Source organism: Colius striatus, chromosome 1, assembly GCF_028858725.1.
Source record: "Colius striatus isolate bColStr4 chromosome 1, bColStr4.1.hap1, whole genome shotgun sequence".
Classification (NCBI taxonomy): Eukaryota; Metazoa; Chordata; class Aves; order Coliiformes; family Coliidae; genus Colius; species Colius striatus.
In genome coordinates this window covers 19,030,320-19,274,112 of record NC_084759.1, presented here as the reverse complement: position 1 = coordinate 19,274,112, position 243,793 = coordinate 19,030,320, and the positions used below count along the sequence as shown (strand labels likewise).

At 37.1% G+C, this 243,793-nt stretch overlaps 2 protein-coding genes across 7 annotated transcripts; one reads left to right on the top strand and one right to left on the bottom strand.

Annotated features, from left to right (window-relative positions):
• Positions 1–14,187: 14,187 nt before the first annotated feature.
• On the top strand, positions 14,188–47,973 carry SACS (sacsin molecular chaperone). Its single transcript, XM_061992734.1, has 9 exons — positions 14,188–14,231; positions 14,474–14,624; positions 17,605–17,692; positions 20,283–20,368; positions 23,184–23,295; positions 25,817–25,963; positions 27,172–28,654; positions 31,267–31,358; positions 35,733–47,973. Coding segments are annotated over exons 1-9 (13,722 nt in total). The 5' UTR covers positions 14,188–14,229; the 3' UTR covers positions 47,294–47,973.
• A 3,262-nt stretch (positions 47,974–51,235) lies between these two features.
• SGCG (sarcoglycan gamma) lies at positions 51,236–178,154 on the bottom strand. Of its 6 annotated transcripts, none has more exons than XM_061992699.1 (9): positions 178,080–178,154; positions 141,762–141,849; positions 115,876–116,073; positions 103,263–103,364; positions 99,182–99,269; positions 85,266–85,385; positions 81,383–81,455; positions 56,526–56,649; positions 51,236–54,893 (listed from the first exon to the last, which is right to left on the bottom strand). In XM_061992699.1, exons 2-9 carry the CDS (start codon positions 141,783–141,785, stop codon positions 54,720–54,722), a joined length of 903 nt encoding a protein of 300 aa, XP_061848683.1. In that variant the 5' UTR covers positions 141,786–141,849; positions 178,080–178,154; the 3' UTR covers positions 51,236–54,719. The 6 variants fall into 6 exon arrangements, with proteins under 6 accessions (XP_061848683.1, XP_061848667.1, XP_061848691.1 ...); XM_061992683.1 differs by having other exon boundaries at positions 178,003–178,132; XM_061992707.1 differs by having other exon boundaries at positions 115,876–116,070; positions 178,003–178,132.
• Between the last annotated feature and the right edge of the window lie 65,639 nt (positions 178,155–243,793).

Sequence of the window (243,793 nt, the reverse complement as noted above, 5' to 3'; positions counted from 1 at the left end):
CAATGGGTCTGTCCTCTCACACATGCTCTTGCTTGTACAGTTTTTTTCTCTTCTGAGTTTTGTGATTTGAGTAAGTGTTAAAACTGCTTAAATGTAAAGTAATTACAATTAATGCCTAGAACATCTTCATAAATCCGACTTTTCTCAAATTCCTGGTTGGGGACCTGGGTAATGCAGTCTATGTGTGATAAGCTTGGCAGAGTTTTCTGTGGTTTTTTGCTCCCCATAACACCAGCTCAAGGAATTATCATCAGAGAATTGTCTTTGTTTATCAAACTACCTGCTACTCTAGGAACCTATGGCAATTACAGAGTTGCTGGTCAGTGATTCTCCTACTCTGTGGGATGTAAGTGGGGTAACTGCTGCTCTTTCTATTGCTAGTGTGGAAGGTGTGGGCATAAACAATATTTGTGCCCACAAACAAACAAACCAATCAGACAAAAAACTCCATGTCTACAAAATTTGCCCTGTTTTTTTATCTGTTAATCATTTTTGTCCTTCTACATATATTTGTCATGTTTCATCAAAAAGGAACAATCCCTACTGTGCCAAAAGCATCAAAATCATCAGGCTCTAGGAGAACTTTTGTACAGCTAATCTGTATTAAAAAAAACAGGATTATAACATTTTTAATAATTATACTATTAATAGTATTAATAATACAGTGTTCATAACATTAATACTATCAACAGTGTAATCCTGTTAAAGTGTTGGCATTTTTGAAAGTTTTTAGTTAACTTTTAACCTTAAAGTTGCATGTACATGAAAGCTGATGTAAATCATAAGAGTATCAATGCAGAGCCATAAACTTCACCAATAAGACTCATTTATACCTGCTGATGGCCTGCACTACTCATTTCACTCATTTCATTCATTTTACTCATATGCTACACCAAAACTGTTTAGACAACAAGCATACTAAGGACTTATCTTTACTTACAGCATTTCTAGCTTGCTGGCATGTTATTATATTACACTGTATCAGGTCCATCTCAAATTTCTGCACAGCAGCTGCTCTCTGAGAAGCAACTCTGTACATCTGTGTGATACCTGCAGTTGTATGATAGCCTTGAATCTAATTTAACCTTTGATGGAAATGCATTTTGAACCTAGTTAGTACACTTGTTCATTGACAGGAACAATTTGCAATTGAGAAGTGTCTGTCTTCTCAAAATTTTGATACATGGATGAACTTTTTTACAAAGTTTAGCTGCTTCCTCTGGTCTGTGCACCAAATCCTTGTTACATTCGTAGTGTAATCTGAGCTCATTCAGACCTGCTGCTGCTATTGCATGGTGTCCTAGCTTTGGCTGAGAGAGACAGAGTAGCTAGTACACGACTGTGTTTTGGATTCAGTGTGAGAATAATGATGATAACACACTGGTGTTTTAGTGGTTTCTAAGACATGCTTATCCTACGTGAAGGGCTTCTCAGTTTCCCATGCTCTGCCAGTGAGGAGGTGCACAAGAAGCTAGGAGGAAGCATGGCCAGAACAGCTGACCTCAACTAGCCAAAGAGCTACTCTGTACCATAGGTTGTCATGCCCAGTATATAAAGTGGAGGGAGCTGGCTGAGGAAAAGTGTGTTATCAGTGCTCTGAGACTGGCTGAGAGAGTCACTGGGTGGTGAGCAATTGCACTGTGCATCAATTGTCTTTACTGGGTTTTATTTCTCTCTTTTTTATTGTATTTCTTTTCATTACAGTTACTATTTTATTTCGAGTATTAAACTGTTCAACTGTTTCAACCCCTAAGTTTCACTTTTCTTTCTCCAAATCTCCTCCCCATCCCACTGGGGTGGGGGGAGGAGCCAGCGAGCAGCAGCATAGTGCTTAGTTTCTGTCTAGGGCTAAACAACAACATATAGAGCGGGATTTTAATTCTAGGAAGTAAACCTGTCATAGGCTCCTACCTAATTAATCCAGCAGAAAGCAGAATTTAGGGAGATAGTGGAGCTGTTTTACATTTATAATGGTATACAGGATATTGCAAATTAGCCCTGATAGCTCTGATGGCCCCATACTACTTGACATCAGACATTAGAACTTGGTCATATTTGGTTTCTAGCTTGTTTTGTCTCTCTTGGCAATAATTTGCCAGACTTCCGTTTTGCCAAGTATCCTTGCTTTTTCCATTTTAAAGGGATGTTTCTCTGACACAGGTTTAGAAGAATGGAAATTTTTAGTTTGTGTCACAAGGTATATCTCCCTGTATTTGCTGTAAAACTATGATTGGTAAAACCAAAATTATGTCAATATGCATGAAATATGAATGGTAAGTTTTCATTCAATTTACAGTTTACTAAGAAAGCATTTTCAGGGAGAGTGAAATGTCCTAAACCAAAAAAAACCCAAACTTTTCCTCTATTCTGTTTACACGTGGACTGTTTGTATCTGTGATATTGAAAGGAGCCATGACTAGCCTGAGGTGACTATGCCATGGTGTATTCTTGAATCTTGAAGACAGATGCTAGGTACAGCCAAAGCTACCCATGAATGCAGCAGATGGACTGGGTACCTTTAGCTGTGCACATCCTACTGGTGATCCAGCCACGATGCAGCTCTGGTCAGCTCAGCTTGCTTTCATGTTACGCTACTCTCCTGCTTGAGGATTCATACCTCTTTTTGTTGTGGTTTTGTTCATTCCAACAAAAGTCAATATAAAAAATAATGTTTTTTTGATCAAATTCTGCTTTTAAATTGTATAAAACATAATTTGAGGATTAGCTGCTGCTGTGCTTTGTTCACAATTTTTCCTCTCTAAACTTTGGATTGTGTTCAGTAATTCTGATGCTTCTTGCGTGCTTCCCATGCTGCTGGATGGAAATTTACAGTCCTGATTTAGGTGTTCCTGTTAAGGAAATAAACTTGGTATATGTGTAGTTTAGACTGTATAGAGTAGAATGTTAAATTTAGGCTGAATGTTTAAAGGATTCTTGAGAAGCAAACACATAGATAGTCAGATAACCATTAATGGTTTTCATGCCAGAAATTTCTGGAACTGTATTAATATAGATGTATCTGCCTGATTTACAAGCAAAATCACATATTTGCATAGCTATGCCCATAGCTTCATACAACAACTAATCACAGGCATACACAAACTGAGGATTGTTTTTACAGATTGACTACTAAACATCCTCCACCAAAATTCCATTAAAGGCAGATGTAAAATCCTCAAGCAAAAGTGCTTCTCTTTAAAAACTAATAAATCCCACAGTAGAAAATTGGTATAGGCAACGGTTGCAACAACTTTTTTTTCCCAGGAGAGATTTATGGTTATATCTATAGCAATAAATTCAGTGACAGAATGTTCTCAGATGCTGCAGCTGAATTTCATATACAGCTATAAGTTTGTCTGTATGGCCACCTCAGGCATTGAAGAAGTGTAAGGTCAAGAAGTTAGTGTGCCAGTGTCAGTCTGTATCTGGTATCTGACAGCCAACTTGGCTTTCTTTCATACCATGGTAGAAAACGTTGAGATGTCTGTGTCAAAATCTTTCTAGGATTGTAATGTGACCTGCTAGCAAACTGACACCACCATTTGCTCACATCCATGCTGGCAAGACCAAGCTCCTTCGAGGACTATTTGAATGTTTTGCCTGTGTAGAGGTGTCACTTCATGCTATGATAAAACTTGCTCTTCTTGCAAGCAAATTACTTATTGAATTAACAATTTTTAGGCTGCTTTCAGGTATTTTGGACCCATCCATTTTCTGGAAAAGGTGTCACTGTCAGAAATCCTTGAAGAAAATTTTCCCTGGGTGTGTCAATACTAAGAGCAAGTAATATATTCACTCTTTTGAAACAAGAAGCTTTTCAATGTCCTGAGAGAAATACAATTACTGACTTACTGAGATAACAGATTTAGTTAGAGTCTTGTCAGCATGCAAGTCATGCACAGTCCTATGTGTAAAATTATGCAGAAAATTGCCATGAGCCAGAAAGCTTCCCCACAGCAACATAATAAAGGACAATCTTTGAAAGACCAAACCTAGAAATAGAATGCAGTCTGAGAAAATGTGTCACTCACTAATTATGGAGAGGCTGCCCCTTAAAGTCATAATTAGCCTTCTATTATAAACCTGTTTTTTTCTCTTTCCCCAAGACAATTGAAGCTGCTCAGATAACTTTACATTTTTTCACATGTATTCTTACTATTCATGTTTAGGGGAAACAGTATAAGCTAGCCTGATCTTCCAACTATGTCTGCACTACAGGCTGCTCCTTGAGCCTGGCTTTCCACTGCAGCCAAAATGCCTTTTCTTGATGCTTCTACCCCAGCTGCAACTCAGTATGCAACATACCATGAAGTCTATCCTCTTTCCTTTTGAATTTGAATTTCAGTGTTATACTTGCACAGTAAACTAGTTCACCTTTTGTAAATCGGCCACAGTTGTTTTCCTTTCTGGGTCACGAAGGAATATCTGTGCATTGCTGTTTGAAGAGGGACATACACAACTTCACATGATAAAAAGACTTGCCAACACTGTCAGAGGCTCAGAGAAGGATTTACATTTGTACAGATGCAGAACAACAGTGGAACACCACTGTTGGCCACCCAGCTTTCTCAAACACATATTTCTTGAGTAATAATGTATGTACTAAATGAAATGTTTTCTGCTGCTTGATAGCACGTGCCTTGCTTCACTTACACACTTTTTGGTGCTACAGAAATTCTTGAAGGATTTTTTGAAGACAGTTTGAAGGAAATAGTTCCTAAAGGTAGGTCTTGACTTATATAGCTTGGAGAGGGGATTACATGGGAAAACTTTGAATCTTCCCTATGGAAAGTCATTGCAAGTTAGCTACTCTCTTTCTCCATAAATGTGCATAGTCTGTTGTTTTCCTTGATGGTGTAATTCAATGTCAAGGCTGTAATTTATATCTTACAGCCTTTTTTAAAAGGCAAAGTAAGAAATTGAAAACTTGACCATTTATTTAGCATACTTACAGCTATATTTGTTTAGTTGTGTACTCATTATATGGTATTGTACTGGAGGAGAAGCAGGAAAGCTCGCTGGCTTTTTGTCACTTCTCCATGTGCTTTCAAGTACTGTAACACACAAGTCAGTTTATAATTAGTATCATGACTCACTCAATACTAGTAGGTGCAACTATGCCCTCACAGGAAATGACTTTTACATACCCTTCAGTTCCATTCTGTTTTATATTAACGGCCCACTCCTTTTCTCTTATGTCTCTTGTTCCAGAAGTCCTGAGCTGATGTTAGGAACTATCTTAAGCAGATGTGAGGGAGAAGACAACTCAGACTTTGGCCTTCACGAGTACTCTTCCAATTGTGCCTGTTTCTGGAAAAAAAAAAGGAAGACAAAGCAGAAATACCAGCTTTGAGAATTTTACTCCTCTAGAAGACAAATATAAATCAATTGCACAAGAACATAGCCTGAATCCAGTTGAAGAAATTAAACAAGACCTCTTTGCTTTTTGAGACCTGATTTGTTCCTGATTATAAGAGAATGAACTTCTGTGAACAATTAAGCAAGTGGCTTTAAAAGAAAATTGGAGAAGTAACAGATGGTGAGGCACATAGACATCTTTGGTAGTTCAAGGGTAGAGTGAACACTGAAGTGAGTCTCACATGCTTGGGCTTTCTAGTGTCTACTGAAGAGATGACAAACCACCAAGCAAAGAAGATTAAAAGATAATTTTCTAATTCATAAATCCAATATCTGCTTCATGTTCCTCTTGGGAAGATATCAAAGAAAAAGAGACAATGGAGATCGAGGATAAGAACAGGTAAAAAACCCCAAACTACTCAAAGAATTTTATGTTAGGCTGAAATGCTCTTGCTCAAACTCCCATGGTCGATAGGTTACAGTCTGAGTTTGAAATTTGTCAAGTGCTTGTGCAAAATTGCTACTTTTAAAGGTGAAATTAATTTATTAATTTAAAAAATAATACGTAGATGCCAAGTTCTGCTGAATGAAAGCAATTATAATGGCTTGAAAAAAATTAATCACTCCTGTGAATGATTCCTAGTCTAACTTTCAATTTACATGCAGAGTCTACATTCACTATAGCATTTTTTGAAAAGAAGTGAAGGAGAAGGTTTTCTTCCTGCACTTGCCCAGCTTTGAATTCAACATATTGTTTTACTGGGAAGAATGTATAATTTTGCTAACAGCTAAAAAACAAGGCAATTTCCTTATGTGAACAATGTCTAAACAAATCGTATGAGATAAATGCTTATTTGGGTAAGTGTTCTTACTTGATATCAATGGGTCTTCAGGAAGAGAGCCTCCACCCTCACTCAGGCTTGCAACCTGGAAAATCCCCTGTGGTGTGCAACTGTAACAATCAGCTTCTGCTTTTTCCTGTGTGTTAAGAAGGTGAGATTTACGTTGTGTTACAAAGTTTTGTTAGCAACAGCTGACTAGTTTTTCAAGGTCTGTTCACTGACTTCCTGGGTAATTTAGTGAAAATTCATGAAAGTTATGTATTTCTATTGCATTTCTATTCCAAGGTGACCGAGGGAAGGAAAATTTTGGGATTTGAATATTTTTTTCTTTTTTCCTAGATTAGTTAACTAGGCTTTTCTGATGCAAATTTTGTAGATCAAGAAATCTCTGAGGTTTAGACATTGCACAAATTATCCGCGCAGCACGCTCTTCTATATCCCAGTAAGACTTGAATGTATCTTGTAAAGACCTAATCTGATGGTTAACTTGGTTGACACTGGAATGAGACTAGAAATGAAACTACAGAAGTGCCAGGGACAAGAGCTGGAAAGTATGGATTGTCCTAGATTGAGCTGCAGGCCCAATATTCAAGCTGGAGACACTGCATTGGACAGAGGTGGGACTGTATAAATCAGGCTTCAGAGTTGTAGCTGGGGAAAGGCAAGCAGACTTGACACGTACTTGACTTTTATATGTGAATGGCTCTATCTGTTCTGCTAAAACCAGATTTTTTTTTTCTCAGAGGGCATTATTCATACTGCCAACAATCTAAAATTCTGTATTTCAATATTGACATTCTTGGATGCTATTAAATGATGGGCTTTGTTCCATCAAGATCACAAATGACAAACATCCTATCATGTCAGTTATGTAGTGAGTTTTGCTCATTTGTTTCTATGCACTTTATGGGTTTTTTTATGCAAGTATCAGTTAAATTTGAGTTTACATTAAGCTGTGTAGTAATATTTCAGAATCCCTGCTGTTGTTTTTCTTTATTTTAATATCAATCGGTTGTAAAAAGTTACACATCTCAAAGATTTTGGTACAGTATTTTATATGAGCTTCATATTTATATGATATTGATATCATATAATATTGATATAATACCTACCTTTAGAAAAAACATAATCAATAATTAATTTCAAACTAATATGCAAACCACACTCTCCTTGATGCATTCCAGGATGCCATTGGCCTTCTTGGCCACGAGGGCACATTGCTGACTCATATTTAGCTTATTATCAACCAGGACTCCCAGGTCTCTCTCTGCAGAGATGCTCTTCAGCAGGTCAGTCCCCAGCCTGTACTGGTGCATGGGGTTGTTCCTTCCCAGATGCAGGACTCTGCTCTGGTCCTTGTTGAACCTCATGAGGTTCCTCTCTGCCCAACTCTCAAGCCGGTCGAGATCCCGCTGAATGGCAGCACAGCCTTCTGGGGAATCAGCCAGCCCTCCCAGTTTGGTCTCATCAGCCAACTTGCTGAGGGTACACTCTGTCCCCTCATCCATGCTGCCATTAATCTGGTTACTATGCATCCACAAAAATCTTCGTGTATTCAAGTGTTTTCAACTGGTCCATGACAAAGGAGGGGAGGAAGTGCACTGCAGCACTTGCAGTGCAGATGCTCAGTTGGAATACAGTCGCTACAGGTTCAGTTACCACAACCCATCAGTTGCTAATCCAGTCTTCACTGACTGTGAAAGCCTCTACTGCCACAATTTCTTTCTTTTTTTTTTTTTTTTCAGTGTGACTGCTTCTGTTCAGTTTTGTGACTGGACTTGTGATATAACCCAGGAATTGCTTTCACTTCTTCTCTGTGTTTTCCCAGAAAAGAATGCCCTGTATCGTTTCTTCCCCTTTCCCTCTCTTCCTCTCACTAGGCCTTAAGATATGGCTCACCCTTCTTTCTCTGTGCCGCTCATCCTTCTGCTGTCTGAAGGACAAATTTTTGCTTGTACTTCTGTATGAAAATATGTTATAAAGGAGATGAATTGACACAGAAGTGGTAAAGAGCTAGCATTATCTGAAAAATTACTGGGTATCATACATTATCTGATATACAGATACTTGCAGATGTGCTTGAAGTCATGGCTTTTCATAATTTAAGAAAAAATACATGTCTTGTATTTCCTACTGATTGATAATTTAATTTGCTCCATATTCAAAGGACTCTGTTCAATGATGCCTAGAAAATATTAAGAAACTTTGGGCATATAGTTTTATGAAACTTTGAAGGTGCAGAATTCAGGAACAACAAAGATGGAGAAATAATTCTTAAAATGTTTAATGTATGTGTAATCTGGGGCCACTGATTTCTGTTTAGGTATTGAGTGGATTTTCTTCACTTTGGTAGAAAGATAAAAGGTTCATTAAGCACACAAGAATGAAAATAAGGAAAATGCCTTAAAGTAATATAGAAAAAAACCTCTTTGATAAGCTGATTACTATGTGTCCTAAATGGAGACAAAAATCCTAGGCCTGGATTCATTATGGTATTTAGGAACCTACATTAGGTACTGAAATCAGTTTGCAAATTAGGATCTGATTTTTTGACATTTCAAGGTTAAAGTGGGTGTTCTAAATCTGGCCCTTTTATTGGCACCAAAAGCCATAAGAAAACACCACCAGAAATTTAACATATTGCTTATTAAAAAATGTCTGCCAACAGCAGTTCTTGCAACACTATAAGCCCTCCTAATGGAATTCTCTGAAGTGCAATTGAGGAGTGTATTTTTGTCACTATTTTGTTTTAATCTTTTGCTAAATTTAAAATGCCAAGCATTTTGTACTGGTATTTTGTTATTTGTACCATCTGGAGTAGAAAACTCTGTGACTCTCAGCAATTCAGGTTTGTGGAGTAATGATTAAGAGTAAGGTTAAGTCCTGTCTTTGAGGACCTAATTTAATCTTTTCCTTGAGTTAGATCTAAGAGGAAATTTTACTTTGGCATTTGAAAAGATTTTGAAATGTTATCATTAATTTGTGCCTTCTTGCTCTGCTCTTCATTTGTAAAGAATAAACTGAAGTAAGTTTTAGAGCTCTTTTAAGTACTTTCATTAGCATTTGCTTAGTGCCATCAAGGAACTGGCTCGAACAGTAAAGCAAATAACAGAGATGAAAATCATTAGGTGGAAATTAATGGCTATTCCTGGCCTCTGTGCCCTTAAAACTTTTGTTTGCTTTTAGTAGTATTTCAAAAGTTTCCTGTTCTTCTGATATTTGACATTTAGAAACACATCATCTTGCAAAAGGAGTAAGATACTTTCCTCCAGTCCTTTAATGTTAGACTAAGCTGTGATCATACAGATATTTTGTCTAGAAGCTGCCTATAGTGGTCTTATGAGGAGTGTAGAGTAGAAGCATTGACTTCAACTCACTGCATCAATCTATAATAAAATACTTTCAGCAAAAGTACTATAATAGATTTTAGCGTAAAATTAGATATTTTATTTGAATCGAATGCTTCAAAGGCCAGAGGGGTTTTTGGTCATCTGTACTAGATATAGAACTGTAGCTATTTAAGTGTTTTCTTTTAAGTTGTTTTCTGTTAATAGAGTTGTTCAAATAAAATAGAAACTTTCCAGTAGGAGTGGCTTTCCAATGACTAGCACATGTGTCATCAGCAAGTGGTAGGTTTATTCTGAAGCTTCTTGAAAAGTCATTAGTAAGCAAGGATAAAGCAAGCTCCTGGCAGTGACCACAGACCAGTCTCTGGCTAATGTGAAATATAGTCAACATAATGTTGAAAATGTGTTAGAAACACTTAAGGAATTGATTTAGGAATGAAGGTAAGTGCTTACTGTGTCATAGAAAGTTTTGATTTTATGGTTGGTGTGCAGTGTCTCAAATCTACATGTGGTTGTTGAGTCACTGCTGCTTGCCTGCCAGCACTGCAGAATGTTATTTGCTGCACTGGAAGCTGCTGTACTGCAGAAGGTTTCCTCTTGCATTAGTGACCTAAATATTTATTTCTTATCACACCACACACTCCTTTTGCAGTCTCCATTCCATTTTTACAAGTACACTGATAAGAAAGGAAAGGGCTTGCATATTTCTCCTTCTGCTGCTACACACTTATTTTGAATTATTGGAAACATCAGGTGATTCCACAACATGAGTTTTCAGTTTTCAAGGAAATGTCACTATGAAAATGGCTTTCATTTCATTTTATAAAAATACTTAAATGTTGCAAAGACTCTTTCATTATTTTTTTTATGTCCCTTCGTGTAAAGGTTATATGACCTCATTCTGAACCAAAGAGAACTCTTTGTTTATAGTCACAGGAGAATTTTCCATTTTACAATCTGAATGCTGTTCTGCTTGGAAAAGTGGCTATAAAAATATCATCATACGAATTTCTATATGTAGGATTTAATAACTCTCAAATCAGTTTCAATCATTTTAAATTTAAAATATTTTTTTCTAAGTGTCATGGCTACAAAATTCCCACCTAGCCAGGTCAAAAGTATTTTTATTTTACATTGCCAAGTACAATCATTAGTAGTAGTTCTGTGTAACAAAAATAGATGTCAAACCTTTAACTTCACAAGGATTGCACAGCTTCCATATTTCTGTTTTCCAAGGAGACACGCCACATAAAAAAATTTAGTTAGTTTAGGTTAGTTTACTTTAGGTTAGTTTTTTTTTTTGTTGGAAAAATTTGCAAACTGGAACATGTACTCCTTTTTGGTCAGACACTGTAATTTCTGTATAGTCACTCTTCTAGGATTTTTCTTAGATATCAGCAAAAAAAAAAAAAAGATTCACAAAGGTTACCATCATAAGCTGTAAAAAAGAATTTGATAATGGATGACAGAATATGTACAAATCATTTTGTAATAAAACAGAGATTTATATTCTGTTCCTTGACAGGTGAATGGCCAGGATGTTGTTGACAGAAATCAGCATCATAATTAGTGCTGTAGGAATGGGATTGAATTCCAATTATATGTCAGAAAATAGATTTCTACTGAAACTGCACTTGGAATACTTCCTTTTTTCTCTTTTATTTTTAAGAGTTTGAGAAAAGCTCATTTTCCCCCTTTCTTTTGATATGGCATGAGTATTGGTGTTAACTTTCCTTATCTTTGTTACTGAAATTGATGCTTTCTCCTGTTAAGAGGCTGTGCCATGAAATGAGTAATTTGAATATTTGGCATCACTGAAAACAGTGGGAGTCTTGCTTATTATCATCAATGGCAACATTTAGGCAGTAATAAAATGAGATGGAGCCTCAGGGAAGTGGCCAGACTCTAAGGGTAAGTGGCCTACCACAGCTCATGTCTAAAAAGCTTAAAAGTCTTTGGCCCAAAACCAAAATGTCCTTGCCTGCGCTGCCTGTGGAGAGTTGTCCCTGGTTTATGAACCATGCCTGATCATTGTCCTGGATAGACAGGACCACTGGTGGTGGTTTCAGGTCATAACTGTGCCAAGAATCATGACAACAATTATACAGTGTGGATGATCAAAGGGCTGCTTTGGAACACATGCCCTAGTTATGCTTACTTTTTTACTACAGCTATACTTGAGAATATCAACATCCTGGTTTTATTTGGCTGGACAGAAAAAAACCCCAACTCAAAGGCAGAAATTATCAAAGGGGGAAATTGTTGTAGAAAACACATGATAAAGGAGAGGCAAATTAAAGTAAATAGAAATGGGACATTCATTCCTCACTATGAAAAACAGTCTCTCTTGTGACAAGAAGATCAGTCTAACAAGGCAAACAATTATGACATGGGTTGAGGAACTTTAGCCAATCACTGACAGCAGGATTGTCTGTGATCTGAACGTGTCCCACCACTTGACATGTCAGACATAAAGAGGTGGCTGTTTGTGGAGATAGGTCTGTTTCACTCCAGGGTCCCACTCAAACAATTGTCCATGCTTCATAACATGTTAAATCACTCCCATGATGCCAGTTGTAGAATTAGGCTTTGCCAGCGTGACTCAGTCATTCAACTGGTCTGGAGACTATTTTAGTAGCTGATACTGCTTCAACTCCTTCCATCTTACCAAGTCATCCATGTTTGTGCCCCTCCTGCCACACCTTTCAGTAGGTTTCAAGATATATAAATGAAAGAGATTGGAAGGCTTTATCATTCCTTTGGACATAGTATGAAAAATTCTGTGATGACGGGCTGTGAAGGGGATGTAACAGAATAGGAAGTTAAGAAGGTGAAAGGATAGGAAAATGATCAGTCCTAAAGTAAAGCAGAGTTAGATCCATCTTGTTCAAGTTAGGATAGGTGGTTTTTTTAATTATTTCTGGTGCAAGCAGGATCAGACACACAAAATTTCTAACACATTCTTATAATCTTGTAGTACTCAATACACAAATGTTGGTGAAGACTGAAATAAGATGTTGCAGCACTGCCACTCTGTCTACCTAGATACTGTGTTGGATGCCGATACACCTGACCTTGGCAATTTTTAAGTTTCCTTCTCTTTATAGTGTGCTCATCTTTTCTTAGCTTAGTTCCTTTTCTGTAAACAGGTTCACTGCTTCTTTCCCCCCATCCACAGAAACTCTGATATCTGTTGCTGTCAAGCAGCAGGTTTAACTTCCTGTCACTGCGTAAAGCCCTAAATGTTTTAGTTTACTCAGGGACTATAACTGAGGACCTGTTGGAATGAAATGGAGTTGTTGGCTGGAGGTATGTAGTCCATCTTTCTGCTCAAAGCAGGAAGATCACCAATATTGGATCAGGTCAATCATGGCAAAGCCTTGAAAATATCCCACTATGAATAATGTCTCTAGGCAACCCATGACAGTACTGCACTGTTCTCCAGGAGACAAGTTTTTACCTACTGTCCAGTGTGAACCTCCCAGTCTACAGGTTGTTGCTATTGTCCCTTGTTAGTCTTGCATTACTAACAAATGTTCAGTTTCATTGCCGTTGTAACTGCCCTTCAGGTAGCTGTGGTACATTACTGTGTTTCACCTCAGTCTCCTCCTCATCAGACTAAACCAGCCCAACTCCACCATCTTCTCCTTGTAGGTTTGAGCCCCTGACCATATTAGTACTGTTTTGCTGGAATCTGGAACTGAGGAAACTCTAAAGGTCTCATTCTGGTCACAATATCCTAGATCCTGCCTCATCAGCACTGAACAGGGACTCACTTTCCTAGATCTACTGGTCATCCTTCTAGAGAGAGTACACTGTTGCCTCATATTCAGCTGATATCTCCCAGCTCCATTGAAGCAGGGCAGCTATTCAGCCCATGGTCCCAGCTGCAGAACTTTTCACACAATGAACCTTGGGATTTTCTATTGGCCTCCTCCACAAAATTTCTCAAAGTTCCCTTAGCTCATTGGTATCCCAGACAGGACTAAAGCTGTTTTGAGGAGTCTTGAAGGGCTTACCATACGCCCTATGGGATAAAGTAGAACATCAATACCAACAAATATTCATCATCAATCAAGTGACTGAGAGAAAAGCAGTGCTCTGCGTAGGTGAGAAAGATGAGGCTGATGCGTGCTCTCCGTGGCGGTGCCTGAATGCTGGGAATTAACGGGACAGGACGCCCCTGTGCGTCCCGCCAGCCTGCCCCGCGGCAGGAGGAATTTGCGTGCGGTAACGTCTCTGGATCTCGGCGTTAGTCACGGCTCTGGCAGCCGCATGCCACACATGCACCGCCGGCAGAGCGAAACTGCGTCCTTCCCCTCGCCTTGAGCGATCGGGCTCGCCCGCCCGAGGGCAATGGCAATCAGCGGGTGCGACAAGTGCCGCGGAGGGCCGCGGGAAGCCTCCCCCAGCTCCGCGGAGACAGCAAACTCCGTCTGCGGACCCTCCCTGCGCGGAGACAGAGACGGAGGCAGCGGCCGGGCCGGGAGGGGCGCGCCACCGCTCCCGCGCTTGGGGCAGCTTCTCGGGCAGCTTCTCCTGCCGCTCCCCCTCCCGCTTCCTCCCCGGCGCGGAGCTCAGGCCGAGCCCCTCCCTTTCGCAGCCGTGCGCAGCTCCACCCCTTCCCGGTGTGGGGAGCGGCGGCAGCAGCTAACGGTCCTTTGTGTGCGGCTGCGGCGGGCATGTGAGTGGCGGCGCGGCGCGGTGCGGTGCGGGGCGGTGCGGTGCGGTGCGGTGCGATGCGCCGCGATGCGCCGCGCCGGATGGGCCGGGGCCGCGGGAGTGCGGCGCTGTGGGCGCGGCTCCGCTCCCGGGTTCTGCGGCCCCTTTCCCCGGAGAGGGGCACAGAGCAGGCGGCGGGGGGAGTGGCGCCAGGGCAAGGAGCTTCGTGTCGCTGCCCAGCTGATGTCCGTCTTCTTGTCGCAGGCTGGCCCGGGTGACCGTCCTCCATGAGTGTCTGGGCTGCAGGACCTTCGCGCTGCCGCCTTCCGTGGCAGTGGGGGAGCTGAAGGCGCGGATCGAGGCGGAAGCGGGCTTCCCCCGCGCCGAGCAGCGGCTGTGGCACCGCGGCAGAGAGGTGAGGGGGCGCGGCGGGGCGGGGGGCGCGGGCGCCTCGCTAGCTCCGGCGGCCTCCTACGCGGCCGTGAAGCTGGAAGTCCCCACCTGGCAGCGTTTTGGGGCTTGCCTGGGCTTCTGGTGCGTGGACAGCACAGTATGTGTGTGTCCTTAGGGACGAGTCTGAAGGGAAGCGAAGAGATCATCGAAACAAGCAGCTAACCCTGGTGCCGGCTTTTATTTTTTTTTTGTGTCTTTTTCTGGCATAATCTGTGTCCATCCATATTTCTTTGTGGGGGAGCAGAAGATTCCCCTGAGAGTGCGTGTCACTGTGAGATGAGATGTGCATGTCCTGGCTTCCTTTAGATCTTTGATTTTCTACCTTCTGGCCAGCTTCAACAGCAAGGTTGACATCACTATGACAGAAAGCTCCTGTGGGTTAAAAATTGAAGGTACAGGAGAGAGAGTCCAATGAATGATCTTATTCTGTTGAAGGTGTCAGCCAGGGGTCACTGTTTCAGTTGTGCTTGGCGTGCATCTAGCCACGCTCTTGTGAAATGTAAAGCTGGAGGTACTGGTGTGATGGAATGAGTAGAGCCAAGGAGAGAGAGGATGTTGGAATGCTTACACAAACGCATAAAGGCGGCTCGGAGATCTTGTTATGGCTTTTTAATATATAAAGAGGACTTATAAGAAAGATGGAGAGAGACCTTATACCAAGGCCTGTAGTGACAGGACAAGGGACAATGGTTTTAAAGTAAACAAGAGTAAGTGTAGATTGCACATAAGGAAGAAATGTTTTGGGAAGGGAGTGTTTCGGAACTTCAGCAGTTTGCCTGGTGAGGTTGTGAATGTCCCATTGTTGGAAACATTCGAGGTCAGATTGAATGGAGCTTTGAGTGACCTGGTCTAGTAGAAAATGTTCCCTCCCATGGCAGAGGGGTTGGACTGCTGGACTAGGTGATCTCTAAAGTTTCCTTCCAACCCAAACCATTCTGTGATGCTAGGAAAGAACTAGACGTTAGTAGTTGTATTGCTCAAGAAGCTTTTAAGAACATACATATGGAACACAAGTCATTTTTGAGGGCTCAGATTTGAAACAAACTATCCATGTAGTTTATCTATTATTTTCTTGCCTGGTTTTGTGTGTCCTTGATTTTGTCTTCTCCAGGCCTTACTGTTTTGAGAGGAAGGAGATCAGTACTTCACTTTCTAAAATATATCTGGAAGCAGAGGTCGGAGCAATGCTCTTGTCTGGCACAGAAAACTATCCTTTGACAGGGAAGAGTTAATAAGCAAACTAATATCTATTGTGTTGATTTTTGGTGTTTTTATTTGATTTTTTTAATAGTAAACTAGAATACGGGAATCTTTATTTTGTACTGTAGCAATTCTGAAGACATTTTATAAACTTTTGAACCCCTCTTTATTGGAATCAAATTGTTTTTTAATTTACTCAGGTGGTAGAATTTTCATCAGTAAATCTTTTTTCCATTAAAGTTGCTATGTGCAATTTACAGATGCTGAGTAAAATCAAATATAACTTTCTCTCATAGTCCTTACAGCCTTAAACTATTAATTTGAATCTATCCAACCTCCTATTGTTTGCTGGTGCTTTGGTACAAAAATCCTACCTGAGAAAATCTGATTATTCTGTCCCTTTCATACCTGGTGATAGGTTGCAGCATTTTGTGAGTTCATTTTATTTTATTGAGTCCTGACTAGCTGGTATACCTGGTGTAAGCTATTTCATATATTGAGACAAGTTGAGCTCAAGTATGAGATTTTTGTAGGAACTTGCAATATACACGTTGTTGCTGTAAGTACCATTTGAAACTAATGAAAGTAAACAGGAGTATGTTTGTTTTCTTATTAATGTTTTAAAGTTATGGCTACATACTGTGGCTTATTAAATGTAGTTACATTGTAACCATCTAAATCTGTGGCTTATGACTATTTGTTTGTTAAATATAGTTACATTGTAACTATCGACATCTGTGTAAGCACCAACTTCTTTCTAGTGCTTTGTTTTGCTCCATCAAAGTGAGGAAGTACTTCTCAACTTTACTGTAAACTGAGACTAATATAATAATATACTTTCACCTAATAAATGTTTAGTATAATTTACTACAAACAGAATCTAGTTTGAATTGGTTAGCACAACACAGCTTCTAATTCTACATTTGTTATTGTGGTATGCAGGATAACATCATGTCATTTAAGAGTATTTTAGTATCACACCATATAGGACTGGGGGACACATAGAGTGTGAAACTAGAATTGCAACAAACCCAGTATGTTCTATGATCACTAAATAGTTTTCCCAATGGTTACTAGGGAATTTGTTGCTTATTTTTCCTCATTTTCTCTGTGATGTTCCTGATGAGTCCATAGGACTGCACATAGAGGTAATGGGGAGGTGAAATTGTCAAATTATTCAGGGGCATTTCTATGTCATACTTTTGTCTCTACACACCCTGTATCACTGGCTGCTTTGCACTGAGACTGCTCAGTTTAAAACTCCTTTGAACATGCATGCCCATGTGTGCATTTTGGAGTGCATAATCCATGTATTTCCTCTGTGTGTTTATTTTCTTTATGATCATGCACTTTGGAACAGTAACTGCTTTAGTTGTGGGATTTCAGAAGTTCCCAGAACATGGACTTTTACAAATGTAAAAGCAGGAGGCTGTGTCTTGCTCTTAGTTTGCTTCTATAGGCATTTTTTCCACCTGATTTGTTTGTGGCCCTTTTTTTGTTATTGTTATCCTGTTACTGACAAACTGATACTTCATCTGAGGGCTATCATAAGGCAAAGGAGTCCATCCTAGATGTCAGGAACTGAAAGTGCTTCTCAAACTGAATGCTGGATGTTTCAGAGTATGAGTATACTTCTAGGTAAAAACAGACTTCATAGAATAAATACATAGGAATTGAAGCTACAGTAAATTATTTATACTGCAGAATGTTCTGATCAAGACCTGTCTTATTTTTTATTTCAGTTATCTGATGGTATTAAGATTGTGGATCTTCAGAAGTCTCAAAATCAAGTTTTTGTGGAGCTTCAATCAAAAGGGTTAAAGGGAGGAGGTATGAAAAATACTTGTCTCTGTTTATAAACTGGAAGGTCAAAGCATTTTCTCATGTAATCTGAAGTTAATTGAAATGATTCTGTAAATGGGAAGCAATTATTTTTCCTGTAAGTCTTATATAGCCCTTCACTTTTTTGTTTTTGTTCTGCATCAGGAAAATTAAGGTTCTGGTTTTATGTGCCTTGGTGTTTATTTTTTTTTCTTTGTAATTTCATGTGTAGAAATTAGACTATTGCTGTCCTTAAGAATCAATAAAGCTTTCCTTGCAGTAGCAGTTACAGTTGCCTTGTCTTGTGTAAGATAAGCTGAATACTCATTACAATGAGCTGAATCTGTAAGCAATCCAGATACTGAAAGGATATCTTTTCTGTAATTGCTGTGTATAAACCTATAACTCTGGTAAAAAGCTTTTGTTTTCTTCTGATTATTTTTTGTTTTCTTACCTTCAGAAGTGCTCTCATTAAAATCTGATATGATTATAATTCTTGGCTACTAGTATAAATATTCTTCTAGTTGTAACTTTATTATAAGGGAATTAAAGAAATGCTAATGACATGGTAGCATGATGAAAGAAACTTCTCTTTCCATGCATGTATTTTACTTGGTGTCACAAAATGTTATGTTTCTTAGCCTGTCTAAGCCTTCAGTGTACTGGGTTAATGTTTCCTAGTGACAGAGGGAAGCAAAGCATTTGTATGATAGTCAGAGTTGATGTTCACATTCTGTAGAACCTGCAATGGTTAGAAGACACCTAAGAGAATTGACCCCATGGTTCTATAACAGTAAATGTGTTTTTCTCCCATTCTGAACTGTTCCTCTGATAATTTTTTGTGCATGATCAGTACCTGAATATCACCCATGTCACCTTTGTGTTCATTCATCACTGGTGTCTATTAAATAATGCATAAACTTTTCATGTGATCACAGAATAATTCATGTTGGAAAGGACATCTGGAGGTCTCAACTTTGCTAGCAGGTAGAGAGGAGGTCAGCTCTGATGTCAGGGCAGGTTGCTTAAGGGTTGATTTGGTTGAGTTTGGGAGGCCTCCAAGGATGGAGACTGCACAGACTCTCTAGGCTCCTATTGCAGTGCTTGACTGCCCTGGAAAAAGTTTCTCTTTCTGATTTGAGGAATCACTTTTAAAAATAGGACCAGCTCTTATACTCCAGAAAAATCATTTTGACCTTTGATAGAATGCAGTAAGTCATAATCTCTCATAGAACAGCTCTGCTCTCAGATGTGAAGAGTTATAGTAACGTTTTATCTTCAGTCCAATCACTTAAAAGTTACTTGTCTGTTTTCTTGGTTCCCATAGTGAAATGTGGTGTTTAAACACTTCCGCCTGCCTGTCAAAGTTAGACTTTGAGAAAACCAGTTTCTTGATTTTAGAGAATTTCTCTTAAGAAAAGTAACACCTAAACTTGCCTACTGTTAATCAGTTTACCTTATTTTTGAAGTTTGCATATTATGTGTTGACTTTCATAGACTTCTGTATACTGTAAAAAGAATAACAAAAGTTATAAAATAACTTTCCACACTTTCAGCTGTGAGTTGCAGTTTCTTAGGGTTTTTTCATTAGTACTATTAAGTTATCTTAAAGAATGATACAAAAATTTTGTAAGGGCAAGAAGATATTTCATGTTTTTAACTTGATATTTTTTTCAGCAAATTTTTCATGTTGCTGAGGATTCTATGACTTGGTTTGGGTTTTTTTTGGTGTATAATGTTTTGTTCTGATATATATCTGTATTTATAATGTGTGTGCATACGAATTTGTGTACTTCATAAACAAATATATGTAGAAGTGATGGGTGAGAGAATAATTATTAATAAACTTTAAAAGGAAATGACAGATGAGGCATCAGTAGAGTCTGTTTTCCTTGTGAGGATTGCATCATTAATGTTTGTTTGAAGGACACATTTTAGAGGTTTGGAATTAGGAAGCTGTTCTTTAGTCTCAGACTGGAGTTCGAATTGAAGAGTATTGAATCTGTCATTCTGTGATGGTCTCTTTCTCTTAGAGCAGGACTTTGTAACACTTGGTACTATCTTTCTGAGACTCTTTTCCCTCCAGTGCTAAGCCCAGGTAACACCAGGGCTTGCACCAGGTCCAGCACCATGATATAGAATCATAGAAGCCAGAACAGGACATTTACACTAAAGCCAAAGTGCACTCTGCCTGTGTGTAGCAGTCAGTAGGGTTTATCACTGGCTATAAAAAAGTTAGAGCCTCTACTGCCGTAGAATACTGTCCTGCTACTTAAAAAGTAGTAGTCCTTTAGAAGTTGCTACATTTGAACATCCAGTAATTGTAGTTTGGGTGTAACTGATGGAAAGACTTAGCACAAAAATTTATTTCATCTAGATAGATACAGCATGTTGATCTTAACATCAAGACTGCTATTTTATTTTTTTTTTAAAAAAACCCTTTCTAATGCACTGTTTTTTACAGTTGATTTTGGAAATATGAGATTTTACAATATCAGGATTTAATTTTTTTTCTAAATTCCCAGTCATTGTGAAGTATTTTTTAAATCTGAAATTAGATGCATAGTAGCATAATACACGTATTTTTGTTTGTTTTCAGGTCGTTTTGGGCAAACAACTCCACCACTTGTTGATTTTCTCAAGGATATTTTAAGAAGATACCCAGAAGGAGGACAGATTCTTAAGGTATATAACAAATGTTATTTTTAACATGCATGATGTAATAAAATTAGTTTAATACTTTCCAGCAAATCTTGTAATTGCACTTCATCAGGTACTCCCTTCTAGTACTGGCAATCCATGTTTCCACTTCTATGGATAAGGCAGAGTGAGCTGTGGGTTTGGGGTTTTTTTGGTATTCTATGTGTCTGAGTTTGTCACAGATGCCATTGTAACTAATGAACAAAAAAGAGATAAAATGCAGATGTTATATTTAAACCAAAGACTTCATGACATACTTTATGTGAGTGAGATATCAAAAATGTTTATTTTGCTTGTTACTTTATTGTTCATCTCTTCTATAAGCTACGATAAAACCATGTAATAGTATAGAAAGGTCTTGGAAGGTATTATCTTTGCATAAGATTGAGATTTCAGTTTTAAACTGAAAGAAGTTAGACTTAGATTGAACAGAAGGAAGAATTTTTTAGGATGAATGTGGTGAGACACCAGAACACATTGACTTGGAGAAATTGTGGATGCCCCATTCCTGGAAGTGTTCAAGGCCAGGTTGGATGGGTCTTTGAGCAGTGCGGTCTAGTGGAAGATGTCTCTGCCCATGGCAGAAACAGTTGGACTAGATTATCTCTAAAGGTCCCTTCCAATGCAAAACCATTCTATGATCTGAAAAGAACAGAGGGAAGAGAATCATAGAATCGTTTCAGCTGGAAGGTCATTGAGTCCAGCCTTTGTCCTAGCCCTATCAACCACTAGATCATTTCCCTAAGTACAAAGACCATTTCCCAAAGTACAAATGTTTCATCATATGGATGTTGGGAGATTCATTTCCTTAACATATGGAAATACCAGGTTCTAACTAATGGGATTTGTTACAGATACATGTATATGTCTATCTATATATAAGACACACAAATACAAATGGTGACAGATGATGACAGCTCCTGCTGTTTCTTGGACGGTTTTCTTTGCATCTGTGGAACTAGAAGTTGCTTATGTTTAGTGCAAATGCTTAAGATAAGCATACCTACAATTGTTTTGGCAAACTGCATCCTGGCTATGTTCCTAGCAGTGTCTGTTCATAGGATAGGTGCTTGCATTTTTGCGATTTCCCCGTATTAGTTGAATCTGTAAGAAGATGCATTTGAATCATGAAGGATTCAGACCTTCTTAACAATTCGAACTCAAATTTTCATGCTAACTTGAAGAGATAAGATAGTGTTCTTAGAAATCAGATATGTAAATCTAAAAATACAAAGTGTTCCCCTTTTCATGGTTTACAATTTAGACTTAGCAGACTGTTAAGAAGGGATTACTACCAGGAATTTTGCTATTACATTAAAATCAATGTCACCGTTTGGATTCTTCAAATATAGTGCTATTACAGCTGAATGTAGGAGATGCTCCATGTGCTACAGCATGAATGCAAACTCTGATTACATGGAGGTTTCCATACTTATTATTTAATATTTCTAGAGGCTTTAGCTATTTTTATGTGTCTTCTTGAATGATTACCATGATTATTCTTTCAGAAGAAAAATTGCTTTTTTTAGGTAATGAGATAGGTTGTGGAGATTCTTTACAAGTTTTTTGTTTATGCTGAACAGTGGGTATATTTCTTGCTATCTCATTGTGCTTTAAAATTATGTAAAGTAATAATATACACAATATATTTTGGTTTCTTGTGGGATATAGCTTAGACTGAACATATTGTCACAAAGTGAAAATCGAGGAGTTGTAGTTTTGAAACCAGGTGTTTGGTAACAATCTTGTTTTTCTGTCAACAGTATGTTAGAATGCAATCTAATCTGAAATATCTGCTGCATATTTTTATGCATAATTGAATGAAATTTATATTGTGTGGATGTATTGGATGTGTTGTGATGCACCTACATAGTTTTTCAATTCAGTGGAGATATGACAAACTTACATACCTCCACACAAATATACACAAACTTGTGTATATACATCTGTGTATGCGTGCATAGCTTTGGAGCTCTGAACACTTCTGAGCAGAGCATTGTGTGAAGCTCTAATCCACTAGGTATTTGTAATCATGCTACATGTCTGCATTGTATAACGCTATTGATGTAAATGGGTCTGGATAGGCCTATTTTTTTAATGGTAGTGTTTATAGAAGTAGTTTATTGGCATGTTTGTTTTCAGAGTTCTCCATAGCTCTCAGCAGAGAGCTTTCAATAACTCTGATAATACTATTTAACAATTACCCAATCCAACATGAACCTCCTTCTAGTCTATGGGCTTCAACACGTGAACTCTGTTGGTTCACAATTTACCAAGTTGCTGGTTAGAACTGTTTTGCATCCTGTTGCTGAAGGAGTGTTAAAAGTGAGCATTGTGTCTCTTGAACAGTTGATTCATACTGTGAAATGTTAAAATGAAATTCAGTTGATGTGAAGAGTGCTGTGTGCTGCCCCTTTATGACTTGTCTTACCGCTGCCTTACAGATGGTGTCTGGGATCAACAGTGAACTTTAATTTATTTTTTTTTCCTGCCCTCTTGCATTGTTTTGATACTTGTACAGCTCTGATTTGGGATAACATAGTAGTAACCATTTAACAATTAATTTCTGAACTTTCTAACTGCTTATTTATATCATTTTTCTGAATATTCTTTTTGAAATAACATCTATTTTCATTCATGTAAAATGGTTAAAATAATTTTGGTTGAAAAATGTGAAAACAATAATACTTGAGACGATTGTTTGTTATTTTCTACTATTTAAGTTAGAAAGTCATTGCTAGAATACATACAACATTACTGCATTATACTTTGGGTTTGGGTTTTTTTTTTTCTGTCTCAGGAGCTGATACAGAATGCAGAAGATGCTGGTGCCACAGAGGTTAGGTTTTTATATGATGAAACTCAGTATGGAACAGAGACCCTGCTGTCAAAGGATATGGCACAGTATCAGGGTAAATATGATTTGTATTAATTTTGGCCATTATTCTTCAATATGCATGTGGTTGTCTGTGCTTCTCCTTGCTGTATGGAGATGACTGCTTTACCAGGTGCAGATATTGTCTATGTTCTAATGTTGATAATTCTTTTCCAAAGCTAAAATTTGCTGTTGAAGGCCTTGCAGTGTCTTGTCACAGGTTGTCAGTAGCAGCTTTCCACCTGCTTCCATTTAATACTGTTTGAGAGAGCCTTCATATTTTGCTTTATTCTAAGTCCCTTCTCCCAGGTGACTCTGTATCCTGTGGCTTATTTCCATGGGTTCACTTAGTATCCCAAAATACAGGAAAGGTGTTTAGTAGAGCAAGTTTAAAAGTAAGTTTAAAAGTTTAAATTTAAAAGTAAGTCCTAGGATAAAAGAATTCTTGGGGTATTATCATAGAATGGTAGGAGTTGGAAGGGACCTTTAGAGATCATCTAGTCCAACCCCCTTGCAGAAGCAAGTCCACCTAGATCAGGTCACATAGGAACATGACCAGACGAGTCTTGAAGACCTCCAAGGAAGGAGACTCCACAGCCCCTCTGGGCAGCCTGTTCCAGTGCTCCATCAAATAGTGAAATAGTGCTCACGGTGAAACAGTTTTTTCTTATATTTAAATGGAGCATTTTGTGTTCCAGCTTTATCCCATTACCCCTTGTCCTGTTGCTAGATACTATAGAAAAAAGGACAGTACTTTTCAGATTTTTATACATATTAACCTCTACTTTTTGAGACCTATCTGCATTTCTTAATGTAAAGATGACATTTTGGCATTCTGGTGCACTCAATCACACTGTCCATGTGACCGACAAAGATATTGAATGATGGTGATCCCAATACTAACTGCCAAGGAATGCCACTTACCACTACTTTCCACTTGGACATTGAGCCATTGACTGCAGCTCTCTGGGCATGAACATCCAGCCCTTATCCACTGAGCAATCTGTCTGTCAAATCCATGTCTATCTAATTTAGAGAGAGGGATGTTGTTTGGGATAGTGTCAGATGCTTTGCTCAAGTCCAAGTAGGTGAGATCAGTTGCTCTCCCCTTATCCACTAGTGCTGTAACCCCCTTGAAGGCCACTAGATTTATCAGGCAGCATTTGACCTTAGTGAAGCCATGTTGTCTGTCACCAGTCATCTCTTTATTTTCCATGAGCTTTAGCATGGTTTCCAGGAAGATCTGCTCCATGATCTTGCTGGGCACAAGGGTGAGACTGACTGACCTGTACTTCCTTAAGTCTTCCTTTTTCACTTTTTAAAAGTGGGGGTTATGTTTCCCCTTCTTCAGTCTGTGAGAACTTCACTGGACTGCCATGACTTCTCAGATATGATGAATGGTGGCTTAGCTGCTTCATCTGCCAGTTCCTTCAGGACCTACGGATGCATCTCACCAATTCCCATGGACTTGTGTACCTTCAGGTTCCTTAGATGAGTTCTCTCAAACCTGTACTTTTCCCACAACAGGTGTCTCTTCATCCCCCCAGTGCCTCTGCCTTCTAGGACTTGGGTGGTCTGACTGGAGCATTTGCTGGTGACGACTGAGACAAAAAAGACATTGAGTACCTCAGCCTTCTTCATGTCCTGGTCTCCTGTTGCTTCTGGAGAGGGCTCACATTTTCTTTGGTCTTCCTTTTATCACCAATATACCTATAGAAGCTTTTCTTGATACTCCTAACCAGATTTAATTCTATCAGGGCTTTAGCTTTCCTAACCTGACACTGGCAGCTCAAACAATTTCTCTGTATTCCTCCCAGGCTACCTGTCTGTGCTTCCACTCTCTGTAGGCTTCTTTTTTTTGTGCTTGAGATTGTCCAGGGGCTCCGTTTTCATCCATGCAGGCTTCCTAGCATTTTTGCCTCACTTCTTCTTTGTTTATCAAACAAATCAGTTTGCATAATCATCCCAAAAGGCTTTCAGTTGTGATTTGATGGATGATCCACTAATTCTTGTTTCTATCTTTTTTTTTCTTTTTTTTTTTTTGAGTTGTTAATCAGCCTCGTTATGTCTTCCAATTGGAATTTGCCTGTCTTACTTTCTAGGTTTGTTGTTATAGCTTGCAATGTATTGTCTTCTAATGGAGGCATTAATAGACTATGATTGGTACATCTTTCAAAAAACTGTTTTTGATAGGCTGAAGAGATTGAGTTTAAACCTTGTCCCACAGGAAATGTGTTTCAGAAGTTTGTTGGTTTCTGCTTTGTGTTCTGTTTTGCAGAATTACTATTTAAAATGTGGACCGGAACCAGATACCACATCAGAAAATAAATCTTTTACGTATCACATACAAGGGTGAATCCGTCCCCTTGCCTCTGCTTTGGCTGCTGTTCTATACCTTCCCTTTCACCACCAAGCATAATTTTATGTCAGCTTGAGTTGAATTTACACACACACACATATCTTTAAAAAAAGTCTTCCTCAGTTCTCTAAGTTAATTTCCTAGAAACTTTTAACAGTAAACTTCTGTCATCTTTTTAACACTTGCCTCGTTATTATAGGGCCAGCATTTTATGCGTACAATGATGCAATTTTCACCCCTGAGGACTGGCATGGTATACAGGAAATAGCAAGAAGCAGGAAGAAAGATGATCCTCTGAAAGTTGGAAGATTTGGAATTGGCTTTAATTCAGTTTATCATATAACAGGTACTCTCAGTAGATATTTTTAAATGAAAATGTTGAAGTTTTACATTGGTTTAATTGTTTTAGGTATTTAGGAAATATTTAATATTTTATTTCTAGTAAATTTTCAAATTAGATCCTTGGAGAAGTTTCTTTCAGAAAAATTAAATGCTTCTTAAACTCTGTTCTTTGGATATTTTAAGTTTTTGGAGGAGATTTGTTTTTTGTAGTAACATCATTTTGTACTGAGTCCTTCATATTGAAATGAACAATGTTTTACACTGCTATTTCAGTTACGCACTACTGTTCGTATTATAGAGGCCCATAATACAGACAAGGTATGTAAGAAGATATATGTGAAAGTTGAGACTAGATGAAACTTTTTTGCAGGTTCTTTGCATAATAAGCAGTGATTTATTTTATGCTAGAAAGGATAGTCCATGATAGAGATATATACACATTTACTTTTGAGACCGATAGTACATAATCTTTGAAAAGCTTGCTATATACAGTCTTGAAACCTCTTATTATGACAAAATGTTTTACTGCTGTACAGAACAACTGTATAGTGTAAGTAGTACTTACAGGCTACATAATAGTACAGGATAAGAAGCTTTTTTTCCAAAATAATGTTTTTAACTTGTAAAGTGCGTTTGTAAGACACAGAATGTTGTTTCACAACTATTTAGTAGTGCATGAATAAAAGCTTGGATAATACCATCAATGTTTTAATTCTGGGAATTTTATGCATTTAAGTTAGCAAGCTTTCAAGATCTGCAAAGTATAAATGTAATAGAATATATCTTTAGTAATTTTTTTTTCTGAAAATATTGGAAAGATGAATGTATGTAGTTGAAAGAATTTCTGCATTCTGTTGCGTCCTGTTTGCTAGATAGTTGAATGACTATTTCTGTACTTAATTGCAGAATGGTGGTGTACTTGTTTCTTCCTGTCAATAAGCACTGAATTATATGTTATCAGAATCATGTAGGCTGGATCATGGAGTCCCACTGTAAACTCAACACTAAACCATGCTCCTACATGCCACAGCTACTTGTCTTTTAAATACCTCCAGGAATGAGGACTCAGCCATTTCCATGGGCATTATACTCGGCTCATCGCAGCTTTGTAACATCTGTTTTTCTTGCCCTTTTAATTTCTTCTTTCAGACTATATTTGATAACTGTGTTGCTTTAAGATTATTAATAGGGTGGTTTTTTTTGTGTATACAGATGTCCCTAGTATTTTCAGTGGTGACCAGATTGGAATGCTTGATCCTCATCAAACCCTTTTTGGACCTCATGAATCAGGCCAGTGTTGGAATCTCAAAGAAGATAATAAGGAAATCAATGAACTTACAGATCAGTTTGCACCATTCATTGGTGTATTTGGCAGCACTAAGGAAACTTTTAAGAATGGAAACTTTCCTGGTACCTTTTTTCGTTTCCCGCTTCGTCTGCAGCCTTCCCAGCTGAGCAGCAATGTTTATGACAAGCAGAAGGTTTTGGAGCTCTTTGAATCCTTCAGAGCAGATGCAGACACAGTATTGCTCTTCTTGAAGAGTGTTCAGGATGTTTCATTGCATGTTAGGGATGCTGATGGAACTGAGAGGCTGATTTTTAGAGTAACTGCTAGTGAGAACAAGGCCTTGAAACACGAAAGACCCAATTCCATCAAAATCTTAGGAACTGCAATAAATCAATATTGTAAGGGAGTTCCAAGCAATAGTATAACATGTGTGACATACCATGTAAATATAGTTGTAGAAGATGAGAGTGTTAAGGATGCACAGAAAACATCTTGGTTAGTGTGTAACTGTGTAGGTGGTCGAGGAATGTGTACTGAACTGGATAGTTTAGCTGATGACTTGAAATTTGTTCCTACTATTGGAATAGCCATGTCTTTATCAACTAACGGGGAGGAAAAAGGAGCTGTGGCAGACTTTTCAGGAAGAGCGTTTTGTTTTCTACCTTTGCCTCCAGGTGAAGAAAGCAAAACTGGACTTCCAGTTCATGTTAGTGGTTTCTTTGGTCTCACAGACAATAGGAGGAGTATCAAATGGCGAGAGCTGGATCAATGGAGAGATCCATCAGCTTTGTGGAATGATCTTCTCGTGGTAAATATAGTGCCAAAGGCATACACAACCCTTATTTTGGAAGCTATCAAACGAATGGAGACTGAGAAGAATTCAGATTTTCCATTGTCAACTGAAAGAATTTATAGGTTATGGCCTGATGAGAACAAAATCAGGGTACCCTGGAAACCAATTGTAGTACCTCTCTTTAAAGAGCTGCTCCAGCATACAGTTATTTACTCAATGAGTAATCAGTGGATAAAAGTGGAACATGTGCACTTTTCTGAAATGGATGAGAGTTTGGAGTACACGCAGTCAGTTCTCAACTACCTCCAGAATTCAGGGAAGCAGGTCGCCAAGGTACCAGCAAATATTGCTAGTGCAGTGCATCTTACTGCTTCTACTGCTAAAGCTGTGAAAAAAGTGACTCCTGCTGTAGTTCGGCAAGTACTAAGGAAATCAGGACACAGTGGACCTGCTGAAGAAAAGCTTCATCTTTTAGAATTTGTACTTTCTGATGGAGTCTACAGTGAACTGATTGGATTGGAGCTTTTGCCTTTACAGAATGGAAATTTTATTCCTTTTTCCTCCTCTGTGTCAGAACAAGATGTAGTTTACATAACCTCAGAAGAATATCCCAGGTATCTTTTAAATACTGATTTAAATGTTGAAACAGCTTCAGAATGTTATTTGCTTATCTGTGAGTAAGATGATGCATAGCAGCCTGTAATGTAGTGAAATAATGCACAGGTATAACTCAGTTTTCTCTCTGTGTGTGTATATATATATGTACACACATTTGTGTGCATATGTCTCAGCTGAAAAGTTTGACAGTCACTTGCCACTATAACTTTATAAAGAATCATGTGATCCAGACTTTAAGAGAATACCTCAGGATATATTTCAAATTACCTTTTTTTTGAGAATTATAAATGGGAGGAGGTTAGAAACATGCATACTGGAATCCCAGAACATCCTTCTGGAGAAACTGGCTGCATGTGGGTTGTCTGGACCTACTCTGCATTGAGTGCAAAACTGTCTGGATGGTTGGGCCCAGAGAGTGGTGGGGAATGGAGTTAAATCCAGTTGGCAGCCGGTCACCAGTGCTACACATTGGGGTCTGTTTTGTTTAACGTCTTTATCAGTGATCTGGATGAGGGGATCGAGTGCACTCTCAGTAAATTTGCTGATGACACCAAACTGGGTGGGTGTGTGGATCTGCTTGCGGACAGGAAGGCTCTTCAGAAGGACCTGGACAGGCTGGATTGATGGGATGAGACCAATGGGATGAGATTTAACAAAGCCAAGTGCCAGGTCCTGCACTTGGGCTACAACAACCCCAGGCAATGCTATAGGCTTGGGCTAAGGGTCTAGAAAGCCCTGGGAGGACCTGGGGATCTTAAGCAACAGCTGTCTGAACATGAGCCAGCACTGTGCCCAGGTGGCCCAGATAGCCAGCAGCATCCTGGCTTGTAACAGCAACAGTGTTTGCCAGCAGGACCAGGGAAGTGTTTGTCCTCCTGTACTCAGTACTGGTGAGGCTGCATCTTAAGTACTGTGTTCAGTGTTTGGCCCCTCACTAGAAGAAAGAACACTGAGGTGCTGGAGCATATCTAGAGATGGGCATCAAAGTTGGTCAAGGATCTGGAGAACAAGTCTGATGAGGAGTAGCTGAGAGAACTGGGCTTGTTTAGCCTGGAAAAGAGGAGGCTGAGGCGAGATGTGGTCACTCTCTACAACTATCTGAAAGGAGGTTTTAGTGAGGTGAGAGTCACTGATGACAAAACATGGCTACTGCTCTTTATCTCTGTGGATTATGCATTTCTAAAAGATTTGTTTAATCTGGACCCTTCTCCAAGTAATTTCTTAAGAGATAGTACTTGAAGTCAGTCAGGCATATCAGTTGTCTTACCTGTAGCTGTTCCTCCTTATGAAATGAAGTGTTACCAGTACATATGTTCACAGCCACCCCTCCTTCTCCTTTCCCTCAGAGTGTCACTGATTTTCAGATCCTCAGACTGAGAGAATGTGAGACTTGGCCATGTGCTTTACTGCTCTTACTGCCTTATGGGCTGTTTATACAGGCAGTAGAGGTGGGTTGTACCCTGCCAATATAGATGGTATTAAGATAAAAAGTGCTTCAAGTAAGGTCTTTTAAGTAAACAGTGATTTGAATACACATATAGACAGCACATCTTCAAGAAAAGTAGTTGGATGCAGATAACTGGTCTCTCCATGGTGGTTGAGAGGAGTATGCTTTTTTCAAGTTGGCTGCTGTTCTTTTTCTGTTCTAAACCCATAATCTTTGTTGTTCTAGACAGTTCAAGTTATTGAGGGGATTAATGCTCCTCAGAGCCTGTGATTCTAGTACTTTCTTTAAAAAATAATTAAAAAAAATTCTAGCATGTTTTATTGAGATGATCTTTTGCTGATGTTTCACTTAGTTTCCCCTTCCAGGAGTTAAACCTACTATATTAATGCAGAAAACATTCCCATGACGACACTAACAAATTACGGTCCTGCTTCGGACTATTCATAAGGCAATTCTTTTGAAACTTAATGACACCACTATGTTTTACTCAGTTCATGTTCTATTGGTAATGGACTTAGTTTGGTTAGTCTTGTAAAACTGATACAGAAGCATGTTAAACCAGGCACAAATCTACTTGCTACCTATGATAATACAGAAATTTTAAATACTAATGTTTTATTTGCCTCTTTTCTTGCCTACAGTATTTTTTTATTCTAATTTTATGATAAATTACTTAGATGTTTTAAAACACTTGCAACTTAAGAGTTTGACTCTTTGCATATTCAAATTTGGAGCCTGCTTAAAAGCCGAAATAAGCTCTTATGAATTTCTTTCTGAAATTTCTTCTTTAGGAAACACAGAGTAATAGGTGCTATTTTACCTTTTTGTTTTTAGAATACAAATAAATGAAAATAATCTTCTAATCCCAATTTTTCTATCAAAAGAAAACTTGCCTAGACCTGCTTTGAAAAGAAGAGTAGTTTGAAAAATTAGTTTCTTACTACTCTCTGCTTGTAAATGTGTGATTTTCTCATTTCTAATAAAATGTCCACTGAAAGCCTCATTCTGCATATGTAAGCGATTGCTTTGCATGTGACTGTTTTACCATGATGATTAGCATTGATTACTGTGCTGGTAATGCTTGTGCAGCAATGTAAAGAAATGATGCTTTACTAAAAGTTTTTTGTTGGATTTTTTGTTGTTTTTTTAATGGTGTGATAGATCACTCTTTCCTGGTCTGGAAGCAAGGTTGCTTTCTGATGACCTGAAGCCTGAGATTCTAGTTGCTTTGAAAGAAGCTGCCAAAAGCCGAGGTAATATGTCTTTTGTATTCTCATGTAGTGAAACAGATTTATAATGGTTGAACAGAGTAATTCTAAACCCATGTTTAACGTAAGATCTTTTTTTAAATTGAGTTCACACAAGTGGATTGGTAATCCAAAAAAAAATTAAAGAAATTATAGGCTATATTGTTTGAATTGGAAATGACACGAATGAAAATGTCAAATTACCAAAAAGGCAAAGACAAGGGAAAATATGAAAATTTACAATTCAAGGTTCAATAAATTTGTTCATATAATATTCCTCCAATTAAGACAATTTGAATTTTATTTGCATTTGTAGTATTTGCTTAGGCAATAACTATATAATGGCTTTGATATTTTCGATCATCTCTTGTCTCACAATCAAAAGTGATCACATCAGTGCGTTTTTTAAAAACCAGATGAAACCAGCTTAAGCATCTAGCCTTAAGCATACTGTAGATCATAGAATTTCATCAGATGTTTTCTGGATCTTACTCATAGCTTATGGTTGTGTCAATGTGGACCTACTAAAATACTTCCAGTCTTGGTCAGAAGACTTGATGGAGAAGTTTGCTGTATGTGTAGATAAATGTGTCTACATTTAACTGCCTTTATGATTAATTTTTTTTTTGGCACTTTTCTGTTGGAGAGTTTGTGTTTATGCTTATCCCCTTGTGTCTCAGTATGCATTTCATTGATAAGTTTGAAATCTGAGTCTCAGAAGTCTTTTTATGTAAACAAAGTCTGCAAACATGTCACTTTTTAGCTTATTTTTAAATAGTATGAGTATGTGGTGAGTTTCTCTTCAAGAACAGAAAATGTACTTCTCAGAAAAATCATACAATCATAGAATGGTAGGGGTTGGAAGGGACCTTTAGAGATCATCTTGTCCAACCTCCCCTGCAGAAGCAGGGTCACCTAGATCAGGTCACACAGGAACATGTCCAGGCGGGTCCTGAAGACCTCCAAGGAGGAGCCTCCTCACCCTCCCTGGGCAGCCTGTTCCACTGCTCTGTCATCCTCACAGTGAAATAGATTTTTCTTATGTTTAAATGGAACTTTTTGTGTTCCAGCTTCATCTTGTGTTTTTAAAAAAATCGATGTTTATCAGAAGTCTTTGTTAGACTGAAGATATTAGAACCAGACATAGAATAGTATAAATCATTGTCTAAAAACTTCTTCACGATGTGGATGAGGGAGCCCTGGCACAGACTGCCCAGGGAGGGTATGTAGTCTACTTCTCTGGAGGCTCTCAAAACTAGCCTGGACGTGTTCATGTGTGAGCTGATCAAGGTGGACTTCCTTTAGCAGGAGGGTTAGTCTACATGATCTCTAGAGGTCCTTTCCAGCCCCTACCATTCTATGATTCTATGATACCCTTTATCATGGTCTGTAGTTCTTCAGTCATGGTCTATTTCTTCAGTCTGTGTTCTGACCTTTTTCCCCCTTCACTCCTTTATATATTCTGTTTATTATCCTTCCTTTTCAACTGGAAACCTCCTCCTTTCTGCAAGATTTGATCATTGCTTCATTATAAAAAGTAATAGAAAGAAAAAATTCTGAGACAAGATGAGAAATCTTTAAAGTATGGTGAAGCATCTGTGAAAAGATGGAAAGAATTAGGGGTGACTTATTGCACAGAGTAAACAGTGTAAACATTTAAAATAATATAAATTGTATAGAAGATATGAAGTCAGTACTGGGTCTTTCATTGAATGTGAAGAACAACAGGTCTGTGACTCCTGTAAAGAAAAAATTGATCTAAAAAGCAGAACTGTCAAACCTTTATAGACATGTTATATAATGGTGGTTGTATCTGTTGCAGTAGAATATAGTGGGTTTGGGGGTTTTCTTTGGTGTTAATTTCCCCCAGTACTGTTTTCAATTTATTTGAATACAAACTATGAGCAGTTGAAAGTATTGACTACTTCAAATTGTGTGTCTAAATAGCTATTATTTTTAATCTGGGATAGAAGCAGATAGAACTACTATTTTGTCTAGTAGTACTTACTGGGGCTTTAAAAGAACAGCAATATGTAAGGATCAAGACTGCCACAGTGAAATTAGATGGGTGGAAAACTGTATGGAAGACAGGAATGTTAGCTTTGAAAACTGGTTCTTCATGATGATACCTTCCTCCAAGTGAATGTCACAAAGCAGTCCAAAATCATGCTTAAATTAAAAAACAGAGCAAAACAACCAAAATGAAATGCAGATTTGACAGACCATGTACTTGATTACACATTAAACAGGAAAAACAGGTGATGAAAATTGAAAAAAAACCCCTATGTATTCATAAAGCAATCCCTTGCTGAGTGGTTCTAAGCCATTCCTTCATTTACAGGCTTTGTCTCTGAGTTGTGGCAATGTCTAGTCTTTTTATTTCTCAGGAAGATATTTGGTCACATTTAAGGTCATACTTGTGTCTCTTCTTCCTGTGGAAGTTTCTTCAAAAGACATTTTTCCAGGGACTTGTTCTTGCTTGGTAGGATGCCTCTCATTGATTAGAAGAAAATACTTTTGTAAATGAGTATGACAAGTATAATTCTAAATCTTCTAGAAATGCTGAAGGACTTCAGATACTCCTTCACAGGTTTGTAATGGCCTACATTTTCCCCCATTCTACCTTCTCCTAAATTATTCTTAATTCTAAGACTTTGCATAATTATAAAGTACAACTGCAGTACCATAAAAGCTGTGACTTATCATAAATAATTGTTAGAGGTCTTTTTGACAGGTTTTGAAACTGTACCTGTCAAGAATTTTACTTATGTAAATTATATCAGAGAGACTCCTGGTACAGTTGCAGATACAGAAACTATATAAGAAAAGATATAGAAAATATCTTGTATTTTTCCTTTGAGAAGATGGGATACAATTTTTTATTGTGCTAGCCACATCTAATTTTTTGCCTCCTAAAATGTATATTGTGTTTTTCTAGTCAATAACTGTTTCTATATATAGTGGGTTAATGTGTAACTCATGGGATGTTTTCTAAAAATGGATTTGATTATATTCTAGCCCAACAACTTCTCTGGGGATTTTCAGGTATGATTATTAACTGAAGATGTACTGGTTTGGATTGAAGCTTGATATTTGTGTGAATTTGGTGATTAGCTTTTCTCATTACCCCAGATTTCTTGTTAACAAAACTTGCCAATGGCTACCAAAGATAATTATGAAAAGAGTTCTAAATACAGTTAAGGGGAAGATGCATATTGATGAAGAAAGCCTTGTAGGTCAGTAGTTTCCAGTATTTTAATCACATGTATAGGTTTTAAAACAGTATTTCTAAAGTTCTGTTCTCAAATAGTGGTATTTAAGCTTAGCTTTTAAGTAGATTCTTATCTTGACTGGTGCACCGCTGCAAGTATTTTTCACATTCACAAGGCTGCAGTGTTTACCTGCGTTTTCTGTTGAGTAGAACTAACAGAATGTTTAGCTTGGGAGGCATGAAATGATGGGATTTTTTTTTTCCTGAAGAATGTTTTACTACTGTTTTCCAGCGGAGCAGGAACAGTACATTGTATCTTTAATTGGACACTTTTAAGGAGATGGCAGTGCTAGCTAGATGGCAGAAAGATCTGAAATTCAAATAGAATCACAGAATCTACGATTGGAAATGACCTTTAAGATATTCAAGTCCAACCACTAGAATAGATGCCTTCCTTCCAACATCAAAAATAATGACAGAAATGAAAGCTAGCAGTAATTTTATATTCGGTACTATTTTCTTAACCCCAGACATTCTGTAATTTTAAAGTATAAGCTTTTAATGATAATTAAGACATTAGTGTTAACATACATTTCTTCTAGTGAAAGCTTTGATAATAATAAAAGCATATACATCTAAACTTAGTTTCAGCACTCCTTGCACAACAGAGTTTTGTGTCTTGTCAGTTTTAGTGTAAAATCATTTACTCTTTGCTATATCTAATACATATTTCAAATCTATTTTAATATTTACAATCATAGACAAATAATAGATTAGATTCCTATTTCCTGTTAGGCAAATAAGTAGTGTATAGAATCAACCAAACAAAAAAAATATTTGAAGCTTCTGCTTTGATTGTAAATCTATTGTTGCAATATATGCCCGAGAACTCATGTCAAACTAACAAATGCATTAACATATTGATAATTTTCAAGTTGTTTTTATTTTTATACTAATATGGAATGCATTTGCTTTTAATTAACTCCTTAAAGCAAGGAGAGCTGGTATCTGCAGTTCTATTTAACAAATCTTTTTTTTCCACAAAAACAAAAGGCAGGGCACAACTTGGTTTCCCACTGCCTTCTCCCCAGCCCAAAACAACTAAAAGCATGTTGTTATGTAACTCTGCTTTGTGATTTTCATGGCTTTACCCTTTTGCTGTATTTCAGGAAGACCGTGCACTCAGCTGCAGCTTCTGAACCCAGAAAGATTTGCCCGGCTTGTAAAAGAGGTTATGAATAGCGTGTGGCCTGGCAGAGACATGGTGGTACAGTGGTATCCAGGTTTGGAAGACAAAAATCACCCATCAGTTTCCTGGCTTAAGATGGTCTGGAAGAACCTGTATATACATTTTTCTGATGACTTGAGTGTGTTTGATGACATGCCACTTATCCCCAATACACTGCTGGAGGAAAACCAAACATCAGTGGAACTGGTTAGATTTAGGAATCCATCACCTATCATTCTGGAAGATGAATCTGAGACTCAGCTCCCCGAATATGTAGCTGATATTATTCAGAAAGTTGGTGGAGTGGTACTTAAGAAACTGGATATTTCTATCCAACATCCACTCATAAAAAAATATGTGCATCCACCATTACCAAGTGCTGTTTTACAAATAATGGAAAAAATGTCCTTACAGAAACTATGCAATCAGATTGCATCATTCCCGTCAACACATAAAGATGCTCTTAGGGAATTCTTAGCTAGTTTAACTGATGCAAGTGAAAAAGAGCGAAGAATTATTCAGGAATTGCTAATATTTAAAAAAATTGAAAAATCGTCAAGTGAAGGTGGCCCTATTTTTATTGGGCTAAAAGGTAGTAAGGTATTACACCACACTGCCAAAATTCCACCTGATCTAAGATTTTCTGTTGCAGTAATTGATGGCAGTGATGAAGCTACTATTCGCTTAGCTAATCTGCTGAAAATAGAACAGTTGAAAAGCACAGATTGCTTGAAGTTTGTTATACAAGACATAAAAAATGGTTTTTATTCATATGATGAAACAACACGGATAATGCAATGGGTTCTTGAAAATCTGACTTTTCTGAAAAATGAGAATACAGATGTGATAGATTGGCTGACATCACTAAAGTTTATTAAGATTCCACAGGAGAAGGTAATGTCAGCAAATGAACTCTTTGATCCCGAGGTAGAACTTCTGCAAGATTTGTTTTATGATGAGGAGGAAATTTGCTTCCCTCCTGTTATTTTTAGATCTTCAGATATTCTTCATTCTCTGAGACACATAGGCTTAAAAAATGAAGCCAATCTCGAGGAAAGTGATATTGTGAGAGTGGCAAATAAAATTGAAAGTTTGCATGCGAACTCTAACACCAATCACGATTTACTCTTAAGAAAAGCAAGAACTCTCTTGATGATTTTGAACAAAAACCATGCACTACTTCACTCATCTGAATCAAAAACAGCATTGAAAAAAATAAAATGGATTCCTGCGTGTAAAGAAAGACCTCCAAATTATCCAGGATCCTTAGTTTGGAAAGGAGATCATTGTGATCTGTGTTCTCCACCAGAAATGTGTGATATATCTTACGCAATTTTAGTTGGTTCCTCAGTTCCTCTTGTGGAAAATGTGCTGTTGGATATTGAAAAAGCACTTGGCATCCCCACCAAGCCCAGCATAAAAGCAGTCTTAAAACACTTCAAGGTGGTGGTCGATTGGCACAGTTCTAAAACCTTCAGTGATGAGGACTATTATCAATTTCAGCATATCTTGCTTGAGATTTATGGATTTATGCATGACCATCTGGAAGAAGGCAAAGAAGCATTTAAAGCCCTGAAATTTCCCTGGGTTTGGACAGGTAAAACATTTTGTTCCCTAACACAAGCAGTAATAAAGTCAGTACCTGATCTTGATCTCCAGCCTTACCTACACTATGTGCCCAAAACTATGGCGAAGTTTCACCAGTTGTTTAAATGTTGTGGTTCAATTGAGCAGTTAACACCAGACCATGTTTCTATGGTCATTCAGAAAATATATCTCAAAAGTGAGCAGTCTCTCTCGGAACAGGAGAGTAAACAAAATCTTCACATTATGTTGAGCATTGTGAGATGGCTGTACAGCAATCAGATTCCTGCGAGCCTGCACACACCCATGCCACTCTACAGTGGCAAACTTCCTTATAAACTTGCTATGAGGCCGATTCATGAGTGCTGTTACTGTGACATCAAAGTTGATGACTTAAATGATTTGATTGAAGATTCTGTTGAACCAATAATTTTGGTGCATGAAGACATACCAATGAAGACCGCTGAGTGGTTGAATGTCCCATGCCTTAGCACAAGATTAATTAATCCAGAAAATATGGGATTTGAGCAGTCTGGGCAAAGAGAGCCTCTGACTGTAAGAATTAAAAACATTTTGGAAGAATACCCATCCATTTCAGATATCTTTAAAGAGCTTCTTCAAAATGCTGATGATGCTAATGCAACAGAATGCAATTTCCTGATTGACATGAGAAGAAATATGGATATAAGAGAGAATCTTCTGGATCCAGGAATGGCAGCGTGTCATGGTCCAGCTTTGTGGTCATTCAACAACTCTGAGTTTTCCGACTCTGATTTCCTAAATATAACTCGATTAGGAGAGTCTTTAAAAAGGAGCGAAGTTGACAAAGTAGGAAAATTTGGCCTGGGATTCAATTCTGTTTATCATATCACTGATGTTCCTATTATTTTGAGCCGAGAGTTCATGATTATGTTTGATCCGAATGTTAACCATATCAGTAAGCATATTAGAGACAAATCTAACCCTGGGATCAAAATCAACTGGAGTAAACAACAGAAAAGGCTGCGAAAATTCCCCAATCAGTTTAAGCCATTTATAGGAGTTTTTGGTTGCCAGCTGCCACTGACTGTGGAATCTCCTTACAGCTACAAAGGAACACTCTTCAGGCTGTCCTTCAGAACTCAGCAGGAAGCTAAAGTGAGTGAAGTCAGCAGCACGTGTTACAATACGGCAGACATTTACTCTCTTGTGGATGAATTTAGCATTTGTGGTCATAGACTGATAATATTTGCTCAGAGTGTAAATTCAATGGTTTTGAAATACCTGAAAATTGAGGCAGATGATCCTGGGATGGCACAAGATGTTGTCACTATAAAAAAAAATGTGTGTTCTTCTAAAGCCTTGAGTGCACCAAATGTCAGTGTTTTAAAGGAAGCAGCTAAACTCATGAAGATCTGCAGCAGCAGTAATAAAAAACTTCCCACTGAAACACCAAAGTCCTCATGTGTCTTGCAGATAGTAGTAGAAGAATTTCACCATGTATTTAGGCGGATAGCTGATTTACAGTCTCCGCTTTTCAGAGGTGCAGAAGATGATCCAGCTGCTTTCTTTGAAATGGCTAAATCAGGACAGACAAAAAGATCGGCTGATGAGTTGCCACAGAAGACAGTAGATTCAACAACATGGCTTATATGTTCTTGCATGGACACTGGAGACGCTTTAAAATTTTCCTTACATGAAAGTGGCCGAAGACTAGGTCTGGTTCCCTGTGGTGGAGTAGGAGTGTTGCTGTCTGAAACCCAGGATCAAAAGTGGATTGTGAAACCTAATTGCAACAGCATAGGTGAAATATTCTGCTATTTACCATTGCGAATAAAAACGGGCTTGCCTCTTCATATAAATGGTTGCTTTGCAGTTACTTCAAATCGGAAAGAGATCTGGAAAACAGACACAAAAGGAAGATGGAATACAGTATTCATGAGGCACGTCATTGTAAAAGCCTACATAGAAGCACTTTGTGTTCTACGTGACATGGCAATCAACGGTGAGCTGGTTGACTACAGTTACTGTGCAGTGTGGCCAGATCCTGATTCAGTTCATGATGATTTTTCTGTTATTTGTCAAGGGTTTTATGAAGACATAGCTCACATGAAAAGCAAAGAAGGGATCAAAGTGTTTTCTGATGGTTCCTCTTGGGTTTCCATGAAGAATGTAAGGTTTTTAGATGACTCTATACTGAAACGACCAGATGTTGGACCATCGGCCTTTAAGATCTTTCTGAAGTACCTTAAAAAAACTGGTTCCAAAAATCTGTGTGCTGTAGATCTCCCATCCTGGGTAAAGACAGGATTTGAAGAAGCAGGATGCAAATACATATTGCTGGAGAACACTTTCTCTGAGAAACAGTTCTTTTCTGAGGTATTTTTCCCTAATATTCAGGAAATTGATGCAGAGCTGCGTGATCCTTTGATGCGTTATGTTCTCAATGAAAAAATTGAGGAGTTCTCAGGAATTCTTCGTGTTACTCCATGTATTCCCTGTTCATTGGATGGACATCCATTAGTTACACCGTCAAGACTTATCCATCCCGAAGGAAGAGTTGCAAAGTTATATGATGCCGAAGATGGAAGATTTCCATATGGCACTACTCAGGATTATCTCAACCCAGTTATTTTAGTTAAAGTTGTTCAGTTGGGAATGGCTAAAGATGATATTTTATGGGAAGATCTGATAGAACGTGCAGAGTCAGTAGCCGAAATTAACAAGGTTGATCATGCTGCAGCCTGTCTCAGAAGCAGTATTATATTGAGTCTTATTGATGAAAAACTAAAATCGAGGGATCCTAGAGCTAAAGAGTTTGCTGCAAAATGTCAAATGATCCCTTTTCTTCCTTTCCTTAGCAAGCCAGCAGGCTTCTCACTGCACTGGAAAGGCAGCGATTTTGAGCCTGAAGCGATGTTTTCAGCAACTGATCTTTTCACTGCTGATCATCAAGACACAGTTTGCCTAATACAACCGATTCTTAATGAAAATTCCCACTCCTTTAAAGGCTGTGGTGCTTTGTCACTAGCTGTCAAAGAATTTTTGGGTTTACTGAAGAAACCAGCTGTTGATTTGGTCATAAATCAGTTAGAAGAAGTTGCAAAGTCATTTGATGGAATTACGTTATATCAAGAAAATATCACTAATGCTTGTTACAAATATCTCCATGAAGCAATGTTACAGAATGAATCTACAAAAGCTATGATAATTGAACAACTGAAAAACTGTAGTTTTATTCTGGTTGAGAATGTGTATGTCGATCCAACCAAAGTGTCATTTCATCTGAATTTTGAAGCAGCACCCTACCTCTACCAGTTGCCTAATAAGTATAAAAACAGTTTCCGTGAGCTGTTTGAAAGTGTGGGTGTAAGACAGGCTTTTACAGTTGAAGATTTTGCTGTAGTTCTGGAATTAATAAATCAGGAAAGAGGGACCAAACAACTTACAGAAGACAACTTCCAACTGTGCAGGAGAATAATTAGTGAAGGAATATGGGGCCTCATTAGAGAGAAGAAGCAGGAATTTTGTGAGAGAAAGTACGGTGAGATTTTGTTACCTGATACTCGCCTTGCACTTTTGCCTGCAAAATCTTTGTGTTACAATGACTGTCCATGGATTAAAGTTAAAGACACAACTGTTAAATATTGTCACGGTGACATTCCAAGAGAAGTTGCAGTAAAGCTTGGAGCGATACCAAAACGCCATAAAGCTTTAGAAAGATATGCATCTAATATCTGTTTTACTACCCTTGGAACAGAATTTGGCCAGAAAGAAAAATTGACAAGTAGAATTAAAAGCATTCTTAATGCCTACCCTTCAGAAAAAGAAATGCTGAAAGAGCTCCTTCAGAATGCAGATGATGCAAAAGCTACAGAGATCTGTTTTGTGTTTGATCCTAGACAGCATCCAGCTGACAGAATATTTGACGAGAAGTGGGCACCACTTCAAGGACCAGCACTGTGTGTTTACAACAATCAGCCTTTTACGGAAGATGATATTCGAGGAATTCAGAACCTTGGAAAAGGTACAAAAGTGGGAAATCCCTGTAAAACTGGACAGTATGGTATAGGTTTCAATTCTGTTTATCATATTACTGATTGCCCTTCTTTCATATCTGGCAATGATATACTTTGCATTTTTGATCCTCACGCTCGATACGCTCCAGGTTCAACATCAACAAGTCCTGGGCGCATGTTTAGAGATTTAGATGCAGATTTCAGAACACAGTTCTCGGATGTGCTGGACCTCTACTTAGGAAATCACTTCAAACTGGATAATTGCACGATGTTTAGATTTCCTCTTCGCAATGGAGAAATGGCAAAAGTATCAGAAATTTCCTCAGTTCCATGCTCAGATAGAATGGTCCAAAATCTTTTAGACAAGCTGCGTACAGATGGAGCAGAACTCCTAATGTTTTTGAACCATATGGAAAAGATTTCTATTTGTGAGATAGAAAAAACAACAGGAGCACTGAATGTGTTGTATTCTGTACAAGGCAAAATCACTGATGGAGACAGGCTGAAACGAAAGCAGTTCCATGCATCTGTAATTGACAGTGTAACGAAAAAAAAGCAGCTAAGTGAGATACCTGTGCAACAGATTACTTACACAATGGATACCGAAGACTCTGAAGGCAATCTTACAACTTGGTTAATTTGTAACAGGTCAGGTTTTTCTGCCATGGAAAAGGTATCCAAAAGTGTGGTTTCAGCCCACAAGAATGAAGACATTACTCTTTTTCCACGTGGTGGAGTAGCAGCTTGCATTACTCATAATTACAAAAAACCCCACAGAGCGTTCTGTTTCTTACCGTTATCATTAGAAACTGGATTACCTTTTCATGTGAATGGGCACTTTGCTCTGGATTCTGCAAGAAGAAATCTGTGGCGTGATGATAATGGTGTTGGAGTAAGAAGTGACTGGAACAGCAGCCTAATGACAGCACTGATAGCACCGGCCTACGTTGAACTGCTGATTCAACTGAAGAAACGGTATTTTCCAGGCACTGATCCTACAGTATCGGTGCTTCAAAACACTCCTATTCATGTTGTTAAAGACACCTTAAAAAAATTTTTGTCCTTTTTTCCAGTTAATAGACTTGATATTCAGCCAGACTGGTATTGTTTAGTGAAAGCAGTTTACAGTTGCATTTATGAAGATTTGAAGCGTCTTTTGCCTGTTATGCGAGCTCCAAATATTGACGGTTCTGATTTGCATTCTGCCGTTATCATTACATGGGTTAACATGTGTACTGTGAACAAAGGCAGGCCATTCTTTGACAATTTACTACAGGACGAATTGCAGCATCTCAAAAATACGGAGTACAACATCACAACACGGAAGACAGTGGCTGAAAATGTTTACAGACTCAAGCATTTACTCTTAGAAATTGGATTTAATTTGGTCTATAACTGTGATGAAACTGCAAATCTTTACCACTGTTTGGTAGATGCAGATATTCCCGTCACCTATGTGACACCTGCTGATGTCCGATTGTTTTTGATGTCATTTTCTTCTCCAGACTCTAATTGCCACATTGGAAAGTTGCCCTGTCGTCTTCAGCAGACAAATTTGAAACTCTTCCATAGTCTCAAACTTCTGGTTGACTACTGTTTTAAAGATGCAGAAGAAAATGAAATCCAAATTGAGGGCTTGCCACTCCTTATTACTCTTGACAATGTTTTGCAAATATTTGATTCAAAGAGACCGAAGTTCTTAACAACATACCATGAACTGATTCCATCTCGCAAGGATCTCTTTATGAACACGTTGTATTTGAGATACAACAATATTCTGCTTAGCAGTGAAGTGGCAAAAGTCTTCGATATCAGAAGTTTTGCTGAATTGTTGTCATCTGTGTTGCCTAGAGAATATAAAACTAGGAATTGTATGAAATGGAAGGAAAACTTTGCAAGTGAATCTTGGCTTAAAAATGCCTGGCATTTTATTGCCGAGTCCATAAATCTTAAGGAAGAGCAAGAAGATACTCCAGTAAAATTTGACGATGTCGTTGAAACTTTGAAGGACTGGACTTTGCTCCCAGGTGTAAGGTTTACTGTCTCAGCTAATCATCTTGTGGTGCCAGAGTGTGATGTTTTGCTGCCCCTCAGCATTATGCATATAGCAGTTTTTCCAAATGCTCAGAGTGATAAAGTCTTCCATGCTTTAATGAAAACAGGCTGTATTCAGCTTGCATTGAACAAACTTTGCTCCAAAGACAGTGCTTTAGTGCCTTTGTTGTCAGGACGTACAGCAAATATAGATAATCCTTCAAGCATTCTGAAAGCCATACAATATATGGTACAGACATCAACTTTTAGGACTGAAAAGTTAGCAGAAAGTGACTTTGAGGCTCTCTTAATGTACTTCAATTGCAATTTATGCCATTTAACGTCTCAGGATGACATTAAAATCTTAAAATCTCTTCCATGTTACAAATCGATCAGTGGCCGGTACATCAGCATTTCAAAATATGGGACATGTTACGTCCTCACGAAAAGCATCCCATCGGTAGAAGTAGACAGATGGACACAGTCAACTTCATCAGCTTTTCTTGAAGAGAAGGTTCATTTGAAAGATTTGTATACTGTGCTTGGCTGTGTCTCTGTGGATGATCTTGAAGTGTACTTGAAACATCTTTTGCCAAAAATTGAAAGTCTGTCTTACGATGCAAAATTAGAACACTTGATCTACTTAAAGAACAGGCTAACTAGCATTGAAGAAAGTTCAGAAATGAAAGAACAGCTGTTTGAAAAGCTTGAAAGCATTTTGATCATTCATGATGCAAGCAATAGATTAAAACCTGCAAAATATTTTTTTGACAGGACTGTAAAAGTCTTTGAAGTTATGCTTCCTGAAAAATTCTTTATACCTCAAGACTTTTTTAAGAAACTGGAGCAACTTACAAAACCCAAAAATCAAGCAGCATTCCTTCCATCATGGATAACTTTTCTACGACATATTGGATTGAAATTCATTATTTCACAGCAACAGTTATTACAGTTTGCCAAGGAGATCAGCATGCGAGCAAATACAGAAAACTGGTCTAAAGAAACGCTACAGAATACTGTTGATGTTCTCCTTCATCACATATTTCAAGAAAGGACCGACCTTTTGTCAGGAAATTTTTTGAAAGAATTATCATTGATTCCTTTTCTGTGCCCTGAACGAGCTCCAGCAGAATTTGTTAGATTTCATCCTCAGTATCAAGAAGTTAATGGCACACTTCCTCTTATACGATTCAATGGGGCACAGGTGAATCCTAAATTCAAACAGACTGACGTGTTGCAGTTACTCTGGACTTCGTGTCCCATTCTTCCTGAGAAAGCAACACCTTTAAGCATCAAAGAGCAAGAGGGAAGCAGTCTTGGTACCCAAGAACAACTTGAGCAAGTTTTAACTATGCTTAATGTTAATTTGGACCCTCCCTTGGACAAAGTTATCAACAACTGCAGGAACATATGTAATATAACAACTTTGGATGAGGACATGGTGAAAACTAGGGCCAAGGTCCTAAGAAGCATTTATGAATTTCTTAGTACAGAGAAAAGAGAATTCCGCTTTCAGCTTCGAGGAGTTTCTTTTGTGATGGTGGAAGAAGGTTGGAAGCTCCTTAAGCCTGAAGAAGTGGTAATAAACCTAGAGTATGAGTCTGATTTTAAACCTTATCTGTACAAACTTCCTTTAGAACTTGGTACTTTCCATCAGTTATTTAAGCATTTGGGTACTGAAGATATTATTTCTACAAAGCAGTACGTTGAAGTTCTCGGTCGCATATTTAAGAGCTCGGAAGGAAAGCAACTGGATCCTAATGAAATGCGCACAGTTAAAAGAGTTGTTTCTGGTCTGTTCAAAAGTCTTCAGAATGATTCTGTCAAGGTTAGGAATGACCTTGAGAACATGCGAGATTTTGCCCTTTACCTTCCCAGTCAAGATGGTAGGTTGGTAAAATCTAGTATCTTAGTTTTTGACGATGCGCCCCACTACAAAAGCAGAATCCAAGGTAATATTGGTGTGCAAATGCTTGTTGATCTTAGTCAGTGTTACTTGGGCAAAGACCATGGTTTTCACACTAAATTGATAATGTTATTCCCTCAGAAACTGAGGCCTCGCTTACTTAGCAGTATTCTTGAAGAACAGTTGGATGAAGAGTCTCCCAAAATTTGTCAGTTTGGAGCATTATGTTCTTTGCAGGGAAGGTTACAGTTACTGTTGTCTTCAGAACAGTTCATCACAGGACTCATTAGGATTATGAAGCATGAAAATGACAATGCTTTTTTAGCTAATGAAGAAAAAGCAGTAAGACTTTGCAAAGCTTTGCGAGAAGGTTTGAAAGTTTCTTGTTTTGAGAAGTTGCAAACGACATTAAGAGTTAAAGGTTTTGCACCTATTCCCCACAGCAAGAGTGAAACATTTGCTTTCCTTAAGAGATATGGAAATGCAGTAATATTGCTTTACATACAACATTCTGACAGCAAAGACATAAATTTCCTGTTAGCATTAGCAATGACCTTAAAATCTGCAACTGACAACCTGATTTCTGATACCTCATATTTAATTGCCATGCTGGGTTGTAATGATATTTACCGGATTGGTGAGAAGCTTGACAGTTTAGGAGTGAAGTATGACTCTTCTGAGCCATCAAAACTTGAACTACCAACACCTGGCACTCCTATACCAGCTGAAATTCACTACACGCTTCTTATGGATCCAATGAATGTATTTTATCCTGGTGAATACGTTGGTTACCTCGTTGATGCTGAAGGTGGTGATATCTATGGCTCGTATCAACCAACTTACACCTATGCAATCATTGTACAAGAAGTAGAAAGAGAAGATGATGAAAGTCCCAGTTTTCTAGGGAAGATTTACCAGATTGATATTGGATACAGTGAATATAAAATAGTGAGCTCTCTTGACTTGTACAAATTTTCAAGACCAGAAGAAAGTTCTCAAAGCAGGGATAGCGCACCTTCTACCCCAACTAGTCCTACAGAATTTCCAGCACATGGACTGAGGACAATTCCACCTCTCTTCACTGGTAGAGAGAGCCATAAAACAATGTCCTCAAAACATCACTCTCCAAAAAAGATAAAGTCAAACTCACTGCCAGAAATATTAAGAGAAGTGACATCTGTGATTGAGCAGGCTTGGAAGCTCCCAGAATCTGAAAGAAAAAAGATTATTAGGAGGCTGTATCTTAAATGGCATCCAGATAAAAATGCAGAGAATCTTGATATAGCTAATGAAGTTTTCAAACATTTACAGAATGAGATTAACAGACTAGAAAAGCAGGCCTTTGTGGATCAAAACATGGACAGAGCCTCGAGGAGACCATTTTCATCCTCTGCTTCTCGATTTCAGTCAGATAAATTTTCATTTCAGAGATTTTATACTTCATGGAATCAAGAAGCAACAAGCCACAAATCTGAAAGGCAACAGTATAAAGAAAAAGGTCCGTCTTCCACCGGACCATCTAACTCGCAACGCTTTTTCGTCCCACCTACATTCAGGTCTGTTGGTAATCCTGTAGAGGCACGTCGATGGCTTAGGCAGGCCCGAGCTAACTTTTCAGCTGCAAGAAATGACCTTCATAAAAATGCCAATGAATGGGTATGCTTTAAATGCTACCTTTCCACTAAACTAGCCTTGATTGCTGCTGACTATGCTGTGAAGGGCAAATCAGACAAAGATGTAAAACCAGCAGCCCTCGCACAAAAAATAGAGGAGTATAGTCAGCAACTTGAAGGTCTTGCAAATGATGTTCAGACATTGGAAGCTTATGGAGTAGATAGCTTAAAAACCAGATATCCTGACTTGCTTCCTTTTCCACAGATTCCCAATGATAGGTTCACTTCAGAAGTTGCCATGAGAGTGATGGAGTGTACTGCTTGTATCATAATAAAACTTGAAAACTTTATACAACAAAAAGTGTAAGTGTTTTGAAGAGGTTAAGGACTGTTTTGTCAAGAGCTTCAGTACTTCATGTGATGGGATACAAATACAACTGCACAGATTACTGAACATCCAAGAGGTTAACACATTTCCAAGCGGTTTAGAAGTGTAGTGCACAAAGGTGGTTGGTAGTGAAGTACTTAGAATCAAAATGTGTTTAAACGAGATTATTTTTTTTTAAACTGAGCCTGCTGTATAAGCAAACTGTAAACAGGATTATTTTTTTAAAATTTGCAAGGAAACTGAGCTGCAAAAATTAGCTGTATGTACAACATTGTAATTAATTGGCATATTATTGAACCGCACTTTATATAACCAAAGCTTAGCTTTCTGTTAGATGAAGCCTGTAATTATAACTCCTTATTAGATTTCACTTAATGTAGTGTTTCCAAAATGATAAAGTCAGTTTTCAATGGACTGATCTTAAGACTGGACATACGATGAAATGGGAGATGGAATGGAAATTAAAAAGACTTTGGAAGTATTGCTCCAAAGCATTTCTGTATTCTTTTGTGTTCTTGGAACATTCGTGTCACTTGTAGTAATAATCTTATCAGCTGGATCTGATTATGAATTTGCTGCAGCATCACATTGTGAACACTTAAAGGATAGCTTAACACCTGGGAACTGGTACAGTTATTTTAGTACTGAATAATGATACTTGATTTAACATGCAACTTCATGTCATGCATTGATTGCATTTACTTTATTATAAAATAATTATTTAATTTACTTTTCCCTAGAATCTTTTATCTTTTGTTTAATGAAAAATGCATGTGGATGATAGGAAATTTGTGAAATTTATTATACAGTGTTTCATTATTTTTTTTCTTTTCTTGGAACATCAAAACTCAGTTTTCAGATGTCTAAATGCTTGAGTTTGTGGTTTGGTTTTTGGTTTTTTATTCTGGTTTTTTTTTTTCCTCTCTGTGTGTCTTTGTGTGTGTGTACATATATATATATTTCCACAAGCAAACACTGATAATAATACTATTCAGTGACTCATTTTTGGTGTACACTGAGCACTGTTTTTTGTTACATGTTTAAAGGTGCTGCAATGTAATGCTTTTTTTTATTATTTTGTTCACTATAGCCTTGAAGAAGTCTGATTTTTAGTTCATACTTTGTTTTGTAGTTTGTAATACTTTTGGTAATGTCATGCAATATGTTTAATGTTAGCTCTTTGTTAAAAAAAATGTTAAAAAAATAAAAAAATATGGAAGGATAATGCTAAATGGAAGGATTTGTCTTTGCTGGATCTGCCACATTTAACATAAATGTTAAACATCTTCCAGTGACACGCTATTACAACTGTTTACTTGACAGCACAGTGAAACTGTAATTTAACTTACAGAGGAAAATAGACAACAGTGAGCTTGCAGGGCCAATACAGCTGCAATAATGTAATCCAAAACTAAAGAAGTCACGATGAAGTCTTCAGTTTGAGCAAATTATGAAGGACTTGTTCTCTTCTGAAAAATCTTGCAAATTGTACTGGGAAGAAACGTGATGTTTGGAAAACAGTACTGCTTCTGATTGTGAAGCCCTATTATTATTTCTGCTGTTAAATATTAAGTGCCATAATTTTAATAAAGAAAAATGCAAACATGTATTTCAGTCTGATGTGTTCTGGTTTTATAAAGTAACTAAATTTACCTATTATTTATAGCTTTCTTTTATACACATAAATACACAATCTCTTTTCAACTCATTCCAATACACAACTATTAGAATACTATTAAAAAGGAAAAAATGGTTGGATTTTATTTTCATGGAATTAAAATGTTTGCAGTTTTCTCAAAGAAATTGTACATTTTGCTGATTTTTTTTTTTGCAATAAATAGCATGTAAGTAAAACACAAGTCCTGGTGTGCCATTAAATAAATCAATTTAGTTAATTCCCTATGTTTTTCAAATCCATTCGTTTGTGGCTTATTTGCTTTGTGCACGAAGTCACATGAATAGTATACAGGGTAAGCAAAATGTTAACAAAAGGAAACAACTCTCATGCTTTTCAGTTGAAATGGAGCTGAAACATAAGGCAGCAGAGTAGCACACAAACAAATCAGAGGAGCAACATGAATGCTTTCCTGTTTTAGGGGAGGTCTTGAGGAAACAACCCTTTTGTAAGCAACTTATGTTGACTTACCAGTGTTATTATGAACCATTAAACTGACTGTGCAGAACTACTAAACTATTTTGTTAAATTTTCATTTAAATGTATTACTTATCATTGGATAAAAAAATATAACAAGTAACTGTTACATTTTGTTTATTCTGTATATATTTTTGAGTGCTGACACTGAGAAAGAAAATGGTCCTAGTTCTTAGTAAGCTAATCGTCTGATGGAGATTTAAACACTGGACCAAGAAAACCTGAATTACACAGAGGAATCATTTGTTTGGTTAGTCCTGTTTTGACACCATCAGTCAATTGCAGTAAAATTTGCATATGGATGCAGAGAGAAAGACAAAAGTGGTATCTTAGATGGAAGTCTCTTCTGTTTTAATTTGCTTTTCTCATTGTAACGTCAGGGCTAAATAAAGAGGCCTTATGAGAACCAGAAACCATATTGTGTTAGAAACTGATTTTATAAGTGCCATTTAATCCCTGCTTAAAAATAACTAATTAAATAAATCAGGTGCATAGCTGATGCATCCTTTTGGCTCGCTGGGAGCCTTGGGAAAGGCAGAATAAAGTATTTGTTCCCAAGTTGGGCATGGAAGCTCAGAACTGTTAGTATGTGATGATTCCTTAGGAAGGGCCTGCACAAATTAATGAGTAGCCTGGAAGTTCCACAAAGATACGTTTCACAAGTAATTCTGCACATTCCACAAGTTCACATGAGAGAAAATATCCTCTCAGGCAGGTATTTGTCCTAATTATCTCCCATAGATACCAGTATTGTGTCTAGGAAAAGCAGCTTCAGTAGTCTTGTCTCCCAGGACTAGAGTGAGGTTTATTAAAGATCAGTGTACAGGAAATTAACTATACATATAGTAACTTAAATCTAAAGAGTTGTTGTTGTAACAAGCATTTTCAGGATTGTTACTAATCTTGTGGAAGCTTTAAAACTTTCCTCTCAAACAATGGCATTAGCACCTATTCAAAAAAACACTGGTCCCTTGCCTCAGCAATTGGTGACAAGAAAATGACTTTTGTTTTAAAGGAAATAGATTTTTTTGTGTCCCCAACTACCAAAAGAAAAAGAAATGGTTTGTCACATAAGCAAATGCAGTTTATAACTGTTTGTACTCCATTTGTCATGAAAATGAAGCACTATGGTGATTTGAAAACTAGGATTTCAGAGCTATTAATGTTGCATTCACTTGGAAGTTTGTTGCTTTAAACAAGGCTTTATTTAAATCTATTGAAATGTCTCCAGTTCAAGTAAAGAAGGGTAGTACTAACTTTGAGATTTCCTGTTGCTGGATCTGAACACTTTGAGGGTGGCTGAGCTTATATTGTGGAACACAGGCTTAAGTAACATTTCAAAAATAATTAAACTTGACAGCGAAAGTAGATGTTTTCATTTGAAGGAGACACACATTTTTTTGTCACGTGGAAGTGTTTGTCAATGAGTTTTTGATCAAAGCTGTTTTATCTTTGTTTTGCTTTCTGGATGATTAATTCTGGCATAATTTTTTGTTTACTTTCACCTAGTAGAGATGAAGACAACGGAATTCTAGATGTCCAATGAAAACTAATTGTAAAGTATTTTTTAAATTCTGGAATGCAAATTTTTAGTTGAGGTCAAGACTTTTGTTCATATTTTTAAATAATGTGCATTCCACATTCTTAGAGTCTTGAGAAGACAACTTAGTTTTAAAAATGAAAACATTCATTTAAGCTGTGTTTCATTTGAACACAAAAGGAGAAGCAGACTTTTCAAAATGTATAAAGTTTATTAAAGAACTGTTTATTAAAGAAATCTTGCAATTTCCTTTTGCATAAAGCTATATAAAGACAGACAAATACCACCACTAAAGACCTGTGAAATGGAAACAAAGAGGGTTGTGTTTGTGCGATAACCAATAAAAGTTTTACTACCATTTTGATATTTTTACTGTTCCACCGTCTAACAGTCACAACCAGTTAAAAGAACTGCTGTAAATAATTCTGTTTCAGGGAAAAAAATGGCAAACAATATAGTTCACTATGCTGGGTAGAGTTTTTTGATTCTGCATTTGGATAACACTTTTGAAAACAGAGAAGTGCATACTCTCACTTTCTTGTGCCATAATTTTCTCTTCATCTGGAACTATTTATTGAAGCTTGATTAAAGTAGAAGCAAAAATTTTGAAGCATTAGAGATGGAAAGACAATCACATGGAGATATCAAAAATGATAATATAGAGATAAACTATATTAACATCAATTCAGATTATAGCATCAGCTGATTACACCATGGTAATTTTAGCATAAACTTTGTTTCTTCACTAACTGCACCTAAAAGAAAAAAAAAAAAAAGTTCTTCAGTGACAAGAAGTTGCCATCCACTCTTTAAAAATCCTTCACAGCTTATACAATGCAGCTATATTTTCAATGTCAATTTTGTAACAATGAAAAGAAGAATGAAATTTAAACAAGGAACAGGGGCAAGTTGGGGATTTGGATGATAGCACAGCCGAGGATACAGCCAATGTTTAGTTTTCTGTACTACTTAGAATCCACCTGTGAACTGAGGCATGTCCAAAAGGTTTATGGCCACAAGAAAGGCTGCATTTATAGCAATATCTAAGTGAGGTGCTATAATGCTTAGTAGTGTTACTAGCCAGAGAAATGCACTTTGATTTTCCCAGCTGTATACCACAGGTTTGTAAAAATGTGAACTAAATTCAGTGTAGGAAGTTGCAACAGAGGTTGCTTCCAAATACCCAGTAGTTTAGTTTAGCTTGCTCCTGTGATACATGGAAAGCCTGGATTTAGTCCCTTGCTTTGTATTAACTGGCAAATCTCATTTAAAAAACGTGCCTCCAAAACAAAAGCTTAAAATACATAACTTGAAATGCTTTTTCCATTGCCAGCAGAATAGACAGATTGTAACAAATGCACTTATTTACAGTATCTATCTAACATTTTGGGATTAGATTTGGTGAATGAGTAGTTTGGTACCACATGGAAGAGTGCACAGGTTCTTTGATGTCAGAAACAGAGGTATGCTGACAATTCAAAGGCCTTTGAAACTCGATTGTGGCTGAATTCTTTAAGGACTGAAGTCCCAGTTGTGCTGTTATACTACATTTATAAAAGACTGTAGACATTACAGCCCTCCAAGTCACTTGTAGCAGCCGTTTTTAGGTAGCTGGCACATGCAATGGAATTTGCTGTCCTATACTCTCTATGCAATGAATAAGCTAAGTCTGCTCATAATATGATTTGCAAAAAGTTGTGCATGGAGCTATAGTGACTTTAAAGGAATGCTGAAGACAGAATTCTGTCAAAGTCTGTCTCAACTGATGGCTTAGTGGTAGAGAGCTGTAGTTGAGAGATATAGAGAGATATAGCTGAGAGATACAGTTGTAGATAGCTATACATTCCACTCTTTAGGGACAACAGCCCTGGACTCACTTCTGAAGGTAGATGTGTAAGCCTAGGAAAGGAAATTTCAGAAATGGAAAATGTGTGGCTTCTTACTTTTCCCTTAGGGAACATTAGCAATTGGAGCACCCCAAATAACATGGGAGACCTTGATTCACTTGCCACCTTTGCCTGAAGGGACTCAAAAGTTCAGCTTAAGCACATCTCCTACTTCTCCTATTGAAGCTCTTCCAGTTTGCATTAATTGCTGACGGCTCCACCCTGCTAATGAAGGGCAATTTCAGTATCATACATTAGATTTGTGGGGTAATTTACAAAGGCAGCCCTTGAGGCAGGGACTACCCAGGGCTTTACCACAGTAACATCAGATACTGTTAACAGGGAGCTCTTTCTCAACTTAGTCTTTTGTGGGTGTCTGGGATTGTAACTGAGTGTTGGCTTTCTTCATTTGTCCACCAGAGCGTAAGTAGCAAGTTTTGAAAATGACATAGTCTTAGTAATTAGTTTTTTCTGATTCTCTTGCTTTTAGGGTGATGATTCTTTTCTCTAAAGGATAGACATCCTGTAGTTTGATAACAATTATGGGTTAAAATCTTTCTGTAAATAGACACCAAGGCACTATGTGATAGCAGCTCCTACCAGGGTAATAACATCATCAAGTAAATACAAAACAGCATCAAAGAGTTAAAAAACATGAGGTTTAAACAATAGACTATTAAATACAAATCCTGCTACCCAGATTGCGAACAATTTATTTGTGTTCAGTGCAACACTGTACAGGGGAATGGGTCTGTGGTTGTATTTCTCTACAAGGTCAATAAATGGTTTCTCAGCTCTGGTGAGCATTTAGTTTGTATTCAAAGTCCTAACATAAAAAATAATGAAGAGTAGTTTTACTCTCTCCACTTGTGACTGAGTCCCACTCAGACAGGATCAGAAATATCACTCAACAGCTGCAGATGGAAATGAAATAGTCCTCTTAATTGAATCCTGTGGGCTGCAGAAAAGGGGTTTTTTTCCCCACCACCCAAACAGTTCCTTGTGTCAGACAATCTGGAGCCACATATTTTTTCTTAGTCCAGCTGGCAGAGCAAATTGCCTTGTTGAATTAGCATGTCCTAAAATATAAAAGAGTACAGGCGGTACAACAAACTATTGCTATTTTAAAATATACTAACATACTTATCTGTTGTATATTAAGCAGATTTGAGACACGGGGAGGCGTAAATGACTCCTGGAGCTTTTTGTGTTAGTTATTTTTATATGATTCTCTGTAATCAGCAAATCAGCATATATGTAGCCATGTAGCCAAATTAAAATTGAAAGCTGTTAACAAATCATCACCTTTTACACAGAACTTATACAAAACACACATTTTTCATATCTTGTGTTATTGCAAGAACAAAATTGCATAGACCATTTGCTGGCACTTTCTGAATTCTCCAAATAATGCTTTGTCTTAGTTCAAGTAGTTCCCTCAATTTAATTTCACCCACTAATGCAGTGTTTACATGTAGTGAGAGAAAAAACCCACGGAGCTCGAAAATATTAACAATGACATAATCATCTGACTGAATAATAGTTCAGCAAGGAAACATCTTCCTTTATTTTTTTTTATGCTCTCTGTAAGGCTGTTTTCAAAGTGTTACTGACAGAATTTTATTCAAGTCATTCTTCTGAAGTTGAAATATCATTTGTGCTCTTCTTCTCCTTTCACCCTGTACTCCAGAATTGTAGATTCAGATTTGTTTCCCAAACTGATATACATTGTTTTTGAGATTCTGAAAATTCTGCTTTCGTTTAATAGTCTTTAGCAATAGTATAAAACTCAGACTAGCAAGGGGGGGTGCAGCCTTTTCTGGCGCCTCACTGGCAGACACGGCTGTACTCTTGGCAAGTGGAGCCCACGCCGGCCACTGACAAGTAGAGCTTTCCATCTGGACACACGCAGATTTCGTAGAGCCCTTGAGAAACACCCGATCCACCCCTTGTACCCTCAGGCAATTTGGGCAGTCGCACAGTTTCAGCATCGAGCAACAGCTGCATGAGAGAAAGCAGGGCAAATAGGCTCATTAGACATAATGATGCAACAGTGTGCCATAAAACATTTGACTTTGTCTAGGCAGTGGTTTAAGAATAACCTTCTACCTCGACTTGTCAGACACAAAACTGATCTAAGACCTAGGCGCTTGGCAGACAGTGGAACAAAGGAAAGGGGTAAGCTGATGCCCATCCTGATCTCAAGATGTTCAACAAGGCCAAGTGCAAGGTCCTGCATCTGGGCCAGGGCAATCCCAAACATGGATACAGAATGGATGATTAGTAGACTGGGAGGTGCTCTGCAGAAGACTTGGGGGTTTTGGTCAATGAAAAGCTGCACATGAGTAGACAGCTGTGGGCTGTGCCCACAGCCCAGAAAGCCAACTGCATCCTGGGCTATACCAAAAGCAGTGTGAGCAGCAGGTCTAGAGAGGGGATTGTACCCCACTGCTCTGCTCTGGTGAGACCCTATCTGCAGGGCTGTGTCCAGCTCTGGGACTCCCAGCATAAGAAACACATGGACCTGCTTGAGCAAGTCCAAAATAAGGCAACAAAGATGATCAGAGGGCTGGAGGACCTTTCTTATGAGGACAGGCTGAGAGGGTTGGTGTTATTCAGTTTGGAGAAGGGAAGGCTCTGGGAAGACCTTAGAGAAGCTTTTCTGTAGCTAAAGAGGCCTACAATAGAGGCACAGAGGGGCATTTTACAAGGAGCTGTAGTGACAGGACAAGCGGTAATGGCTTTAAACCAAAACCTGATCTAGATGGACCTGCTTTAGCAGGTGGGTTGGACAAGATGATCTCTAGATGTCCCTTCCAACTCCTACCATTCTGTGATTCTGTGAAAGAGGGTGAATCTAGGTTAGATATATTGAAGAAGTTCTTATCTGTGAGAGGGTGGTGAGGCACTGGAACAGATTGCTTAGAGTAGCTGTGGATGCCACATCCCTGGAAGTGTTCAAGCAACCTTGTCTAGTGGAAGGTATTCCTGCCCATGGCAGGAGGGCTGGAGAGCTTTTAAGGTCCCTTCCAACCCAAACCATTATATGATTCTATGATACAAGATAGGGTCCCTGCCCATGCACCTGAATAAAGTGGGGCATGGGTACTGCTGCTGTTGCTGGACCCAGGTGTCTCCTGGCCTGACTGCTGAAGTCCTGCAGCCATGCCAGCTGGTTAAGGATAAACATACAGGTTGCTCTGGAGTTCTTATGTAGAAGAGCTGGCTTTGGAGAGGCTAAATACACTGCTGCATGTTGGATGCTGCTTCTGACACGGCAGTTCTTAATGATGTCTGCAGAGCTTCAGTCCTTAATTTAGCTACTCTGGGGCTGAGCCTCTCCCTCTGGGCTGTGCACGCCACTGGGGTGCCTGGGGATCACTGTGCTAGTGGGGAGTCAACTGCTACCAGAGCATTTCTGTAAGCTAGTACACAATGTTATGTAAATTAGAAGTGTTATCTAAGCCGACCTGTAAGTAAAAGTCTTACTATTGGCACCATTAAGTTTAATATTCTGTCTCCTAAAATTTAAGGAATTCAATTAACACAACTTGAAAAAAGACTTGAAGTTATGAATTATATTCAAACAGCATGATCAGCTATAGCTATAGAAACAGAAAGTCTTGTACTCACCACACCATCACTGCTGTGTAGTTTGATATCCATCTGGGAAAGAGCTTCAATATTCCCAGCCTGTGCTTTAATATTAATTCCTCGTGGTGCATCCATGCTCAAAGATCGAGTCGGTGATTCCAGCCTGAAAGCAGGAGCAGGAAATCTGACAGTAGCACATTCTCGTATGTTCTTTTAGTTTTGAAAAATAAGTAAATTTTGAACAAGCACTTGAAGTCATATAAAAAATGCAGCTGATTCCTCAGGTAGACTTGGAAAAGGAGGTAGCTATTTAAAACCGCCAAGGTATCTCAAACTAGAGATTAATTCATGATACAAATGCAAGGTATTATTTCAGAGGTAACTCCAAATTATTTCAGTATAATGGTAACTTTTTCTTCAAAACTGTTCCTTTTGAATGTATTTTGATTTTTGACACAATAAGATTCTGGTATCAATGTAATTACTGCAGACGTGGAGTTTTCTAATCAACAAGAGTTTTCACACTGCTAACAGTTGGACCAAGATTTCCCTCTGTGTGTGTTAACTAGATGGCATCTGAAACTTAAAATCCCGTGACTTACTTTGAAATAAAAACTGTTCAATATAACATAAAGTTGCAAACCCTCCAGTGCCACAAGATGGCAGGAAGGTACTGTATTAGCAGAGTAATCACCTCCTTGGGACAGCTGAGGGAGACTAATAATTTTTATTTTCCACAGAGATAAAGGCTTTGTTTCTCCAGAATTTTGGTATCATTCCCACACTAAGTAGCAAGGATAGAAGTAGTAATTAAAAATCATGAGAAGAAAAAGCCAAAGCTCATCAACAAGTTGGTGATTATATTGCTTTTTGATCATTACCTGGAACTGCTTTGTCTGGAGGCACAGGGAATAGAGTTGATAACTACTGAGTTTTGTTCCTCAATATTGGCTTACCCTCCTGGTGACAGCCTGAATTTTACATTATAAGACAGCATTAAACAAGTGACTATTAAGACTAGAGAAAAGGAATCACTGGTCCCAGTTTACTTTACATCCATGTCACCTTTTCTATTCTGTATGTTCCTTGGATATCTGTATCAAATAACACGGTCTTCGTCCGCTATGCAGAACTCAGACATGCATCCTTGTTCCCAGGTCTGCATGTGCTCAACCTCTGTGTCTTCTGGAAACCTTGAGGAGGGATTGTGTGTGTGTGCCTGTACACATGTGTGCGCACACATTTCTGGCAGATGCTGTGTGGGCTCCACATGTTCTCGGCAGTTGCCGATCGGGACAAGCAGAGGACTATGTCCCAGCAGGTCCTTTATTAGGAAAGTGTCAGGTAACAAGTCTAGACACTGAATGCCAATCACATGCCAAAGGAATGAAATGATTTTACACATTTTTACACATAATCCTTTTTTTTTTTTTTTTAGCTCCTCCGTTAAAACTAGAATTTAAAAGAAGCCAGTTTGTGCTTGTGAGAAACTTCAGTTGGATCTTAGAATTCAGAAGAAGCTAAATCCAGCTGATATCTTAAAACCAAAACCCATGACATCTGAGCACAGTAAAGCACAGTCACTGAAACCTCATTTTTAATCCCCAAATCTGGAAATAACTCAGGCAATATTGGCTTATCACTGCTGGCCAGAGGTAGCAGAAGATTATCTTCTTTGATCTTCAAAGTTCCCTTCCAACCCAACCCATTCTGTGACACAGTTTCTATGATCTGCCTCTCTCTGACGTCTTCTGGGTTAGACACCTTCAATTAGTTTGAACTCCAAACTGATAATTTCATTTCCTAACAATGGATAACTGCATCATGGCTCCATAGTGGGACCATATCCATAATGTAGTTTGGTGCCTTATTCCATGACTCTGAGATAGCACAAACTTCTGTCACAATCATGCTGAGTACGAGAGCATGGGTACGAGTCTGTTCTGCATCAGACACCTAATTAGTAATTAAGCAGTGTTTGTGATTTAACAACTTTTAAATGACCTTTTGCTTTAGATCCTTAGACTTACACTTTTAAGAAATGGGAAATCATTTTTCCTGAGTGATTTACACAGGAGGTGTGCTTCATGGGAATATTTTTTGATGCACATTTGTATGCTTTATAATAAAAAATTAATCCAAGTTTGTATTGGAGATGTGGATGGAGATGTGGGGCTAAGACCTCAATGCTGAGACACAGTGGGACAGCCCCCGTGACTGGAACACAGCCATGAATGTGATACTTAGGAAAGACAGGACAATGAAGCCAGAGGGAGGAGTTGCTCTCTATGTGAGAAAGTAATTAGAGTTCATTCAGCTCTGCCTGGGTGGGGATGAGGGGTTGGATTGGGTTCTTATGGGTGAAAATTAAGGGGCAGGGTAAGATAGGTGATACTATTGTAGGAGTTTGCTACAAGCCACCTGATCAGGAGGAGAAAGTGGATGAGGCCTTCTACGAACAACTAAGAGCTGCCTCACACTGTCTCTCTGCAGAGAGAGACCTGGGAATCCTGACTGATAATAAACCATGAGCCAGAAATGTGCCCTCGTGGCCAAGGAGGCCAATGGCATCCTGGGATGCATCAAGAAGAGTGTGGCCAGCAGGTCGAGGGAGGTTCTGCTCCACCTCTACTCCGCCCTGGTGAGGCCTCATCTGGAGTCCTGTGTCCAGTTCTGGGCTCCTCAGCTCAAGAGGGACAGAGAACTGCTGGAGAGAGTCCAGTGCAGGGCCACCAAGATGACCAGGGGAATGGAACATCTTTCATATGAGGAAAAGCTACAGGAACTGGGGTTGTTTAGTCTGGAGAAGAGGAGACTGAGGGGTGATCTTATTAACATTTAAAAATATCTAAAGGGTGGGTATCAGGAGGTTGGGACATCCCTTTTTTTCTATTTTTTATCCAGCAACGGGACAAGGGGTAATGGGATGAAGCTGGAACACAAAAAGTTCCACTTAAATATAAGAAAAAAACTATTTCACTGTTCAGGTGAGGGAGCCCTGGCACAGGCTGCCCAGAGCGGTTGTGGAGTCTCCTTCCTTGGAGGTCTTCAAGACCCGCCTGGACATGTTCCTATGCGACCTGATCTAGGTGACCCTTCTTCTGCAGGGGGGTTGGACTAGATGATCCCTAAAGGTTCCTTCCAGCCCCTACCATTCTATGGTTCTGTGAATACCTGGTCCTCATGGGGGATTTCAACCCCCATTTGCTGGCAAAGCCACTCAGCCAAGCATAGGCAGTCCAGGAGGTTCCTACAGAATGTTGATGACACCAGGTCACAAGTGGTTGAGGAGCCAACAAGGAGAGGTGTGCTACAGGACCTTGTGTTGACAAATAAAGAAGGTCTGGTTGGGGATGTGAAGGTTGGAGGCAACCTTGGCTGCAGCAACCATGAGATGGTGGAGTTTAAGATCCTGTGTGGAAGAAGCAGGACACCAATCCAGGTTATGAGCCTGTATTTCAGGTGAGATGACTTTGGTGTCTTCAAAGACCTGCTTAGAAGAATTTCATGGGACAGGATTCTAGACGGTAGAAGTGTCCAAGACAGCTGCTTAATCTTCAAGCATCACTTCCTCCAAGCCCAGGATCAATGTATCCCCATAAGTAAAAAATCAGGAAAAGTAGGCAAGAGGCCTACATGGATGAAAAAGAACTACTAGAACTACTCAAGGAGAAGAAAGAAGTTTATGAGAGGTGGCAAAAGGACCTGGTTGCTTGGGAAGAGTACAGGAACATCGCCAGAGTATGCAGGGACAAAACCAGGAAGCTCAACGCCCTTTTGGAACTAAACCTGGCAAAGGAAGTAAAGGAAAACAAGAAGGGCTTTTTCAAATACATCAGCAGCATAAGAAAGATTAGGGAGAATGTGAACCTGCTGATGAACAAGGAAGGTGTCCTGGTGACAGAGGATGCAGAGAAGACAGAGCTACTGAATGCCTTCTTTGCCTCAGTCTTCACTGCCAAGGCCAGCTCTCCAAAAGCCCAGTCCCTGGAGGATAGTAGGATAGTCTGGAGAATGGAAGACCTTGGTGGATGAGGATGGTGTTTGAGACCCACTGGGCAAGCTTAACATCCACAAATCTGTGCAATCTCGTGAGATGCACCCATGAGTGCTGAGGAAGCTGCTGATGCTATTACTAAGCCACTCTTCATCATTTTCAATCGATTACGGAGGACTGGTGAGGTGCCTGAGGACTTTAGGAAGGCCAATGCCACTGCACTTCAAAAAAGACTACAAAGCCGATCAGTCTCACCTCACCTGTGCTGGCATTCATCAGGATCTCAACTGGCTTGAGAGTTGGGTGGAGAGGAACTTCATGAGGTTCAACAAGGGCAAGTGCTGAGTCCTGATCCTGGGGAGGAACAACCCCATGCACCAGTACAGGCTGGGGACTGACCTGCTGGAGAACAGGTCTGCAGAGAGAGAGACCTGAAACATGAGCCAGCAATGTGCCCTCATGGCCAAGAAGGTCATTGGCATCTTGGGACGTATCAAGAGCGTGGCCAGAAGGTCAAGGGAGGTTCTGTTCCACATCTACTCTGCCCTGGTGAGGCCTCATCTGGAGTCTTGTGTCTGATTCTGGGCTCCCCAGTTCAAGAGGGACAGGGAAGTGCTGTAGAGACTCCAGCGCAGGGCCACCAAGATGATCAGGGGACTGGAGTATCTTCTTTATGAGGAAAGGCTGCAGGAACTGGGGCTGTTCAGCCTGGAGGAGATTGAGGGCCAGACTTCATTAATATTTACAAGTATTTAAGAGGTGTATATCAAGAGGATGGAGTGACACTTTTTTTCGTAGTGTCCAGTGATAGAACTAGGAGTAATTTAATATATTTTCATAAGTTAGCATCCAAGTAGTTGACTATAACCATTGCCATAGTTTATTTTGGCAAAAAGCTCTACACATTTGTAAAGTGTTTCACCTATGTATACAATCTCTACGTAGGCATAAATTTGTATATTTAAGCTCTACTGAATATTACAGGAAGGCAGACTGGGACAGATTTTTGAAGACATATCAGATGTGAAGTTTGAAAACCATTCAAATATCCATGAAATATTTCTTTGTGCCAGAATTAATTTTGGCACAAAGCCTATAGACTTAGGAAGCATTTACAAATTTATGATATGGCTTACAGGTAACTTAAATTACATGGGAGAATTTCATTTACTATATTAATCATAGTTGCTAAGTCTCTCTCCATCATTTTTGAACAATCATGGAGGACAGATGAGGTGCCTGAGGACTGGAGAAAGGCCAATGTCACTCCAGTCTTCAAAAAGGACAGGAAGGATGACCCAGGAAACTACAGGCCAGTCAGACTCACCTCCATCCCTGGAAACGTCATGGAACAACTCATCCTGAATGTTGCCACTAAACATATGAAAGAAAAGATAGTTTTCAGGAGTCAACATGGCTTCACCAAGGGGAAATCCTGTTTGACCAACCTGATAGCCTTCTATGAGTGCATAACCGGCTGGCTAGATGAGGGGAGAGCAGCAGATGTTTGACTAGATGCTCTCTAAAGAGCCCTTCCAAGCCCTACCATTCTATGATTCTATGAAAGGGAAACAGATACCTAGTGCAGAAATGATGTGACTGAGTTGAACTTTGAATGCCCCTTCTCAGGCCTCACTTGGTCCTGATGACTGCCTCCGACCCTTAGATATTAACCTTAGAGTCACCTAACATTCTTCAGAGGTTCTGGCCTTGAGACATTCCCAGTTTATCAGTGGTGGGCAGATTTGGACTTCTCCTGCATGCTTGAATGTCTGAGGACCACAGAACTGCCCTAGCAGAAGAGCTGAGCGATGGAGGTACTTGTATGAACTCAGAGTGTCGCAGAAAGACATGAACAGAGCACTTCAGTTATCACTGGTGGTGTTTTAAATAGACATTTCTAAAGCAAAATGGGCTCTTTTTTTCACCAGTAAGAGTGGACCTGCTTAAAACAGATGACAGGAGGAAGTTGCTCTGCACTTCGAATGATTTGGAGCAATCACTCAGGAGATACATGACTGTGTGCAGATAACAGCTGATAAGAAAGTTTTAAGTTCTATTCCCTAGGCAAGAAAAGGATGAAGAGATTAGGCTGGGCTGAGCACAACATTGATGTGCAACCCTCAAACATCTTGGAAAAACAAGAATTCAGTTTGCTTGTAAATGCTGGAGTGTGTTTGAAGCCTGAGAGGACAGAAATGGATTGTCTTAGAGTTTTTATTCATTTTATGTGTTTGAATTCAGGCAGCAGAATGATGAAGGAATATATTGTTACTAGTCACTTTATCTTTTTTTTTTAAATTACAGACAAATAAATTACATTTAACAGAATGGAGTGAGGATCTTAATCATCTAGAGAAATTAATCTATGTAATGTGCTGTCCTAAATGAGATATCTGTCACAGCCTGTATCTCATTTGGGAAGATGGATTCTGTACTTAAGAGTAGCTTCTAGGTACTGTGGTAGCTGCCAGAGGTCTATTAGCAAGTGATGTGGTGCAAGAGAAATTGCTCAGGATGGCACAACAGTTGATGTCAAGGACCTGACACCCCCATTATATGTGTCCTGAGGAGTACTCTGGACTAGCTGTTGCCTGACTCTGAAGGACTGGAGATCTAGAAAGGTTGGGGCACATTAGGTGTTCTCCAGGAAAGCACAGTTTTCAGGTTAATTTAATCCAAACAACATACTCTTCATGGACCCCAACCAGTTCCACAGTGAGAATGAAGATGTGGAGAGCTCAGGCAGCTGGAAGATTTCTCTCAAAAGCACGTTCCTAATTTGAATTAGGGAACTCCTGTAGACATATCCATGGAACACGAAGCAGCAGAAAACATACCCAGGCCACTTGCAGAGTAGGTATTTTGCCTTGTTCTCCTCCACCCCAATCCCTGCACCCACCTGGAGGTTTGTTGGCAAAACACAGGGAAACTGCACAGTGTCTGTCAGCTAATGGAAGGCAGAGAAGGATGGGGGAAGTAGATGGCCCATGCTACTATTTCATAGCTCTATCATCTGCTGGCTATTGGTCCTCCAGTATTCCATTGCAACTAAAGAAACTCATTACAATGAAGAGAATATTTTTATCACTGTCCTCTTACTTGGTGGTAAGATAGTTCCAGAAGCTGATTATACTGTCTTGGCTGTCTGTCAAGGAAATTTGGTGCTGAGGTGTGCAGAATAATTCATGAAGGACTGTGTGAAAGTCTTCTGAGGGAACCTGGACAGCATCCAGGTTCTGGATCTGAAACCATCCCAACAACCTTGGAGATTCCCACTTTTTTCTATAAGCATGTTTCTAACTTGTGGAGATACCAGATCATAAAAAATTACTCAGTGAGCTGTTTAGAGAGGATGTGAGGGGAGTGACAGTCTGCTGCAGCTGTGGTAAAGAAGCAATTGATACTGCCTGTGCATGCTGCAGGAATATTGATCTCTTCTTCCATCCTGCTCTGGCAGGAGAAAAGATACCTTGCTGATCTTGTAAGTACCACAATTCATTAGAAAGTTGGTTTTAGCACTGCAGAAGGAGTACCACAGTCTTCTGGAGGCCCAGTTTCTTACCACAATGTGTGGTTGCTTGACTCTTGGAGCAGGATAGAAGAATCAGCTTGCTCTCTTGAATTCAGGGAAGAGTTTGTTCCTTCCTTTTGACCACTTCTTGTTCTTTCCATCTTATAAGTCAGCATCTCTTCTGAATTTAATGGGGACAGAATTTCTTGGTATTGTTTTAGATAAAGGTTCGCCACATGACTGCATTCCTCCCAGCACCAGAGGAAGACATGGGTTGCTTTAAGTATACTGGACAGGCAGATGGACATTGCCTCCAAAATTGTGGTGCACTCAACAACAGGTGTTGTTACCTATAGCTAACTTTCTTTTTCCCCTTGCTTTCGATTAAAATAGCCTGACCAATTTTATCATATAGAGAAGATTTTATGAAATGTAAATCTAGCACTAAAGTGTTAAAAGTATTAAATATTTGAGTAAAATATGTTCTTGTAACAGTAAAAGAGAAATACCTATGGATTTTAGCCCTGAATCAGCTTTAAATAAATAAAGGGCACTTGCACACAGAAGAAAACAAAATGAAAAATACATTGAACTTTATTTATTTTACTTTATATCAGATTATTTCACAACAGTGTGATTGTTTAGATCATTAATAAGATACTGATCTGGTGTTTACCTATATGGTGGGTTTGAGTCTTTTTTGTGAAGCTTTTTCAAACACTGAATGAACACAAGGTGAGTCCAGGCAGAACCTAAATGCTGGCTAGTTCATAATGCCTTTTCATTAAAAGTTTTTCACAAAGCTTTCTGGTATTGATTTTTATGAGAGTTCATAAAATATACTAATTTATCACTTTTACTTCTTTAATATGCTCACTTTTCCTCCCATAGTGCTTTAGTATAATTAAAATAAAAGGATCCATGCAAAAGGGCCAAATAAATATATATATATTAAGACTTGATTGAAGAAGAAAGTAATATGAGAGGTACGAGAAAGATCCCATGCCCCTTTCATTCTTCTATTTAGTGTCTGTAGGACTGAAGATGCTGCTTCACACTTATTCTTAGGCATTGATACAGGAGCATGCATGGGAAATATAGTATTAGAGAAAAGACTAAAGAATATGAAGAACAAAGAGAAGATATAGAAAACAGAATTCAGAAGTGCAGGACCTGGAATAATGGGACTTGCTCCAATCTGTTTATTTGCATATTGTTCTTGTCTCACTTGAACGTCCATGAAGATGCTAAAATCAAACCTGATGACTTCTTTTCTGAGTACACAGCTGTTTGACTCACCTTATCAGAAAACAATCTCCATAACTTCTCAGTTAGAAAACATCTAAAAATAATGAAGAGCTCTGACTAAACTGTTTCATGACTAAGCTGTTTCAAGGCCAAATAAAGCCATTAGAGTAAGTTCAATAAGATTGCTAGTTATGGCACTGAAGATCTGATTCTGCAAGCCTGAATTCCTGTGAAAGTAAGCACTGTGCAACTCTGCCCGTGCATGTGTACTTCCAAAACTATACTTATCTTTTTTTTTTTGTTGAGACTATGAATATATGTAACTTTTAATTCCCACTTTATTTTCATAGAATGGTTTGGTTTAGAAGGGATGTTTAAAGGCCATCTAGTCCAACCATCTTGCAATGAGCAGGAACATCTTCAATTAGATGAGGTTGCTCATCTAGTAAGATGAGCCCTGTCCAGCCTGACCTTGAGCACTTCCAGGGATAGGGCATCTACCACCTCTCTGGGCAACCTGTGTCAGTGTTTCACAACTTTCGTTGTAAATATCTAGACTGAATTTGCCCTCTTTTAGTTTAAAGCTATTATCCCTTGTCCCATAGAACAGGCCCTGCTAAAAAGTCTGTCTCACATTTCTTAAATATCCCCCTTAAATACTGGAAGGCTGCTATAAGGTCTCCCCAGAGCTTTCCCTTCTGCAGGCTCAACCACCTCAACGCTCTCAACCTTTCCTCACAGCAGAGGTGTTCTGATTATTTTTGTGGCCTCCTCTGGACTCACTCCTAACAGGTCTGTGTCTTTCTTGTGCTGAAGGTCCCAGAGCTGGATGCAGCACTGCAGGTGGGGTCTCACCAGAGTGGAGCAGAGAGGCAGAATCCCCTCTCTTGCTCTGCTGCCCATGCTGCTTTTGGTGCAGCCCAGGGTACAGCTGGCTTTCTAGGCTGTGAGTGCACATTGATGGCTCATGTCCAGCTTTTCATCTACCAGTACTCCTAAGTCCTTCTCTGTAGAGTTGTTCTCAATCCCTTCAACCCCCAGCCTGTATTGATACCAGGAGCTGCCCTGACCCATGTGCAGGACCTTGCACTTGGCCTTGCTGAAGCCCATGAGGTTCACATGGGCTGACATCTTGAACTTGCCCAGTTCCCTCTGGACGGCATCCCATCCTTCAGGTGTGTCAACTGCACCACTCAGCTTGGTGTCAACTCCAGACTTGCTGAGGATACACTCAATCCCACTGTCTATCTCATTAATGAAGATATTAAACAGTACTGGTCCCAATACGAAGCTCGGAGTGACATCACTTGTCACCGATCCACATATGGACATTGAGCCATTGACCCTCTGGATGTGACCATCTGATCAATTGCTCATCCACTGAACAGCCCACCTATCAAATCCAAATCTCTCCAATTTAGAGAACAGAATGTTGTGGGAGACCATGTCAAAGGCCTTACAAAATTCCAGATAGACAACATCCACAGCCCTTCCCTTGTCCACTGATGTAGTCGCCTCATCACAGAAGGCCACTAGGTTGATCAGGCAGGACTTGCCCTTAGTGAAGCCATGTTGGCTGTCTCAGATCACATCCCTGTCCTTCATGTGCTTTAGCATAGCTCCTAGGAGGATCTGCTCCATGATCTTCCCAGTTGACAGGTTGATAGTTCCCAGAGTCCTCCTTTTTACCCTTTGTAAAAAAGGATGCAATGTTTCCCTTTTTTTTCCAGTCACCAGGGATTTAATCTGTCTGCCATGGCTTTTCAAATACCATGGAGAGTGGCTCAGCAACTACATCAGCCAATTCTCTCAAGACTCTGGAATGCATCTCATCAGGCCCCACAGACCTGTACATGTTCAGGTCTCTCTTCTTGAGCAAAACAAGAGAGTTAGGAGAACAAAGGCTACAGGTCTTACAACAATCTATAAGGACACAGAAGCACTGAGACTGCGTAGGGGCCATGTTGTGAAAATGAGCCATAGAGCACCAGATGGTGTTGGCACATAACTGAAATAGCCCTTTCACATAAGTAAGGAAGAAATCCTCATGTGCCTCTGGCATGCAGAAAGTCTTGCCATTAATGCCTGCCCTTGAGTTCAATTAGGCAGTGATTGGAAGTCATGGAGCAGAGGAAGAATAGAAAAGCTATGAAATGAAGGAAAAAAAAAAACCCATAAGGAAAAAAAAAAAGAAAAAGGAGAATCTTTAACCTGTCAAGGAACTAATGTCTTGAACGTCAAAAAAAGCAACCTAGAGGATTCTGTGGGCTTAATTGGCCTTGATTCTCTGTAGATGTCTGCTTTAAGCCCTGCTTTTCGAATGCATGTTAACATTTAAAAGGCAACAGGAGTATATTGGCTTTTTGATTAGCCTGAAAGCAGTCTAATCCACTGGCAATGCAGCTAGACATTGAGAGAAAGTAAACCATAGACAGAACATGTACTGGTTACACAGGAAAAAAGAGATTGTCAGCATGTATTCGTGGTCCAATATATAGAATTTCTCTTTATAAGGCAGGTGGGTTTTTGTTGACATAAGCTGAGAAAAGCTAAGCTGGAGTTTTAGAGGTGGATAATGAGCAGCAGGCACATACTAATGCTGGCTGCCAATTCCCACCCATAGTCACTTATCCCCCAGCAGCTTGCTGTTTTAAGGTCAGGCAAGTGGGCAGGGTGATCAGGCTGTAGCAAGAGGAATATGATTACCCAATGCTATGGATCTTGGTGTTCTGCCTTGTGGCTTTTGGTTATTTGCCAGCAGGTCCAAAGGCAAAGAAGGGCATAACAACAGGACGGAGACCTTGGTCTCTGTATGTGTCCTTTCTGTTTTGTAAAATTATTTTCTTTGGAATGGCTCCTAAAATTACATCTTCTTGCAAACAGGAAAGATGAGTTTCACAGCATGTTCCAACAACTGTGTATATCTTAAGGACACGGAAGTATTAGCATTCAAAAGTAAACTCTGATAGCTCTTGCTGAATGTCAAAAAATACAAATTACTAATGACTCATTAAATCTTCTTCCCTGATCAGTTTCTGCACAGTAATGAAAACAGTCCTCACTTAGTCAAGCTAAGACATCAAATTCTGATTTGACTTAACTACTGTAAATCTTTCAAATGCTGACTGATGTTTCTTTCTAAAATGTCTCACTTTGCATCGCACATATTGAATTTTTTCATTTAAAGGCGGAATAGTCACTTCCTATTTGGATGATGCTGTCTTCCATATTTCTTCCATTTACTTTGATACTCTAAGTCTGAGCTTCACTGAGTTACACTAAATGAACTATAATGAAAAAAAATTTGACTAAAAACCAGAATCCATTTTCTTCTGTCAAGTCCATTAGTTGGTCAATGGTTATATTACATCACCCCAATTTTTGTAGCTTAGTTCAAAGAAATAATTTCCCAAGGGTTATTGCTCCTGGGAGTTGCCTGCATTAGGACACATATTCCATTTCAGTAATACTGCTATCAATATCTACAGCTCTCTTACACTGAATCCCAGGTTAGTCTATTATTTATGCTACAATAAAGCATAATATGAAAAATGGTATATTTGTCATGAATCAAAATTAAATAGCAATTATTTAAAATGAAAAAGAAACTTTTTTTTTTCCAGTTTCTTTCAAGTGCATCTGGCTACACTTCACTGCAGATAAAGCTACATGAAAACTTGAGTAGTACAAGACAAAGCTTAATATTAAAACTGTACTTTCAACGTCAGTATGCCAAGGCTAATACCTCTCCAAAATAATTTTTTTGTACCAGTAATAAAAAAAGATCACCAGCGTCCTGTGAAAATATAGACAAAATGTCTGATAATATCAGAAGCAAAGAAATAGTGTAAAACTGAGGGTGTCCATTTATAGGCAAGAGTACACACATAGGAACTGCATGAAAGAAAAACTATTTGGCTAAAATGAAGCAGCTGTACATAAAGCACCTCATGTTTTAGTAATTCTGAAGCTTTAAAAAAAACCTTCAGTTGCACTATGTTGCAATTTAGGTACTATAAAATACCAAAGCAACTCATTGTCATTTGATTTTAAATGTCACGTTTTCCTTGACTCTTTTCTGCTTATTGCTTAAATACATTAATGAAAATGTATTCTGGAACGTCTATCATTTTGTCTCCAATCACTTGGGAAAGTCTCAAAATGTGCTGGGCTTTGCTGTCAGTTCTTAACATCTCTGACCTCTAAAAAATAAGCAAAAATGGACCTGGCAATGCACTGAAACATCCCAAATACTTCAATAACAGCAGAGCTACTCTGAAACAGTTACACAAGGACATAGTAAGCTCTGATTTTTTTGTTAGCCTTCTTTCTTGGGACACTAACATTCTTGATATTTCCAGACATAAATATATATACTGACAGCCCTAATGTATGAAGCACTAGCAGTTGTTACAAGAGGCCTAATAACAGCAATATGGGACTTTTGTACAGGATGTCTTAATATTACACAGAATCACAGAATCTTAAGGGTTGGAAGGGACCTTGAAAGATCATCTAGTCCAACTCCTCTGCCAGAACAGGATCACCTAGAGTAGGTCACATAGGAATTAGCAGTCTGAATTTGATGCAAAAGATATGCAGAAGGTTTTGAAGAAGGATGAGATTCAGAAAACTGATAGCAATGAAAACATGAAGACTTTAAAAAAAAAATCTCAAAGTCTTTAGTAAGTACAAGACAACTATGGATTTTTAGTGACTTAAAAAGAAAAGGCACTTCTTTTAGGTCAATATGATGGTGCCATGGCTTCCCTGAAAAGATAAAGTTCTAGCATGGCCGGGGCCTCCAAGCTAATTACTAGTTTGGAAGGACTCATTACCTTGTGCCTGATATCAAACAAGAGATGGTAATTGGCAGCATTTGCTAATCCTAGTTACAGGGTTATATAAACTATGATTAACAATTTAGATGAATTTATGGACTATAGGGTTACAAGTGGAAAAGTTTTATTCTGGGATTTGAACATTTCCCAGTACAGTGTTTAGCCTTGTTTCTTAATGATGAATTTTCATTACTTCAGAGCTTAACCAAACATGGCAGAGTTGATAAATGTGAGATTCCCCTAAAAAATATGTAGTTGGTTATGGTAAGAAGATCCCCCTGTGCACTCTTCAAAACAAATAAAGAGAAACAGGCACTGCTAGTGCATAATTAATCTGATCTTTTTTGGATGTCTCTGTTAGGATAAAATGCAATGTGCCCTAACAGTACCTGTGCCCTTCCACCAACAAGTGATGAGATCTGATGTAGATAGCTACATGGTAAATGTCTAAACGAATTGAACCAATTCCATCTGAACTCTTAGCTCAAGCAGTTGTAAACCCCTGGGGCCATTGGTCTTCCTGAAAATGCACCCATGTAGGTAGTTTGTAGAAAGATTCCTTCCCACCTCAGTGAATGAATGCATGAATGAATGAATGATTCTGCTTGCAGAGAAGAGAATTTAAAATCTGGATGAGCACTTGAGATGCATTTGCTTATTCTGAGCACATATAAGTGTGGTTGACTTTTAAAGAAATAAGTCTATTGGGGTGTTTTTAGCTTCTCTTGTCTTATGCTAAAAATGGTCAAGGATAAAGGTCAGATACCTGAGGCACTCCATTCCTTTTGCATGGCATTCTTAAATGCTGGGAGTATTTGCTGTTTTTGAAGATGTCAGCTATTATGTTCTTCAACATATTTTCCTTTCCTTTAAATTAAAAATTTATCATCATCATTTTCTTTCTTGACACGGTCTGTGTTCCAAATTTGTTTTGTATTTATGTTCTAAACCTGCAATAACCAGCAACAGGTGATTCCAGTAAAGCTCAGTTACTGCTCTGGCAGTGGGTTGGACTACAAGATCTTTCAAGGTCCCTTCCAGCCCTTGAGATTCTGTGATTCTGTGACATTCTGGATTCAAGGGAACTGTTTAGCACAAGTCCAGCAAGCTTATAAGCACATTGCTTATGGCTTACATGTGATTTCTGTGCACAAGCACAATTACAAATAGAGATTTGAATAACAGATGTTTCCAGTTCCCAAGGTTTTAGTTAAGAGAACTTATTTCATGTTAGCAATATAAAAGAAATGTTCAAAGTTCTAGGACCAGTGCACTGACAAATTCCCTTAAAATATAATAAAACAGTACTCGGTTTTAATGGTACTTTGCAAAGACTATAAAAGCAATATTTATAACCTATTCAAAATCACAGCAGATACAATTAGTACGGCATAGTTATTCTTTTACTAGTTCTCAATCCATCTTAAAAATTGAGCTGTTTTTGCCTGTTTGTCCTCTGTCACTCAATGCAGACTTGTTGAGGGAATGAAGACTAAAGATCAGAATTGAGATATGATTAAAACAGAAGCTTCTCTCAAGACTGACAGTTGTGATAAAGAGTGGTAAGCAGAGCTAATTCAAAAGAGGTCTCTGTGATGACCTCAATTTTATGATATGCTGACTCTCCAGGTAATTAAAATCGGACAAGTCCCCACTGAATGTGATTGAATCTGGCACATCACAGATGTTTCTAGCATGACTCTTTTCCAAATTACTTTAATGATATTATAAAATAACTTACTGTATTATAAAATTTTACTCTCACATAACACCACTATTTGCATCACTGTTGTAAAAAGTCAGGTTAGTATTTTCTTAAAGTTATCTTCTAGTCTGAAATTTCACATGCTTTTATGTATCTCAAGCTATTTTTTTCCTTGAATATGCAGAATCATAGAAAGTTTCAAGTAACTGAAATTCTTCAGTACATGCTACTCATAGTGTCCATTTGTTCTGCATGAAGAGAAATGATCAACAAAGAGGGCTTTGCTGAAAAGCAGGTCATGCCCTTCACTATTACAGTGGCTGAATATGCCACACTCTCAACAGATTCCTCACAAGAGGCTGAAGGAGATGGGAAAGAGTGTGAATAGTGATGGTGCACCTGGATCTTGGAAGAATTACAGTTATTAGGAAATGCTTTCCTCTCTTCTTCCAGTGTTTTCCACATAGTCATCCTTATGATAGGTGACTCCTATTTCATGCCTCCCTTCCAGCTCCCTTAATAAACGTGCAGAGAGGTATGTAGGTGAAAGATGCTCTAAGTGAATCTCTATCCAGCTCTACATTACGTCTTAGACCAGTGACAACACAATCACAGGCTGACAAATGGAGCTCCAGATGGCCGTCTGCAAGGTGTCTATGACTGCAACAGGCATTAATGAAGTTTTCATGGTAGCTTGAGCTCTGGAGAGGTATGCTGTAATTACTGATGACAAGTTCACTTCAGCAATCTCCCTGAGTAGGCTGACATAGTCAGGTACCCAGTTCAACAGTGCAGGTGTAGGAATTATTACAACTCTGCTCTTTGCACTACTGACATCAGCAGCCAAGGAAAATGCGTAAATGACTGTCCTATACATGCAGCAGAAACAACTCGATTGATTTTAATGCATTGACATCTCTGAAAAACTGAGGCTTTAGGAAGAAGATCAGCCACCTGAATAGCTTAAGTGAAAGTCAGTTATGACAGCAGGCAGAAACGTGGTATGTGTTCTCAAGGAGATTTTACCTGGCAAAATGGCCACTAACATCACTACATAGATACTGAGGTATCTATCTATCACTCACTGATCTCACAGGCGAGTAGTCATTTAAAACAGGAATCATGCTGTAGGTACTCAGGAGAGCAGCTCTGATTGCTAACACATCCAGGTGGAAGCAGGCTTGCTAGGAGACCTGAATCTCCTTTCTCATCAGTCGCCAAACTTTTCTCCTACTTCAGAGGGAAATATCTTCTGTGAGTGCACGACAGAGTTCTTCTGCAGATGCAGGATTACAGAAGGCAGGATGACCTAACCAGTAGAGGTAAGTTAATATCCTAAGGTCATATGATCCATATGTAAAATGATATATATGCTCGACAGGTGAAGCACTGTAGTTTTGTAGTGGTTTTATCTGGGTTAGGTTTTGGTAGCAAGGGTCTACAGGGGTGGCTTCTTTAAACAAACACTGCCAGAAGCTTCCCCTGAAGCTGACAGGGCTAATGCCAGTCAATTCTAAACTGGACCCTGCAGTTGACCCAGGCCTGGCCAATTAATGACTAAGGTAACATCTCTGTGAGCAATGTATTTGAGAAGGAGAAAAAGTTATTGTGCAGTTGCTGAACTACAGCAGCAACAGGAAGGGAGAATGTGAAATTATCTCCATGGACATCAAGATCAGTGGAGAAGGAAGAGGAGTAGGGTGCTCAGGCTCTGGAAAGAAAGACTGTCCTGTGACCTGTGGTGAAGACCATGGTGAGGCAGCTGTGCCCCTGCAGTCCATGGAGGCCACTGGGGAGCAGAGATCCACTCGCAGCCTGTGGATCCAACCCCACGCTGGAGTGGGTGGATGCCTGAAGCAGGCTGTGACTCTGTGGGAAGCTCACCTTTGAGCAGCTCCTGGCAGTACCTGGGAGTCTGCAGAGAGAGGAGCCCATACTAGAGCAGGCTTGCTGTCAGGACTTATGATCCTGTGAGGGACTCGGGCTGGAGCAGTCGGTACCTGAAGGACTGTTCTCCTGGTGGACGACCCACGTGGGGACAGAGTGTGAGGAGCTGACCCTCTTGGAAGAAGTTCATGAGGGACTGTCTCCCGTCAGAGGGATCCCACAGTGTAGCAGTGGGAAGCATGAGGAGGCCTGTCCCTGAGAAGAAGAACTGGCAAAGTCCATCTCTAATGAACTGACTGTAACTCCCATCCTTCATTGCCCTGTGCTGCTGGTGGGGGAAGGAAGGAGAGTCCCAGGAAGAAGAAGGGGTGGAGGTAGGTGTTTTAAGATTGGGTTTTATTTCTCATTTCCCCACTCTTTTTTAATTGTTCATTAATAAATAAAACCATTTCTCCCCAAGATGAGTCTGTTTTGCTTGTGACACTAATTGCTGAGCCATCTCTCTGTCCTTATCTTGACTCACAAACCTCTCATTATATTTCTCTCTCCTCTGTCCAATTTAGGAGAGGGAGTGATAGAATGACTTGGTGATCATCTGGCATCCAGCCAGGGCTAAACCACCACAAGTTTGTAAACAAAACTGCAATTAACAAGACTTGCAAGAACATGGGCATACAGGACTAGCCAGTACTGCAAGACAGAGACAACATATTGTGCTTGGAAAAGTCTTTTCACCTTAAGATGAATATCACTTTAGGAAGCAAAATCAGTGCTTAAAAGAAAACAAGATGTGAAGTAGGACCCAAGCCTTTGCTAATAAAGTATTTTTAAATATGAGGGTCATAAAGGCTTCCAAAAAGGTGATAAACCTGATGTTATGCATCATCCTATCCTTCTAAACTGCACCTTTTCACAGATTTGAATCCATCAGATAAATGGAAAGAAGTTCTTTAAGTTTACAAAAGAAGTATTGATGGAGTTCTTAGTTAACCTAAATGCAGTACAAGTATATGAATGCAAATTTATATCTATTATATTAATGCCAGGGATCAAAAAATTATATTGCAGTAGAAATATATCACTAGTCAGGCAGCAGAGATGATTTACAAATACTGAATTGTAATTATAGATTTACTTTTCCATTACATAATTCTTTGTCTTCTGACTGACTGGGCTTTTGATTTGCATTAACGAATGCAAATAAAAACCACCGCACTTTAATTAGTCAGATGATACTTTTAGTCAATTAGCATGTAAGCATTAGTATTACAAATACGATTAAGCAATGACTTAGCAAATTATTTTACTCTGGTTGGTTTCTATACATCTCTTTCTAGATTCCCTTAATAATTCTTCCTCATATGGTGATAAAACCCCACAACTTCACTTTCCAGCCTTTTTCTCTGATATATTACACAAGTTAATCCTAGCAAATACTCCAAATGCAAAAGGAGAAAAATCAATGGAGAAAAAATAAAAGCAAACCTTCATAAAGAATCAGACAGAAGTAGGAGTCATAAGAAATGTGGAGTATGTGAGGCTATAGAAGTAAAAATTAAAAGGGACATATTTATTCTGAAAGTATAGAGAAGTCTACCAGTAATCCATCAATGCAGTAATTTACCTTAAATATCTAGAAGATGTGTCATGCCCTCAAATTATCAATATTCGATAACATGTGAGTAACAAGCTACCAAACAAGTATTTTCATGCTTTTAAGCACTGGACATAGCTGTGTCATTAAAATGTGAAGCAATACTTCTTAAATGATATATTTATCATTTTAGGGAATGCTAATATTATACATTTGTTTAAAGTACATCTGGGAAATATTTTCAGAATATATCCATAAGCTTTCAAATATATCTACATTAGGATAACACTACATATATATATTTATATATATTTATAATCATACTGTGATAAAAAGTTGCCTTTCTTGAACAGTGCTCCTGCTCTAATGCTTTTCAAATCCAAGAATGATGAAATTATATGTGTCACTTTTGAACTTGATTTTTTTTCAGAAGGCACAGTTGCTGGCAGTCTGACATCCGTATATCTCAAATATGAGAACAAAGCCAAAACTCATTCATGAGCATTATATACATAACATACAGTTAGTTAATAAATGGAAAGATGTCACTGCTGTAAACACATTTCTCTAAGTCTGGGAAATGCAAATGATCAATTCAGAAACAGTGTTTTGAGATTTACACAGTTTTGCTCATCCACTGTTCTCCCTTAGTAAACCACAGGCCACGTAGGTCACAAGAAGTGAACAGCATCAAAACCACAGAAGTGTGTATGTTATATGTTATTCAGGGATATAAAATATAAGAGCAATAGAATAATTGCCAAATAAGATTCTAAAGTGCTATAATTTATCAGTAAAATATGCTAGCATTAGACTACAAAAATGTCTAAACTGAGACCCGAGTTTTCACAGTGTTATTTGACAGAATCACAGAATGGTAGGGGTTGGAAGGGAACTTTAGAGATCATTTAGTCCAAACTCCCTGCCGAAGCAGGTCCACCTAGATCGGGTCTCACAAGAACACATCCAAGTGGATTTGAAAACCTCCAGAGAAGGAGACTCCACACCCTCTCTGGGCAGCCTGTGCCAGGCTCACCCTTACAGTAAAGAAGTTTTGCCTTAAGTTTAAGTAGAACTTTTTATGTTACAACTTCATCCCATTACCCCTTGTCCTGTTGCTAGATACAAAGGAAAAAGGGATGTCCCAACCTCCTGACATCCTCCCTTTAGATATTTATAAATGTTAATAAGATCTCCCCTCAGTCTCCTCTTCTCCAGACTAAACAGCCCCAGTTCCCGCAGCCTTTCCTTATATGAAAGATGTTCCAGTGCCCTGATCATCTTGGTGGCCCTTTGCTGGACTCTCTCCAGAAGTTCTCTGTCCCTCTTGAGCTGAGGATCCCAGAACTGGACGCAGGACTCCAGATGAGGCCTCACCAGGGAAGAGTAGAGCAGGAGAAGAACCTCCCTTGACCTGCTGGCCACACTCTTCTTGATGCATCCTGTGATACCATTGGCCTTCTTGGCCATGAGGGCACATTGCTGGCTAATGTTTAATTTGTTGTTAATCAGGACTGCCAGGTCTGTCTCTGCAGAGCTGCTCTTCAGCAGGTCAATCCCCAGCCTGTACTGGTGCATGGGGTTGTTCCTCCCTAGATGTAAGACTCTGCATTTATAAAAGGGTATGTGTTATGGCATGAAACTCTGGATAATATCAAAAGAGGCTACTTCCAGTACCTAACATGGAACCTGGGGAGAAGCTAGCTTTTAGGGAATTGCTACAGATATTTCTGTCTACAACACCTAGTTTCGTTAGTTGCTTTTACAAATTTCCAACCTACATTTTAGGTCACAAGATGCATATCTAGACATGAATTTCTGTAATTCCACTTAAGTTCCTTCTTTTTGAAAGCAAAGTACTGGTTTTCCTTTAAAGTTTTACTGTGATCCAGTTAGAGTTGGCAGCTGAATTTTAGGGAAGCTCCAGGGCACCACAGAATCATAGAATCATTTCAACTGGAAGAGACCTTTAAGATCATTAAGTCCAAGCTTTGTCAAGGCAAGTTCTGATCAAGCCATGTTCTCAACATGCCAAATACACACCAAAGTTCAAGGGTTGTTAACACTTGGAGAGCCATTACAATATTCTAAGTAAATATAAATAATATATAAATATGTAAAAATAATATATAATATATAAAAATAATATATGTATACTGCTATATTAAATATAATACAATTCTATTCATTTTGGTATTCAGCAAGGAATTATAAAGCATCAGTTCAATTCCCTCCTTATCTTGAGGGGAATGAAAGCAGTATCTGCTACCTCTGTTTGCCAAACTACAAAATAGTTTTGCATAAATAAAGAGTTGGATTGTGGAAATCCCCATGTTGAATATCAGTCTGCATGACCATGTAATCCGGCAAGAAGCAAAGCAAATGAAGGGGAGATAACCTCACAGCCAGGGCATTCATCTGATCCTTTTTCCAGGCTTACTTTTAAAATCATAACTGAAAACCCCTGGTCTCCTACTTTTGGCATTCAACCTTAAACACAAGAATAACTTGTGCTTCCTCTTGCTTGCTGTCCTGTGGTCCTTGACTAAACAGAATCAATTCAGCTAAAGAAGAAGAGATATCATAGAATCATAGAATGGTAGGGTTGGAAGGGACCTTTAGAGATCATCTAGTCCAATTCCCCTAGAGAAGCAGGTCAACCTAGATCAGTTTGCATAGGAACATGTCCAGGCGGGTCTTGAAGATCCCCAAGGAAGGAGACTCCACAACCCCTCTGGGCAGCCTGTGCCAGGGCTCCCTCACCTGAACAGTGAAATAGTTTTTTCTTAGGTCTAAATGTAACTTTTTGTGTTCCAGCTTCATATGACACAGTAGATAGGTGCTTGCTGTCAAAGCAGCACTCCTGCACCTGGAAACTGTAGGCTCTTGAGTACATCAGGCAAGTGAAATGCAGAAAGAACTAGGAGTCCAGACATATTCCTGTTCTCATTGATTACAGTTGGCTAATTTTAACCAGATACTTGCTTAGTGGTGCTTGTCTGGGAATGATATTTGCTGGATGTATCTGAATCTTCCCATTGACTGTAAACATGTCATTGAGATGTTTGTCAGATACTTATTACAAGTGAGACCTTGTTTTTAGGTCTCCACTAGATCCTAAAATCTAAACAAATTTTGTAAATGGAAACTTGGTATCTTATTTAAGTATAAAGATCTCCAGGAAAGGAATTAAAAAGTAGTTAATGTTATTTTAAATTTAGAACATCTTGAAATGTAGATTTTGAAATGTAGATTTTTATATTGATACATTGATATAATTTTGATGTCATAATATATATAAATTGGAATAAAGTGCAAGCCTATCTCTTCTTTATGGGACAGTCGTGAATTCAATCTATTAGTCTGAAAATGATTCTATATGTTTCCTTCAAATTACAGAATGAAAAGAGTTACTGACCACAGGGTAATTGCATCTCTCTGTCTCCATTACTTAGCTATAAAAAGATAAGTTCTTACATACTTATCTCTCTGTTTCCAGAAAAGCAGTCTATCTTGAAATTCAGAATTTGGACAGGAAAGACAGTAGAATGTGTAAATTCAGAAGGCCATTTGTGTCAGCTTTGTTTGCGATCCTGCCCTAAATCTGAGTGACAGTGGCCTCTGTTCGTATGACAATCTGAAAAGTTATGAGCTTTAACTGATTTCCAGTCAGCTCCTTGAAACTGCATTTGATGTGGATAGGTTTTCTTGAAGCAGTTTTCCCTATGTGTAATGTTGCATACTTTGGCACTTGATATCACATTCACACGGTACAGTACACCCACTGAAGGAAAAATAGGAGAAGATTAATAGCTGGTGAAAGTGTGGAAATAAGGCTTGAGGTGAGCAAATATGTCATATTACCTATAACTTGGTATCTTAGCTACCTTAATCTGCAAAAGGAAGCATAGTAAAATTTAAAATACAAAACTAATACTTAAAATTGCATTTTAAATTTTCATATTGAAGTGCTTTTCGGTAAGTAGATTCCTGTATTTAACAGCGTGGAACGAAGCAGAATTTACAAACCAGCCATTCATTGGTATACCTGTCTGAGCACCTTTGCAACAAAATGTATGAATTTTGTTTGACATTTAAGATTACCCTTGAAGGTAACCTTTTTTCTGTGTGGACTTGGTAAATTGGTCTTCTCTGCCTGTATATTAACTTAGCATCTGCACTGCAGACAAATGCATTTGCCTCTTGGTCCTCTCCAAAAGGCCTCTGTGGAATCAGTGATATCTCTGCTGTCATGCTTAACACAGATTATGGGCAATAAAGACAGAAGACAAAAAACCCTGCTTTTGGTAAGGGCCTGCCAGTATATGAGTCACTGGTGTATACATTGCATAGATGTTGCATAGGTTCACATTCTGATATTTGACATCTTTCTTAGGGTTAAGCTAACTTGGTTTCCAGCACAGGCGTCTTGCAGCTTTGGCTTTATGTCAAATACTAATGTCAGTCACAAGTGTCAGTGTTGATGTGGCCCATATATGTACTTCCTTGACAATATAATAATTATGAAAAATTTTCTGTAAATTTTGGAAGCATGTTTCCTTTCCAGTATTTTAAGTTAATGGAAGGCAGAACTGAATGAGACTTTGACTATTACGCTTGAGTTCTGCTAATATATAGCAACATTATGGATCTAAACGATGTTTATACTTGACATGTCAAAAAAATAACTGAAGAGATATGCCATGAAGTAAACTCATCCATACAGAAGAAATTAATTCCAGTGTTTTCCTTCAGATGCTATCCTATTTCAAAAACAGGTGAAAAATTTATAATAACAATTGTGATATGTATTCTGAAGCAGTGTAGCTGTTTTTAAACTAAGTGCAGATAAAACTATTAACTATTAAAATATTATTAATTGATGATGCATTTGAAACAAGTAACAACCACAGGAAATAATTAATAAGTATCCAATTAAAATTTGCAGAGCATTTCTTAACTCTGTAATTAATCTGATGTCTTCATCAAAACTGAGATAATCACAGGAAATTATGAATTTTCATTATGATGAAAGTACTTGCTACAAAACCATACAATATTAACCACAATGCAGAATCCTATATAGTGGTCATAGTCTATCACATCTAAATTCTGCTGTAACAGAATAAATGTAGTTTTGAAAGTGCAGCATCAACTTGCAAAAACTAAACTCTTGAGGTCATTCTGTTTTCAAATGGAAGCACAATGTATCTTAATCTAAGTAAAATTTAAATATCAAGGAGATAATTTTAAAAAGTATCTTAATAGTCTCCCTCTCATTTGCCATTCTCAACTTGAAAATTCAGTCACCAAGACACTGCGTTCTTGAAAGTTTTAATCATCTTCCACTACTCTCTAATAGTTATCTCCATTGGAGAAGAAACACTAACAGAAATTATGATAGACAGTAGAAAACTGCCAAGCTGTGAAAGGATAGAAGTATAACTGTTAAAGAGATCCTCTTTCATTTCAAACCTTTCTTTGACCTGGCTTATAAAATGAAATGTAATACATGCATGAACAGAAAGTAATTTCAGCTTATTACCTCGTCATAACGAACATATTATAAACTACTCTGGGATACTCAAAGTTAAATAGAATAATGTACAAATAAATGTTAAGGAACATGCAAAATATTTTATAATCATCTTCTCACCCCAAACTGGTCTTTAGACATACAGAACTTTGCACATTTCCAATTTTTTCTTACTGATCTGTTTCTTCAGATTGATACTAGTTTTTAAAAATCTGGACTAATTATAAGAAGTTGATGGCCTGATGTAGACAAGCAACTTCTATTGTAACACAGTAGAAAAATTCATACTTGAGGGTTTCGGAACTGAAAAACTGAAGTATATAGAAAATTTTTTCACAGTATATTACATGACTTTAACTATTCACCATGAGCAATAAATCATTCATAATATATTTCAAAGTTGCAGAGCAACATTAATTTTCCTTCAAAACAATAATTTGTCATTGAAAACAGAAACAAAATTACTTGTAGTTGTGTAAATGCTGCTGAAAATCCCAGGTTCAGAAAAATGTGACTATCTATAGCAAACAATGTTTACTAATTAGATTTCTATGTTTTATGCCTGAATTCTTACCTAAGTTGTTTAAACGCTTCTGCTTTCACAAGTGGTGTTTCTACAGAGTGTTCAAAAAGTGCTCCTTCAGGCCCTACAACAAAAAAAAGGAAAAATACTATATTGTGAAAGTTCAAATATAAAAAGAAACCAAATGTTTGATTTACATGGCCACTTTGATATCACAAATTAAGATGAGAAAACATAAACATAAACATAACACACAGGTAACGTAGAAGTACAGGTGTAAATTTTTAAAATGAAAGCTGAAAAGTATGAAGACAGAAACTTTAAAGTACTTGGGACAACAAAATAAGTAAGTTTGATTTTTACAATATAACTTCCATTAGTGTTAACAGAGATAATTAAAATCACAGAAACCCTTCGCAAATATTACAGACCTCAGGGTAATTTTTTTTTTTAAATGGCCCTAAATTGATTTTTTGTTTTCATTACCTACTTTATATTTTAGACTGTGATGAGATAACATTATGATATGCATATTATATTATTATTATGCATATTATTATATTTACTATTTAATAGAATATTGTATATGAATATTACAATACACAAGATCAAGATATTTTCTTAATGAAAGGAATTAAATCAGCAAGGTTTGCTAAGACTTCCCCCACCCTATCAAGCAAGGACTACCTGCCTCTTCAAAGCCTAATGCAACGTTTATTCATACCCTCAAATTGTCTCCTAATTAACTTACTTTCTGAGCAAAAGTGTTTAAATGAAACACACATCTTCGCATTGCACTTCAGCATTAAGTACTCAAGCTGAAAACCCTTCCATAGAACAGAGCACTAAAAAATCACTGACAATATTCAGGAAATACTTTTAAGAGATTACAGAAGACAAGTAAGCAGAAGCCAAAGTAGTAAACTGGAGAATGAGTGATATAATATATTTCCATAATTGTCTATAAAGATACCAATCCCCTCTGGCCTGCAGCTTATTTTCAGGAAGACTGGAGGGTCAGCAAGTTCATTCTTATAATGTTTACCTACTTCATCATCAAAGTATTACCCAATGCAACAGTCATGGCACATAAACTATGGCTTGTACTTGTTAAGAAGTTTTTCTGAGCAGAGGTTAAGACCATTTTATATTGGCTGAATGCTAATTATTTTAATTTTGTGTATTATTTTATTTATTATATATGTTATAATTTGTATATTTTATTATTTACTTTTATTTGCTTTATTTTCTTTTTTCTGTGGACAGACTTCTAGTTGACAACTTTGTAGGGCAGATAAGGGAGTGAAAACCAGGACTCTAGCCAGGGCCATGGACACCATCCTCCTCTAGAAGGAAGATTCTGTTTCCAGGCTGTGCTGTGACTTTACTCCTTCTGCCATGACAACATTAGTTATAAAGTGAACTACTAGTTATAAAGTGATTGTCTCTTTGCCAGCCAATACACTGTTACAAGGTGGATTTCACTGTCAGCGATGCCAATGGAATGTATAAAATCCTACCAGAATAAAATGCTGATGTTTGATACCTCCATGGCACTGTAATAAATGTCTGCAAAAGATGGTTATTACTGAAATAACACTTAAGGGAGTGTAACTGGAGTACATGCTCCTTCAGGTAGCATTAAATGTCATGAAGGGTTATGCCGAGTTTCAGCTTCATACACTGAAAATGTTTGTGACATAGATGTCAAAAATGAACTAGAGACAGAATTTAATTCCCTAACCATATGTACCTACTGTCATCTAAAATACCTTTGTACATCCTGCCTGGACTTCAGCTGCCATGACCAAAGCAAGTGTCTCCTGTAGGTAAAGCAATACCATGTGGTGTCTCACATACCCTAAGGTGTTTCAAACACTGCTTATGTTTTAGCATCTGAATTCAGCCACTGTCAAAGGAGATAAGCATGCCACTGAGCTCATCCTAAATTAGGCAACTGCATTTGACTAGGAGAATCGCTCTCTGTGTACCAGGTCTAAGTGTCTCCTCCACACTCTTGGCTGCCCTGACTGGAGATTCATGGGCATCTAGACCTGCCTGTGTCTCTGAAGGGCACCTGAGACATTTTGCTGATCATGGCTTTCTCCAGAAATTTGCTCTTCTTAGGTCAACAGTGAGTCTGACACAATTTATTCTATCACATGGGCCAGAAAACATCTGACTGAAATAGCATGAGATGTAACACACCAAATTGTTGGAAAATGACAGTTCCTGAGGTGATGAGTTGACTTAGCTTATTCTCAAACTACTTTGTTCCTCCTGAAACACCATAAATCACAGACATTTGTTCTCTGCTATGTTATATTTCAGTTGAAAACTGACAGATTTTCTTAAAAGTCATTATTGAGCTGTTCATAATTCACATAAATAAGGTGAAGTAAAATCACATAGTTCACTACTTTGTACGTAAAAAACTGCAAAATGTTCTTTGTGTGTTTTAAGCCTGAAGTAGTCTGTTGCTCATGGTATGAATTTAAAAAAAATATTTCACATTGATCTTGTTCTCTATCTAAAATGTTTTAAAATTATCTCAGTAAGCAAAGTATTACTAATTTATCCTTCATACTAATAGTATAATTTAAATCACAATTCCAGTAAATTAATTTGAAGTAAAGTAAGCATGAATCTCCTCTCACATTAATTTTTCAGGTAAATAACCTTACTTGCTTTAATGGATTTGCTTTTGAGCTGTACTACAGTGTAGAAAAGAAACAGGCAATGTGTCTTTCTACAGTATCTGCTAAAGTAAACAATTATCCTTGCAGTGTAAAAATTAATATTGAACGAGTCAGAATACATGTTTTAGTGTAACAATTTCTACTCATATACGAATGATTTTTACTTACTTTGAGCAGAGATAGACCTTTTCCAAATCAGTTAACAATTATGCAGTTTTTCATATCTTTGTCAAACATGCTTTTCTATTAAAGTTTAGCATCCCTTGGGCAAATAATAATTATTTGATATGGTTTCCTGGTTAAACAAAGTTGTAATTTCAATTAGGTTAAAAAGTAAAAAACTTACGATAAGACCCTCAGGCGTAAACAAAATTTATTAACACCTTTATTATAACTTAACTTTCGCTTTGAAACACGAATTGTATTGTTACTACCCCATTTGCAGTTTTGCTCAGTAAAATAATATGGATATATCCATTCAAATGAAGACCTCAAGATTTGAGACAAACAACAATTAGGAAAAGTTAAACATGATAGTTGCAATCAGGTCAAAAATATTAAAAACGTAGTTGCAAACAAGTTATAGGATAATTTCTTTTGATGGACTCTTGTTTAAAGAGAAATTACACCTTGATGCATCTGTTTTAATATAAACTTACACGTCGAAGATAAAGGTTTCAGTTTACCAGGTCATATGAAAAGAAATAGCTTTTCATGTTAAAATTTTGACATCTTATTTTGTAAATTAGTATTTTGGTGATTGGTAGAAATAGTCTAAGACAAACTTGTCTTTTGACAGTTTACATTATAAATATACATACATGCTACACATAGATCACTTTGAAAGATAAAACCATATGAGACTAAAATGTTTTCACAAATACAATTAAAACTAGAATACATAGAACTTTTTCAGCCTCAATTAACAGTGTATACTAGAAACACTAATTCTGGAAAAAAGTGTACTAGTACAGTTCCAATCACAAATGGCTTTAAAATAAAACACACACATACATATACATATACATATACATATATATATACACATACATTTTTCTATTAAAAGTTCTTACTGATTATTTATTGAAAATGTTCAGAATATCTTCAGATTTCTATTTCCTAATGAGGTAAAAGTAGAACTCGTGTTCACAAAACAATGACATATTTAAAATTGCTGTTTTTTGTTGTGCTTTTCTTGTGCCTATTATTTGGACACTTCTTATACTGTTACAAACCTGTGACTCGAAGTTTGTCTGTGCCAATTACAACTTCATTTTCATCCACTGTAAAAAGTGGCTTGCCATCCTTTGAGTTGATCTGAAATTGCTGACCATGGAATTCTACCATTTTAGGACCTGTAAAACACAGCAGAATAATGGAATAATTACATCATCTTTCTCCAGTTTTCAATTTTCTTCAATATAAATTGCTAATAATTTGAATTGTCATGTAAATAATTTAATGACTCACTTAAGTACCTTAAGGTTCATGAAGAACCCAGATATTCTAAGGACAGTACTGAAATTGGGTAAGTCTATTTACATGATCTATTTTGTTGTTCAGAACTGTGCCTGGAGTCATGTTTTCAAGTTGGGTTTCCAAGGAATTTAGGAAATCCCTCATGAACTGATCAAGACAAATATTCATGTCCTTGGTGTTGAAATTACTAAGATTCTTTGATCAGTATAAGTCTATAATTTTTTTTTAAACATAGAAACTAATTATCAAAGTCTTTCCAGCATCATTCCTTTGGATCAGAGAGGCTCAAATGCATAAACATTCCATGTAAGAGCAGGACTGTCAGCTCTTCATAACAAATGCCTGTTTAGCTCCACATATCTAACAAATGTTACAGATCATTGTTCTTAGAAGAGTTTGAAAAAGCTATGAGAGTATTCACAATTGGATCTGGTACTCAAACAATTAAAATATTATTGTGCAAAAGGGTTTTTACATATTACTAGATCCTAAATTCAGCAAAACATCCTGTTCTACAGTATTGGCTTGGTAAGTGGATGTAAATCAAACCCTTAATATTCCCCAGGAACCTGATCAATTAAAAGTTCACATCATATAAGTTTAAAAATCTATTTGATAGTGTCATCATCTAAATCTATGTTTAGAATTACAATTAAAATTACAGAAAATGGTCAAAACAGTTAAGATTCTTTTTCAGCAATTTTTAATAAGGGTTATTCACAGACTATTCATGGGACCAAGAGGCACTGAGCTGTTTCCTTTCCAGCTGTTTCCTTCCTCGTAAGAACCTGTCTTACCATGCCTACTCCCATAAATATATTCCAGGCAGTAACTCTCAAAAGAAAATAGATTTTTATTTTTGTTAGCTTTTATGTTAAAATGGCATTAAGTGATTGATTGATGATTGATAGTGCTAATACATTCAGATTATCCCCAAATCTGCAAAGTAGCTGATGCATACCATAAGGTTCTACACAAATTGATTATTGCTTCACTCAGCAGATGCAAAGTATAGCTTTTAATTGCCTACCAAGCATGGAAAGGGTTATCAAAGCCGTAATGTCCTAAACTAGGGCAACAATTTTAATGCATAAAACACAATATTGATTCTATTTCAAAATTGGCAGGACAGAGGTCTGAACTCTACAGTACTTTATACTGTTTTGGACACATGAACCCAGACACAGTCTTACTGATCTCAGTTTGTCTCTTCTCTAAAGCTTCTCTGAAGAATATAACTTTATTTCTGAGAAATGTATAGCAAAAAGTGAGCTCAAAAAATATCTTCATTCAATTAAAAGGTATTAAACAGACTTTTTCTTTTTCTTTTTTTTTTTTTTTCCAGCAAAAGAAGCAGTTCTGGGTAGGTGAGGAACAGATGGATCCCTCTCAGTGTGTTCCTAGAAAACCTTGGTTAAGGTTTCATTGTTCTTGTTTCTGCCCACCAGCAGTCGTGAAATTGCCCATTTATGTAGCGTAGGTAGACCTTTGTGTATTCAAACTGGCTGTTATCAACTTTCCCATGCTGCAGGGGCTGGTTCCTCATCCTTCCCATTCAGCTAACACTATGATTACAGTGCTCAGCATAAGTGTGGGAAACCAAAGCCTCTGCTGTCTGATGTGATACAGATTGGATGATCCAGGCACACATTTTTGGTGGAAGGAATTGAGGAGTGATTCTTGGTGTCTTTTGTTGAAGATTTTTTTCCACTGTGTAGAAAAGAAAGGTATTATTTGGAGACTTTCTTTGCCCCTCCTGAAGGGAACACAAGTCTCTGTCTTCCAGTGTCAACATGCTGGAAGATAGCTGTACTATCACCTTTTCTTCTCCCAATCATGCTTATTGTTGGACCTCATTCTAAAAAGCATGCAATTAAAATATCTGCTGGATTACACCCAATAGATGAAATAAAAACGGAGATGGTTTACTCTGTAGGCTTTGACAAGGTGAAATATTTTTCTTTTCAGTGCTGTCAATATTTTAGCAGGTCTGACATGCTGGAAACAAATATTTTTATATAGACATAGAATATTGATTAAAAGAAAGAATAACTGAGTGAAGATGCTGAAGACTTACATTTTAGGTATATGTACTTTAAAGTAGATACCCCAAGACCTTCCACAGATTCAATTCCAAATTGTGGGGTTTTATAATGTGGTCCATCTTTAAAGTACTAATTAGAAAGTGCTGTTAAGTGTGTTTGAACAATTGTTCCAGCCTTCAAACAATATGCAGCAAGATCTCTAGAAGACTCAAATATATACTGTTCATTTACATATATCGGGTGGATCGAGAGCTGGCTGAATGACAGAGCCCGGAGGGTGGTGATCAATGGCACAGAGTCAAGTTGGAGGCCTGTGGCCAGTGGAGTTCCACAGGGATCAGTTCTGGGGCCAGTCTTGTTCAACATCTTTATCAATGACCTGGATGAGGGGACAGAGTGTACCCTCAGCAAGTTCACTGATGACACCAAACTCGGAGGACTGGCTGATTCCCCAGAAGGCTGTGCTGCCATTCAGTGGGATCTTGACCAGCTTGAGAGTTGGGCAGAGAGGAACCTCATGAGGTTCAACAAGGGCAAGTGAAGAGTCCTGCATCTGGGAAGGAACAACTCCATGTACCAGTACAGGCTGGGGGTCAAGCTGCTGAAGAGCAGCTCTGCAGAGAGAGACCTGGGAGTCCTGATTGATAATAAGCTAAATATGAGCCAGCAATGTGCCCTTGTGGCCAAGAAGGCCAATGGCATCCTGGGATGCATCAAGAAGAGTGTGGCCGGCAGGTCAAGGGAGGTTCTTCTTCCTCTCTCTACTCCGCCCTGATGAAGCCTCATCTGGAGTCCTGCGTCCAGTTCTGGGCTCTTCAGCTCAAGCGGGACAGGGAACTGCTGGAGAGAGTCTAGCACAGGGCCACCAAGATGATCAGAGGAATGGAACATCTTTCATACAAGGAAAAGCTACAGGAATTGGGGCTGTTTAGTCTGGAGAAGAGGAGATTGAGGGGAGATCTTATTAACATTTATAAATATCTAAATGGTGGGTGTTAGGAGGCTGAGACATCCCTTTTTTCTATAGCAGCTAGTAACAGGACAAGAGGTAATGAGATGAAGCTGGAACACAAAAAGTTCCACTTAAACATAAGAAAAAACAATTTCACTGTTCAGGTGAGGGAGCCCTGGCACAGGCTGCCCAGAGGGGTTGTGGAGTCTCCTTCCTTGGAGGTCTTCAAGACCCGCCTGGACATGTTCCTATGTGACCTGATCTAGGTGAACCTGCTTCTGCAGGGGGGTTGGACTAGATGATCTCTAAAAATCCTTTCCAATACCTACCATTCTATGATTTTATAATAATCACAGAAAGATACTTTAATGTGATGAAGACACTGTATGTTTAAAGGGAAAGCTATCTACTGATTTCCTTGGTACAAAGGCAGTTATCTTCGAAACCAAATTGTCCAGCCTCAATAGTGGCACTCCTGCTCTATCCTTCTCAGTACCTTACTAGACATAGAAATTGCCATTGATTACAGAGAATTGAAAAAAACAAGGATTTGAAAGAACTGGAGGTGTGACATGATTTGCACTAGGTCTAACTTAATCTCTTCTAGGAGCTACATTTATTTTCTAGGTTTTCTAATTTGCTGAATCTATTTCATGAGCAATCTTAAAGAAATATTTTTCACATTTCTCCTAGTAAAAACTGGTAAGGCCTACTTCAAACATCATGAATTCATTAATGCAACTTGAACATCTGCATCCTGCCAGAAAATTGTCCTTTTTTAAGTAATTGAATTGTTATAGAGTGTGGATTAATTCACAGAGAGATGTGACATGGCTAAAGAAAATAGTTCTGAGGCACAGGAGCTGCTTTAACCATTTGAATTTAAGATTAATATATACACACAAATAGCATTTAGGTACATTGGACCAAGTTCTGTTTTCTCTCATCTAACCAAGCTAAACAGGTATAGACAACAAATGTCTGTTGTGCAGACTGACTTTCTCATCTCTCCTCTATAATTCAAAATTCAGACATGGTGTCTTGTCTTCATGCACGTCTTCAGGCATGGCAGAGCTTCATACTGATACAACCTGACATGCAATATATACCTGTTTAATTAAATTGGTTCATGTATGCACTGACACTATTACAGCAATGACTGGAACAAGCCTGAGATTGAGCCTTTCCTCTCTTATCTAATTATTTTTAACATTATCCAGCATAAGCATATTCCCAGCCTCTCCTCTTTTCTTCTACTCAATTAATATTTGATTATTCCAGGCACAGCAGAACATCTTTAATGTGACAAATTGAGGGAAACCTACCTTAAAATGATAAGATAATCTGATTTCCTCTATCTAATGAGATAGAGCAAAACCAGAGAAAAATCTCCTTAGATAGATGAGGAAGAAGAGGCATAACAGGAGTTGTAAAGAAGTGCCCATCCTGGCCAAGCAGTAAGTTCTAACAAGCTGGTAAATACATCTGTACCAATAAATTAGAGAATGCCAAGGCAGAGAAGACACAAGCACTGCCATTTTCTGCCAAACTGGTGCCACACTCCTTGGCAGTGTCCCGACCTGCTACACACAGTAACTTCCCAGAGAATGATGGAAGAATCTCTCCAGCTCTGGGGGAAAGTGGGCTCAGCTGAGAGTGGTGCCATGGCATTTGCCCCTGGAGCACACCTTGGGTTCTGGCCTGGTCTGGATGGTAATGTAGACATTAGCATCATCCCTACTTGCTAAACACTTTCCTACTTTAGATGTTTCTGGTCAGCTGTGAGTGAGTCATTAAGTTTAAAGACTAAATTTAAGCATCTGAAGGACAGTTATGCAGGATCTAAGATGGGAGCATTGTGAACTATGTTCACTATATTTTGAAGCTAAAATAAGAAAACACTTTGCAACCACTGAGAGTAATCACCACACATTATATACTTCTCAAAGGAATCTTAACTGGTGGCTCTTTAAAACTACAACTCATGGCCTTGCTCATCCTGGGTTTGCCTGCAGATTTCTCTCCTGGAATAAACCTTTAGGTCCACAGTTGTCTCAGTACAAATTCCCAGGTAAAGTGGGACAAGGATTGTCCTATAGATGATCCTCATTATCAAAGAATGCTATGGATAATAACTGACATATTTTAAATCTTTACAAGAAATGCTAGGGTAAACAAAATTTAAGCATCCATTTTATTCATGCTAGAGATAAGACATGTCAGCATGTGTGGAACAATTTCAAAAAGCAATAATAGGCTTTTAAAGAAATGGGAATAAATTTATTTAACCAAAAGTAGCCATTAATTTCTCTGAGTTGTATTTCACAAAATGCATGTACTAGCTATATTATAATAACACTAACTGTACTGTGATCCCACTAAGATTAATTTTTAGCTCATAAACAGCAGCTAAAGTCAATAACTGAAACTCTAATCTCCTAATTCCTAAATGCATTTTGTTTACAGCCATAGTATATTACCCTACATGTAAGTCAATTGACAATATATAATCATACTTGTTGATAAACAACTACAATTAAAAATGTTATATGGCTGAACACCGGTTATAGAGAGCATTTTAACTATTTTCCAATTGCTGCCAGAGGTACCACAGGAATTCCCAGGTCCATTGGTTATCCTCACTTATCCAGCTGAACAATAATTGCCCATTGTTTCTTTACATTAACTCCTTTAACACGTGTAGTTTTGATACAGACCTTGGATGTGATCGTCACATCCAATACTTCTGGACAGAGGATGTCATTGTAAATGATGAAAAACTGTTCCAAAACCAATTGACCAATTGCCTGTGAAGAAACACACTGCTAAACAGTCCTCCTTTTTCTCTTACTTGCTATTCACTCCCCAAGGGTTTTTCCAGGAAAGGAAGGTCTTTTGTTTAGTGAGTTTATTTCAGTGGAAAAGCATTTAAATAAATTCCCTTCTACTGCTACTCAATCTTTGAATTTCAAGCCAATAAAAAAGTAGGACAAAATGACAAAGAATCTTCTATCAAAAATAAGGCCTGCCATAAGATACATAGCCACAAATGTTTAATGTCAATGAAATTGGTAACATGTAGTCAGACTCTGAAGTGGTTTTGCCTGGGCCAGTTTATATTGCTGAGCATGACATAAATAGTATGGAATAAGGGGTGGAGATTGTATTGGGTCTTGTAGTGCTGTGCCTTCTATTGGTAGCTAAAAATGTGTATTGATAGCATATCAATGTTTTGGCTACTGCTCATACAGCATCAAGGCTGTCCCTCCAGCATTCCTTCCCTCAGTAGCTGTGGGTGGACAGGATCCTGGGAGGAGCCACAGCCAGGACAGATGACCCAGGCTGACCAAGGAGATATTCCATACCATATGACATCAGCTCAGCAATATAAACTCAGGGAGAGCAGCAGGAAGGAGGAGGCATTTGTGTTCCACTTTTGCCTTCCAAAGCAACCGTTATGTGTACTGAAGCCCTGCTTCTTGGGAAGTGGCCAGACATCACTGCTGATGGGAAGAAGACAGCAACATCTTTAAGTACTAGGCACCTTTAGTGTGTCCATAGATCTTTCAGAAGAAGCTTTCCGATGCTTAAAATACTTATTTAATTTGAGACCTTTTCTTTTCTTACTCTCTTCTGCTATTCATCATTTCTGATAACCTATGGTTGTCACCTACTCTGTATGCTTCATTCCTCTCCTACCACCTAGAATCATTGAAGTGGTGAATATTAACCAAAATCCTGAGTGCTCTGGGGTACTGCTGTCCATTTTAATTTTTTACTTAATTTTTATTAAATATCTAGACACCTTACTTAAAATAGTATCTCATTAAAAGTGTATCAAAGATGTAATACTCCTACAGATTCAGTCCTAGTTCCATGAGTAATAAAATACCAATAAATGTAAAACCATTACTTTCAGAGGCACAGAATTAGTCAAGATTTTCAAGTGGGACAGTGTGGAACTATTTGCTGGTCTTTTATTAGAACAAAAGCATTATTACAATGAATATACAGCAATTTGTATATATACATTTTATGTCCACATCATATGTCTCTCATCACCTTGAAAAACATCTCTTATGCATTAATAGAAAACTTCCTGCTCCTGTTTCCTCTTCTTGTCTCAGTTCTCCTTTTATGCAACCAAAGCAACAATTATGCTCTCTCAGATCAAAAGAAGGATGACACACTATCAGCACTTATACTGTGTTGTTCTATATGGTTGAACATGAATCTAGAGATCTTTAAAAACTTAGGTTCTGAATGATGATTACAGACAAAAACGATGCAAACACTGGTAAAAGCCAATCTAGTGTTAGTACTTTCCCCTCTCAGAATGATTTATCTAACTAAATGTCTTTATCCAGCTAACATTATCCTTATAAAAGACTATTTAAAATAAAATAAACCCATTAAATACTTCACTGTAAAACTGATCATTGCATGTAGAAACCATAGCAGGAATAGAAGATGATGTTTCTCACACAGTAACTAGACAAAAAGGCTATGGCGTCACCTTTTCTCTCAGGCCTAATGAATCCAGAATTTGTTGCATGATGGATAACTTCAACAGGAAAAGGTGAAACACACACTTCTCAGACAGGTAAGGTAAAAAGGAAAGTATTAAAGGAGATGAGGTGCAATAATTCAAAATCCTATACGCAGAGAGGACAACTAATCTCAGCCTCATCCCTAAGCAAATATTTTAACCATGCTATTTTCTCTATAATGGATAATTCCTTTTCCAAATATTTAAAAACTCCATGAGTGTCTTTTCATATGGTCAGTTGCAGCACTGTGCAATATTAAACTGTGGCTGTAATGACTATATTACTTTTTTCATAACTAATTTTTCATGGTGACATGGTTAGTAAGCTTTAATTTAAATGTATATTGATTAAAACTTACATTTTTTTCCCTTTTTTTAAAAAAAAATATTTTCAACGTTATATCCATTGAAATACACAATGGTCTCAGAAAGGACTGATAGTATTTAGTATAGAACAGAAATACTTCTGCCACAGATTAAAACAGGAAATAAGAGAAGAGGTTGGGTTATAAAGTCTGTAGGATGTTTTAGCAGATGATACCTGACATTCGCTAAATTTGGATCGATCTAACTACATTTTATTTTTAAATAAATCTGGCATGTATGTTTTGATATGATCAGATTTATTGGTAGCTTAAATTTTTACAATTCTGGAAGTAAAAATCCCTACTTTAATCCCCTCAGAAAAAATGTTGTAAGTTCTTGATCATAGCAAGACTTAATTATCTCAAAGATGCTTTCAATTTATCTTCCAATGTTTCCAATTTATCTTTCTGTTAATTATTCCTATATTGTATCTTTCCTTCTTATAACCCAGCTGGACAGCAATTAAAGTTGAACAAATAATCATCTTTCTGCACTACAAAGATCTTCAAGAAATACGTTCCAGCTTTTATCTTAAAGATTAGAAAGAACTTATTTGGACAAAAATGGAATTTTTAATGAAAATCTTCTCGGAAAAATAAAGAAAGAAAAGCTAAATGATTTTACAATGTCATTGATTAAGTCAAGTTTATGAAAATGGCTTCAGGGTTTTCCCTGTAAAAACACCATCAAACTCATCTTATATGCATCATGCTTCATTAACATTGTTTTCTTCATTTCTGTAAAAAATTCCATCCCTTGAAAACAAAATATCAAAATACTGATAAGAAAACCAGAAATGATTTGACACTGAACAGTAGTAGTTTATAAGTGGCGATTAATTCTAATGAAGCAATCTATTAGGTGTTGATACTTATCTGTTTCCTTAGAATGTTGTCCCTATTTGAAAAAGAGGGGATGGATAGCATAAACCGCAGAATCACATTGTAACAGATATGATGCTTGTGAAAATAGTGTCTGGGTAGAATTTCAACTGTAATTCTGTTTCCAGACTTCATTAAAAAGTTTTGACTTTTACTATATTCCTATGTGTTCTGAGTGATGATGATTTAATGCTTCAAAGTACAGAATATCTTCTTGATACAGTTATCTAAGCAAAATCCTTCTAACTTGAAACATTTTAAGCTGAACCTCTGACCAGAAGCTACTGATGTTACTGTTCTTTGGTGTAAATGACTGAACTAGGAGAGGACCAGCAGTCTACTGTACTGGAATCTGTTCTCACAGACCTTATATGAATTTGGAAGCCTCTTTGTTTTGTTTTGTTTCTTTCTCCTGAAAAAGACACAATACAAGCAGAAGTTAAGGTCTCTGTAGGCTGAAGTCTTGAAAAACAGATGTTTTCAAGAACTGGCCCTACTGTTCAGTAAAGATAATTGGAAACATGCTCCTTTTCAGCCACTTTCTTAATATTTAGCACTGGAAAACCACTGCAAAATATGACTGTGTTATATTCATCTGCTGGTAGGCTGTATGTCTGAATATGTAAGCATATGTTGACTTAGATGAAGCATTATTTGCTGTTTGATATCAATGTTGCTCTTAAGTATTTGATAATTGACTACATACTCTATATTTTTTTTTATAATTTTTTTAATCATTCATTATTGAAAAGATTTGATTTCTTTTTACATTAAGTTGCTTTATTTATATCTGAGGGCATAAATCAAAGTGCTACACATTTTTTTTATTCTAGGATTGAATAAGGTTTTGAAGTGGGAAGAACAGGAATCTTAGAAATTATGGTTATCATCTTCAACTGCTTTCTTGGATTATCAAAGAAGGTTCTAGATATTTCAGTTTTGAAGGTTGATGAACAAGCTGTGATCATGACCATCTGAATCTTATTCATGATTTTCAAGATAGGATCTATTCTACTGAAAATAGTTGCCATCTGTTCTGTAGCCATCCTTGCCTTGCTTCTAAGCATCTCTCTGCATGGCTTTCTTAATTCCTTCTGACTCTCAATCCTGTACCTTCCCACATCTCTGCCTTACTTAGATTCTTTGCTGTTGCCCAACATCCTTTTTTAAAGTCACCTTTCTCCCAGAAATATTCACAAAGCAATCATATCCCCATAATGCCTTAACCAAATGTCCCACTTTCATTTTTGCTTTAAATTATTATTTTTAATAAAAATTATTGACTTGGTTTTACTATGAGTTTCTCTGGTCGTATATGAGTTTTAAATTGCTTTGAAGAGTAACTCAAACAAAATGGGTACCTTTGTCATCCAGAGGGATACTGAAGTTATAAAAGAGTAAAGCAAAGAAGTGTTCTGGTTTTTTTAGTTATAATCACTATTATTTTGAAAGCATTTTGTTCCTGACAAGAAATTATATGTATTTGCATTCAGTGAGGCTCCTCAAAGCAGTGCAATTATGGAATATAGGCCAAAACACAAGATCTACCGCATTTTTTTTAAAGAGCTATGATGACCAGGTAACTCATGCAAGAGAAATATCATGCAAGTAAACTGAGAAGCAGGTAGAAACTTTAAAACAAAAGTACTCATCTGGCATTTGATACTATTTGTGATTCATGAGGGAAATGTTTTTATTGTTGTATAATATGTGCCTGTTATTGTCATGTAAAGAATATAATAGAAATTCCTCAAGTAATGATTTTTTTTCACCTCTCTCTTGTGAATTACTTCTATTGAAGACTGGGTATATTTTAACAGATCATTTGTACGAGTTAGAAGCTATTTTTGTTATGACTTTATGAGTGATACTGTATTATATTGCCATCTTTGGAAAAATCCCAAATTTACCTATCCAGTTCCTACACAATGGCAGCTAGTCACATATATAAAATGAATGGCATATTAAGACATCATTCCAGTATGCTGGCAACTAAGGAAAGCATTAGTTCTTTAGCAAAGGCTTGTGCATATGAAGCAAATCAGCCAAACACTTATTTTTCAAAATTCTTGTAACAGAATATCAGCTTACATACATGTATCTTACGATTGGCTAAGGATAGTGACAAAAAATATCAAGCTATGCACAGATGGTAATTTACTTTAACAGACTGTGGTTTCATAGAATCATAGAACCATTCAGTTGGAAAAGCCTTTTAAGACATCAATACTAACCTCACACTGTGAAGCCCAGCACTAAACTATGTCCCTCAGCACCTCATCTACGTGCCTTTTAAGTATCTCCGGGAATGGTGACTCCACCACCTCTTTGAGCAGCGTGGGCCAGTGTCTAACAACCGCCTCTATTTAAAAGTTCTTCCTATTCTGCAACCTAAGTCTCCCCTGGTAAAACTTGAGGCTATTTCCTCTTGTCCTATCAATCATTACTTGGGAGAAGAGACCAAATCCCACCTCACTATAATCTCCTTTCAGTTAGTTGTAGTGAGTGATCATATCTCACTTCAGCCTTGTCTTCTCCAGACTAAACAACCCCAGTTCCCTCAGCCATTCCTCATTAGACTTGTGGCTCCAGACCCTTCACCAGCTTCATCGTCCATCTCTGAACAGTTTCAGCACTTCGGTGCCTTCTCATAGTGAGGGCTTACCCCTGTCACTGTTTCTTGACCGTATCTTTAAGTATTATTGCAGTTTTACACTGTTCTTTCAACACTTCTCCATTAATCTAAAATTAATGTGGTTTAATATATAGTAATATTTCATGTACCAACTACACCAGATAATATGTAAGATCAATTATTAACAAATTCGAGAAACAGAACTGCTAGTCAAAAAGAGATTACTTAAATATAAAATATTTCAAATAGTAAGCAAATATACTTTAGTGTTTACTTTTGATGTAATTTTTATTTTCCTAGGCCTAAATCATTATTTCACTCTCTTACCTAAGTTTTTATTGTAAAGCAAGCCAAAGTGCTGTCAGAACTCTCCTGCTTCCAGCTTATACCCATTGCCCCTTGTCCTATCATTGGTCATCACTGAGAAGAGCCTGGCTCCATACCCCTGACACCCTGCTGACACACCTCCTGACGTGTTAATGCAGAAACATTGTCTGAGAAGTAATGCTAGATTAATGGTTGTACTCGATATCAAAGGTCTTTTTCAAACTAAATAATTCTGTGATCCCACCTGCCAAATGTATGTCATGTTTCCAGCTTGAAATATGGAAGTGTCTTATTTCCACAGGGACACAGTCCCCTAAGTGCATATTAAAAAACAATGACAAAATTGAATTTCAGAACAGCTTTTTTCACTTCAATGCAAAAGTACCTATTAATGATGAGGTCACTCATCTGACAAGTGCCTAAACTAAATACAAGACCAAATAGTCATGGATATCTTTATAGCAACCCTTTGCTATTAGCAGTTCTAGTCAAATAGTCCATCAGGCTTTTGGGCTGTGTCTGACACGATTTTACCTGTTGAGTTCCTCAAACTTTGGCAGAGATGAAGTTGGACAAATTAATGTGATGGTCAACGATTTGATTTGCAATCTGCCCTTCCCAAAAGATTTCCTGTCAACTTCTTCTCATCACGCAGAATGAGTACATGATCACAGTACAGATACACATCTGGTCCCATGATGGGCATCCACAGTGAGGAGCAGAGAAAATCGACACTTATGCACCATATCATAGAAATTTTGACCAGGTAATGTGTCTGTTTTCAGTCACGTGCTCATCGTGAAGTTAACTACTGCTTAATTGTTATCAAAATGAGATATGAACGCTGCTATCACATTTGGATAAATATTTGGGGGTATTTTCTTAAAAAGCATAATTCAAATATTTAAGAATAGTTTGAACTAAAAAAAAACCCTGAAAACATTTAAAGGCAGAAGTGTGATTAATTATGTAACTATACATTTTTAAGGTGAATAGCAGGATCCTTTACAGATTTTCTATTATGAAATTTTCTATTTAAAATTTGTTTGAAAACAATGAAGCTTGCAAAATATTCAATGAATTGATAATCATAATTCTTCAAATGAGATCTGTCATGGTCTCATCAATAATGGAAAAGTTGCTCCATCAACGCTCATCTGTATCTACAAACTGCATGAGCATATCAGGTTAGTCTTACAGTTAAATAAGTAGAAATTTATGCTTTGCTGTACGAGTATCTTAGAAGAAACAAGTTAATAAATTGTTACATTTTTCTCCAAAGTCACATCAAAGTTGAAAAATATTAACAAAACTAAGAAAAAGTTGTTGTCTTTGACACATATTGTTGCCATTCCTGCTTTTACAATATGATGTATAGAGTAAGCTTTGCTCATTCACAGAATCTCAGAATCTTAAGGGTTCCTTGGAAGAGATCTTGTTCTGCCAAGATTTACCACCTAAATCTGTGTAGATCCACTGAGTCCACTCGGTAAGACTTACTGCTACCAAATACAGTAAAGCATGTATATTTCCAAGTTGTGAATTGGCATTTTATTTTAAAGACATCTGTATTAGTGTCTGGAATACCATGAAATGAGCAGAGACATACAGACCTCTCTAGCCATGTTCTCCTGTTGCATTTTCTTAGAAAATTATTTGCAACCATCAATCAATATTTATAGAAGAAAAAGAGTAATTTCTGAAATGACATTGCTTGTGTAACAAAGAAGTGCTTTGAATATTTAAAGAGTGAATGTTTATCTGAGAAATTAAAAATATAGTGTTGGTACTTACAGAGCGGCAGCTGGACTACCCAAATATGTCCACAAGCAGTAAAAAATAATCCTCAAAGCTCCTTGAAAATGTTAATCACAATGTTTCCAAAACAGTGAACAAGGAGAAATTGCTTTGACTTACCCACATTTAATCTGCCTGTGACTTCTCCATTTGAATTGCGAGCATTCACAGTCACATTGTGAGTAGACTGGAGAAGCAGTGATGAGTCCTGAAGTATGGAGGAAAAAAAAACCAAGTAGAATAATTTGAATTTTAATGATTTTCAAAGTTTAGTCTAGTGTTCATGTTGTCAGTCACTCAAAGAGCTTTGCAGCTACAAAACCATCCACAGATGTCATCAAATAATCTGTGTGGATATTTGTCATTAGTTTATCTATACTAGATTTAAAATAAGAACAAAAATATACAGAATATCTTAGGTTGAACAAAATCTGCATTAATGGCCCAATGAATGTATAGGAAAAAAAGCTAAAGTATTAGATTTACTACATTCCAACATATAATTGAGAGTCCTAGAAGTCAGCTATTTGATTGAGTACTGCACTTTGAGAATTTATACTGTCCTATTAACTTAGCAAAACCAAGCATATGCATTCTACTTCCTCAATGGTCCACGCAGCCTGTATGCATTGGCTTGATTTTGGCACCTGGCACTGACTCTCCTGGGAAGGAAACTCAGACAGTGGGTGATGGAAAATGTGTCAGGTTGACTACCTCAAAGCTGACTCTAATAGATGACAGTACAGTTAAGAGTGTCAGTCTAAATTAAATTGTCTGCCTGTCTGCCACACAGAAGGATGACAGAAGTGTATCAGCAGACTGAACATCACCTACTTGTTCACATCCCTGCACCAAGATTTGATTCCAGTAGCTATTCCATGTCTGGTGTTCCAATGTACAAAACCACATCTGAAGGTCACAAAGCAGTGGCACTCATATTCAACTTAACTCGTCACACATGTTGACACATGGAAATTTTGAATAAGACTGCAGCCAGAATGGAATTACTTCACCAAAATATCTCCCTGCATTAACTCATGGCTTGGTGTTGTGCTTGTTGAACTCCTCCTAGGTGATGTACCATTTTCATTACTTATTCCCAGATCTTCCACTCAAACTTTCTGCACTTCAGGCTCATTGAAGCCTCCCTAAGCTTCTCCTTGAAAAGCAGATGAGTAACTGTTTTGAAAGACGTAGCAGCTCATTGTGTCCCATCAGACTAGATACACAGGCAGTAATGAAACCAGTTCATGGCGAAAGACCTGACAGAGGTAATTTGAAAGTGTCCTAAAACAGTGAGGAGAGCATTGAGGGAGTTTCTCAATTTACCAAATGAATCATCTTTAAATGCAGATGATTTTCAGGGAGATCACAGTGACCAATGTTTTTACTTAATTTTAACTATCAGAAAATTATCTGGGGACAAAAAGTCTGATCATGCTCATTTGGATCAGTGATGCTGGCAGACTTAAAAAGAGGGGAGGAAGCTTTTGCAGTACAGGTGCTTTCACACAAAATCATACTTTGAATCTAAAGGACAGGAAACTAGTAACTGATAAGAATGCCTAAGCTAATCTTAGTTGCCAAAGCATCAGGGAATATGGGGTATGAAGAGGGTATTAGCAAGCTGCCTGCTTGCGACCTCAGAGAGGATACTCATCCCTATATAAATAAGTTTCTAACTACCAGAATACTGTTAAAGGTCAGCCTCTTTCACATATATGGCTTCAGATACTTTTTCTGGACTCAAGAGAGGCTATTCATCACCTTGGAGCACTTACCTCTGCAAAATCACTCCTAAGACATGTTCTCATTGTAGTTTAATACTTAGAATATGAGATAATATAAACATTTTGAACAAATCGCATGTGAAGAATTTTGCTACAAACACCTAATGACAATGGAAGAAGCAATACATAGTTTGGAGTCCAACTTACATTTTTTCTTTTTAATAAGAAAGGACATCTTACAAGTAGGAAGATAGGCTATCTTATAAAAAGTCACTACGTGAGCAAAATATGAATCCCATTTTCTAAATTACATGAAAGAAGTTAAAGCTAACAGAATTAACACAAATAATGAAAAGTTTTACGAAAAATGTAAGCAGTGGGTTAGAATGAACATTAATGGTAATAAGCCAGTATGGAATGGAAGAGGAAGATCAACAGAGATCAGGTACATCTATTAAATGTAAGTGCATGTGGGAAATGACCCATAAATCTTGGCATCTTTATCACATTTACTTGACTGCTGCTAGTTGATATAAGTCAGTAATCTATAATATCAAGTGTAACCACAAACAAACTATATTATTCACCTGCAGCTTCCACATATGTTGTTAACTAATTAAAATCTAGTAACATATTTATAAAAACTAATCTTTTATCTTCTCATGAATATGTATTAGGTAAGATGCAATGGTGTTGCCCAGGACTCATAATGAAGGCATAAACTTGTAATAGGCTCCAGAGATGATGCACAGCAAGTAGATTTCCCCTTAGATATTTCCTTAGCACTTTGAAGACCTCAATAGGTGAGAAAAGCTGTTAGGAGACTCCAAGGAGAAAACTATTAAAGCAAGGGAGAGAGTTGATCTGATAGCTGTGAGTGGTCCAATTTTCTGACTGATGAACGTAGAAAAACATCATAACAAATAAGCAACTGTATGAGAATAAATATACAGATGGCAATCAGGAGATCAAGCTCTAGGCAGCTAAGCCTCTAGGGAGTTCAAATATTTTTAAAAGCAAGCAAACAAACAAAAACCTCTGATGAATTATTAGTTCACAGGAGGCAGAGTCATGCAATAGCCTGAAGGTTCTAATTAATGCACACTGCTAATGATCACGATGGGTCATTAGTCAGCTAAGCTTGTATTAGATGCTACCACACCTCTTTCTTCTTATATTGTACTAAATGTATTAAGAGCTGGAAGGAATATGAAAAGAGCACAAATGGTAGCTTAATATTGCATAATGATTTTTTTAGGGCAGAGTGAGTTCTTAAGAATTAGCTATGCTGGTCTTAAAAAGTTACTTGTCTTATTGGATAAACAACCCCAAGGGAAATTCACTTAAGCACATAAATAGTTTTCCCATTGCCTATGAGGCAGAAAAGAACACAGCATTAGGAAAAAAGGAAATATGGATTTAGTAATGGAATTTCACCATCTAAGCAAATGCTGTTCCTGCTTCTAGAAATATTTGTTACAGAAAGAAAGTAAAAGAAGGTTTAATAGATGCAAAACATATTGATACTGTGTAAACTGAAGTAATCAAACATTTCAATAACCTCATTCTGATAAACTTATTTTTTGTTTTACTATAGCAACACAAACCAACTTTTCCCCTAGGTTCAAAAAAGCCTCATAGCTGGGTATTTCTTCTTGGTGAGGAAGATCATATGTTTGAAGTTATGAAAGAGTCATATTCAATAGTACTCTATTAAACAAAATGTTCCATTGGTTGATGACAATATTCATGAAACATGGCTTTATTTTGTGAGTTTGGAGTACAGATGACAGTTTTGAAAAATACATTTTTTTTTGTCCAGAAAGAGGTATTGCTCTACAAAAACGTCAATGGATTAAGTTTCAGAGGTCACATGGGTGATTAAAAACCTATTCAGATTCTCCTCCCTTTCCTCTTAACCGGTACTTCAATAAAAATATTTCATACCATGCTCATTCTCAGTGCCATTTTAAAGTTAATCTTCTTGATTTTCTTTGACCAAGTATGTAGGTTTTATAGAAATAAATAATGATATCATAAGTTTAGAATCATTGTCCTGGAGGTGATAAAAAATGAATTTAGTAGAGAAATTGTAACTTTTCCAATAGAATCCACTAATTTTAGATATATGGAAACTGTTCAGTAATGGATAAACAAAAAAATAAGCACACTTGTTCAGAAGTTCAAACTAGCTCACAGGGAAGTCTGAATTAAAAATTATCTCAAAAGATAACGAAAACTTTCTACACTCTTTAAATTTTAGCATTACATATTTCAAATGCTGTTTATAATCCCTTTTTGAGGTTCTTCTTAACATATGTCTAAGAGAAAAATATTAATTTGGCCATAGTACTAGATCCTTGATCTACTGTTTGTAAAGCATGCAAAAATGTGTGCATTTATGCATGTACACACACACACACACACACACACACACATTGCCATTTCTTATTGAAAGATTATCTACTTACCACTCGAGAATGGATTTCTTTGGCATAAAGAGGGAATAAGAATTCTGATTCCCCTTCCAGACGAAGCCCTTCTTTCGTAACACGCAGGTGTCCCATTCCAGTCTGTGGAAAAGATGTAAGAATTATGCAAATTTTACTAATGTTGCTGTATATATTTTTTGTTCTTTTTATAAACTGAAAATTTTCAGAGATGGCTGCCTATAGTCTATTGCTAAAGATACCCATCTTAGTGCATTTATAATTTTGATAAATCCTCATTTCTGCTGGAAGTATTTCTCAAGAAACTGTAGCTTTCAAGAAAGATTTATTAAAATTGGGATTTTTTTTGAGGAAAAGATACAATATTACAGTCATTAACTTAAAAGGGAGTGCACTTGTATTGCCTGTATTGAAATAGCCCTGGTACTTGTCTTTGAAAAAAAAGTCACGAACAATAAACTTCTACACACGACTACTCACAGATAACGAAACAACTTCTCAAACTTAATTTATCAATAATGTATTTTAGAAGAAATTTAATACTTAACCTATTGAAAATACAAACAGGGATTTTTATTTGCTTCCATTTTCAGTAATTATTTCTTTTTAATTCATTTCTCATTCCTAGGTTTTTTGGGTTTTTTTCTCCATCTCTTACACTGTACCACAAGGCATTTTACAGGCATTTAGCTAATTTGTAAAGGATTCATACAGGCACATATCCTAGCCATAAAATTGAGATAAAGCTTGGCAAAAAAAAAAAAAATTGCAGTCATACAACGCAGTCACATGTATTTCAAGTCAACTGCCTCAACTGCAATTACAAGTGAGTAGGTGGAAGGGCTAAACAAAACCTAACAAATCCAAAAAGTATTCAACGTTCTGTATTTTTTAGGCTATTGTCCACATAAGCAGAGAAGAAGTGGTATATGACAGGTCATTCATGATACATTAATAACTTGATCATCTAATAACCATGCCTATCACTGAAAAAAGTAATAACTTTAAGAGACTTACAAATATGATATGTTCTGACCAATAGGAATAGATATAATATACATAACATTATGGATAATATAGACAATATATTATATATCGTATAATGCTAAATAACATGTCTAATCAACCTTCAATGAAAAGCTAGTTATTTTAACAGCCTTGAAGAGAGACAAAGAGAGAAACAAGCTTTGCGTAAATTTTGTAAGGTAAGAAATATTCAGGTCAGCAGTTCGCTCCACTGAAGAGTACAACTGTGACTCCTCCTCAGCAAGAATTTATTTCAGGAAAGAGGCTTTTCGAATAGCTATTTATGGAATCTGTTATTCAAGATCAAATAATTTCCTGCTTTGAAATATATAATGTACTGAATTTTCTCACTGGAAGTAGACACAATTTCTAAATTCCAGACCACTGCAAAGCTTTTAAAAAGTGCCTAGTATATACTGATACATCTCATGAGGAAAAACTAAAATAATATCTATGATAAGCTCTCTATGACTTTCTTAATCACAACTCCTAGCCAGCACTATTGATTAAGAAACATCTTTTTCTAGTCAAGACTATGGACAGTTTTTTTTCTAACTTGTAATACAAAACAGAGATTGCTTCATCACCATAGAAACATATACCTTTTAAGAGAAACAATTTTGAAAAATATGACATGAAATATCAGGACATTCTAAAGAAATACTCCTAACAAATGGCTCTCATTTAATTAACTAAATTTAAGGTTTCATTATTTGCTCTGATCTCATGCTTTTTCCCTTCAGGTGAAAGCCGATTATATTAATGACCAGGTTTAACCACAGTTTGCATATTTTTTCTAGAATATAGAGAAATAAATAAACAAATTATTATGGAGTAAGTATAAAAACAACAGTAACAAATCTGAAATTTAAGAGGCAAAGAAAGAAGTAAGAATTCATTTTGTTCTGAAGTAGATAGAGCAAAACTAACAAACTCCTGTATTGCACTCACTATCCTGCCTTTGGTTTTACCAGGAAGAAATTTTTATTTGAGACAAAAATCCCCATAATTGATGTTGAAAAAGAAGATTATGCAATTTACCCAGCACACTCTTTCTAATGGATTCAGATTTTTCAGCAATGATTATTCTAAAAATGCTACATAGACAAAGGATTTCTTTGACATCAGGAATAACACACCAAGTGATCAAACTTAGCACTTTAAGTTCTTACTTTTCAGTAAATCACTTAGGATTACTTTGTGTAAATATGTCTTCAAGTATGTTCTGTTTTCTTCATCAGATATTTCATTTAAGAATTGAGACAAAGCTCATGTTCTCACATATTTGAAAAAGAGCCTCATTATCCATTCTCATTTACCACTTGGGAAGTGCAAAAACACTTGGGTTACAAGCATAAAAGAATGTATGTGATGACTAACATAAACTCTGTAACATGCATGGGATCAACAAAAGTGTGGATTTCATATCATGATCCTTACTTCTATTGGCTTTGTGACAGTAAACAATTATTATTTCCTTAGTACCACAATAATTGAGCACCTCCAGATTATAAAAGTACTGAGTTATGCAGTGCAGTGAGATGGGGAAATTCTATTATCTCCTTTCTACAACTGGCAAATTGAGGTTGCACAGAATATAAAGAGAGGAATTTAAGATAAACAATCACCCTAATGCACTGAAATCTGACAACAAGTTCCACAACATGGAATATAATAGTTACACATAATGTTCTTTCAAAAATCATTCTGCTTCTTACATTGCAATTTAGGAGAAGCCAATTATTATTTATTGGCTATCTTGATAACCTTAGTGATGAACAACCTTGATGCATTCAGTTTCAAGGATTTGATTCTATTCCTATTAAAATCATTGAATAAAAAAATTCTATTGACCTGAGGAAGGAGTCCAAATACCAGTTAGACACAGACTTTGGTTCAGTTATACATTAAGCTACTGATTAGTGAAAAAAAAAAAAAGTGCTTAATTAAACATAGCAGATGCATGAAAAGTCTGGATTCTTGTTATCCTGATGCCGGTGACTGTCACTGCCTGAGTGTACTGGCCCTCAGCTGAAGCACATTGGTGCATATATAGCCCTGAGACTCATGTTTTCTAATTACTCAAATCCATCAGTGAGGCTGGGCTCATGAGCTCAATAGAAGAGGAAGATGAAATGATACCTTTGTAGACACTAGGCAGATTTTGCTCTTGCTGCAAGGAGTTGACTGGCATAGAAACTGCTGACAGCTGCCAAACCCTTATGCACCAAAGACGCAATTTAGTATTAATGTTCACAAAGGTGTGACCAGTTTTCATTTCAAAACTGCTAGCCTTATTCTAATTGGAGTAACAAGATGTCTTCAACTGCAGCAGCAGCAATTTTCATTATTTGGGTATGCTCCCTAGGAGGTAAGTGCTTGCAGAAAAACAGACAAGGTTTCCTACAGAAAATTTAAGCTGAGTGAGTTCAAGCCTCATAAAAGCTCAACAAAATGTTCTTTAGTCCAGACATCATAGTCTGAAGAACATGTGACAGCTACTCAGTGGTTTGTGTACGTACAGATACTCCAAACCACCTGAAATTAGTAGCCACCATTACTGGAGTCCCAGGTAATACTTGTTTTGCTGTGAAGTATCTGGACAGGAGGATCATCTTGGATGTGTTATTCTCTTAGGCTCTAGGCACAATAATATTTTTCCTCGGAAGTGGTGGAAAGCAGTTCCATTCTTCACAAAGCCAGTTGAGAAGTGCAGTGTGACCACAATCTTTGGAAAGGCTCTTAAGTTTCTTTCAAAGGACTGCAGCAGGGCTGACTACTTCATCAGGACCAAAAAGTTCCAAAAGCCATATTGATGGCTCTGGTGGCATGGCCACCTGCTTCTGGCCATGAATATCCATGTTGAGGGAAATAGAGAAATGACCGGATAAAGCAAGTTTGACAGCATTGGTATGGCTGTCGTTAAAAGCCCGTCTTCTTAAAACAGTGTCCTGACTTTGACTGGCACAGAGGCTATTTTCCTCCTAGTAGCTGGTATAGTGTTGTGTTATGGATTTAACATGAGAATAACATCGATAACACACTGATGTTTTAGTTGTTTAGTGTTTATACTAAGTCAAAGATTTTTCAGCTTCTCATGCCTTGATAGCAAAGCTGGAGGGCTGCAAGAAGTTGGGAGGGGACAGAGACAGGACAGTTGCCCCAAACTGACCAAAGAGTGCCATGCCCAGTACATAAGTTGGTCAGAGAGAGTGTGTGAAGACTGCTCTGGGACTGGGTGAGTGAGTGGTGAAAACTGCACTGTGAATCATTTGTCTTTCTTGGGTTCTAGTTCTCTCTCGTTATCTTCATTATTATTATTATTTCAATATAATTACTATTATTCTTACAATATTTAATTTTTTTATTTCAATGTTCTTATCTCAACCCACAAGTTTTACTTGTTTTGGTTCTCCTCCCCATCTCACTGTGGGTAGCAGTGAGGAGTGAGTGAGCAGCTGTGTGGTGCTTAGTTGGTGTCTGGGGTAAACCATGACAAATAGGATGCAAGATTTCCCTCTTTCACCTGTTATCATAGCAGGACTCTCTGCTCTGGCTCATGACCAAGAGTCGTGTGGAAAGAGATGCACATTGCTGGGGGACTACTAGGAGTGGAAACATGCATATATAGCTCTAGAACATTTGCACTCACAGTGACTTGCTCTCGGGTAACTGAGTCTCAGGCTGCCTATGGCTTACAGAGTCAAAATAGCATCAGATAATATATTTGAGATTTATCTCTCAACCCAATATAATAATGTAGAAGTCTGCTGCTGTAAGTATGTGGCCCTTAGAAATGGGAATGAGGCACGAAGAACATTCCTTCAGCTTACAATGAGTATTTCTAGTCATGTAAATGCAATCAATAACTGTAACTTGCATTTTCCCATCAACATAGAAATTGATACACATTGGGATCACTGTATTGGGTTGACCAAACTCCATTTCATTTCATTTCATTTCATTTCATTTCATTTCACATTGCATCATATCATGTGATCTCACATCACATCACATCACATCACATCACATCACATATCATATCATATCATATCATATTGTATCATCATCACTGTTTCTGCACCTTCTCAGCATTAGAGTCAATTTTACTTCTCAGACTCTAGACAACAGAAATTACTGTTTTATGTATCAGCTAATAGCTACCCAGGAAGATGTGTATTTTCCTCCTCTGGAGAGAGATTAACAGTGGGAAGGCAGGCATACCTTTATGTTAGGATGGTTAAACAATAAAATCTCTAAGCTGATTCAAACATAAGCTTTAACATGCATTCAATTTAAAAAAACAACTCTCCATACATGCTGTAGTTGCTGATTAGAACTGATAACAATATTCACTTCAGAGCAGAAAGGATATAGCTTTTCCATTCTGATAATACCTTTTCTTACTTACAAGATACTTGCATACTACTCCAAGGCCAGCCCAGGGAATGATCTTGGCAAGTTCAGACCAAGACATCATTTGTTGTGCCCCAAAGCTAGTTCAATTAATACCTTTATAGATCGAGCTTTCACTGCAATACGTCTTGCAGCAATTACTATTTAGAGAACTTGCTTTGCAAACAAGAGCATACTGTTTCATTGAGATAATAGGGCTGTGGGTAGAGATTGTTAAAGAGCAATCAGCAAAACAGGATTGGTAATGAATCTGATGAAACTCTCTGTTTGACTTACAATATCTATTTTAGAGCTAAGTACGTGCTTGGTATAATAACATTACTGATGCCTCATCTCATTTTCTGTTGCAAGGACTCTGTTTCCTGGGCTCAGATAGAGAACGTTATCCGACTCCTCTTCTTAGGTGACAGTGGAGTCTTTTCTTGTCAAAGATGTTGGTCAAATCAGAGCCCTTGGCAACAGCAAGCACTCTTGACATAGAAGTTAGCCTCACCTGTCTTAGGGCTGAACAGAGACTGAAACATCCTTTGCAAATACAGATAGAAAAGGGCTAGGCAATATTCCATGATCTAGAAAAGCAGATGGTAACTTTGAACTCAACAGTTTTTTAAGAAAAGAGCTACAAAAGAAGCAAATTCATCATATCAATGACATTTGCTTAGTTTTGATAAGATTTCTTTCCTAGAACAGTATTAATATGTATACTTCAAAGATATTTTCAGGTTCTCTTTGTCCGGATACACGGAATAACTGGCTTTCTTCTGTAAAGTATTAATTACAACAGGTATTACTCAAGAGGAAAAAAAATAGCTTCTCAAAACAGATTTGATTCCAGCTTCATTTCCTTGTTTGGCAAGGATTAAATTCTGTCTCTAGTTCTGTACTACACAGACATTTTAAAGCTGGATAACAGCCGACTAATAAAAATGCCATTACATCCAGCATTACATCTCCTGTGACCAATTTACTCAACATTAGAAAAACAGACTGCTACTTCCACTGCTACATATATTTATTCAGGAATTAAGATTTTTATAAGTTGGCTAATTAATTTTATTATATTAACATTTGTAATTATGCAACTTAACTAAAGAAATTGAATTATATCTTTTCCTTGGCTTTGTAAAGGTTGTCAAAAGACTTTTCTTTAGAACAACAGTACATGATGTTTATTTCCTGAATTCCTCTGAGGAATTGGGGATATTTGCATAGTGTCTATGATCACATAGACTATGTATTGATTGAGTACTGTAAATCCTATCACTTGTACTAGTGGATGTTTCATCATATGGTCTCAGAGCCTTGTGTAAGTACACAGTGACAAGCATCTCCACCCTTACTGAATTTGCTGTCTAAATAATCAAGATGACAAAAATGTGAGATGAAAAAAGGACAAAGAGTTGTGGCATCCCTCATAAAGCACTGCTGAAAATGTCTTCAGCTCTGTGTGAAAGGACTTAATTAAATATTTTACCTTATGCTTTGCCTTGCAGCTATCACACAAATTTATTTTAAAATTATATTATCAGATCAAATAGCAACCACTGCAGAATATTGCAATTAAAAACATATCATCTCCAACCCAGCTGTATTTTGAACTACTCAGCCTCCCCTTTGTCTTAATGTTACTGATTAAATAAAGTTTAAGAGCAGAGTTTTGGTTACCTTTGCTAAATGCCCTCAAGACCACATTTTTCTTAACGACACAAAACTTTGTAGGGATCACAGAGATTTTACATGTAAGAATATAATCATCTACTACAATGCTTCTCTAATGATGTTGTTGATAAGTGCATTTTTGCTAATTCTTATTGAAAAAATGGAAACCAAATCTTTCCAGTTTTCCCTATAGTGCATCACAGCAAGGTCTACTCTAACACTGATTCTGGGTACTAAATAGCAGGGTAGGTGCATAGCACAGGGTGTTCCCCATCACTCATGTCAGCACCCCTTTACAAACACGGTTTTTGGGCAGGAGAGGGCCTGCAGCTAATCACTCCTGTAAGCACTTGGGGCACATAAGATTAAGGCTAGAGTTTAAACACAGCAAGGGTGCACTTGGACCCAGGGAAGTCCCTGGGTCACACATTTTGAAATGTTATTTGTTGTCGTTAGTGTCCTCAACTTCAATCACATTGTGTCAATTTGGTTATTCTAAGAATTATTACAGAAAATTTTTACTATGTGAATATCTGTAATAGTATTATTGAGCAAATGATGAAATATGAAAAGTTTTCAGAGATTTAACCTGTTCTATGAAGTCATCTGAAAGCACTAGAAAAAATAAACAAGGTTTAATAGACAGAGATTCTTATCAGGTTACATCTGAAGCTACACAAATGGTAAATTTCCTCAGCTCTATCATTCACAATTTCTCTTTCCTACATTAGAACAGCTCTGCTTGTTCCTGGGAAAAAAATAGTCTGGGCTCAGAAAAGAAGGTGGTACATCACATCATGAGATCAGAACATCTGGTTTTCCTTTGGCAGAGTGTTTAACAAGAGTAGCTTCGTTTAAGTTTCCCTATACAGCATAAAACTAGCAAAGCAGAATTAAGGGCTACAGTCAAGCCATTATGAGCTCATCTGTCCAGGATTTTAAATTTACACGTACACTATAACCTCACTGCACTCAGATTTTTTAAAACTATCAATATTATATGTTATTTCAACAGTAAACTTAAGAGGGTTTTTTCCTCATTTAAACAAATGCTCTTTCACAATTTGACATACACAATTTGATTCATAATACAATTCAGATTAATCAAATCCTTTAAGAAAAGACATTTTGTATATAAGCATATATCACATTATAGACAAGTCTTCCTTTCTTTGATAACAATATTTCTACATGAAGTATCTCAATATCTTTCTCTTTTACTCATTGCATAAATAATTTAAATGGTTGCCATCTGATAGAGACAATGGGAGTGACTGTGGTCTGGATGGAGGCAAATTAACTTAATGGAAAAATAGCAAAATATATGTGTTCGGGATTATTCAGAGGAGAAACTATGGAATATTGATGCTCTGACATGAAAATATTTTAATGAAAATTAGGATGAGAATTTTTGAATAATTAAATAAATATTTTGAGTATAAAAAAGTAACATTCTCAAAATGTTACAGCAACTTGTTACAGTAACTAATTCTTCAGAGCATACGCTGTTAATCATAAAGCACATGGAAAGGCTGTACAAGTTCATTAGTGTATGTCATTACAGTGAAGGAGAACTCTTGCTGTGAATGAGTGTTCTTTAGTGTACATTCTTATTGCTCTCTAGCCTGGTTTTAAATGTTCCAAATACTGGGCATCTCCAATTTAATAAGGAATGCTATTACATAGTGTAGTAATTCTCACTGTCAGAACGTCTTATATTGTTTTATTTAAAATTTTGCGTTCTTATTTCATCACATTCCTAGTTTTTTATTTTTCATATTACCTTCAGCAATTCCCTCCATCTTTGGTGCTTGAATTTGGAAAATGGTTAAATAGCTTTTTACACAAGTATTTGATTATATAATGAAGTTAATTTCTTTAAAAATATATTTAATATTTATATATCTAGACCAATATCATCAATCCACTGATGTGTATATATAGTTAGCTTTTCAACATTTTCTTGTACACGTAAAGACAAATAAATTCACATTGTCTTATAGAAAACTGTAAAAAATAATTGAAAGTGTTTTATACTACTTCATCTATATCGATTATTAATTGTCTATAAAAACCCAAGAAGATTACTAGAGTGGTGTATCTATGAGAAAAGTTTCTGGAAAGAAGTATGTGGATTGAACTAATTACAAGGAAGCCAAAAGAAGAAAATATCAGTGAATGGAAAATCCTGTGTTTGTTTTCTACCTGCAACAGCTGTACTATTTATTCCAGTGCCAGAAATTTTTGTATATAAAAGGAAAATGGAAGGGAAGATCACACTTTACACTTTAGCCTAAATATGTAGAAAACTCAGTTCTGACTGCTTGTCTCCTTATGACCAGCTGAAGTGCAGGCACAAGAGCAGGCTAAACATTTGTCCCATTCTTAGGTAAAACCATGTTTAGAACACACACTGATAGATTGGACATTGTCCAATTGGTCCGAGTCTTCACTAATTACAGTGCCAACACAATGGATCAGTTTTATGGGTGAAGTTCTGAGAATGTGAGTACTAATAGTATATGTGATAGTGGGGTAGGACAGCTGAAGATTGTTATATCCATGAGAAAATGCGAAATCAGTCTCATGAATTTAATTTTCTCTAAGGAGTAGAAATATAATGGAAAAATAAAAATGCAAAATAAAAAAAACCCCTCATAAATCACCGAGGCAGCAATGTAAGCAAAAGATTACAGCTGTGAAATCATATCAGCTATGTAACAAATTAAGAAGCCAAATATCTCTTGTTACTGCATCCTACTGAGCAGCTAATCTCTGTAAAGATTTCAGTGCCTATAAAGCATTGTTATACAGATTAGCTCAACACTGTCCAGCTTTTCCAAATTGTTTGACGGTCATGCAGTTCTCTGCTGTCATGTCAGTATGGAATTTGTGTGTCGCAAAATTATTAAGGGAGATCCTAAAATAATTTAGGAATCAAGTTCCAAAATATAGATCCTCAAAAGTTCTGCTCACGTGTCCAACAGAGCTAGCCACAGTAATACTCTTGCAGTTAAATTATCCAATCACTGTTGGACATGAATACCATCAAAATCTCGTAAGTGACCATCTTGCAAATGCAGTCCAAGGGGCCAATATGAAGAAGTATTGGAAGATTCCCTTCCATGATCTGTGTGTCCTCCCATTGTCTATAACTCCAAACATTTTATCATAGAAGGCAATTAAGTTCATCAGGTATCAGAGACCCTTGATAAATCAATAGTGACTGTTCCCCATTACACCTTATCATTCATGAGCCTTGAAGAATCTTCCAAGAAGACTTGCTCTATTATCTTCCCAGGGACTGAAGTGATGCTGAGCAGCCCATAATGCATCCTTCTTTAAAGACATGTGCAAGACTTATATGTCCCCAGCCACTGAGGATATCTGCAGTCTCCATAACAAGCCAGAGGGTGACTTTGCAAGAGAATCAGACAGTAGTTTCTGCAACTATAGATGCAGCCTATCTTGCTGTCCTATATCTCTTGTAAGTTTTCACTAAAACTGAGCTTTAGCTTTCCTGACACAGGGAGACTGACACATAGAAGATGTTTCTAAGTTAATTCTTTGCAACCTGTCCTTGCTTCCAACTTTTCTATACTGCTTTTTGCATTAGAGCACTGTCACAAGTAACCTATCTGGCTAAGCCAAGCTACCTATCTTCCTGAATATTAGTTTAGATAATTCCTGCATTTGGAGGATATTGTCTTTCAACACCATCAATCTCTCCTGAATAACTTTACCCTTGAGATCTGGCTCCTATAGGATCACATGAGTAGCAGATCCATCTGTGTGCCATCCTTAATTGTCCTAACCAAGAGTTAGCCTTGACACCCTCTAGAAAGCATTGGTTCTGTCCTGCCATGTTTGTTCTTTCTGTAGCTGCCATGAAAACAAAAATTCCCCTCTTTCATACCTAATGAACCTTTCAGAATTAATGTCTATACTCTTTCTTAACCTTTTCTTAGAGGCTAGCAGCACTTTTCTGGATAATATTTCTGGTATCTTCAGAATTACTTCTTGTCTTAATAGATATACTCTATTAAAGCAATACCTCAAAATTATCCCAAGGAATGATGGCATGATAGTTAAGTCAATACTTAACCAGTTATGTCAGAAATACAGATTCTTTAACAGGGAATTAGGAAAATCCTTATAACAATAGCATTCATAGTCCACCCTGTGAAAGAATCTCAGTCTGCACTACTTGAGCTGTTACTCTTTTTGCCAAGGCAGAAGGACACTGTCCCTCAGTAGATAAAAGCACTTAGTGCCTTCCTCACAAATAAAGAATAGGAGATAGGAATTCCTATAAGCGTGGTTTCTGATGCTATTTTTGTTAGTTCTGACTGATATTAAAGAAGAAACACCAAGTTTCAATACAAAGAAACTAACCTAAAAGAAAATAAATTTAAAAACTCCTTAAAAATATAAACCTGAGCCCACAGAAAACAATTTTAAGTTATTCGTGTTCTCTGTGGTTCATGATGTGTAGTCACTAAGTGCACATCTTCTATGTAAACTGCAAAACAGGAAAATGGTATGTGATCTGAGATGTTCTACATTGTAATCTGTATGATAGTAGCAGTGCTGAAGAGAATTTAAGTGGGGGAAGAGATTTGATGGGAATCAAAGCACTAGTAAGTAGGACTTAAAATTAACTTATTTATAGTAAGAAAGTACAGTACAGACATGCTTCTATGAAGAGAAAATGGTCTTCATTCAGTGACAGAGGTGTTATAATGATATATAATGGGAGCATTATTATAACTCTTCAGTAGCAGGGGCAGAGATGTAGGAACTTACTATTACGTTTTCCTTGTAACAAGTATATTCAAATCATCTGTGTATCATGACTGCTTGTTAGAAAGAAATTAGTTTAGCTTCAATTTTCGCTGATGCATTTTATTGCATTCTGACTAAAGCTACAACCTGCAGCCTTCTGAAACTTACCCTTTAATCTACTACATGCAAAATTACATTATAAATATTACAATATATATGTCAGTGGAAAGTTACTAAATTTATTCCTGAATAATATTAGCCTCAAGTATGAAGTAGTAATAATTACATCTGAGCTATAATTAATTGGCCAAACAAATTGTTAAATTTTAGATGCTGATAAATAGGAGAAGGAGGCTAAAGAAAAATCAGCAACTGTTAGCAATATTTTAACACTAAGGAACACTGTATAATATAAAATTACAGAAAGAATATTTATAAAATATAAACTAACCAGAGTATGAGACAACAGTAAAATACATTCTCTTAGAATGGTTAGAATTTACCTCAATATAACATATCAACAACCTCACCATTTAGAAAATTATTACAAATACAGAAATTACAAACTACAAAGCATGTTCTAAGACACATGTTTTTTATATACTTTCAAACAAAGTGCAAATTACAGTTGAGAGGGAAATAAAACAGCGCCATCTATTACATGCAGAGAAGCTGACACGCATACAAAATAAGTGGTGAGGCGGGGAAGAGAATATTAAAAGAACAAAAAATTAAAGAGGACACTTACTGGGGAAAACCACATCACTTTAAGAATCCAAATTGTCAAAGAAAAATTCACAACTAGGATGATAAGCAGGAGGAGTACAAACAGGTAGAGGCAACGCTTTCTCCAGCCATAAATTCCAATTTTGTAGACATACTCATTCTTCGGCCTCTCTAGGCTAGTGCCTGGTGTCGTTGTAGTGTATTGTTCACGTACCATCTGCTATGTAAAGAAAAAAAAAGGGACTGCTTAGTTGTTTGAGTTAAATTAAAAGAATTTACATAAATCCCCAATGAAAATATAAAGATATAATTGTAATAACAATTTACTAGAAACTCTCAGGAACTTTTACTTGGAAAGCACTTTCATCACTGTTTTTTTTGGTACATATAATGTGATGTTTTAATACACAAACTGCATCAATTGCCATATTCAAGAGGGTTATATTTATTTTATCATATGTAGAATGGCATCACTTTCCTCCCATTTTTCATAATATTTTAATTCTCCCATGAGAAAATATTTAATAAGATCATATAATAATCTATGGGTCACAGAACTGTATTATTTTACTGTAAAAATAGTTACAAGTGGCAACAGCACCTCATAAGCACATGTTTAAAAACACTTCAACATATTCAGTAATAAAGTGCATACTTTGAGTTGCAAAAATTAACTGTGTATCACTAGAATGCCAAAATATGTTAAGCTTCAGAATCTGTATATAAAGGAATAAAATGGTTTTCAATAATGTAAAGGAAAAAATGATTTCTCAGTTTATCAGATATTCATATTTAAAGATTTATTAGCAATAAAAATGTCACTTACTGGATTTCAGCAACTTCCTTCACTTTATTTATGAAGCATTCTTTAACTTTCCAGATTGCACTTCCTTAAAACTTGAGGATGTTCACTAACTTCCACTTTTACAGCACAGAAGTCACCAACAATTCAAATTATTCATCAAGGCTTACCATTTTAGACAGGTGGATAAATTGTTAGCAGCAGAAGCTGCTTATCTAGAACAGCAATGGGCAATATTTGCCTCATTTCCACTGATATAAAATGAAAAAAAAAAATCTGAATCATGGATGTCAAAGAGAAAATCAGTATTGTAAGCTCAAGCACTTCCCATGAGCCAGGTATACGCACAGGCATCTTACATCCAAAACCTTGTCAACTCTCTTACAATATTTGTTCCCAAATGAGAATGCCTTCAGAAAGGTTTCACACAAGGTCTCTCAATTCTGAATTTACTCCTGGGAATGAGATCACTCTGCTCCCACAACTTTCAAAATATGATTAAATTAGGTCCTTGCCCAGCTGCTGAATTACTCTAAATCATTAAAGAAGCTCTTTCCAAGTCTCCTGCAGAGCCATACGTGCCTGTAACAAGTTTGTGGCTCTCAGTTCTAACTCTCATCTTTAAAAAGATGTATTCTTTTGTTCCTGTAGCTTCCAATCATACTACAAGGTAGAGAATGCAATATAAGTTTACAACTAAACAGATCATGCATTATCTTTTTGCATATATGCAGTGTTAATCTTATTTCTGCACTTTCATGCAAAAAAATTTAATCTGTTGTTTACTTCTATTAAAAAATGAGACTTGATCATCAGTCGTTCACACTGTAACTGTGCTACAGACATTATTAGAAAATATTCTAATTCATTTTTTGCTGTGATCATGATCCTATTAGTAGAAATCTTTTTTATCTGCTAAACTGTACCAAGGGAAGTGTGAAGAGTCCTCCACCTGAGAGGAAGCAACAGCCAAGACAGTCTCTGATGAACTGACCATGATCTCCATTCCTCTGGTGATGTTCCTATACTCTTCCCAAGCAACCAGGCCATTTTTCTAACTTACTTATATTTCTCTCTTGCTATTTCTCGTTGATCACCTTTGTCCTCCATTCTTATTGCTTCAAATAAACAGTAAAATAATGCTCAGACATTCACATTTTTAAGTCAGCTTCATCGTAGTTGCTCTGAGGTTGGAATTCACTTCACAGTGTTAGATACCAACAATCTGGCCTTCAATATAGAATCATAGAATTGTTTCAGCTGGAAGAGACCTTTTAGATCATCGAGTCCAGCCTTTGTCCTAGTCCTATCAACCACTAGACCATTTCCCTAAGTGGAACATCCAGTCATCTCTTAAACTACTCCAGAGTCTCCACCATCTCCCTGGACGGGCCATTCTATTATGCAGAACATACAGGACAATCAGGTGATCAGGCCCAGTCAGTATGGGTTTATGAAGGGCAGGTTATGTTTAACAAACCTGATCTCCTTCTATGACAGAGTGACCCTCTTGTTGGATGAAAGAAAGGCTGTGAATGTTGTCTACCTTGACTTTAGTAAGGCATTTGTTTCCTACAGCATTCTCTTAGGGAAATTAGCTGTTCTTGGCTTGGATGGGCATACACTTTCCTGGGTTAAAAATTGGTTAGATTGTCTGGTCCAAAGAGTCGTGGTCAATGGAGTTAAATCCAGTTGGCAGCCGGTCACGAGTGGTGTCCCCCAGGGCTCAGTGCTGGGGCCACTCCTGTTCAACATCTTTATCAATGATATGAATGGGAGGATAGAGTGCATGATTAGTAAGTTCACAGATGACACCAAGCTGGGTGAAAGTGTTGATCTGCTTGAGGGGAGGGAAGCTCTACAGAGAGATCAAGATAGGCTGGATGGCTGGGCCAAGGCCAATGCCATGAGTTTCAATCAGGTCAAGTGTTGGGTCCTGTACTTGGGCCACAGCAACCCCTAGCAGAGCTACAGGCTTGGGGAGGGGTGGCTGGAAAGCTGCTAGGCAGAGAGGGACCTGGGAGTGTTGGTTTCCAGCATCTGAACATGAGCCAGCCACGTGGCCAGGTGGCCAAGAAGGTCAATGGCATCCTGGCCTGGATCAGGAACAGTGTTGTCAGCAGGAGGAGGGAGGTGATCATTCCTCTGTACTTGGCTTTGGTGAGGCCACACCTCGAATCCTGTGTCCAATTTTGGGCCCCTCTCTACAAGAAGGACATTGAGGTGCTGGAGAGGACACAGAGGCAGGCTGCCAAGCTAGTAAAGGATTTGGAGCACATCTCATATGAGGAACGGCTGAGGGATCTGGGGCTGTTTAGTCTGGAGAAAAGAAGGCTCAGGGGAGACTTTATCACTGTCTACAACAACCTGAAATGAAGTTACAGCAAGGCAGGGAGGTCAGTCTGTTCTCCCTAGTAATAAGCAATAGAACAAGAGGAAATAGTCTGAAGTTGGACCAGAGGAGGTTCAGGCTGGATATTAGGAGGAATTTATTTGCTAAAAGAGTTGTCAGGCAATATCTGAGACAGTCCACTTGGACATCCTTTATGATCAATGGAGATAAACTACTCCTCCTAAGAATTATTTTTCTGACTTATTTTAGATTTATATTTTATATTAGCAATGAACTGCACCTTAGATGTGTTTAATTTTCTCTGTATAAGGAGAAATAAAGAGAGCCTGGGGTGATTTTTCCATATGTACATACATACATAAGGTAGGTATATATATATATCTATATATGTTTTAGACATGAACATTTGGTCAAATTAATTCTAACGATGATTTGAGAAGCATCTAATTTAACAAGAAGATGGGATTATTTGTATTTCTTTTCTGCTCTGTTTCATTTTTGTGCTATTTTAAAATGTTGATTGTGTGAGTTGAGGGTTTTATACACCATGTATTATGTACTGCTGTTTAATGATGAGAGGTCAAAATCCATTATGCATTGCACCAAAAAGCCTATTTTGTGATTGTTTTTAGCCTTTCAGAAATTCCACAGGGGACATCTCCCAGTAGACAGCGTTGTTCCCTACATAAATTCTTCCTGACAGAAAACAGTTGTGTTGTTCCTGAGCATTATTAATTGCTTTGGTCCTAGTAAACAGATAATGTTAGCCTAGATGACTACTTTGAAAAGGATTAATTTTTTAGATTAATATAATATTTCATGTTTTTTAGGAGAATAACTGTCCCAGTATCAAGTAATTACAGGGGAAATCCTTTAAGAATTTATACTGTTGGACATTTTCTTCTAGAAGAATCAACTTTCCATATTATCGATTTATACATTTGTGACCTGAAATTACATAGAAGAATAATCTCAGACCTGTCTGGAGAAGTCAGAGAGAAATTCTTTCATATATTTGGTCTATCTTAGGAAGCCAGGCTGAAAGGAAAGCAGGCAGATCTCATAGTTGGGTGGTAAAGTCTGACAGGATTCAAGAGACACTCTTAGAAAGAATACAACAAATATTTAGTATTATGATGAAAAATGTGATTTGTAAATGGAAAACCCATAAAAGCCTAAGTTGTTTGTATGGAAGCATTCTGAACAGTCCCCAAGAATGAAGTGGTTACTTAGACACCTGAGTGTACACTAGTTAGAAAAGCAAGAAGTCTGCACAATGAATGACCTTGATTATTGTTACCTTTTCATTCTTTTGCATGGAGGCAGCACACAGTAATGAACTACAGAGATGAAGAATCTGGCCAACTGTAGTGCAGATAAAATGGCAAATTAGTTTCAGAATTAAAGTTCTGACGTCATTCAAATGGGCCATTACCACAATAAAAAAGTCTTCTGCTTAAATGGAAGTGGAATTTCTTGCTGTTCCTTTTCAAAGGCCTACAGAGTCAGAAGTCAAATAAGACTATTTGACAAACTAATCCTCACAAATTTTTGTATATGTGGCTATCACAGTAGTTTGCTATTTCAAAGTATTTTCCAACTGTTATGATCTGTTTTACTGGGATCAATTTTTATCCAATTTCTTCTTGCCTATTTACTGATTTAAACCAGACACTGAATGCCGAAAGATTTGTCATAGAATTAAAATTATTTATATAACTTGTGAATTACTTGTACACTGTGGATATTTTGACCATGTAAGATTTTCTTGTGTGTTCAAGCATTATTTGTAAGTGTTGCACGTAATGCATTAAATTCATGCCTATCAGAATACACATACAAGCCATCAAATATTCTTTACATTGTGGTGTTAAAACTGCCCTTTAAAACTATGTAGTCAAGACAAAATATTTCCTTGGATCTATTCCATCTTTTTTCATGCAAAACTGAGACTGGCTTCTGTGATCTGCATGATTCAGAGGTCCAGGAGATTTTTATATATTAATATAATGAAGATATTGAAAGTCTGTCCATCAATAATATTACTACTGGGTTTAGGTTAGTTTGGGCATCAAGTTCAAAAAACTATTCTGATAGATAGCTCAGGAATATTCGATTATAGAACCTGTATTTTAAAGAAGCACAAACTTATCAGCAAGGCTGCTTAGGAAAGCAAGCATGAGTAGAAGCTCATTAATTGTATAATTTGAAAACATTATTAATCTGTAGGAACTTCTGGAGGCAGAATACTATTTCAGTTAAAATAAGCAATCTCAGTTTATTTCAATTGTAAAAATATTTTCAATGTTTTTGTTCATAAATTCTGTTATTTTCATGAATGTAAATTAAATTCTCAACGTGTAATTAAGAACTGTATTCCTTGAGTACTTTGTCATGTTATCATAAAGGATCTAATAACAATAAATTACTAGAAATAATATTTTTGATATATTTATTTGGTTAATACTAATAAACAAGTATAATTCCACTAATACTTATAAAATCTTTAGCATTTTATATTTTTGGACTTCTGACAGTGTTAGTATTTTCAGCAAAGAGGAAAAAAGCTTAGCACTCAAGAGAACATTTTCAAATCAGAGTTTAGAAAAACTAGTGAGGTTTCATGAAGAAATTTGCACCATTGATGGTCATACTATAAATGTTCTTTTGAAAAGTAACTTCAGTCATCAGTGTTTCTACTCTGCTTCCTGACATGAAGTATATTCATTCACATGCAAGAAATGTGGGGATAAAAGAAGTGATAGTGCTAAACTAAAACAATTCAGTAGAAAGACCATTTTAACCATTTAAACTAAATTCTTGTGCCATTATAAATGAAATGTAAACTGAAATAAAGCAGCCCGTTAACTCAAGTAAGTGAGAACTACTTTAACAACCTGCATCCAGTACCTTCAAGGAATGTTACAATCAATACCGTTGTTTTTATATAATGTATTGGGCCAGATATATATTATTATATAGTATGAGTATTAGATGTACATTAAGACTTCGCAATTTGCTGGCACTTAGGCATTCATACTTTTGTCTTTGCAGAGGACAGGAGCAGTCTATTGATTAAACACCAAGAAACAATTGCAGCTGGAGTATTTTCCTGAGAGAATAAAAATAGTCGAGGTAAGCTTGGTCAAATTAAAAAAATAGAAAAGAAGAAAAACTTTTGGTATCTATATGGAAAAGCCTTCAAGACAAAATCAGGAAAGTAGGGAAAATTGAAACTCTCATGACTAGGTGAAAATATTCCAATTCCTCTCAATGCCTACTTGTTCCAACATAATGTATTTAATCTATCTCAAGCTTGCTCTGTTATGTGTATTATATTGAATATTACAGTTTGAATAGTAAATTAACATAATCAGCTAAAAAGGGCTGGATCCTCACAGAGTAATTTGTGGAAACTTGCAAAGAAATTCATAAGATCTATTTATCTGTTTGTATACTTGGCAATGCAAATTTACATAACAGCTATGACACAGTCACAATCAAGAGCTTTGAACATTTTAAGAATCACTGCAAAGGCTGAAAGGTAGTCACTGACAGAATAGGATGAAGTGCTACATTAAAAATGATTGTGTAATAACTTTGTACTTTTGAATTCCAGTTATAGCAAAAATGTTTCTAAACCTTAGTTTTCAGTCTTTCAACTTGATTTATTTTACCTCCTTTAATAAACTCTGAAAACATGAATCAAATCAGAAAAAGTAATTGTCATGATACTTCCTTCAGAATCAAAAGTCCAAGCAAAAACACTAGACTTTTTTTTAATTATTTTAATTTTTCATGTGCCTTACTAACATTTTAAGAAGGTAGTTTCTGGTGTGTAAAATGCCTTAAAATGCTTTAATTAAAAAATATAAATGGAATCTTCTCTCTGAAATTCAGTCATCATTACAGTTAAGTTTCCTTGAGCAGCCTTGGGTACTGCAATGTGGAAAAAAAGAGAAAAATCTCACACTTACTTCCCTGAGATTTCCAACATATATATTACTCTGTCTGTTAGACAACAAAAATCTTTTTGAGAACAAAAAGAATTTAGAATAATTGATGTAGAAATGATTGGATGATGACATGGGTGAGACAGCTGCATCCACATGAGTGTCTCATCCACAAGGCCACTGGCTAGACCTTGTGGAGCTCTCATTACTATTATATTAGTATGACAGATTTTAAAAATAATTATTTCAGAAGTGAGAAACAAAATAGTTTTCATCTAACAATGACAGACTGAGATTCAATAATGGTGTTAAGATCATTTAAGTGTTTACACAAAGGACTGCAAGTCACAGAATCATAGAATCGTTTAGGTTGGGAAAGACCTTTAATATCACCAAGTCCAACCATTAACCTAACACTGCCGAGCCCACCACTAAATCCTAAATGCCACATCTATACATCCTTTAAATTCCTCTAGGGATTTCCACAGAAGATTAATAATGTATTGCGGTCAACATTAGAACACAAATTATTATTGGCCCTTTGTGAGATTTCTCTGTCTCTCCTTCCCTGGACTTAAAAATCCTTTATATGTGAAAGAGAAGTCAGAATAGATTCATTCCATTAGATCCTTCTTTTTTTTTCTTTAATCATGCATTTGACAAAATGTTTATAATTAATCTAGGTATAAATTAAATGGGTCAAATTATGAGCCATTTAAATAATTAGTTAAGGATTTCAACTAATTCAAATAGACCATGTAGAAGAAAAGTGCTTAATCTACCTTTTTTGTCCTCTGCAGTATGACAGAAGACAGGAGCTTGTTATGGAATGCGGGTACATCTGTGTCGACGTGTTCAAATATTCATGAAGTGATGAGTGGTAGTCTTTGATTTATCATGTAAGAGTTTTCCCAGACCAGAATCACAAAACATGAAAGTTGGAAGGGTTCTCTGAAGATCATCTAGTTCTACTCCCTGCTCAAAAAAGGGTAAACTTTTACATCAGAATTGGTTACTTGTTGGACAAAAAGTTGCAACTACACATTATCAGAAATTTGTTTTTCAATAGTCTTAGCATCCCTGAATAGTCTTGCTAAACTCTGATTTTCTGGAATCTCTGTAACACCTTACATATAACATAAAATATACTTACTTCTTTTTTTTTGCCATGTTCTTAAATACTGCTTGGACTCCTCTACTATGTTGTTACATTTAGCTCATTGGAGTTTTGATCCTTTTTACTCCAATATTACCCCATTTGATATAATTAATATGTTTTTATGAATACCTTCCTGCTCCTAAAAACTTCTCTTGTCCTGCTTCTCAGCTACACTGGTTTAGCCACATCATAGAATTATAGAATCATAGAGTCATAGAATCATAGAATGGTAGGGGTTGGAAAGGACCTTTAGAGATCATCTAGTCCAACGTGTATTTACACTATGCATCAACATGATATTTTGAAAGTGTCACATGCAAAAATTAGTTTCTTTTTCATAGGCTGCTTCCTTTTTACATAGTGCCTTTTTTAAAGATAAGAACAATGACTAAGATTCTTCAGCTCTCATTACTCCATCAAAGATATCACTATGGTCAATATTACAATAAACTCCTTGATAGCAACATGAAAGAGACCTTGTGCACTGCTCAGAATCAAGTCAGGAAATTATTTCTTGAGAAATTGTTCCCCAAACAAGTTATTTATGGGATCTAAAAATGTCTGAATGTCGGACCTCACCTTTTACAATTAACAAAAGTAAAAGGAAAAACACAGTTTCCTCTCACAGAATTTCTGATCCACTACAGTCATTGTAATCACCCAATATAGCAATGGCAATATAGTCTTCAATATTATAGCTATTTTTTATACTATTATTATTACTATTCTGTTTAGATTGCACATTTCAATCCATGAGCATGTTGCTATAACTGCTGAATTGTTGATATGACTGCTTTGTCAACCTATCTTTACAGTAAAGTATGTCTTATTTTGTCTTTCCCATATGTTTTTAACTTGGTCTTACCCACTCTTATTACGTTCTCGACATGACTATTCAGGTTCATTAAGTCCCTTAGCATCCTTAAACTTAAGATTTTAGTTTTTCTATCTTATTTTGAGGCTACACAAATCTGTAGAATGTCCCTTAATTTACCAGTCTTCCACCTGCAATTTGAGACTTAGTTTGTTCATCATATCCTTCTGTCATATGCTTTTATTCTGTAGCTGAGGATGTATGTTTTTCATGACTTCCCTCTTCATATTGTTCCTAATGCTCTTCTACACTATTCTACACTTTCCCTCAACCTTCAGTTTAAAAAGCTCTAATGTTTTTAAAGCATCATGTATGTGATCCTATTTCTGTTAAAATGAAGACATCACTCCTATTATTGGTTCTCTCTACTTCAAAAGTATTCTCAGCTTCTAATGAAGCTGAGCCCCTCTCCTTACTCATATTCTTTCTACATAGTCTCGCATGTGATATTAAAACTATTTCAAAGATGGCTACCGCAGAGGTCCTGGTCTTCAGTCCTAAAACTTTCTTTCCTTCCCTCCTTCTCCACTCAATTTCAGGACTGTACTAATGCAGTTTGTTTTCTATCCCAAGACGCTGCCCAGTTCAACTACCATATTTGTTTATATTCTTGCCAAAGTTGCCTTTTTGTGATGATACAACTCATTTACTTGAACACTGACGGTGGTAGTTGCCTCTCTAGGATAATTAAGATGTTAAAAAAATGAATGAATCAGCCAAGATAACACATGCAGAACTTCCCTGACATCCTTTTCTCTCTTCTTTCCTAATAAGGGACTGTTTTAATTTAAGGTGCTTCTATTGTATTGCAAATTGAGCTGGGATTAGATTAAATCATTCTGCCACTCCATTTAAGCATGCAGAAACATTATAGCAGGGACTCTGGTATCAGTAATGTGTGTTAAGCCTTGCAGGACTCCGTAGTAAAACTTTCACTTCCTCTTAAATGGAAAAGGAAACCAAAGTTCTACACTTACTCACTTCTCAACTGCAGAATGTGCTATACAGTGGCACTATTCCTCCCACTCACAAATTCTCTACTTGTGCAGCTTCCAGACATTTATGCTCTTTTGGAAGTTGTCTGTAAGTTCAAGATTCTTTTTAATAATATGTTATGGAACTACTGCTTATAGCTCACCCACCTGAAAGAAGGTCAAACCAGATGTCATCAGTGGAGCAAATTTTAGAAAACTGAAATTATTTTTTCTTGTTCTAAAGTATTTGCTCAGGATGGAAGAAACCCAAGCGACCCAAGATTAGTCTGTTGAGACAACAGGAGTAAAATTCAGGATAACAGTGAAGTTCAGATCCTAAAAAGCTCTTTAGCTCATGATCCAGCAATAGCTCAGCTGAAAATGTGAATTCCAGAAAACTACCAAGACTGAAATTATTTTCAGATATTCTATCTAGGGTAGCTACAAACAGTGAATTCAGAAGTCATGCAAATGCTGACAGTAGGGAGCACATCAAGCACTTCAATTCCATTGATGTAATCTCCACCCTTCACTGACTCACAGAATCACAGAATCTGGAAGGGACTTTGAAAGATCATCTAGTCCAGCTGGACCACCTACAGTAGGTCACACAGGACCTACTACAGTAGGTCCAGCTGGGTTTTTAATGTCTTCAGAGAAGGAAACTCCACAACCCATCTGAGCAGCCTGTTCCGGTGCTCCATCACCCTCAGAGAAAAGAAGTTTTTCCTTATATTTCTTTGGAACCTCCTATGTTCCAGTTTGTACCCGTTGCCTCTTGTCCTGTCATTGGACATCATATAGAAGAGCCTGGCTCCATCCTCCTGACACCCGCCCTTGTATTTTCTCCTCTCCCCTACTCATAATGATGAACAAACCAAGAAGGAAATAATTAAGATCCCTGCTCAAGAAGAAGGAAGGACAATGCAAGGATGGTGCAATACAGCTTACAGAGTAAGAGGAAAATGAAAAGTTCATTGCTGATACTGGGAAGTGATCTCTGAAGCACAGTGAAGATATTTCCTTAGTCAACACCTCAGGAATACCTGCTCCACAAATTGAGACTTGAAAATTAAACATAACAATTCACATGCATTTTTTATTTCAGCAGATTGAAAGTGTACAGTTCTACACCTTAGCAGCGCCTTCCAAACACTGGAATGAGTCATAAGGGGATGATTATCCATTCCTTTTTCGCTCCTTTTCCTCATGTATGAGCATAAATAAGAGTGAGGGAAAACAAAAATAAAACACTAACACAGAAAATACCCCTGTTTAAAAGAAGCCAACTTTTTTGGTAGTGCTGATAAGCCTATTTTCTATAATTAAACCCTCAAATGTATTTCTGAATGATAAATAATACATCATAGACTCTTAAAATATCCCACAATAATGAAGACCCTTCTTAATCAATAAACAATGTATTGTGATATACATTAAAAAAAAAAAATGAATGATTCTTTCTACAAGGAAAGAAAACTAAATAGACTGGGAGAATAACTGAGTAACACCATAGTTAAACCTGACCTTAATGTTAAGAGGAACTGTTTAACTGCCCAGGTTTATATGGACAAATCTTTAAACGATTAGCTTGCTCTCTGCAAGGTAGAAAAAAGGAACAACTTTATGCAACGAGTGTTGAGAGCTATCTTGTCCTTACAGATAGGGTAGCAGAATCCCCCTTCTTTTCCCTCCTTAAAAATTTCAGAGAAACCCTGTCTTTATGACAAAAAAGAGAACAGTATGCATTTAGTCTACTATGTGAAGGGCTGTCTGACTAAAAAGGACAAAAAAAAAATTAAACACATAGGTATGACCTGAGTTAAGTTTTCCATCTACAAATTATAAAAGGATAGTCTTTGCAGGATTATAATTTACACTAAGACCTGAATATCATGTCTACTCTTATTCTGAAAATTAGATCCATTCGGGAACCAAAGGGATCTTCCAGTGAAAGTGGAACGTTTCCCTTTGGGTTGTCATTCTTTGCAAGTAATATAGCTTTACAATGCACTCCACAATCTGGCACTCCAAGAAGAGAAATGCAGAGAAGATGGCTGATAAATTTACAGAAATTTTACTATAATCAACCAGAGGTAGCTTATATTCCCTAGGAATTTAATTCTTGTCTTCAGTGACAGCTAAATGATTCCCTTACCGAGAAGAGACAGGCACATTACACTGGATGCAGGTAAGGCTTTTCTATTCAGTCTTTATTACAGTAATTTAATGGAAAAGTCTGAATTGAATTCTTAAAGTCATTTGCAGGTAATTTGATAAAGAAAATTCTGAATAAAAGAAATAATTATAGAATTTTGTTTAATTCCATCTATGTAAAATCCAGCAATTATTTTAGTTACTAGACAAAGCTGTGATAGTTACCATCTACATTATATATAAATTGTGTTATGATACATTATCTATCCCAGACACCTAATTTAAAATTATTATTAAAAAAAAGAAGTCAGCAACAATTAGTTGAAGTTAGATATTAAACATGACAATTAAAAACATGTGTTTAGTCATATTTAGCAATATCTTGCTGTATATCTATCTACCTGTCAGTGAGTTATGTAAATTAATAACATTGCCAACAGCTGTCAAAACAACTTGATATAAAAAGTTGGTTAATTTCAGTACTTATCAACATCTTTGAAAGCATTCTGCATTTTTAATAATTATAAGGATTAATATTCAAGGGTTTTGGTTTTTTTTAACTGTTAACATCCATGGCAATACAGAAAAACAAAGAGGTGAAATTATTCAGCATGAACTAAGAACATACTTATAATGTATCTAAAGATATAGGATACAGTTGTATCACTGCAGTGTCTTGTAAACTGTTATATCTAAAATAGTGATTCTCTTTATATATTGTTCTATTTCTTCATGTATTAATAATATTTCTAATGCTGATGTTCAAACTATTCTCTTCTGATATCTAAGATCTATTACTTTTGTAGTTCCACAGTGCTTGACAGTGAATTGTTTACTAAATGAGTGAATCCAACTTCTTACAAGTCAGCTCTTTAAGCATCTAAGTATAGAAGAAAGAATTTCAGTATTTTTTCTGCAACAGAACATACTAAACCTGACTGAAGCAAATGGGAACGTTGTAGTCTAACAGCTATTAGTTTCTGAACTACATATATGATAATCTACGTAAAGAACATAAATTAGGTTACAAGTCAGTCCTCCCCTCTCCTAAGAAAACTGCCATTTAAAAATAACGAGGTAATTACAAATCTATGGAGAAAAGGACACAGTAGTAATTCTTTTATTTGCCAGTCTGCTGATCCCTGTTTGATGCCAACCAATGCAGTATGTATACAGGCTCGAAGGTTGAGTTTTCAGAGATAGTCAAATCAAACATCTAACATTGTCATTGCTTTATTATAATTACTAAATGATAGTACAGTTGTGGCTTCTCTGTTTTAGAGGAGTTTAATAATACGGATGCCAGCTACTCTATTCCTGTTGGCCTCTTCCATAGGCACATTTAAATTAGCAGTACAGATCTAGCTTTTATTTTTGGGTTGCTTTTTTAAATTTCAAGAATTTGACTTTACTACTATTAGAATGCTTTGACGTCTTTCGATTTCTGTATCATGTAACTTCCTAACTAACTAAATATAAAACCAAACCACAAAAGAACAAAAAAAGAGAAGAAAAGATGACATCCTATTTGCATTGAACTGACTCATCCTTAGATCTAGCACACAGGTCTTCATAAAGTTGGTTGCAGTAGTAGATGTTAGTCCTCTCTGTGGACCAGCACAGACAGACAGAGGTATTGTGGCAGTGCATTTACTATCCTTATCTCTGTTCATTGTTTTTTCCTTCTCCATCCAGTAAAGTCTCAATTTCTTACTTAGTTAGACCTAGTCTACTTTCCTATCAGCTACATTCTCCCAGGCTTTGTTAAAACTTTCACCTTCTCTACTTTCTTACAGTCTTAACATCTTTCATCTCATACAGTCTTCCTATTAATCTCTTCTGCTTATTTGCCTCCACTACAATTTCGCAACTTACTTTTTCAACATACTTGTCCAGATATGTCACGTTTTCAGTTATATTTCAAAATGTCTCCTCTCCTTCCATTCCTTTAATCTTCACATTTATTTGTAATTCCAGTGTGTTCATCACACCTGTCCCTAGCCTTTCCCTCAGATACAATACTCTTGGCTGACCAGGCTCAGTTCTTGTTTCTCTTGAAGACAAATACCATGTCTATCTACCTTTTTCCTCTCTTTTTCTTATGTTTCCTTTGCTTTAAAATCCAGCTCCCTTATAGAGACCAGCAGAGGTGAAGAAAAACATCTCATCGACAGTATAGAGTCTTATGGGAAGCAAGATCTCAGCTCTCATTTTCCATTTCCAGATCAAACCTATTGGAGGGAAAATTCTGCTTCATCTCTGTTCCTAACAGAATTGTAAGTAGTTTTGGGGTGATGGTCTGGAGAAAAACTGCAAAAACCTAAAGTATAAGCAAAACCATAAAAGAGTGGCTGAATCACTTCTCTCATAGATATCAAATTGTGATTTTTAGAGTTAAAAAATTAGTTATGCTCGGATGGATTTTTACAGGGGCATAAAACGCATACTTTTTCCAGTATATACCATCCTCAGTTTGCTGACGCAGGCCATTTTTTACACCAATTTTCCCACCTTATATCTAGAATAGCAACCTAAGCAAGGTAAAGGTGTGCACTGTAAACACCCATACTGTTTTATTGACAGTAAACATCCTGGGATAGCTTGGCCACTACCTGGCACTCTGACAGACAAAACCACAGCCACTTTATGGTCTATGGATAGCATAGAGGGCTCCAAAAAGGGCACTCTGTTTTTCTAGGGATGACAATTAGTTATACAGATGCAAGCTGTGTCATGCCATTTGCTGAGGATTCACCTTTGTTAGCATATATGAGACTTAAAAAGAAACTCAACAAAAAGAACTGTTTAAATGAACATTATCCTCATTTTCCACTTAACAAAGCTATTTCTCCTCCACTGGTTTGTGTTAATGAGAGTCTGTAATACCTCTTAAGTAATCTCAGTTAAGTATATTGGACAGAAGAGTGATAAATTCTAAAACAGTAAGTAGCAATCATTTTCCTCTATAGATAAATTTAATGCATATTTCATTACCTTTCTTTTGAGACTACCAAGATTATAAAATCCCTGTGTAGTGAACAAGAATGCCATCTGTTACAGAGCTTCTAGGCTACTCCTCAGAAAAATAGTCTTCCTCTTATAAAAGGAAATAATTCCTCATTTGAAATAGAAAATGTTTTATCAACTTGTGACAGTCCAGAGGAAGTGCACTGTTTTGTATCATGTGGCAACTCCATTAGGCTATATAATAAAACTATAATTTGCGGTTTTACTTAAATTTGCATGTAGGCACAAAAGATGTCATTGTAATGGAAAAAAAATCTGGAATATACTTTGATATTTATAAGTTCATTTTCCTTTCTTTCCCTGCTACAGCCTTTTCAGTAACCACGCTAAATTGTATGTTATTTGAAAGTTCTACCAAAAGTAAAACATACTTGTGCTCTTTAAAGAAGTATCTCTGTTTTGTATTAGAACATGGAAGTCTGGCAAACAAGGACATTTCAGACATTACACAAAATTCAAATTCTTACTTTCGATACTATATTTTTGAACCACAACCAGTTCCACCTGTAAAAGAAATATATTCACACTTGGAAGAAAGTGCCAGCCAAAATTGACATGTGAGTCTGCCATTCATTTCCAGACTGTTCAACAGAACTATTCCTGTATTCTCAAGTATCCATTAAAATCTCTATTGTCCACTGGAGAAAATATCTTTCACTTGGACGTACAGCATCATAGGCAAGTCCAGAAAACTACAGAACTTGTGAGATAACTACCAAAAATATGTATTTTTAAGGCATTGCCTTTGTTCTTTAAAAGTGTTTCATATTGCGTTACAATGGACTAGGAAGATGTCCACAATATCTTTGGAAGCTAAGCTTATGGGATATTATTCTTCTGTTCAAGGGTTGTAACTGAAAACGCTCCTCCGAAATTGCTTGCAAACCTCTGATGGTCTCTGTCTACTTTACATTTTACTTATTCCTAACAGACTCTTAGTTTAAAATTCCTTTATATGCATTTTAAAACAGAATAATGGTCACATTTTGTCTTAAAGTGACATTATTGCTCTTTTATTTATTCAAAATATCAAGAGAAGGATAATCTGCCTGGGGATATTCTACCCACTCTAACAATCCTGAAATTCTCTTTATTTGCATATGAAGATTAAGAGGAATTGCATAATATTTGAAGGTTTATGTGTGTTTATCATCACTATTCTAGTCCACACTCCAGCTTTTGGAAGAATGGACACTGGGAATATACCTAAATATATCAGAAGCTCCTGGAGCAGAAAATTAAGATGAAGTCATGTTTGATGTTATCTTCCTTCTTTTATCAGAAAGGCACACAAAGAACTTTTTTGCTTCTGAACATGAGTGACTACCATCATGTCATGGCGACAGAATAATTGTTAATTTTATTGATTTGCCTCAAAATATCTTCCATTGATTTTTTTTCATTTGGGATATTTCTTCAGAGTCATCATCCAGAAAGAAGGGCCACATACAGAAATTTCCCATATCGCCTCAATGAAGACTATTAATGTTAACTCCTTTAAGATTTTCTTTTTGATGTCTCTGTTCAGGCACATAAAATAGAAATCTTTAGTGTATATTAAGTGTGTAAATATATATTATTACTATATACAAATAAATATAAGTCAATAGAAAAAGAATCACAGAGGAACTGAATGTATATTACAGACTCAGCTAACCTGATTAAGTATCAGGTTAGCTACTGGCAGCATTCACCAAAAATATTATACCCTGTATTTGGTAATTTTTATCATCAGCAGTAACTGATTAGTAAAAGATTTCTAATCCTGCACATCTTGTGCTGAAGAAACTACTCATTCTGACTTCACTGTTAATTTTGCTAAAATGTGTGGAGAAAAAAAAATCACTGTGAAGACAATGATTCAGGTATGGCTATGTACACATAAGGTCATTTAGGAGGTATTGCAAAGCAAAGTTTCTGTCTCTATGGTCTCCTGATCAATCAATATTAACTGAAAATCTACCAAAGTTGAATAATTTTAGATATTTTTAAAAATACTTTTTAAAAAAATTACATCTTTTTTCTATTTTATTTTTTTTTCTAGGTTTGTAATAATGAATCTTTTCTATCACATAAAAAACAATAACTAGCAAGACCAGAACATATCTTGTAGAAGTACTGTTTCTAATGCAAGTCCTGCTTGGACAGACCTGTTAGCAAAAGTCCTTTAATATTATTCTCAACATTGTTCTCAGGAAAAGTATTTAATGTCCTCAGTGCTGGAAAAGGTACTCTCCATTACAGGAAAAAGAAACAACTATATTTAAATACTTAAAGAGGTATGCATTGGCATAACCTCTCTCCTTTTCCAGTTCTTGCTACTGCTTTTATGAAAGTGCTACTTCCAGGCAATATGTTGTTGTCTCCTTAGAGGCATACTTCCAGTTCATACAGTAGACTTCAGCACAATTACAAAACACAATTTCTTTCTGTGGTGCTCTCCTATGTTGGTTGGGGACCTTGAAAAGCTGTTTACCTAGCTTTACTAAATGATTTAACACAATAAATGCAGTTATACTGATATTCTGTGAAACTGTTTGAATAGTGAGGTGGAAATACACCTGAAAAATATACATGAAAAACAATTAATTGAACTAGATGCAGAGGCTAGAGATAAAAATTAATTCTCATGTCTTCCCTTCTTAATTCAATTTATTGATGACAGATATGTTTTTAAAAATATGAAAGAAGAGCCCTTTGACCTTGCAAATACAAAGTCACAACTTTACATTTTTTGAAAAGTCACACAAAATTAAACTAAAAAGTCAAAATTCAGTTTCTATTTCAGTAGCATGGAAAGCATTTTGCTTTTTATGTAAGCTTAAAGTCCTTTTCTTGTGATTTTTAAATAATGAACATAAACTGATGTGTATCTGTTGTATTGCAGTCCTTGTCAGAACAGCCTTGTTATTCATTTGTACTTACACAAGGGAAAACATGATTAATTTAAGTGTGCATTAAACACATAAGGACATCATCAAAAGACATGCACTACAGAAACCTTTTTTGGTGATGTTGACTTTCAACTGTTTAGGCAGCAACTGATTCCAAGTTCCTTCGGCAACCATGACAAAGCAATAACACAAGGTAAGAAACACAGAAGATGAAGAACATAGCAAAATATATAAATAGTGTTTTTGATCAGTATGACACTTCTTGGATTAAAACCAACATGAAAGACATAGCTGATCTTTCAATTAGCCATAAAAACATAAAAGCATAAACAAACCTCAGAATGACCTGTTAAGTATGTCTTCCAAAATAAGCTAAGAAAATCTCTCATTTGATATAACATATATATTCCTTGTATTTCAAAGTAGATTTTTTTCATAGAAAGTATTTAATAAAAAGTAGAGCAGTAGAGCAGTTATTATGCAGATTCTTTACTTTCAATTCAAGTTGATTTACGAATGTAAATCAAGTACTGTAATCTGAAAAGACTTATTTTTGGCATCTTCATTTTAAAGATCCTAATTTAGGAAACTGCAAAACAATTCCTATTTGCATAAAATAACAAGCACATTACTTCTTCCAGGAAGTATGTCTGTAGATACAATGTTTATGTCTAAAGTTATTCTTTGAGGATACACAGCAAAAGACATTAAGTTGAGTCTAAAAAGGCATGTTAAGCTTTTGCTCTTTGAATATATTTCCTGTGTTTTCTCAGATACAGACAATGATGCCTGATAGGTTAATCAGGTTTTTTAGTCTGAGATCTTACCAGTGAGCTAATCCAGAACATTTTTTTTTTAAAAAGGTATATTGTAACAGGAAAGTCTAATACATAACGTTATTTGCTACCTATACAACAACAGTAGTATTATTTGTATTTTTGATCATAAATAATGCACAATATATGAGCTCCAGAGCTGCAAAATCTTTAACTATAGTTTGTGAAAACAGAATTAAAGGTATTATGACCACTTCCTTAAATTGTTTCTAGTAAGTATGAAGAAAATCACAGCTCATGCTGAAGTACTGGTTCTGATACACAGTTAAGAAAGATTCTTTGTGGTTTTGTGCATGCTCAGATCCTTTACTACTGGCACTGTAGGCTGGATTAGATCCCTGTTTCAAGGGAACAACTTCACTGTGTAGGGATCAATTCTTAAAATTCTTGAAATCTACATTACAATCTATCAAAGTCTTTACTTGGAAAAGCAAATTCCACAACAGCATAAATAAGAGGTCTCACATATGTTCAAAAACATCCTCATCTGATATATTTGGCAGATAAGCATTGTGAGTCAGAGGCAGGCAGCAAAACATTTATATTTTGTTTACAGCTGTCTGATAACTGTCTGTATAATAAAAGAGCATTTCACTAAACCTAGAACAGTGGTGGTGATTTCTCATGCAATCATTTCTCCAGGAAGAGAAAGAGCTGCAAATTAGGCTTTCCCAAACGGAAATTCTGGGGAGCTCTACAAGTTTCTAAGGGCAAAATGAAGATTAATTATGAAAGATCTGTTTCTGCTGATTCACCTAGGTTTGCAGGTGGTTTGGACTGTTCTCTACCATCTAGGAAACTAAACTCTGCCTACAATAGATTTTGATTCCTTAATTGGTAGTTGAAGAACAAACTTACACACATTTCTTGAAGGTAATCATGCATCAGAAAGGTTTTAGTTTCATATGATAACTGAGGGATTTTTGCTAGCCTCTAGTGTGCAAAACTAAAATGTGTCCTCATGGCTTTAAAATGTATCACTGATATAAAAGAAAATCTGGATAAAATTCAGTTGAAATTTCAAATAATCTAACAATGTTGAAATCTGTTTTAGAATGGGAAGATTGTCTTGTAAATGGTCTCATTTCTTTTTAGCTGTGAATTAACAAAGTATGAAATCAGAAACACAGCAAAGAAAAAGTGTTCACAGTATTACTTAAGTACAATAAATTAAACACTGTGAGAAGACCACTGGGAATAAGAGAAAAAGGTTAAATAGTGGGTACACTCAGGAAATGAACGTGTCAGTCATGGGTGGACACTGTAAAATACAGTAAGTGTCCGGGAAATACAGATGAGATTCACAAAGAGAAGGAAATATAGCAAAACATAGAATCTTCTCATAAAGCAAAGGAAGAGAGAATAAATTCTTTTTCTGGTGTCTTTGTTTTGATTATTTTACTTTCCAATAATTTCTAAGCTTTACTTAATAAACAGTCTAAATAAAAGCTATTTCTAGACAATTTTTTAATGCCAAGTTTGATCTTTTTCCTGAACTAAAATCATGTTATCTGAGGATTTCTCTGAGGACGACAGTCATTTTAATGTTCTTAATTTAAACAGCATAGACATTTTCAATATGGTGTTGTCATCTATAAACATTACTAAAATCAGTTAAAATGAATCATCAAGTGTGAATCTCAATAGATATTTAACTTAGAGCAAAATTAATAAAATTAATCTAAATGTAAAAAAAGCAAGTACTTTTCACAGATCATGAAAATTGTTACTAAGAGAATTTTGATGAAATATTCAATTCAGAAATAATGTGGGATACAGTGAGAAATACAAATTGGTTTTATCAAATACAGCTTACAAAGTATTTCTCTGTTGTGACAATAAATTAATAGTCTTATACAACTTCATGAACACAAGAACTGCATTTCCGTTTGAAAGCATTATCTTCACATGTACATTGAACATAATTGCTAAATGACTCATAAAATCATGCAGAAAGACATATCCTATTTGATAATGCAGTTCTGTAAGCAAGATAACAGTTTTCAGAAGCCTTCTTCAGTACTTTTATTAAATGGAAAATACCCATTGTAACACAACAAAACTAAAAGTAGCACATTACAGGTAAGAAAAATTTTGTGGGTATTTATCATACCAAACAGTAGGACTGAAAAAGTAGACATGTTTTTTGGCATATAGGCCCTTCATCATAGGTCTATTTGAGCATTTGAGGCCAGAGACAATCAACCTCTTCCTCTTCCACATATTGAAATCTATCTTGTCATTTTCTTATCCCTACTATAAAAAAATCACTCAGACAGGCAATAATGACCACCATCCTGCAACTTTTTAGCTCATAGAGAATGCAGGAAATAAAACACAGCAGAAACAGTACAAGAGTGGAGTACGTGGAAAATAAATGGTACTAAGCCTTTTTCTGCTCCTCAGAGTACTGACCACACATCAACTAAACAAGGAGGAGCTGAAGGCTTTAACAGACATTACTACAAAATCATTCCACCTTTACATCTCATTATCGAAAAGACATATATATGTGTTTCTTACAGACAATCTTCAGAATATACATCTCCACACACATAAAAACATGCTATATATCTTAGTGAGGACCATGTGTTTGATAGCTAATATCAGCAATATCCAGCACTTAGCACTTAGCACTCTATTTTAAAAAACATTGAAGGACTTTAATTTACATTCCTCTTCACATTCTGATATAGAAGTAGTGTTTCAACTACCACAGAAACATAACCATGACATGAAATGCAGCAGCTGTTTAACAGCTTTTGGCAGATATACAAAAGGTTTAATGAGAAGACTGGCCCAGGTAGCCAAAGTTACAGATGAATTAAATAGTGAGAATGCTATTACCCAAGCTGAAAATTTGACCAGGATATTGAATTAACCTGTTATCCAAACTGCCATGATGTTCTTAGCATGGTTTAATAAATAAAAAAGCAACCACATTCTATGTCACTGTCTAAAGTGTCCATCTCCCACTCATTTCTGTCTCCCCTCCAATAGCTTTTGAGCTTCTTGGCCAATTTCAACCAAATTCGATAGATAAGTAGAGGTCTCAGAAACACTACTTTCCTATAAACTTTCTGAAAATGAGACAGAAGAAAGAAGTACCCTCATTTATCGCCCCTGAGAGTGCAATGGGAAAGAAGACATTATATTAGGAACCCTGTATCAGCCAAAGACCTTGTAAATGTTACAGAAAATCTTCTGTCACTGCTTGTTAAAAAAATCCAGGACAATCAATTCTGAGAAATAAGTCCACGGAAAATCCAGCTTACTCCATTCCAAGTCATGAAAATAATTAAAAACTGTAAAAGGTCAGGACCTGGGATTTGTATCTCATGAAAAGGCAGTACTTTTCACAGGAACGAATAAAACTTCCAAGGCTATTCAAGCAAGGGGATCTTTGCACACCCAACTTTTCTGTGCTTTTTGACAGAGGCTTGGGTTTGTATGACACACTGTATCTCCTTCTTTCAACTATTCCTCCAAAACTCTTCTCCCTTATCTTAAAACATATGTTCTTGCATAAGTATTTGCAACACTAAGAATAGCCACACATACCTGTAATTACAGATCTATTACTCTAAGGATGAATACTACATCTTCATGTTGCTACTAAAGCCATATAATTATGAATAAAAACTAAAATATAATCTCTTTTAATCACTGAATTTTCAATCAGGAAAAGGTTGTATGTTATTAAGCAAAAGTGTAAACATTTAGAAAAGAGATTTGAAATAGTTCCCTCTAATGGTGGGCTTAATTTAGATCCTTTAATTTTTGACTTAACTCCACACAGTGGTTCTTACCCTTTGGTGGTATTCTAGGACATAATGGAATGGAAGCCTATATCTAATACGTGAATATCATGTTTGTTTGGAAGATAAATAGACATTCATCTCAGACAAAGTGGCATAAGTTGTGACTATGCATCACAACCCAAACTTCCAAAATCTTGACTGCAAACATTCAGAACTCTACAGCACAAACACTATAGTCCACTCATGTGGATTACTCATGTGGATTACTCATTTGGACGTGACTACGCAGGTCATAACTCATCAAACACACATAACAACAGTCATATTTACCTAGGCCCCTTGCACAGACAATGTAGAAAAACATACATTTCTAGGAAATGATTCATCTCCTCTTCAAGTGACAGAAGATTTAAGATAGATACAGTGAAAAATCATATCTCTATAAAAGGAGTCTAGTTGACTGGTGTTGATGCAGTCAAATCACATTCCTACACTTTGGCAACATCCTGGCTTAGAAACTTATGTGCTCATTCTGATACATGATTAAATATGCAGTGCGAGCACCTGTTGGTGGAAAGACATCAAGTATCATCCAATAAATCATTTGATAATGAGTTAATAACTCACTGATACCTAGTTAGTAATTTTGTTTCAGTCAGTGAACTACTTGAATTCAAGGACACTAAAAAATTTTAAAAGGAGTATACACACAGCTGGACATTTTTTATTAATTCAAGCATGCTTCACAGAAGTTAGAACTGATTTTGATAACAGTTCCTTAGATGGAAGGTTATTATCACATTGTTAAGCCAAAAAAATTTCTTCAGCAGTAGCGTGGACATATTCTTGACCAAATTTAACTTTGTGTGTGTTACAGATGAACTAAGACAAATTTAGACCTACAAACATCAGAAGTTTACTACTGCAAATCAAGTATTCAGACAAGTACAGAATATGATATTATAAAAGGTTTCAGAAGTACTGAAAGTTATCTCAGTATTACAAAAGTGCAAGTTTAATTGTAAAAGCATTTAATTGTAAAAGCAAGTATAATTAAACTAGCAGAGTCGAAAATAATAACTGCACATGAAAATGAACACTTAAATCTGGGTCATAAAGTAAATCACATAAGCTTCAACATGATGCTTAAGTGAGAACAGAATCAGCCTGAAATGTTACACAGAAAAACAGATGGGGGAGAAGTTCAATACATCCGTCTAGTAAGTAAAGAACAAATAGCAAACAACTACTCCATTATATTTTAATCCAGGTCTAAAAAGAAATTTTAAAAAATTGTTACTTACCGTAGAGATCTGAATAAACTACAATCAGTCTCTTCCCAAGAGAGAATTGTCTAACTTTTCCACTACTTGCAAATCTGGAGTGGAAGATATTTTAGGCCTGTCCAAATATCACTGGAAGAAAATTCGTTCACATGTTTGGCTGTGTTTTGCATTCCATCCTGTTGCTTTGGCATACAGACGTAGCTAATTATAATCTCTGACATAAGCGCCTAATTCTACTGCTAAAATGGTTGTGTACTGACTCCAGAAACGAACTGTCCCACTGTAATATATAACGAATCTATAATGTGTACTAAAATGGCCCAATCTGCACAACTGCTTTATTAAAACCCAAGAATATGCAGGACTTCAGAGAATCTGCATGTAAAAACTATCAACACAGTTAGCTGCTAACAGGACACAATGCTTTCTGCTTTCTTTTCCAAATCCAACTGAATTTTAACAGTTATGTTTCTGAAAATGTTTCACTTTAATGCTAATGATATTCCAACTATAATCTATAGTAGCCAGTATATAAAGTCTCTTTTAAAAAGAGGAAATACATATAATACACTTCTAATAGCACACATGAATTTTTCACAATAACTACACTATTATCAACCTTTCCAAAAAGTTAAGTCATTCTTGATATTTAAGAAAGATATATTTGAGATACTAAGAGCTATAAAAAAGTTGCATATATTACATATTTCAACATGATATTATAGAAATTATTATATCTTTTTTCAGTGTCATTTAAGCTTTGGGGTCTGAAATGCAGGAACAAGAATTCCAGCCAGGCATTGCTTACATTAGACTGAATATAAAAACACTGACCAACAGACTTTCTGTCCAGCCTCATGGTATTTTAGAATCTGTGCTGATGGCTGTCTGTAATTTAAAAAATGTTAAAACATACGTTTGTGAGATTTACAGAATAGAAGTTTTCTGCTATGTGAAGCATTGCAACCATCATCCATATGTTTGGATGATTTCACTTCTCAAAGCATAATGTTTCCTTTTTGTAGCCATGCACTCACACTGTTATTGTGCTTTAGAAGACGAAGCTCCTACTAGACGTTTAACAGCTGCAGATCATAAATTTAGGATTGACACAAATCCAACTGATCATAGGCTTACAAGATATTTTTTTCTCCTTTATGAATTTTATGGCCATTAATCCTTTATCAAACTGTTTACATTTACAAATGGAGAAGTTCATTTCTATTCAATTGAATTAATTCATTGGCATCTGACAAAAACAATAAATATTTTTAATAACAAAATAATTATCAATGTCTTCAAAACAGCTTTTATATCTAACCTCAAGGATTTATGAAAGATAAACTGGGACTTCATGTTAACATCAAAGCTTTTCTCTAACTGAAATTCCTTGTAAATATTTGAGGAAGAAACACATAAAAGCCAGATAGTTCTGAATGATTCGTTATCTAGTTATTATTTAGGTTGGTACTTCTGTCCAGGTATTTCCTGCAAAATCTGTGTCCATTCTTGGAGAAAAGCAAGGGATCAACTAAAACTGGATAGAAGACTCCCCAAAAAACAACATTTTAACTGCATTTTAGTATGTTTCCTTCTGGTATATTTCTATTCTTTTCTAAATTTATTTTTAAAAAGATTGACTAACAGATCCCAGCTACAGAAAGAGATTGTGATTGTATCACCCAGTAGCTCTCTTTATGGATTGAGCATTTGTGTTCTTTTCCATGCATGATTACCCTTCTCAGTCTAGATCCATCAAAATGTCGTTTTTCTGCTTTTCTACCTAATACCTGAAACCAGAAATTTTTAAAATGAAAAGAACAAATAAATACCTCAGTATCTTTTGAAGTTCTCATGAAGTAGGGTTGAAGCAAGAGCAACTGTCAGTGAGTTCTGTATCATCTGAAGGCAGCTGTCTTCCTATTTAAATGCAAAGAATGGAAAGAGAAAAATTTTCATGAGTATGGAGAAAGAACAAGATATGTTCCTGAAGTGCCCCCTTGACTATTTTAACTGACAAGATCTTACAAGTGATCGACCAAAATCCACTGAGGTTAGAATTGTGGAATACAAATGAAATGGTGGACACACAACGCCTGTTTGGACTGCAAATGTTCATGACAGGACAATTTAGAGTAAATGAGAAATAAGTGTAAGAAAAAAATCTATGTGAAAAATAGTAAAAACAATATTTCTGTTGTAATGTTAAAATTCTACCTAGCATTAGAATACACTAGTAAAATGAACAGTTACTTCAACTATGAGGTTTCATTGTATTTGTACAAAAATTAAGTCCTCCTCTCAGTCAAGTAATTACCTTAATAGTTCAAGAATTCTGATGCCCCACTCTTCATCCTAAAACTGCCAAACTCCTCATCAATTGGATTTTGAAAGTCAGTGAATGACAACTTAGTTCTGGAAAGTTAATTAAGCAAACATTTATTTTCCACATTGTCAGAGTCTACTCATAGCACGTGATGAACTAGAAGTGCAAAATCATAGAATTGTTTTGGTTAGAAAACACCTTTAAGATCACAGAGTCCAACCTAACACTGCCAAGTCTTATCACTTGTTACATGGGAGAAGAGATGGACCTCCACCCCACTACATCTCTGTTCAGGTAATTGCAGGGAGTGATGAGGTCTCCTCTGAGCCTCCTCTTCTCTAGGCTAAACATGCCCAGTTCCCTCAGCCACTCCTTATAAGACTTGTTCTCCAGACCCTTCACTGGCTTCATTGTCCATCTCTAGAAACATTCCACCATTTCCATGTCCTTCAATGTAAAGGGCCCAAAACTGAACACAGTATTTGAGATGCAGTCTCACTTGTGCTGACTACAGAGAGACAATTACTTCCCTGGTCCTGCTGGCCATACCATTGCTGATACAAGCCAGGATGCCATTGGCCTTCTTGGCCAGCTGGGCACACTGCTGCCAACTCAGATTTAGGTAGCTATCAATCAACATTCCCAAGTCCATCTCTTCAGCTGCTCTTTCCCAAGCCGGTAGCATTGCCTGGGGTTGTTGTGGCCCAAATGCAGGACCCAGCATTGGCCTTGTTGAACTTCACACAATTGGCCTTGGCCTATTGCTCCAGTCTGTCCAGATCCCTCTGTAGATCCTTCCTTCCCTCAAGATCAACTCCTGTCCAACTTGGTGTCACTGAAAACTTACTGAGAGTGCACTCAATCCCCTCACACAAATCACTGAGAAAGGTATTAAATAGAACTGGTCTCAGTACTGAGACCTGCTGAACACCACTTCTGATGAGTTGCCAACTGTACTTGTAAGCTTGTGTCATGAAAGAAAAATGAAAAAAAAGCAATGTAAATTGTCATTTGATAATTCTGTCACTAAAAGATATAACATTCTTTCTAGAGAAAAAAATGAAAATTTTGACAAAAATTCTCTATATACCTACAAGATTTCAAGAACATATGCCCATCCCTCAATGTAAGAGATAACACAATGGTGGAGAAGATAACGATTACCATGAATCAGTTTAACTAATTCCTCTAATCAAAACAGACATAGAAACCATTTGGTCCTATCTATACAAACTTCTCTAATTTAGACAGGTATTTTTCAAGTCTGTGATATGTTTCAAGAGTGTGATAAGGATTTGTTAAGCCAAGGCTATTTAGGGCAAAAGAATACTCTACCCTTTATGGAAAACAGAATTTATCTTAGAAACAGAGTAATACACAGGAATTTGACAGTTAATAATAAGAAGGAATTGTAGTTTTATTAAAGGAGCAAAGCAAAAAAGAGAAAAGAGAAGATTTCAGGTGGAAGGAACTTGTTACTATGGATTAAAGCATTGTCCAAATGACTCAAACATTGACAGGCTCAGGGAATTGACCACCTCTGTAGGTAGCCTGCTGCATTACCAAATGCAAGAAAAAAATTAAAATCACCTGCAAATATTTATCTATTAGAATTACTAAATGCAAAAACTCCAAACCAATCAAATTCTCAAGCAACTACAGTGAGAGGCAATGGCCAGAAAACAAAGTAAATAAATAATTACTAGACATCTCTGGACTTCCAAGACCTGAGAGGAGATATAAAAGTCTCAGTTCTTGTTCTTGTGCATATTAGTCACTTGTGAGCTTGAGTAATGATGCAAGAGAAAAATCACCTTTTCAAGAAAGGATTTTTTCCAGTTCTGACTTCCCACTCCTGTTAGAGACTGCAATATGATATGCTGGAAACATTGTTCTTAGTGCTTCCTTCAAAAAAATTTTTGAGTTAGCTATGCTTCATCTACTTTTTAAATTTGTAAGGAATAGGATAGCAGGCCATTTAATGATAGAATGAGACTTTGCCCTTCCCTAAGAATAGGGCTATGGTGAATACTTAGAAAGATATGTCATCTTCTAAACTTGAGCAAAAGAGTGAGTCAAAGGAGTACTTAAACTTTCACATATAAATAGAAAGAAGCATTTGAAAGTTACTGTTGTGTCTATTACAGCTATAAAAATGTAACTGTTTTAAATAGTTACTCAAACAAGCTGGGAAATACTCCAATAGTTACCTTTTGGAATATAAACACAGGACCTCCATGTACACAAGGTTTTAAGGTAGGCCTGCCTAGACTGTTTCATTACAATGATATCTATAAGGAGGTCCAAAACAGCTTTGAAACTCAGAATATTTATGTTTGGTTAGAGAATGAACAAGAATACACAAAATCAGAAAAACAGAAAATTACTATGCAACACAAGATGAAAATGAAAGGGCTTCTAAAAAAAGTATCCAGCTGCCCAGCATGTCAGTGCACAGCAGTGCTTCATGACTGGTTTCTATGATTTTTTTCCATCTGTGAGCATATGATTCTACAAACAGCTGGCTGTGGGTCTATTGCCTGATTATCTTACCAGTATTTCAATCTCTGCTTCAGCTATTATCTCCCAGCTCCTTGCTGCCACACTCCTCCTCCTCTACTTTTTTTTTTTTCCACATTCAGTCACATGGACTCTCCTTCCCAGTACATTCAGTGGCTCCAGAAAAGGAACTTGCTTCACCTCCTGTTCCCCTGCCCTACTTGCTCTCTTTTCAAAGTAAGTTGGGTACAAAATGAATTTACATAAATCAGATTCAAACTGTCACTGAGAACTAGCTGGGGTTTTTTGAGGCAATGTGTGTTAAATAGTATCTTCTGCCTGGATTGCATCTTCACACACTTTGATTAAAACACATTTTATTTCTGTGGGTTTAATTCCATAAAACCCTTTAAAGAGATTAAGTGAGGCACCAAGTAAAAAGTTGTATCTGTACTTATTGCTCTCTGCTGTATTCTGGACAAGGATATGCCTGACAGGTGAATTGGAATAGATATAAGATGGGACAAATAACTTCATTTTCAAAGAGAAAACAAGTAAGCTCAGGTTTGTAGACCCTTTTAAAGAGTTCAGGTCAGGAGAGAAAGACTAATTTGGAGTCTGCAGCTTGTGCACAGACTGGAGGACACATGGAGAGATGTTGCTGTAGTAGTACAGTAGTAACAAAAGTAAAAACCTCAAAGTCACAAAATATCCAGAGCAGAATAGTCTAATGTATCTGAACTCTAAATTAGTAATGTGAAATATGTGGCTATCTCCCAATATAAGTAGCTGTATAAAACAGAAAACTGAGTGACTGCCCCTCTATGGTAGAATAGGTTTAGTAACTCTTGGGAGCTATGCATCTGTACCTGTATTCTCATATTGCATAAAAGTTTGTACAGATACAAACTCTAAAGAATATGAGTTATCAATCTCTTTTCCTTTCTTCCAATTTCTTTTTTTCCCATTTTTTACTTGTTTCCTCCCCTACTCATAGATATATCATAATTATTGCTGATTGAGAGATACAACCCCCCTCATTTACTTTTATCATGAAATGTTATTTTTCAGTAACATAATATATATCTAATTCCAAAATGTAGCAAGTCTATCTAATAAAAGCATTTAAAACTCTTTTTAAATCCTGTGATTCAATGTCTACTTCATCAGTTAGAATAGTTTTTTTCATTATGTACGAACATGCGTCTTTGAAGCAGGAAAGGAAACAGAAGAAAAAAAACAAAACCAAGATTTATTAGAAAAGAAGTAGAAATATGAAGATTACAGTGCTTTGGCCACGACGCTGTAACAGGAACTGTGATCCCAGAGCAAATTTCCTGACAGACTCAATGCCCAGAAAGTTTCAGTGCATTGTAATTTTATATTTGGAACAACCAACTATTGAATTATTTCCACAAGAGGAATGTTCATTACTTTAATTTTCTTAAAACTTCAGTCACCAATAACAATGACGAAAAGGTGGACACTAGTTAAATATTTAAGAAAAAAGACACAGTGCTGATACAGTATTTCCTCCTTGTTAACCGGAAAAACCTACTGTGGGTTGGTCACACTACAGACCTGCATGCATGCTCAAAGAGAGTGAGTAAGACTGGACTGTTTAGGTAGCACAAATGAAATGAATACATTAATACTACTTTGTTACAAATCCAAAAGGGAATGTTTTTAATTTCTTTTGTTGCACAGGTTCAGCTTTCAAAATCTCAGAAGTACTTCCAAAAAAACCAGCCAAAATTGAAAAGCTAACAGAAGAAAACAAAACAAACAAACAAAAAGGAGAAGTTAACCCAAAGGCATGTTTTAGCTAATATGTAACATGCGGTCATTTACCTGACTAAATCTTGCTCCAAGAGAAATGAGTATGCTAGTAAAACCAATGAGTGAGCAAAATAAGCATGTAGAGAACCTATATCTTATATTTTATTTAGCAATAATCCCAGCAAAAAGAAGCTTTAAATATTTTCAGTTTACATGGTTGTTTGTGTTCACACATTTTAATGAATATTCAGTGTAAAATCCAAACAGAAGTAATAAGGGCTTCAGCTGTATAAAGAAGATATGTGAATTTAAAAGATTACTTCTAAAAAAAATTGTCTTTATATTTACATATATAAAATAGAATTTTGAAGTGGATTTACTTGAAAATTTTCCTTTATAGTGAGCTCGTCAAAATAAATCAGAAGTTTTAAAATCTCAGTAACATTGTAGAATATAACTCTCTTTTTTAAGTGGCAGTAGACAGGTAAGGCAGAAGATAAATAGAAAGACACTTACAAACAACTCATTCCTGCCCATTTCATTTTGTTCAAAGAGAATGCTTGCTTTCAGATCTGATGTCTGTCCCCTCAGTAATTTTGTGAGTTGCAAAAAACTCTTGACATTTTCTACAGAATCAAGGAGGTTTTCTTTCTATCAAAGGTGAAATCTGACTTGCAGCTCTGTGGCCTTTGCAGCACTTTTTCCTCTTGGCTGTACTCTTGGTGTGTTTCTCTCTGTCATAGAATAACAGAATCTCAAGGACTGGAAGGAATCTCGAAAGATCATCTAGTTCAACTCCCCTGCCAGAGCAGGACCACCTAGAGTAGGTCACACAGGAACTTGTCCAGGTGGGTTTTGAATGGAGTGGAGCATGTCCCTTATGATGAAAGGCTGAGAGAGCTGGGGCTCTTCAGCTCGGAGAAGTGGAGACAGAGGGGTGACATCATTAATGTTTACAAATACCTAAAGGGTGGGGGTCAGGAGGATAGAGCCAGGCTGTTCTCAGTGATGGCCAGTGATAGGACTAGGGGCAACAGGTTCAAGCTAGTATATAAGAGGTTCCAAAGAAATACAAGGAAGAGTTTCTTCATGATGAGGGTGGTGGAGCACTGGAATGGGCTGCCCAGATGGGTTGTGGAGTCTCTGTCTTTTCACTCCTTGGTGAACTTGTGTTTTCCAAATAGATTTTTTTCTGGAGTACTTTTCAATGTCCTGAAGGAGTGAAAATCTCTGCTTCCATGAGGTCAGAGTCATTTTTTCAGTCAGTCTTATTAATGGAACACAGTAAGTAAGAAGAAAAAAAAAAAAACCAAGTTAGGCAATGTGCCATACCCATCTATGTTTATATTAGCTTCCTATGTAGTAGGATTAATTAGCTAATGGTAAAAAGAATGGACCTTCCTTTATCAGTTTTCACAGTATATGCCACATTGTAACCAAATTATGTGTTCTCTGAAGACAAGACATACTTCCACTGTTACTGACTGAAATAATTTCTTACAGACACTGTAGGAAAAGTTTTTATCCAATACTGATTATGTCCCGTGGGTTTTTTTGGTAGCCAGGAAAAAGCCATGTTCCCAAGGCATTTTACTTTTCCTTTAAAACTATGTTATGAAATACCAAATAATTAATGATTTTCCATTGTACAAATTGCTGCTGTAAAATTGTTCTGAAGTACATTACTCTTAATTTTGCACTCAAAATCATACCACACCCTATGACTCACTAAAAGAATGTCAGAGAAAAAAAAGCCTTTGCATTTTAAAATTAAAAAAAGTGGCAGGAGTATGAGAAAAGGTGCAATAAAACCATTTTTAATGCTATAAAGCATCCTAATACACATATGCATTAGCTATGCATATGCATTTGGTAACTAGAAGTACACAGTATTGTGCAGCATTTCAATTTTTCATTCAGGAACTGAGTCCGAGTCACTGACCTCTAAACTGCTAAGATTAGTTTAGACCTGTACCACACCAACAGAGAGCCAACACAGCAAAACAGTTAACAGAAAGAATTCCTCACCTTGAAGGCCTGAGCAACCTTTGTTTAAAATGCAGCTATATTAAAAAATATAATTTATTGATGATTTCCCAAGATCCCTCCTTGGACACTCTATAATGAGCCATATTTAAGAATGCCAATCTTATGAACTTAATCCAGTGTCACTTTTGGGGATCAAGATGACTGTCCCCAGCAGCAGAAAATGGAAGATCAGTGTTTAGCTGAGATCCCCAGGAGTTTTTATCCCTTTTGATATTCTAGGAGGACAAAAAGAAGGCCAGTGGAAAGGAAGCAGAAAAGGGACAAGCAACTTTTCTCATCAATCCCCAAAATAGCAATTCATGCTCCAGTCTTCTCTGGAAGAAACTCAAACAGCCTTTAAAGAGCAAAAGTGTACAGCAAATCATTTTTAAAAACCTCATTTGAAGTTCTAAACTTGTATAGAAGTAGAGCCTTAGTATCAAAAGGTTAAGTCACAGCCCTTGATCCATTAGATCTTTTTTGAGCTACCATTCACTACAAAGACTGTAAAAATAACAATTATTAATGTTTCCAATATACCCCAACAATCTGTTTGCCCTACTGAGATTTTAGCTTTGCCACAGTCAAGCAGAAGTATTAGGCACATGAGAAGTATATTTAATCAGGAACTTGCCATCTGGCACAAGTAAATAAATTACAAGTGTAGTCCTTTTAATATAGAAGAAGCTATAATCAACCAGGGAACAGACTATAAGCTATTTCTTGTTTGATTGATATGCATAAATTAGGAAGGTAAAGGAATAGTGTAATTAGGTAGTATTTTGAACCATTATCCACAAGGCCAAGCTGTGGGTAACCAGAGCAGGCAGAGTAACCATAGTAAAACCACTGATTTAAAAATGGTAGATATAAATCAATACTTCTGGCAGCCTTTAAGAAACTGTCAGCCTATGTCATTAAAGAATATTAGAATATACTTGGAAAATAAATAGCTGAATTAGTTTAAACAAGAAACAAAAACATGCCTAACATTCTTTCTGGAGTGCTATCTATGAGAAGGTGTGGGCTGGATGATCTGTTAGTGAGGTGGGTTGTTAATTGGTTGAAGGGAAGAAGGTAGAGAGTGGTGATCAATGGGGCAGGGTCTAGTTGGAGGCCTGTATCTAGTGGAGTCCCTCAGGAGTTGGTGCTGGGACAGTACTGTTCAATATATTCATTAATGATTTTCTGAGGGAACAGAGAGCACTGTCAGCAAGTTTGCTGATGACACTAAAGAGGGGAGAGTGGCTGACACACCAGAAGGCTGTGCTGCCATTCAATGAGACCTGGACAGGCTGGAGGGTTGGGCAGAGAAATCTAATGAAATTCAACAAGGGCAAGTGTAGAGTTTTGCATCTGGAAAAGAATCACCCGATGTACCAGTACAGGTTGGGGAATGAACTGTTAGAGTAGTGTAGGGGAAAGGGACCTGGGGGTCTTGGTGGACAGCAGGATGAGCATGAACCAGCAATGTGCCCTCATGGTCAAGAAGGCCAACGGCATCCTGGGGTGTATAATTGCTGTGGGCATTAGATCAAGATTGGTTCTCCTCCCCCTCTACTCTGCCCTCGTGAGACCACATCTAGAATATTGTTCCAGAAGGACAGGGAGCTGCTGGAGAGAGTTCAGCACAGGGCTACAAAGATGATGGAGCATCTCCCTTGTCATGAAAGGCTGAGGGTGCTGGGGCTCTTCAGCTTGGAGGAGACTGAGGGGTGACCTCATTAATATTTACAAATATGTAAAGGGCGGGTGTCAGGAGGATGGAGCCAGGCTGTTCTCAGGGATGGTCAATGATAGGACATGGGGCAATGATTCTATGAATCTATGAACATAAGAGGTTCCAAAGAAACAGAGGGAAGAATTTCTTCATGGTGAGGATGATGGAGCACTGAAACAGGCTGCCCAGATGGGTTGTGGAGTCTCCTTCTCTGGAGACATTCAAAACCCATCTGGACAAGTTCCTGTGGTCCTGCTCTGGTAGACAGGTTGGACTGGATGTTCTTTCCTGGTCCCTTCAAACCCTTATGATTCTGTGACGCTATGATTCTGTGAACTGGATAAATGTTTATTATAATTAGGCAACTCAGTCTGACAGGCTATTTTGAAAGGAAAAAAAAAAGAAAACTACAGAAATGGGCAATAAAATGAAGTAGGCCCTACTCAGCTGTTCTTATTGTGCAAAACAGGAGTACATCGATTTGATTTTAGCAATAAATAGTAGGAACAAATGTCTAAGCTTTTTCTTTAGTGAAATTGTGATTCATAATAGTTTCAGAATTCCTAGTCAAAGTAATAGAATTTACAGTTAAAAGTCCTTTCCCTCTTACTTAGTCAAAACATTTTACTTTTCATTTTTACTCCTTACACTTAGCTGGTTTTGATTCAGCTAAAATAAGAACTGGTGCAACCTTCTTCATGTCATCATCTCATCTATGGTCTGGGTAACAATACTACTCAGGCAGGCCATTTCATTTTCAGCTATGCAGTCCTAACACCATCAGCTGTTAGAAAACTGCTGCACTACCAAACATAAAGTCAAGTCACAGATCAGCGCCCTGCAGAAGGAAACAACTTCCAGAAATTCACTGTTGTCTAAAATAAAGGTGTCTGACAGCATGTGACCTACATTTTTAATCAATCAGTGTAGATAAGCAACAAAACCAGTGTAAAAGTGTGTTGTTCTTGTCAGCTACTGTACAAAACAGAATGGACCACTTTATTCACAGTATAATTAATACCTACCCAGGTTAACCACAATTTACAGCTCTCTCTACTGCATATAGCATTTCCTAATCAACTATCCTTGATGTTTCCTGGAATATTGATAGGAAGAGGCCTTAAAAGTTGACCAGTAACAGTCAGTGCGAGACCTTTCAGATTCTCAGAATGTGCAGATATCTTTGAAGCTCTTTGTCTTTAATTTTGGTTGTCAGGCTTCAGAATCAACTGATTTTACCTGTCTCGTAGGATCCTTAAAATTTTTTTCTGGCCTTGGCAAAAACACCAATACCAGATCACTTAATTTTTATAATCTCAAATAAGGTCTAGTGGATACTTAAAGTATTTCTCTTTCCTGATTAACTGCTTGATGTGCTTGGATCTTAAGCCCTTTTCTAAATCAAGGACATATTGCTTTATTATCAATAGCTACTAATTCTTCTTTCTTATACAATTTAACACTCCTTGGCTGCCTTCTATAAAATAGTCCCAAAAGAAGAAAAAAATGAAGCTACATTTTAAAAATAGACATACAGTCTGATATATATCTGAGTGCATATGACTACATATATCAGTATCTCCCAAAATTCCTCCACAAGTTTCTACTAGTTGCCACAGGACAGGGCAATCAAAAAGGATGGTGGTTTTTTAGGCTACTGAAATAGTCTAGGAGGAAACATTCTGGCCAATACTATATTCAGATTTTCTCCAGAGAACGGAACAGGAAGAGGAGCAGTATTTTTGGATGCTTGTGTTCTCCTTAAATTTTTAAGATTGAATCAAGGAAGGATTGTCACTTGACACTCAGGGCTAGAAACAGCCTCCAGACATACTAATTTTCATGATGTGTTGCATGAATACATTGTTAGCTGAAGACTAGGAAGTCTGGGAAGACAGAAACTGAGTGTTCCATTTGTGATATTCAGCATCCAGCAGTACTTAGGAATAGCCTTCTTGCAGCAACGTGGACAACCATGTGACTGATAGCTGCAGTTCAGAAGCTGTCTGGAAGGAGCTGGATGAAAATGTGTTTGGACTGTTGCTGAGAAAGGTGTTCAATCCTTAGGGTAGATTGAAATGATAGAACAAGGGCAATGGGTAAAAGCTGCAACATAAGAGGTTCCAAAGAAATATAAGGAAGAATTTCTTCACTGTGAGGTGACAGAGCACTGGAATGGGCTGTCCAGATGGGTTGTGGAGTCTCCTTCTCTGGGGACATTCAAAATCCACCTGGACAAGTTCCTATGTGACCTAATTTAGGAAGTCCTGCTCTGGCAGGGGGATTGGACTAGATGACCTTTTGAGGTCCCTTCCAACCCTTAAGATTCTGTGATGCTGTGATGCTTCATGTGAACGCCATACTTGGAAAGTTCTGGACAACAGAATGTGGTAAAATACTCTAAGTTTGACCTTATTCAGAGATGAACTAATGAAGGTAATCTTATTGTCACAAGAGACAGACCCTGAACAAAGATGGAGCACTTTGAGGCTGCTGTTTTAGTAGTCAATCTGCTATTGATACATAACAATTCTGCTCTTGATACTTAAAATGGAAATTAGTGGTTAAGGAATGAAGAATGGACTTAAAAGGTTTGGAAGACTACCTCTGTGAGCAACAAATCCATACACACTGAATATTTTCCAGTAGCATGGATGATAGAGGAAATAAGTACACTCATCTAATCACACAATGTAGTATGTACAGGAGGGGCCAACAGATAAAAAGGGATTCTTCTGCATTTAATTTTATCTTTTTATGCAAGTAGTGTTTTATATCCTCATGTATTGCAAGGGTCGGATATCCTTCCCTTATCTTGCACTGGAAAAGAATAGATTCAATACATTTCTCGTTGCCAGTCAGTGGCTCTGTGGCAAGTACCAGCTGCCTTAATGAGACTGATGGTGGTAATGGTATTGCTTCATTCATGCTCAAATAACAATGTGAGCATTTTCAGGTAGATATTTGGTTAATTTCTAAACCATGGCTTAGAATGGACAAATCGTATAAGGATCTTTACATTATATCTATACATTTTAATGAAACAGACAGGGATCAGGATACAGAGATATATGAAACAGTCATAGAGTCATAGAATGTTAAGGGTTGGAAGGGACCTTTAGAGATCATCTAGTCCACCTCGCCTGCAGAAGCAGGTCAACCTATATCAGGTCGCATAGGAACATGTCCAGGTGGGTCTTGAAGACCTCCATGAGAGGAGAATCCATAACCCTTTTGGGCAGCCTGTGCCAGGGCTCTCTCACCCTCATAGTAAAATAGTTTTTTTCTTATATTTAAATGGAACTTTTTGTGTTCCAGCTTCATCCCATTACCCCTTGTCCTGCTGCTAGATACTAAGGAAAAAAGGGATGCCCCAACCTCCTGACATCCACCCTTTAGGTATTTTTAAATATTAATAAGATTCACCCTCAGTCTTATCTTTTCCAGACTAAACAGCCCCAGTTCCCGCAGCCTTTCCTCATATGAAAGATGTTTCATTCCCCTGATCATCTTGGTGGCCCTGCGCTGGACTATCTCCAGCACTTCCCTGTCCCTCTTGAGCTGAGGAGCCCAGAACTGGACACAGGACTCCAGATGAGGCCTCACCAGGGCAGAGTAGAGGCGGAGAAGAACCTCTCTTGACCTGCTGGCCACACTCTTCTTGATGCATCCCAGGATGCCATCAGCCTTCTTGGCCATGAGGGCACATTGCTGGCTCATGTTTAGTTTATTATCAAACAGGACTCCCGGGTCTCTCTCTGCAGAGCTGCTCTTCAGCAGTGCGAACCCCAGCCTGTACTGGTGCATGAGGTTGTTCCTTCCCAGATGCAGGACTCTGCACTTGTCCTTGTTCCTCTCTGCCCAACTCTGAAGCCGGTCGAGATCCCGCTGAGTGGCAGCACAACCTTCTGGGGAATCAGCCAGTCCTTCTCAGTTTGGTGTCATCGGGGAACTTGCTGAGGGTACACTCTATCCCCTCATCCAGGTCGTTGATGAAGATATTGGACGAGACTGGCCCCAGAACCGATCCCTGTGGAACTCCACTGACCACAGGCCTCCAACTCAACTCTGTGCCATTGATCACCACCCTCTGGGCTCTGTCATTCAGCCAGCTCTCGATCCACCTCACTGTCCACTCATCCAAGCCACACTGCCTGAGCTTTCTGATGAGGATGTTATGGGAGACAGTGTCAAAAGCCTTGCTGAAGTCAAGGTAGATGACATCCGCTGCTCTCCCCTCATCTAACCAGCTGGTTATATACTCATAGAAGGCTATCAGGTCAGTCAAACGGGATTTCCCTTTGGTGCATGCATGTTGACTCCCTCACATAACCACCTTCATATGTTTAGTGACGACATTCAGGATGAGTTGTTCCATCATCTTTCCAGGGATGGAGCTGAGGCTGACCAGCTGGTCAGCCTGTAGTTTCCTGGGTCATCCTTCCTGTCCTTTTTGAAGACTGGTGTGACACTGGCCTTTCTCCAGTCCTCAGGCAACTCACCTGTCCTCCATGGTTGTTCTAAAATGATGGAGAGGCTTAGCAATCACATCAGCCAGCTCTCTCAGCACTCTAGGATGCATCCCAGCAGGACCCATTGACTTATGAGACTTAAGTTTGCCCAACAAGTCTTTAACCTCTTCCTCTTCCACCCAGGCAAGTCCTCTGCTGTCCAGGCAATCCTACTATCCTTGATGGGCTTCACGAGGGTTGGCCTTGGCCATAAAGACTGTACTGTGTATTAAATGTAGATACTGTGATACAGATTTTAAAGAAATATGTAATCAGTTTCTGATTAGCTAGGCTATATACTGTTTGCTTCAATAAAAAGAATGAAATAAAGAAAATATTTAGTTCATGTGAATGCTCTCTAAAATGTGAAGTATTTTATTTGATTTTTCTAAATAACACAAGTCTCTGTAGCCATACTGCATGTTACTACTTTACACTCTAGGCCAAACAAAACATCAAAGATCACATACCTTACATTTTTATAATTTTTAACAAGCCCAAATGCATTAAATATTTTTAAAGGCTTTTCATTGTATTATTCTGAACTATTGAGTGACAAAATTGGTTTCCAAAACCACAGTCTTGCAGACACATTGACGTGAATTAGACTATATATTTTTTGTACTTCCTAGACTCCAGTGAGATCACTGGCAAACATAAAAGTGATTCTAAATTAATTTTCACAGGATTATAGTCCATTTAATTACCTTTTGTGGTCTGTATATGACAAGACAATTTTCAAAAAGCTACATCAAATATATTAGTATGGTACCATCTATTATATCAGTGGGTTTTGTTTGTTTTGTACTATGATTTCTACTGCTGGCATATTCTTAAAGTAAGTCTTGGTTTCCTTTCAAGCAATCATCAACATTTGGAACAATGATTTGCATGTGGTCTATATATCCTCAAAAGCCCCTCTTTAAATATTCTTATACCAGTAAAGATAAGCAGGTAGTTTGCATTTGTTAATTATTTTATGGTTTACAAAAAAAAGGAGGAAACATGTCAAAATAATTAATATTTGCTTACAGCATTAGTGTTTTACACACATTTATTATTAAGAAATCCACATAAAAGAAAATATGTTGGACTTTATATATATATTTTTTAAATGGCATATTAAGAAAGTAAATATTTCAAGGAAAGACAGATGCATAATCTCATTTCTATGCCTAGCAAACAGTAAAATTTACATCCCTCTTTAAAAAATATAACTACTTTAAACTCATAAACTCAGAAAGGGCTCTTATCTCAAATACCTCAAATCCTTTCTTTACCATAATATTCTTGCTTAGTTGCGTTTTTGGAACTCCTTGTAATTATAGTTTTCAAAACAAAAGGTGTATTTATCCTAATCACAAAAGACTGAAGTCTTTCCTTGCAATGTCCACAGGAGAAATACTCTAAACACTGCCCCATTAGCATTGTATGAAACAGAACATACTTGCTGCCATTTTTGTACCACTGCTATCTTCAATCAGTTCCTTTCAGATGCAGAGGCATATGAAGAAAAGACTTTTCTATTTAATGTATGTATAAATTAGAGGCCATTTATCTTAAATTGGAATTGTGCAAAAAGACTGATTTAAGATTTCAAAGTAAAAACATCTAGCCAGATTCCAAGACAAAATTATACAATCATTTGATTTACCTGGTACTTTTCACAGCTGCTTCATCTTCATAATACATACTTCACAAACTTAAGAATTTATCTCACTTTTTACTTCTCAGGGTACAACAACAAAATCAACGTCAAAAAGACACATCTAAAACTTTCAGATGCATCAAAGAATAGAAATTAGAGCAATGCTACAGACTGACAGAATGCAAAGAAACTTTTATTTTAGCATCCAATTTTCTGAGAATTAAAGAACAAGTATCAAAGTGGTAGCACCATTAAAATGAAGGTTGAAAACTGTCAACTTTTGATAGGAAGATTATTTTTTAAGTGTTAGAAACTAGTGAGATATTCCTAAGTCAAATGAGAGCAAATTATCATCTAAAATGTTTGAATTTATATGGGATGGGCATACACTAAAATATAAAGAGAAAAGCCTTTTAAAAGAGGCAGCTTACAGTTTACAGAAAGGCAGAAGAGACTATTTACACCAAAGTCAATTCTCCCTAGAATTGAAAGAGCTTCTATTGCAATTAGAATTATTAGTGTAAAAGAACATGTTACTTTCATTCAGGAATACTTAATCTACCCATTTAATGAGCCAATGCAAGGAATTCTGCAATGTACTTTGGCAGTACATTGGTGATTTAGGCATTCACCATTCTTTTAGTGTGGATGACCTGCGTGGCTTTAGACTCTGTAGACAAAAGGCTACAACTATCCAAACATCTAGATTATGCAATACAACTTGCTTTCAAGCAAAAACAAAGAACAAACAAAAGAGAAACACAGCTTCCTGCGACTTCAGGGTAGTTCTACTGAAAATCAAAGCACTCTCAGTTATTACTGAGAAATCTTGATAGAGAAAAATTGAAGGAAAGAAGGAAACTATAAAGAGATATATCATAATGCAAACCAGTCTCTCTGAGATACTGTATGGTTTTATAAAGGAAATATATCAGGTAGTTAAAACTGCAGACTCTTAATTTGTTGGCTGTGTCTTTTAACAAATCTTTCCTGTCTTTCAGTGGATATTTTTTCTCTTAAGAAGCTTTCTACCTCCTGTTCAGAATTTTCTTTTACATTTGATGAAAGAAATATTATTCACATCTATATTTCTTTGAAATGGAAAGCTTTATTCACATTCACACTGTGTGCAAGTTTCCTGTGTGTTTGCTTCTGCATACAGATGCAAGTGAAGCAGCATTTTCTCTGGATACCTTCTGCACCAGCAGAAATATGCATCACCTCAACTTATGCCATGAAAAAAAAGGCAGTGATTGTTACTATATTCTCAATTCCTTCTAACCCTACGTCTCCCACTAGAAGGAATTCTGAAGGACAGGTAAAGGCAAGCTAGTGAACATGCATTTAAGAAATGCATACATCTAGGGGAACTTTTTCCATTTCTTTTTATTTTAGGTACTTTCTAGACGTACATTCACAATGTAAGCAAGCTCACAAAGCTCTGCCATATGCAGTGAGTGGAAGTTAATTTTGAAGTGGAAGTTGAAGAACCCTCTAAGGGGATCTGTTCTGCCAAACAAATGCAAAATCAGTCCTGCACGTTTTTACAATAACAATCTTGTTATTAAAAATGTGAATGGAAGTAACAATTGCCCTTCTACAAATATCTTTTTTTTTAACAATTCCACTGACTCAAACTGACAACCTTGGGAAACTTTTAACCATTTGGACAGTCTCTGAACAAAGATGGTGAAATCTTTTTGATTTCCTAGTAATAGAAATTGGAAGAGTCAAGAAATACTATCCTCCTTTTTTTAGTAAAACCCAAATAATACTGTATAAGGAACTCTTCTTCCATCTCATCTGACTAAAAAAGGTCAACACATTAAACCCACAAAAAACTAAATCCCACGAGGTTTTAGGGAGAAAATAGAAAAATTAACATCCTGATTCCAACTGTATCCTGGAATTCCAATGCAGCTTTGGAACTCTGAAAGGATTCTGAGAAAATCTTGGCCAGGAAAAACTACTGAATGCAAAGGATGCAGCACAACAGAGCTTGCATATCTCTAACTCATCCTGACACAGATAATTGTTGCTAAAACAGAAACTTGTGACACCTAGAAATTTTAAGTGTTCTCATTAGGGCAGAATTATTGTTAGTTTGCCTCGAACCCAAATGTGCATTAAAACTACTATAAAGTGTAAAGTGAGTGAACTGCAAATACTGTACTAAGACACTGCAATCAAAACCAGTATCCAGGTATTTTCTAAAACTGTGATGACACAACCAGATACAATGAATAAATATTTTACGTAAATATGTGAGCAGCATGACTGTCAAAGGGACAAATGAAGACACATGCAGATGCAGTAGGCCCTCATATAACAACAAATTGCCAAATAATAAAATAAGCTCAAAATATTTGCAAGATAGATGATTGCAACTAGGCAGTACATCCTGTCAAATGCACAAGAAAAACAACTGAAAAGACGAAAGTAAGTTAAGTAATATCAGGGGATGGTAAGACACCCTTTCCTCCTCTTTGGTGGGGAAAAAGGATAAAAAGAATGAAGATACAGAAGAAAAAATGTGTGCTGATGATAAATGAGTGTATTTCTTTTGCCTGGGATAGAGTTAATTTTCTTCATAGCAGCTCATAAAATGCTATGTTTTTGGATTTGACACCAAAACAGTGGTTTGGTCTGTGTTTCAGCTTGTGCTGATCAGTGTCATGTCCTTCTGTGCTTCTCACCTTGCCTTGTCATTGAGTAGGGTGCGAGTGCAGAAAAACTGGGAGAGAACACAGCCAGGACAGCTGACTCCAATTGACTGAAGAGATATTCCGTACTATATGATGTTGTGTTCAAAAAAACAGCTTGGGGAAAGAAGCAGGAAAGGAAAGGGGCTTTTGGAGTTATGGTATTTGTCTTCCCAAGCAACCATAAGACATGATGAAGCCTTGGTTTTCTCAACATAACTAAACCCATCAACCAAAGAGAAGGGAATGAATCCCTTATTTTGCTTTGCTTGTATGCACAGCTTTTGCTTTACTGTTAAACTTGTCTTCATCTCAACTCATAAATTTTCCCACTTTCACCCTTCTGACTCTCTTCCTCATCCCACGGGGGAGAGAGAGCAAGCAGCTGTGTGGTGCCTAGCTGCCCACCAAGGAAAAACAGTAGGTCGTGGATGTGACAGTCACTCAGGACATGGTTTTCATTTTAGAAAGCACAGCATTATCCCTCTGTCCTGTATACGCTCCGCCTTGTGGCTAGTAGCATTGCTCTTCTGACAGATATCAGGGTAGTTTAGTCCCCCATGAGCAACAGGTTGTGTAATCAAGTGGCTTCCTCCAGCTGTTTAAACTATGTAGAAATATAAAATAATACTCATATATCTTTCTAGATAGTGTAATTATTTGTCTGGTCTTTGGATTGCAGGAGTACGTTACTTTACATCACTACTTGTCTACTATACTACCATTGGTAATTCTGAATAGTTGGAAAGTATTTTATATCCACAGATATCGACATACATAAAATTGTAGCAATGTCCAGAACTTCAATACAAGAGTATCCAAGTTAGAAGAATAGAAGGACAAGATGGAAAGGCATATAAGCTGTCTGAAACCACTTTTCTATGCTCTGGTAACTTCCGCAGAGCCAGTCACCTCTCCAGGCATGACCTAGTCTAGGGAATGATAAGTTCACACTGTTGGAACAACTGGCCTTTTAGGGCACTGTGTAGAAGGACTCTTCTGTTAAGCCAAGAAGAATGTTGCTCTACTGCTGATCTCAAGGGCCTAATCTATTTTCCATAAGGCATCTAGAACAGCACAACTTTTTGATTTACCCAAGGTAGACACAAAAAATCAAATAGCTGTTAGACTGGTGCCTACCATGCAGCAAACACAAACCAATTCTTTCCTTCTCTGTTCTTTCTTCACCTGCTGAGTTTCAAGAAAAAAGAAAACCACCCAAAACTGACTTCTGCTATCACTCTCAGATCACAGATGGTCATTTACCACCAGCTGGCATGCAGTCCTAATCAAAGCAATGTCCAAGTTATCTTATTTATAGATGTGATTTGCTACAGCCTAGACGTTCACATAAAAAAAACTCTGCAGCATTTCTTCTTTCACTGCATGTACTTCAAGACGACAAGACCGGGAAACAGAATTCAGTTACTCAGGACTACAATGTTTTATTTCATTGCCTCCATCGATTTTGATCACATTTCAGACCATGGCCCACTAGAATACAATCTCTATATGCCAGTCCATCTAGCAGAAAGATACATGAAAAGTAAATTTACACTGAACTACAGTTCAACTTCCAGAGGCTGGTAGAAAATTTACTGACTAAAGAAGGATTTTTTTGACCAAAATCAAGGCCCAGGACAAGGTGGAAGAAAAGGAGTGGCCTGACTTCCTTCACTGTTTTCCTAAGAACTTCCTGGAGTATGGAACTCATGAAAACATCTCACAGTATCATATTATTTCAGAGCAAAGAACAATAGGCACATAAAATGCAATGATGCATCTAGATAGTATATATGCTAAGAATTTGGCCAGATTGTAAAAGGAAGATGGAAAAATTCCTGGAAGATAAATTCATCCAAAATTCCCATACAAAGGCATGACATCCAGCTCTGATAATTCTTGAAATATATATTGCTAGAATGCAGGAGAATATTCTGGGGAATATCACTAAAAGCTTGAAAAAAGACTACTGGGCAAGACAGAGCTGTGGTGTTTCCAAAATTTATCATAAATGCAGCACTGGAGATACTAGCATCCCACACACCTCCCAAAGTCCTGTTTTATGTTAAACTGAACAACGGTATAATTCACAGTTACCCAGAAGAATTTGAGACTGAGGTGTCGTCACTATCCTGGCTTCAGTTATTAAGGAATAGCTATTACTTTTAGCAGGGTACAGGGTATGAGTAACACCCATTACAATGTGGACTACCATTCTGAGACTGATAAAGACAACATCTCAGGAATGGCAAAGAATGCTAACCTGTCTATGCTAGAAGGTATTTAAGTCATGAAACAAACTCCTACACATACAATGTACATTCAGTGATAGAACCAGTTGTGGAATCCACAAGTCTTCCCTGGCAGTCCACAAATCTCTGTAGGGAACTAGGCACTGCAATTGGCACAGTTACAAACATTATGTAGAGAAAGACTGTGATTCTGTATAAGTTGGTGTATCTGCTTGACCTGTTGAAACGGAGTCCCATGAACATAGGGTGCATGGTCAAGAGCAAGCATGTGACAAGATGACAGCAGGGATTTGTCTGGTATCTCAAACGGCTTAGCGTGTAGGACAGTCTTTTCTTAGTCGTGAATGTTCTTTGTACATAGTTCCGTATTCATCCAGTCTTTTTGTGTCTTCTGCTTTTTAACAAAACTAGCCGTGAAGGAAGGGACTAGATGGGTTGTGGAGTCTCCTTCTCTGGGGACACTCAAAACCTACCAGACGAGTTCCTGTGTGACCTACTCTAGGTGGTCATGCTCTGACAGGGGGGTTGGAATGGATGATCTTTCAAAGTCCATTCCAACCCTTAAGATTCTGTGACTCTGTGAAAGCCACATAAACAGTTCCCAAGCTTGCTTGTTTTCAATGCAGATAATTTGTGGTTATATTTTCTACAATAGATTATGAAAAGACTCATATATGACTCAGGCTGAAGTAATTTCTCAGGTACAAGCTAGGGGACAGCACACTCCAAAGAAAAGTATCATCACTCTATTCAACAGGGACAGGTGCTCACAAAATGGAAGAGCAGGTGTCAGATGTCCTACGCTTCAAGACCCAATCTTGATCTCATCTCAACCAGGCAATCTAATTCCATTTTCTCAACCAACAATCTGTGCAGGAAGGGCTGACTCTTGATGAAAGCAAACAGACAAAGGGAATCACTCTTGTCAAGGCAGCTGTTTCCTCCAAACTTTGCAATACAACGATCACAGGTGCCAAATTAAAACATTTAATGTTAGGTCATGCTGCTATATCCCATAAAACAGCACAACCCTAAATAAATACTCTGGGATCACAGCTTCAGTGGGAGACAGTTACAGCAATATCATATCTAGGCAATTACTGCAAACCATGGTGAGGCATTCAAGATGTATGCAGTTCAAGAACAAAGAAACTTCTGCTATGAAAGTCCAAAGTGTTCTGAAATAGCTGCTACACCACGGTACACTCCTGCTTATATGCAGCAGGGATGCAACCGCTCTCTCCAAAGAGTCTTGGGTTTGAGCAGAATGGACATAAGCTAGTCTCAACTAATCATCTCAAGGAACAGGTGTAGTCAGTGGAAATATTTCTCTCTGAATTCTTTTTGTGATTATACTACAATGTTATGCTCTCTGTTACTTATTCTCTTATTCTCTGTTACATATTACTCTGTTACATGTAAGTGTTTTATTCTTTGCTGCACAATGATTGCCAGATAGGTTGTGGAGTCTCCTCTAGAGACATTCAAAATCCACCTGGACGAGTTCCTGTGTGACCTACTCTAGGTGGTCCTGCTCTGGCAAGGGGGTTGGACTAGATCTTTCAAGGTCCCTTCCAGTCCTTAATATTCCATGATTCTGTGATTCAGCACGAACAAACTGGCTTGAGAGTGAACTCATCTAATATTAACCTAGAGTCTGGCTGTTAGGGCAGATGAAGTACCAATAACTAGTAACTTTCTGAATTTGTTTTACCACTTCCCTTTCTCTAGCCTATGATCGAAAAGGTGGATAGCTCATCAACTATACCCTTTTCCTAGTTATATTACATAAAATTCAGTACTCTCCAGTGCAAAATAACTCATCTGCTTCTGTTCCGGAGAAAGAATTTTTGAGTTCTAAAATTTATAGCCACTGCATTATATATGACTATTTTACATTAATCGTATGTGCATTACATACCAAGCCATAAATTATTTTAAAGACCTGTTGAACCATGAACAGTAAGTCATATTTAGCATAGGCAAATGCTTCACAGAATACTCTCAATAAGATACACCCTCAAGAAAAGGAATACCTTGCTAGTCATTGTGAAAAGGCAAGCCCTCATTAGAAGACTATATTTGGGTTTGTATATTTTTTGTTTGCATACAAAAAGTTCAGTATTACACACAATATTTCCCTTCTTACAATCTAAGAAGAATTAGGTTATATTTAGCTTGGTTTTACTTAGCTTGCAGCAGGTAAATTGCAATTTTTTACAGTACTCATACTTAAATCTTTTAAGAAACATAGCCCATAAATACAACTTGTTAACATAAAAATCCTGAAAACAGTATGACAAAACTCATCAATATAAAGAAGTTGATGTTCATTTGGTTGTGAGTTGTAATTTTACAGGATTACAGCTTGGTATGGGCTGTCCTTGTAAAGATCACATATTCCCCTCTCAGAAGGACAACTCCCATAGCATTTAACCCGTCCTTGACATCTCCTAATGTTGATTATGTCCACTATTACCAGCATATGTATCCTCTACCAAACATTTCTCACAATACTTTAAACAGTTGCAGTATATTTTAAGACTATCAATAGTCCAAAGAGTATTTACAATTAAATAAGATTTTGTTATAAGACTGTGACTTTCAGTGAACTCAACACCAGATTTTGTCCTTTGACCTGTGCAACATATGCGAGAGATTCACTTTTACAATTTTGTGTGAAGGATGCTCAGTAGCAGTGCATGAGTATAATTCACTTGATACTTAGCTTTCTCTCAGCTATCCTTTCCAAAGGACTTTCAGTGTCAGGTTGCAGGATGAACTAACTGTAGACAAGAGGCAGCCAATCCACTTCTGCTGTTTGGGACAGAAACCAAGGAACAAGCACTGCACTGGACAGGCAGATGGTGGCACATTTTCAGTGGGCCAATCTTCAAAGGACCAAAGACCTCACTTCCATTGTTGGAAATACAATCTCAGGCCAAAGAAGAGGCCATAAGTCTTCAGAAAAAGATAGTGGCTGGAACTAGACTGCCATCACAGAACAATCCACAGCCTTTTGTCTCTACTGCTGCACAGAGATTTCTAAGAAGAGTTCAGGGGTAGGGCTATCAATTGCCTTTGGTGGCAGCAGCTCCCTCCAAACTAGCTGAAGACTACATTAAATATGGAGTAAGTCTAATATTTCTGGAGTGGTGTTTGTTTTATTTTGTTTTTAAATTACTCTAACATTTCATTTTCAGCTTTGCAGCAATGTAAGAGAAAAGGTCTGAGAAGTTTCCAAAATGCTGTCCCCTTGGCCACTGTGACCTTGTTTGTTACTTATAAAGGAAAACAAAGATATGGCATTTTTGTTCAGTTGAAATATATAAATTGCCTAGGATTGCTTTTGATTAGTAATTACATGCAAGGTCAAGCTGCTTTGACACTATGCAGTTTTGATAAGATCCTTCCTCACGGTTAAGCTACAAAAACACTTTGACCTTAATGTTAGTATCAACTCAGGTTCGATCTAAATGTGAAAAAGTGATGTGTGCAGTCAGGAAATATGACATACCAAGACCTATCAGCAAGTCTAGCTGAGATGTAAACATCAAAATTTTAGAAGTATGTTTTTATATATATTTAAAAATATTTTTTGAGATACGCACACAACAAAATGGGGTCTGTTCCTTCAAGGTTCTTCTGAGGTAATATTTATTATATTACAGGATGTCATTCTGCCATATCTTGCTAAAGGTAAACAAAATACTAGGAAAGATTTGTGATAAGACACAACAGCTTTTATTCCAGTTAAAAAGATGTTCAGTCTGTCATCCAGTCGATGAATCAAGCCTGTGAATTCTCATTATTATTTCAGCATGACTGGTCATAAAAAGAAAGGGTTGGAAAAATTAAAAAAAAGATAATTGGATTCTTACAGGACTGCAATATACTCTGACACTTCTAAGTAACACTGTACCTTCTGCGAGTGAACTAAGGGTTACATGCCATGGGAAGTGTCTCCTGTCAATAAGAAGTCATGAAATTTATCCACTTGGAAAGCTGGGCTCTATTTAATCTGTTATTTACAGAAGTTAGAACATTACGATTTTATTATAAAGTTAGACACATAATCAGAGTACAAAATGCATTTTTCTATGCATTCTCTGTATTTACATCAAATCTACATTAGATTTGCTATTCAAATGTAAGGGAAATATTCTGAGAGACACGAGGTACTCCTAAAAGCATGAAATGGTGGTGTGTCTTACTATGCATTTCCTTCTATAGACCAAAGTGAACCATTCAAGAATCACGTCTTTAATTATATTTGTTAAATTCTGGGAAGAAGCACTAGTGAGTGTTCTCTTGCCTGTAAAACACTTCTGTAATGGAAAAAGTCCAAAGATCTCTTAATGGTACAGACCATCATTCAGTAATGATGATGGAGAAGAGTCATACAAAATTTAGAACTATCAAACCCATTGAAACAAACCTCAGGGTTTCTCATCAGCTATGATGGGAAAGACTGTATTAATTTCCTAACTAACTATAATATAGACTCTTCAGTAAGTCAAAGCTTAAGACAAATCATATAGCAAAATGTTTTACCACTATCTTACTTATCTATGATGACCTTCTCAAACTGCTTAATGAGGAATCTTCCTCTAGGTTAAGTAAAACTTTGTCTGCATTTTCTCCATTGTTATTGGAGCTCACTATGGAATTTTGGTATGAAATGAGACCAGACAGCTTTTCACCAGGCTTTCAAAATTCAATTGGCTTATGCTCAGGCAATGACTAGAAAGAAAAAAAGCTATCTATACTACAGAGAAGTTATAGGATTCCTTTAGAAGAGGTAAAAGACAGGGGAACAATATGCAAAACAGACCAAGAAATGGGAAGAGGGAAGCCAACAAAAGGAACTGAGAAAGAATGGAGAAAATGGAAACAATCTGCAGCAGTAAAGCCCACTGGCAAAGAACAACTACAGGTAATGAATTAGGACAAGGGAGAGGGAAATAGGCAGAAATACAAAAAAAACCCAAAAAAAAAAGGAATATGAAACAACTAGGTGGAAGGTGTGCTCCCCTCCAAAATCAGCAACTCAGCTGAAAATTCTCAGATCTTTAAGGGCTTTTAGAATAGTTGAGTGCTGGTAAATCCATTGAAAATTATGTGTCAATGGCTTAGTAATAACATACAGAGCTGAGAGGACAATCTGCTAATGCCACCAGCATCTCTCATTTACTCAAGTGATATGGGGATGTGTTGCATAGGTGTGGAATGGTTAGCGGAAATAATTTAGAAATCAAACTTATATTAAAGATATAGCATTGTTCACACTCTAAGAAAAAGGTCCAAGAGAAGAGTGCAGTTGGTATGTTAAGAATCTAATACACAGCAGTTCCCTGCAAAATACCACTGAGGGTGGAGCAGGGTAGAGACTCAGTGGCCAGGCTCTGTGATGATATACAGGAATGAGATGGTCCTCTAGAACTCATAAGCAGCACATTTAGTACCCTGAGCCAACAGTCTGTCAAATCTTCACAAAATGCTATCCTCTGTGTGAACTTTGCTCATTATAACATCATTAGAATACCAAAACCTCCATCCTGAAGGCTACCCGCCTCCAAGGTACGACCACTCCTCCTTGAGTCTGCATCCTGAATTTTTGTAAACTGTACCTTTAAATGTGAGGCAAGAAAACTTTACACCAATCATAATAAAAGTATTTATGACTAGAGTTACTCAAACTCCATCTTGAAGGTAGAAAAGAAGTATAAAAATGGCTAAAGAAAGGGGGGATATTGGGGTAAGACACCATCGTGAACAAGTCAATGGAAATTGACTCCTGGGATCAGTTGATGGGCTGAGCCTTTCTTCCTCCTCCCTTGGGACGCCTTGGGTAAGACTTGGACTAAGTGCTTCTTTGGGAAACTTAGAAATCTCTCTAGAGAGTTACCATTTAACATTTATAGTCAGACTGTATTGTCTATAACTTTGCACACTGTATCATTCATATATATATATATATATATAGATATATATAGATAGATAGATAGATATATATATATATAGCATGTCCTTTTTTGCAGACAGTCACTATCCCCAACAATCCATAAGAATCTGTATATCTGTGGTAACAGTTCATAGAAAGTGAATGCAACTGGACCAATAGCAGCAAATTGGGCATCACTCAGAATTTAAACCCAGCTGCACCTAACCTCCTACCTCGGTGAGGAGAGTTAGAACATAAGAGAGTTTTTTTCCTGCCAAAGCACTCTGTCCTTTCAATGTGACCAACAGGTTTGGATGATGAGTGATGATAACTCACACAAGGAAACAATATGGATAATAACATTTATAGTTTTTATTAATCAGTTTTTAAATCATCCATAAAAGAAGACATAAAAATAACAGAGATGTCGTGAAGGCAATGACCGTCATTTCAGCACTTCATAAGCAAAAGCTATTGAAATCTTTTATCACTGAACACAGAGTGATAGCAGTACCTCATCAGAAAAGAGTCCAATATTTCATTGGAGTAGATGGAAGGCTCTTGCTACTACTCATTACTGGAAGCTTAGGGAAATTTCTACTTTCCTTAAGAACCAAAAGGGTTTGGAACGTGATCTTGTTCATTTACATGATTTTATAATGAGTAGAAACAATTACCAAAAATTCAACAAAACTTAGCAAAATTTAATAGTACTACTTAAAAACGGAAAACTATACAAATTGTGCACTGTGCTGTGTGTATGTTACATTGGCAGCACGGTAACAGCAATTTCCACAATAGTTACTGAAACCTGAACACCTCCATTTACCTCTACGCAGATTGCTATCCCTAACTCCTAATATGATTCTCTCCAATGATATATAGGCTACTCTATGATCCCTAATTATTACTGTCCACTTAGTAGAGATATAAAGACATTCCTTCCATGTTAGGAATGTCTTTAAGGAGACTTATTTCACTTACCATAAGAGTATACCATTTCCCAGAACTCTTATCAGAAAATTATGATTTTAATACCCAGTCTGAGTAGGTAAATGAAACTGCTCTAAGTATCTTTCAGACATTCTTACATATCAGCATTGTGTTCTTCCTATTATCAACACATAGTTTCAGTTTAAGATTCTCATTTGTTCCTGTCAACTGATTCTAGAGAGTAATGATATAGTGCAAGATGGTTTTACAAGAAAATGAGATAATCTTTTCTTTCCATTCAAATCACCCCATTTCCTTAATCTTCTGTGACTATTGAAGATACCACCAGCTGTCCCTATTCCTCATGCAGTACCAATTGCTTTCTTGTGACAAAAGCCTGGAGCATCTCAGCTTTATCTCATGATTTTTTTTCTCATTAAAGAGCTTGATTGTGAAAAAGTGTAATTCATGTACTTAATCCTAAATGAGTTTACATCTAAACTAACAGGAGGAAAAAGACATGTCAGCCTTTCCTTTACCATAACGTCTGCATTAATAAGCTATTCAAAAGGATGAACAGAAAAATTGAATCCATTTTCCAAAGTTATTCAGAGAAAGCCATGGCAATTTCTCAAAATATTATCAGGACCAGGCAACTTCTCTGTGATGTGTTGCAGCTGATTGCATAGGAAGCTTGTTACTACAGCCAACTTCAGTCAGTCGACTTGTTGTCAGGTATGCATTTTCTCCTTTTTTTCATGACTGAAGATAATAAAAATATCCTCACTACTAGTTTTAGGTAACGTGCTGCTTTCATATAGTAATTGTCTTCAGAGAATATTGTAGAATTTAAGAAATGAATTTAAGAAAGTAATTGTAGATTTAAGAAATGAATGGTTATCTATTGCTAATGTATATATTTTTTTTCCATATACAAACATTTTATATTTTTAGCACTCACATTTTTATGTACCTCAAAAAGTCAACCTGGTAATTTTAAATTAATAGAATCAACTGGGGCAGCATAGTTATCAAATATTTTTCCAGAACCTGAGGGTCTTTACAAAGTGAAAACACTTTGAACCATTTCCTTTATTATTGATAATTCCTAGACAACTCAAGATTACAAATGTAGGAGATTACAGGTAGAAAAAAGCGGAAGAGAGGCCAATATATGGAATATATTTGTGTTTATAGACATAAATACCTTTTTATAATGCAAGTCCCCAAAAATCATGTTTCTTATTTACAGTAATGATTTCTTATTCACGCAACTAAAGTAAAAATCCGTATTTTGCTTTTGAAAATGGGTTGTTTCCCACTAGGTTGAAATTGGATTCAAAATTCCTTCAGAGTAAGTTAACAATTCACAGGAAGAATCTTGTTTGTACACACAGTTGTACTGGTTTAGAGATACCTTGATATTTGAAATAAAGTTTCAGTGGTAGCTTTATCCCTATGAAAAGTCTGCATATGGTAGATGCATTAAAAATATCTGTAGTTTCCTTAAACCCTGTAAATAACATTAGCTCAGTTGTTGCAACTCATAAGTGAGAAGCAGAAAAAACACATAGCAGCTCAACCTGCCAAGACAAATTCAGGTTCCAAGGAGTAGTCTTGTACTGACTACTAAATCTGTACTATCTTAGAACTTTGTGGCCAGTAAGAACATATTTGCCATGAAAAACTAACAAATTGTAGACATAGCTCTGAGGTGAGATTGCAGAAAATTCATCCAAAATTGTATTCCTCTAGCTCTGTTAGGTATTCCAAAACCTCATGGAGCTAAACTGAAATGAAAATGGGATTTTCTGTGTAGCCATTAGAAGTATTTTAGTGTAGCCACTTCTATTGTTAATTAGGATTTTCTGCACACTATGCAAGAAGACTGAGTCCATGCTTATCACTTAAACAGTGTGGTACTGATGGTAAAGAGACTGACCCTAAGTCAGATATTACACCTAAAGATGACAGTACAATCAATGTGGATGATGGATAGATGAGAAGCAGATTTCACAGATGGCCTCAACTCTTGAATATTTGCATGAGGAGCTGATTTCTGGATAGGCATGGACCTTGAAGTAAGCCTGCCAGCCAAGAGTGGATGCAGCAAATGTCTGTTGGAAACATGGGCTGGAAAAATGAGAAAAAAATTCTGCACTTGTTTACCAGCTTGATGACAGAACTAAGAAAACAAATGAATCAGCACACATGTCCAAAAATTATTATCTGGCGATACAAAGTCTTCAATCAGTTTTGCATTCATCACCAATAAAAAAAAGTCTGGCATGCTCAAAGATATATGTGCAGGTGCCAAGTGTGAAAGCAACCTGAGACAAGAATTTACTGGCACTGTTTGGCACACTTGCCTTTTGCTTTTTTTATTATTATTATTTTTGGAATGGGGGACTGAATGGATCTGCTATTAGCATATTTTTGGACTCAGCTGAGCAAACAACAATAGATGCTGGGTTTGGGTTACCAGCTGAACTGTCTGCAAGTTCACCTAGCATTCAGACATGAAAAAATAATCCCAATCCCGAATACTCATCCAAAAACTGACATAATTTACATGTGTTTACAACATATTCCAAAGAATTTGGGAAGTGTAGTGTAAGAGACAGTGTATAATGACTGTGACATATCCAAGAAAAAGTGTGAGATACATCACATCTCTTAGATAGATTACAAAAAAGAAAAATCAGTCTCAAAACTGAGACCAGTTCAGCGATCATTAGGTTTAACTAGAAGATAGTAGAGATACATAGCATCATACTTAAGAAGAGGGAGGTACAAAAGGAAGGTACCTTTTATTTTAAGTCTCAGATTTAAGATTAACTTTTTCTTATGGGAGTAATAAAGCAATGACAGTGAACATTTTCTCATCATCTATACATACTTCCTTTACTGCTCAAAGGCTAATGTTTCAAAAAATGCAATCTATTCCTATTCTCATGAAAAGAGTCTCTAAGAAGGCATTAGAAAGGCAGATGCAAGCTGCACAAAGAGTAGAATCATATATATATCATAATTATACCGTATTAAGAACCCCCATAACCCATGTTGATGGGTTACTGAAGACACTTCAGAAGTAGTATAATGACTTCCTCTAAAAGGCAGATCTGACGAGACCACTATTTTGCTCTCAGACATCAGTCAAATTTGCTGTTAAGAAGATAACATACATTTTAAAAAAAAGGTCTTTTTCCCATAAAAGTATATATTTTCCTTGAAGCACTGTTATTTTAGTTGGGAAGAAGTGGAGGGGGAGTTCACTGCTGGTCTGAGTAAAGTTGACTTTGCCTTTCTTTTGAAAAGTTAGAATTCAAGAGTTCAGTAGCCTCCAGTTTGCTATAATCCTGAACATGCAACACTTGATATTAACATGAAATCAATGATGCACTTTAAAATGCAGTATCTTTAACTGTAGTAACTTTAACTTTTCTATAGCAGCTAGCAACAGGACAAGGGGTAATGGGATGAAGCTGGAACACAGAAAGTTCCACTTAAATATAAGAAAAAACTATTTCACTGTGAGGGTGAGGGAGCCCTAGCACAGGCTGCCCAGAGGGGTTGTGGAGTCGCCTTCCTTGGAGGTCTGAGGGTCCCATAGTATTCAAAAACAGATGACTGAGGGCAAGGGCTAAAGCTAAAATCCCTTGGGATGTCACTAAGCATCTACTGAGAATGAAAGTTACCTATCTAGGTAATAATAATGCTGTTTTAGTAGCAACTACCATGATTAATTTGCTATTATTGAGCTAAAGCTATCACTTCTAATCTTCAAGTAATTTATGAATCCATTAAACAGCATACGTCCAAGTACCTCTCATCCCAAAATCTCTGTCTCACCCAGGGTAAATAATAACCATTTATTCCATTGTTACTTCCTAGCTTTCTAAGTAACTTTGAAAGAGTCTCCTCTGCTACAACTCAGCTCTTTCTTTTCGGCAACAAATATTTTAATAACTTTGAGGAAATTAATTGATAATTCTCTTGCATGTGTTCTTTATTTCTGTCAGGAGATAAGCCACAAAAAACCCACCTCTTACAACACTATTCCAGAACTGTTTATGCTGTATCATACATCAAGAAACAGGTAGATATCCTGATGCTTTTGACAAACAGACAAAGAATACACATAAGTGGCCTCTTATTGCTAACAACAGAGGCCTCAATCACATCTGGTACACATCTCTTCCTTTAAATTTTAAAGCAGTTCTTTAAAAGTATAAATTCATTGTAGATATGTGGAGGTGCAGGAAAACAGCAATGAAAATTGCAAAAACCCCATTATTTGTAGAATAAAAACTTCAGAATAGCTGGTGACAATGTAAGGCAGAAAGTGAGCTTCAAAAAACCAGCAAATGATTCATAAATATGTATGAGGTAATTCTGCTCTGTCACTTAAAAGTGGAATCTCCCTTAAAGCATGTATTTTCCACTTTAAAATATATCATTTATTAAAATCATTAACTGGTCTTGAAAGGAGAATCTTCCCTCCTCTACAGAATGTCAGAATTGCTCATCATAACTCTTCAACTGCTTAGGAAACTGGATGTAGAAGATAAAACACCATGCCGTGCTAAAACTGGACATATATATCTTTATGATTGCAATGATAAAGTTAGTTGTTACAAACATCATATGATTCATTTGTTTTGCACCACTTTTCCAGGTAAGAACAGAAATGTTATTTCTCATCTTTCTTTCCCTAAAGTAAGACTTTACTGTAAATAGTTTTCTGAAAACAGAACCTTTTTTCTAAAGAACAGAAGTCTTCAGAATCCAGCAGCAGCTCAAATAATGAGGAGGAGGTGGCGGGTCATCTCTGCACTTCCACAATAGCTGTTCCCATATTCTTTTTAAGACTGCTCATGACCTTTCTCAAACGATTTTGAAGACTTTATGTTCGACAGTGGAGTGAGAAACTCCAGGAAAAAAAATATTTAATTACCCATATCTTTCTATTTGGATTCTCTTTTCTTGGTGTTTCATTCAAATCCTTGCAGAATTTTAAATCGACATCAGGAACAGATATGAGTACTTTTTATTTATGTGTACGTGAACCTCTGTGATAAATATATATAAAAAATACCGATGTCTTCAGATCTCCTAGCAAAAATCTTCACATAAAACTTCATAGCCTGAAAAAGTGTGCTGGCTAAAGAAATCAAGCCAGGGAAACAGTATCATGCCATGACTTTTCACGTTACATTTTTTTTCCACAAATAATGTCACAAAGTAGTTTACAATTCCTCCTTAACAAAGAAACTTTATTTTGGGAAAACTGCCAGACAGTTATGTAAAGAATATACTTGTTTCTGAAATCAAGTAAATTGCTGGGTTTAGTATAAAGAAATATATATGCTATTTTGTCACTTTTAAATTAATGCATGTTTTTGTTTTTCACACGTACTGTTTCTTGAATTTTGAAACTTTGTCTTCACAACTCCTATTCTAAAAGCTATCTGCTTTCTACAACACAAAGAAACATGGTTTTACCAGTAATTTTGCATGATAATAAAGATCAATGGTGTTCACTATACAAAATTAAAATTCCACAGATCAACTCTTAGAAAAAAAAACAAAACAAAACCAGAGGCTGTCTCCCCAGGTTCATAACAACTTGATGTTATGAAGTTTTAACAACTGTTTATAATAAATGTTCATCTTCAGAAGTAGTGAATGCTTAACGTATAACCACAAATAAACAACTTATCTGGGTATTTTTGTATAATTTGCACACGTTGCAGTTTCAAAAAGCAATTCTCCAATTTCAGAAGCTGATACATGTTATGTGGTTTAAAGCAACAGCAATATTGACAAATATATTAATTTGGAAGATCATGGTGAGCCTCTTTGCTGATTTAAAAAAAAAAAAACAACCAAACCCAACCTGGATGTTTAGCATCACTCTATTAATTCTAAACATCCACATTTAGCAGAAACTAGGTAAATGTAACATACAATTTAATATAATGACAATTTGTGAAGAGACTGTAGATTGCTAATATGCAGCTCTAACAATCAAGTCCTTTAACACTGTTTGTAGTTTTGTTCTAATGTTTTCATAAACATGGTCATTGAAGGTAAAACGTTTGTACTTTTGAAATTACCTAAAACATTGTAGTTAATCAAATAGCCCAGCAATTTGATATATTTCCCATTATTTGCAGACTAAAGTCACTTACTATGAATAACTCTCAGAAACTAAAAAGTAAAACCAGCACTTAGATTATCTTAGTAAGTTTGTGGACAGTAATTTAATTATAAAAGGTACAAATGATATGATTGAAAGGTACATTTAATACTATGTATTAAAAACAATTTCTAAACTAGAAGCTTCAGGAGCACTTTCATTTCTTCAAAGCTGTGAGGTTTTGTTACAAAACTTTTAAACAGAAATAAATACTACTCTTGCTTTGGGATTTATAATAGTGGACAATAATACCCCTATTTATACACTCATATAGCACCTATGGACTGAAACTCATTTAATTGTTTTTATTTTAAAAATAGGTTACAGTATCATATTTAGAGAATTGTTATTACCAATTCATTGACAAACTGGAAGACTTTCTTAAGAGGAGTTCCTCCAGTCTATCCTGACAGTTAATATTTGTCACTTTATTCATAACTTAAATGGCAGAGTACACTTGTTAAATCTGAGTGTGACATTAGCCCAATGAGAGCTAGAAGTCCTTGTATACAGGAATAAAATTCAGAATAAACACGATAAACTGAAGGCAATGCAAGAGGGCAAATAGTTTAGCTAAGAATAACCAACTGAGAAAATACTGGATAAGGACAAATAATATGTAGCTTAGTCTTTAAAGCAGTTATTTTGGTGGCTAGAGATATCAAGAGCTAAAAGTGATCAGCAATAGCACTTTTTTTCTTTTTTTTTTTTCTTTTTTGCATAAAAGAATGGAAATATTGAGTGGAAACATAAGAGAAGACAAGGAAAGACACCCAGAATAAACATGCAAAGTGAGAGCTCGCTCTGCTCATTCTGCAGGGATACTTCTTGTTTGTGGCCAGCAGAAGGAATCCTTTCCCAAAAGATAGCACTCACTTTCTGCAGATTTATAGCATGTACTCCTCAGTGTCTAGGCATTGAGCTTGTAACCAAGATGGAATTTTCTTTATTCAGTGTTCTATTTTGCAACAGTCTCTTGCTTCTGCAGAAATACTACACTCAGTTATTAGTTTCACCATGATTTTACCTAGTCCCACCATACAAGAAAGGTTTAACAATGAATTAACATATTTTCTATCATAGTTCAAGAGAAGTCTTCAAGAGAAAGCTTTGAAGTATAGCAGTACTACTACATCACTACTGTCGACACACTGTTCCATTTAACCTTCTGTCTTCTGCCAGGAGCTCAGCTTTTGGTAGTCATAGATACATACAATTTAGACATGTTATCAGAACAGAAAGCTTATTAGCAAATGAAGTATTGTGCTTCAGAAAAAAAGTAAATTTAGTAAAAAGCATTTCATACTCCACCTCTGTGTAGCTTAAGCACTGCTACATCAACATTACTTTTGTGAGTTTGAGATAATATGTAGAAAATTAACTCAAGTACCTGTTTACAGAACTGAGCACTAAATCCACAGGCATCCAAATAATAAACCTGTAATTAAAATCTTAAGTTAGGCCCTACATCACTACATTAATTTCTTCTTACCTCTTAGTTACATCCTATCAGCCATTTTGCAAGCAATATATTAATAAAAAATGTGTTGAAAGTTTAGTCAATGATAGTTTTGAATGACACCTTCTTTTAATGCACTGCACATGCTCACTCCTGTGCAAATCAAGTTTTAACTGTCATGCTGTCAAAAAAAATGATAATTCCCTCGTCATACCTATCTTTCTGAGGAAGTAAGAACTACAGAACATTTTACAATAGAAAATTGTTTCATGTGTTTAATAAAATCTGCCACTTGCCTGAAAGCCCTGAGAGATGTTACATTTGAAGCTGACAATGAGGAAAAAAAAACCCCACCCCAACCAAAGAACAAAATATACAAAAGTGGGAAGCATATCAAGTTTTATACATGTCTATACTCCTCTTTCCTCAGCCTTCTCTCTGCTTAATGCAATATAAAAATCCATTAATAAAAACTGAGCATTCATAAAGCAGTCACAAAGCTGCATCGGGTCATTAACTGTGATAGCCCTTCTTAGGGAACATCATTACTATTATTAAGAAAAGTCCCAATCTGAAAATCACCTTAAGTATAATGTAGGCACTACCTACAGTAACAGATGTACGCTGCTCAATCTGGTCTGCTTTAGAATGCAGACTTTTGAATTTGTTATAGTATTAAAAAAACAAAAATCCACAATCCCAAACCAAAAAGCTATACATACTTTTTCTGACCAAATGAATTTAAGCACATTGCATTTAAGATTTTCCTTTGGCTTTTGCAACAGACATTGTGGGATTATCTTGGTACTTGAAAATTTGCAAGTAAACCAGAACTGCTGCTGGCAATTCTTTAGGTCTATCTCCACTTTAACCATGGGAGTTAGTGCAGAACATTCTCTATAACAAAGACCTCACCTTACTCCTAAAAGCAGTTTGCAATGAACACTTATTTGCTCAGGCTGGTAAGGAAGGAGGCTGTTGAAGGCATAGATTTGTTTCTTTGTTTTCCTTTGAGGCTCTTCAATGTTGTTTTTTTTACTTTTTTAGCAAAGGTACCTAGAAGCTCTGTGGAACACTCTGTTCACTTTTTACTACTTAAATGATTTTAGAAGAAGTGAGAAAAAAAAATGTTTGACATACAGTTCTTTTATATAAACTATAAACAAAGAGGGAAGAAAACAGTTGTGAAATATTTAAAGTGAGACTTAATCTCCAATACTGTTAATGATAATCCCTGTATTTTATTAAAAGTTTATACTTAATCCACAATTGTTCCGTTAAAAAACCCACCCTTTTTGAAAGTGTGTTTCAAAAAGAACGGCAGTGCATTTACAGTTATGTCATGCAACACAAAACACATACTGAAATCTCAGGTGTACTGTTACACATTTCTTTCAGGTAATATCTTGTTGCTTGTTTTCTTTCCCTAAGCATATCTAAGCGGACACAGGTAGCCAGGTTTCACAGAAGACTAAAATGTGGCTATTGAAGATGCCGACACATTATCTCTACGGTTACTTAATCCTACCTCTCGGTAACAAATAGCCACTAAGCACACAAGAATGAAACAAGTTCAGCCAACTGCTGTTAGCAGCGCCCACCGTCCCTCGGCAGCAGCGCGCTGCACGTCCCAGCGACAGGCTGTACCCGCTCCCCACGCACACCCCGCCCCACGCTCACCTCCCGCTTCTCTCTGCCCCTCACCGCCGCGGGAAACTTTCTGCCGGCCGCAGCGCCGCGGCTGCCAGCGCTGCCGAGCTGCGGGCGCCCAGCCGAGGGGATCCCGGCACAAACGCCACGCTTTAAACACCTTCCCCGCCTCACACCCAGCACGAAAAGCTCAGGGACCGTAACGAGGTTTTGGTGTAAGAAGCGTGTCTTGCCGAATAAACCGATGTGCAACCCTACACCGAGGACCGCCTCCTCGCCTTTCTCCTCTGGCCCTCGGCAAGCGGTGGGAGGATAACTTTTCAGATGACACTTGGCCTCCCTCTCCCGGCACTCGAGGCGGGCCGAGATGGGGGAGAAGCAAGCACGGCCAAGGGGGAAAGCGTGCGGGGCGGTTACCTGAAGCCCCCGACCGGCTGCTGGCCAGGGCAGAGTTCCCACGGTCCCCTTCATGCCCAAGGGGCTGGCGAACCCACCCTGAGGCACAAGGCTTCATCCAGCTCCCTCCCCGCAGGCAGCAGCACCACCTCCCCCCGTCCTGATGGGGCGGCAGCCCCGGCACTGGGCGGGCGCCGCTCTCGCAGCCTCGGCGGCGCGGCGGGGCGGGACAGGGGGAGGGAGGAGCAGAGGCCGAGCAGGGGGCGGGAAACGAGCCACGCCATCCCCCTTTCCTCCCCACGGCGCTGCACAAGTATGCTGCGGGTCAGTGGAAGCCCACTCCGCGCCCGCCAGGCCGCCAGGAGGGAGATGGGCGCCCAGCCCCAGGAGCCGCGTGGCGGTGCGTGAGGGGGCGCGCGCCCCGCCGCAGCTCCCGCCCTCTGCCCGGCAGCAGGCGCCAGGCGAGGCCGCACCGCCGGCCTCTCCGTGGCGCTGCAGGGCGCGACCCCGTGCGGTACAGGGGCTCTCGCCGGCCCCCGTCACCACACCGCTCCCTCACCACGGCGCAGCCTCGTCTGCCGCACGCGGCAGGTCCCTGGGGCCGGCGGTCGCTGGAGGGCAGGGCAGGGCAGGGCAGCGCAGGGCAGGGCAGGGCAGCGCAGCGAGCGGCCGCGATACCTCTGGAGGGCGCATCTTGCGCTGGGGCCAAGGGATGCGCGGGCGCACCTGGCCCCGCCCCCGCCGCGCCTCACCCGGGCCAGAGGCTGGGTGATGGTGGCAGGACCGGTCACGGTCGGGGTCGGGGTCGGGTCTGGGAGGTACAGGCTTGAGTGCTGTGCTTCTGGAAGTCTCTGAGATGCGTGGCAGGAGCCCAGACGAGACAAGGGGTTAGGAGGACCCAGAAGGAGCTGGATACTGGAGGAGGCTGTAGAAATGTGAGATTAGGAAGTTTGAGATAAGAAAAGGAGATTTGGGAGAGTAAGAGAGAAAATGCGCATGACAAAGAAGAAGAATGACTTGGAGATAGGGAAGATAAAGGGTAAATATGTGAGGTTTTCTGACAAATTTTACAAGGGTGTTGAGAAAGGCAGATAGAGGGGAATACCAATGGAATAACTGAAAAAGCAGTAGGAAAAGGTTGTCAGGGAACAAAGGAGAAAATGTGTTTTGTAAATAGGTCAAGGCAGGATTTTAGAAGATGAAGAGAATGATGAGATAAGGGGTTTGGGAACTCAGAATTTGATGGAGTTGATAGGAAATGTGTGTGAAACCAAGATGATGAGTATGGAGAAGAAGATTGGCTGCCTTATGGAGGATAGAAAGTAAGCCATTGAGGAAGGGATTTTAATTCAGAAGGGATTTTAATTTGAGGAGCTACATATGAGTGATAGCTTTGGAAAAGTAGGAAATAAGGGAAGTACTGCGGGGGTTTTTGGATGAGAAGGGAATTGCAAAACAAAAGAACAAATCACAGGTTGAAAGAGGTAGCAAATCCAAGCAGAGCACATGGAAGTATTTGATTGAGAGAAGTGAGAGTATTGGTTTTATACAGAATAGAGATTACACCATCAATTAACTTTTTCTATAAGAGTTGTGCATTGTATCTTGCCATTTCCTGGCAAATCATCCTATCCTAGATGAGTGGTGGAGAGTTATATTTCAGCTGTCCAAACTGAGCTCATTTTTACAAGGAGCATAGCAAAGTGGAGAAGTAGTAAAAGCAATATTGCTTACAGACCTGGTGTCATTCTAGCACTTGGAGAACTAAATTGAGTTTTAACTTCTAGCCAACCCAATCAGAAACACATGCAGGCATGGAGATGCATTGGTTTGAATGTTTGCTGATGGGAAGTTCATGCTGCTGAACTGAACAGCAGTTGCTGATGACAGGCCATGAATGGCTGCTGTCCCTCAAGTGGAAAATGACTGAGATAGGAGATAGAATACACAAAACTGGAGCAGGAATTACTGTTTACATTGAAGTGAGTCGTTGAAATATTTACTGCAGAAATGAGAGAAGGAAATGCTGAATGTCAAAGTCATCTCTTCACCCAGAATATTATTTGTATGTGGAATAACTCCTTCCTCCATTGACTTCCTGCAACTAAGCTAGCCTGCTCTATTGTGGGATTATGTAATCCATGTCTTTCCCTTTGATTTTCTCTCTTTGTTTTTCTTCCTACCTTCTATTGTGCACCTTCTAGGGGCTCATCAGTCCTGCCACTGTACCAATGTCTAAAAAGAAATTTTAATATTTTGTATGTATAGGTATTTTTAAAAAAATTGTTACAACAGATCTAGAAAATGATACTTTAGTAGCCATCTCTTGCATAAAAATGCTGTGTCCATCTGGACTTCCATGTGCTGTTCTGACATTGTTGAAAACAATAATGGTTATAATGAATGTTTCACTGGTTGTTCATAGTAGTTGGAAGGTCCCTCAGAGTTACCAGTGAGGCTGCTGCTCAGGACTGGTGAAAATTCTGTACCTGTGAAAGAAGGAGAAATCAACAATTCCAAATTATTTCTGAGTTTTATTGTCCCTGTTTTTTTGGTGCTCCTTATGAAGATCTGTAGCTAATCATGAAGTCTTACGTGAAAGCTCCACTCAGAAGTACTGTTTACTACCAGTTTGTATAATGTGAAACAGTTCAAAGGAGCGAAAGAGATTTGTTCTGTGTCTGAATTTGAGATAATATGCTGCAAATTGTCTTCTTGGATGCACTACCAACTTAAAATCAGTAGAAAATTCAGTTATTTTCTTGAAGTTTGTACGTGCTAACATGCCATAATTTACATGAATTTGTACAAACAAAATAAGATTTTAAAAATTATTGGTGCAAGTAAAATGTTCACAATATGTTTTAATCACTGGAACAGTAGTAGAATTTGACATGTTGATCACTTGGATTCAAAGGTAGTAATAATTTGTGCATAAGAATCTGTTCAATGGAAAGTGTAGTATCATATTACTGATAGCAGCTATAAAATCCTGGAAGAAAGCTCATTTATTTTGAGTGACTCTATATTCACTTGTTTTTGAAGACACATTGCTTCTACAGTGGAATACGCAATAAGTGGGATATGAATGTAAAGACATTTGAGGCTGTAATGAACTGCCTGCTGTGTTCATCAGTTAGATTTTGTGACATCTATACCATCATGTAAACAGATGAGTTCACCTTGTCCTTTCTTGCCTGTCCCCATCCCACATCCACTCCTCTTTGGACATGTATTTTTCTAGATTCATACTCAGATGTAACAAGCTAAATGACTTCCCCAGTAAATAAACTCAAGGTCAGAGTTGGGAATAGTTCATACTGGCAGCATGGATCCACTTCCTGTACTCAGCTGGATCGCAGCATCTTATTCAGCTTACAAAGTTCTCAAGAGATGCAGGTTGGAGTCATCATCCCTAGAGATATTTAAAAGATGCATAGATGAGGTGCTGAGAGACATGGGTTAGTTTAGTGATGGGCCTGGCAGAGTGAGGTTAGTGGTTTGACTCAATGATCTTAAAGGTCTTTTCCAACTGTAATGATTCTATGATTCTCCAAAGATGGGTTATTGTATGACTTTTCACTGTGCTGTCATAGAATCATAGAATGGCAGGGGTTGGAAGGGACCTCTAGAGATCATCTAGTCCAACACCCCTGCAGAAGAAGGTTCACCTAGATCGGGTCATGTGCCATGCTACCATTAAGCTGCCAACATAACCCTACCCTTCAAAAATTTGTATACTGGACTGTGAAATAGCCACGTTGTTTCTGGGAAATAACTCATTCTACTTATTCAATATAGTTGTTTGAGCACTAACAAAAAAAGAAAAAAAATTGTTACCGTTTTAAGGGATTGTGCCTGAGTGATCAGCTTCCTTCTGAGAAAATAAAACTTTAGGTGGTTTTATGAGACCATCTCCCTGGACACCATCCAAACTGTGTAAGTTCAAGGTCCAAAAAAATTTGTGATCTACCTCAGGACTAAAGGATGCAACAGTTGTTTTGAGGCTTTGTATCATCGTCTCCTTCCATGAGGACCTCTACAACATGTAAAGCAGTCACTTTCTAGCAAGTCCTTGACAGCAAGTCCTTGACAGTCCTTCAAGAAAGATGGAGCTTTATCTGAGCTCCATGGTTGAGTATCAGTTAATAGTTCCTCTCTTGAAATCCAAGGATAGGATGAAAAGGTGTTTCTTCACATTCAAACCTGGCATCCACGAAAAAGACCTAGCCTAGGTATGAGTTCCAGAGGACTGAAGCCCTTGGTCAACCTTTAGGAACATAGTGTACTTCTTACAACCTTGATCTTATGAAACATGCAGAGATTCTGACATACTCCTCCGGATTTCTGTTGCCCATTGTATTCTTTGCAGAGCATCTGGAATGTAATTGTCTGTCAAAGTTGTTTGAGCTCTTTATACAGCCTACAAAAAGCTAAGGGTATCACTTGAGTGTTCTGGAGAACATTTTTGGAGATTCCTGTTCCTTCCCATCAGGCAGTACAGATGAGGGCCATTCCAAATTGCATTCCCTCTGTTTAGGACAGCTCTTCCAAATTATCCCTTCGGACTTTGCACACTTTCCTTGCTCCCTTTATTCCTTCATTCTTGCTTTGTTTTTCCCCTCTTATTTTTGAACATACACTTCCAAAAATTTCATTCTTCAACGGAATTTTACTGTGATTAATTCAGATTACATATTTTGTTGTCTTTTATACCTTTTAGATCTATCCAATATGAATACACTGTTAGTAGAGCACACATGGTTCTTATTTCTATCAGTTCTATACCAGTTTATTATTTTCTTCTCAGTTGCTTCTTTTTTTCTCTCTCTGTGGGGAAAGGGATAAATGAATTACATTTTAAATGTCACATTGCCATTCTAAATATGGAATTATTCATTAAAAATAACCTTTTGTTATGGCACATCTTGTTATAGTAGGACATAGATTGACTGTAAGTTAATTTAAACCTTTTTTTTTTCCCAGTGTTTTTTAATGCTACCTCCTTAACTAACTAACTCAGCCAGTGATAAAATAGAGTTGTATAAGTGTTTTGGTAGTGTCATGGTAAAGTTGGTTCAGAGGCATGGAAGTGTTACTGTAAATCTATTCTATTAGGGTGGCCAAGAAGGCTGATGGCATCCTGGGATGCATCAAGAAGAGTGTGGCCAGCAGGTCAAGGGAGGTTCTTCTCCCCCTCTACTCTGCCCTGGTGAGGCCTCATCTGGAGTCCTGTGTCCACTTCTGGGCTCCTCAGCTCAAGAGGGACAGGGAAGTGCTGGAGAGAGTCCAGCCCAGGGCCCCCAAGATGATCGGGGAACTGGAACATCTTTCATATGAGGAAAGTCTGCGGGAACTGGGACAGTTTTTATTCTGGAGAAGAGGAGACTGAGGGGACATCTTATTAATGTTTATAAATACCTAAGGGGTGGGTGTCAGGAGGTTGGGACATCCCTTTTTTTCTATAGCAATTAGCAACAGGACGAGGGGTAAAGGGATGAAGCTGGAACACAAAAAGTTCCACTCAAACATAAGAAAAATCTATTTCCCTGGGAGGGTGACGGAACAGTGGCACAGGCTGCCCAGAGGGGTTGTGGAGTGTCCTTCCTTGGAGGTCTTCAAGACTCACCTGGACATGTTCCTATGCGACCTGATCTAGGTGAACCTGCTTCTGCAGGAGGGTTGGACTAAATGATCTCTAAAGGTCCCTTCCAACCCTACCATTCTATGATTCTATGAATTGCTTGAAAAAGCAATTGTTTAGTAATAATAAATGTTAAATAATATATTATTTAAAACTGGTTATGTACAACAGCTAAGAATTACTTTCTCTGTTTTGAAAAATAGATTTATCTCCTGAAATTATTAGAATCTTTATTTTTATAGGTGTACAAAGGAGATAAATCTCTGTTATAGGTATTCTAGTTGTAAACAAGCCCTTTAATGTTCTTCTGAAAACCGCATTTACAAGTTTGAAGCCAAATTGATATGGGCATGCATGTACCATAACAATTTTATTTTCAAGTCTTTACTGTCAGCTTAGTAATGTCCGTCCAGGACACTATATAGGGAAATGTGAATTTCTTGGGGTCTTTATAGTGGTAATCAGTGCTTTTGAAATTTCTTTTGTGCTGTTTTCTAGCCTTTAGCAAGAACATAATGTAGTCCTAAAGAGTAATAATTTTGTTTTGTTAACTCACTAATTCTTCTGTGATTCAGATTAATGCATAACTACTGTATGTTTTTAAATGTACCAGGTAATGGATAAAAGTAGTAATAATAAAGCTAGTACTTCAGTTATGTTGCTATACTGAAATTTTATTTTACATCATTATGTTGCTGTGCAATAGTTTTATTGGAGTTACTTCTGCAATTGTGTTATATCTGTCATAAAATTTTAAGTTTAATTTATGTTGTTATGTGCACCTTTGTCTCACATACTTTCTACTTTCAAGAATATGGATAACACACATCCCTGTAAGGAGCGCAAAGGAAGTAAATAAAAAAAAGAAACCAAATATTTTTCATTACAATAATCAATGCAGAGACAAATTAATAGATAGTAGTACTAGCATGAACATATCATGAATTCTTCCTTATGTGTAGACTGTTAGGAATATATACAACTCACTGCAGTTATATACATGGTTAAATATTTATAGAATGGAGCATTAGTTTATGTACAGTAGTGCATAGTCCCTTGATAGTCCCTAAAGACAGAACTATTTAGTTCATCAGTATAGGATTCTTTACAAGTGCATCAGGTCTTATGCCACAGTCTCACACATGGAGTAGTGATGGGCCATCTGTCCTGTTCTATTTTTTCTGTTCTGATTAAAACAATAAAAAATTAGACTATTGCAAAATCCTCATGTAATTGGGAGCCTTTCAAAATCACTTGTACCTAATTAAAGCAACTTTCACCTTTTAATCCAGAGGCTACACTGATATTTAGAGACATATTTTTCTGTGAGGAGTGAGGCAGTACACTCCAAATTTTGCCTTATAGGCTCATAGACAAATTTCTACTTTATGTTCACAGATTCACAGAATGGTAGGGGTTGGAAGAGACCTCTAAAGATCATCTAGTCCAACCCCCCTGCAGAAGCAGGTCTACCTAGATGAGGTTGCACAGGAACACATCAAGGTGGGTTTTGAAACCTCCAGAGAAGACTCCACAACCTCTCTGGGCAGCCTGTGACAGGGCTTCCTCATCATAATAGGAAAGAAGTTTCTTATGTTCAAGGGAAATTTCCTCTACTGTCGCTGGGCACTATAGAAAAAAAGACTTGACCTATCCTATGCGCCAACCCCTTCCAACCCCTACCATTCTATGATTCTATGATCCTCTCGACACCTCCCATTTGTCATAGAATCACAGAATCATAGAATGGTAGGGTTGGAAGGGACCTTTAGAGATCATCTAGTACAAACCCCCTGCAGAAGCAGGTTGAGATTAAGAAACCTTAATGCAATTGCCTATACATATATAACTGTAAACTAAAGTTTTAAGTTTCTGTTATCATCAGTGGGCATCTGGGACTTCATTAATTTGTTTATACAATTGAGTGTGGTGTCCTCTAGCATATCCAGGACATCCATGGGTTCTAACAGATATGAGGTAGGATTTTCAGGGGAGCACTGTCCTGGAGTGGGAGCTGGAAGCCAGTTAAAACACCCCACAGGATCTCAAATTGCAGTAAACATTTCCTGGCTGTCTGAAAACTTGTTACATGCTTATTTCTTTCTTCACTTCAGGATGTATGGTGGAATTTTTCCCCTTTCTGCTGCTTCTACTTTACTGTGTAATAGTGTGTCACTCTGCTGTCACCATTCAATTATGACTTAATTAAAAATTGGTTGATTATGAATTGCATGCTTTATTAAAATAAATTTAAACAGAAATTACACTTCAATAACATATTGTGATGTCATTCACTGTTATAAGCAAAGATGCTATACTTTTTCCATACTTTACTGAGGCTTATTTCAAGCCAATGAATAAAACTTTATGCAACATTTTATAAAAATGTAATGAAAAATATAAGACTTTCCTTACACCCTGTTATTGCAGTATGTGAAATGTTCTTTCCAGGCATTTCCTCCAGTTTTCCTAGGTGCAGTTTCTTCTTGTTTTCCTATCTTCCTTTTAGTCATCTTTCCTTGAAGTTACAAATACATATGCATAATGCATCTACTTATATATAGTGATACCTTTCCTCTTTACATTATATACAACAATAAATCATCTCATTAAGTAATTTGAGGTTACATAATGAGCGTCTTTGGGATATAAAATTTATTGTATATATGAGCTGGAGCCTTCATAACTATCCTTGAAGCTCTTTTTTTACTAGTGGGATTAATTATATATCTCACAGATGCCTGTCATGCACTCTGTTTACACTATAGGGAAATGAAATAGGATAGTTAATTTTCTTTTATTCTGTTAAAATGCCAAGGTTTAATTAAACTGCTTCAGCTTAAGTATTGCACAGCTACTTTCAACTGTCATGAAGCATACTAGAAATTGATTTGCCATTGCCTGCATGCCCAAGAAGGCATTCAGCAGGCATTGTAATTTCACTCAGAATTGTTTTTATTAATCATAGCTACTTTCTAATTTCTAAAATTTGTATGAGAAACAGATGTATTAAAATAAGTTTCATGCATATGCTCAGGGAATGAAAACAATTGCAGGTGCCAAATATCTGAAATTAACATTCAGTTTTGAATTAACAACTAGGATTTGCTTTTACATAAAATCTTTATAATACTAAAATTTCATGCATTTTTGAAGAGTTTACATAGTTATTTTGGTTATACAACAAGAAGTAGGCAATGTCATGAATTAGCAAGACAATTGCAGAGCAATAAAGCCATCATTTTTGCAATTATGAGAAATAAAAAGTATCAACAGACAATGAAAACTAAACACGTGCTTGAAGCAATACGTATTTCTCTGTGATGTACAATAGCCATGATATAGAGAATTTTCAAAATTGTTGGCAAAAGTGACATTAAAGTTGCTTTCTTCAAGCACTCTATGCTTTCAGTGAGAAGGTCATTGAGGAAAACAGCAGCCATTCTGAAGCTACTGAACCTGCATTTAAAATAGGACAGAGCCAAAAGCTGGATATATAAGGAGGCCCCTAGTTCTCTCTTTAAACACTCAGGGTAAACTGGTGTTAACAAAATTCTTTTTCATCTACCACCCATATCATGTAGCCTATCTGAATTTGTAATGAAAACTGTAAGCTGAAGTCTGTACACAGCCTGCTTTTAGCATACACAGAACTGCTGAGAGTTTGGCAGTATTAAATATCAGCTTCTGCACTAATGGAAATGTAATGATTTCACATGAAATTTAGTAATTTGCATAGGAATAATTGCATAAGAAGAATAATTACAAAGCTGGTACTGTGCACAGGCCTCACTCCCCAAGCTGGTTTCCTCTATTAGATTGATACTGGGATTTAATTTTTGATCTAACCTTCCTGTTTTCCATCCCCCAAGTGTACCTATGTTTTTAAAATTTCTGTGGCCGTGATTAACATGGCATCATTCGGAAAGTTCTGTATCTCAGATGCCAGGAAAGCATAAAAATTCGGAAATTTTTAGTGAAAGGAAAATGGCTAATGATCTTAATCCATAATAAAATAAAAGTTTGTTTGTTTGTTTGTTTGGTTTTTTTTTGTGAGTGCGGGAGTAAGGTTCAAATACCTAATTCAAATTAAGGAGAAGTTGAAATTTTTTCCCATCCACTTCCCTTCAACTCACTTAGAGACATCTAATTCTTTTTGAAAGGCTGAGCCTGAATTCACTTTCCGTGCTTGTAGTTTCTGCTGGCTAAATTAGTTTGTCTGTTACTTGTCATGCAAGCAGACCTTTCCTCCTTACTACCCCTTACTACATAGTTTAAAACTAGCACCAAACTATTAATCAAGCATTGAGCTTATATGACCCTTTCATCAGGGCATAAAAAATTATATGACAATCTTATCAAAACGTGGCTACAGAATAAATCACTTCTAGCAAATTGAATGTAGGGTTCTAGGATGTAGTTAATTATATTAACTGTAAGGGAAAGTAAACTGAATCTTTATGGACTGAAGTAATACAGTTTAATAGTGTTTTAATAAGGTAAAGGGAAGTAATCTGATGTATTTCGTGGGTGGCCTCCACCATTTTTTTTTTAAATAGACCTATTAAAATACTCAAACTTGCATAGAAATTGTTGTGTAATATTTTTGTTTTGAGAACCAAATAGAATAAGTGGTTCTATATATCCCATATAATTTTGTGAAGAGAAGTGGGAGGTAGATCGTCATGTGGTGTAAACTGGCATGGATCCTTTCCTGTTGTTGGATGCGATGCTGAAGAGGATCTGGGTATAGACTTAAGACAGAGATATTTAAATCAGAATCATGCACGCCTATCAAGCAGGTCAGTGATATTTCATTTGAAACAAAAACCTTTCACTGACATAACACACTTTAAGATCTCTGAGTAAAATTCTCATCATAGTTGTGTGGTTTCTGGAACAGTAGAGATCCTTGCATTTTCATTTGCCATGGTTTTTCTATCACACTTGGTTTATTTTAAAAGCACACACTATGAAGCTGAAAATACTTTTCTGGGAGATTGCCTTCACTTTTTTCCCTTGTGTCAACTGTCATCTGCCTCAGATACAGTAAGTGACACTATTTCATACTCATTCATGCAGGGATGCATTTAATGGGCTCAGAGCAAAAGTGATCATTAGTTGATGACTCTAGCTTGATTGCGTATGGATAATTCTCACAGGTTTATTTCTTCATTTCAGTGAGGAATAGAAACTGCCACAACTCAGTCTGCAGATTTATTAATACAATTTTTACTGGCATGGGAAACACCCATGGAATAGTAAAATGGCCAATGTAAAATGTTCAGCTGTTGATATCTTCAGTAATGTATGGGTATTCATAGATCAACCTATACCTAAAAGAAATAGACAACAGAGCATAGGAAAAGAAAGTATTGGACAGAATCAGTTAGTAATCAAGTTAGATAATAAAGATAGACATATTTCCAAAGTTACAAGCAAGTAGTGTTTGATACTTCTTTAAAAGATAAATGCTGTTGGTAGTAGAAAGGTCTTTTAATTGGGATAAGGGTAAGGACCAGGGGAAGGATGATAACGAAGGAAAAAGAGTAAAAGTACACTGAGGTAAATAAATGGAAATTGCTGATCCAAATAAAAGACAGCCTTTTTTGATGGACAAGTAAAACATGTTTTAAAAAATCTTTAGAACAAAAATATAACCCAAATAAAATGCAAGTGATTTTTTTGGTCTACTTTCTATATTGTAATAAGTAGTTCTTAAAATAGTATGATAAAATAGTCAATGGATTATATCCACATCATTTTAACTGTTGGAAACATTACCAATGATTTGCCTTTATGCCTGGGTTTTTTTTTTTTTTTTGAGATTTAAAGAATAGTACAAAAACACTTCATTTATCTATTTTTGCTTTATATTATGTGCAAATCTCCTGACATTAAAAATCTCACTGGTTTTCCTACAGTTAAGAAGGTTTCCTGAAGCTTCCTAATATTAATCTGTAAGAACTGTATTCTTAGTACCATTCCCATACTAAATGTCTAAAGAATGTCTGTGGTTTTGGATGACTATTGTATCTGTTCTAAAAGAGTGAAAAGGATCCTTTTATTTTGCTTTATGATGAACATTTTAGAATCATAATCAAATAGAATATGTAAACTTTCTTCTAAGAAAGGCCCAGGGTTCCTGGGTTGGTGAAGAAGTAAAACGTGCAGCTGGTGCTCACCTTATTAATGTGGTCACCTTATTAAGATGCTCACAAGATAAAAATATCTATAAAATATGAAAAATAAACCAGCTAAACCTATCAACAGTTTTGAGGAGGCTGTTTTCTTGTTAGCAGGATTCAGTAATATTTTAGAACATTGTTTTCAAAATTTCTTGGGAAATTTTTGATATTTGGGAGAGAAAGGAGGGCCTTCTTTTCAAGAAATGTTTAGCAAAAACTTGTTACAACCTTTCACAAAGTATAAATTATTCTAGAACAAATAGTGAGAGGGACACTGTTTGTACTTAGTGATGTGACAAGAAAAGACACCTTACTTTCTCAGTCTCCTTTTACTGGCAGCAACCTTACATCAGACACAGAGAACTCTTCTCAGTCTACCTGCCTGACAGTGCACCTGACCAGTTCATGATGCTTCTCTGCATTAACAAGATTTGTGAGTGCATGGAGAAAAGCAAACAGATTTGGTTTCCTAACAGATGTTAGGAGCATCTAACTGCCCCACTCCATCAATTTTTTATGAATCAGTCCTAGAAGTTTCCTTATGAATATTTCAGTTAATCTTTAAATTTCAGTATACATTTATTATTTCATATTGAGCCATATTGAGCATATGGCTCAATAGCGTGTTCATGACATAACTCCATTATATTTTCTAGCAGGGGTACTCCCAGTGATACACTGATGTTACAAGGACTACTTGGATATGCCTGTTCCCACCAAGACAGAGTCTGGGGAGAATAAGATAAGTAGCATTATAATGTTAATAATGCAAACAGTGCTGCAGTATTACTAGCTCTAGGGACACATTGCAACCCCACTATTTTTTCTTCCCATGATTGAAAAAGAGAGCTCTTTCACAGATAAAATTGTTACATGTGTGCTTTGCTTAGTTTGGGCATTCTGTGTAATGATTGACAAGAACAGGGAGAGTACTCTGTTTCAGCTCAATACACTTATACTGAGGAAGGTATATCATGAGGATTATCCTGACAGATGCTCCATCTCATTAATTACAATAGTCTAATTAAATGCATGCAGTAAAAACAGACTCACAGTCAAATAGTCACCTGGTAATTCTCTCATCTGCACAGTCTCTCTCAGAGTTGGCTCCAACTTAATTACGAGTGTTGTGGAGCATCGATGCGCAGTGCAGTGCAGTCACATCCTGTTTTCCCAAACCACATTGTCTTTCTCTGGGTTAGTTTCAGTCGGATATTATCACTGATGTGTCTCACTAAAGGTCACTGTGGAAGCATGCTGCCACCTGGCTGTTGTTGGGAGATGAGATTAATTTCAAGATGAACTTTAATTGCTATGAGAAGTAATACCTGACTAATTACTGAACTTCATGGTCTCAGAGATTCCTTTTTTAAACACCACTTTTCTGTTACAAGATTCCTAATGGAACACTGAACACTTTTCTGCACCACAGCACCTTCAGAGACGTTGTAATCATGCCAATCAGTGCTGACATCTTAATTCCAGTTCATTTTTATCTGATTAGTGCATGTGTAGTAATTATCTTACAGTAAAGGTCTCCACAAAACAGAATTTATTTTCTTCCCTAGACTTAATGAAAATCATGTGCATGATACCTTTTGCTGATATCTTTATCATTTGGAAATCATATAGTTAATGGTGCATGGTATATCAGAACAGACTGACATATAGATAACAAAAGAATAACAGCCTGTTCCCCAGAGAATACAGAGGTCATCTGGTCTTCCCATATATACTTCAAGTTATTGAGAAAGTAAATTAGACTGTATTGAAAATTTAGTGTGTAGTGAAAAAATATAAAATGGGATTAGTGGGTTATACAAATGAAATACAACATATTTGCTTGATGAAGAGTAGCATGTTTTTGTGCATTTCCTGCACTCTTCAGCCTCTGGATAATAAAGCTCCTGGTCTGAATCTTGGTTTGTACTTTGGAGTGGCCAGTTAGGAGCATAATTTCAGAACTGATGTGGTGTTTTTGACAACTTTCATTAAATGTAAGTGGGAGTAATAAAGCCTCATATTACTTGGAAAAGAGGATATTAACTAATTCTGATGCACAGACCTGTCCTAGTTTTTAAAATTCTTCTGGATTTATAAGGAGTAACTGAGTACAGAGTGCATAGATCACAGATTGCAGCCATAAAACAGGGAGCTTACTATTTGGCAGCTGCATGTAGTCTCAGCCTCCCAAATGACAGACACAATGATTAGGTAAAAGGAACAGGATTAATCTTGTAGGAAAGGAGGCAATGTAACTTATGCAAAGAGCAACTGATTAATGTAAACACATTGTAAGTAAATGATTGATTAATAGGCATGACTAATATATAAATTAAGTAATGTTTTTCAGCTGCAAACATTTGGCCTCCCATTTTAAAACTGTGTATAATTAGAGTGATTATGCATGCAAATCAGATCATGACACATACAACTAGCCACTTAGATGCAAAACTGGCCATTTGCATATAAATTTGCATGCAATCATATTATAGGTTCATTAAATAAGGAACTTTGATTAATTTTGTGGGCACTGTCATTCTCTGAATGAGGTAGATCCTCAGAAAAAAATAATATATGACCATTCAGTTAAATAAGGTGCCTAAGCATCTGGAAACAAATTTCAAGTGACACGGGCAAACCTTAATTCTAACATAATCTCTGCATGCTTAATTTTGCAGCCATAACGTTTTGGGGTTTTTTTAACATTGCTTTTAAATTGTGTAATTAATGATCAGACTGAGCCATACATATAAGCATTAGTTTTTATATCTAAACAGATTTTTAAGGTGAGATCACTGTCCTTGTGATTTTGAAATCTAATGTTCTTCAGGCTACTGTGACAAGGCTGGGTAAATGTTAACTCATTTTCCAAAAGGGTGGCCTTTTCAAAAGCACATAAGTATCTTTGAAGCCTGTCCTATTTTCACAAGGTGACTTAGTTACAATCTAAGTCCCAGAAACTGCCATTAGAGTTGGGACTCTTAAATCACTTGCAGGTCTGTGGGTATCCTACCCAAATCTTTTTGTTCCTAAATGTCTAAGGAGCATATTTTAGTAGTTGTATCATTACTTAAAATATTTGTGGATGATTAACGAGAATTTAATGTTCTTCTGCTAGTGACATATAAATTGCTTATGGCTACCCTTGTCTTTATCTAAATGTCTCTATAAATCTGGCCTTAAATCACTTTTGAAAATATTGTAGCTTAAAATTCTAAATAACTTAGGTACTTTACAATGAGAGTCAATATGTTGACGCTCCAAATTTTAGTGATTTTCATCAACTGAAAGAAAAATCACAAAATAAATAACAAGTTAGTTTGCAAGATTGATCTTTAATCCTCACTATTTTAGAATGAAGACCTTGGGGGGAAAATCTGGAGAATGGAGGTCTGAACTTCTAATTAGTTCTTCTTTAATCCATATGTATTCCTCATTGTCTGTGACTGTAAAATGTTACTGTAAAATGTAAATATTATTGAAGAAGAGCACTCCTTAGGTTTTAAAAATACCTGTAAATCCCACAGACAACAATCTATTGATTAATCAAGTGCCACCTTCACTTTTGAAGTACTTTTAGGACAGATTTTATTTTCTCCAATTCTTGAAGAAATTTTTGAGTCCAGAGTTAGAGTGGAAATCTGTGAGACTTCTACAGGTGCCTGGAACTATTAGTTCTAGTGTCATGTCAGTTTGGGTATTCTTGCCTCAATTAACAATTACAAGGGGCTACTGGATCAATTCTCTTTCAGAGTTCACAGCTGTGATATAGAATGACTAAAACACTGAACCCTAAACCCTCTTTGCCAGCTGTTGGTCTTGAATAGCCATCAAGAAGAACATAGTGTTTTAATCTGAATAGATAGCTTTGTCACCTTTTAATGATGGACTATGACTGAGAATAATAGAAAAAAAGGTGTAAACTTTTGTCTGTAAGTTTATCTCTGATGAACTTCCCGCCTTTCACAGAGGAGAATGTCCCCACTTTGCTTTAGTCCATGAAATAATCAATTAGACCATTCCTTCCAACCCCTACCATTCTATGATTCTCTGTAGTCTGGCTTTCTTGCAAACTAGTGATTCCTTTGGAAAAGACTCCTACTGCTTGTAAATATCATTGAGTCACAGAACAGTAGAGGTTGGAAGTAACCTCTGGAGATCACCTACTCCAACAGGGAAGGTCAGCTAGAAGACCATCTGCAGTCAGGTTTTGAGTATCTCCAAGCATCAGAACTCCACAAGCAGTGTAGACTACCTATGTGAGTACTTGACCACATTCATAATAAAAAAAACCATCTTCATACGTTTGAGTGGAATTTCTTTATTTTAATTTGTGTTCATTGGCTCTTGTCACTGTGCATCACTGAGTCTGGTTCACTATGCCCCACCAAATCCGTACAAGTATGGACAAGATTCCTCATGAACATCTTATCAAAGCTAAATGTTCCCTCTCTTGTATGTCAGATGCTCCAATCCCTTAAATCCTTTCAGTTGTGTTTGTGGCCTTTCCCTGGATTCGCTCCGCAATGATTGTGTCTTTTTGATACTGGAGAGCACAGCAGTGATGATGGCACTAAGAGGTGCCCTCACCACTGCTAAACAGAGGGTTAAGGTCATCTCCGTCAGCTTACCAACGTGCTGGTAATAAGCTGCCCAGAGGGGTTGTGGGGTCTCCTTCCTTGGAGGTCTTCAAGACCTGCCTGGACATGTATTCCTATGTGACCTGATCTAGGTGAACCTGCTCTGCTTCTGCAGGGGGATTGGACTAGATGATCTCTAAAGGTGCTTTCCAACCCCTACCATTCTATGAGTCTAAGTACCATGACCATTCAAAGATGATGAGTACCTTTGCACTCATAGAATAGTTTGGCTTAGAAGGGATCTTTCACGGTCATATAGTCCAACTCCTCTACTATAAGCAGGGACATCTCCAGCTCAATCAGGTTGCTCAGAGCCTGCATCCAACTTGACCTTGAATGTTTTCAGAGGTGAGCCATCTACCACCTCTGTGGACAATCTGTACCAGTGCTTCACCACCTTCATAATAAAAAACAATATCTTCCTTAAACCTAGTCTGAATTTACCCTCTTTTAGTTTAGAACAATTTCCCCTTGTCCTATCAATACTTGTCAGGTCCCAGGGACCATGTGTATGACGAGTTTGTTTAAATGCTCCCTAACCAGATCCTCTTCTATCAATGATATGCCTCAGTGCCATGGTGTTCCTGAAGTAAAATCTTACTAGTAAACATCAAAGTGAAGAAAGGTAGCCTAATCTTTTCCAAGCCCTTTGTCACCAAGTCGCCAGTCCCATTCAGCAGCAAGACTTCAATTTCCTTTAGTCTTTCTTTTGCTGCTAATATACCTGTAGAAGCCGTTCTTGCCCTTCAGGCCCCTCCCCAGATTCAACTCCAGCTAGGCTTTGACTTTCCTAGCCCTGTCATTATATGCTTAGTCAGTGTTTCTAGAGATTTCTGGTCATCTTTTCCTGCTTCCACCTTTTGTACACATCTTTCTGATGTTTGAGTTTAGTCAGGAGCTCTTTTTTCGGCCATGCAGTCCTCCTGCCACCATTACATGCCTTCTTGTGCATGAGAATGGATCATTCTTGAGCATGGAGGAGATGATTCTTGAAAGTTGATCAGCTCTCCAGGACTTCTCATCTCTCCAGGATGGTTTCTTAAGAGGTGCTTCCAAGAAAGTCCATGAACAGACTAAAATCTCCTCTTCTGAAGTCCAGGATTGTGATCCTGTTATTTCCTTTGTTTCCTTTTCTCAGGAATAATTCTCTTTAAAAAAAAAAAAAAACCCACACAAAAAAACCAAACCAAAACCAAACAACAAACTCCACATCTGTGTTTTTAAAGAACTGTAGCATATGTATCCTAAAGTTCAGTTATGCCTGCCTTCAATTATTTGTAAATATTGGAAGAACGTAACTATAACAGAAAGTGTCTATTTCTGAAGACAGAGAATATAGTATACTTAGTGCTTAAATTGTAGTTTGGCTGATTCTTGGAAGACTAATATACTCATATAGCAAGAATACTGAAAAAAATAGTAATAAACTAGGGGGATAGATGCTGTGTTGGAATTAAACATTATAGTCAATGAATTGTAAGATTGTAATAATTCATATCATCCCCATGTACAGCACAAAAAGGAAACATCTGAGGCTTTAAAAGGGGACTTAAAAGATTATTTTACTTCTCATTGATATCAGTCCTTAATAGAAAACAAGTGAGAATCACTTGGTAGAAAAGTCAATGTTTAAAATGCATCTAATTTTATGATAGATAGAGCAAAGCATGTATGATAAACAAGACCTTTTCTTTTGAAACTGATCAGAACAGGACTGTATGTATATTTAAGGTGATTCAAGATCTTTACTATTTTAATGGCAAAATAGAAATGAAAAGTAATAGTAGTAACTAATACTATACATCCACGTTAAAGCATGAACCTGAGAAAGTCTTGAAAACTCTACTATGATCTCCACCAAGTCATTTCCATGTGCTACACAGTCACCTATACAAAACCTACATTCAATATGTTAACTATGTTTATTTATCTCTCTTTACTCAGTTCTGATGACATATGAAGCCCATTTTTCCTTTCCTATATGTAGAGTGCTCATATATTCTTGAAGTGTTTCAATAGTTCCTGAGTTTATATAAATTACAAGGTTTTATTTAAAAGTATTCATTGTATAATAAAAACTAACTTGCATTAATATAATGAGGTATTTAGTCTAAATTATTCTAGTGAGAATAGCTGTGAAAATTGTTTTGAAGGATTTATTTTCCACTTAGGAGTTTCTTTCTTAATGAAGATTACATCCTCAAAGGAGAACAAGTAATTGATAAAAATAGTTCTTTGCCTTTCAATAATATTTTCACTCCCATTATCTTGTTCTAGAATAAGATATTAAATCTTTACAAGACAATGAAATAATAGCCACTCCTAAATCCTTACTGTAGTCAAAGATTTTTGAATTTTAGACTACCCAATTATAGAACTCACCTAACATAGTTATTCAAGGTCTCAGAATTTTCTTTTCTGATTTTTTCAATTGTATCGAAGCAGTTTGCATTTTATTGTATTATGCAATGAAAACAAATCTGTGGATTTGCCACATGCTAATGGCTTTATTAATATTGTAATAAGGTAATTTCTACCCCAGTAATGGAGTTTGACTACTGCTGAAGAGTAATAAATTCAAAGCAAATACAAAAATTCAATGTTTTGTGAATGTATCAATACCCCTTGGGTACGTTCATGGTCAGTTTTGCACACATCAGAGCTGTAGCACATACTCTAATTGTCTGCCATCCACCTTGCAGGTACCTCCCAAGAGGACAGAGAAACAATTCTAGATGAGGTCAGTGGTGCAGGCTAAGGAAGAGAAAATAAATTATTTTCATGTTTTGCCTTTTTTTTCCCACCTCCTCTTTAACTGTAAACTATAATGCTGTTTTAGTTCAAGAGAAGGTGAAAGATAATTTGTTTAAATTTGAAATTCTGAGTAAAGGTCTCCAATGAATTTAATGCTATGTTGTATCTGGTATTACCAACTAATTAGTATTTAGAGAAACCGTTTTCTTTTGAGTAAGGCCTTCTAAAATAATGTAGTTAATTTAACAGTACATACAGGAAAGCTGATTTGCCTAGGTTCTTATTTGCTTTAGTCTCTAAGACATCGAAGTAACATTTTTTTTCCATTAATTGTGATTTAGTTAACGAAAGCAACAATTAAAGATAATCACCATTGGAACATATGATCTTGGCAAAAAACAAAGTTTTAAAAATTATAACAATGTTATCCATGTAGTTTATGAGCTCTGGCAAGGGTGTTGGACTAGATCTTTCAAGGTCTCTTTCAAGGTCTCTTTCAAGATCCCTTCCAACCCTTAAGATTCTGTGTTTCTGTGATCCTTGTGGGTGTTTGGCCCTGACCTATGATTTTGACAGGTGTTATCACACTTGATGGGTACATGATGTAGGAATGTATGTATCTGTCATGAAGTTTATATTCCCAAATGGGATGATGTTAATGGCCCAAGAGGCAGTGCTCTTTTGGCTGAACTCATAACGTTAGAAAGCACTGTGATGTCCAAGTTTTCAGCCTTCCAATTAGTTTCAATATGGAAGATCACCTTTAGGTAAAAGAAAGGTTTCATATTAGTCTTGCAGGAGTTCAGGTTCTAAACAGCATACTCTAGAAAAATATAAATTAACTTAGTCACGTCTTCCTAAGCTTTACTTTCTTACATTGACTACTCAGAATAATGTCAGGTCTCTGTTTTTTTTTAATCAGTGCTTCAAATCTTAATGCTTTTTAACAGGAATTAAAAAGAATGTCTCACACTTCAAAACACATACTTACAAATTGTTCACCTTTCCATTAAAAACTCTGGAGAGTTTAGCAAAGACACATTCTAATAGTCATAGTTTTTTAGAGAAAATATATCTACAGATACATATGTAAAATACATATATTAAAATTGACTGTGTATTTTTCAATAAAACTACTTGAAAGTAAGTATTTTATTATAATGTATCTAAGTAAAGTTAAATAGATTATTTAGTTATTTTAATGTGGAAGTTTATTGGATAGTTCAGATTTATCCTTACCGCTAAGAATTCTTTTGTTTGTATCCTGTAAAAAAAATGCAAGACTTTCTATGGAATCTAGGTTATATTTTATTTCAGTTTTGAGACAGAACAATAGATACAGCTCTGAGAAGGGGAAAACATAGTGAAGAGTTAAATGAACATTTTAAAGACATCTAGAATGTTCATTTTGGAGAAAGAGATTTCTGAACTTTAGAAGAAATTGAACAGAAGCTATTTATTAAGTGTTCTAGAGATTTGTATCAGGAAAATACAAACTGCTTAGTTTATCCTCAGTTGTAAGAAAGGATTAAATGTGACTCTAACGGATGAAAAGATTAAGACAGAGAATCTTGTTTAAAAATAGTTTCATTGCCATTAGATGATCAACATTCCACAAGGAAAATAATCACAGCTTTTCCGTTTATAAGATTTTTCATAGATAGGGTCCAGAAAAGAAAGGTTGGCAACCAAAAATAAACACTTGTTTTCTTCAGAATTTATTTTGTATAAACTTAATATTACAATAATATTACAGTAAAAAGTGCTAATTTGACCATGGGAAAGAAACATAAAAATAGAGACTGTTGTAGTTTCTGAATCTCATGTGAGCAGAGCTGTAGTGGGTGTCTGGAGAAGACTTCTGAATTTGTTGATGATGCCTACCAGAGCTGTGGTTTTGCTGCCTGAAGTTCAGATAGGGTCATCATCCAGATCTCTTCAGAATTACTGACAAGGAATTATCTTTTCCTTGATGGACCATTTCCCAAGGCTGTCCTGACCTTATCTACACGTACCAATCAGGTTCTTCAGTCTCCAAGTATTTCCAACAAACAAAGAAATCCTTTAAAATTGTTTATCTGTAAATTACTTTAAAATGTTCTGATAAATCTTTATGCTTTAATAATATTTTACTCAATCATTTCCTGTTTATCTGACCTCCAGCATTATTCAAAGGCTTTACCTACAATATTAAAGAAAATCAGAACTGTGTCATGGCTCTTTCTTTTTTTTCTGAAGAATCATTTCTCTTGGTACAGGATACTGTAATTATGCATAATGACTTCACTGTAGTCTGTATAATTTCAAATTAAAAAAAAGGCTTTTGTCTGAAAATACTCTCTGAAGAGAAAATTAACTTCACTGTAGAGCTATGAGTCCATTTTGAGCCCAACTTCAAGAGCAACATTTACATTAAAAGTCATTCAGTTATGTATAGATACACAATCTACACATCAAAAAGAAACTGATTCATTGTAATAGGTCTGTTGCTTGGAGACTTTAGGTACAATGTTCTAGGTGACTAAACCTGGAGAAAAGATAATTGTGGTATTATCATATAACAGAACAGTTGTAGTCTTTTATCTCTGAGCATGTCAGAAAAAGATGGTTTGAGTGCCTGAGCTGTAGTCCCAAGCAGCAACACAGTAGTGGTTTACAGTATCATTCTAAAACGACAGTGGGAGAAAATGTTGCCAGGAGAAATACTCTGAGGACTTGCTCAACAAATTGGAAAAATCCTTGTTTGTTAGTATATTGCTGAATTAGAGATGGAAGACATCAACTGAACTGAGGCCAGACCACTGTTATTCGAGGCAATCATACTTGACAGGTCTATTTAGAAACTTAACAGTGTAGATTTTAACTAATTAGAGGTTCATCCCACACCAAAGCTATCTCTAACATAGTTCCAATGCAATTACTTTTGATTTATTGAATTACTGACACATTTCTGACAGAACTGGCCTTTTGCTTTCATACTGTATGGCATGTGAATCACCTGATGCTTGTGACTGTGGACAAATAATAGATTAGCTTTGGGATGGATATCTTTGGAAGTATCTTTGGAAGCTGAGTTTGGTTCATATTACACTCCTCTAGGCAACAAAGTCAGCCTAAGTACTCTTGATAGGTTTATTTTCAGTGTGATTAACTTTTACCTGTGGTTGTACTAACATCTGTTCAAAATCAATAAGTGTGGCAGTGGGTAGAGTAATACTGTTCAATAAGGATAAGCTGCATCAGTAAGGATCCCTGCAGACATCTCTCTAGAGAGAGTCTAAACTGGGATCTAGGGTATTCAAAAGACCAGGAAAAGCAAGTGGCAGATGGTAAGACGCTTTCTTTACCTTGATATAGCTTCTGAGTCTGGCAATTGCAATAGATGCTCCGTTTCAGGACCTAAGTACTAGCTTCTTTTCTATGTTCACATTACAATGGGATACCAATATTCCCACTGTAAACACTTGCTCAGTATTTCCAAACAATGTAAGTTCAACAATTGAACTCATGCTTTCAGCAAACTTGAGGACTTTTAGGTAGAAGCAGCTATTTTAAAGGCAAATTTTAGAGTTCCAGACTAGGTTAGGCTGTCTACATAAACATTGATTATTTGAACCATATTCACTTCTAATTTATGCAAGGTCCCTTCCAACCCTTAAGATTCTGTGAATCTGTGATTCTTTGAATTCTGTTGATAACTCTCTTTTAAATTCATTTTAAAAAAAATCACAGTAGGATGTGGTGTTGCTATTTGAAACACAACCAACCATTTGCAAAACTAATTTGTATCTTAAGTACAATTCTCTGCTTCATGCATTGCTCTGTGACTAAGCCTACCTATTTGGTAACAGAAGCTAGTTACCGATGAACCATTCAAGAGGCATGAGAGTGAATACTCACAAAAAAAAGAGTTATACTGCAGAGATGAGCACTTAGTATTATCCTGGCATTTAAACAATTTCTTAATGTATAGAGTGGCTAGTCTTTTAGAGAACTTTATGCTCCTCTGTTTCACAGAAGAGTAGATGAAGTTGGAATGGATCACTGAAGGTCATCTTGACTGAGCCCTCTGCTTAAGCAGGGCCACCTAGAGCTGGTTGCACATGACCATGTAAAGATACCTTTTGAATATCTTCAAGGATGGAGACTCCACGATCTCCTTGGGTGACCAGTGCCAGTGCTCTGTCATCAACACAGTAAAAAAGTGTTTTCTGAGGTTCAGATAGAGTGTTCTCTTTCAGTTTCTGCCCATTGTCTCTTGACCTGAATTTGGAGTCTTTCTGAATATATTCATTTTTTTGGATTGTTTTTCTTTGAATGGTGGTTGAATTTTCAAGCCCAACTCAAATACTGTAAATTTGGAGAGAACTTTTCAATTTGGCCTAAATGTTTTTCTCTTTTAATTCTAAATCCTAAGTCATCAGTGTTAAAATATTTCTGGGAGAAAGTCACACTTTTACCATATTAGTTCTATTTTGAGAATTTTAACATGGTGCATAGATCTTAGCTGCCCTTCAACAGAAAAGACTTTTGCATTTAGTATGTGTATTTTACCTTTTACATCGGTAAAATGTGACCTACCCTAGGTGGCTTGCTCTGGCTGGGGAGTTGGACTAGATGATCTCTCGAGGTCCCTTCCAAGTCTTAAGATTGTATAAATTACCAAAACAGCGAATATATTAATAGCTGTGAAATCTGTAGTCACCTAAAACCAGTTGATTTTTGCAGCTTCAATGATGATAAAGACGAGGAATTCAAGTGAAGTATTTGTGACTTAGTAGCATAAGAGCTATTACTAAATTTCTAGAAGTGAGGATTTAGACTTGTGAGTTACAAATGTACTTGAGAAATTCACTGAGACCTCTATGAAATATACTGTGGATAGATATAATAAAGTAATTATCAAGTATAACTTTTTTATCTGGAATATGAAATATTCTATAATGAACTACTAATCCAATTTTAACTAATTACTAAAAACTGTTTGCTTCTCACATCAAATTTCAAATGTCATCAAAGCCTATCTTTGACCTTATATTTGCTGTCTGATACTTTATTTTTGTCACAGAATGATGGTACAGGCTTATGAAAAGATGACTCATTTAACAGAAGGAAAATTAAATTAAAAAGTAGGACTTCATACAATCTTGTTTCCTTGGGCTTCAAAGATGACGTCAAACTGTTTCAAAGCTTTCAAATAGCTAAATTATTCTCATTGCAGTTTTTACGGATTCTTTATCATCTCTTCTGTGAGGTTTACATTAATCTCAACTGGAGACTTAGGTTCCAAGATACAGCCATACTTGGGAACATGAAGTTGTGAAACCAGTTCTTCAAGTGTTCACTTCTACCCTAAAATAGTTGTTTAGCCTCTTTCTGTGGACTAGGAAGGCTGCAATGGGAATCCATTCTGCCTATTTTAGGCAGCTGTCTTGGGAGCTGTGGGTATTTACCTAGACTTTAGTAAAGCCTTTGACACCATTTCCCACAACATTCTCTGGGACAAACTGGCTGCTCATAGAATGGACAGACCTACTGTTTACTGGTTAAAAAAATTGTCTGGATGGCTGAGCCCAAAGAATAGTGGTGAATGGAGTTAAATCCAGTTGGTGGCCAGTCACCAGTGGTGTTCCCCAGGGCTTTTTACTGTGACCAGGTTCTGCTTAATATCTTTATCAATGATATGGACAAGGAGATCGAGTGCACCCTCAGTAAGTTTGCAGATGACACCAAGTCGGGTAGGAGTGTGGGTCTGCTTGAGGGCAGGAAGACTCTTCAAAGGGCCCTGGACAGGCTGGATTGATCTGCCAAGGCCAACTGTATGAGGTTCAGACAGGCTAAGTGCTAGGTCCTGCGCTTGGGCCACAACAACCTCCTACAACTCTACAGGCTTTGGGATGTGTGGCTGGAAAGCTGCTGAGAGGGAAAGGACCTGGGCATGCTGGTCAGCAGCGGCTGAACACGAGCCAGCAGTATGCCCAGGTGGCCAAGAAGGCCAACGACATCCTGGCTTATGTCAGAAATAGTGTGGCCAGTAAGAAGACCGGGGAAGTTTACTCGGTACTAATAAGGATTGAATATTGTGTTCAGTTTTGGGACCCTCATTACAATAGTTGAGGTACCGGATCATGTCCAAAGAAGGGCAACAAAAGTCAAGAGAACAAGTCTCATGAGGAGTTGTCAAGCTTTGGAACAGGCTGCTCAGCAAAGGGTTTGTTTGAGTCACCATCACTGGAAGTATTTAAAAAATGTGTAGATGTGGCACTTAGGGATATGGTTTAGTGACAGATGGAGCAGTGATAGGTTAACATTTGAACACATTGATCTTAAAGGTCTTTTAAAATCTAAACAATTGTATGATTCTATGTTTGTCTCATGTAGTGCTTGTCCCTTCTTACTGACCCAGAGGGAGCCTAGTGAGACTTTTTAAATAGGCCATAGAGTTACTGAGATTTAGCATGAAAAGCTAATCTCTCACAATTGAAATATCATGTACCTAAATGTCTCTAAAGGGTCTCTGGCTATGCTTCTGTAGAGGAAGCATTTTCTCAACTTATATATAATCTCCTGTTCTGCTTGCTATTAGTGGTAAAACCTCTATTGATGGCTCGAGTCCACCCAAAGCGATCATTTATAAATTTATATATATCATTTATCATTTTTGCGAGATAAAAGATCAGAAGATTCCTAATACAAGAGAATAGCATATTTCTCTGAACCTGGTCTGTCACCTCTCTTCCTGCTTTTGTTAGCTGAAACAATGCTTTAGTCATCATGCTGCTTACATAGGGTTTAGAAGAATAAACAGCTTTTTCTATTCTTTAAGAAACAGAACATGGATAAAGATAGGATAAAGAAAACACTGTATGTCCTTGTTCTCAAGGAGAAAGTGATCATTCTTTTTCCAGAATATAGTGGCTTAGATTCCTTGATATAATTTGAAATATGTAACCCAAGTCAGTACTGTCTTCCATATAGCCTGTTGTGAAAATCACGCTAATTCAGTACAATTGCAAACAAAAGCAGAGTGTGGCTAAGCTTGTCATTCAAATGAAACATTCTGGTATTGATAGTGGCACATACTGAAATCAGAGCAACTTGTGTAACATGAAGTGATATAGAAATAATTACTAGTATTTTAATACAGATTTTTCAAATATTTAAAATGATCTGATTTGGTGAGTTAAGCACATAGTATACAGCTCCAGATATTGCAATTATTAATAATGGTTAGCTTTTTTTCCCACAGTGTTCAGTGGCAAATGAGACAATTTTGATCATGGATCTGACTGGCTGCCCAACCCAAATCATGCTATACCTTGAGTTCTGCTTCAGACTGATAACTTCTCACTGGAAACATCATTCCAGAATGATCAGCAACCTTGATCTCCAAAATTCAAGTCACAGAGAACCACACAGACATTGTAATAGAACTTTCAAAACTTGTTAATTATCTTCAGCTTTGATAACACATGAATATGGAACTTGGTCAGTACCCAGGATTTGAGGCTTTGGTCAGGTATGAAGAACAAATCCCAAGGCAACTCAAAATTTGTATTTTTTACTCCACTTCAGCAAATTTCTACCTCTGTAAGACTGAGGATATTGAAAATGTGTTCTTGAGTTCAAAATATGAAACTAAATAGTTTCTACAGAATATTGCCAGCTCATAATATTGTAACACATAACCAGATACAACATGAATTTATAGTTACAGTTACCAGATGACAATTTCTTGTAATAAGATAAAGTCTTCTTTTAAAAAGCTGGTGGGCTGTTCAGTCGTAAACAGAAGACTGCTAGCTGGGCAAGCAAAACACTGTCAGGAATATCAAATTATTTGTAAACAAAATAAGACTAATTAATTATAAAAGACATACAAAATATGATAGAATTACATTTTTTGTTCTTTACTAAAAATAAAAAAAAGTTTATAATTTTCTGCTCTAACTTTTTTAACTGATATGGGTCCAAACTTACTGACTTAAACAAAAGAAAAACCAAACGTCTAAAAATTCCTTATCATGAGTCGAGGAAGTTCTTCATATTTGTAGCATACACACAAGTCAAAAGAAGCTATATTTTGGTAACAAAAAATAAGTTGCTATTGACTTCATACACTGTAATGAGTAGTAACTGCAATAAACCCATAAAATCAACTCTTTTTTTCTTGTACAACTTTTATCTACCACTCCAAGGGAGTTTTGATAACTTTCAAAGATCTGTGAATCTTATGAATTACAAAGCTCTGGAAGTAACTTCTCCATATTTGGAAGATTCCTGTGAATATGTAAACATTCAGCATTACACATTCCCAGTTCAGCCCAGTTTAAAGTAAAAAAAAAAACCCAAATAAATCAAATCTGATACACTATCCCCTCCAAACGACAGGTTAAATACAGTGAGTGTCCAACCTCAGCCTTTTCAAGTTTTCAATACACTTAATGAAATAGTCCATATTATCAAAATAACATGGGTTGAGGTCCAGTTTAACCTTTCAGGGGCTTGATCTAGCAGCATGCTGTTAGGAAGATACAGTGTCAGGAAGTCCTGCAGACATCTATAAGGACGCAACAGTCTGTACACACATTATTGTGGGATGGGTCTCCAAATTAGTTCCTCAGGCAGGTTAACTGGCAACAGCAACCACCATGAGTCCTTAATTATCAAAACCCCTCTTTCTTGTAGACAATAAGGACAGATGAAAATCTGAAAAGTGTTTTGCATGACAAGTAGGCAAATTGTTAACTAGAAAAAAGCTTACAGGTATCAGAACTAAAACCTGCATATAATTTTAAAAGGCCAAAATTAATGTTAGCTAGGTCATCTGTCCTACAGTCACAATCATTCCACTGTGAGTGAAATTTCTTATAATGAACTCATTTGAAGGTAGTGGTGCCTCTATATAAATTGTGTTTATCTGGAAAGAAAAAGAAGACTCAGAATTTCCATCAGTTGTTCCCAGTTAAAATACCACACTACTTTTTTGATATGAATGCTGCTTTCCAAGACTCTGACACTGAAGTGAATTAACAATATTTTATTCCCACATTTCATTGTCCCATATCTCCTGGGATCTCACATTGAGGCTCAAAAAAGAAGCAGAAATATTTTTTTTTCAGTAGAAAATGAAAGGGAAAAGTATCAATGTAATTACCAAAGATAATAAGGGGGATCAAAATGAACCAAAAAACTTGAATGAACCAGAAGAATCAGATGGTAAGTTGGTCTGATTAAATGGATCTGTGCTTTCCTAGATCTGTAGCTGTCCAACACAATGTTTCACTCTTGGATGACCCGTCCTCTTTTGACCTGGATTACTCATCACTTTCTGCCAAAGAATATTATCACACTAATGTGGAAAAGATTTTTTTTTTTTTTTTAAGAAAAAGCAAATAAGCACAACATTATTCCTAAATCTAAAAGGGGAGATATTTTTTTCTTACTGCTTCTGGACTTGGTTTCTTTCTGGGCTTATTGAGAAGGAAAAGCAGTGAAATCTTACCTTGAGTGGAGGAAAGTGACTTGGGTGACGGAGTCCTTTGCCCTGTGACTCGGTACTCTTTCTGCTGTCTGGAATTTGAAATAGACAATTAGGCTTTTTCTACAGCTTAAAACTTCTGTAAACATAGACACACCATGGGAATGTGCCCATATAATGACCTACTGCAGCATGTGTTTGCAGTAATGTATTTATAATAGAGAAATAGTGCAGTCAGATGTTAAACATGAGTAGCTGTACGCAATGTATTAATTTTTCCATATCTTCTGTGGAAATGCTGCTGCAGCTGTGAATGCCAGTTATACTACATTAGGAGCAGAGGAACTCTGCTGGACTTGCTGTTTCCTTTGTGTCAGACGGATAATGTTTTATATATTGTGGTATGTGCATTTTGCTGTTTAGTTTTAATGGACAGTACAGACAAATTTAGAGAGTAGGGGAAAAGTCTGTGGAATTATGTCTGCATGCATTTGCTTCAACAATTAGCCTGGCTTTCAGGCTGCTGCCTACTCCTCGAGACAGGAGAGTGACAAATCAGCTGTTTAATTTCACCGGACTATTTAGTATAAAGGATATCTTGTGCTACTTAATTATTTGTAAGAAAATGGAAATTGAAATCTATAAACAAATTTTAGAAAGAAAAAGATACCATGCTAGTCATCAGGCACTAATGTGTATCATAAAAAGGAAAATACATATATATATAATAATGAAATGTTAAAATGAGATATAGAGACAAATGTCTCTTTCAATGTGTGCATACTACATGTTCCTCATTGCATGGAGAACAGACTTGAAGTCTATGCTGTGTAAGTACATGTTTTCCTAGGAAATAAATTCTGACTCCAGGTCATGGTTTGTTTCTTGATTTCACATCTCTGCTTAAAAGTTATACAGTCTCTGTCTCTACCAGCAGCTAACTTGTCGATTCATCTCAGTGGCTCTGCTCTACTAGCTGGAGATCTAGGAGCAAGGCAGAAATTTTGCTAGCAAGGAAACCCATAAATGAGAGGACAATCTCTGCCTCTTTTTCCTGCTTCAGAGATGAAGAAGGCTTTTCTCCTAATGGGGGGTGGCCTTCTCTAGATTCTTTCTAGCTCCCAGATGGATCCCATTCAGATGACACAGAAGTTCCAAAACCCAGCTGTTCTCTGACAAAGTCTGAGCTTGACTACAGACCCAACAATCAGCATCTGGACAGGTTTCCTACCAGAAGCTGTGGAGCACTATGCTATCTTACTTAAAAAGTTTACTTGCCAAAGGATGTGAATCAGAGTTTTAAATGGATTTAGAGCAAAGTAAAAGTGACACAGAGCAGGAAGGATTCATGTGATAAAATGCAATGTCTTCAGCTGAGCTAGTCACAGTGATCCTTCTTTATTGTCAGATGTATAGAACTGTCTGATATGGGGTGATCTAAAAGCCTTTAGTGTTTCCTCATGACTTTAAATGATCCAAAAGTGAGCAGTTCAGAAGTGTATATGTTGCAGTCATATAAAATTATGCGAAGTGAATGTCACCCATTCTGTCCCACCTTCTAGTCTACTCACCACAAACTTGAGCATCTCAGCCTTTCTGAACCAATGGCTATTGCTAGGCCAGAGAAGTCCCTCAAAACCTATTTCTTTTGTAGATGTCATCTGGGAGAGACACTTTTCCTTTGTAACAATTTAGTAATCAAAACAATTTATATACATCTGATGAGTCATTTTCTAACTAACAAATTCTCCTTTTTTTTTTTTTTTCTCCTGGAACATTTATCTACATCCTAGTTTTGTCTCCTCCTTGATCTCTTCTACAAATCCTCTAGATGCGACTCCATTGTAAATTTGCTAATTTTCTATTACAAGAAGCATATGGATGGGTATTATAACTTTAAGGCTAGACAGTAATGAGATTACCCACCTGGTTATCCATATGCCAGAAAAGCTTTCATACTTGTTAGCAAATATGTTTTTTATGTTTGAGTGAGTAATCTATGGCATAACTAATTCCAAGTATTTTGAATTCCAAATATACTATTGTACATGCTGTATTTTGCTTTTATGACAACTTTCCAATTGTCTTTTCACTTCAATGCAAAAGAAAATACTGCCTTACTGGTTCACCTCAGGCATTTTCAACCACTGGTAGCAATTACTGATGTTAAAATTATTAGGCAGTGTGTGCATTATGTTATAGTTATTTTAAAATTTTACCACTTGTAAAATAAAAACCCTAACATCATAAACCTGTTACATTTTCTTCTCCTTGATATTTGTTTTCAAGCTATTACATGCAATTGTCTTAAATATCTCTAGTCCTATAGTTTTTTGGCCTACTCGTCATCCACTGTTTTTAACCTTATGTTAGTTTATCTCACATACTTGATATCAAGTATTCTTTTTAATCCCATATGTTTCTTTTATTTTCTGTAGCACTTTGCAGCTGTATCCATCAACTTGCATACACCAAGCCCTGTACAAACACAGGTTTATAAAAAACCATAAATCTCAGCCTCCACTCTCAAATTTCTATGGCAGCATAGAAGGAAGGGCAACAGTTTGGTACAAACAGAGGGATCATACAGAAGTTTTGAAGCTTTTTTCTCAGAATCGTAGACCTTAGCTGAGGTCTAAGTGCACTGCCAGTCTAAATTGTATCAGGCACTTTTGCTGTATAAACATGACAGCAAAGGGAGGATGTGATGGAGAATAAGGAGGCGGTTTTATGTCTTTTTACATTGAGCTCCTTCTAAGTATGATAGGTAGAGTAAGAGAAAGCAAGACATTGTTTGACTGGCAAAAGTCTGCAACTGGTTTAAAACTTTAGTCAGCACAAGGCTATATTGGCCTCCAACTCTGAGTCAGTAGAGGTAGAATTTTTTCCACCTACCTCTCTAACATATTGATATGTGTTCTGACCCATCAATAATCATGTGAGAGAAGCAAGCCACCTTGGATGGAGATATATCCAGACCCAAGTCAGCCATCTGCAATAGGTAAGCAGTATCACTTGTTCTGCATAGGTGCCTGCCCTGCCTCCTGCCTTTGCTGCTCTTTGACAGGGTTTAGCTAACAATTTTACATATCTAACTGCCAGACAGAGTTAGGGAGTTTGGACTATGGATAGAGTTTCTTTTATCCTGTGTTGACAATTTACCTGTTAGGCAGTTTAATTTGTGTTTGACTGCTTTAACTGTAAACTTGTTTGATCAGATGGTTACTCTGTATACTAAGGCTTTTAGTGTGTGTTTCTGTGAAAGTGCAAAAATATCAAGGCTTACCTGAAAGGTCTAAAATTATAAACTTGAAATTCAAACCATATGATATAGATATTTCACACAAATTAGAGCATATTGTTCCTGTTGGAACTGTAACAACAATGATCATTCAGTGAATTTATGCACTAGATTTGAAATGTTTAATGGCAGAAAATAAGGATGATCTAGAAAGACATATCTTACAAAACAAACCAGACAAGTTTTCACATTTGGCAATATTATATGTCCAGAGCTTTTCTACTACAGAAATGACATAAATGCTTCAGCCTGTGCAATGAAACAATTTAAGTACAGTCTAAGATGCATCAATAGTGGCAAAAGCATGTGTAAATCAGATGGTTCAGGATAAAAACATATTGAGGGTTTAATAGGATTTTTTCTATTCTTCATTGGAAGGCCAAATCTTTTTGAAGTGTTTTTGATCTGTCATTATAAGTACTGATAGTGAGAAAGATCTCACTTGCCCTGATCTGTCTGCTGACATAAACAGTGAAACCAGGTTTTGTATTGTTATTTGAGAAAAGGCATATATCTTTAACTGGACTTTTTGAAAGAAGAGATAAAGCACTTATACTTTACTTACTGTTGAGCTGACCTAGATTTTTCTTTGGGCTTGGTCCAGTCTGATGTAGCAGTACTGTTGTCTGCCATTTGCACCTCATTCTTGGCTACCCAGCCCCAGGGCAGCACACAGCTGCTGGGAGCCAGCAACACTTGGGTGAATGGGGAAGCAGAAACTGTTTCCATGATGCCTCTGTCCTTGTCATGTCCCTGGTGATATGTCATGTTTCTTTCAGCACAGAAAAAAATGCACTTGGGAATCTGGAGAGAACTGTGTTCTTGTGCTGCACTCATGTCTCATTTCATTTGTAGTGGTTAAGTCAAGTAGGACACCTGGAAAAGTGAAAAAAACACTGAATTTCCATGCCAAGCAAGAAAAAGACAGTCTTAGGCAGTGGGTATTTCTTGAGCCACATTTTGTAACTGAATAGTGTTTCCCATACTGCAAAGTTACATTTATGGTCTCTTCTATAATATTCCTTAAACAAGAGAGAATTAGGAGAAATTTCCCAGTCTTCTTGTAGCTGCTGACAAGGAAAGAGAAAACGAATGTATTTGTATGTTTCAAAATATCTTCATCAAATTAACTGCAAGTGTTGTGTTGGGTTTTTGGTTTTTTTTTGTTTTGTTTTCCCTTGGGAGCACAACACCATAACAGAACAAATGTTCCAGGGAGAAGAAGATAATTTTTCACATTTCATCCTGGTTGATGATTCAGTTCTATTACAGTGGCAGTTGCTAATTGCTAAATAATACATGTAATTTGTCAGAAGTTTCTATTAGCATGTTATTATCTCTACTGAAAAAGAGAGATTATCTTAGCACTTGGGTTACAAGACCCAGGCAGGATCTCATACAGCAAAACATCAACATACAGAACATAAAGTTTTCTCCTAAGGCCAGATAAGTATGGGAATTTTCATTTTGGTGCTTAATATGAAGTAGCATCAGAATATAGGTAGAAAGTCTGCAGCACTGTAACATTAGCTATGAAGCTGTAAGATTTATTAATTTGATATTTTTATTTAAACTGAATTTCAAAGAGGTTTTTTGTTTGTTTTTTAAAAAATGTTCACTCATGCAACAAAAGCTCTCTATTCTCTGATATTCACTGGTTACTAGATGAAATTAGTATTTGAATTAAAATGTGTTGTCAGACTCAAAGCACACAATTAAAGTTGCATCTAATTAAAGTGTTTCCCTCAGCAGTAATTAAAGATTTCACTCATCATGAAGTCATAAGAAAAAATTGTTCTCTGTGCTATTTATTTGGCAAGTATGAACTTTTCTACTTCTTTTTTTCCCCATTTTTGTAAACATTCGATTAGTCTGATTGAACAAATGTAACTGATGCACTAGAAAGACAGAGACCTGTCCTGAAGACTTCATAGAGCAAAAAGCAGAAGACTACAAAAAGGATTAAAGCACACAGGTTTCTGTATGATTAAGGATATGGTTCACATCTTTAGTAATCATGTTTTCTGTACATTCCAAAGGAGCCATTAGTTTTTCTGAGGTTTTTTTGGTTATTCTGAAATTTTTGACGACATTTCTCATTTACTTCCTCATTCTCTACTTCTAACATAGAATGTGCTCCACAGTATTTCCCGAGCTTTACAACTCCATTAACATCTATCTTCCCTACCTTGTCCTGGCTTTTGAACAAAAGAAAATAACAAAACAATGCCATCAGGGAGACACCACAACACCAATTTTGACTCTGAAGATGGAACGTATTCAGAGAAATTTATTTTCTTCACATGATAGTCATATGCCATGGAGAACATGTGGCTTTATTTTGGGGCAAAAGATATGGGAAGTAGAGAGCGACTGCCCATAATGATGGAGATTGTTCATAGTCCTCCAGGTTATGTGATTCATTTCCCAGAGACCAAAAGATCTGAAGTTTCCTCCTGGTATGCACTTCTGCAAAAGGAAATCATAGGCTAGCCATCTGATTGTGAGATTACTGCAACATGATAAACTGCCACTGCTCCTAAGTATGAATGAGAGATAGCCCTCAGAATGGCAAATTGTAGAATCATACAGTCATAGAATGGTAGGGTTGGAAGGGACCTTTAGAGATCATCTAGTCCAATCCCCCTGCAGAAGCAGGTTCCTAATTATAGTTTTTGAAAAGTTGTTCCAGACAAGTCTGTAGATATATTTGTTTCAGTAGCTTCAATGTTAAAAGATACTTGTATTCAGTTTATTACCCCTAGTTGTTCTTGTGAAAGCATTGTTCTCTAGCACAGTTTTATTTGCTCTTATCATCTAAACCAACATATATTTATAAGCAGATGCAATTTCTTATCCTGAATTTTGCTAGACAAGATAAGCAAAGCCTTTCACTCTCCATCTGATCCCATTGGTGCTATTATGCACCTTTTCCAGGTCAAAAGTCAGTATTCTTGAGCACAAGAGAAGTATTATATTCCATACCAAAGATGAGATGTCATGAGCACCTTCTACAACAACATTTTCATTACCTGTACCACTAATACTGCTTAGTCTTTCATTTTGTTATTTCATACTTATAGCTCATTGTTCTCTCCCCTCATGACCATATCCATTAATTGCCTTCTAACTTAAAGCACAAGTTCATAGAATCGTAGACTCATAGAATCATAGAATGGTAAGAGTTGGAAGGGACCTTTAGAGATCATCTAGTCCAACCCCCCTGCAGAAGCAGGGTCACCTAGATCAGGTCGCATAGAAACATGTCCAAGTGGGCCTTGAAGACCTCCAAGGAAGGAGACTCCACAACCCCTCTGGGCAGCCTGTGCCAGGGCTCCCTCACCCTCACAAAGAGATAGTTTTTTCTTATATTTAAGTGGAACTTTTTGTGTTCCAGCTTCATCCCATTGTCCCTTGTCCTGTTACTAGCTACAATAGAAAAAAGGGATGTCCCAACCTCCTGACACCCACCCTTTAGATATTTGTAAATGTTAATAAGATCTTCCTTCAATCTCCTCTTCTCCAGACTAATCAGCCCCAGTTCCCGCAGCCTTTCCTCATATGAAAGATGTTCTAGTCCCCTAATCATGGTGGCCCTGTGCTAGACTCTCTCCAGCACTTCCCTGTCCCTCTTGAGCTGAGGAGCCCAGAACTGGACACAGGACTCCAGATGAGGCCTCATGAGGGCAGAGTAGAAGGGGGAGAAGAACCTCCCTTGACCTGCTAGACACACTCTTCTTGATGCATCCCAGGATGCCATTGGCCTGCTTGGCCACGAGGGCACATTGCTGGCTCATATTTAGCTTATTATCAATCAGGACTCCCAGGTCTCTCTCTGCAGAGCTGCTCTTCAGCAGTTCGACCCCCACTTACCTGTCTCTAAATTCTGGATTCTTCTCAGACAATTAGCTTTCTTAGAGATGCACACTCCTTGTATAGACCATGAAGAGATGTTAGCACTTCTAGTGAGAGTTCAGAATGCAATTGCCCTCTGCAGATATCTCTTTCTGTCTCTTTTTATCAGCTTCTGGGCAACAGACTTCTTAAGTAGCTGAAGTGAGGTGCTTGTGAACTGAAGTTAAAGGTGATTGACACAGATCTGAATACATAGCACTTAGTCTGTTCCCTGTGATCTTTGTTCTTAGGACCTTCAAGATGCTACTGTAAGTGGTGAAGATCCCCCTCAGTATCAACTGTACATCTTCATCATTTATGTTACCAGTAAATTTGTCAGCACAAGATGACCAGTTTCTTTCATGGAAACATCAAATATGAGAAGTCAGAGATCTAATCCACAGCAAAGTCTGCCAGAAATCTGTTTGCACAATCCTTTCCAACACTTATCCACTGCAGCTTCATCTTAACCTATTTCCTTAATGTCCTCCAGTTTCTTGCCTCAATTTTTGTCACATTTATCTGTGTTCTTAAGCATGGCTATTACTTTTAGTAGTCTCCAGACATCTGGGATGTCACTCTCCAGACAATGGATGTGGAACACCAGGCTACTTGGGTAGCAATATCCAGTACTTGTAGTTGTGGGCAGCAGCATATGAGATGTTTATCTCAGATGGACTTGGAGAACAACTACTCCATGTGGCACTATGCTGGCTGTGCCAATCATCCACAGAATGGCTTTGTATAGCAAAGTTAATATTTGTATTAAAACAAAAAAAAATCATCACTCTTAAAGTGCCACAAAATAAATAAAGAGAAACAAAATAGCAATGTCCTGAGTTTTCCTTTGTTAAGCATGTTTTTTAAACACAGTAAGCAATAGAGTGTTTGCTGCAAAATCTGCAAATAGATATGGCAGCTCTTTCAAAACTTTGGAAGACAGTGTTATGTGGTCAACTTTCACTAATGTCTTGGGATTTTGGTTCCACTTGAGTTCAGATAATTTCCTTTCCCATTATCTGTCTCGCTTTTGTCCCCAAATTCAACATCATTATCTGTATTGACAAGTGAAGCAAGTGCTCATTTAGTTTTGAGGACTTTTCAAGATTATCTTTAATCTTAACCTTCTCAACAATTTATTTTTCATTGCCTTATTTTAATTAAAATGGTTGAGAAATATTTGCTACTATTTCAAATATACTTTGAAAGATCTGTCAGTTTGACTTGCTGTCCTCTTGAACTCTTGAAATACGATTGTTTATTCTATCACTTCTGTTGGAGGTGAGTGCTAACCTCTTCTGAAAATCTATCTCCAGGAGGGAATTCCAAGCTCATAAAAAATTCTAACTGGAATCCTTAAGTATTTTCAAAAGCATGCAAGAAATGAAGAAGGTTAATTACCCCTGACTTTCATGTAAGTTATTTAGATATCTTTAAACTTTTTATCCAGGGTGCAAGAAGTGTCAGTCATGTAATCTGAATCTTTTGTAGTTTGCTCATTTTGTATACAATGAAGAGCTGGTCACTTATACCTTCTGTATTTTCAAGCATAAAAAAGCTAAAATTTTTCAGAAAAAGCTTTCCATATGTACTTATAACCAATATCAATTTCACTGCACATGTCCCTTATTTACCTTTTCACATTTTTGTTTTGAGATAGCACAAGAATTACGTTATACCATCTTGTAACATTTTCACTGTCTGTTTTACCTAAACATTGTCAACACTTGTTTTATTATAAATCAGTAAAAATTATCAAATTTTTAAATCAGGAACCTAAAAAATTCAAGCTGCCAACTGAATCTTTCTGGGGTTTGTGCTAAGAGTTGTAAGACTGTTCTTTCAAACAAGTTTGAGGCATTTTTAAAAATTAAATACTGTTTCACGATTCTACATTCTGGATTATTACTGGGGAACTGGTCGTGAATGTCCAGTCACTTTTAATACAGGCAATATTTTTTACTTCTGTTTCATATATAACCACCATCAGTAAACTTGAGATTTAAAGTGCTTTTTAAAATGGGATCTCTTTATGTTTGTCACTGAATATGTACACTGTAATGATTCTGACAGTTGGATAAACGCTAAATAGAATTTTTCCTAAAATGCAATAACTATATAGAAATTAGAAAATGACAATGTGACACACTCTCAAGGTTATATAAAGGCAAAGCAATTAAATATCAGGACTGCATATAGAAAGGAAAGACCTCCTGCTTCCATACCTCAGACAACCTATATATACAGGGATGGAGAGAATAGATGACTACTCTGCCAGTACCAACACACATGCAGGTCCCAGTGATGTTAAAGTATTGCTCTTACTGCAGGAGCAAATCACTATAGTTTGGGTCACTAGAATAAGAGTGAGACAGAAGAGAAACAGCTTGTTTTGATAGTTTTGATCTTGTCTGGGAGCCAAAGTTAGAAATGGAATATTTATTATATGAAAAAAGTAGTTATTTTTGCACAGGTAGAGAAAATAAGTTCATTGTGCAGATGTGGGGTGTTTTTTTTTTTTTTTAATTGGCACTGTGTGAATATGACATATGGGAAAGCTGCCCTGTGCTGACTTTGGGAGGTGCTCCATCATTCTCAAGCCGTGGGACATGTTCTGTATTGATTTTCCTGACACCTCAGTCTGCATGCTTGCTTGCATACAGCTTGCAAGTCTGCATACAGTATGCTTGACCAGCACATGACAGGAATGATTTTACCCTGCTTTGACTATCCTGTAGTCCTTGTGCTGTGACAACTTTGACTCTTTTAAAACTCCCAACTCTGAGTGGTCTACATTTCACTCTGTGTCGTGGCACTGATGTGCTCCATGCATAGGGGAACAAGTCTGACATGACCAGCCCCTGACCCTTCGCTGATGTCCTTCCGCCTCCTGCTGCATCTGCAGGCCAGTGCTTAGGTTTGCTTGGACTGGGGTTTTTTGGATCCTTCCCATCTTACATTATGTGTCAAGGGCAGGGTGGAAGGTGGGGACTGGATTTCTTTCGGAGGAAACTCAATGGGAAACTCCCTTCCAAGGTGCATTACGTGCACAGGAACCACAAACACACATAGATGTAAGAACCAAAGACTGGCCCCTCAAACAGCTTCAAGATACGTACTTTGTGACAATGTTCCATCTAAGAAACCAGACTATATCTAACCAGATAATATCCCTGAGCCACAGGTCATGTGGGATTAGTGGGCTCAGCATCACCTCCTTTGGTCTACTAAGCCACACCTTTAATATAAAATTAGGTGCTTGCATAGACATAGCCCGAGTCTCACAGATAGCTTCTCCTCTTCTTAGAGGAGCCATTATAAATATAGATGTATTTTATACTACATATAAGCATAGAGAACATCAGCAAAATGGAAATGCTATCTTTTTTCTGCTTTGTACAGATACTGTAATGTTGTTATCCATGGAAATTCAGTCCTTACAGAATGTGATTTTCAATGAGACTCTTACTCAGTTTTCCAGCAGGACTGATTGATACTGAGTAGGTGGCGAGTTCACACACTGAGTCATTGCTTTCCCTAAAATTGCTGCCCAGTTCCCCTGCAGTTTCCCTAAAACTGCTACCTACCAGTCCTACTTTAAACAGGCAGCCTCCACCTGTTAGAAATTAATAGAGATGGCCATGTAACTACCAGCTGCTAAAGAAAAATGGAATAATATTTAATGGTGCCCACATTAATCGATCTAGTTTTCAGGTGAATACTAAACAAAAGCAGAAGCAATTCTGTGGGCTGGACTACCGAACAGCATTTTCTTCTGCAGTGATCACAGTCAGGTTATTTTTTGGGCAATTTAACGTGCCCAATGCACATTTAAAATGCATTCCAAAATACTTTTAAAAAAAGATTAACAAGTGTTCAGGGTTAAAAACCTAGCCTTGTGCTTTTCTTATTTCTAATCTACTTTGATAAAGTTGAGTGTTTAAATTGCCCAGTGCAAATTATAATGTGTAGATGAGTGACATTCTTTTATCTCTTCCACTTGTGATGAAATTATTTCTTGCATTCCTAGCAAAGCCTCATCTCCTGCTGCCCAGGTGTGGTGTTTTGCTCCATATGAAGTCTAAATATGAAGAAAATTATACTTTTGCCATTCACATCAGAATCGCTTTTAGTCAGAATTACTGGAAATATTTCATGCCACTTGATTTTTCCTTATGCACAGAATCATCAAGTATATGGATTTGAAAAGGGCAGTGAAACCTGTAAGCATGTTTAGAGAAAATAATGATGAAATTCTTGATTATGTCATTCAGTGGCATATAAGCAAACTTTGAAGGGAAAAATCAGCCTAAGGTTCCAAAATCAGGGAGAAAATGAAATAATCTCTTTCAAAAGTAGAACATGAAAAATAAAAAGGACCTGACATGAGTTATAGTGGGTTTATTGTTTTTAATTAGAAAAAAATGTTGCCAGATGACTTTACAGCTATGATAAACCAAACACAAATTTAGTAAACTCAACCAACAGCTTAGAAAACCTTCTCTACAGTACACAGTGGTAATGACAGATGCAGGACCCTTCTCTATCCCCCCATTATCCCTGTCCATGGAAAAGATGTAAAAGAAGCTATATCAAAGATTGTGATCAGAGACAGTTTCAAGATGCCACTACTCCTTGTTCTGAATCTTTTTATGCTGTCACGCTCACACTTTGCATTGCAAAGGGAGTAGTCCATTTTAGAGGTTGTGTCCAAGCATCTCCCATACCTAGAAAATCTCTAGCCTCAGCTGGAGACATGTTCCTCAGTCAGATTTGGCTAGTGCAGCCACAAACCATTGCCTCAGTCAAGCAGATCACTGAGCTGTGTTTCTACCAGGGAATCTTTGCTCTGAGGTTACTCTGTTTTTTTCTGAGAATCCTGAAAAGTTGCCAACTAGATGATGGAAATAACAGTAATTTCCATGAAGCCAACTTGTCATCCAGTGAAAAAGATTACAGGACAGAATGTTAAAAGATAAAACAAGGGTTTTTATTCCGCTTTAATTCATGCACTTCTATGTTTAAACGGCATTGACAATAACATAAGAATCACTTTGTGGAAAGGAAAAGCTTTCTCCTTGTTTAAAAAAATGTAAAAAGTTTGGGTGCAGCATTGAATAAAGATAGTAGCCACTTTGAGTCTTTAAATATTAATATTATTTTCACTTATGTGATTTAAAGAGATTATTTTACTATTTTTTCCTTGACTAACTAAATGCATGCTTTTGAATGCAAATTTGCAATTAAACAATATCTATCCTGGTGAAATTACCAAAATATGAGATTATGACTCCAAATTCCGTTAATAATCTTTGGAAATACTGACTATAAAATGTCTGTTTGCCTGATATTCAGATCACTGTACTGTGCAATCACATTGTGGTGGGTTGACCCTGGCTAGATGCCAGATGCTCACCAAAGCCATTCTGTCATTTCCTTCTTCAACTGAGAAAGAGAGAAAATATAACTAAAGGCTCATAGGGCAGGATAAGGACAGGGAGATCACTCAGCAGTCACTGTCATAGGCACAACAGACTTGATTTGAGGAAGAAAAATTAATTTAATTTATTACCAATCAAATCAGAGCAGGATAATGAGAAATAAAACCAAATCTTAAAGACACCTTCCAAGCCTCGCACCCAACTTCTTCCCAGGCTTAACTTTACTTTTTTACTTTTTAAAATTTTGTCTACCTCCTCCCCTGCAGCAGTTCAGGGGGACAGAGAATGGTGGTTGTGGTCAGCCCATCACAAATTTTCTCTGCTGCTCCTTCCTCCTTGGGGGAGGACTCCTCACACTCTTCCCCTGCTCCAGCATAGGTTACCCATGGAGTCACAAGTCCTGAAAGAAAGCCTGCTCCACAGGTTCCCAGGTCCTACCAGGAACTTGCTCCAGCATGGGCTTCCCTCAGGGTCACAGCCTCCATGGGGCATCCACTCCCTCTAGCATGGGGTCCTCCCTGGGCTGCAAGTGGGTCTCTGCTCCATGGACTGAAGGGGCAGGGCGTCACCATAGGCTGCACCATGGGCTGCAGGGAACCTCTACACTGAGCCTGGAGAGCCTCCTCCCTTCTTCATTCACTGACCTTGGTGCCTGCAACATTGTTGCTCTCACATTTTCACTCCTTTCTCCCAGCTACAGCTGCCATTGCACTTCTTAAGTGTGATATCCCAGAGGCACAACCACCATTAGTGACTGACTTGGCCTTGACCGGCATTTAGTCCATCTTGGAGCTGTCTGACATTGGCTGTGCTGGACATAGAGGAAGCTTCTGACCACTTCTCACAGAAGTGACTCCTGGAGTGCCGTGGCTACCAAAACCTTGCCGTGTAACCCCAATAGGCATATAAAAAATATTCACAATGTGACAGGTTGTGACTGACTCATTTTGAACATCTGCTTGGTAAGTAAATCCTTATTAATCTTAAGCATCTCTTTTCTTAGTGTTCTGCTGCTTTAAATCCAAATCACCAAGAGATATATCCTCAGAACATCATTTTGAATAACTGCAGTGTCACATAGTTAGTGATGACTAACACCTTTCTTGCTCCAGAACAAGAACTAAATATTTTCTTGTTACTCCAAACCATCTCTAGCAATTACTGTAATTTAGAAATACACTACATTGTTTCTTTGAAACATGCTGTTTAATGTCAGATCTTTTGTTGACACTTTATTTTCAATCACTCTTGAGTTTGCTATGTATATTCTTAAGGAGAGTTCTTATGAATAGAACAGAGTTTTCACAATTCAAGACACATTCTGTAAATGACATTGTCACTTTAGAAATTCCACTATAGACCAAGCAAAATTAAGAAGTATGTGGTAATCCAAGCTGTGCAGAAAAACCTACATAAGTTCCAGCCTGGACTAATCTAAGAGATCTTTCAGTTGTTGGACTGTTCCTAAACAGCTATGAATATATGCAGTTTTATCAGTTTCAGATAAAAGCAGTTAATCATCTGAGAGATGATAATTTGAGGAAGGTGAAAAAATTGAAATTGACTGTTTTTTTTCTACAAGTCTCTCCACTTTGGTCTGTCTTGCAGTACAGAATCTACAGAGATCCCTCTAGCTCCAAAATTGGAGAGGGACCAATAAAACTACCAGGAATTTTTTGCATGTGGTGTGAAGGGCCAGGCCTTCCCCTTGTCAACACAGAATCTCAGAATGGTGAGTATTAGAATGGATCTCTAAAGATCATCTAGACCAACTCCCAGCAGCAATCTGCATTGGTGCTCCAGAACCAATGTAGACTGTAGAGCGGCTTCGACTCATTGTAGAAGTGTGTTTATCAATGTCGGGTTGTAGAGTGGCTTCAACTCCTTTGCAGATTCTGATGGCTCAGAGAACAGCAAAAATGAGGAGGCTGAGAATTTTAGATGCTGTCTAGGAGTATTCTTCTAGTAATCTGATGTCAAACCAATTAAAAAATCCCAGTCTGCCTAGTACACTGTGTGATTTGCTGCAATGAGATATCTAAACCTATAACAGGATGTTTCACAGTGTTTACTGAAGACTTTGTTTCCTCCTATATAAACAGATAAACTAAAAACTGATCCTATGGAGGAAGTACAGAAAATTTATTCATTAATAAATAGGAATAAGTCCATGCAGAGAGCTATCAATGAGAATCACATCCATCAAAAATAATTCATTAGTGAAGTCTATCATATATGTGGATGCAATAACCTGCTCAAAAGAAGCAGATCAAAACTGCCAATAAGAAGCAGAAGGTCTGTTTGAAGTTTGATTTTTTTCCACTAGAGAGCTATGATATAAGTCTTGTATCATGGTTAAAAGACTTATCAGTATGAGTCAATTATATAATTTACCAAACACCTAGTTATTACGTACAGCCTAATGAGATGCTCCTAAGTACACCTGAAAGTGCATTATTGTTAATACAGCAGATAATGTTCAAAAAGAGTTTAAAGGAACCAACTTGCTTGAAAAAGATATCTCAAGACTCTCAGAGCTTTATTCATTCAAAGACAATAGTTGGCAGTCTGCCTAAGAAAGTGAATATGATAAAGAAAAAACTATTCTAACTGGCTGTAACTCTTATGTCTCATTTTTTTGTGCTCTGTTTGATAATGCAATAAACCTCTGGAAAGGAATACATGGAAATGTAATTAAAAATGATATGACCATGCAGTGAAAAATAAAGCTATTTGAAACTGTGATTTCAAAGTACTGCATAGTGCTTTAGCTCCATGGCTGTCCATTGAATTAAAAACTTTTGCCTCCAGATATTCACAGTACCTTGAAAGCGGCGTAGAGTTTAGATGAGTCTTAGGCTCTGTCTCCCTGGACATATCTCTAGGTGAATTATTTCAGTCTCTGTGCATGCATGGGGCAAATGCCAAAGAACTGCATCAAAATTTTACTTCTGATCACAAGCAAAGCCAATTCTGAGAAGGGTGTTGATACTCCAATATTAACAGTTCAATTCCTCTTTTCTGTTCCACAATAAATTTCTGACACACCTGATTATCTTTTAAAAACATGAAACATGAATAAAAAAATATTTCTAAATAATAAAATAGCACAATCTGTAACTGACATTGGGATGTTATTATTAATGCTGTTGTTACTAGTCAACCAAGTACAGACTGTAGTGGTTCTGTGTGGCCAGGTTTATGGCAGAGGAGGGCTACATTGATGGCTTCTTTATAAAACAACTGCTAGAAGCTTCCCCTGTATCTGGTGGGGCCAGTGCCAGTCAGTTCTAAGATGGACCTGCCACTGACCAAAGCTGAGACAATTAGCAATGGAGGTAATCCCTCTGTGAATAACAAATCTGAGAAGAGGAAGAAGTTACTGCACAGGTACTAAATGACAGCTGCAGCAGAAGAGTGAGAATGTAAGAACAACATCTCAACAGACACCAAGGTCAGTGGAGAAGGAGAGGGAGGAAGTGCCCAGTCACTAGAAGAAAGATTCCTCTGTGACCTGTGGTGAGGACCACGTGAGGCAGCTGTGACCCTGCAGTCCATGGAGCTCACCAGGGAGCAGAGATCCACTCATGAGCCCATGGAGGACCCCACGCCAGAGCAGGTGGATACCTGAAGGCTGTGAAGGAGGCTATGACTCCATAGGAGGCTCACACTCAAGCAGGTTCCTGGAAGGACCTGAAAACATGTGGGGAGAGGAGCCCACACTGGAGCAAGTTTGCTGTCAGGCCTTGTTACCCCTTGGGGGACTGACACTGGAGCAGTTTGTTACTGAAGGATTGTTTCCCCCATAGATGAGACCCACACTGGAGCAGTTTGTGAAGATCTACACCCTGTAGGAAGGACCCAAGTTGAAGAAGTTTGTAGAGGACTGTTGGCTGTGAGAGACACCTCACACTGTAGCAGTGGGAAGCGTGAGGAAGCCTCCCCCTATAGAAGAAGTAGCGGCAAATTTTGTCTTTAATGAACTGACTGTAACCTCCATTCCTCATCCCCCTGTGCTGCTGGGGGGGAGGAGATAGAAACCTGTGAAGAAGGGAGGGTGGATCTACCTGATTTATTAAAAGAAGCACTGGACAACTTTTTCTTATGCAGTTTCAGCAAGTTGCATTCAAATACGGAAAGCAATAGTAAGTGTTATCTCTATATCTAAATTTCTCAAAACACAGAATCATTTTAAACACTTCAAAGTCTCTGTACTAATGAAGGCCCTTTGCAGGCAAAACATCACTACTTGGGAGCTTAGCCACTTGTGTGCTCTGCAATGGGATGTGCTGCCCAGTTTCCTCCTATAGGGAAATAAAATTCTCCCACCGGGTTGCAAGACTGTGCAGCAGCTAGAGAGAAACAGAAGGAAAACTAAGAGCTGCAGATTACTCCTGCCATAATGGAGCAAAAGACTCAAGTTCAGATGTCAGATAATTTTCACTTAGACACATCCTCAAAGCACTTAGAATACAGAGCACCCACAGGGCATAGCCCTTCAAAACAAGTGCTGTCACTGAACCCAAGCATTGCACTTCAGGAGATAAATTGAATGTCTCTTTTTGTGACATTATAGCTACTAGATTCCTTTTAAGCTAATCTGGCAAGTTCTGAAAACAATTATAAGTAGGAAAGATCAAAATCATTTAAAGGTATTCCTGAACCCATAAATAACAGTTTCTTCTACAGATTGATGACGTTTGGTGATTGTGTTTAAAAGATCAAATCAGAATCATTAATATTTGACCCCAAGGAGCAAGAACTCAGGAACTCATGCTTGAAGAATTGCTTCAAGGCTATAAGCAGCTCCAGATCACTGGCCTTTACAAAGCAGTTATTTTATGAGGACCTGATGAACAACACTTCAGTCAAGTTTGGGACAGCTCTGGTACATACTTATTTTATCACTTTCAGCTACGCTTTCAAAAGTAATGTTTAGATATCAAGAGTTATATTTCTCTAGGAACATCTGTTATCTTAGGATGAAAATATGTCAGTAATGAGAAGAATGACAAAGATAATTCAATGTGAAGACGAAAGTAAAAATATTGTAAGATTAAAATCATGTTAGTAATTGTATTAGCAGTGTAATAAGTTATAGTATGAAATAACTTTACAGCTGCCGGTAAAAAAGAGAGCGCAATCACTGCAACAGAGACAACAGTCTAACGTGATATAGCACATCCATCAGCATCAGCTGGACAAGTAAATAGGACAATTGGGAAATGATGGTTATAAAACAACTTTACTTTCAAGGCTTAAAGATAAAGAAATTTTCTATTTTGTAAAGTTAGACAGAGATTTTTTAAAAAAACATCTTGCTTCAGAGAAAAGGTAAAGACCATATATTGTTGACTAAGAGTTACAAATAAAGAAATCTCATCGAATAAGGAGCTCTTGGTCATAATATGAGTGAGAGTTTTGGTATCCAGCTTCATCTAATACTGTGGAATCAACCTAAAAAATTGTAATTTGGGGTTTCATTATAAATATAATGAAGTGTGAGCTTGAAGATCAAAAAAACCCGTGATTAAAAGCCCCAAATCAAAGATACGATTTGACAATCTGATGCAGATATTGAAATTGGTATTGGACTGAGTAAAATGTTCACCAGAATACAGAATCTTTTAGATTTAAACATCTTATCAGAAGCTGCCAAAAATAAAGATTTAAAAGGCTAATAAAGCAATTCCCTAAATGATTTAAATCCCTTACTCTTTCCTTGTAAGGTTTTAGCTTTTACTTCAAACCCAACACAGCGTTTAGAGCAGAATAAGGAGAAGTTGCATGGAAAAAGATGTTTATTCCAAGGACTGGTTTCAGCCAATCACAAAATGCTAGAGATTGGAAGGCACCTCTTGAGATTGTTTAGTCCATCCCTCTATGCTCAAGCAGAGTTAGCTAGACTAGGTTGTTCAGGACTGTATCTAGTTGAGTTTTGAATTTCTAAAGAGATGGAATCTGCACAACTTCTCTGCATAATCTGTTCCAGTGTTTATTTACCCCCATAATAACAGTTTAAAAAATATTTTCTTGTATTCAGATGAAACTGAATGTGTTGTAATATGTATCCATTGCCTCTTGTCCTGTCACTGGACACTACTGTGCAGATTCTATCTCCCAGTGCACACGGATAAGATCCCATCTAGCCTTCTCTTCTCCAGGTTTTCTTTTAACCTCAAAAAAAAAAAACCCTAAAAAAACCCCCAAATTTTTCCTGTATCTGTAGAGCATTTAAATCTCCGGAGTTAAAATACTTGAAAATTGTGTCCTCCTACTCAAGCATTTTAATATAAGTGAGACTCCAAGACTTGTTCCATTCCAGATTTTATGGTGCATTTTGAGACATCTTGGAGAAACTTCTTACTCTTCATTCTTTAATTGTAATAAGTTGCTAATGGAAAGCTGTGAGCATAGTTAACTTCAAAAGGTTTGTTGCTGAAGAGAGGATCCTAAATAGCGTCTCTTTGTAGTGCTGAGTCTGTCAGCAAAGAAACATTCTACTCTGAAAACCTGCAGATCTAATACATAATGCTATAAATAAACAAGATCATAAGCTAATTTACCAGAGGGTCCATAGCTTGGCCTTTAATTATACTTGAAAAAAAAAATAATCCTGGTATCAATCAGTTGAATGAAAAAGTGAATGCTGCCTTGTATAATTTGAAGTCAATTTACTTTTTGTTCTCTTGATCACAGATCAGGAGTTGTGCCATATCTAATATTTAAGTCCTCAAGTAGTTGTGCTTGAAAAGTGATATATGCAATTAATTTCAAATCTTGTAGATATTCTGGATCCAGATGGACATTTCCCTAGTGCAGTCCTGAGCAGAGAAAATGCTGTCTGTGGGGCCCCAGCGCCTCTCAAGAGGATCCTGTATCCTAAGGATCACCCTTGCAGTTGATATCACTCAAAGACAAAGTATATAGACAAGGGTCCTCTACTACAAAACCTTACGTGAGGTCTCATGCCTCAAAAAAGTTGCCCTTATATAACTTTGGAATTGCCTTGGATGACAATGGAAGACACTCATTCCAGTCCTTTTAGTAAGCAGTAGTTCACTGTAACTTGAAATTAGTCTTGATTTACAGATTGAAAAACACTAGGAAATAAGTTATACATACTGGCATTCTTTAATGACCAGAGAACAATTAATATTCTGCAGATCTCAGTATACATACTGTGTGTTCTCTGTTTTCAGAAGAAAGGACAAAAAAAAGTGAACATTCTGATGAAAATATTAAGCAGTATGTGTTATGCCACCAGACTGCTGGAAATACACTTTTGATGGAGAGGTTACCTGGCAGTTTATTCAACTGATTTGCTAGCAGAGAGAATGCAATGGTGATATTTCAAAGTGTCTGAAATAGCCAGAGCAGTTTCACTTATTTGAGTATTGAAAATGAGATAATAGAAATCTGGACATTTAAATCTATGAGCATGTTGGTTGCTTTTAACTGAATTATAAAGTGTTCATTGTAATTTTGAAATCTATGTTTTGTTGAAGTAAACAGTGACACTAAGCTCCCTCGAACCAAATACTCAATGAATATTTTAATCTCTTAAACCAAACTTCATACTTATGTGCCTGATTCGTCCGTCTGTGTCACATTTTAAAAGTAGCTGTCGCAGCATTTGAATGACGGTGCTCCCATTTTAGCTAAAAGTGATAATTATAATAAAGGTAGGACACTCAAAGCTAATTCTCAGAAATGAAGATGATCCATTTTGGACAAAATGAAAGACTGCAGAATGCTGAATACATTCCTCTCTATACTTACACACTTGATGGTAAAGCAGCAAACAGTTTTATAAGCATTAGACTAGTACATGGCCACTGAGTACATTAACTATAATGTCTACTCAGTGTGAATATAGATTGCATCAACTGCAAACGTGCTAGGGAAGACTGTTCATGGAATGATAATCAATTAAGTGTGCAGATTGAACCAAACTCAAAGCTTTTCTTAATATGAAAGAAAGCAAAAATGAGAATACAGAAGTATTAATATGCTTAGTAAGTTAGACTTCAGAATACCTATTACAGAAAGGCAAGCTAACAGATCTGCTTGAAAATCGTCTATGATTATCAATATTAGAGAAATATGAAAAGTGGAGGAAATAGTGGGCACCAAATGATATGTCAGTTTGTAACACAATACAGAAAAAAAAGAAAAGATGAGGACTGTCTGTGCAGCTGCATTAAGCCTGCATTAAGCTGGAGGTAGACTCATGCTGCACAGCTCCATCAGAACAATTCCTGGACTATTACCTTAATTTCAGAAGCTCTCTTTAAAGGAATGCAGTAAACAAAAGAAAAAGAAGCAAACATGAGGAAGTGCTTCTCCAACAGAAGCTGCTGAATGACCTCTCTGTGCTCATTCTGGCCAGGTAATAACTGAAGAAGGGTCTGCAGCACTGTTTTAGGTCACAGCTCAGCAGAGTAAAGCAGTGCATGATCATTGTAAGATATGTGTGTATCTGTGCATGTACTTTTATGAAGGCTACAGAAAGATCTATCTGGAAAATATACATTTTGATTCTGCACAATATCAGCTCCTTTTCCAGTTCCATATGCCTGATGCAGCTTGTACTTTCACCAAGCTGTGCAGCTGAATGTGGCACATACTGTTACTGAACTGGAAAGAGGGTAGGACCCAGCACCTTGGGTAAGGGAAGGAAAATGTCAAAGACTGTGAGATATAATGGGTCTGCCCAGAGAAATAGGAGGCCTTGCTGCAGACTGCTTAACCTAGTGAGACCAGACTTCATCTGATGGAGGGTATGTCTCCTGCACTGATTTGTAAAAACTAAGTTTGAGTTGGGTCGGGATCTGAGGTTTTCTACCCTACTAAGCTCTCAACAGCTCTCTGACCACCAGGAAGTGGCTCTGCTTAGCTCTCTAAGGAAGGTGAAGGGTTTTTTTTCAAATGAACATCAGAGTATAAAGAAAAGTAATAAATATAAAAAGGAAAATATATATTGGGAGTCAAAATAGGATCTTATATAGCATATATGTAACTAAACCCCATAGTTTGAGATTTCCAAATCATCTGGACAGTATAGATTCAAAGATGAAAATGGAACATGTGGAATCACTTTGAAATGAAGTTTTTGAATGCTGTTCATAACCTTTGATATCTACATTTAATGTAAATACCTAGAGTTTGTAAAATGATCGTCTTCCATCATCATTGTTACCAATATTATTTGTATTGGTATGAGATTCTGATTCACACATGGGATTGTGAGCCCAAAGTCCAGTCATAACACTCAAAGTACTTAAGTATGTACTATTAAAGTCAAGGTCATGTTTTCATGTTTTATAGCTAAGTACTTTGGATCTTATATATTGGGTCTGGCTGAGATGAAGTTAATTTTCCCCATAGCAGCCCTCATAGTGCTGTGCTTTGTATTGGCATCTATAAAGGTGTCGATAACACACCAATGTTTAGCTAATGCTGAGCAGTGCTCACACAACATCAAGGCTTTCTCTTCAATGTTTCCCCCTTGGAAGGAGAAACAGCTGGGATAGCTCACCCAAACTGACCAAAGAGATACTCTGTATCTCTTTGAGATATGCTCAGACATGCTGAGAGTCTGCTCAGCAATAAAAGCTAAGAGAAAAGAGGAGGAAGGAGGGCCATTTGTTATTTCAGCTTTTTCCACTCGAGTAACCACTACATCTACTGAAGCCTTACTTCCTGGGAAGTGGCTGGACATTGCTGGCTGATGGGAAGTAGAGAATAAATCTCTTGTTTTCCTTTGCTTCTTCATGTGGCCTTTGCTTTTGCTTTATTAAACTGCCTTTACCTTGACTCATGAGATTTTTTTCCATCTTATTTTCTCTCCTCCTTATCCTGCTGAGCCAGAATGATAGAGCAGTTTGGTGAGCACCTGACATCCAGCCAAGCTCAACCCACAAGACCTTAATACAGTTTAATGATAATTGCAATGCATTTCAAAGTAAAATCTTAATGACCTCTAAAATCAGGTTTCAGTCCCCAATTCTGCTACTCTGGTTCCATAAAAACTCTTGATCTTTATCAGAAGAGTACTTGAGAAAATAAAGCAGGTAGTCTTAGGAATAAAAGACAAAGCAGCTGTGTTCCATTTAAATAGAAGAATGCATACAGAAAGAAAAGCATCTTAAGGTCCTTTAATATTGGTCAAAATATAGTTGCAAAATATCAGGTAGTAATTTAGTCTGTTTTAGGGTAGAAGTCTACACTGCAAATGATCGGTTTGGATCTGTTGAGGCTCCTTCCTTTGTAGCAACAGGTGAACTCTTTGCATACTTTCAAGTGAATGAGTTAATCCAAGGGTTATTTGTATTCCAGCGTGCCCCTCTTCTGTTCATTGGAGAGGGAAGATTATAAGGTTAAAAATTTTAAAGTTCTCCCTGATATATTGAGAGAGAATAGAAACCACCAGCCAGATCTACCACAAGGACATGTGCTGCTGAAAGGAAACCTTGGAAATGCAATTAAAAGGTCTGCTTTGTAAAATTACAGCCACTGTTAGAGTGGCTATTCAGTTAATTTTTCCCACAAAACACTCATGACTCTTTCTAACTTTGTTCTAACAAAAAAGCTGAGTGAGAGTGAGCAGTTCACTGCTGCAGCAACAAAGGATCCTGGGCTGCATCCTCACACCACGTTACTAGCATAGAGAGAGAAAGATGGTCAGCCCAATCTATTAGGTGCTTCTTAGGCAAGACCTGGAGTACTGTGTCCAGTTTTGGTCCCAATCATAAAAAAAAAAAAGAATTACACAGTCTGGAAACAGTCCAAAAGAGGACCACAAAGATGACCAAGGGGCTGGATTCTTTTCTCCCTGGGAAGGAAGGCTCAATTGGTTACAAAGAAGATGGAGTCTCTGTCTTCACAAAGAGAAACGTGAAGACAAGAGGCAGTGGGTATAGGTTGTACTGGGAAAGGTTTCATCTCAGTATAAGAACAAACTTTTTTACAGTGAGAACAATTGTTCACTGAAACAGCTTCCCCAGGAATGTGATTGTTTTTGAATGTTTCCAGGGACTGTTCCATGATTCTAACCTAGTTAAGAAGAGCTGGGTTAGGTAACAGCAAATGATGTTTTGGGGCAATCTCTTGAAAGCAATTAAATGTCATCTTAGGAAGTTACTGTGAAAAATACCTTTGAGAACCTTAATTGAATTAAGTAAGAATCAAACACAATTCGTTTTCACTGAATCCAGATGGGTAGTTTATGTAGATAATGTTAAGTACATTTTCTTGACTGAGATCTTTTCACAGAAATAAGTGACACTATTTATTCATTGCAGTTTTCTTGTAACAGATAGAGCAAAACAGAACAAGAGCCCAGCCTCAGACAATTGTTATGGTCACGTTATTTAAAATGACCTAGGCACCTAGAAGATCAAGAATCATTGCAAAACATCTGGATGTGAACTTGCAAATCAGAACTGAAGGGAAGGAGTTGCATTTCAATTAAAGACTTTAGCTTAGAGTTTTTTGCATTGTTCAGGAAGACTGCCGCCTACCTTGGACTTTTGATGGCATAAATAATGCAAGCAATTACATTTACTGACTATGAGCAATGAAAGTAAAGTGTAAAGATCAATCCTAGTGGACAGAAGTGTTTTTTAAAGTATAGTTCTGATAGGTTTAAAGTAATTTTGAGACACTAGAAAATATAGTGATGATGTTTTTTACAATTCTTGAAGGAATTAAGTACTAAAGCAAAGCATGTGAATAAAGAATGCACACATTGCTGGAGATGCTCTTGTTGAACAAGGAGTATTCAAAGCTATCCTGTGTTATTTGTTTAAAATTACATAATTGCGTTTTGCATAAATTACTAACTAAATAGCAAAATGAAGAAGCACAGATTTGTGTCACAACAGATTGTACTAACTTTCCAAAAGGATAGTTCTAAAAAAGAAGCTCTTGAAATAAAATGTGGACAGTTTCTCTACTAGGCTGCCCTTTGGTAACCATGGAAACTGCAGACTTGCCCAGGACATAAAAGAGAACTATATTGCATTGGACACATTTATTTGTTTAGATTTGAAGTTTTACAGCAATGAAAGTCATATAACATTGTACAGTGGTTCTCTGTCAGGACCGTGACCTCCACACTGCAGCAATACTCCTTGGAAATAAGGAACTCCATAAATTTCTGGTGATCTGGTACAACAACAACTGTTATTGCTGTCAGGTCTGTGTTCCTGTGAAGCAGAAAATCATTACTAATCAATAAATCAGACTTCTAAGGAAATATTGGAAGATGATGGCATCATGTCTCACTTTTACTTCCTTGCAGTGAAGAGAGATACAGTGAAAGCAGGGGCTGCCCCAGCAGCATCTCATCCCTGCAGAGATGCACAAGAGAAACAGTCCTCAAACACTCACCCTCTCGTTATGAAAATACTATGTGTCTTTCAAGAATTATTAGCTGATAATCCCCACTGTCTGATCTCCGCTATTTGGAGGTAGATTCATGTCTATGCTATAGGTATCCAACAATTACTTAAAGATGATGAAGTGCAAGGTAGTGAAGAACTGTCCTGCCAAAACTCAAGATGCTAAGCAGGTTGTTCCTAACGAAGATAAAAGTTTAAAGAAAAGGAATTTTAATACAGTTTTGTCTAAGAATAGTTCATTGCAGTGTTCAGTAATGAGGCAGTTGCACAAACGTTTTTCCCAAATAACTCCATAGCAAGAAGGGATAATGTTTTAACTGCTATTTTTTTCCAGTGTAATTTGGAAAATATACTTAAAAAGTGAATCAATGATATATTTTAATTAGAAGATCTATTAAGAGTTTTAGGTTAAGTACTGTTTATACATATACACTCCACAATTAGAATATTATCTGTAATGATCCCTCGCCTGAAAATCCTGAGTGTACTATGGATCATTTAAATGAACTGAGGATTACTTTTTGGAGTGATTTTTTTTTTTTTCCTTAATTTAACTTAAACAATTTTTGGATATGCTTTTGATATAATAATACTTATTCCCTGGTGAATAAATGTGACTAACTGTTGCCATGCAGATTTTTAGTCAAACACGTGCCCTATGCATTACAAATCAAACCAAAGGTATTCTGAATCGGAGATACCTGGGTTTACTTGAAGCATTCCACACTGCTCTAGGCAACCTGTGTGGCCAGTTGAGCTGCGTGAACAACAAACTTTGCTGCTCTGTGATCAAACAAAAAACCTCTCAAACAATCAAATAAGAAAAACAAGCAAAAAAAGAATAATTAAAGTAAAACTCTTTGACTTAAAGTTCTTACCTTTTAAAACAATTTCTAAGTGAAATTGGTTCCAAAACAAAAGAAAATATATGAAATATAGTTAAGATTTTAAAGTATTTGTTTATATTTTGTTTACTTGAAAGTATTCAACAAATACTGTTTCTAACATGAGCAGTTTCAGTTATTTTGTGCAGCTAATTGTTGGCTGTATACTTTGTAACGAATGTTTTGCCAAGATCTGGTGAGGACTTGGTGATACCACAAAAAATCTTTATATAGTGCACAGGATTGTAAAGGAATTAGATTCAAAGCAGCAGACTTTGAAATGCTTGATAATAACTACATTTCCTTGATATGATTCTGCACTTAAAGGTGGTTTTGGCTTTTTTTTTTTTGTGTGTGTGTGTGTGGGGGGGTTGTTCTAAAATGCCAAGAGCATTCATTTGGAAAACAGAGCAGTATACTTTTTCATCAGCAAACTGCGTTTCTTCCTTTCAAATTCTAGTTTTCCAGAATGGTGCAGGGAGCCCTATTCCACATTGTTTTGAATTCATTTTCTTTTTTTAACATTTTAACCATTTTTCATCTTTTACATATTATAAGTGAATGGATATTTCATAACATCAATTCAGAAATACATGCATAAAGAAAGAAGTTTGGTGCAGATAGTTTATTTATGCCTTGAAGAATTTTGACCTAGTCTTCAAAATCTTATTCCAACTGTTCTTTCCTAGCTCTAATGTGAGTTTGACTTAAACTTGAATTTGGGCAAGGGTCCAAGCAGCTTTCTGTTATTATGGGCCATAAGAATGAAAAAGAATAAAATGAGCTGGAAGTCTGCCAAGGCTGGAAAAGATGTATTTATTAATCTTGACTAAGTTAGAAAGAAAACAAAGTAAATACAAAATAAATAACATGATTGTCAAAGAGCAAACTCATGCTGAATCTGAGCATAAAAAAGAAATTAAAACTATATTTAAATTTCAGAGATGACAGATAAATGGAATCTTTCAAATCGCTGGAAAAACACAATTCTTTTGTTATTTAAGGTCCTCCAGGTAATTTGACAAAAAGAGTAAATGTGTATTCTAAAAAGCTAAGACAAAGGAGAAACACAGAGTGGAGATTGTAGAAAGTAATTAAATGCCAACTCCCTTGGCAATTAGTAATATGAAAACTCTGTAAACATGCTCTTAGGATTATGGGATTATTATAATTTAGTAGCTCAATGCATTCCTTTGTCTTTACGTGTTGGAAAAGCATTTGACAAGGTTGAGTGGTCAGTTTTTAATCAAGTAAACATTTTAAGTCTTTCAAGGATACAGAAGTGCAAAATTATTTTTAAAAGCAGTGGCCTTGACATATTTTCCAAAGAAATTTACTTCCGAAGAGAAAGTAAAAGACTTCAGAAGTTCACAGCTGTTTGGAGAGTTATATTTCAGTCCATTTCCTGTACCTGCTGGTGTTCTCACAAGTAATCATAGCAAAAATAAAGCAGGAAGCTCTTGATTTCTGTACATGCCATTTACATTATAAATTCTATTATGTTGAGGATGTGTATTATAAAAGGGAATTTCAATACCTATATGAGCTGAAACTGCATTATAACTACTAAATATATGGATATGCTTGTTAGAGGACAGGAACATATCTGTAACACAGCCACTAGAAAAGAGCTGAACATCAGTAAACCTCATCACACCAGACAATAGTCTTTTCTTAGGTGGGTGGTAGGTTGAGAAGTTTACCACTTCTGACGTTCATTCAGAGTATAATTATCCATATTAGTGAAAAGTGTGGAAAATCATGATCATATCATCAATACTGTTCTCAAAGAGTGATAGCGAGTAAAGAGTCATTGAATTAAATTCTCTGCTGCTTCGTGCAAGAGGGAGAGCACAGGAAGTACAACCTGGGAGACAGGTGGGTGTTTATGGAAAGCATGTTTAAGGAAACTCTCTAGACCAGACTGAGTGAATCTTGTGGGAACACAATACTGCATACATTGAGATGATGGAGCCCAGCTGTCAAAAGAACTCCTATCTAAACTGTTGGTCAGTGTAATACACTGATGGGGTTGGGTAAAGAGCTGGATTTGAAATGAGTAACTGACCCATTCATTTTGTCAACTATGGATGTAAATATTCTTAATTTTTTTAGTTTTTCAAGAAAATTTATGGTAGCAAGTGTTTAGTATTATTTAAAATGCTTCATTGGTTTCTATTCTAACTGAGGATATTGTTGGAGAAAAGCCAATTATTATTCTTAATATTCCTAGATTAGTAGTAGCAGTAGTAGTAGTAGTAGTAGAATGTCTTTATTGTTCACTTAAAATTTTTAGCACTTGTTACAAATTAAAAGAATTGCTTTTCTGTAAACTGGTAGCTAAAGCAGTGTATGATTCCCCTGAGATTTGGGACTGCTGTTGGCTTGTATATGCCATTTGCTTTGAGAATGAATGTTAACATCACAAGGTGTTGCTCATAAATATTCTTTTGTTTTCCACAGTAGACTTCAAGTGTCTGAATACAGCCACCCAGCCACATCTCTTTCTTAATCATAAAATGGCATTACATTTATACAGCTAACTTCTTAGAATAATAGGAGTGTCTTCCCCTCTAATTGCAGCAAAGGTTTCATACTGTTTCTCTTGCCTAAAATACTAATTTCAGTTTTTCAAGCTATATTACATGGAGTAAAGGTTATGTCAAGTGATTTGTCACCCTCAGTAGACCAGCATGAGAGTAAGAGTAGATTTATTCCAGGTATTTTTTCCAGTCAGCATATTTACAGCCTCCACATTTATTTTAGATAAAGCTAACCCAATTTCTAGAGGTTCTTGGTTTGAATAATTTACAGCAGAGTTCTTCTGCATATTTTCTTTCTTGTTTTCTGTTCTGATCATTGAAAATTCTTCCCAAGGTGGCTGGAACTGGTTCCTCTGAGAACATCTCTGAGTTTTTTGTGTCAATTCAGAGGACACAGATGCTATGTTTGGGGCAGTAAATTAAACTGCTTTTGGCTTGTATTTGCCTTTTTCTTGCTAGAAATCTCTCAGATGTTTTCATGACTTAGAAGGGGCCATGGATAATTACCTCTCAAGTATTTTCTACTCTTTATTCTAGAAGAACAGAGGTTTATGAAAAAGGTTAGTATTTAAAATTAGATTGGAAAGTCTTAGTTAGTGTTTTATAATACTTTATTTTATCTTTCTTGTCCATATCTTTTATCACTCATTCCAGGGCAGTAATATTGCCAAGCCAGTAGGAGTACTTCTTTTCTTTATATGGAGTGATTCTGTGATTTTTTTCTGTTGCCACAGCTGAGGATTTCTGCACAGTCGTACATGTTCAGAAATACAGTGTCCAGCTGATGAGAGGTGGTATAAAGGTCTGTGAGTGCACAGTGTAGTGGCTCAAGTACAAAACTAGATCAAATGCCATCCTAGTCTCTAATGCCGGGGGCTGTAGGTTGACCTGGATTGGAGTCATGCCAGTGATGCTGAAAAAATGGTGGAGGCAATTCTGGTACATTGGCTATGATAGACAAAGAATGGGGAGTAAGGAGCAGAGAAGTACATGTGCTGTTCCCCCTATTCCCTTGATTTAATGCTTTAGTATTTTTCTCTCAACAACTAAATGGGAGTATTTGGCTAGTCACTTCCAAAAAAAAACACCCAGAAAAAATATGGCTTTTTGGCCTTTATCTTTTAAAGGACCTTTTAACTCTGCTATTTGCTTTTTTTTTTTTTTTCAATTAACTGTCATTGTAACTGGTTTCCATTGGTACCTCTTTTCAGTGGGGCTTATGTGCGCTGTAAAATTACAATTACATTGACAGACCCATGCAATACTTTCAGATCTGATTTTGCTGCCATGGACAAATTTGCAGAGGAAGTGCTGGCTAAGGTTGAGCATCATGGAGGAGAGACATTATATATCAACAGAGTGCATCTAACAGCATTGTTTAAACTTTTTAGGAGATGATGAGGGGTCCCTGGATGGGGACAGCAGGGCAGAATGGGATGTATCTGTGAGCAATCCAGTCATTCCTTTTGCTTATATACCTATTTGTCTTATTTGACATGGGAGATGTTCAGAATCAACAGAGAGAGAAACTTTTTTCATGAGGATGGTCACTCTTGGGCACAGGTTGCCAAGACAAGTTATGCAATTTTTACCTTTCAGGCATTTTCAAAACCAGGCATTGCAAATGATCCTACTGAAAGGGAGGAACTGCCTTTTTTCTGTCAGAATGCAAGAAAAGCTGTAAGTAAAGATTATTCTAGTATGTATAGATAAATATGTAGTATAAACACCATTCCTCAAATATTTGTTTTATAGTGTAAATACAGAAAAAACATACAGGAAAAATAAAATACTGAATGGATTTATGGTGATTCATTTACACAACTAAGAATAATCCAAAAAAACCCCTGTTCCAACCTTTCAATTTCTCAGTAACATTGGCTGGTATTACCACATAATTTTACAGTAAATCTAAGTCTTGTTAGTTAGTGACTAAAGGTCTAGAAAATGTCAGACTCATGGTGATGTGTATATTTCTATATTCACAGCTCTAATAATATAAAATTAATGTGTACACTGAGACAAATGACCAGCCAAAGTTGTCAGCTTTTGTGCAGTAGAAAGACATAAAACAGAAGGTGACTGTAGTTAACAATGAAAAACTTGTTGAATGATTTTGTCTTGTCTTTGTACAACACTGCTACTTGCTATCTGTTGACTAGGAAAAGAGTAGAAAGAAAATTTGACCTGTAGACAAGTCCTTCTCCAGGGTTTTCTCAAAGAGTTCCAAGTGCAGGACACTCACAAGTCCAGAAAAAGTCACTTCCATCCATGCTCCTAAACCTTAAGGAAAAGAGCATGTTTAGATGTTCTGATGGATCGGGACTAGATTCACTATTACACGTTCAGTCTGATCTCACTGAATCCAAGTACACGTTATCTCCATCATTTCAAATTTATTCTTATAAGCCCATTGTCTCTACTAACATGGCTATACCAGGGAATAAAGTACATCATACTTGATAAACAGAAAACCAGCAAGGAAGTTCTTTTTCCATGGACCTTGAAATGTCAGGCACACTAAAACCCTCAAGTGTGATGGATTTTAATTATGTGAACACTTTATGTTCTGCATCACATGAACCATATAAAATCTTTCTGAAATCTAGCTTAATTCTAATGTATTATTCATCAGGTATTCTTTTTCTCTGAAAATGTTACAATAACCTTGGCTGAAAAGGCTGGACATTATAGCCTCACAATGCATGTGGAGAATACCAGTACCACTCTGTTACAAGACAAGCATTACCCATTGTCCTGTGCATAATTCTATTAAAATGCTTCAGAAACTTGATGATGAGAGGATTGTATTTCAGACTTACTCCTTCAGCTCTCTTTTAGGAAAATTAAATGGTCAATAGATCTTTTTCATCTTATATTTACTCAAGGCAAGACAAAAAAAAAGATATTTTTATACACATATGTATCTGATAAGAATTGTACCTCTATTAATAATTATTCCCACATATTGTCTTTCCAAAACAAAGATTAAACTCTTTACCTTTTAATTTATATTCAATGTACTCGCATATTACTGATTTGCATACTAGTCACAGTAGCACAGCCCTAATTCTGTGAGAGTTGTCAGTGCCCTACAATATTCCTATTGAAGTGAATGGTAATTGAGAACCCTCAACACAATAGAGGATCGGGCCACATAGAGGGTACAGTATAATGAGACACCTCTAATTTCTTTGTTGTTCTGGTAATAGAAAGCCTTTTCCTTTCATTCCTTATTAGTTATTTGCTGGATGCAGTTTTCTCTCTCAAGACTGTGAGCAGAATTCTTTGCTGACACAAATGTCTACATCTGCTTTCAGTATTGTTGCACTTATGTGCACCAGAAAATCACTAACCCCAACAGCAAGCAATTCCATTATATGAATAGATCAATGAACTGAGAAACACCTGTATTGTTTCTGTGACCATGGTACACTGTTTCTACTGCTGAACTGGCTGGTCTGGTGTTACACTTGCTAAAAAGAGCAAGTAGGCAGGGTGAAACCATGACTGATATGTGGCAGGCTAGCGACAGCAGCCGGGTGCAGACTTGGTAGTAGATGGAATGCCAAGCCCCAACCTGAGTGACAGTGGCACGCTAAAAAGAAATGAGGAATTAAAGGCCAGAATCTCCCCACAGCCTTGGCAAGAACTGCTGGTCTGCAATCACTCTGTCAGAGACTATTGCGGCCAAGATCTTCACAGACTCAGCGAGCAGCTGTATCAAGTTAAGCTAAATTAATAGCAAAATTAAGGTGAAATTAAGACTCATTTTTGTGCAGCTTGTTTGCTGACTTGAGAGTCCAATGTGTAAGACACTTTGTAACCACAACACAAACAAAAATGTCAGCTTATGAGTAGATGCCTGATACCACAGGGTGAGAGAAATAGCAATGGATAACTAATAACAGCAAAAACACTCCTCTATAACACTATGGAATTAGTTGGTTTTCTCCCAATATTCCTCTTGGAAATTCTCACAAATCTGTGTTATTCATTGGCCTGCTTTTATTTTTAAATACTGGCATAATAGCTTGTGGTAAAACACTTGTAATGGCAACTAATATCTCTACTTCTTTCTGACATTGAAAAGGTAGAATTTCTCTAACACTGTGCTGATATGTTTGAAAAATCCATTTAAAAAAATTAAATTCATGTTACGAGTTTTATGTGACCTTTATTTTCTTGGAAATTTAAGAGGTAGACTAATGCACCTTCAATTCACTATTGCTTTAAAATGGTTGATTTGAAAGTGTCAGATAGTATTTAAATCCTCTTGTCTATATAGTAAGTGTCAGTCTTATTTCAAGCAGCCCAATGGCATCTTCTACTTTAACTGGAATGATTATGGAGGGACTGTAAATGCAAAAAATGTCCTTGAAAAAATACTCAATTTTATTATTGCCTCTTTGTTCACTGAACAAAAAATTATTTCTTTTTGGTCTGTCAATCTTCAAGTTCTAATAATCATTCAATGTGACCTCATCTTTGCTTATCCTCAATGAATCTAGTTCAATTATGGTTCCTATATAATCTGAGAATCTGATTTAAATAAGGTTAGAGAAATTCTAGCCTAGCCACCTGGTTTTAGGAAACATTTGTTTTTGCAGTCCAGCAATAGCACGTCCAGGGAAGATGGCTGTATATGAGGCTGTTCATACTAAAATCTCCTGTACTACAGTAGGATGCCTTGTCTTTTGACAAGAAAGATTAAGTGTTCTTTTCAAGATATTTTTTAGGCTTTTCCCCATAGTTTGAGGAGTCCAGAACAGTAGGTGCTCTCAGCACATTATTTTTTCCATGGTATAACACCACTAAAACCATTTAAGGATCAAGTTTACTTAGAATACCTTGAAAGAACTTCAGGAAGAATTTTTTTTCACTGAGAAGGTTGATAAACACTGGCATAGGCTGCCTAGGGAAGTGGTGGAGTCCCCATCCCTGGTGAGATTTAAAAGATGCGTAGATGAGGTGCATAGTGTCATGGTTTAGTGGTGGACTTGGTAGTGTAAAGTTAGACTTGATGATCTTAAAGGTATTTTCTAACAAAAATTATTCTCTGATTCTATGAAAATGTACTTGGAAAATAAATAGTCTTCGAGATTTTTGCTAGGCTTTATACCTCAAGATTTTCTTGGTTAATTTGGTGCCCAGAAACAGTGGAAACAGCAAGTGGTAACTTGGTAATTATTGGTAATGAAAGCAGAGGAAACAAGAGGAAGCAAGGGTGATCAAAGATAAGGAAAAACTTCTATGGAGGAAACACAGATGAGAATTCTGTAGCTTGAAAAAAACAGCTGGCCAAAGCAGAATACAATATAATTCTATAAAATCCTAAGTACAAAGATGGTCTAAATGGAAAAAAAAATTACTTCCTGTCTTTTTTGAAGAAAAGTGAAATGAAATCAGAAAGTGAATATTCCAAGAGAGCAGAATTGGTTGTTCACACAGCAATTGTAAAGCTACGAAACTCTGCTCAAGATGGGGTGGAATCCAACTTGCAGAGGTTTACACTGAGTGAAAAAAGGTAGAACAAATTCACAGAAGAAAAAGTTGCACAGGACTACTAAATAAAAATGACAATAAACACTGCTGAACATTTGGCTCAGGAAATTTCTAATCCATATTTTGGGGATAGAGGAGGTATCATTATTTGCTTGTCCTCTTTTTCACTCTTTCCTAGGCACTACCCATTAGTCATTGCCAGGAAGGAGAAATTGGGCTAGAGAAATATTTATTCCTACTTGGTAGAGCTTCTTTTGTGTTATTTCTTTATGTTTCACATTCCTCTGGGAAGTTTGGTATTTCTAGAGTTCTCTTCCCATTTCTTATAGAAGTATACAATTTTCTTTACAAAAAGCTGCAAAAATAGCATATATTATCCTAGAGATTGTAAAAACCCCTTACTATTTGGTCGTTTATGTAAAATAAGAGTTCCTGAGTAATTTCAAGTTTTAGTACCAATAAATGACAACTTTAATTTCCTTTTCCAGAAAGTGTTTTGTATGCCTAACTGTTTTTCTAATGGTTTCTGTCATATGCTGTTTCTTTCTAGTATTAGTGACTTCTCAACATTTTGGGAGCTACAGGCCTGTCAGCCTGACCTTGGTGCTGGGAAAGGTTATGGAACAGATCATCCTGGGTACCATTGTGAGTCACATACAGGACAACCAAGGGTTCAGGCCCAGTCAATATGGCTTTATGGCCGTATATGGCAGATTCTGCTTGACTAATCTGATCTCCCTCTTTAACAAGGTCAAAGTAGATGAGGGATTGGTGGATGAGGGAAAAGTTGTGTATGTGGTCTACCTGGACTTTAGTAAAGCTTTTGACACAATCTCCCCCAGCATCCTCCTGGAGAAAATGAGTGCCCATGGCTTGGATGGATCTACCCTGTGTTGGGTGGAAAACTGGCTGAATGACTGGGCCCAGAGAGTGGTGGTGAATGGAGTTAAATCTAGTTAGAGGTTGATCAACCAGTGATGTTCCCCAGGGCACAGCACTGGGACCTATTCTATGCAATGTCTTTATCAATGACATGGATGAAGGGATTTAGTGCATTGTCAGTAAATCGGCAGATGACACCAAGCTGGGCAAATACCTAGATCTGCTTGAGGGCAGAAAGGCTCTTCAAAGGGACCTGGACAGGCTGAAGTGGTGGCCTGAAGCTTATTGTATGAGGTTCAACAAGGCCAAGTGCTGGGTGCTGCACTGGGGCCATAACCTCCCCAGGCCTGGGGCAGAGGGTCTGGAAAGCTGCCCAGAGGAAAAGCACCTGGGAGTGTTAATTAACAGACATCTGAACACGAGCTATCAGTGTGCCCAGGTGGCCAAGAAGGCCAGTGGCATCCTGGCTTATATCAGAAACAGTGCAACCATCAGGGCCAAGGAAGTGATTGTCGTGATTGTCCCCCTTGTACTCGACACTGATGAGAACACACCTCGAATATTGTGTTCAGTTCTGGGCCCCTCAGTACAGGAAGGACATTGAGGTGTTGGAGTGTGTTCAGAGATGGGCAATGAAGCTGGTGAAGAATCTGGAGAGCAAGTCTTATGAGGAACAGTTGAGGGAGTTGGGGATGTTTAGGCTGGAGGAGGAGAGATTTAAAGGAGACATGATCATTCTCTACAGCTATTTGAAAGGAGATTGTAGTGTAATGGGAGTCAGTCTCTTCTTTCTAGTGATGAATAATAGGATAAGAGGAAAGGGGCTTAAGTTGCACCAGAGGAGGTTTAAATTGGGCATCAGGAAGAACTCTTCATCAAGAGGATTGAGCATTAAGCATTAAGCATTGGAATGGGCTGCCCAGGGAGGTGGTGGAGTCCCCATCCCTGGAGATATTTAAAAAAACACTTAGATGAAGTGCTAAGGGACATGGCTTAGTGGTGGGCTTGGCAATGTGAGGTTAGTGACTGGACTCAATGTTCTTAAAGGTCTTTTCCAACTGGAATGGTTCTAAAATTCTATGATATTATTTTGCATTGTCATTCCTGTGAACCACTTAGACATTTTTATCTTTTTGTCCTAGTTTTAACTTTTTTTCAACTCTATTTATCAGCTGACAAAGACTGTTTTACAACATCCTTCAGAAGATCTTTCTCTCTACTGACCTTCTGATTTATTTGAAAGCTATGTCCTCTAATTTTTTACAAGTGAATCTCAGTCCTGGAGAAGATTTAGTTTCTTAAACCTGTGATCTCACTTCCACTGGGATGTGATCCAACCATGCTAAAATAGCAGAATCTTTACCACTTCATTAACAAATTTGAAAGTTAGTCTGGAATAAAAGTATAGTGTGAATAAATTACACTGTCTTATTCCTCTAGTAAAAACCATTGACTGAACTGTGAAAATAAAAAGGTTAAATACTTCATTATCTATTGTCTTTTTATTTCATTTCCTTTTATAAGGCCATGATATGCAACTGAAGTCCTTCTAGACATGATTTGCTTTTCCAGGATATAGCAATAATTTAATGAAACACCTAATGTAAGAGTTTCTTTTTAATTGGGAGTGTACCTTGTTATTATTAAAATCTAAATAATCCCTTTAAGATTAATTAACTCTTATTTTTTTAAACAGACATTTGCTATCAAAAATACACATTTGACAGAAGTTTCTTATCATTTTTTTAAAGCAATAAATGTCTCCTAAAAGAGCTTTTTTTTTAGTTCCTTGAAAAAATAGCAAAATAATTTAAGTAAAATATTTTAGTGTTTCCAGTGTTACTTTCCCTTATACTCCTTTAAAAGAAAGAAATGCTCACATTTAATTTATCAAAAAGCCTGGAAAATTTAGTGGTTCTCTGGATATTTGATAGGATTTGGCCTTATTGGCAAAGTAGATTTTTTTGCATATACAAGTGGAGTACGCTTAAATATGGCCTGGTATGAACTTTCTTTACCATTCCTCACTGTGTGCCTCTCCTTCAGCCTCTTCAGGTTAACAAAAAAAAAGAAGAAGAGAATATCTAAATCATCTCTAAATGGCTACAGATTGATGAGCTATAACTTCCTAGATAAAATGCCTGGATGTGTGAACTGTTTCTTTTTCACTCTACAAGAGGTGCATTTCCCACCTATGGTGTCATCTATGTTAGCAAGGAATTGCCTCCAGATTTTGAAGTTATCC

Excerpts from the sequence above, each read along its gene's own strand:
- SGCG (XM_061992699.1), bottom strand. The coding sequence starts at position 141,785 with ATGAGAACTTCAAAAGATACTGAG. Across the intron at positions 99,270-103,262 it reads AAGAAATCCATTCTCGAGTG|GACTCATCACTGCTTCTCCA; the intron begins GTAAGTAGATAA and ends TCCATACTTCAG. Across the intron at positions 56,650-81,382 it reads GAAGCGTTTAAACAACTTAG|GCTGGAATCACCGACTCGAT; the intron begins GTAAGAATTCAG and ends TCCTGCTTTCAG.
- SACS (XM_061992734.1), top strand. Across the intron at positions 14,625-17,604 it reads TGTGGCACCGCGGCAGAGAG|TTATCTGATGGTATTAAGAT; the intron begins GTGAGGGGGCGC and ends TTTTTATTTCAG. Across the intron at positions 17,693-20,282 it reads AAAAGGGTTAAAGGGAGGAG|GTCGTTTTGGGCAAACAACT; the intron begins GTATGAAAAATA and ends GTTTGTTTTCAG.